The sequence below is a fragment of the Argentina anserina genome, chromosome 2 (genome assembly GCF_933775445.1).
Source record: "Argentina anserina chromosome 2, drPotAnse1.1, whole genome shotgun sequence".
NCBI lineage: Eukaryota > Viridiplantae > Streptophyta > Magnoliopsida > Rosales > Rosaceae > Argentina > Argentina anserina.
In genome coordinates, this window is record NC_065873.1 from 19613316 (window position 1) to 19873339 (window position 260024).

A 260024-nucleotide genomic window follows, 5' to 3' on the forward strand; every position below is an offset into this window, starting at 1 on the left:
GTCAGACCCCGATCTCTTTAACCTTCTTCTTCGTCGCATCAGCATTTAGGAGGTGTGGTGTCACTCCAGTGAGAAGAAACGGTGTCGCCGTCATCCGGATCGTGGAGAAACGGTGAAAATCCGGACAAAAAAACTTGTCCGGATCTCCGCAGCCGAGAAGCACTATAACCTAGATATATATATAACATATTTTACGCTCATCAATTCTCCTCCTGAAAATTTTGATCGAGAGAGATGTTGTTCTCTTATTATAACATGTTGGGGCTCATTGGGATGACGTTGTGACAACCATAACCCAGTTCTAGTTGCCTAGGCTACTGTGGAACTTACATTATACATGCCACTGGAAAATTTTGTCAAAATGCATCATAACCTATTATGAAAAATTAAGTTGATCGATAAACATAAATTTTCGTTACTCTTTCGTTAGACGTTGCAGTTTGAAATGTTAGATGAAGCATTACTACTCGAGTTGGATACGTTAGAAGTGTATGTCTCATAATGAATATTTGTTGTTTCATTATCTAGCCCATATATTTAACAATTATATTTTCTTATTTACTGTAGGGTTAGCATTATATCAGCCAAATCTTTCTTTTACTGGCATGCTTATGAATCAGGTTTTGGTTGATCTTACTGTTAAACTACTTGCAATATCTTAATTATTCAATCTTGTTTTTTTGTAGAATCTGAATAAAATTAAAGTTTCAATTTTATATCATGATCACAACATACATCTGGAAGTACTTAAATCCCAAAGTATCCATTTGGACCATATACTCAATCAAGCCAGTATTTACATTCAGTGACTGATGAGCAGCAATAGCAGCAGGAGGGTTCAAAACATATGCCATATTATTTACTTTGAGTAACACCAATTTTAAGTCCATGTAACTTGAGGTGTAATGATAAGAGATTATTTGAAGCCTATTTCATGGCAACTATAACCTTTTCTTATGGTTTGTATTTCCAGTTTTTTGAAACAATTCTTTCATGTAATCTATTTACATTAAGTGGTTTTCCGGAACATTCAGAATTTGTCAGTAAGATCTTTTTGTGCATGTTCTAAAATCATTAATGTGAATAGGTAACTTTAGTTGATGTAACAAAAATATTTCATTGATTTTTAACATTACACTTCAATGATAATGCATTTCTATTGTACACGGTACACACCAAACATGTTTTTGGTAACCTTTGTTTGAAATATTCTTCCAGAATCTTGCAATCTTGCCAAGCCTTCCTTATCTCTGTTTTCTTCATAAGATTCATTGTAATAGCATCTATATGTTGGTGCTGAGACACTAAAGGTGATTCCCTTAATGATTCTACCATTATCTTTCTTCTTGGTTGAATTCTCCCTGAATATCTTTCTCCCATTGATCGGGTACAATTATTTATACTAACTGGGTAAATAAGCCAGTTCCTATTCAAGAGACTATACAATAAAAAAATGAATAAGTACATATGTAAACCAGCAAATATTCACCGCAACTCGATGTTGCTGGCAAAAACAAGTCATTGAAAGATTGAATATTTAAAGCCCCTTTGTCTGAGCCAAAGAGTTGGCTTATCTTGAGTTTAACAACCTATCTCTCATATCTTTCCCAATGGTTGTGTTTGTTTCACTAGATAACTAACCGAATTAGAGTACAAACAGTAGAGAAGAAGAGATGAGATTACGTCTCGAAGTGGTGTGGTTGACAACATCTCTAGTTCTCACTTCTCAGTTGAAAAGGGGATATATATCCATTCCACCTCAAATCGACTGAGGCAAACACTTAAAAGCATTATAAGTAATCCAATCTTATCCTAATCTCTCATATATTCCTCAACATTAGACTTCCAATTGGAAATTTATCTTTCAATTTTATGCTCTAATTTCAACGCAAATATCACATGTTCTCAATCTATATTGTAACAAATACTTGAAAACTAAACCCACGGATAAGAGAATTGTAATTTGTTTAAGAGGGTTATCAATTCATTACCATATCACCTCGTATATTCGCTCTCCTTGCAAAACACCAAATCACCAAGACTGCCGCCCCCGCTGCCTGGTTTCAAGTCATGCTCTCCAACTTTGAGCTCAACCCCATCGGAATTTGTTTGCCCATGGATGTAAGGTCTTCACTGCCGCAATACCAGAAACCTCAATCATGATTAGAAGTTTTCAAATTTGACAAATGAAGAGAGAAGATGGTAAACGCTTTAGATCTGAAATAGAGATTCATCCTCTTTTTTTGTTTAATAAACGTCTCTTGTTTGAGTTCGTAAACAGCCACAAAACGGAGACGTTAACAACGGATGAGATTCCAGCCAATTTTGGAGGTGGACAAGTGTCGCATGCCCATTGGTCGGGTACACCAAATCAGTTTTCCAGCTGGTATAGCGGGTACATTTAATAATTCCTCATTCTACTACATCTTTTTCGGCTCTCGTACATATGAGCTGATCCAAACATATGCAGTATAAACCTAAATGCAATCACTCTTTTCTGGTAATGTAATTAAACCTGGAAATAGGCATTACTATGGTTAGTTGACGTATGTTCTTAAATTTATCTCTGGTTAATTTGGTTGAGAGAACTAGCATTCCTAGAAAGTGCAGAAATGGTGGATGTGGATTGTTACAAGCATTGATACCTGAGTTTTTGTTTGTTGATCTAGATTTGGTATATCAGTTTGATTCGATGAAAGTTCAGAGGGAGAATATCCTTTCATGTTGCATAAAATGAGCTCTTTCTTCATTTCTTTAATTAGGAACGTCTGGAGGGAATTGTCTAAGGTACCCACGTCTAGAGTTTATAATTAAATTCAATTAAATTGGTTAAAAATTGAAGGAGAATTATTATTCAATACATAACTGGGTGGACTTAAGAAAAAAAACAGTACGTTGTACGTATCAAGAATCAAGATAATTTACAAATACAGAAAAACTACAACTTCAGTATGGGCCTCTAGGCTTCCCTCAGACTGGACCGACCACCTTTTGCCGCCCTTCCGTTTGGCCAGAATAAGTGACTTTCTGGAATCTTGGATAATGAACATTAATGGCAAGGCTAATCAGCACGTTTAATGCCAAAATAAGTGAGACAATATTATATATTAGGAAAGAAATACGGCATCATATAAACTATATTAAGGTTTAATACAGAAACTTAAGTTAAAATTTTAAGAATAATACACGAATTTTGTTTTACTAAGAATTTAGATCACTCAACTTACAAAACTATCACATAAGTACATGAAGTATTATTTCCAACTTAATTTAAGTTATATCGTTAACTTTCCAACGTAATTTTATTTTACATCAAATAAACAAAAGATAAACGTGTATTTCGCATATCAAAATCATTCATAGCTCTCTCTCTCTCTCTCTCTCTCTCCTCTCTCTCTCTCTCTCTCTCTCTCTCTCTCTCTCTCTCTCTCTCTCTCTCTCTCAACACCTACAAAAACTTCAAGAATGGCAAATCTACGTGCGGTTGGTTTCTAAAAGCTAGCAGAGGTTATTAGCAAAAGTGGGATTTTGGTTGATTGAACTACTGGTTCAATCAATAATTTATTGATCAAATATTGATTCATCATCTATTTTATATTGTTTTGGTTGATTGATTAGTGTATAAGATTATAGGTTTTGGGTTTCAATGAATATATATTGATTTGGGTTGATTAATTCATCCATTTGGGTATTATGGTGTTCAAATTAAAGAAGATTGATCTCTACAAAATGTTTAAGTCTTTATTAAGGTCTTGGGTGCTCAAACTTGTTAGACTGATTAGTCATTACGACATTGTGTTATCCTTGTGAGTGAGTTGAAACCTAAGATGAAGAATTATGGTAATAAGGAGAGGAGATGGTGAGGTTGTCCAGATCTGTGTTGCAATGCAATTTTTTTTGTCATTTGAAGAGACAAATTTGTCCTCATGAGTATGTTGGAAAATATACAAACTAACGAAGCCAATGACAGAATGTACTTAAATTGATTCAAGTTTGATAATCCAGGTACTTATGTGATAAAATTGTAAGTTGGGTAACTTTAATTCTTAGTAGAGCAAACTTCGTGGGGAGTATTGTTAAAAATTTGCCAAAACTTAGTGGTTAACCGCCAGTGGGAGACAACTTTGGTTGACTTGTAAACTTATCAACTTATTTGCACATATTAACTATTTTGGTAATACCCAAAATAAATTAAAAAACCTAATCAATAACAAGCTGAGATTTCAAAATTACGGCCAACTGTGATGTAATGCAACCTTGGGGAACAATTATTTGATCATTTCAATTTTATGACTTGTAATCAGGGACGTATCTACTTGGCAAGCTGCTTGGGCCGCAACCTAGACGATATTATGGTATTTGATTTTTCAGTTGTTTTATCCTCTCTTGAAATCTGAGTTAGTAAAGTTGGTTGAGTGTGAAATAATGTATCAATGAGGTTTTGGGTTCAAGTCCTTTCATTGTCCAGACTTTTTCCCCTTCACTTATTCCTTTTCCATACTCCTCAGCAATTTTTTTGTTTTCTCTCACTATTTACTTGCAATATTTCTCTATTTTCTACCAGTATTCTTACTTTCCTTCTTGATCTCGTACCCAATTGGGTTTAATGAAAAATTAAAAACTCGATTAATTTAGCACTAAATATGTAAGATATAATTTGTTCCAAAATAAGATTTTGTTGCAAAGAAACATATACTAGCCTAAACAACATTCTCATCCTGGATCCGCCCCTACCTGTAATGAGAAACTCTAAACTAAATTATGATTAAAAATTATAAATTTTACTCTGTCAAAACACACACCAACATAGATTCTTATGAATCCTAATTTAAAAGATGATAAAAATATGAAGAATAACATATATCATCATCCAACTCAGAACCGAGTGAGAGACATTAAGAGCTAAAGTTTAACTTATTCACTTACGTATACAGCCACTTTAATGGAAGTGACATTGCTACTCCCTTGGGTTACGTTTTAGGAATGTACATACCAAAAGAAAACATAAACAGTTTTCTTTGAAGTGGATATATAAATCTAGGTGCTTAATTTTTAGAGTTTTTTTCACCAACAGTCCCTCAACTCTGGTGTACCTACCAATGTGATACCTCAACTCTTAATCGTACCAATGTGATACCCAGACTCTAGTATTGCTATCATTGAAGTACTTCCGTCATTTTTTTTCAACTTTTCCGTTATCTTGGTGACGTGGCAGGTACGTGAGGCCCACAAAGAGGGTTAAAAGACAAAATTAACCTCATCTGAGAGGAGCAATGTTTTTCCCGCCATTTACCTTGAGAAAGACACCCAACAATTCCAATTTTGGCGCCAATTTTCACTCCATACTCCTTAATTTGTGTCTAATATCTAAACTAAAGAACTACCGCCAACCAGTCAACCACAATATGATAAAACCTAGATCAATCTCATTTTCTATTTTTACCCTAGCACTTGTTAAACTAACAGAATAAATATATAAATTTATATGGAACATCTCATTTCCACAATCTCATAAGAATATAGAAACACATAACTTAACGAAATTCAACTACATGTACCATTAGTTCTTACAAGCAAAAATCATGGCAGATCAACATAAAAGGTGGCAACTAATGGTACTTAAACATGTATTTGAATTTCGTTAAGTTATGTGTTTTTATATTCTTATGAGATTGTGGAAATGAGATGTTCCATATAAATTTATATATTTATTTTGTTAGTTTAACAAGTGCTAGGGTAAAAATAGAAAATGAGATTGATCTAGGGTTTTATCAGATTGTGGTCGACTGGTTGGCGGTAGTTCTTTAGTTTAGATAAGAGACACAAATTAAGGAGTAGAGAGAGAAAATTGGCGCCAAAATTGGAATTGTTGGGTGTCTTTCTCAAGGTAAAGGGCGGGAAAAATATTGCTCATCTCAGATGAGGTTAATTTTGTCTTTTAACCCTCTTTGTGGGCCTCACGTACCTGCCACGTCACCAAGATAACGGAAAAGTTTAAAAAAACTAACGGAAGTACTTCAATGATAGCAATACTAGAGTCTGGGTATCACATTGGTACGATTAAGAGTTGAGGTATCACATTGGTAGGTACACCAGAATTGAGGGACTGTTGGTGAAAAAAACTCTAATTTTTATAGGAGAAATCTAGGTGCTTTTGCAATAAAATCAACCTCATAAAACATTGCTCGCAATCCCTTGGAGAAAAGAGCACAACCAAATCTGTTGGCCAGCAAAATTAATAATGAGTCAAAATTCAACACTCTGCGCATTAAAGATAATAAATCACGCGGTCACGCCGTAAATGTTTTTCCTAATTTTTATTTTTTAATTATTATAAAAAAAAATTATTTCCTGAACACAAAGGTGTCGGCCTTATCCCAGCATGTCTCTTAACCCTATAAATAGACCCCCTCCCCCCCGATATCCCAAACCCTACGAAAATCACTCTCACTCTCTCACTCGCGCTCTCATGGCGGTCGACGAAATGCTCACCTCACTCTCCCTCAACGCCGCCGCTTCCCCCGCCGTAGATTCGGCGCCTGTCACGAAAGCCGCGACGGAGGCCGGCGGCGTCGAAGTAAAGAAGGCGGCGAACCGCGGCCGAGGTCGGAGGGCGTCGAACGAGCCGCGGTTCCGCGGCGTGAGGAGGCGGCCGTGGGGCCGGTACGCGGCGGAGATTCGCGATCCGTTCTCCAAGTCGCGCAAGTGGCTCGGGACCTTCGACACCGCCGAGGAGGCGGCGCGTGCGTACGACGACGCCGCTATCGAGTTCCGCGGCCTCAGGGCCAAGACGAACTTCGACGATCCGCGGCCGCAGAAGCAGCATAAGGCGGTGATCGGAGGGAAAGAAGTCTTCTGGACCCCTCCTCCGGCGCGGAACGACGAGCTTGCTCCGGTGAGGTCGGAGTACAAGGGATTTAAGCTGGAAAATTTGCAAGAGATGGTGAGTAAGGAGGAGAAGAAGATGAAGATGGCGGCGGAGAGCAGGAATAAGAAGCCGTTCCTCTTCGATCTGAATCTTCCGGCGCAGCAGCTTTTGTGAGCTGGGGGCGCCGTCGGGAATAGCCGCAGAGGTCGGTGCTAATTCCATATATGCCCCTCGCGATTAGTTTAAAGACTTTTTTTAGTCTCTCTCTCTCCGTTTTTTACATTCCCCAGTTACAGTGTGTATACAGGTCGAGTTTTTTGTAAGAACATAAATGGAAATATGGAATTAGCGGTTTAAGGCGGGCTTAGAGTAAAAACAAAAATTAACAACCTGGTAAATTGGTTAATCTGTTTTCTGTTTTCAATTTCTTCTATATGGTTTTTGATTATGGATGGGGTCTTTGGATTTTGCTCTTCTACATTTAGAGCAAATTGTGATATTTCAAATCGGCAAATTGATTGGTGATGATTTAGTACCTAACATGCGAGATGAGATACATGTTATTTTTTCTGATTTCACACATCATTTTGTGTTGAGATCGAATCTGAAAACTACCGCTGCATAATTTCTATAGAAATCCAAACGGTTCAAATCAAGATTCTACGTGATCACTTGTCAATTTCCGATGATGCATAATGGTTATAATTATTTACGCTTCGTTTTTATTTACCTGCCGTAAATTTCTTCATGGATTTTAACGTGCTCATTGTGCTCGTTCCTCATTAAGGTACCCCGAATTCATCGATGCTCGTTATTTACTCGACCTTCACTTGCATTTCATACACCTCGTAATTCTTTTGTGTGACACATTCGATTACTTGTATTACATGAACATAACTATTGGGATTATTTTCATGATCTTTTTGCGGGTACGTATGTAATAGATGAGGAAATGAAGATATATGCTTGGATGTAACATATGAGTCAATTGTCCTAATTATCCTAATTATGGGATGCTGGGAGACTCGTATTCATGTCTGTTCCATTCAAATCAATTGATCACATGACAAGAACAAAACAAGTCTTCTTTCTTTCCAATAAATACAACCCAAGTCTTAATTTGTTTCTCTCTTTAACTCTGCAAATTGCAATACTCGACTTTACAGTGGGACTATTAAGACGTACGTACAATTCCAGTTCTCTTCTTCTCATCTGTACTATGTTAATCTCTCAATCATAAACTCCCGTTCGGCCGTTCACCGGTCAACTAATCCTGCTTCTTCCAGTTCCCGTCTGGTCTATGTTAATTTCTCAAACTTTGTTATTCGTATCTAGGGGTGATACATGTTTACTTCAATGCCATAAACAAGTTTATCTTATTCGACTTTACGTCCTTCTTCGATGTTAAGTTACAGTCATGGTTTTGAGAGATCATAGTTGGGTGTTTTGCAGACCGGGATGGTGTTTTGATTGACGGATATGCAGCTTATTCTAGGAGACAATTTATACGACGGTAGTAGTGCACTAGTACTAAGAAGTAAAAAAGCACATATGAGGATTTTGCTTCGATTTTAAGATGCATGCCTGGGGAGATTGGGGGATATCTGAATCGACCTCCCTACATATATCTAGTTGAATCAGTAAGTCTTCGGTTTGTGGTTTTATGTTTTGGCAATAACACCACGCAGAGAAAGGATTTTTGAGGATCCATTAGGTAATGGCAGATCAAGGTGGAGCGATCGGAGATAAAGGACTCGGGAAATAGAACCCTGTTCTTCGGATGCTGGAATTTTTCTTTCCCTGTTGAGACCTCAAAGTATTCAGGATTCTAGGGAAGCTGCATATAACGAATTTGGTTGCTATAACAACTGCAACAATATATGCATCTTCGATCATTATAACGAATTCTATCAAATTCACGATATAAAGCAATAAGTACGAAAACCAATTCGCTCATTGTTAAAACATAAGCAATGAAAAAGCCTCAAACATCGAAATAAAACGTTCATACCAAACTTTTCCAAGAAAAAAAATTGACAATACATAGCAGACTCAAACTAAGCACGAATAGTTTACATCCATCATCGCCTTATATCAATCGTTATAAATGTTAATACCAAGTGAAATTTGTGAAACTTTGAGTAAAATGCTCCAACTATATTCCATGACTATTATCAGTTTTTATCAAAACGCTCCAGCAATCTTATATAAGTTTCAGGCCGTTTTGCATAATGACGTCTATCCTGTCTCCAAGATCACAATAGAAAGATATACATATGTATCTGCTACGGCCTGCACTTGGCCTTTACGCATTACCCAGGATACCAAACTACCAAAGCTCTTCTTCTAGACTTTGCAAAATATTTCACTTCGTTATATCAGTCGTGACACCAATGGTCTGCAATGGTTTGGGTCAACATGCCGTCTCCAACAACTAGTATAAGATGGCAGTCATCATGTCACCTTATATCCCCTTCAGGACTTTACCGTCGAATTTTTCCGGACAAGATTTTAACGATACTACAGAAGTTGAGTCCCTTGACATAATAGCCCTGTGTTACTGTGTATGATATTTTCACAACACACTTCTTATTCGTTCTCACAGAAACAATTGGTAAAACCTCCATTGTCAAAAACTGACACCTGAAAAACTGTATATTCTTTGCGTAATCATGTAACCGACAGGCTTCCTTGACTGGTGCCTGTGAATTATTAATCAGAGGCTTGGAGAATGTTGAAGCAATGCCATTGACAACGTTAAATCATGCCATGACTGATACACCACGCCATTTACTTCGAGTGAAGTTCTCTTTGTTCCAAATTGAGATTTCAGTTCTTTCTTACAAGGTCCTAAATTCCCAACAACCCTGATAATGAATATATTCATCTTCTACCATCAATTAGGTGTAGCCGTGTAGGAGAATTTCTGCTCATATGGTTTTCAAGACATTATGGAATTGGACCCAAAAACAGCAAAATGGTTGGATAGGATACTGATCAAGGAATAATAAGATATGAAAGACCAAGAATGATTGCCTCTTGGTCCCCTCATTTTGTCACCAAACTCAGTAACTTCTCCTACACTCATATCAGAAACCTTGAAAGAAACAGTAAATGGTAAGAAGTTTGGGTGCCATGTTTGAGTTGGACAATCATTGGCATTCTCTCTGTGAGTTGGCTTCTAATTCATCCTATCTAAACCACTTGCCTCCGGCCTAAACTATTCAAGATCACACTTTGCAGAAGGACCACCATGAAAGAAGAGGCTGGGCAGCAAATAAGAAGACAAGAAGTACCACATCAAAGGCATTCCATTAATTTTGAAAACCCTAAATTGTTTAAAGCATTGCTTGCTAAAAAAAATGAAAAGAGATTTAAAAGTTGACAAGTTTTACAAACTCCTTCCACAGCCACCATGGGGTTCCATTGCCTGCTTGCCGAATAGCCAAAACGCTTGAAGATCCAACTCCCCAAAGATGTTTCCTGCTCCGATTGTTTTTTCATGCTTGAACCATGCAAAATATGTACTGGAGCACCTCAAGCCCATCATAGATATGATGTGATAAGTTATGCTGGGCTTGAGCTTGGTGAAGCTCTCTCTGCATTCATGTCGTTGTGGACTGTGATGGTATTCTTGGGTGGTTATGTTCGCCTTCATAAGTGACGATAAGCATAGAAGGTTCTTCCAAGCATCTCTCCACATGCTTCCTGGCTGGACAACCTCTCATGCTGCTACATTTATAGTATCCCCTGCACAAGTAGTTTCATAGTTAAATAAATTTCTTGGAAGTTCAAACTGCCCTCTACAAGCTTAGTAGACAATAAAAACAAAAGTGCATCAACAAGCATTATAAAATATCAGTCAAATTTTGTATTCCATATTGGACCTTGACTGTAAATTGGATTAGTTGAGAATATGGAAGAAAAAACGAAAAGTAAAATAAAGGAAAAGGAATCAGATTACTAGAATCTTATTGTCATGAACCATCATTACAAAGTATGAATGTCATAACATTCGAGATGGCAAAGAACATATGAGCTACCAACAAATGAACAATCAGTGACACTTTAACCACTTGACACAAGAATGTTCTTTGGTGAATGCAAGGTCATAACTAACATGCTGAACCAAACAAGGCAAGGTAATTCCAGTACATCTAATAAAACAACCAATGACATCAACGTGCAGAAAGCTAAAAACTCAACAACCCAGATGTTGTATAGCTGTTTACTAAGATATCCTAAGTCACAATCTTATGGATCAATTATGAAAAGTCATCTTTGTGGAGGCATACACTCCAACTGATTTCTGTGAGAAATTGGGAAAATAAAAACACTAACATCAATCAGCAATTAGTGTTCAAACATTATATCATCTCTTTCACATTTCAAAGCTCCTGATTGTCAATTTATTTAAGAATATCAGTAAGTATAGGCTGGAAAGTTCCACAACTGAATCTGATACATAAGCAGAAGTTTGTATGACTCACATATTATCAAGTTCCCGTTCAAAATACAGAAATAACTTATACCTAGGGTGAGGGGAACCCTTGATTGGCTTCTGGCCGTACTTCCTCCATGAATAATCATCGGGAGGGATATCTGCTAGCTTGTTACTAATTGCAGGCACCTTAATTGACCTCTTCACCCTGTGTTTCCTGCTAATATCACATAATTGATGAAAGACGATCAAAAAACAATTCTATCCGCTCCTCAACAGAGGAAAAACAGCTATGGCAAAGCTCTAAATAGGTTCAAATAAACCAGGGTATAAGAACAGGGAAGCAATCCAACCTCTTCTTTGAGCAGTGGCATCTACCACTGCTACCACATTTTGCACTGCCATCGTCTCCCCTCGCGGAACACTTCCTCTTATGTTGTGAATTCTGATCCGAAGAGATAGGAGCCCCAATCAAATGGAAGGAGTTACCATCCAAGTTAGCCACGCTTCCATCCATGCTCAAGGAGGAAATGAAGGACCTTGTAGATGACATTGTGGGTGTGCAGCTAGAGCTATCAAAGTTGAGGTTAATGCCACTATTGCTCCTCCGGTACATCATTTCCGCTTGTTGTTTCATATGCTGCTGCTGAAGTAATAGCCTCTGCTGCTGCTGTTGTTGTTGCTGTTGATGCTGTTGCTGCTGAAGAAAGTGATAGTGCGCCGGAAGTGCTTGTTGTGCTACTTGAATTGGGGTTTTCCCGTTATTGCTCAATTCCAAAGAGGGGTTTCCCAAACTTAAATATTTCCTAACATTTAAACTCAAATCCTGACTTGGGTTCTCAGAAAATCTAGATTGAAGAAAGTGAGTAGTTTTAGAGTGATGGTCTGTTGGACAATTAGGATTATCTAAGAGGACACTTTCCGGAAAAGGGATTTGAAGCTTCTTAAGCTTTCTAACTCTAGCATGACCCAAACCAGTATTGAGAAGAGAAACAACTTTCTTGAACCTAACCACAGCCTTCCCAGTTTCCACCTCTAAACTCCTAAACTGAACTTGTTCTTGGGGCTGAGACAACAGACTCAGAACTCTATGGCAGCTAGCAACAGCAGCTTTGTTAGCTTCTTCAACTTCCTCCATATCAAAAACTCTGCCCCCTATTCCCAACAGCTCAAAATTTTTAACCAAAACACACCATAAATACCAAAAGCTCTCAAACCCAACTCAACTCACAGGATACTTAATATCCAACATCATTACAAATAAACACCCAGATAGCCATAACCCCATTTCTCACAGCAAACCATGGATTCTGGAATCAAATTCTTCAGGGCAGTAGATCAAAATCAAGAACTGGGTCTGAAGCAACTGATCAAGAGAAACAAAACCCAGATGGGATTCAAAACAATCAAAGCATAGAAAAACAGGGAGTTGGAAATAAGCAATGAAAAGAAGCAAACGAACAGACCTTTGTTGGAGTTTGGTGCTGTCTCAAACCCTAGATTCTCAATTCATTTGCTTTTGAGATTGAAAGGTGTGAAGGAGAAGATTTTTGCTTGGCTTGAGAGAATTCACACTGCCATAAGAGTACAAAGCCCCCATCTTTCTTTAACTTAAACAACTCTCTTTTTCCCTTTTCTCTCTCTCTCTCTCTCTCTCTCTCTCTCTCTCTCTCTCTCTCTTTTCTAGAGGGAGCAACACAAAGAGTTCAACAGAGAGAGAAACATCAAAGCTCTAAGCTTTGTTTTGTGTTTTGTGTTTTTTTTTAATCTCAATAGAGAAAATCAGATTTAAATAAACAGTGAACTCTCTCTCAATGAATGAAACTGCCGTGCCGTCTATGTCACAGATTTGAAGGGCCGACCCCACCATTTGAGACCATTGTTATTCCTCTTTGAGAAATTGTCTTGCTTCCTAGTTCCTCCTTTGATTTTATAGCCTCTGCTCATTTGCTCCTTTTTAATTTAGGCTCCTATTTGCTTCCCCCCATTTTCAGTTTTCAAGTTTGAAAAATAAAAATTGAATCTTTCACTCCTTCCTGAGTAGAAAGAACACAACTTTATAACGTCCAGGACCAGAAGACTGTATGTTTTGTTTGAATTGTCATTTAAGGATGAAATTTGGGTTTGTATCACGTTTTTGCTGCGCCTTGTTGATTTGGATTTTCTTATCATCTTTGAATTGTCTGCAATTGAATTTGTTTGCATTAAAGCTTCTGATTTTGAACTGCAGTTTTGCAACTTAGGGTAGCAGAAGTGGTGTGATGACAAGTAGATATGGTAAAAGGTAGTAAATATATTTCCTTAGTAAGAAGCATTAATGACACAGCTGGGTTTTACAGATATTTCTATTTGGTAACAGAAATGTTCCTCAAGCCACACAAAGGGGCTGGCCAAGATTTTGGAGTTGGACCACATGAAACAGGAAAGATATTTCAGAATATGGCAAGGGATCAAGGCTAAATGTAGAAAAATTAAACCAAAGTAAGATGGCTTATATTCCAAATGGTAATGCAAATGAATAATGAGTCACATCAAGCATCAAGTCTGTGTTTTATGTGTACATTTACGAGTCTTAATTGCACTTGATGATTATTGACCATCTCATTAACCTCATGGTAATGCATCCTTATTGGAAACTTCTTCTACTCAAGTCCACCATGTACAACAAACTACCCTTGTTTACTTATGGTTGGATGAATTTCCAATATGGTGTTCCTAGTTGTGATGCACAAAGTCACGGTGCAAGATGGAGAAGGCCCAACTGACACAATATAAATTTTCTCTTTGTTACCTTTTAAGTTTCAACCTGCACACAATTCAAAGTGTTTGAAGAAAATTCATAACAATAATAAGAGAGCCTATTCAGTACTCCAGCGGTGCTCGGACACGCGTCAACACGTGGCACGTAACCGTTAGTGCTAAACAGACGTTAGCTAGTTCAAGTTTAGAAATGATCTTTGAATCCAGTTCTCATGTTCTCCCGTCGCGAATTCATCGATGAAAACGATAATTTTGCAGAGCATGAGGTTTCGGATGAGCTACAAGATAACGGATGCTTTTGACCCATGTTAAACTCATTAAACTAAACTCTACGGCTCACTGGATTCCGAAAATCGAGCTTGAATCAAAGAAGTTGGTTCTTCTATAATCTCATTGTTTTTTTTCATGGGCTTTAGGTTTCTGGGCAGTTTTTTTTTAGCTTCTTATCCAATCATGAAAGTATGGGATATGCATCCCATTGTGTGTTTTGTTATGTTTTAATGGATTTTATATGATTGCAATCACCACCATGAGTTGTTTGTGAATGAATTGAATCTCTAGCTCTTAGCATCATAAGTCTTCAACGATGATCTTTAATTAGTTGCTGGTTTTTTATTTGCTTCATGTGAGTTTTATGAAAATGAAAATTTTGATTTGTTTTGAAGTTTGATACATCAAAGAAGCTTGAAGTTTCGTAGCTACGGCGTCAATGGAAAGTTAACAAGTAAGTAAATCAGTTCTCGGATACATAAGCATGCGAGACAACTAACTCAAAATGAATGGCTGAAAGTTTGTTCGCTATTAAAATATTAATCGGTGTCTGCACACTAAGGTGAATACAATCTGTTTCCCAATAATAATTTCTTGGGGTTAGAATGATTTTATTTACCTTTTTATTTACCTAAATCTGAACATTTCTCAATTCGTGATATTAGTGAAAATTGAAATTTATGACTTAAAATTTCAATTTATACAAATAAGTCAAATAATTAACATGTCACAACTCACAGATAATTCTAATATATAAATTATTTTCACGGATCTATTGGGATAACAATAACCATTTAGTCATCACCACAAGGTAAATCTTCGTAGTATTGCCGAGTGATCTTGCCTATGAGTTGGTACCTGTTCCAACTTCCAAGTACAGTCGAGAAAAACAAAGAGAATCAACCATGACTTCACTCACTTCACTTTGCCTTCAAGTTTTTGGACGCAGAGAAGGACGGCATTATAAGTGGGACCCAATAGAAGACTAAGCAAGCACACAATATGATATTTAAATAAATAAAGAAACAGCCGTCGGTAAAAACAGCGAATTATCACGCGACACGTCTGAAATTTAACTCTTAGAGCCTGACACGTATACCGTTGTTTTTGACTGCCCGCTATATTGCGCGGGGACACTGTGGACCCCACAGTCCTGCACCCCGTTGACTTAGATGTCTAAATTAGTGAATCCGCATAATCAGCTCAATCGATATAACCAACACTTAAAAATTAATTTAATCTCTACATTATCCTTAAGTTCTTGATGAAATTGTGGGTACTGGGTAGGGTAGCCAGGTGCTCAACTTATCCTTAATTTCATCATGATCATAGTTCAAGGGCGAGCACTCTTTGAAAGCCCTTACTCGGTCGGTTGCTTTAAAGGGGGGACTTGTAAGCCGGAAATGTATTAGTATTAATTAGTCTCTTTATAAGGTCGTGATCACTTAAGTTCGACTTTATGGTATATATAGCTCCTAGTAAATGTAATTAGATAGCGCATAATTTAGCTAAAAATGTGCTTTTGTTATAGCATTATAAGAGCATCTCTAACAGATTATGCATTTTAGAGAAAAAATTGTCTAATTTTCACTCCAACAACTTCTCAATCTCATTATTCAAAATAGAGAAATTGATGAAAGATAAGAGTTAATTCTCCAAACTTGTAGGATTTAACAAAAATTTGCACAACTAAATATTAAATACTTGTGTTTTCTCTAATAATTCAAACTTATATTACAACCAATAAAATCTAAATAATTATTTTAAGTCCACAATATGAAATTATGAAATATTTTATGGTCATAATAAATAATAAAATATAATATTTAATTATTGTAATAAATGTAAAAATTTATAAAATAAAAAATCTATTGAATTTGGAGCATAAAAATTTTGGAAATTTTTGAAGTTGATTATTTATTTTAGAGAAAATACGAAGAAGCAGCGGAAGAACAATCACAATATATGGCTCTCCACAATACTAAAAATCTGATGTGATTATCTATAATTCTTTAATGCAATTGATGGTTCTTAGAAAAAGAATATGACTTGAATTGGCAGTATCGAGCATTTCATATGCTAAAAGCCTAAAACACAATCCGTATGTAAATAACATTTGCATTCATTGAGTTTAATACAAAGCAAGACATTGTAATTAGCGAACATTATATATATAAAGGATTTTAAAGAAAAAACTTGATTAGTACTTTAGTAGTCCTTTGTTTCCCAATGCACATAACAACATAACAACGACAGAAACAAAATTATAAATGATACAACAACTAATATGTAATTTCTATTATGGATGAACACTAATTTATTTATTTCGATTAAGATGAACCCGCCGATTGTGTACTATATTCTATAGAAGCTCTCGTTTGAGAATTCCAAAACCCTTTCATAATATAAGACCTTCAACATAAAATTCGATCATTAACCTAATACGTAAAAATGAACTATAGCCTGTACGTAGTGCTCATTCAAATTGAATCGCAATATCACAGTGTGATCGTAACGCGACACATAGAATTATGAACAAAAGCATGGCAAAAGGAGGAAGAATCAAAACATAATAATGAGTATAGCGAGAGTGGAAAAACAAAAGGCACATCAAAGCACGGTTTTTCCTTCACAAAGTGCAACGGATTCATTCTTTAGTTCTTTACAACGTTTAACTGGGGAGTATTTCAGATTTTATACGACAAAGGTTAACTTTTATACCAAAATATGAAGCCATGAAAAACACCCTACTCCTTTTCTTTCCTCTTTATCTTATATTTTCTGGAAGAGTAGTTGCTTTCGTCCAATCACGTATAGCAGAAATCATTGTAGGTTGCATGCATATTATTCGATCTCCTTACTTCAAAATGTTCTGTTTGTTATATAATACGGAACTGAAATCCGTGATTTGTTTGTTAATACGTAACTTTCATGTATGTAGATTTGCGTGAGATTAAGGTGTTAGACGATTTTGTATCAAAGAGAGTAAGACGTTTCAAATGTAAGCAAATGAAGAAAGAACATAACAAGCTAACGTACAAACTTCTACAGCTTACCTTTAGAACAAACAGTACACTACAAAATCGAACGTTTTAGAACTGGTAAGATCGATCTTTGCAAGAGCAATCTGCTGCAGACTGCTTGCATTAATTTAAAAGACAGAATGACGCTTAAACTATATAGAATACGTTCCTGCTCCACCACCCGAATTCTATTAACAAAACTAGTGGCAGAACCAGTATTTAGATATTGGGGGGGGGGGGGGGGGGGGGGGGGGTCGAGATATCAAATAAGATTTAGCATACATGTTAGTTTTATAGCGTAAGTGCGTAACACACATTATTAAATTTTATTAATATAACAATTGACTTCTTCAAAAAAAAAATTGAAGAAATCAGCTCTCACTGATAATCAGTTACAAAATATCCATAATTTGAGTAACATTTATGTATTTCTTTCTATTAATGTGGTGTACCTAGTACACATTAAGTACTATTCGTTCTAAATTATCATATTTTATTCCTTCCTTCTGGCTTTGATTTGGGTGAGGGTGTTCAGTAAGGAAATTAACATAACTTTCATCAACCTTATGGATGATAAATGCCTTGGGGGGGGAAGCTTGTATGTAGTCCCGCCACTGAACAAAACGATGCGTTAGGACAAAGTCATTCACACAGATACGATTAACACCCAATTAACAGCTAGCTAGTCCAAGACATTGTGTCCCAGCCTCCATCTCTGTCGATTTCTTTATAAGCTGATTGGAGAATATTTCCCTTTCGTTCTCTCCAATCGTCTTTTTCTTCTTCGGAGAAAATGAAAGACAGAGTGTTCGAGCTGGAAAAACGGATCCTCCTCAGAGAACAATCAGTATGCACCGGTTCCGAACCCTGGACGGTTCAGCCCTTCCGTTCTTTGTTGTTGTTGGCATGCCAGTACCTTTGAGTTAGGTACAACTGTTGTTTTGTTTGACAATGATCGCGCTCCACGTACTGTCTTCCTCTCAGATGATTGCTCCGCAGTTGCTGATAAACCGCTGAAGTTCGAATGACCTATACACAACCGGAGTTGCTAGGTACCTTTCACTCCACCTCAAGTAGATGACCGATCTTACTTTTGACCGCTTGGGGAAAAACAGAGCTTATACTGTGTCGTTAATAGCAGGACTCTCTCGCGAATGAAATTTGCTGACTAGTGCAGGCTTTGGGTTTGCTAGAAGCTAGGCTAGCGACTCGATGGACTTGACTCGAATTGCCGAAGTTAATCGGACTTGTTGCTACATGCAGCGCGAGGCGTACATCTGGGTAGCTCCGCTCCGATGTGAGACTTGGTTGCCGAAGTTAATCGGACTTGTGCCGAAGTTACTCGGACTTTTACTCCGTTGGGAGATTTTGACTATGCGAATGCGCGATAGTTTGTTTGACGTTGCGTGCGTTATTCTGTGCCTTCAACCCCTTTATATAGAGAACACAACTTGTTTTTTCTTGTGAATCAAGTCTTGAGAATCGCCTAGTTGATTTAAGTTCACCTTCCTCAATCAACTCAAATTTCTATACGGCGATAGTCCCCTAAATCTATTCCAATACGGCAGATAATCTTGCTTTGTGATATACTTTCCCCAAATATCCGGTCCACGAGCCTAAGTAGTCTAGATAATATCGGAGTATTATTTTAGGCCCAAACATTGCCCCCAGGCCTTGAAATTGAAGACCCCGCGAAATTGAAAAGGACTAGAAGAAAACCCCAAACGGTTTATCTTTTAAAAATAATCTGAAACGCTTTACGTTCCCTCGTCACCAACTGACGCGCGCCTTCTCCTCAAACCACTACAACCTTTCGAGCTGAAGTACGCGAGAAACACTTACTGTTTTGAAACTCAAACCAGTTTCAATCGAGCAGACGCGACTCTTCCTAGAACCCAATCGGTTCCAATCTCAGAAACCCTTTCAGTTTCTATTCCAACACTGACTAAAAACCACTAACTGGTTCATGTTGCAGGTTTTTGAGGACACAGTTGGGGCTTCCTCCTCCCAAGGCCGTAAACGAGGGAGAATAATTTATTCTGACAATGAAGAGGACGATCCTAACGCTGTAGACTTCAATCCTGTAAGTCTTCATCCATATTTGATTAACAACACTAAAGACTGTTGCAACATTCTCCACCAACCAACTCCTGTGAATATCAGTTGAATTAAAGAAGTAGAATAGATGCCTCAAGCACCTCTACCCCAGTCGCGAATGATGCAGAACCACGCTCGTCAATTGACCAGGTCAACCCTGAGACAGTAACTGGGAATAGCAATCCAGAGACATCCGTTGAGGTAAGAAGAACACATTATTTGTTCCAATTGACCGCCCACTCATGAACCACTTTGACTGATTCTTATTTAATTTATAGGCTCACGAGAACCCAACTTCACAATCTCTATCCAACACTCAAGCTGCTGCAACCGAGAGGGAAGACATTGATGTAAGTAGTTAAACACACTATTGCCCCCCAAGCAACACTTTGTTGTTTGCTAAGATGTAATTCCTTTACCCTATGTTGATTGTCTGTGAATCAATGATATCCTTCATGGTCTCTAACACAGGTTCATGTTGATGCTCAGTCGCCTACCATAGAAGTCGCGACTGCTATCCAGCAGGCTATGATCGTGTACAGAGAACCCATTCAAGCTACTCCCCTCAACACGGTGGCGGGAACTCGGACCTTGGAGCCACAAACATCAATCAACCCAACAGCAGTACTCTCCCACTCCTCTTCAACTCAGATTCTGGAGGTTGAGGTAGAAGATGAAGAAGATGTGACCAGCTCTCACCGAGAAGGTGAAAATGTGGAACGGTCCCTCGCGAACGTGGACTCAGCAAACAATAATGCTGCACCAAACCCCCTTCCAGAAAACAGCGCTCCCTCTACTCAAACTGATGGGGTAAAACACTTAACCACCTCTTGGTTTATATGTTTTTGTTCCCCTTTGTAAACACTTAATTGTCTGTTCTTCACTCTCTGCAGGTTGTAGCAATCGCGAACGCTTCCAACTCCTAAGGCACTCTGACTGTTGGAGCCTCTGGATTAACATTAGTTGTTGATCTATTAGAAAATCACTCTGGCCCATCTCTGGAAGATCTTCTAAATGATATGCTGGGTCCTGTCATCACCTTGACACCTCTAGAGTCTCCAGAATTCGTCCAGGCCCGAGCACGACTTGTTTCATAAAACACGTGTATTGTTTTATTACTGCGCAACAAAAGTCACAACATATTTTTGACCACAGGTATTGCTCCAATGCTGTTACAAAAGATGCCGGAGCATGAATTAAGAAACTCATAAAGTGTCAGAAACTCGATAGTTTCGAAAAAAAAAATTTTGGGTTCGCGACCCCACGGATAAGAACGTTCGCGACCGAACAAAATGCCTGAATTCACGATTGCTCTGAGTATCCATGGTGTTGCCCCCCTGTTTATTTGGTTGGAAGAATGTAGTCCAAGAAAACACTAGACAACCCCTCGCTATATTGCTTGCACCGCAGTCGGTGGATCTTCATATTCCCAAACACTAGGAAAGTATTTCTTAAGATGTCGACCATTCATGGGATTGCGATGAGCATTCCCGTCAGTATCGCGAAGGTTGTAGGCGCCTTTGCCCATTACTCGATCAATCACATAAGGACCTTCCCATTTAGCAGACCATTTACCGCGACCATCAACTCGTTCACCAAAAGGCAAACAAACCTTCCAAACTAAGTCACCAACTCCAAAGTTGCGTCCTCGCCTTCGTTTGTCATAAAGTCGTGCTATCTTTTTCTTTTCAGCAATAAGGCTATCAAGAGCTTCCATCCGGCGAAAGTCCAAGTCCTCATGTTCTTGAAACATAGCTTGAACATAGTCTTCCCCAATCAGCTGGTGCTGTTCGCGAACCTGCAGTGACTGAACATTAATTTCCATAGGAATGACCGCATCATGGCCATACATCAATGCATAGGGGGTAGTACCAGTTGGAGTACGCTTGGAAGTTCTGTAAACCCACAATGCGTGATCCAACTCTAGGTGCCACGATCGCGGATTGGCATCTAACATTCGCTTGAGTATGGACAGAATGACGCGGTTGCTAGCCTCTGCCTGGCCATTCGCTTGAGCATAATAGGGACTAGAATGCAGAAATTTGATCCCATAGCCAGCTAAGAACTTCTGGGTCCTCTCAGCCATGAAACCTGCCCCCCTGTCTGCAACCAAACATTCTGGGATACCATACCTGGTGATAATATATTTGAAGATGAAGTCCGTGATCACCTCTGAAGACGTCGTCTTGACTGGTATGGCCTCGACCCATTTGGTGAAGAAATCTGTAGCCAAGAGAATGTGCTTGTGTTGTAGGGACGAATTGGGATGAATCTCCCCAATAAAGTCTAAAGCCCAACCGCGACCCGGCCAAGGTTTAATGATTGGTTGCAGAGGCACGTCAGGCACATGCCGGACTGGTCCATGCATTTGACATTCGATGCAACCCTGTGCGAAGCTGATGCAGTCCTTGAGCATGGTAGGCCAATAAAAACCATATCGGCGAATGAGCCATCGCATCTTTGGACCAGCCTGGTGAGAACCACAATTGCCACAGTGAACCTCTCGCAAACACCTCTTAGCCTCAGCTCCATAGATGTATCGTAGGTACAAACCATCTTCTGCCATGCGCAATAGCTCACCGCCTCGAAGGACGTAGTTAGTAGCGAAATACCTAACCCTCTTGTCCACCGGTGCAGAAGGATCAGTCAGGTACTGGATGATTGGCTGCCGCCAATCCTCATCGATAGTATCGATAGCAGCCACCAACCATTCATCGTTAACCTCCTTCCTTGCCATAAAGGAAGGTAATGTGCGTCTCTGAACCTTCAAAATTCTTTCGCGAATGCCATCCGCCAGTTGAATGCCCGTAGCCAGCTGTGCTAATTCATTGGCAGCGAAATTTCGTTCGCGAGGAATATAATCAAGCACCACATCGGTAAATTGGTCTAATAATTCCGACGCTCGTTCCCAAAAAGGGAGTAATGTAAAGTTGTTGCACTTGTAAACCCCCTTGAGCTGGTTAATGACTAGGAGAGAATCACCTAATACCTCTACCTCGGTGACCTCCAAATCAAGCAACAACTCCAAGCCAATGATGATGGCCTCATATTCTGCCTGATTGTTAGTGCACTTCCACTCCAGCTGAAAAGAGTAACAATGTCTGACGCCAGAGAGATTAACCAATGCAATACCCGCCCCGGACAAATGATCGGTGCTGCTACCATCAAAGTATAAAACCCAAGGCTGAGTGTAAATGAAGGAAACAACCACATTCTGGTCGTCAATCTCCTCCATAATAGGATAATGCAACAAGAAGTCGGACACTGCCTGCCCTGTAAGCGCCCTTAAGGGTGTATACTGTAAAGAAAACTCTGATAACGCCAAAATCCACTTACTGATCCGGCCCCTAAACATAGGTCTGGTAAGCATATACTTCACTAAATCAGTTTGTGCCACCACCACCGTAGTAAAGGATAGCATATAATGGCGAAGCTTAGTACCTGCGAAGTACAAAGCTAAATATAACCTTTCAATTGGCGAGTATCTAGTTTCAGCGTCTAACAAGGTTCGGCTCAAGTAATAAACCGCATGTTCAACCTTCTTGCCCCCCTGCCCATCACCATCCTGTGCTAGGAATCCTGCGATGGAGTAAGGAGATGCAGAGATGTATAACTTCAAAGGTATTCCCGGCCGTGGAGGTCTAAGAACAGGTGGATGTTTAAGGTATTCCTTGATTTTCTCAAAAGCTGCCTGTTGCTCAGGTCCCCGCTGAAACTCTTGATCCACCTTAAGCTTCAGCAAAGGATAAAAGACTGCGGTTTTGCCAGTAGAATTAGAAATGAAGCGTCGAAGGAAGTTTATTTTCCCAAGCAAACTCTGAAGTTCCTTCTTGTTCCTTGGTGCCGGCGTGTCCAAAACAGCTTTAGCCTTATCTTCTGCGACCTCAATACCTCGTTCGTGCACTATGAAACCCAAGAAATCTCCTGCTCGAACCCCAAAAACGCATTTAGCTGGGTTCATCCTGAGCTTGTGCTTTCTCATCCTGGTGAACACTGTCCGCAAATTCTCGAGGTGATCTTCCTTCTTCTTAGACTTGACTACCACGTCATCGATATAGACTTCGAGAATGCCCCCAGCACATCATGAAAAATCAGGTTCATTGCTCGCTGGTCTGTAGCCCCCGCGTTGGTCAAATCAAACGACATATTGTTATATTCAAACACTCCAGTGAACCCTGGGCAGCGAAATGCTGTTTTGTGCCTATCCGGTTCATAAACAGGAATCTAATGATAACCAGCAGTACCGTCCATAAAAAATAATAATTCATGCCCGGGGACCGCGTCGACCAACATATCTGCCACGGGCATCGAATAGACATCCTTTGGTGTCGCGGTATTCAGGTTCCGGTAGTCCACACACACGCGAATCTTACCATTTTCTTCCGTACAGGTACTATGTTTGACAACCACTGAGAATATTTGGCTGGTCGGATAATACCGGCTTGGAACATGTTCTGAACCTCTTTCTTGACTGCTGCTGCTGTGTCTGCACTCATTCGTCGCAGACTTTGTTGTACCGGCTTGTACCCCTCCATGATGGGCAAGCGATGGCAGACCAAATCTGGGGACAAACCTGGCATGTCCTCAAATTTCTCAGCAAAGCAATCGCGGAACTCTTGCAACAACTCTATCAAACGTTGTCTCAGTTCCTCATCAAGGTGCTTACTTATTCCCACCTCCATGAGCTCGTCTGTAGTCCCAAGATTGATCTTTTCCACCGGATCCTTTACTTTAGGTGGAGTATCATCCAAAGCTGCTGGTGTTGGTTGAATGAACTCCTCTTGTGCCGGAATTTCGGTCAAATCATCCTCAATGCATTCAACTAGTGCTACTGCCCCCCAAGCCTCATGTTCCTCTCTGTAAATAGATAAACGTTGGAGAAAGAACACATAGGCCTGCTCCTACTCCTTGGCCAGCGATGCACTCATGGATGAGGATTTTTGGTTTTCACGATAAAGCCAGGTCTACCTATGTCTGTCTTGACCTGTACTAAACCCCATCGTGTCAATTCTGTAGAAGTCACCCCCACTGGACGACCCTTAGTATCTATCCCAGCAACTCCCAAAGGCCTCATGTCACCCGAATAATACTTTGTATCTAGAATACAGGACGCGACCGAGTATGGTCGATCATCTGCTTTTACTAATGCTGCCTTGTCAGTTGCGGGATCCCACATCAACATCTCTTGGTGTAGAGTAGAAGGGATGCAATAAGCTCGATGTATCCAATCCCTACCCAGTACCCAGTATGATGCTGTATGGAGCGGTGCAATCAGTGACGAAGAATGTCTGGAACAATTCCGCAGGTCCTATTTTGACTTTGAGGATTAACACTCCCAAGGTCTTAGTTAAGTTGCCAGCAAAACTCCTGACCTTGATATTGCTACTGAGAACCTTTTCCTTCGCGATGCCAAGTGCTTCGACTGTTTTCACGGTAATGATACTAACTGCTGCACCGCCGTCGACGAGGATTTTGTTCACTCTTTTACCCTCCATCTCAGCTGATATGTATAAGGGTTTAATGTGCTGAGTCATGGTCGCGGTGGGCTTTGTGAACATCATAAAGAAGCTTTAGAGCTCTGTCATTGTGTGAGATTTATCAGCTCCCTCTTTCCTCGAGTCCTTCTCAACAGTCGGCACCTCGGTAGATGACAACTCTGTGACTGTACCCACCTCCTGGGCCTGCGGGTCACCTCCAATGAATAGATGAGATGGCATTGGTCGTGGAAGAGCATACTTCGAAGACAAGGTGAACATTATGTTGCAACTACGAACTCTGTCTAGCTTCAGTGTTCCTCCCTCCAAGGCGTCCCCATGAGTGAGATCAAACATGTTGCAGTCTGGAGTAGTGACTATCTCGTCATCATACCCTTGTTCCAGCTCCTCCTCTGGATCAGAAAACTCTAACCCGTGCTCCTTATCGCCAGGCACCTCCATATCATCATCCGGCATGGACCCAGTTGACGTTCGCGAGGGGAACTTACTCCTGAGATACTCCGTCAGCGATTGTTCCTGAGGAACTTGAGGAGGAATAACTATTGTCGTAGCCTGGACCTCTTCTGGACCCGCTAGTGTTGACTCTTGTGCTATTGGAACCACTAGTATTGGTTCTCTAACCTTCAGTTTCCACTCAAACTGTGGTTTAACTCCTTCCGAGATTGGTTCCTGACGGCCTGGCCTACTCACATACCTTTTAGGTATCCATTTAGATTGCATAGATTGAGCAACGCTAGTTCGCTGTTGTTTCTGCTGAATAGAAACACCCTGTGTGCGTTGTTTATTTGTTGCTCTGTTGTCAATAGACGCGTAAGTCAACCTATCATGGATTGAAACTCTTCGTGTATGAGCAGCTTCTACTGGCCATTCAAGTCGATTATGAATGCTTGCCCTGGGGTATGGCTCCCTCATGTGGTGATCATTTCAGCGAATGTGCACATATGGCCTGAAACTAAGCTTTTCAACTGTCTCTCGCAACAACCAAGGTGGCTGCTCTAGCTGCTCGCGAGAGAGCTCCCCTCGGTTATACGCCTCTAGCATTCGCTTGGCCTTTCCCCACCTTTTCTGAACGTTCCTCTTCTGAGTTTTCGTAGCTTCCTTAGCTCTTCCGTGCTCTTGAACGTACCAGACATCGGGTTTTAGTAACCTCGGCGCAGGTGGTATGTACAGCCGTTGTAGGACCTCGCGCGAAGCTTGATCTTCTGGTCCAGTTTCCCCAATTTGCTGCCTTCCAAGAACGTTCGCGACCCTGCCTAGACCCGAGTGTGGCCTTTTCAACACTTGAGCATAAGTATCTGTCTGAACCCTAGCTTTCTTGGACTCCTTGTTCTCGGAAAGATTTGTTGGCGAGCGAGGCCTCCGGTGCCTTCGCGACTGTTCGCGTTTGTCAACATTACCACAATTTATGGAACACTCCCTCTTGCACCGATTGCAAAGAACATAAGTTTTGGCCTTCGCAACATTTTGTTCCTTGTGTTGGACAACGCTCCTTTGTTTCCCCGGGCCAGATTGCTTGGCTATCACAACCTCCTGCTCCGCGGATACTCTTTTCGCTGTTGCCTCCTCGCCTAGATCAAGGTCTGAAGTGAAGGACAACACTCCCTCATATAACCACTGTTGTACCTGGTCCTTGAGCTGTGTGCAAATACGAGTATCATGAGTCCAAACATTATGAAACTTACAATACTGTTTACCTTTAACTTCGTCCGTGGATGGGAACTCAGTCCATGGTACAATGGTTTCACCCTCAGCAATAAGCTTGTCCAAGATCTCATGAGCTAATGACGCATCATAAGTATACTCAGCAAACCTAGAAGGGCGATAAGTCTTCAATGGTGTTGTCAATGGTGCGACTTCTACCACTAACACTGTAGGGAAGGGATCAACATCGACCCAAGCTGCAGCTCTCTCAGTGTCCAGCCCAAGCATTCCTTTGTTAATCCAAGTCTGCAATTGGTCCTTGAGCTTAACACAATCAGATGTGTGGTGATTGAATAAGTTATGAAACTTGCAATACTTCTTCCCTTCGATCTGCGCTGCGGTAGGCATCGCAGTGTCATGCTTCACTCTTCCACTCGCGAACAATTTATCCAGAATTTCTGGAGCCTTGTGAGCGTTGTAGGTGTACGAGTCATATTCGGGCTTGGTGAATGTTGCTGTAGAAATCTTGACAGGATCCCTGGACATCTTCAAGGCCCTAGACTTCAATGCATGTCTTCCAGCTATCTCTACGGCAGCTACCTGGTCATCTACTTCCTCGACCCACTGCTCTTCGTATGGATATGGTGTGTAGAAGGGATCTACGTGCGAGTAGATAGTGGAAACCCTCTTAGTTCCAGATGGAGCCGCATATCGTGGTTTCAGTGTTCCAGGGTGATAAGATACCGGCGAACCTTTCGAAACTGTGGCACTGTCCTCCATCTCCCTGAGGAACACTTGGTAAGAACCTACCTTGTTCATTAAGTCTTCCATACTAGAAAAGTAGGCATCATGATGTTTGGCCCGCTGACGGGTCTCCAAACCCTTGATGGCGATGCGAATAGCATCCTGTTCCGCGAGCGGCGTTCTGCACTTTGCTTGCTGAACCTTGAACCTCTTTAGGTACTCTACTGCCGACTCCATTGGCTATTGATACATGGAAGTCAAGGATGACAAATCCACTTCAGGCTCAACACTCCCAAAAGTCGTTTTAAACATCGTTTCAAGCATGGACTAGTCCGAAATGGATCTTTGCGCTAACTTGGAGAACCAAGACAGCGCCGGCCCTGACAGCGATGAACCGAAAGTCCTCATCTTGAAGACTGAATCAGATGCGTACGGCCCATAGTCACTGTGGAAACGCGATATATGCTCAGCTGCATTCTCAGACCCCTCTCCTGAGAAAGTCTGGAACTTGATTGGTCGATAACCTGATGGCCAAGGGCATGCTGCCACCCATTCCGGGAACGGACTTGTATACGATATGTTTGCGGCAGAATGGCCATGAATGGTCCTCACACTTTCCTGGATCATCTTCTGAACTTGCTCTTTGGTAAGGCCCTGACCCTCTTCTACGTCTTGTCCCGACTCCTCTCGACGCTCCTCCCGTCGCTCGCGACGGAACTGGTGCTGACGCCCCTGTCTTCCACCTGGTTGAAGAAGTGTCAATGCTTTTTGTAGAGTTTCAACCTCGGAAGTATTCGACCGTCTGGGACCTCCAAGTGTGAACTTTCCTTTCTTGGCCTTCACCTTCTTCCTCCTTGTAAGTTCGACAAGCTCAGCGTCTGATTTGTCAGCCTCATCACCTCTGGCCTCATCCGTTTCAACACCGTTGTTGATACCGCCTACATCTTTCTTGTTGGACCTAGCCATTCTGGTGGTATTTGACTTGTCATGTTTCTGGCCTTCATAAAGCCCGGCGACAGTCCGTTGGATCCCCAACGCCTCATCGATTTGCTTAAATCGCTCATCCTGTCCCGCGAACTCCAAGCAAGCATTCTTCGCGTGTTCATTGACACCCAGAACCAGTTTCTTCATCCTGTCGTTGGTCTCAGCCAGACGCTGACCCTGTGCCGAATGTAGTTGTGACACATTATCCAACGTTCTCTCTACTGCAGTCATTCGATCGCCGAAGGACTCCTCCAACGATTTGACTACCGACGTCAACTCTTTAAAAGCTAGTTGCATATCTTCCGGTGTCGCCATCACTCCAAAATTCAGTAATTCCTCGATCGCTGTTAAACCTCTGCAAGCCGCTGTGTTATGAGGGACACACTGCGAATGCTTTGGTTTCGAACAAGAGGGAAATCCTCGCGAGTAAGGATTCCGGCTTGCTATCTTTGACACTGTCCCACTGGGCGTGCCAAATGTTCGAGCTGGGAAAACGGATCCTCCTCAGAGAACAATCAGCATGCCCCGGTGCCGAACCCTGGACGGTTCAGCCCTTCCGTTCTCTGTTGTTGTTGGCGTGGCAGTACCTTTGAGTTAGGTACAACTGTTATTTTGTTTGACAATGATCCCGCTCCACGTACTGTCTTCCTCTCAGACGATTGCTCCGCAGTTGCTGATAAACCGCTGAAGTTCGAATGACCTATACACAACCGGAGTTGCTAGGTACCTTTCACTCCACCTCAAGTAGATGGCCGATCTTATTTTTGACCGCTTGGGGAAAAGCAGAGCTTATACTGTGTCGTTAATAGCAGGACTCTCTCGCGAATGAAATTTGCTGACTAGTGCAGGCTTTGGGTTTGCTAGAAGCTAGGCTAGCGACTCGATGGACTTGACTCGAATTGCCGAAGTTAATCGGACTTGTTGCTACATGCAGCGCGAGGCGTACATCTGGGTAGCTCCGCTCCGATGGGAGACTTGGTTGCCGAAGTTAATCGGACTTGTGCCGAAGTTACTCGGACTTTTACTCCGTTGGGAGATTTTGACTATGCGGTTGCGCGATAGTTTGTTTGACGTTGCGTGCGTTATTCTGTGCCTTCAACCCCTTTATATAGAGAACACAACTTGTTCTTTCTTGCTAATCAAGTCTTGAGAATCGCCTAGTTTATTTAGATTCACCTTATTCAATCAACTCAAATTTCTATACGGCGATAGTTCTCTAAATCTATTCCAATACGGCAGATAATCTTGCTTTGTGATATACTTTCCCCAAATATCCGGTCCACGAGCCTAAGTAGTCTAGATAATACCGAAGTATTATTTTAGGCCCAAACACAGAGTTTCGGCTTGACAAGCTTTCATGGAGCTAGCACATGGATTTAGCAAACGCTTTAGCTTCTCTTTTCTTATTTAAAATGTATGGCACTCATAAAGGAAAACATAGAGCACAGAGTGCCTTGGGATCTGGTTAAAGAAAACAGTACGTACGTCTTTCATAAGGATCAGGAGCATCACCATTTTCGCACCACTTTTGGTATACAGATCTAGCTAGATCTCACTCACTCGATCTTTCGTTCTTTCGTATTTAGAAAGCACTCAGAGCAGTGAAGCAACAGCATGTTTGAACAAAAGACCAGAAACAACGTCTCTTTTGCTATTCATATACAGTCAAAAGAATCTTTATGTTTGAGCAATAATGGTTGAGGCGCTTGGAAGTCTCAAACTCAAAGCATGAGTCTCATCATGTACTTCAAAGCAGTCATGAACTTGGGAGTTCAGAAAAACTATTTGCAAGGGTAATAGGAAACTTACTTTGGAGGTTACTTATAAATTTAATATATATTCTCTGGTCTGAAGAATCAACTTGTTTTGCTATCAAATATGTTTCTAGAGGATGCACGAAGTCTTTTTCCAGTGCCCCAGTGAAGAGTAACAATATTATATAAAATGGATTGAATCCGAAATGAAGAATCGACAAACCATATGGCAAATTCGAACAGCGTTCTGAATTACAAAATTCTTCAAGTAACCTCAGGGTTAATCTTAAGATGAGTTCAAAAGACCTAATTATCTAATGGCCAGCGAGACTATTGTTTCCTTCCTCTTCCTTTCTTGGTTGGTTGTGCTTCCATCTGATCTTTCCCAGTAACTTCCGATGGATCAACTGCAAAAAGGAAACATGACAAAAGATGTATAACATTTAGTACAACTCATGCAAATTATATCTAGGTCAAAACTGGAAGCTAGCCTAGCTAGTTCCAAAGATAATCATAATTTCAAAGAAAAATGCTGCTTCAATCATTGTTTTGTAGGATGTATAGATTAAGCTTCAAAGCTTGCTCCTTTCAGTAACGTGAGCAACCTTTCAAGACTAAGGGCTAGTTGAAAACGGTTACAATCCTCTTATATCCACACAAAAATAAAACCATGACACTTGTTCAATTCAAGCACATAGCAGGGTTTGAGATACTAAAGAAATTGAAGACCCAATGAATAGGCAGCCAAAATATTTAACATGTGTTAGACTTCAATAAAGGAAACAGAATATTACCTTCAGGACCCCTGGCCATCAAGGTGAAGAATATATTGTTCAGCTTCTCCATCTTCTTAGCATCCTGAGCTTGATCTGTCTTAAATTTCAGACACTGCAAAACCAAAAGAACCAATCACATGAGTAAATGGTTTTGTATCTAGTAATCATAAGTTCATAACTGCTTAATTTCCAAAATCATTACGCAGAGTAGCAGGCCATTCAAATATTTCAATAATGAACGACATGCAATCCAATCCAGATTTTTATACCCAGGTGCAGAGGATATCTGTATATAATTAGTCTTCATTCCTGATACAAGCAACCATATGGGCGATTCATATATTCCAAAAGTCACAAACATAATGGTAGTGATATCAAATTCACTAAAGTTGGTTTGTGCTTGTAATATTCTATTCAAAGCACCAACTTCGCCAAGAATCCTCAACAGAAAACCCTTGTGTAAGTGATTTAAACTCAACTACTAACCTTCTGAAAGTTAAAATTAAGATTTTACCGCAAAATTAACACATTCAGCAAGTTGAGTACAAAGAAAACACACTAAGAGAACATATGAAAACTAACATGATGTTCCTCCAAGAGTATAATGCAAACCATATATTTCCTATAGCCATAATTGATTTTCTTTTACTTCTCTTGGTAAAGTTCAACATTGCAAAACGACTGAAGTACCTAAACAAAGTCCTAATTTTAGACTGAAGGCATCGCCTATGAGCCTCAAAGCCGAAACTAGCTATCCAAACCATACTAATATCAGAAAAGTCTCATACTTCGCAACTAAAACTTGAAACTAGCGATGATGAAATTCGTTCCCAAAGCAAAATCAACAATCCTAGTCAATGCATCCAATAAAAATATGATATGAATCAGAAAAGAGAACCAGCACCTCCTTATTATCGGTGACTTTGAGAACCAACTTCCCATCGCAATGCCGGTACTTCATCACATATCTGGTCTGCAGCAGCAAACAGAATCATTAAAAACAGTTCAAATTGCAAAACCAGTTCACCATGCCCAATTCTGAAGCCCAGGAACGCAATGCAATTTCAATCCAATATGATAATCACCAACACAGAAATTAAGCAAAAACAGAAAATCAACAAGTGAGAAGCAATTAGTACCGAATCAGGATCGGCACGGAACAACTGGACGGATCGGTCGACGAATTCGTCCCAGGATGTAATGTAGACCATGGTTCGGGTTAGGGTTTTGAATCGGGAAATCGGAGAATCCGAGACGAAACTGGGGGAGTTGGGATTTTAGGGGATGGATGGCTTTCAACACTTGGTTTGTTCTTGTCAACGCCAAGTATATATACGTGTCCAACTCGGCCTAATTGGGCCATTTATGACCCGTTTCTTATTTACGGGTATGGGTCTTGGATTTATATCATACATGGCTAGGCGGGCTAGGCGGAGATAGTTCACATGTCTAGGCTGGACTAGGCGGGCTTAGCGGAGCTGGTTTATGTGGTCGGGGGAAACCTCTGTGGGAATAGTAAGCGTCTCAATCTGTATGTGTTGCAAGCAAGTAATGTCGATGATGACTTTCTAAAGCACCGTCCACGTTACACCTCTAATTTATGAGTATGGGTACCCACTGTTTTTGCTGTATATGAGACTTTTCAAAGAGGTGCATTGCCGTCCCAAATATTCTAAGCTCCAGTACTTCAATTTAAGAAAGATTCTAAGCTCTACCACTGGTCAAATACAGCTACGTGAGCTCACTTCATTGACTAACTCTGCTAGTCTAATATAGGAAACAATGGCCTTGTAAGCTGCACGTATTTGCAAGTTCAAGGTTTGAGTCTTTGAGAAGCAAAATGACACAACCAGCAAACTCAACAGAAGCAGCAGAGGAGGAAAGGCAGCGAGAAGAAGAAGCAAAACATGGGAAAGGGACATGGAAGCACGCAGCGTTTCATGTCGCCACAACGATTGCCACTCCGGCTGCCTATGCTCCTCTGCCTTTTGCTCTCGCTTCTCTCGGTTGGCCTCTCGGTAAGTACATAAATTTTACCTGTACAATACTGATTCATAAAGAAGTTACCCCTAGTAATTAGTTAATTTTCAGGGGTAAGCAGCTTGGTAGGTGCAACACTGGCTACATGGTATTCTAGTATGCTCGTCGCTTCTCTGTGGAAGTGGGATGGCAAGAAACATGTTACGTATCGCGACCTTGCACAAAGCATATTTGGTACACTTTCTAGTTCCAACTACTTATCTATCTGCAGGTTAAGGCACTTTCGCGCTTCTGGAGAAGTGCTTCTCAGCATACTTATAAGAAGCAATGTGTTTTTCATGTGGAAACTCATATATGCTTGTTATAAAAGCGCTTTCAAGAACAATGTGTTCAACTAATGCAATATCAGAATGCCTTTGTTTTAGTTACTCCAGACTCTAGAGTTTTACACAAAAGTGAACATGCCATGTTTCATGACACATCTTTGTTTTCACATTCTTAAAGGGTTCTGGGGTTATTGGTCTATTGCATTTTTTCAGCAGGTAGCTTCTATAGGCAATAACATTGCCATTCAAATTGCTGCTGGGAGTAGTCTTAAGGTTAGTGTTCCATCTCCTTAAGTTCATTTTCATTTAATTTCTGTTGCATTTTGTAGTGCGCCATTTTCGTGCACCACAAGGTTACATAAACTGAAGGAATTAATCAGTCTATTGCAAGTTCTGTAGTAAACATCCCTTTGCTCAAGAAAGGAAGTGAATATATATTGATCCCTTAATTATTTCTTGTCCAGGCTGTTTACAAGCACTATCACAAGGATGGTGACTTAACTCTGCAACATTTTGTTATATTCTTTGGGATCTTTGAGCTCTTTCTCTCCCAGCTCCCTGATATTCACTCCTTAAGATGGGTAAATGCCTTGTGCACTTTCAGCACCATTGGCTTTGCTGCTACAACAATTGGGGTCACAATTTATGATGGTATATATTTGCTTCTGTAGTCCTGTATAGACAGTTAGACACCTTATATACTACTCGTCTATCAAATTGCTTCTTTGAAATCTGACTTCATTTCATTACAGGGAAAAAGATTGACAGAAAATCCATCACTTACAGTTTAGATGGGAGCTCATCATCTAAAATCTTTAGAGCCTTCAACGCTCTAGGAGCAATTGCCTTTTCCTTTGGGGATGCAATGCTTCCAGAGATACAGGTTGATTATGCATATACACATTTCTCATGTGCCAATTTTTGTAGTTGAAGCAAAGCTTATAATCGTTTGTTTGTCGAATATGGACCATTGCTCTACCAGAACACTGTTAGAGAACCTGCAAAGAAGAATGTGTATAAAGGTGTATCAGCAGCTTATGGTATCATAGTGTTGAGTTACTGGCAGCTGGCCTTCACTGGGTACTGGGCATTTGGGTCACAAGTCCAGCCTTACATCTTGTCTTCACTAACTGTTCCTCAATGGACTATTGTTATGGCCAATATATTTGCTGTCATACAAATATCAGGATGCTTTCAGGTACCCTTCTCAGATAGTAACATAAACACTTAAAGCTTTGTGTAATCTTGCTAATTTGTTAAGTTTTGAAGATTGAATATAACAACATAGCATAGCATTTACTATAGTCTACTTGGTTTTCATAGATATATTGCAGGCCAACATATGCCTTCTTTGAGGAGAGACTGTTGTCTAGTGAAACTGCTACTGGACGTGAATCGCTACGAAACAAGCTAGTTCGTCTTGTTTGCACCTCCTTGTATATGTTGCTTATCACACTAGTTGCAGCAGCCATGCCATTCTTTGCGGATTTTGTGTCAATATGTGGAGCAATTGGTTTCACACCGCTGGACTTTGTGTTCCCTGCTATGGCATATCTGAAGGCTAGAAGAAAACGGCACCAAAATACGAAAATGTATCTATCTTTGCTGCTACTTAACATTGCTATAGTGGCTTGGTTCTCGGCTGTTGCAGTGTTGGGTTGCATTGGCGCAGTCAAGTTTATTGCGGAAGATGTAGAGACTTACAAGTTCTTTCATGATATGTAGCCGGTATTAAACAACCAAAATCGAGAATCGGCTAACTTATGTGTAACCGGTTTGATCTCATTAGTGCATTATGGGGCAAATTGTTGATAGCAAATCAAGAATTGTGTTTGTAAACTTGGAACGACGTCGTAGCAGAGGCGCCCGTTTTGCCTTGTACCAAATCAAATCCAAATCAAATCAATCACGCACTTGTTGTTCCACTCAAACCAGTCCAGTCCTTCACGGAAAACCCACCCCTTCTATGATTCTCGATCCCAAATCTCTCCCTCCTAGCCCTAGGGTTTAGCCCCACCTCTCTCATTTCCAATGTCTTCCAGTTCCACCACGTTCTCACGCGCCCGCGACACCACCAGCGCCGTCTTCGCCACGCGCCGCCCATGGCTCGAGCTCGTCCAGCCCTTCTCCAGCTTCACGCGCCCCTTCACCTGCGGCGAGGCCACGCTCCGCATCCGGAGCAACCTCAACCACTTCCGCGTCAACTACGCCACGGCCGTCCTCTTCCTCCTCTTCCTCAGCCTCCTCTGGCACCCCGTCTCCCTCATCGTCTTCCTCCTCGTCTTCGTCGCCTGGTTCTTCCTCTACTTCTTCCGCGACGCTCCTCTCGTCGTCTTCAGCTGGGTCGTCGACGACCGCATCGTCTCCGCCGTCCTCGCCCTCGTCACCGTCGTCGCCCTCGTCCTCACCAGCGTCTGGCTCAACGTCCTCGTCTCCGTCCTCATCGGGATCGCGCTCGTCCTGCTGCACGCGGCGTTCCGCGGCACGGAGGATTTGTACTCCGAGGACCTCGAAGGCGGTGGCTTGCTCTCCGTCGTCGGCAGTCCCACGCGGAGCGGCCACACCGGTTTCTAGTTCTTTCTTGATCTGAAGGACAAGTTGAATACGGCATTGGTTTAGCTTCTTTTGAATACTCTGCTTGTCTTAATAGGTAGCATTTTGATATTGAGGCTCTATTCTTTGCTTGTAGTTTTCCAGTTTTTTCTTTTCTTGCTTACATTTTTCACTATACAATTGACCAACCTACATAGATTTTCGTTTACTAAAAGGTGAAAGAGTGATGCCAATATATAGTGTAGATTCGAGTTTGGTTGTGAAAGGAAATTATTGCAATGCTGTTCTAGTTCTTCAATATTGAGGCAGTTTGTCTATTTCTATTTCGACTCTAAGTGTTGCTTTTGTTGTTAGTTGTTACATTTTCCTTGTACATGTTACTGGCATTGTTGAATCTCGCTAGCTTTACCGTCTCTTAGTTAAGTTCCAGGGAGATATGTTGAGTTAACTTCCAGCTCTCGGTCTCTGAGTTTAATGGCATGACTGTTTCATATATGTCACTGTAATTAGGTGTTTCAGACTTTGAAGGCTGGATGAGGAAGCTACACTATCTCCTAACTAGTGTAGAGATGCTATGCTTGGGTTTAATCCATGCCAAGGAGTCTTTGGAAAAAGGAAGGCAATAATAATTGCTGCCATGGTCCATGGAAAGGCAGTGCCTTTTATCGGAATGCTTTTCATCTGTAGCTGGTTTCCACATGGACCTGCTTTCTGAATTGAGTGCTTCTGTTTCATGTTATTCTGGGATTGAATAGTAGGGTAGGGTTAAGCAGCTGAGGAGTGATTGAGGATTCATCATGTGATTAGTTGATTACTGGGTTTGTACTATATTCCTTAACTCATTTGTGTCCTCTGCGCAGGGTTAATCTTTATCCTTCTGTGGTCTGTTATATTTATGATGTTTCTTACTTCCTAGTGCAGTAATGCAGTTGATGTTCACTTCACTTAATATATAAGATTGTTGAATCATCTAGCGGTTTAGGCGGACGATAGTGTAGTCATAAGAAAACTTCATCATACTGGGCAAGCGTATTCTGCAGTGTTTGTGGCATGTTAACTCTGGAGAGTGTTTGCGACAACTTGTGCTGGTAGTGAAATGCTTAAGCCTCTTGGCTGGTGGTAGTGATGACCATTTTGTAGCATAATTTTTTTCATTTTGTTTCTTGCTGATGAAGGAAGAAATGGGGAAGGGAACCCTGATTCAAGTCAACTTTGGAACAGCAATTTCGTTGTATGAGTGAGTTTTAAGACTGCATCCAAGTATTGCCAAAATCCAACCCCAACTTCCGTACATTGCATACAAAACTTGGGATGGAACTGTTGGTGATAGTACTAGATGCCGAAAACAAGACGACGGAAAAAAATTGTAGTAGATAACAAGAAGACGATCAACGATACCAAGTTGAAAACTTATTGTCATCAGTACTGTATATTGAATAAACTAATGGTACAGAAACAAAAACTGCGCCCAGAAACTGTGTGTCAATCTAAGTTTATGTTCAGCATTTCAAGGCTAGCGAGTTTTAGGAAAGTGAAATCTTTGATAGACACCAACAACAACATGATGAGGTACAATCATGGCAACGGCCATTTCCAACAACATGCCGCACTATGCAAAGGGAAGCACGGACGAGTGTTTCTGTAGGGATTCGTTTGTCCCTGCTCCTGCATTAGGCTGTAGATGGTGATTGCAACACATACTCATAGAATTACACCTGCTTTACAAGGATTGAAGCTGCTTAGGAGTTTGAAATCTTTCGAGAATACCCAAGCACCATGACGAAATCTTTTGCAGAGGAGCCGATGGATGCTGGAATTTTTTGTGTGGATGATGCAGTTTGTAGCCACAAGTCGACCAAATTATACATCTCCAATGTGGGGGTCACTGGTTGTCCCATGCATTTGATCTCAACCTGCAAGAAGTGAAGGCTCATTACCGGGAGAAAATAGTTCAAGGATTCCACTAGACCCGAGGGCTTAAGATTTACATATTAGCTATATAAGTGCCAGACCAGTTACTGATGAAATTCCCATTGCATTGCCGAAGTAAAAAAATAGACACTTGCTTACCTCAGTTTCACTAGTAAGGTCTAGCTTCCTCATTAAGTACTTCTGGATAAATGAGACAGGCACACTTCCATCTCTGTAACAAATGAACAACAGACTAAACAGTAAAGAAATTATACCCTTAAATAAATTACTTTTCCCATTTGACATGCTAAGAACAGTGAAATTAACAGCGATGTGCTTTTGACACACACTAACAATGTACTCCATTTAGTGGAAAGGATGAACCAAATGTATCGACAGAATATATGCATACTGCTGCAAAAAAGGACTCCTAAGAATCTTAGATGAAGTGTGCATTTCAGAACCACATTAAAGACAGCGGACTCACTTTATTCTCAAATAACTTGTAGGAATCTGAGGCAAGGATTCTTCTCCTTCCCTGAAACCAATATTATAGAGATAAAGAAAATGAATATAAGCCCCTTAAGAAAAAAGGAAATTAAATGAGCATTACGAAAGAAACTAATCAATCAATGTTTTAAACAATAAAAAAAGAGTTGACAAAAGTTGAGTCTTACTGTTCTTCGGAAGCTACTAGGGAGAACCAAATTGGACCAACTCTTCTCTCAAGTTTTCCACTGCCTGCATCCAAAACAGCTTGGGGTGTAATGCTTGATTCTCCTGAAGCTTCCCTCTTTTGGCGAGCCCTACGCATCTTTTTAGGTTTCATTGTGTCCGGAGAGGGAGGGTTAGTGCTATTCTTTTCATCCTCAACTTTGGATTTCTGTTTGTTTTCTTTACTTTTGAATTTACGAACTTGAGATTCACTGGGAATGACAGCCGGTTCTACTCTTTCAGACCCTTGTAAATTGGGTTTGAGAGACTTTGTCCGGTTTGCAACTTCGACCAAGCAATTTAGAGGTTTCCAAAGGTCCTTCCCATCCCATGATTCAGCACCATTCTCAGATCCTTTAATGGATACAGGTTCACTGGGCTCGGCGGGAAAAGAATTCTGTACCGGTCAAGTTAGAAAACAATTAGCGTTAGTATTTTTAATGAAAAGGTATGCATTCTATTTAAGCTTGTAGGAAACAAAACTTATCAGCATTCCAGAAACTGCATAGGGAGAAAAGCATACTAACCGGCCTGGTATTTTTCCCCGACTTATTTGAGGCCTCTGGGGAGCTTTGACTCTCTACATGATCTTCTGCAGATTCATCCTCATTATTATCAGACATCTCACCCAACAGACTGGACCCTTGTAATGTAGAAGCCTTTCTTGCAACAGCTTTAGTTCTTTTTCCTGTAGCGGTTGCTTGGGTTGACGAAACTCTGGGAGTACTGACCACCAATGACGAGAGTGATCTTTCCTTTCTTCGAGCCGGCAGTGCTGAAGGTGTAATTTCAGGAGCATTTACCTTTCTTCTTTTGAAAGGAAAAATCTTGGCCCTTACATCTTGCAAATTGTGATCAGGCCTGATATCCAAAGTCAATATATCATGATTTATATATACAAACAATAATCTCAGGAGTACTGTAAAATTTGGTTAACTGTTCATAATAATATAAAAGGCTGAATTACTAGTTTAAAAGGATTGAAGAATTTAAAAAGTCCGAAAACCATCGACAACAAAATTATCAAATAATTGCATATGCAGCCACATGTAACCAAACAGAAGTTCATCAAGTAATAGGAAAACATGTTACTTTAGTACCACATTCTTGTTTAAAAAACTGAACAATTATTTCCACAAACCCCGGCCACATTAAAATATATTCAAAAGATCATCTCCAAAAATAATCCCTACTATCCTCAGGATAGTCCTTTCTCAATGAGATGCGAAGGTTATACTAGTACTGGCATACACAAGTAAGAGGAAACCCAACAATTACAGTTAAGGATTTACAAGATCTCCAGAAACTATCAGCAGCTAATTTAAGCACATTTGAACGATTGCAAATGCAGCCACATGTAAACTGAACAGAAGCTCATTGAAAATTAGGAAACTTTACATATTTAATAGCATCTTGTACTTATATCATCTCCAATGAATTTACTATATTCATCAACCGCAAGTTCTCCTAATTGAATCTTCTCCCGCAATAAACTCATATCCTAATGATAGTGTATTTAAAAAAATCTTTATAGGCTTTATGGTAATGTCTTAAATATGCAATGCCGACTGAAACAGAAAATTGGACATTATATGTACAAAAAAGGATCTGAAACAAAAAAGGCAACCGAAACTAGTTTTCCGAACATGCATCAACATCAGAATCCACATAACTTATTTTGCTTGATGTTGAAAATTGAACACTTGATCGAGAAGCAGGGGGGTCATATGGTAATGGCATAAACCATGTCATGCTGACTTAACTCAAAACATATTAAAGAAAACCAATATCATCATTGCATTATTTTCTCAGTTCATCAGTTAACAAAGAATAACAACCTTAGTTTCTCCAAGGGAACACAGCCCAGATCGGTCTTGCATATTGGGCAGTGTTCGATATCCTCCTCTGTGATCTTGTCATATATGCACTTCCTGCAAACTGAAGAAGAATTGAGTTATAACTCCATTAGTCATGAGAATCTAAGGGGTATAATACTTTTCACATTTTTTTTTGGCAATAAGCATCACAATATCCATGCAATAAAAGAAGCTACATTCTTAATCTTGGGAAAGAGGCCATCTACGAAAACAGGAACATTGGGTAGTCATACCCATTATGAACATCGAGATTTACCTGTAAAGACCAACAGAAGGAACTCGCAAGAATACAGAATCTATCCTACGGACCTATATAAAAGCAATGCAACTTAGACCACTCCTAGCAGAGGCCTCTAGATATATCAAATTACCAAACTTTCCACACAATTGAAATAACCACCATATATATCATTGTAACAAGAATCAAACCTTCATGGCTAATCCACCTAACAGAGTTGTTCTGAGTTCAAAGCAAACGAAGCATGAAAGTTTAACAATTCCCACGTGATCCCAAAACCAGCAAGACAAGTCAAACCAAACCCAGATGAGAAAGAATCAAAATACAACCACCCAGATTTCAGAAACCACCAAAAAAGACCCCAAATTTCCAAGAATCAAAACCAAAACACAGCAAGAAACAGAACCAAGAGAGAGATACACATACAAACTGAGCTGAGAGAGAGAAAAGAGAGAGCACTGACACGTATGAAGACATTCAGATATAGTTGTGGCCTCTCGAAACAGCTTATTGCAAAGCGGGCAAGTCATGCATGCTGCAATCGTCTCCCTCTTGACCTTCACCACCTGATTCGCCATCTCCCAACTCGCAACTCACTCACCCCAAACTATCAGACCCCAAAATCCACACGTTATATATATCAAATCCACACACTAGTGCATGTTGGCGCACACACGAAACTTACGTCCATTTCTCACCTCTCCACCTGCATTGAACAAACACAACCGGCCGAGATTACAACACAACACACGCAGAGACATAACTCAAACTCATCATCGTATCAACAAAGAATGGGGATTACATGGACAGGAGATGTGTCTGAGTCGGTGGGAGATGGGTTAAGTGACGTGGGTTTCGATGTGGGGGGGGGGGGATTTGAACAAGAGGGTCGCGGAGAGTTGGTTTGATCTGAATCGAGAGGCTCTCTCTCTGCGTCATAAAAGAGAGACCATGAACCAAAAACTGAGTTTTCTTCCTTTGATTTGTTTGTTTTGTTTTTTCTTTATGTGAAATTTATATTACAAGGGGGTGAAGAGTGGGGCCAACGTGCGCCGGGACCGGGTTTCGTGAATCCGACGGCGAGGTGTAAGGGACTTGTGTCCACATGTGGGATTATTAAGCCAAACGTGGAGCATGCGGTCACATTTTGCTACCTCATAACTCCGTCAAGTTTTACTTCCAAGCCTTCACTTCCCAGTTCCGACCACCTCTTCTTCTTTTTTCACCTTATGTTTTCACCTTTTATTTCTGTCTTTCTTACTCGAAGGGATATGGGGATGAGAGTTTGAATTTTACGGGATAGTAAATGTTAGTAAAGTTGTTATTAATATAACTGTTGGTTTGACGGTTGTGTCACGTGACATATCTAGTGCGTTAAGAAAGTTCGAAAATTTATACCAATTACTAAAAATAACTTGTAACTGAACACTTGTATCACAAATGAAATTTTCCATCCGTTTAACTCTTAGGGAAAGATAAATAATTAGATTGTCAATAGACCTCAATAATAAGATTTTGAGTTGAGCTGAGCTTAGAATAATTAATTTCATCAAGGAAGGATTAGGATCTGCTTGATTATTCCCCGCCACATGGGACCTCCAGAGAAATTTTCAGACAGGCAAAGAACAAAGCTCCATCATTTAAGAAAAAAAACACTTGACAAGGTGAAAGTGAATCTATTAATCCGTACTTGGAAAGTCATTCCATTTGGAATTTGTCAACATAGCTCATGCCTAACAAGCCTGCTAAGTCGTTTTGAAAGTGCAAAGGGTCACCAACAAACAAATCTTCATTTGTATTCAATGACCAATTACTTACAACATTGGAAAGACTATGCCACCAGCAACATGATTTAGTTCACTGAGAAACCCGGTGCCACGCCACTCCTGAAACTATGTCTTATACATCAAATGTTGAATACAAGTATGCCATTGAACCAATATGATCATGGTCATGCGATCATGCCTATATTTGGATACCACAGAATAAATTTTAATTTCTGCAAGCTACACAACGTATTGCCTTCCCAACTCTGATTATACGGTACTGAGTATCAGGATCCCACAAGACCTTTGTGCCGAGCATACGAAACTATACACACGAAAATTGCTGCGCTAGCTATTCCTGTCATAATAACCACCTAATTTATGATGAAAGGGAGAACAAATAGTTAGTTTGGCAAATATTATGATTATGATACAAAAATCAAGCATTCCATTGGATATCTCAAGAAAAAGGTTTTTTTTTTTAAGTTCAGTGCTCTTTTTTGTTTGAACATACCCATTTGAACATGTGCTTATGATTTTCGTTCCAAGTATATGGGATGTTCATGCCAAATATTGCAGCCACCAAAGAATATATAGACACACAAACAGTTCCAGAACTCAGAAACAGCTCTAGCTGCATGTCACAGGGATCGTATCATGTTAACCATCAAAATGGATATGTACTGATTAATCATAAAATATGAGCAGAGTTTCTAATCCATCCTAGCAGATATTACCTGAATTAGCTGATTCCGATGATTGTCAAGCTGCAACAAGATACGCATTAGATCAGTTATGTCAGGCTCAGAAGGTTCTACATAGCACAGAAGAAGCATGAAGAACTTAATTTCATGTTTTCAGATCAATACCTGGATGTTGATGTAATCTTCGGTGTCATCAATGTACTCGCGCAACTGGTAAGAAGAAATGGAATCACACTTTATCTTGTATAAATTTGGATTCGGCATGCTCATAACTGTTTTGGGCCCACAACAGAAACAGTACATTTAGTGCATACCGTGGTCAATTTATTCAATGTGCCTTCAATTTGCATAAAGTAAGCCTGCAAAATAGATAACAAGATTCAACTTAGGCCTAATTTTTGGCTTAATTAACAAAAGTATAAGACCTGAGACAGATGATAACCTCAAGCAACATCTCAAGCTCCTCCACATCATTCTCCTCTTGAACTGTTGTTACACTTGCCCTGCTGGTTCTGGATACTTTAGAGCCTACGGTTATACTAGGAGAGGCGAAAGACCAATTTGGAGCACCAAAGCCACTCATAGGTGAAGTCCCAACCAACTTTCTTGATAAGTAAAGGTCGGCCATGTCATCATCGTCATCAAGAAGCTGTTCGAGCTCATCCCTCACCTACACAGTAGTCCACTTAGGAATTAACTGTAGATCTGTAAATTTTAAGTATTTGTTATACTAGTGATTTTACACTGTTGGTAAGGGCAACAAGAATACAACAAAGGGGATCTGATTAGGGGATCTGTAAATTTTAAGTATTTGTTATACTAGTAAACTCAAGGTATCCCAAAGGCTTCTTAGGCCCAAGGACTAATCCGTTGGGGGAGGTCTTCCTACATGGACATCGCAGCCCCTCCTTGGCCACTTTTGATAGTTTCGTGAATCGAACCTAGGCTGGGGAGCACACCCAACTAGGCAAGATCCACTACACTCCCTTGCAGTGGTTTATGCACAACTCCATATACTTTTAACCACAGTCAGCAGCAAGTATAAATATGGTATAAGTACATCGAACAACAATAATGACAATTCACTAGTTCATATATGGACTGTCAATGCGTACGAAAAACAAGTGACATGAAGCCAAGCAGGAGCAAAAAAATTTGAGTTGGTACCTATGATTAATAACATAAACTTACTTTTTGAACCCGATTTGTCAACCTGGTCATTGCGCTCTTCAGCTTACGAACCCGATCCAAATTACGACTGCTGATCTGCAATCAACTTAAACTGTTTGAACCAAAGCGAGCAATCTACAAAACTCTTCCTTTTATCAATGTATGACGAAATATTGTTCAATGTAGTCGTGAACAGGATCATACAATCAAGGGATTTCATTCCTTTTGAATAAATAAAGTCAGGTAAATGGATGAAACAGGAACATGAAATTTTTTGCCAAGCAAGGCTCATACCTTGGAAGTAAGCTCATCTAAAGCTGGATAAGCATCACTCTCTAGTTCTCCCGTGCAAGTATCAAGAGATGTACAAATAGCTTCTAGTGCAACTTCTAATGCCCGGAATTCAAATGGAAAATCTAATGACCATGAAGCACAATAGACATATTTAGTAAGAACATGGTCATAGACTACAAATATGAAAGGCATATAACAAACTTATATAATGCTTAAAGTCAAAACTGAACTTAAACTTCTTCCTCAGCAATAATGTCATTTTCAATGCCAGCTCTTTAAGTAACGTTACCCAACAAAGGAGCAGTACATAGTCAGACATACCATCATCTTCACTGGTTTCGACATCTTTCTGTAACCCAGAGTCTTCTTCTTCCCCTGGGCCATTAATATTGCCACTTGCTGGAGGCAACCGCCTTTGGAGCTCCTCAACAATAGGTAGCACATTATCATCAAACGGGTCTCTAAGCAATACCTACAAGTTATGACCAACTTGTTATTGACTTTATATTTTCCTTCTTGGTCAACCTTAACAAGAGATAGACTTGGCAGATTACATACAAAAGGCCAAAAAAAAAACTCTAAATGTAGAAAGATCCCAAGTAACCAGACTTAGACCACCATTTGGTTAAGATCGTAGTAATTACTAAACTGTTCAACGACAATTTAGATATGGAACTTTTGAAGCACTATAAGCTCTCATATGAACGATTGGTAATTCACATACTAACCCCAGATATGATGGAACTTCACAGCTAATTGAGTGACAGATCTTTTCTCCGAAGATTTGGCAAATTCCATATTTTACTGCTTTCTGAACTGACGACAAGAATTCTTGTCTTCCTATCAGCAATCAAGGGATTATGGTGTTGATAAACCTTTGCTCTAGGAGACATGAGGCAAGAGTGCAGAGGACATCACTGGTACAACAAGCATTCTTGAACTGGTTCTATCCAGAAATTCAATCAGCAGAATTTCATCACCAGTACAAAGAGCTTCAACTATGTCCTCTTCACAGAGAAAACTCTCGACCTGTTTTCAGAGGTTATTCTTGCTTTCTATAACATTTTGTCGAACTTTGGCACTAAAAGCTGAGTTATGGAGGTTGCTAAATTGGAACATTCATCCCCATGTATAAGGTTCTGATATATATATCCACAACATGTTCTAGTCCTACCACCTTTGTTTGTAACATGGACAAGCAACCCATTACATCAGATGTAAAAGCCTGTAAAAGATCCATTAAGTTTGACTGCTTATTTTCGATCTCTGAGAGTTATTTTCTAAGGGCAGGACACTTCGTTTGCCATTTGTGAACAACATCCATGCGAAGTCTGATAATCAGATTCTGTCATAGTTGAATATAGACTTCAGCAATCCCTTTAGAGTACATTTTCTCAACTAATCTCTTCAACTGTACTGCTGATTTCTTCCCACTGGCTTCTGCAAAATACTTTTCTGAAGACTGTTACAAGAAACTGTCATACACTTGATGTCGATATCATCAGTGACAATATTGGACCAAGAGCATTCGAGTTTTTCATCCATATGAACATATTCATATTCCCATAACGTATGTGCTTGTAACGTCAGTGCTCATCCATTTTAATGTCTTTGTAATAGTGCTACCCTCGGAATTTTCATTCTGATTTTCTGGCAACTAAGTATTGAAAGCTATAGGGACTGTAATTTCAATATGCTAATCATCTCACTGGAATGATGATGAATTTTCAAACAATTTGGACATGTTTTTCTGCAAAGGAATCATGCTCTAGGTCGCACCAGTATCAACTTTCCTGAATGAGTGATCCTTCCTTCTGGATTCACTGGCACTGGTGATATCACTGTAGTCAGCACCAAAGAAATTTTCATTTATAGAAGGTCCAGCTTCCAAAGGTTTAGAAGTGTCAGGTCTGGAAGACTTCAGCACTGCAGTGCCTGTAACACAGTATCCCTAACTAGTTTCACCTTGTCAAAGCGACATGATCCAAGGGAGCGAATTTTAGGAAGCCTTTAAAATACACAACCAGCAATTCCCCTAAAATATGCAAGCAGCCTCGCGTGTTTCCCAATCATCACTCTTCAGAGATTCTTGAATACTAGCCAAATGTTTTATGTTGGGAAACCCCCTATCCTGATGATGCTTCTGTTCAACTCAATAAAGCTGGCTTAGCCAGAAATGTGGATTCTTGAGCGGCTTTATTTCTTTTTAACATTGGCTGCAGAATTGAAACCAGGGGATCATGAGTCTTGAAAATGACCCTTGCTAGACACAACACTGAACCGGCATTGCTCACCCAGAGCTTCGAAAAAGCTGCCTTAACTAAGACATCAAACACCCCATCACCCTTACTCCAACCATTACATAATATTGATGACAGAATACCAACAGTCTCCACACAAGAATTCCTCACAACACAGTCTGACTCTCTTAGTCGCTTAACAATACTGGCAACCATCTTGCCAAGATGCATTCCAACATGCCCCTCACGATTTCTCTTTAATGTTCCCATCAACTTAAGGCATTCCTTCTGAACTGCATACGTCTGCTCTAGATCAGTATCCAATATACACAACAGAAACGGAGCAATCCGATCTGAATTCAAACACTACACCATTTTCTCAAGTTCCTCAACATATATCTGCTACTGGTAAGTATCCTGATCAGCAAGCTTATTCATTGCCATAACTACCATTTGTTTGAGCTCGGTAACCACCTGATGACCGAGACTCTCCTCTTCACATGAGCATGATTCTTCATCTTAATCATCGAAACTCCTAACTAGATAGCTTCAGATTCCATCCACCTATTCCCTCCGCCTCTGCAAGACCACAATCACTAACCCACTTGCTAATTCTAGGACCCAAATCACTTGAATCAAATGAAGACATATAATTCCACAGGATCTTTGCCAGATAAAAAATAAATAAAAGGAATGCTTCTCAAAGAGAACTATCACAAATTTGTTTTCTTCTATCCCCATTTTTTGGGTTTAAATTTTTCCCACTTGTTAGTTGTTATTCTAATTCTATTTTTAATAACCACTAATTAGACCCTCATTCACATTCAACCTTTCAACAGCAACTAAGAAGCAAAACTACATAAGCTGATGAAAAACAGTAGTAAACTTGAAACACTCACCTCCTCTGCAGTGATTATTGCTTTGATGTGCTGGAAACAAAAACAAACACAGCTTTCAGTTTGCAACACAATCAAAATAAATCCAAACTAACTGTGGAATTGAATAATAAACCAACCTCCAAGTTGAGAACAATGACTTTCTCTCTGCCCAAAATCGTGGAAGGATAAGATAACAATGGATCAAGAAGCCGAAGATCTCGAGCGTGAATGTTAACTCGGCGCATAATGGCATACTTATCCAAATCCAAAACGGTTCCTTGACCATCATGGTTCAATGAAATCCAACTCCTCAAAGCAGCAGTCTTCTTGTTAACTTGAGTCTCCGAAGAAACTAGGGACCCATTTTGAGCCATTTCCAAAGCAATCATCGATGTCTGATTGGAAACAGAGCAAGTTCAAGAGAAGGTTCCTATAAACTAAGCAACTAGTTGGGTGAGTGATGGGTGTTTGGTGATTGGATTGGAGAAGCTAATGAGGGAAGAAGTCATGGGTTCGGGAACATGGAAATGGTGGGTTTTGGTTGGGAAAATAGAGAAAGCGGTTGGTTTGGAGATAAATGGTAACAGTGAGTTTTGGTTGAAGGAAATTTGCAGTGAGATAGAATTTTGCATGGCTGGGCTGCTCTGGCTGCTAGCGGTGCACTGCAGGTTAAGAATTGTGTGTGTGGGGGGGGGGCAACGTTTGAAAATGATGGTTGCGTTTTAACACCCGAAATTACTATTAACACACTCGTTCTATAATAAGAGCTAATTATAAATGGAATGAATTTATAAATTCAATTACATTATAGTCATAAAATAGATATTTAAGGTGTGTTAACAGTACAACTACACAACCCTAAGAGAATAGGAGGTCAGTTTAAGCACGCCTTAGTCTTTTAAAATCATCGCCTGCAATGCCAAATTTCATTTCGTGATTTGTTAAAAATCTTAATAAGAAAAGTATTTTAAAAAACATCTCTATTAATTAAGGTAATTTGCATACGTAATGCTAAACCTCATATTCCTATAATGCCATTGATTTATTAAATTATCTACATATTGTTCCGGGAGAATTACTATTCTACCCTTGTGTGTGTCTTAGCCTAATAGGTTTCCTGTTAGGAGATATATTAGCATCTCCGTAATAGATTAGGACTCCGAATCCTACGGGATTGTGGTTTTGTAATGCCTATATATAGGCCCCCATATCATTCAATAATACACAATTATTTCATCCTGAAACACGTTATCAGCATGTTGCCCTAAAACCCTGAACTTTTAGAGCCATAGAAATTTTTTTTTCTCTTCTCCACCGCCGCCCACCGTCGTCTCCGGCCTCCGGCATCTCCTCGTCGGCGCAGCCCCTGCTCGCCGTTGTTGCAGCCCCCTCGCTGCCCCTGCATGCACGCACGGAGCCCCGCACGCAGCCCTGCACACTGCCCCTGCACGCACGCACGCAGCCCCGCACTGCAGGCCCTGCTCGCTGCCCCTGCATGCACGCACGCAGCCCTGCACGCACGCACGCAGCCCCGCACGCAGATTCTGCCCTGCAGCCCCTGCGACCCCCCCTGCATGCAGCCCTTGCATGTAGCCTCTGCAGCCCCGCAGCCCCACAGGGTCTCTTCCACATTCGCTCCACAAAAACATCTTTTTGCCCCGCAAGACCCCGCATCAGAGGATTCAAAATTGCTCATCCCGCATATCTGCGCAAGAAACGCGTACTGCACAAGCAAACTCTTTGTTCAAGAGAAGCTACTCCCGTCTTCTCTACCCTTTTGGGCCTATGGCCTGCCGAGCACAATAGCCATTTGGGCTTCATACTATATTTTCTTTTCCTTTTCCTTTTCCTTTTTCCTTTTTCTTATTTCATTATTTAAATGTTCATTGGCACGTTTTTATTTCTAACGATATTTCACGTGCTCGTATAGGAAAAATCATTGCTCGTCGTACTATGGTGATGACATTCATGCCGCGATGGACGATACTTTTGCCATCTACATACGATTTCGATCGTATCCTCCCAAGATTTTTATGTCATCGGACGAAGATCGAAAAAGGAATTCAACAAGTAACTTCATGCATGACGATCGATTTGCAGAGATATGCGGTCTATTTGGCAGACCAACAAGTATGTTTTTCTTAAAGTTGCTGCTTTTGAAGATATATATATAAATTATCGGGCGCTATTAGCCTTTTTCATGTCTTCTTTTCCGGCCTTTCTTATAACGCCGATGAGACCAAAGAGGGATACGATTCCCCTCTTGGTCGACGTTTTTCGTGTGACGGTCCTGGGGGAGTCACGTTATTATTTAAAAAGGAAGATATCGATTTCGTGTGGTCGCCTGAGTGCACCGCTGTTTTGGGTGCGATCATGAGAATCGCCGATATGCATCGATTATTTTGTGACCATATACATCACAACCCTTCTAATTCCGGTTACATACTTGAATAGTTTCGATTATTCGAAACCTATACAACCCTCGTTTCTTATGGATGCGTCGCCATCGCAACTGTTATTTGAATGTTTGAATTTTCTTAAACCCATGTCTATAAACGATAATCCCAAGGTCTACGTACTCATTTATTTGAGTTGATTCATTACTCTGATGCAGCACTATTTGCTGACAAAAAGATCCCAAAAATAACGAATTCTATGGGACACACTTAAAAGTGATTTAATGAACGTCTATGACGTTGTATTATCAGAGTTGACCTTGATGCATACTCCACATCAAAGAAACGAATGCCATTTTTGGCACCTGTATCTATTTCTTGAGGGAATTTTGGAGATGGAACCGTAACATTCTTCCATTCTCAAGTAAGCACATTTTTTAGCCTCCGGCTAAGGCTCCGCCCAATCCGATATGCAAGATTTTGTTGCTACAGACTTTTGATTAGTCATTCTATTTTGACTATATCTTCTGCTTACTATTTTTCAAGTATGACGTTGGCATTGCCATGATTATTGCTCGACTTTAGCTTAAATCGTCTATTGGAATTGAAAGCTTGTTTGTGTTGTATTAAATATTGGCATATTCTATAAAATTTCTCGTATTTCTTGTTTACAAGATTGACTCGTGAGAATTTTATTTGCCTTGGCTTAGCATGTATGGTCAACGTTTGCAACTCACGTGGTTTTTAAATTGGCCGCTTTTGGGTTACATGGGACCCCAATAGCACTACATTGTGATTTTGGACCTTAAAATTTGGAAAACGGACCTCGGAACGTCAAAATTGACGTCGTTTTTCCCGGTTACTATTCCGGCATTTCCGGAACGTTTTCTGGTGCTTTACCGGCGTATTCACCGCCTTCCGACCATTTTCCGGCGTTTCCGGCACCGCCATCCGGTTCCGGACGGCGTTCCCTGTCGAACCTGAAGTTACGGCCTCCATACCGGCCAGCTCCGGCCGCCGCCGGCCAGTTTTCCGGCAATCGGTGCCGCCGGCTTCCAACGAATTTTTTCTGTCGTTTCTCGTCATGTCTTCCGCATATTTCAGCAGTTCTTGCTGCCACGTTTTCCCAGTCCAAATTTCACCCGGTTTTGAGTTATATTGACATGGTTTTCCGGTTAATTTTCCGGTTTTCTCCAAGTCGTTTCATAGCTCAAATGATTTTATTATTATTGGTGACCACCCGTACCACATGGAAGGTTTTCCACCGTAATTGTTTGGTATTCAACTGCTCTAATACCATGTTTTTCCAACTCTTAAGTTGAAGAATGTAGTTCTATTGCCATGTGATACATTCGATGGGATTGCCATTTGTTTCGATCCCCTCTCTTACAATATCCTACGGCGTATTGTATAGAGAAGTTCACCGCGTCGTTGACTCTCTTAATCTTCATTTTGAGAAGTTCACCGCCGTGAAATCGAGTGTCTTGCTAATTGCGTAACCACCCACACTGTCATACGGCGCAGGTAGTTGTTTTACGGATCTCGTGCGGAGATTGTGTTGTATATCTTCGTGCCTTGCTAAGTTTTAAAGGCCATACATGCCAATGATGGATTTTCATCTTGATATTTGTGTTAAGAATGGAGAGGAATAAATCTGTCAGATTTCATTGACAGTATCTTTTTCAAGCTTCGACAGTAGCTTTGTTAGCCTGCAGACATCGTTTTGCTTGCGTGCAACAGTAGCTTTATGTAACTCAAGATTCTTTGAATCATGGGTTCGGTTTTACTGTCTTCTCGGTTTTGACATGATCGTTTTTTTGTCATTTTGAACAAGATATGATGATTCGAGTTCTTTGAAATTCACATTATCATATATTTTTCATGTTCACGAAGCGATTGGAGGACCACCTCACCCATGCTCTACACGGTGAGGCCGAGCCTGCCTATTTCGGCGGCTCCGTGGCATTAAGGCCGTCGGTGGCGGCATCCCCTCCTTCACAGGAGCTTGTGATGCCTCCCGTGTTTTCTAATGCCTCCATGGTAATCTCTGATGCTCATCGCTCATTTTGCAAAGCTTGTTCTTTTGCTAGATTTCGAAGAAGTCCTTATTTGCTAATGCTCCAACCGAGAACATTCCATTCTTACGAAGTATTTAAGGTGACATTAGTGGACCCTATACTACTGAATGTGGACATTTTTCGGTATTTTTATGGTATAGGTTAAGAGCATCGACGCGTTGGTCACACGCCGCTTTGCTTTCCACAAGAAACGCTGCATTCGCTAAAGTTTTTAGCTATGATCATCATCCTAAGGGCTCACCACCCTTCCTATCCTCTCAAATCTATTTGAATGGATACCATTGAAGAGTTCACCCCCACGACTTTGATGATTTCGTTTTGCATATCTACTGGGATCGTCGTTGAACATATTATTCCTCATGTTCATTCACTGTACGATCTAGCAGAGCTCGGACTTGGTTATGGGTACTAACCTGCCAATTTTTGCATGGAGATATGTAATGATGTTGCATGCAGCGACACTTATTCGTTTCAGACCCACAACTTGCCAAGCGTTTAGTGCGTACCAGATGGTCACTGGATACGGTCCCAACGTTCTTTTCACTAACGCCTATTTGGTTAAATTTATTTATGTGCCTCTATTGTAGTTATCTCAATGGGTCTACTTGAAACGATTAAGTATTCTAGTTGGTTATGATTTATGAATCACAAACACTTGTGTGCTATTTCCAATCTACAACCGTTGATCTCTATCCTGCGATATTAGCAGACGGTCACTTTGATGAGACATACTTCCCGTCGTTAGGGGGAGATATGGAATGCTCCCATTCTGGTTTTAACGCCAGGAATTGACGTGGTGTGGCACTATGTCTCATTAAGATCCCACACTACTCAAAGTGAGTAAATGTGCAACGCATTATCGACCTCCAGAAAGTCAAAAATTCGATGCTCAATGACTTTACCGATATTGCGAAAATGACGAGATCGCACATAAATGCTGTGATGTGCCGGTAAGGTTGGAACTCTCAGAATATGAGAGAATTTCATATGACCTGGTCCTAGCACCGTTGGCACCATCCTTGACAGTGGGAAGGAAGCCGGCGATGGCACCATCGTACGTTGTGGTGTTGTCGGCGCCCGTGGTATTGCACCATAAAACAAGGGTGGAAAACGCAAAGATGGACTAGTAAGGGTCATAGCTTCGGTCTTGGCTCCTACCTAGATGAGGGGGAGACTATTATTCTCTGGAATCAAAACCAGAAAGAAGCGAAGTGCGTAGGCACAAGTATTTCGCCCATCATCAAGAGATATCCTCTAAACATGTGTATCAACTAAGTTTTTGTGGGACGCTACAGACTCATTTTGTTGATGTTAGAGAAGAATAGAAATCTCACGAATTGATCGTATACAGCGCGCGCGTGTGTTTAATGGATTGATCTCCCATGATTAATGATGTATTCACTTATGCTCTTATTCCGTTGTAAAGCATCAACGATGAGCAACTTGACCGAAGTGGAAAGAATCAATACAGGTTGAACTAGACTTGTTATGTTGGTCGTTGTTCGTAAGTGTAATGAGAAAGATGAAGTCATGCGATATATGCAGGACTTATGCAATACTTGTCTCATTATCCTAGTATTGACTATGATGAGTTATATTCTCTCGTTATGGACATAATTGTTTTCCGCTACTTGATCAGTAGTAGTGTCCATGAAAACTGATTTGCAGCATATGATAGTGGTCATAGAATATCTGTAAAGGGATCTTGACGCAGATATGAGAGTGCCCGAGGGACTTTAAATGCCTCCAGACCACGGAGAGATTATGTAATCAGATTGCGACGTTCGAGAGAACGTAGTACAATCGGTTGTAAGAACTCATACCCATATGTGTTCATATGAAGCTAATTCTTGATTCTCTATTCCGTCTAAGTATAGATGATGAAGAGATTCAATGAGCTATACATTCATACATGTTAGTGTTGTTGGGACACTATTGCTTTCATTATGATGTGATTAACTATGCGCCTATGCATTGTCATTGGACTTGCATTGCTTCTTTGACATGGGTTTAGTTCTACACTTAGTGAACCAACACAAATCCTATCCACACCAACGCCGCCAGCAGCTCCAGCAACATCAACGTACGCCTTGGTGTAGCAGTCGACACTGGTAGCGTAGAGGATGCGTACAGTTCCGTCTTGGACCAAAATCAGTCCTTCATTGGTCCATTCCCCCATTTTTTTCGCGAAAGACACATTAAATGTGACAAATCAGAATCTGTCTAGTTTCGTAGGTCAACTTAAACGAGACTTACAGGACAGCTCGCTCGATGAAATATGGTGAAATTGGTACCGTTGGAAAGGTCTATGTGACTACTTTCCAGGGACATCAACCTTTCGTTCATAGCTATCATATTGAGTGAGTTATGACCGTTTTAGCAAAGTAGGACAGTTCTGTCCGGAAATTTCCAAGTCAGTCAACTTCGACAGAGCATTGTGAACTACTCCGATTGGATGAGGTTGTGAACCTTATGTCACTGGAAAGCCACGGGTGTCTACTTTTCAGAACATTTTACGGTTCGCTGATACCTATTTTGACGAAGAAGTTATGGCCGTTTAAGTGAGTGAAGGTCATTCTACCCGAGAATCTGATTTTCATTGCAAACTCTTATTTTGAGTTGTTATGCAATCTTGTTTCCTAAGATCTAAGTTTGGCTAAGTATAGCATGTATGATCTAAGGATGTGTGGCTAGATTAATGATTAATCATTGGCCCAAGACTACGTTTGAGAAGCATGTAATGAACGTTGTATACGTTGTTCTTTGTACTCCATGATTATGGCACTAATCAGGGGGAGTTGTTTCGTAGACTTCAGGGGGAGTCTACCTCACATGATGCTATCAAATGTAAACGGTGCGTTGTGCTCTTTTTCCCTTCGATCAAGCTTTTGTTTTTACTCAAGAGGTTTTTATTTTGCTTGACAAGGTTTTTACCGAGGCAACGATGTGTGCACCATGCAACCTAGGCATGCGACACAAGGGGGAGTGTTCCAGGAGAATTATTATTCTACCCTTATGTGTGTCTTAGTCTAATAGGTTTCCTGTTAGGAGATAGATTAGCATCTCCGTAATAGATTAGGACTCCGAATCCTACGGGATTGTGTTTTTGTAATGCCTATATATATGCCTCATATCATTCAATAATACACAATTATTTCATCCTAAAACACATATGATATTTATTTAGATAAAGGATAAGAAAGTAAAACGATAACAAATATACGGGAATACACGTTTTAATATTAATTGAGTTGTAGAAATGTTGGTTTATGAGGTAAATAAGATATCTTTTTACAAGAGCACGTCTTTCAAGGTGTTTGTATTAAGGCTAGTAATATATTATGACACGTTTATTAAATTTGAATGAAAATTATCATGGATAAAATTAATTAGGAATATGAGACATAATAGATTTGGATGTGGAGATTTCAATTATATTGAACTGTTATTTCAACATGAAATTAGAACATAAAAAATATTAATTACAATTGATGTTATTTACTTACCATCATAATCAAAATTATAATTAATTTGATTACTGAAATACCCTTATAAATCTATGAAGTCGCTTATTTCTTCTACCAATCAACAGTGCTACTATGCTACACTAACTTTTACAATCAGAACGACATACAAATGTCACTATACCAATTTTATTTTCCTTTAACACCCAATAAGACAAATCAATTCCAATTAAATTTCACTTATCGATCATAAATTATGTAAATAAAAGAAAATATTAGAGAATATTATTAGGAAAAAAAAAAGACGAACTGGCTTTAAGTACTTCCGTAGAATATATGTGATTGTTTATTTGTGGGTTTTAACAATATTATATATATATTCTCAATTTAGGTTAAACAATTTGGAAATATTCTCAAATAAATTAGGGTAGTTTAGGTAACAAAAATTGATACCAGAACTGATGTGAATGTTATTGACAAAATTTTCATTTTCTTTAAATTATTTTTTCAAAACGATGTGGTTTAAAAAAAATTTGAAAAGCACTCATATATCGACCCGATATATCGTCATTTGACTTGATTTTTCAGGTTGACCGATATAATAGACCAATAAATAACTTATCGTTTTCTTCATATCGGGGATATATCGGGATATTTAAAACATTGGATCAGACTATAGAGTATAGACTAAGTTTCAAAGGGAAGAGGTACATCAAATTCTTGCCAACTTCAAATTTCACCAACAAGCATATAGACTTTATTGCATATCCAAATATTATACATGTAGTTGGTAAATCACACCAACGTTTACTATATTTTAATTTATTTCATATATCATGTATCCGTGTAAATTTACACCAATTACACAATTATTTTAAAAACAAAATAGTTTGTTTTGATTTATATACTTCTCACTACCCACAATCTTCTCTTAATTTTAAGTCATCTCCTACTTCCCTTACTGATCCTCATTTCCAACTTCAAATTTCAATTTTCAAACCTTTAGCATGCTTCATGGCTAAAAACTTCCAATCATTGGTTGGCATGGATTTTCCACAATATATACTTGGATTTGTATCAACCAAAAACCAAAGCATACACACAGTAGTCCACATGATGAGTAAATATTGATCATAACTTCAGGGAGCCACCACCATATAATCTGCTCCAAAATCTTACTATACACTCCACACCCCTAAAATTAGGGCATTACTCTATTCCACCCATCACTCCCTCTAAAATGGACTCTCTCTAACATAATCACATAAATGGTAACACACACAATTCCGAACCTTCCTTTCTCAATTACTATTATCATGTAAAATTGTTTATCAAACCACAAATAGAATTACAAAGTAGCCATTGATTTGATTTGGACCAATACCATAATTTTTGGGTAAATAATACCCAAAAAGGAAAAAAAATAGAAGAAAATAAAAACCATCCTTGCCTAACAGACCAAGAACATGGCCGAACAAGCCTATTCACACTACCACGGTCTCCCTCCTGTCTCTCTCTCTCTCTCTCTCTCTCTCTCTCTCCAAAAACCACGACCCAAATTCTCTGAAAACCCTAGCTTTCTCTTCTCTCCCCATTTTTCAATTATCAGTCAAAAAATAAAGGTTGCTTCTTTACCTTTCTCTCTGGTGTTTCTTGTATTCGAAGCATCGAATTTTACCGTGATCCAGGAAGCCCCAATTGAAATGCAGTATTGGAAGGAGGAGTAGAAACCCTAGGTTGACCATTGATGAAGCCATTTCGTCGATGCCAGAGGATCCTCATCCTCTCTTTGCTTTCGCTCTCTGTTTTCGCTCCAATCCTCTTCGTCTCCCAGAGGCTCAAGAATCTCAATTATACTGGTATTTGAATACGTATCTTGATCGTATATTGGTGATTTGGTTATGTGTTTGATTTGTGTTTAGTGAGTAATTTTGTGTTTTTGGCTTTGGATTGTGGCAGGGCGGAAGGAATTCATTGAAGATTTGTCCAATATTGTATGAATCTTAAATCTTTGCTCCCAAATCTCAGTTTTTTATTTTGTGTTTAATCATATTAATTTTTTTGATTTCAGAAAATAAGAAAGCTAAAGGTTGGATTTAGCTTTAATTATAGTTTTTAGGAATTGGGGCGTGTTCAAGATCAAAGCTTTTAGTTATACTGTGATTTGGATAGTATTGGATTGAGGGTATTGTGTATTGAAGTGGAGACTTTTTTTTTTGAGTGCAGAAATACAGGACTGATGCCTTGAAGCTTAGTGCTGTTGAGCAGGTAGTCGAAAGTTCGCTTTTGATATGGTTTCAGCCAAGATAGTCGAAAGTTTGTTTTACGGCATTTGATTTTGGTTTGTGATCTTAGGAAGCGGGCGAAGGTTTGAAGGAGCCCAGGAATGTTTTGTACGAAGATAAGGATGTAGTGTCTGTGGTTAGTTACAGTCTTGGTGAGAATAAAGAGGATACGGGATCTGGAGATGTTGGAGATACTACTGATATGGCGGAGAGGACTGGACATGGTTGGTATATAGTGAATATGTGTTGTGTTTTCGTTGTTTGCTGCTTTCTCTTGTTATTTATTGTGAGTCTGCTTCCTTCTAGTTTCAGGAACCAATGGTGAGAGCAAAGAAGGAGATATACAATATCAGCAGAGAGAAATATCATCTGCTTCTGGTGAAAAGGTATTAATTTTATATCTATCATGTGGTCACCAGATTGAGAGAAGAATGAAAAGGAAAGGAACCTGAAGGTTCACATTATATTTGAAATATATTTTGCACTGATCCAACAAGTTTAGTATGGAACGTCATGCTTTATGAAATTTTGAAAAGTGAAATTATTACTTATCATTTCAGAAGGATTTAACCCTAAATGTGTAGAACTATGATTTACCAATATTAGCTTATTGTGTCTTCACTGTATGGAGAGAACTAATTTTATGCACGACAATGTAGAAGTGTTCTTACCATTTATGTGATTTGTGTAAGCACATGGCAGCACGACATTTTTTATGAGGACTCCTTTTTCATGCATAAGATGTCTGTTCTTAGATTGGATAGTCATTTGGTTATGATTGGGATTTTTCTGCGTAGGTTAATAACAATATGAGCATTTGAAGATATTATTTCCTGTACAATGGGTGAATTGGGAATGAATTGTAAAGGATCATGATTTAGTATGGTAACTGTAAGTGTTGGCTGCACACCATTGTTTTTATTTCATGCGCAATGGGTGAATTCAATACACAGTGTAAAGGATCATGATTTAGTATGGTGACTGCAGAAGTTGGCGGGCACGCCATCTTTTTCTTATCATATTAGCACGCTTTATCTTCAATGGTAAATTAGTAAATTATATGGTTTTGGTTACAGGGGAAAGTTAACCAAGCATTGGTCCAACATGAACAGAATGTAATATCTCAGTCAAGGAAAGAAATAGATCAGAGAATAAAAGAGATCAAATCAAATCACCCTGTTCCGAAAATGAATTCAAATATCCAGAGAGTGACAGACAAAATAAATGAGATGAAAGATCAGATGATTAGAGCTAAAGCATACATGACTTTTGCACCGCCTAACTCACAGTTGGTGAAGGAGTTGAGAGCTCGTAGTAAAGAGGTGGAACATGTGGTTGGGAGAACCCACAAGGATTCTGATTTATCTCGGAGGTAAAAGTGATTTGTACTTATGTTTTCATCTTGCATTACTTGCTATCAAACACACTAAACATGTCATGATCAATTTTCCAGACTTTGAAAATAAAGAATGCAATTAGTTACATGAGTAAATATAAAGGTTGTGGAACACCATTTTTCATTTAGTCTTCCTAAGAGAGAGGTTGCTGTAAGCTGATCCTTGTTTTTGGTCTGATTATCTAAATTGGTGATTTGCAGTGCCTTGCAGAAAATGAGAAACCTGGAGGCCTCACTATCAAAAGCTAGTCGTGCTTTCCCGGACTGCTCTGCCATGACCACAAAACTACGTTCTATGACTCACAGTGCTGAAGAGCAAGTTGGGTTGCAGAAGAAGCAAGTCAGATTTCTTTATCACCTTGCTGGAAGCACTACCCCCAAAGGTCTTCATTGTCTTTCGATGCAGTTAACTGCAGAGTACTTTGCTATGGAGTCCAAGGAGAGGCAATTTCCTAACCAACACAAGTTGCCTGATCCACAGCTCTATCATTATGCTGTCTTCTCCGACAATGTTCTGGCATGTGCAGTGGTTGTAAATTCCACTGTTTCCACTGCACTGGTAAATTCAACCAGCCTTCTTAATATTACTTTCAAGTTTTTTGTTTAATTTCCATTATTTTTCTTTTGGGGCAAAAATCAATATTAAAAGCGTGATTCTGTCAAGCCTAAGCCAAACCATTCAAGTTGATCCCATCTTTAAATAGTTGCATGTTTCTAGGATGCTATATATCACACAGATTATTTATACACTCGATCCTAAGTACTAACATGCAATGTTGGTGTTTCTTACTTCTGGCGTAATGATGTGCAGGAACCGGAGACGATTGTTTTCCATGTGGTGACTGATTCCCTCAATTTTCCAGCATTGTCAATGTGGTTCTTATTGAATCCTCCTGGAAAAGCCACTATCCAAGTCCAGAGCATAGAGAGTTTTGAATGGTTGGCTTCCAAGTATAAAAGACCATTAATTCAGAAGTCCACTGATCCTAGATATACTTCTGAACTCAACCACCTCCGTTTCTATCTGCCTGACATCTTCCCTGCATTGAATAAGATCGTGCTATTTGACCATGATGTTGTAGTTCAAAGGGATCTATCTAGACTGTGGAGTGTTAATCTGAAGGGAAAAGTTAATGGCGCAGTTGAGACTTGCCGAGATAATGAGCCGTCATCTTTAGAGATGGAAACATTTATTAACTTCTCAGATCCATATGTGGCAAATAGGTTTGACGTCAATGCATGTACATGGGCATTTGGCATGAACTTGTTCGATCTTCATAACTGGAGAAAACATAAGCTAACAACCCTGTACCATAAATACATGCAATTGGTAATAATCCTTCATAGCTTATTTCTAATGCATTTTTTTTCCTGGTTATAAAATATGAAGGTCATTCTGCAATCTATTAGTAATGTTTGTTTTGTTGGGTGTTGATTGCAGGGTTCAAAGAGGCCATTGTGGGTGGCTGGAAGTTTGCCTTTAGGTTGGATCACCTTTTATAACCAGACATTGGCATTAGACAGGCGATGGCATGCTCTTGGACTGGGTTATGAATCTGGTGTGGCTCAGGGGGATGTGGAGCGAGCAGCAGTGATACACTATGATGGAATCATGAAGCCCTGGTTAGATATCGCAATTGGGAGGTACAAGGGTTATTGGAGCAAATATCTCGACTATGATCACTCTCATCTGCAGCGGTGTAATATTCATGCATAGTCATCTTTTGTAGTGGTAGCCAACTCATACCACATGATTTGGATGATGGAACTTCTGCAGTTGTTCACTCCATTCATTCTTTTAACGATTCTTCGATGTAAAGTTCCTTGCCATTCTTTCCCCAATTTTTTCTGGGCATGAAATCTTGTAGGAGCTGAGCTGAGTCAAAGTATAGGAACAATAGGTTTTAATAAGTGCCCCTGGGAATACTGTATCGGTGTTCTGTATGTACATAACTTGTTCCAACTCCCTTCTTTCAACCTTTTCTTCATACCATACAATGGATGGTGTTTTTGTTTGAGCTGAGTTCCCAAGTGTTCTTTTACCTTTCTTCCCAAGTAAGTTTGTTTTATGACTTGCATAAGAGCCACATTGATTGACAAAGGAAGTGATGTGTTTCTGTGGGAATATCTGCTCCATGTAAATTTGCAGCATCAGTATTTGTCACGAGTCTTCCTCGGTAGTTTAGTTTGGACTTTTCAATAGATTATATGACAAGTGGAGAGACGTGATTGGATGTTTGGAGATAGAGGATATCTATTGAGGGGTAGCCAGATGCTAATCTATCCAAGTTGAGTGGTGCAGGGGGCACACTTTAGCCAATGATATTAATCTCTACATACTGGCAATGCATATGAAGTAATAAGCTAGACTGCAACTTCCGTCGCTAGAATCATTCGACTGCAGATTCTCTACCTCTCACCAATTCTATTTGGAGATTGAAGCTAATGGCCTCCTTCACAGCTAGCACTCCCACCTCATCTGTCACCAGGGCAGCCCTTGTGCACAAGCCATCTGTTGGGGCTCCATCCTCAACTATTCTAGGTAAGACTCTTCACTTCCTCAGTCTCACCTTACTAGGACGTACGTAGTACTAGTTCGATATATTATGTTGTTAGATTGGTATATCGGATCACCAACTATCATACTATAAAACCAGTTCGACTTGTTATGTTGTGGAAATCTCATATTGGAATACATAGTTTGATAGTTAGACTAAATGTTTGTTCAAAGTTTACTAGGCATATAATCTTAGATAGCCATGAACATGCATAACATATTAAGGTACCTAAACCTTGATGCATCGAACTTATTAGTTAGGGTCTGACTTGAATTTTATTTTCTTACATGAATTGTGTACTAATATTAAGCATCTTGATACAGCTTTGCCATCAATTGGAAACAAGGGAAAGGTGAGATGTTCAATGGAGGCAAAGCCCCCAATGAAGGAGAGCAACTCAAACATTGGTATGAGTGCATCTCTGGTAGCTGCAGCTTTGGCTTCAACCATGTCAAGCCCAGCAGCCATGGCTTTGGTGGATGACAGATTGAGCACAGAAGGAACAGGACTTCCCTTTGGTTTGAGCAACAATCTTCTTGGGTGGATCCTTCTTGGTGTGTTCGGTCTCATCTGGACTTTCTACTTCACCTACACTTCAAGTCTCGAAGAGGATGAGGAGTCGGGTCTATCCCTCTAGTTCAATTAAGCCAAGAACCCTCATGGAGGAATGTAAAAATTTCTAGTTCAAGGAGTTTGGCTGTTATTTCTAGTACTGAAATGCTTCCTTCTTTGGATGGATATAACTTGTGTACTTGATTATCCTATTATTCATCAGTCATTTCTCTTCTTAATGCCAAACATTTTCCTAGAGTCATGCAACTCATCTCCTAGTTAGGCTGTCATCTATTAGTCCATTGCACATTCATCCTCAACGAATTCGAATAGGTAGCATCTCTTTTTTCAAATATAATGGGCTAGTGTAGCTGCGTTCAAGCGGTCAAACATATATTAATGAAATTGTCGAATACAAAGGAACGTGAAGCCTAAATCCCTCAATATAAACATCTGAAATGATATCAGAAATTTCTACAAACAAATATTAAATAAAGCACTGACTAGCAACGAGTACTACTTTAATGACTTCTCAATTTTCTTACGGATTGTGGCGACATAATGAGAGATTAGTATGCACGTAACACGAGCACACAACTTAATGTCTAATAATGCAGCTCTTTGACTATGTTGCCGTCAGAAAATATATTTGCATACACTAAATTTTACTCTATCACTAGACGGTAGCAAACATTTGACAAAATAAGGAACTCACCATCTACCTAGATTTGACAAGGTACAAGGAGTGCATTCACCAAGACAAGGCACGTTTCCTCTTACTGAAAGTGTTAGGACCACTTCTATATCCTTATTCTAATCTGTTATTTATCTTACATTAGCATGTGATATTTAAGCTTAGTAGCTCTCATCATCCTTGGCTGTATTGACATGGTCTTGACCAATCATAACTGTCATCTCTGGTCCTAGAATATAGGGCACTTTTGTTGTTTACTGTGGTAGCAGACCACTCTTCTCTCTTATATTGTACTTGCAGCCCATAGGGCAGAGGAGAAATGAATATGCTTTGAACTCTCTTTATCTCTTTACTTTCTGTGTTTGTTTTCTCATCAGTACGAAACCCAGGTGACCCTATTATCTGGTATCAGAGCCGGAATGGCTTGAAACGTTCAAATTTCACTACCCTCCACCACCCCTACTTCCACCGCTCAAGTTCCACCTCTGCCTAACACCACCCCAACTGAAACAACCGATACACCTTCCACCTCCTTTCAACCCAATGAAGTCACCCAAACGCAGCTCACTGAAATCAGACAAGCCATGGAGATCCTGCGGGATGAGCTTCACCAAGGCCTCGACAACGCCGTAGACTGCCGCCGAGACTTTGAGGAACATATGGCAGCCAATATGGAGCTCTTTCAAGCCAACATCCTCAAAACTCTTACCTCCCACTATCCCCCGCAACAACCTCATGTAAGCCCATCCTCTCCCAACCTAGAGATCACTTTCGGTACGTATTCTTCATTGAGCATGGTTCCACCTACCACTCCAGCTCCCACCAGACCCACATCAACCTTCCGCTACTCTACAAACACACCTAGCTACTCCACTGCTGCTGCAATTAATTCTACTACCACTTCCCTGCCTCCATTTTCCACTGCTACTACCTCGGGCCCTCAATACAATCCATATCAAACAAATACTAACCCACTGCTTCCGCTACCACACCCTCGTCCCCAAGTACCACCAATCCTTCACCAACAACCCAATTTCCAACAACACCAACAGTTTTACAGACCACCAAAGATCAACTTACCTCGATTCATGGGCGACGACGTTGTGGGCTGGCTCGCCATGGCTGAGCGCTACATCAATGCTCAGCACATTCCGCCGGAGGAACGCGTAGCTGCCGTGGCAGCAAATTTCGGGCCCAATCCATCACTTTGGATGAACTTCTATGAACAGAGGAATCCCAATCCAACTTGGGAACAATTTGTAGTAGCTTTCATGGCCCATTTTGGTGGCGGCACCATCACAGACTACAAGACTGCTCTCTCCCATCTGCTGCAAACATCGTCAGTCGATGCCTTCATCTCCGAATTCACTCTCTTGGCTTGTAGGATTCCGGAGTGGACCAATGATGATTTTCTCTCCATGTTCCTTGGTGGCTTGAAACCAGAGATACAACATGACGTCCGGCTATTGGATCCCAGAACCTTGGCCGATGCTCAACGTATGGCTCGGAGATACGAGCGGAAGCTACAAGACAAAGCCATTAGCCGACCATCTCGCCCCTTCCCTTGGCAAACCACAAACCGCCAAACCAACCTTTACCCTGCCACATCCCTTTCATCCACCACTTCTAGCTCAAGTCAACTTCACCCCAGCCAATCCCGAACTCCAAACACTGCATCAGCTCCAAATTCAAACCCAAGACCACCAACGGGTACACCATTTTGTCAATGGTCCTCAGCTCACCAGCGAGAACGCAGAGCCCAAGGACTTTGTCTCCATTGTGATGACAAATGGTCCCCCAACCATGTGTGTAAAAACCCTGTCTTGGCCATACTCGAGGCTCTTACGCCATGTGAGCCCAGTGCATTGGAGGAGGAAGAAGTAGCATTGATCGATGCAGAACAGCCTGACCCATTACCCTTGCATGCCATCACAACCACCAATTCCCATGACATGATGAGGTTCAAGGGATCGATCAATGGCTTGCCGATCGATGTGTTTGTGGATTGTGGATCGGTGAAGAACTTTCTCAGCCCAGTCGTAGCAGCAAAGGTTGGCTGCACCATCTCTCCTCCAGCAAGAATGGGTTTCACCACTACTACAGGGGAACCAATCAAGGCTTTGGGCACTGCTGAGCATGTCACTGTCGAAATTCAGAGCTACAAATTCACTCGCTCCTTCCAATTATTGCAGGTTGTGAACTGCGATTTGTTACTTGGTTGTGAGTGGCTCAGTACATTGGGATTCATAGGCATGCATTTCGCAGAGAAGGTTATGGTTTTTACTGCTGAGAGTCGTTGTCATGTACTTAGAGGGTTGAATGACCAAACACCCACGTTTGATCAAAACGCGCTATGTGCAGTCCTTTCTTCTGACCAGTTGGACTGTTTTCAGTCCGGACCTAAGCCCAAAGTTGTGTCATAGCAGGCCCACGACCCATGTATTCAAGCCCTTCTTCATGCTTATGCCGATTTGTTCTCCACACCCACCGGCCTCCCACCCAAAAGGAACATCGATCACTGCATTCCTCTCATACTTGGCACTACTCCGGTGAATGTCAGGCCGTACCGGTACGCGCATTCCCAGAAGTCCGAACTAGAGACTCAAGTTTTGGAGATGCTTGATCAAGGCATCATTCGCCCTAGTCGAAGCCCTTATTCCTCTCATGTGCTTCTAGTGCGCAAGAATGAGCGTACATGGCGTTTTTGTATTGATTATCGTGCTCCCAATGCTGTAACGGTCAAGGATAGGTTTCCTATTCCCAATGTTGATGAGTTGTTGGATGAGCTACATGGGGTACTTACTTCACCAAGCTTGATATCCACTCCGGTTACCACCAACTTCGTATGAACGAAGATGCATCCACAAAATGGCTTTCCGTACTCATGAAGGTCACTATGAATTTGTGGTAATGCCTTTCGGCCTATCTAATGCTCCTTCTACATTTCAAGCTTTGATGAATGAATTGTTGAAATCGCTTTTGTGTAAGGGTGTATTAGTGTTCTTCGATGATATCTTAATTTACAGTAAATATCTGGAAGCTCATCTCCGACACCTTGAATCAGTTTTCTCCATCCTCCGAGCACATGAGCTGAAACTTAAGGAGTCTAAATGTGTGATTGCTCAACCAACTGTTCAGTATTTAGGCCATATCATATCCAGTGAAGGAGTTTCGGCTGACCCAGAGAAGGTTGAGTGCTTAGTTAATTGGCCCAAGCCCACTTCAGTTAAAGCCCTCAGAGGATTTTTGGGCCTGGCGGGTTATTACCGCAGATTGCTGAAAAATTTCGGGTTAATCGCTAAACCTCTAATAGAGCTTCTCAAGAAAGATCAATTCCTCTGGATGCCACAAGCAGAGGCTGCGTTCTCTGCTCTCAAGCACGCGGTCACCATCGCGCCTGTGTTGGCTCACCCCGATTTCTCTCCCCGATTTCAAGCTCCGGCATCGGAGCGGTGCTATCCCAAGAAAAGCGGCCGGTCGCATATCTCAGTAAAGCCTTGTCGGCTTCTCAACGCACTCTCTCCACATATGAGAAGGAGATGATGGCTATCATCTTTGCAGTGGGTAAATGGCGTCATTACTTGTTGGGTCATCGATTTACAATCCTCACAGATCACCAAACACTTCGACATCTCCTCAATCAGCAAATCTCTACGCCAGCGCAGCACAAGTGGTTATCGAAGTTGTTAGGCTATGATTACGTGATTGAATATCGAGGCGGCGCACAGAACACAGTCGTTGATGCTTTGTCTCGCCAATTCGAGGTCTGTGCTATTCAAACTGTATCTGCCCCTGTCTTTGATTACATTAGTTAATTGGATCAAGCTTGTCTTCGAGATGTTGAGGCTCAGGGCATTATCAAAGCTCTGCAAGAAGGCTCTCCTACCCGTGCTGGGTTTGCTTGGCTTAACAATCGCCTTATGTATAAAGGGCGCATCTATGTTCCTATTTCTTCAGAGTTTCGGCCTAAGCTTCTGTATGATTTCCATGCCTCCCCTCAAGCAGGGCACTCCGGTTATTTACATACCTATGTGCATATTGCTCGTAGTTTTGCCTAGCCCGGTATGCGTCGACAAATCAAAGAATACATAGCTACTTGTGATCAGTGCCAAAGGCAAACTTACGAGACAATTCGACCACCAAGCCTTCTACAACCATTACTGGTTCCTCAAGAGGTATATGCTGATATTTCTATGGACTTTGTTGATGGGCTGCCTCAATCTCAACATTATAATGCCATCATGGTTGTTGTAGATCGACTTTCTAAATATGCCCATTTTGTGCCCGTGGCTCACCCCTACTCTGCTTCTAGTATTGCTGCACTGTTTACAAAGGAAATCTTCTGCTTACATGGAATGCCTAAGTCCATTGTTAGTGATAGAGATCCGATCTTCATCAGCCAATTTTGGCGCGAGTTTCACAAGCTGCAGAGGACCAAACTTTGTCATAGCTCGGCATTCATCCGCAATCGGATGGTCAGACGGAAGTTGTTAATCGCTCATTAGAGCATTACTTGCGTTGTTATGTAGCAAACAAACCATCTTCATGGGTCGATCTTCTTCACTGGGCCGAGTGGTGGTATAACACCACTTTCCATGCTTCCATTTAGATGACCCTATTTGAGGCCTTATATGGCAGGGCACCCATTTCTGTGTCTCATTACTTGCCTGGTTCCACAGCAGTGAATGCAGTGGATGTAGCATTGCGCAGCCGTGATCAACTTCTCACCCAACTTAAGCAGCATTTGGAATTAGCTCGGAACCGAATGAAGCAGCAAGCTGATAAAAACCGGACTGACCGGGAATTCAAAGAGGGTGAATGGGTGTTCCTCAAGCTACATCTGTATAGGCAGCATTCCTTAGTCAAGAGACCGTCTCACAAGCTTGCTCCAAGGTTCTACGGACCATTTCAAATTGTGGCAAAGGTCGGCCAAGCGGCTTATCGTTTGAAGCTCCCTCCCTGCTCTAAGATTCATCCCACCTTTCATGTGTCACTGCTTAAGAAAAGGGTAGGAGATGATGCCCCTGTATCCACAACTCTGCCTCCTTTTGATGATAATGGTGAACTGTTATGGACACCCGAAAAGGTGTTGGACATGGCTGTTCAGAAAAGAAAGAAGCGTGTTGTGACAATGTGGCTCATCAAGTGGACTGGACTACCTGGAGAGGATGCTTCTTAAGAAGTTGCTCAGACCATTGTTGCTAAGTATCCTAACTTCGGTGCTTGAGGACAAGCACCCTCCTAAGGGGGTGGGACTTGTTAGGACCACTTCTATATCCTTGTTCTAATCTGCTATTTATCTTACATTAGCATGTGATATTTAAGCTTAGTAGCTCTCATCATCCTTGGTTGTACTGACATGGTCTTGACCAATTATAACTGTCATCTCTCTTATATTGTACTTGCAGCCCAGAGGGCAGAGGAGAAATGAATTTGCTTTGAACTCTCTTTATCTCTTTACTTTTTGTGTTTGCTTTCTCATCAGTACGAAACCCAGGTGACCCTATCAGAAAGCAATAAAATCCTAAAGTCTACTAACATGAAAAAAACATAAAATTAGAAACATAAATGATCTACTTTTATTAACCCAAGCTAGAGGCAATATAATTACCCCAGTCCAAGCCGAGGTCTCACCCAGAGGAAAAAAAAGACCACATGCTGCTAACTCAGTCCGACCCGGCTCAGCCTCTGTCAAAGCTCAATCGATGTGGACATCTCGTGATTGCCAGACTTTCGTCATCACGCCGTCATCCCCGCACCGTGAGGGGTTGCTCCGATCACACCATCCCCTTCTTGAATGTGATCGAAAAATAGCCATTAATTTGTCTATTTTGCTTCTCTCTTTCCAGTTTTAACCCTATTAATATAAGGAGGGGAAGAAGAATGAAGCAAGGGAAAACTGAGATGAAATTTTGTGGGATATATAGACTAAAAGCTCTTGCATTCTGCGGTGCAAAAAAAGATGGAAGACAAATGCAATTTGAGAGGCAAAACATCACCTCTTGCTTGTGCCATTTGATTATAGCAGTGCATTTGCTCTTACATGTGGGCGTATTTCTTTATTAAAAACAAGATTTAGAAGTAAAAAAATCAATATTAATCTATGAGTTTTTCAAAATGGTTATATAAATGAAAATTATTTCTTCATTCTCCATAATGTTTCCAAAAGTTTGATACAAATATAGAACTAATTATGTTGTGCGGAAGCAGCCAACAATCTCACACACACAAGTCCGGTAATGACGATACTCCCCCCATTTTAGTCACCTGGTGGAGTTCAGGTATGAGGTTTTCCACAAAAGACCTCGACATTAATTCAGAAGTTCACTAATCCTAGATATACCTCATAGTTTTTTGTCACGCCCCGCTAGTCTTAAGATAATTTTTCTTGGACATTTCTAAAGCAAACATAACTTAAGGAATGTATTTGAGAGCACTTAAGCATTCTAGAAGCATCCAGAACACTAGAGAATACTTTAGAACCCTCTGAAATATCATAGAAAATTATGGAAACTTATGTAAAAGTCATAGAAGTCTGAAAAACTAGGGGTGGCAGTTTCAGACGAAAAAACCGGTCCATAGGCGAAAAATACCAAACCGAAAAAGAGAAGAAAAAAAAACCGAACTAGTTCCGTTAGATTTTCAGTTTCGTGTTCGAACCGAAGTGAACCGAACTTAAGTGACGACGTTTGGCATATATGTAAATAGCAAGACTAAAACCCTCGTTCAGACTGAAAACCCTTCATTCTCTGCTCTCTGTTTCGCGCTCCACTCGACGCCGTCGTCCAATCTTCCACACCTCACCGTTGCCGGCGCTGTTCAAGTGAAATGGGTTCTCTCTCCCCAGCCCCCAAAATGAAGCAACATCTTCAAATTTGATGGAAGAAACAGAACCCATAAGTTTTTAAAAGGATTTTGTTCAAGGGGAGTTTCGAATTTTGAAGGTACGATGAAATGTGTTTACTGTGATCGCTTTTGGATTATTTTTTATCTTCCTTTTGTATATTATTACTGTTTGATCAGATGAGGATTTTGATCTTAATTAATCTACTGTGATGAGTCGATTTAGTTCTCTGCTTCTGATTATTAGCTCTGGTCTATTCTGGAATTTATATGTTGCTTTTGGTTCTATTAATTTGTACCGAAAAGTTCAATTCATAAGCAGACTGGAATAACTGGATTGCTTTGCTGTGTTTGCTGGTCTTTTGCATTTGATAGTTAAGTAGTTAGCCTTTGGTAGTCTTTCCCATTTGATATTCTAAATTATTGTTCTATAACCAATTCCTATAATCTTCTTCTGTTTGAAATCCCAAAACATGACCTTGTATTCAATTTATGTTGAAGAATTTTTGTGAATCACATAGTTCTAGACTTGTACTTTACCAATTATATGTATGAGTGAGAATCAATATGATTTTTAGCTACTCTTCATATGGTATGTAATTAGTTAGACATATTACAGGTAAGGCTGTATGTCATATTGTCAGTTACTCAATTTTGTTTTTTTGATTTGTATGTGCAGAAACTGAAACGTTGTAGCTGTGGGAGAGATGAGTTTAATATCGCAGAATGTCCCTTCAGCTTTGAAATCGAGAAAGAGCAAAAGGGAGGTTCCTGATGAACCTGCGTGTATGCAAGCGAATGATGGGAATGAAGATGGGAAAGAAATGAGTTTAGATGTTATGAGGGTGAACAAGAGAAATAAAGCGCGCAATGAGGTTGATGAGAAAGATCTGGTGGAGCAAGAGAAGGAAATGAAGAAGCTGGAGAGCTTTTTGTTTGGAAACATTTATGCGCCGGTGGAGTTTGGGAAGGAGGATGAAGAAGAGGCAGGAGATGCAGTGGATAATTGTTCTTCGCTATTCTTTGTGGATCGTTCTGCAAATAATTTGCTTATTGTTGATGAAGACGATGGAGAAGTATTGGAGGAAGAAACGAAGCAGAGGAAAGCTGTCTGGGAGGATGATGAAGAGGCAAAGGCCAATGTTAACATTGCCAAAGTTAATAGACTAAGGAAGCTGAGGAAGGAAGAGGATGAGAGTTTGCTTTCTGGTTCCAAGTATGTTTCAAGATTGAGGGCTCAGCATGTTAAGCTGAACCCTGGAACCGAGTGGGCTCAACTTGATTCAGAGCCAAGGAGCACTAGATATTCTGACGATGAATCATCAGATGATGATTATACGGCAGTAGCAGCCCATGGCTACAAAGATGTTGGAGCTGTTGATGATCTCCTTCGAACAAATGAGGATTTTGTCGTGAAGAGCAGTTCAAAGTTATTGCCTGGGCTTCTTGAATATTCAATACTGACAGATGCAAACGCAGAGGAACCTTCTAATGGTCCTATAAATTCGGTGCAGTTTCATAGAAATGCTCAGTTGCTTCTGACTGCTGGATTGGATCGAAGGCTTAGGTTTTTCTAGATTGATGGTAAACGTAATGCTAAAATCGAAAGCATCTTCATTGATGATTGTCCTATTCGGAAGGCAGCTTTCTTGCCTGATGGCTCTCAGGTTATTATAGCTGGAAGGAGGAAGTTTTTTTACAGCTTTGATTTAGTGAAGGCCAAAGTTGATCGAATAGGACCCCTTGTCGGTAGAGAGGAAAAGAGCTTGGAAGTTTTTGAGGTTTCGCCTGATTCTAGTACAATTGCCTTTGTGGGCAATGAAGGATATATCTTGTTGGTTTCCACTAAAACAAAGGAATTGATTGGGACACTGAAGATGAATGGAACTGCTCGTTCTTTAGCTTTTTCTGAAGATGGGAAGCAATTATTGAGCTCTGGCGAAGATGGACAGATTTACCACTGGGATTTGAGAACAGGAGCTTGCTTCCATATGGCTGTTGATGAAGGTTGTATAAATGGCACATCTCTGTGTACATCTCCAAATGGAAAGCTGTTTGCTGCTGGTTCAGACAGCGGGATTGTCAATATCTACAACAGTGAAGAGTTCTTAGGAGGCAAGAGGAAACCTATCAAGACAATCGAGAATCTCACAACCAAAGTAGATTTTCTCAAGTTCAATACCGATTCTCAAATACTGGCTATCTGTTCGAGCATGAAGAAGAACAGCTTGAAGTTGGTACATGTTCCATCATTGACTGTCTTCTCTAACTGGCCTCCGCAAAAGAAGACCCTGCACTATCCCCGGTGCTTGGATTTCAGTCCTGGTGGAGGTTTCATGGCCATGGGAAATGCTGCTGGAAAAGTGTTGCTTTACAAGTTGCACCACTATCATGATGCATAAGGTGAATGTGGTGAAGATGCAGTTGTACTTTTATTTGTATTATTGGAGTCTTGTTGTTGAGATTTACCGTGTTACGAGAAAACACCTGTAGTTTAGAGCCTTTATGCTCTTTGTTTTCATCTTTTTAATTTAATGTTGCACCAATTTTGAATTAAACTTTTCGTGAGTAGTTTATCTCCGTTACCTCATCAATTACTGACAACGAATAGGGATAATTGCCTCTGATCATTCCCTTTCTATTGAATGGCTGATGGCAAACCTCAAAGTGACATAATCATCGGAACAACAAACTGGATGAACATGGAATAGGCAATGTGGAAGATATACTGGTCGCTGATCGGCCTGGTATAGTCAACATGATCTTCCTATCACTGAAAAAATTCATGCATGATTTCACATGTTCACTACAGCAATCCCCAAATGGAGCACAGCTCTTTCAACATCTTTGCTGCTGGTTCAGAAATTTCGTCACTAGTTACAACGATGTTTCTATGGTTTTCAAGAAAAAAGGAGAATCTCACAACCAAATTAGAACATTAAGTTCAATACGTATGATACTGGATCTTTGGTTGAGTATGAAGAAAAGCTTGAAGTTGGTCCATCCAAGGTTTTTAATACATAAAAGGGATATTTGGATAACACAGTAGCACCGAGGTGTAGGAACCAGTAAACGGAAGTCCTCCAGATGAATTGGGAAGAGGTAGTTCGATGTCTAATAAAGCGGGAGGCCTTTGAACTATTTCTGACGCATGTAGGCAAGCACCATAAAGTGTTCCATTTTCGGTACCTGATCAAGAGTACTATAAAACTGTTTGTCATTCTGAGTACTTATGCATAGTGACATGATGGATGTTATTTGTAAAGTTCTCAATAGGTTTCTAGTACTCAGCAAAGATCGTAAAAATTCGGAATCACCAATTATTTGCATATGGAGCTACTCGGCATTCAGTGAATATTGACATCTTGTGATTGCGTGTTTCAGTTCCAGTAAATATTTGGGTTTGATATACTTGTTGTACAAAAGAATCATCACTTATATAGGGGAAAGATGAAGGCTGAAGAGAAGACTAATCTCATGCTGATGTACAAATTGAAATGTTAAATGATGCAATAAACCTTCTACATCTTCTGAAAGTTCAACATCTCGATGGAAAAGGCAAAGATAAATGCAAAGAGTACTGCAAATCCAGCAACTACTGTTGCAACCACTCCTAGAAATTCATGTATGAAGCCAAAGTCCTCATGTTTGAACACTCTTTCTAGTTAGACCTCCTAGGACCACTATATGGTAGAAGACTAGAAGCACAACTGGAGGAATTTATGAACTACTTAACTGTGGAAGAATTTATGAGAAAATAAGCCAAATACTATCACAACTTGAGAGAAAAGTACTATAATTTCATTTTCCTAGTAATAAAACTAGACTTTTTTCTCTGGTGCTTGTATATCATCACAGGTGGAGGTTTGGCGGAATACTGTTTCTCTACAATTTGCACACCATGTTTATACAACAATTCAACACAGCCAAGTGTGTTTCTGTCTCTCTTTTATTATTCTTGTGAGGGTGTCATGAAATGTATTGCATAAAAAAATCATTACAACTTTTTGCAGAAACATCCTACATATTTCCCCAAAAAAAAAACATTTCTTTAAGTAAAATAATTTATTATAACTGTATAGATTGTACAAAGATACGAGATCGTAGGAGAAAAGTTATAATCGACCCACTACTGTAAAACTAAATTTTTGTCAAGGCTGGATCATATAGCTAATACCAATTCAAAAACAAAAAAAATCACTCTACTGCGGTATAATTTTTCAGTGATGTTCAAGTTCATCGTGGCCTCCGAGGAAACAAGCATCATCCAGCTGCTAACTGTCCGGCACCATCTGTTCAAAAAGGCTTTCATGTACAACTTTTGGGAGTGACAACCTGCCCAGTTACATTTTCACAGATCAGTCACAAAGAGCTATTACTATCCATTATTAGATACTACTATTAGCTTTACAATTTTATCTTCTTGCCTCATCTAACATACTAGAGTTTTTAGGAACTCACACGGCTGTTCACACCTTGAAGCTGTATCTCGCAGAAAATTATTGATCGTTATCAAACCCCAGCGGTAGCTTTCACGTCAGTACCTGATTTCTCCTGGACAAGTTTGTGTTCATTAAATAACATGATAAGAATTCCACAGACCACTCAAGCAGCAAACATTCAGAAAGTGAACAGAAAACATTCAAATTCAAAGCATCTAATACTTATTAGTTATTATAAGGTTTGTATACTTCTTAGCAGTAAAAGAGGTCAGCTATGTGCCACATCCGAACAAATCTGGACACTTTATGAAACATAATGAGATAACAGTTTCTCATTAAAGTGGACACACACTGTCTTCAACAAACCTGAGATGGAGGATTTTTCCTAATCTTCCGAGTAGGAGTCCTCATTGTGACAAACTCTTCAGCGGCTGTTGGGTGAATGCCTATCGTGGCATCTAAGTCTGCTTTTGTTAAGCCAGCTTTAACAGCAACTGCAAACCCCTGGAATTTAACAAATGCACTACAGCTTAAGTTTCAGAAATTAAATTTCTGATTTGCCTGAAATAACAAATAAAGGACAATGACATAACCTGAGCAATTTCAGGTGAATCATCTCCACACATGTCCAACCCCAGAATTTTGTTTGTCTTTGCACACACTATAAGTTTCATGAAGACCCGATCTGGCAACCCTGAAAGAGTGGCCTTCATGGGCTTGAAGTTTGATGTGTAGATATCAACATCACCATATTGCTCTGTAGCCTGCAAAAGAAAACTGCAACTTTAAGCGACAAGACCGATTTCCAGCAATGTAGATATGCAAATAATTGTGTCACCTGTTCTTCAGAAAGACCAACTTGCCCAATGGGTGGCTGGGAAAACACAGCAGAGGGAATAGCCCTGTCCAGAATGAAGAAACTATCAAAAATAAGAATTTAAACATAGGTACACTCAATAATAAACCCAAATTCGTGTACAGATATTCACACACAAAGGTTATTTTCACCATACTATGTAAATATCCTTGTAAACATAAACAGTGGTATTATAGGTCAATGAATACTCAATTGTTAAGTACCTCATATAGGAATCAAAAGACTATAATATAACAGTAACTATGTAAATAGTGCTTAATCCTTTTCATGTATTCTACTAGCACAGATATGTAGCGAGTACCTAACCCAAAATTAAGTTACTAGCTGAGCAACAAGGTAGTAGGTTACCTATAATCAGGTTTTGTGGGCTCATTCAGAAAAAGTGTTTTTGCTAAAGCGCCTCCTTCCATCAAAGCCACTGGAGTCAGATTTACTCTGTCTGTGACATCTCCCACGGCCCATATTGAGGGAACCGATGTGCGAGAGAATTCATCAACCTGAGAAAAATATAAAGAATAACGTTATAACGATCTCAAAAAATAAAATAACTCACATCTTAAACCAAAGGCATCTAATAAATAAAGATAAGAATTATCAAGTAACTTATAAAATACCAATGAAAACTACCTCTATTGCTCCACTCTTGGCCATTTTCACCCCTACCGCCTCCAATCCTAAATTCTGGAATAAAGAAGTTCAAATTACTTTTAACTATAATGACACCCTTTACGTTGCAGTGGAAGAATTCACATTAATTTGAAGAACGTTTATTTCATTTTGCCAACATGCACTTAGTATAGAGTCTCATCAAGGCAGCATTCACGGATCAACCCTGCCTTGATAGATTACTTTAGTGCTTGTAGCATTGGACCTAAAGACAAGGAACAACCAAACAATAAAATAGAAGTTCCCAAGTTCAAACCTTTGTATTAGGTCTACGCCCTGTTGCAAACATAACATGTGAGAACCCTTCAACTATTCCTTTGTTAGTTTTTAGGGAAAATGAACCGTCAGCTGATTTTAAGATAGCCTGGGGAGACTCCTCAGTGTGGAACTCAATTCCTCTCAGAGACATCTGTTCAGAAAGAAAATCTCTAATCTGCAGGAAAATAAAAGCACATGTTAGACCACTATAGAGAGACTTCTACCATGGTTATATAAACCAAGGAATACTAGCCTGAAACACAGTTCCTCACCTCATCATCAAATCCCCTCAAAATTTGCTTTTGCCGAATAAACACGTGAACATCACTCTTCAGACCATTGAAGATACCAGCAAACTCCAAAGCAATGTATCCACCACCAACTATAGCTACTTTTCCAGGCCTCTCAGGCAAATCAAGAGCAGCATCAGAATCTATTGCATACTCACTTCCCGAAATATCAGGGATAAAGGGTCGCCCCCCAACCGATATTAGAATATGTCTAGCAGAATACAGCTTCCCATCCACATCAACCGTATGCGGGTCCACTATCTAATTCATTCAATCAAACCAACATATAAACATAAACATTTCAGTAATCCCACACACTTGCATCCACCAGACTACAAAATAAGAGACTTTCGTTTCAGTTTTAGGTACCTTCCCGCGACCCTCGAGCAAAGTGACATTAGCATTCTTGAGCACATTCTTGTAAATGCCAGTGAGGCGCTGCAGCTCAGCATTCTTGTTGGCCATCAATGTGCTCCAGTCATGCTTTGGCTCAGTCTCATACTGCCACCCATAGCCATGGCTGTCCTCAAACTCATGTGTATATTTCGAAGCGTAAACCATTAGCTTCTTGGGCACACATCCCCTCAGCACACACCTTTTTTTACACAATGATTCACATTCCACAATCAGTAACTAACATTTCACAAAAGCTGAAAACTTTCACAATCATTTCAAATAAAGATGAGTAATTTGGGAACCCAATTGACTGGAGAGAATAGGGTCGGGAAGCTTACGTGCCGCCGACGCCGCCAGCGGTGTCGGAGGAGATGGTGGCGAAGGGGAGCTCGCAGACGGCGACCTTGGCGCCGAAGTTGGCGGCGAAGCGGGAGGCGCGGACGCCGCCGCTGCCGGCGCCGATGGTGAAGAGGTCGAAGTCGTAGTGGCGGGAGGGGTCGGCACCGTTGTCAGACTGGGAGGCGCGTGTGGAGAAAGCGCGGCGGCGGGAGGAGCGGTGGAGGAGGTGGGGGGAGGCTAGGGTTTGGGGGAGGGAGAGGAAAGATGGGGGCTTTCTGGAGAAGAGGAGGGTTTGGAGAGTTGGGTAGGAAGAGATGGAGGTGAGCTTTGGAGTGGTGGTGAGAGAGCTCGCCATTTCTGTTGTTGCTCTGTTTCTGTATTTGAGAGTGAGAGCCTCAGCTTCTGCAACCAAGTGTTAATAAAAGGGTTTGACTTTAGTGGGCCTTAATGGTCAACGGTGAGAGATTGAGTTCAGTTTTCTCATTGTACCTCTTGAATCTTGATCAAGAGATTGGTTTATCAAGTTTGAGTTTGCTTGCGGTAATGGATGTACACAGTTTATAGACTGATGAAGTGATGAGATAAGTTAACCATGCCAATTTGAAATACAGTAGTACTTAGTTCAAATAGAGGTTTCGGTTATTCACGCTATTATATCCATAACTGAAAAAAAAAATTGAAATGACAATTAAAAATGTTATTACAGTTCAAGTATAGGGTTGAGGTTATTCACGCTATTGCATACTAAGGTTACTACCAACAGAGTTCACTATTATATTTACCCAATAGACATAGTGTCAGACTTGAATTGACATTGCAATATTTTTCTTAATTTTCAAGTTTATTACTAACAGGGTTCATTATAAGTTTAGAGTTATCAGATTTAGTTCCTATTTATAGTTACCCAATAGAGAGTGTTAAACTTGAATCGGCATTGCAATATTTTTCTTGATTTTCAAGCTCATTTGGTTACTACTATTTAGTTTACTCCTATATCTTGCAATCGAAGTTCTACCAATTCTAACATATGAATACCAACGATCGATGAGCTAGAGGTTTAGTTTATATAGTTATAAATCATGCTAAGCGCTATGCAATCAAGACCACATACTAATGAAATTAATGTATCAAGCATGACTTTGATGATCATATCACATGATTTGTTTCAACTCTTGTTCATATGTTTCGTGTATCCTAATTAACTAACTCTCATTGTCTGATTGAATTATTTACTATATTACATGTGCTTTCAGGGGAGCAACCTTTGGTAATTCACAATCGAGTTCGGAGCCAATGCACATTCGGGTGTTTGTCCCAATTCCCGATTGATCTTGGGGGTTTCGAATTCTTAAGCAATTTCTTTTGATTTCCTCTGAATCCTCTCTATATCGATCCTAGTTACACTGCTGAGGCTTGCATGCATATTGCAAAGATCAAGTCTTATTTCTTGTAGACTTGGAGTTGTAGTGTAGCGACTTTGCAAGCTAATTTAAAATATTGAAAATTTCTTAACTTGAGAAGTATATATATTCCACTTAATTTTATCTTTATAACATAACTGTAAGCTTACTTAACATTAGCAAAAGCCTAACACTTTGAACATTGTTAATTATCACGAAGCTTTATATTTTTCAACGGAACTATGGAACTTCTCGCAACTCATGGACATGACCTCGCATTGTTTCCACTGAAGTTGGGAGAACGACAGGATGATTAGAAACATGTGTAAGAAATTTTAAGTCCATCTTATGACTAAGAAAGAGAAAGCAAAATCACGTACGATCCAGAAGAAAGAGATGCGTGACTTTAAGTAGGTGGCCTTGATGACTTTATCTCTCTTCCTTTTTCTCTGTGTTTCAGAACCACAAACGAAATTGCTCTCCTGTGTTTTTTTTTTTTTTGAGAAACAAATGTACGTATCTATGAAAATTCGTTCGTACCATTTAGAGTGAATGGGAGATACGTCATTCCCAGTTTCTGATTCACAAACCGGTTATAAGAGGCAGTAGAAATCAAATCAAATGATAGCTAGGCATAGCTATATTTGTACACATAAATAAGCAATCAATAGCCACCGTCACTGATCAGCCACTTACATTTACCGTCATTACTTTGTTCGAACCATATATATTGTCCCATCACTCATTGATTAATTGTTGTAGATATATTATGTAGCAATAGTACCCCATACATAATTTACAGTTTTCTACACCACGTATAAGAAGACACCTAGATCATTGTTTCTGATCCGATTCTTCATCGGAAACAAGTCCTAATTGCTTGAGATGGTGGCGAATGTCTTCGGGGTGATCGTCGAGCTTCGGCCTCTCGGGTTGTATCCAACGCCCGTCCTTGCACCTCACCATGCCCTTGTTCTCGTCTTGCCTCCAGAAAGGAGGTACCAAGTAATGATCTTTCAAGAAATCAGATGCCTTGTTCACGAGTGCAGGGTCTCTTCCACTTGCCAGCACAAATCTATGGCCTTTTCCATGGTATCTGCATGTGTATATGGAACCAAACCACAGTCAGTACTCAGTGGCTTGTTACTATTTTGATCATTCTATCTAGGTAGATGAAGAGAGTAACATAGAGGCAAAATCATGTACAGCTTCAATTATGTTCTCTGTTGCCTTGGAACAACCAACAACTTTATATACGTATCACGTACGTACGTCATTCACGTGGTCGAATCAATCCGACTACCAACCCCGGCCCCCTTCCATTCTAGGTCGATATGAATTAGTTTCAATTCTGCAGCAGATAATTGCCTTCTAATTTTGTGAAAACTGTGTCGTTTTCGTTGGAAGCAACTTAAAATTTTCGATAATCCATATTTAACAAAAACCCTAGCTAGTTTCTAAACCCAATGTAAACTCCATGCATGTATGTTTCTTTCAGAATCCTAATAAGCTTGAATATATAATTTCGTTTTGTCCAGACTTTGAACATGTCTTCACCAACTAGCTAGTTACTACTTGAAATACAATATGAGAGAATGAGCTGGAAATCCTAATTATATATGATCGTCAAATCATGTACTTAATTCAATTGTTAATCACTTAATCTCTCCTCTCCCGTCATTTTCCTTTATTATATATTGTAGATAGAAATTCTGCACTACCTACTGTGTACAGGGATGTGTTACATACTTTAAGCAACTATAATAATGGAGATATATAACCCACATGATCTGTTTAATTATATTTAAGCCCACACAATTAGTCTTCGTTATTATCTGTTAACTTACAGTCGGTTGTTTCATATTAACCGATCACATTTGAACTAGCTAGTTCAGCTTATTTAACATGTAACGATGAATGAAGAAATGTAAAGAGAAAGACTAACCCGTCAAGCAAATGCAAGTGAGCTTCCAAGTTATGAGCGCAAACCGGATCATTAGTCTGCTTCAAGAACGGCGAATTCTTATGATCCAACTCGAGCTCAACTCCGACGTGCGAGTAACTCCACGGCAAATTCTCAGTCAACTTAAGCACCATCGCCGGCACTTTCTCATTAATCAACAACCCTGGACTCTTAGGCACCACATCATGCACATTCACCACCCTCAACACCTTCACACCTAACGCCTCTAGTCTCTCCTTAAAATGAACATTCCCCACCCGAGGACCGGAGAACGACAAAACGGATACCGGCACGACCCGACCGTCCGCCATGACGTTCAGACCTGTCTCGGCTATATCATACGCGCTCAGAATCGCCAACGCGCTGCCGAGACTATGCCCGGTGATCGTAATGCTAAGCTCCTCGTTACGATACTTCTCTACCAGCCGTTTAATCTCCGTCAGAATCTGCTCCCTGGCTGAGTAAGTACAGAACCTACACGTCTCGTCCTTGTCGGTGTAAAGATCCAGGAACCCGGATTCGGCTTTGACTTCCGGGTCGGGGCAGGGGATCTTATTCTTGGAGAGCGGTTTCAGAAAGTCCATCAAGTCCACGATCCACTCGAGCCGCGTCACCGTCCCCCTCCACGCGATGCTGATGTCACGCCTGCCGAGACGCGCGGTGGTATCGTCGTCGGAGACGGCGACGTAGCCGATCCAGTTGGCGTTCTTGCTCCAGACTTTGGGCCAGCGCGACTTCTTGAAGAAGTTGGGGAGGTTGATGTTGGAGGTGGCGAAGAGGTAGCGGGAGACGTGGTAGCCGTGGTGAGCCATGCCGAGGGAGTCGAAGAAGTTGGCGCGGGTGAAGCGGCAGCTTCCGCAGTACTTGGAGAAGGGGTCGAAGTCGAAGGCGTCGTAGCAGGCCTGTGCCATCTCGCCGTAGCGGATGAGCTCCGAGCGGAGGAGCGGGTCCATCGGGTCCAGCAGCCCCACCCAGTCGTCCTCGCCGTGGAGCTCCCGCCACACGTCGGATAATCGACGCTCATCCCTGATGTTGTTGTTGTGGCCGACATGGGTGATAGCTGAGTCCTCAATATCGTCTTCCAGATATATTTCGTCTATGTCGACTTTGGCTCGTTCTTTTTCAAGCTCGGTGATTATGGAGGTTAGGGAGTCGCTGCGTTTCGAGACAACCCTGCATAGAGTGGTGGTGGTGGCGATGGGGAGACTGAGGTTTGATCCAAAGGGATGAGAGTAGTTTAGGGTTGAGGAAGCATTTCTGTGGAGCTTTTTGAAGGGGAGGACTGTGTGGGATAAGGAAATGGCCATTGGAGATGGAAAAGGTGGTGATCGATGAAAGATCAGCGGTGATGAATGAAGAAGATTAAAGGAAGAAGTATTATATATGATTATGTTCCTTGTAGATTGCGAAAGTAGGATATCGATGATATATATTTAAGCTATTGTTTGGACCAGTGTGTGGGTGTATATATTTTACGAAGAGATAACTATATATGTATATTACATGTGATTCACGCGGGTGTGTTTCCATTGGTCATGGCCTCATGGCAGCTCCAGCTTGACTGCTATATTCTGTTTCCGTGAAAGACCGGTAATGACTGTTTTGGAACTAAATTTGTTCGCTCATACTCCATTTATAAAAAAACGAGTATTATTTTTCTCAATAAATTTATAAGTGATTATTATAAAAGACACTTGTAATTTATTTATGAGGTGAGCACGAATTGAGCACAATAAGGATGAACAACAAATTTATTTTCATGACTAATGAGTTGTTGAGTCATTTACTCAAGTACGGGCACCTTCTCTGTTATGAGAAAGGGGTATTTGAATTCAGACATATATACAAGCTGGAATTACTATAAGTTGAGGAGTATCTGCTTCAAAATTAAGGTAGGGGATTTGTCATGTCGAGGGAAATAGGGTGAAGGTTTCGTGACATGAATTTGATGTTACTTATTGACGTTAATTGATTCGTAAGAAAATGCAATGCATTTGTGCACACTGCACACTTAGTTTTTTTTTTTTTTCATTTTGTATACCAAACAAACTGTCGGCAAAATAAAAGAAGCATATGGTGCTTTACAATATACGGTTTTTCTTTGTTTGCCTTTTACTAGATGTGCACAACATGCATACGTATTGTGATGTTAAATTTTTACTATTAGGTTACTTATTATACAAGTGAACTGTAAAAATTTAGCTCTAGCTATCGATTCCAACTTCTTCTTTTTTTGATATAAGGGCTAATACGGTTGCTCTCAAACATTTATAAATAAAACCATTGAATACAAGGGGTGACGTAAAGTCTAAATTTCTGATTACAAAAATCTAACAAAAAATCAAGGATCCCTACAAACAAGTACCCAATAAAGCACCAACTAGCAAATAATACTCATCTAATGGCGAATCTATTTGCGTTCATACAACGGTGACATAGTGGAGAGATCACTAGATATGTTCCATTTTTTTATTCGTACTTTGTCAGTTAATGTACAAAATTAAAATCAAGGACGTGATTGGACAAATATATATCTCCTCATGCGTTCGAGTAAGTAACAGAAATTACAGAATAGCTCTGTACTCTGGTTGTGTCGTTGTAAGTTTGTAACTGGCATTACGCACTGGCCCTTGATGGTTGGTGGCTGTACAGCACATGAATTGTTGTCATTTACTTGGATCACATAGATTTTCTAGTGAATTAAGCTACTAAATCTTGGATATACCAAGGAAATCAGTTATTGTCTATCTCTAATTGTTTATAAGATTCGTAAAGATAGCTTCTGTTTTTTATGCCATCAATATCCACGCATTGCCAGTGTGTAAATCTGCAGCACTCTTATCATATATACGAATTGAATTTTAAAATGTAATCCTTGGCTAGATTATCACAAAATTTTCCGTCATATAAACTAGCCCTTAAAGATCTCTTGAAAATGTTAGTTTAGCTTTTAATTTCTCCTGCTGATCGAAATGTAATATTTCAGTTTTCGCCAAAATGTAAATTCAGTTTTCTTTCGGCATGCATGTAAATTTCATGTTGGAATTTTTCAACCGTCGAAATTGACGTATGATGCATGATGTAGAGAGGGTGAGTGCTTCTGTACGTTGTCATAGACATTCTTTTCATGAAACCCTAAAATGTACTTAACTACATATGTATATCATCACATTTCGCTGACTAATTAGCTCCATGCATGCCTCCATGATGTGAAACTATACTGGAATAATTGACGGGATTATATTAAACAAGATGTATGATAAGCACGCACACGCTGTCTAAGAAAAGTATTAGTAACTAGTAAAACTAATTAAAAGAGTGCCAAAAGCAACGACCAAGTACTTTTGAAACCCTAGTCGTTTTTAATTACGAAACCATAGACGTTTTATTTCCTTCATTGTTCACACCAGCGTTGATCGGTCAATTTAGGGGAGATGACTTCTTGCTCCAGATTCACTGTTGTCAATCAATCATGAGGTTTTGAATAGTTTGGGATGCATAATTTCGAACGAACGATCATAGTCATTCTCATTTATTATCAATCAACATCTCGTTCTAATTTTCAAGAAAATTAAACACCAAAGCTTCATTAATTATTGTACCCAATTATAAAGACCTGATTTGGGCCCAGTTTGGCCCTAATGTACGATTGGAAATACCTGCATTTGCATATTTAATAAGTAACAATTTCTAAAAATTTCATTTTACAGTTTTCATAATTTGCCTAAACGTATTAGAGTTCGTGAATTTATAAAATAAATTAATTCATTAAACACTTTATTCATATTATTTGAGAATTTAAACCTATAATTTAGGCTAAATTCGGTGTCAAACTAAGCCTTGATCGGCAAGTGATCGCAATCATAAAACTTGACATATCTCCTGGCCGGCTAGCTATTAAGTTGATCGACATGATTGGCACTTTGGGTTTGTAGTAGATGATCGACAACGAGTTAGTATTACTTTCTATTTTCTTCCAACAAATCACAAATTCGCAACTGCACTCCGGCAGCAGAAGCTAGAATATATAAAGTAGCTAGAACAGTGTTGAAATTAGATTTTCCAACAAACAACATACACATTCAATTATTCAAATAATGAGATTATTGTTGCGGCCACTAACTTGAGGACTTGTGGGTGGAGAATGTAGATGATGAATTCCGTATCCATATATGGTCCTAACTCTTAATGTCCTATAGTTTGTGGGGTGTGGAGCGTGGACCGTTAGTGTCCATAACTAGGGTGCATGGTTCAATTATACACGTAAAATCGATTAATGGAGACACCAACACAAGCATCGCGTACATCTCCGATTAGGTTAAACATCGATCTCTTTTCCAGATTGATTTATATTGTGAGAGGACACAAAATTGTACATTTAAAATGATGATTTAGAAAGTTTTTTTGTCGTGAGTCATACAGCAGGCCTAATTTTGCAATCAACAGGTATGGCCATTTGCAACATGGTCGACGATTCATACTAAATGCATTTCAGAATTCAAGGGATTCAGGTCATGAATGTATGGCTTTTGTATGAGACTCGACCAACATCTAACCTAATTTTTGGGCATGTAAGCATATTTCTGATCCTATTTGGTCGATGATTTGACATTTCGGCCAATAAGAAATTATATCATTGAGACGCGAAAAAAAATGGATGCAAGCTAACAATGCTGTGGAGGCAAGGATATGCGAATGAAGTATGCCAGTGGTTGGGGACAGTAAGCCTAATGTTGGCTGTATCAAGCTCAACGTAGATGAAGCATTAGATTTGCACATGTACGATGCTAGTGCGGTGGTGACAGATTCGAACGGTGTTTGCCTCGGCGTGCTACCACTTATCATAGTGATCGAGGGCTTTACGTCAGCTCAAACATAACAGTTTTTTTTTTCGATTAGAAAAGAGAGTTTACAACGAACACCCCCTATACAATTGTCCTCCCGCAGGCAAATTAAAACGCAAAAAAGGAAGTGCAATTGAGGGAACTGACAGATTGAAGCGGGATAGCCAGTTTTCACCAGTTATCGTAGTGTGAGGCTGTGAGCTTTGATGTATATTTTCGTTGGCAAGCTAGTTTCACTAATATGGAGATCGAAGAGGACGTCCAAAATGTTCTAAGCTCTTAATTCCCCCCTTGATGAAGACATCACTGTTGATGGGGGCTTGCTTAATGAAGTGGAAGAGTCGTGAGTTCTTTTCAGTATCGTACGTAGCAAGGACTTCGTTCCCCGTAGTCAAAATAAGGCTGCCCATGATCACATAGTAGCAAGAGCAACTATATCCAAGTCTTCTCCCAAGTCTTTACGTACCTGTATATTGTTGGCATACTCGCCCGAGTGGTTGGAGTTGATCTTAGTTGATCACTTGACCATGTGAGTTGGTCTTTAAGTCGTGCGGTACTTTTCCCAACTCAATTGTGGTTGTGTTTAATGAGTCACTATACACTTCTCTTTAGAGGAATGTAATGCATATGTGTTCGTATCTGAAAAAAAAACACACACAAAAAAACGAGATTGAAAGTAGGTGTGGAATCAGGGTTTTGGCAGGGGTACGGCTACGCGCCTATGCCATACATTTGAAGTGATTTGATAGGTATTTAGGTATGTGTTTGAAACTTCAAGTTCGAATGAAGACCAAGTTGTACAAAGGTTCAAAGTGTAGACATATGAAATTTAATAAAGTAAATCATCTTTATTAAATAATTAAATTGACTAAAATCCCGATAAAGATTGCACACGTGACCCAAAAGTCAACAAAATTTGTGCGGATCCTAATAAAACTCGTGTCAGCACATAAACAGATGATCGTAATCGAAACTACGTGATTCCGACTTAAATCGGAAATTGAATGTCATTAACGATTCGAAATGGTAATCAGACATTTAATTAAATTAATAAATTTCTTAACGGTTATAATTAAGTCAATTATTTTCTGTTTAATTTAGTTATGAGAATAACTAATTTTAAATTAATAAGAAAATACATATTGATTTAATTATACAATTAAAGAATTTATTATTTTAGTGTCATTAAAATATTTTACAAAATAGAAACTTTGACACTATAAATACCCCCTTCAACATGAAGAGAATGAACTTGAGAAGAAGAGAGAAAATCACTTGAGCAAGATCACTTTCGAGAAATCCCGAAGTCTCTAAAGTCCATGAAGAACCTTCAAACTACTAAATCGCTCGTTCTTCATCAAGTTCAAATCCAAATTCAAGTCCACGAAGAATCATCAAGCTGCCAAATCGATCGTTCTTCATCAAGTCCAAATCCGAACTCAACTCCACGAAGAATCATCAAGTTGTCAAATCGATCGTTCTTCATCAAATCTAAACCCAAATCAAACTCAAATTCTCAAAATCAAGTGCACGTCACCCTTGAGCCAAGTTACATACGGAGATAGAATCAGAAGAGTTTACAAAGATTGTAACCCCGCGCTTGATATTCAATAAATCACTTTATTTGTACACGTGTCTGCATTCATACTTGTTTTCAGATTCTCGTTCTACAAATTGGCACGCCCAGTGGGACATTTTTGGCCTCTCATCTCATTCTCCGAATAAATCTTCAAATTCGTTTGTGCGATGGCTTGCAAGAACAACCAAGTCGTTCCATCGACAAAATCCAAGTCCACAACCGCGAGGTTAAGCGGAGAGGCCGAACTAGTCAAGAAGTCCAAACAAACATCCTCCAAATCAAAGAGCGAACCGATTGGCCTTGTCACCCGAAGCGTGGCTAGAGCTCAACCCACGACATTTATGACATTTGCTAGTAAGCCTCGTCAACCAGTCATCACCTTGGAGAGATTGAGAGCAATAAAACATGTCTCTCAAAGTGGGAAGAAGCAAGTGTCAAAGGAGAAGGAGCCCAATAAGCAATCTCTTCTACCCGTTCATGGTGATGGCCCTATCCTGGAAGACGTTTTCTCTGATGACGAATCAACACGGCGTCATACTATGGAAGTCCCAAATAAGATGACGATAACTTTCATTCTATGGCACATGAATCCTCTTATGACAAGTCCTGGTGACATGGACATCCACAATCGAGGAGCAACTTTCCAATATGTTGGAGATGGTTGAAAAGCTCATCCGAACGGTTGAAGATAAGGATGTGCAAATCGCTGAGCTCTATAGCAAGTTGGAAGATCACAATGATGAGAACTCCACGAAAGGGTCGCCTGGCAGGAGTAAAGTAAATGAAAAGGGGGAAACGTCCAAGAACGATGGCGACTCGCTTGGTTCCTTATCACTCCAGCAATTGCAGGACACCATCACCAATTCAACTCGGGCTCAATATGGAGGTCCTTCTCGTGACTCCCTCACTTACTCCAAACCTTACACTAAGAGGATCGACAGCTTAAGGATGCCGATGGGGCATCAACCACCAAATTTCTAACAATTTGAAGGTAAAGGGAACCTAAAGCAACATGTCGCCCATTTTGTGGAGACTTGTAGTAACACTGAGACAGAAGGCGATCACCTTGCAAGCAGTTTGTTCGTTCGTTGAAGGAAAATGCATTTACAGACTTAGAGCCGGAGTATGTTGACAGTTGGGACCAAATGGAGCGCGAGTTCCTTAATCGATTCTATAGTACAAGGCGGACGGTGAGCATGATGAAGCTAACTAACACGAAGCAACGAAAGGATGAACCCGCGATCGGCTACATCAATAGATGGTGCTTACTTAGCCTTGATTGTAAGGACCGACTGTCAGAGGTATCAGCCATTGAAATGTGTATCCAAGACATGCACTTTGATTTGCTATACATCTTGCAAGGAATCAAGCCTCGTTCTTTCGAAGAGTTGGCTACTCGAGCCCACGAAATTGAGCTAAACTTGGTAAGCCATAAGGGAAAGAATGTGTCCATGGTTGATTAACGAAAAGACAAAGTCTTCGGAAGTAGATTTGACAAAGTTGTGAATAAGCCTTCCAAAGAATCAATGGTCACCAATACTGCAACGGTTAAGATCTATACGTGGGATAAGAAAGAGTTCAATAAGGTGGAACCTCCTCGAACATACGATAGGAGTTAACGCACGTTGAAGGAGATGGAGCGAAAGACGTACCCGTTCCCAGACTCTGATGTGGCGGGCATGTTAGAGGATCTGCTCGAAAACAAGATAATAGATCTTCCGGAGTGCAAGCGTCCATAAGAAATGCATCGTGTCAACGATCTGAAGTATTGCAAATATCATCGTCTCGTCAGTCACCCTATAGAGAAATGCTTTGTTCTCAAGTATTTGATAATGAACCTTGCCAAGCAAGGGTAGATTTAGTTGGACGTCAACGGCGTTGCTGAAGTCAATTGCACTACCGTAATATTCGGGTCGTTCGAGCCAGTTCCACTCCCTTCTCACCCGATGAAAGCATTGTTATGTTTCACAAAGGAGGTGCGCGAACATAAGAAGATCAAAGAAGTTAAAGAATGTCATGCTTCCACGCCTATCCTCCAAGTTGCCTCTAATGTCGATGATGAAGGATAAATATTGGTTACCCAGAGAATAACTCGGAAATGTATGATGTCAAATTCACCGATTGCCCAACCAAGCCATAAGAAATCACCTCAACGACGGGAAGAGAACGGACGAGGACGTTTTGAGACGAAAGTCGTTCCATATTTGTGAAAGCCTCTTCGCCGGAACTTGTCAAAAGAACACTTGCCTACAAAACAACCGAAGGTCACTTCGATGTCCACAAGTTGTGAAGTCAGCTCCAAAGAAGACGAGAACATGAAGCAAGAGAAATAGGTGCAAGTCAAGTTTTAAAGAAGAACGAGGTGTTGAAACAATTGGAGAGTCTACTTTTCCAACTTAACATCTCTGACTTGATGCAACTGCCAAAATCAATGAGATGCGCACTTGTGGAGTTGCTTATCGACGTAGGAAAACACTCCACAAGCATGAAGGAATGTGGCGCGTGTGATGCATATTGTGATACCATTCACTTCACGGATAATGACCTCAAATTAGGCTCTAAGCCACATAATCGGCCTCTTTTTGTGACGGGGTACATGCGAGAGCGGAAGTTGAATCGCATGCTTATAGACGGAGGGTCAGCAGTAAATATCATGCCCAAGTCAACCATGTCTCAACTCGGCATCAACGTTGATGAGTTATCAAGGAGTCGTCTCATGATCCAAGGTTTCAACCAAGGAGGACAAAGAGCGATAGGAATGATCAGACTAGACATGGACATCGGAGAGCTAAAATCAAACACCTTGTTTCATGTCATCGATGCGAAGACCTCGTACAACTTGTTGTTGGGACGACCATGTGTACATGAAAATGACATTGTACCATCCACTTTACACCAATGCTTCAAGTTCTATCGCGGAGGTGTGAAAACCATAGTAGGAGATATCAAACCATTCACAGAAGCTGAATCATATTTTGCGGATTCTAAATTCTACACATATGAGGAGTCAATGAAAGAAGTCATTCCGGTCGGAGTACCCTCCACAGGAAAATCCACTAAAGTTAGGGAGAATTATGCCAAATCAAAAGACGTTAACTTCATGGTGAAGTGTCGCAAGAAGTCTCGTCGGTAAGTTGTAACAATTTCGAATTAAAGGTTGAAGTGTTGAACACCGTCTTATTACTCAACCACTCAGTTCCGTTTAGGTAATAGCATTGAGTGGGCGAAGTGATTAGACAATAATTTACGACCAACTAATAAGATGGTGAATTATTAATTCGTTTGTAGGGGTTTTGATCATTTGAGCTCATTAGATTAGATTGCATCTCAACAGAAATTTTTAGCAGTCCTTTGTTACGGTTGGAGAATTTAATTAGGGGTTTTGATCATATGTATTTATTCAAATCACATTAAACTCGTAGAATGAGCACAAGTTTATAGGTGGTACGCGCGCATAGATGTTACGCACTTGGACTTGGCTACATATTCAAGTCATACCATCTAGCCACTCAGCCTAGATATGACTTGGACAATGATCACAGGTTTCTCGTTTTCAACCATTCCAAAATAGAACAAAGTTGAAATGCATAAAACACATTATATCTATGATCCATTGCACACAACTCAATTCTTTGAATCCGATACCCCTGGTGGCACTTCCCATTTCCACCATTATTCAAAACTTGCTGCAACGTACCTCTTCATTCCATTCCAAACTCAAGAAGTGCATATACGTATATCAGTCCCTATATGTACACAAAACACATCAAATCCACAATACACTGTACGGAGCTCAATTCCTAGAATATACATATGATTAGTTAGTCCACCCTAGCGACATCTTCCATTTCTACCATTCTTCAAAATGGATCTACAATCCACTGTATACAACTCAATTCCTAAAATTCAACAGCAGCTTCCCATTCTCTACAAACTTCCTGATTTACTCATAAATGGCGACATTTTGTTACCATTTTCAGTCGGGATTTCCAAAATCCCGGGTAAATCCCCCCGCGCACGCCACAATAAGTAAATAATCCCCCAACCAAAAAAAAAACGAAAATTAGACTCTGGCGCGGTTAACGAATTTCAAAACGCGGGAAGACATTCCCAATCAGACATTTCAACCGAGGGCACTCTCGTCATTCCACCCACCATCCTTATTATTTTAACATTTCGAACCCAGGGCGCCAAAACCATCTTTCATCTCCCGCTCCTAACCCAAAGCGGGGCCCACACGCGCCTTTGTCTCACACTCTCTCTCTCGTTTCTATTTCTTCGCTCATCTCAGCCTCCCTCAAATCCCTCTTCCTCCTCCTTTAATTTCTCTCACTCTCTCCAACGACCTTATTATTATTATTATCATGGAGCCGCAGCGCCACCACCCCCAGCCCCACATCTCCGCCGCCGGCCCCACCACCCCCTTCGGCTCCACCGCCTCCTACCCCTACGCCACCTCCGGCCAAAAGCGCCCCAAGTCCCGCGGCAGTTACACCTGCGGCCGATGCGGCCAGCCCAAGCGCGGCCACACCTGCCAGTTTCGTCCCCCTCCCGCCGCCGATTCTCACCCCGACACTCCCATCTCCATCACCCGCACCCCGGCCCTCCCGCCTCCCCCGCCGCCGCGTCAGCCCTACTCCAACCTCCGCCGCGCTCTGTCGTTCGACGACGTGGAAAGCTCCGGCTACGGGGACTCCGATGCTCCGGATCCGGATCCGGACTTCGACGAGGTCGAGGTCGAGGTCATTGAGGACACGGAGGTTGACTGGGATCGGGGATGGGGCGGACTTCCGATGAGCTGTCTTTGGGAGATTCTGAGGCGGCTGCCGCCGCCGGGGCTGTTATCGGGGGCGATGGTGTGCCGAGGATGGAGGGAGACGACGAGGAGGCTCTGGAAGGCCGCGGAGTCCCTGAGGCTTAGGGTTCCGGCGAGGGCTCAGGTTCGGTTTGTTCGATTGGTGCTGCATAAATGCCCCAACCTCGTTAGCCTCTCTCTCACAATTGAAAGGTATTTGATGAGATCAGATCTATGGCTTTACGAACCGATCTGTGTAAATGAGAATGAAGTTAATGAATCAAACACGTTTAAAACTGAAGAATGAAATTTAATTCCAAAACAGAGATAAGATGATGATGATGCTGTACTGTAAAAAATGATCTACATGACTCTGATCGGCGTTGTACTTAGACCTGGTTATTGATGTTGGTCAACTGGTTTGCTGCAGTGATGTCGATGCGACAATGCTCGAGTGTATTGCATTTTCGTGCCCAAGTCTTGAGTCTATGGAGATCTACATGTCTGAGAAGGCAACCAATCGGATCACTGGGTATGGTTTTACATATTGGTATACTCTGTTGCTTGTTATAATTCTGGTACTGTTGTGTGGTGTGTATGAGGTGGTAGTGAATGAAGTTGTGGCTGATGATTGTGAATCTCTGAAATGCAGTGATGAATTGAGTCGTTTTGTTGCTGATAGAAGATTACTGAAAAGCCTTAAGATGGAAGGGTGTTCTAATATAGGTGGCGTTGCTCTTTGTTCATCTAGTCTTTTGACACTTTGGCTTTCGGGTCTTCATTCCCTTTCTAAGATGGTGATTATTCTTCTATGTCCTTTGATTTCTTATCTAGTTGTTGGTTTCATCAGTTCTTGTTTTTTTTTGTATAGAAGTAAATTCACTTTTACTAATTGACATCCACTTTCCACAGGCTTTCAATTGCCCTAACTTGAAAGAGATTTCCTTGGATTTTTCTCGTGAAAGAAATGATAATACTGATCTTGTAACTATGGTTGATGGTCTGGGAAGGAATTGCCCAAGGCTGCAAAACATACACATTGCATCAGTCCGGCTTTCACATGCTGTTGTCCTTGCACTTACAGCTGCTCAATTAAGGTTTGCTTTCATCTGACTAGACTACTGCAACTTGCAGCATTATTCACATAATGATGGTAGCTGAAAGAATTATCATTGAGCAATATGGCTGTTGACTTATAGGTCTCATTCTCTTCTTTTATTGTTATGTCGTTCAGTGATTTGCGAATGCTATCTCTTGTTCTTGGATCTCAAATTACTGATGCATCAGTTGCTGCTGTAGCTTCGAGCTATCCATACTTGGAATTGCTTGATCTGAGCGGGTATGTGTTATCTTTTATGTTCGATTGAATTGTAGTCTTTGTTCTTTTGTGTGTTTACCTAAATGCACTATTTAAGTACAGCTCAATCCAAACAGTAGTTCATATTAAAAGTCATGTAAATTTAGTATAATAACATGTAAGATAAAGAAGCACTTCTAGTATTGCAATTTATTTATAGGACTGTATTCTACTACATCAGTAGAGTGTTATACATTTATACTTACATACTGCTGGACATTATGTTCCCGAGTTCCGGCTCCGAATTGGTTAACGGAAAATTAAGCTTGTTATGATCTTAATACTCTTCTATTAGAACAATTGATAGACTGACTTACTGAATTTTTGATGAGTTTCCATGAATGTTGGGAATGACCTTTGGCTATATAGGAGTAAAGGCGAGATGTAATGACTTGTCATAGGTCCCTTCCCAAAAGATTTCAGAAATTGAACTTTCTCGAATGACAGTCACTTTCGTAGCTTCTATGTATTACTTGAGATCTAATATTTGATGCTCTTTGATTTCAGATCTAGCATCAGTGATAGTGGCATTCAGATCATTTGCAATGTGTTTCCCGAAACTCTTTCAAGGCTACTCGTTGCTCTTTGTCCCAATATCACTACAAGTAATCACTTTACCTGGTCCAGGGTTTATACTCGTTGATTTTCTGGTTTCCCAAAAGCTTTAGTTCGCTAACTGGTTTCTGTTATTTGTAGTGGGTATAGTATTTGCGACAACTCAACTGCCTCTTCTTGAGCTGATGGACTGTGGCATGACGATTTGCGACCCCAATGCTTCAGATCCTACATCTGAAGAAAGTAGTAACTTTCAATTGTCACTGACATCAAAGGCCAAAACACACCTCATTTGCCAGAATCTAATAATTAAACATAGCCGATTGAAAAAACTTAGCTTGTGGGGCTGTTCTAGCTTAGATGTAAGACTCAACACTTTGATCGTGTTCCCATTGCTTCTTTGCTTAGGGATCTAATCTTTTTGAATCTGAATGCAGGCTCTATCTTTAAGCTGCCCAGAACTCAATGATGTAAACTTAAATTCTTGTTTCAATTTGCTTCCAGGTATATTCTTAATGTCCCCTTTGGTATTTGGTTTGGTAGTAGGTAGTTTAAGACCTGTTTTACAATTTTTAAGGTTTCTCCCAAGTTGCTCATTCATTATCTGTATTTATGCAGAGAGATTGTCACTTCAGTGCCCAAATTTAGAAAAGGTGCATGCATCAGGTTGTCAACGGATGCTGATTGGAGCCATTCACAGTCAGGTAATATTATGTTTCTTGAGGACTCTCCAAATTGCACTATCAACATGTTAACTAAATGTATATAGGTTTATGTAGGCATTTAGGAAGGCTAACTTAGGAAAGTACCCAAGGCAGTTGCCTATTTTTCAATACCGCATGTCTTTTGCTGTTCTATTTACAGTTTGCTACATGGTCTTTAGCTTTTCATACCGTCTTTTTGATGAAGTTATGTTGATATTGTACACTATTTTAATTTGTTCTTGAAGCTTCCATGGTAAATTGTAAAATACCATGTTAGTTTCAGTTCTGCATTCATGTTACTTTTAACAGAAGGTTTGATGACAAATCAGAGTTCCACCACAAGCTGGCTGCATAAATTGAAAAGCCTTTCACAAAGTCTCACATTATAAATTTCAAATGTTGAGCTATCTGATATTTATTTGAAACTTAGACATGCTTAACCAGTTAACCAGTACTGAAAATAATGTAACATGAAGCCATCCTTTCTCCTTGGGTGCACACACTTAAAACCATTTTATTTTTATTTTAATTTTATTTATTTTTAAATCTTTTCATCTGTCTAGCTTAAGGAGTAGGACTTTAAGAAAGCAACTGCAGAAGTTCTTCAATTATATGTTTCATACTTTGACATTCTGGTTATGCTTGGTTGCAGCTTCATAATAATGTCGCTACTATGGATAGCCTATTACCATGCAAGCGTTTAGCCAGTGGCTCAAAGAGGATTCGGGTTCCACATTATTTGATGGAACAGGTAATATCTTACACCTTTCTCGCGTCCTGTTGAAATCTCAGATCATGTTTGTCGTAGAATGAAGGCTTAGATGAATTGACATTGCTATTTTTCATCCTTGTGCAGAGTTTGCAGTCATATGAGGATGATAAGAAGCGAAGAAGGGTTTATAGGCAGCGTTGTGATGTGCTTTTCTAGATCATCACATGCCATGGGAACATTCCTGTAATGTAAACATGGTGCATCAGGCCTTGTTTCTCTGTAAGCACGAAGTTTCATACTCGATCCTAATCACTACCCGGAGCTGATCGATGCATTGTACAATAGCGTTCCCTCCAAGGAAACTGAACTGTGTTGTAGTTTCAAACTAGTCTTCCAGAATTTGGAAAAACATTGGTTACCAGACAAAATTCATTTCAAATAAATTGTTTTCACTTTATATTTCAATCATTTGGATTTCTGAATTCATGTTGCATCCGAAATGTCCCCCCCCCCCAGCTTAGTTAGAGTGGGCTACTTCAAGTTCGGATTACTTTTACATGGACAAGTTTTAAGATCGGTTTATATAAACAAGATTTGGGTTTAAAATTCTTTTTTATAGAATTTTTATGTTCCTTTTGTATCCAATAATAGTTTTATGATCCTTATCCTGTTTTTATTGAAATTAGAATCCTATATAAATATTCTGTAAATGGTAAAAATCAACCAGGTCTTTTCTATTCGTCGTAACTGAAATGGTTTCGGAATGGTCTTCAAGAAAAAGATAGTCCCTGGGCGTGATCTGATCGAATTTTGTACTTAATTGTTCGGTGTGGAGAAAGCAGCAAAAACATACTTGACTTGTCTTTCTTTGAAATTGAGTCTCTCTGCGGCCAGTCTATGGAGGTCTCTCTATCTTCAGCAACCTCGAGAAGTTATCTATATCAACTTCCAACTCCAACTTCACTGAAAAGTTTGCTGTGAAATCGAAAAATCAAATTCAATCGTTGTTGACCTCTAATGTGCCAAGATTCCATTCAGGTCACTCAGTAGTTTTCTTTCTGATTCGCAGAAGCGTTGCTTCTCAAGAGAGTAGAATTTCCTAATTGGGATTGTTATTCACTGTCCCTCTCTTCCACCAGAAGAGGCGGACAACCCTTAGTTGCTAGAACTGGAGCTCCCTCCGCCAAAGGTCACTCTCTGAAGGTTTGCTAATGGCTCTTTGTGTTTCGGAAGATGAAAATTGTAACTTTGTCAATCTTTTATGTGATGAGGTTTTCATGTTGATTCCTTGGATTTCCTCTACAGGTTTTATGTTATCAAAGGAGGGAAGCTCCAGTAGTAGAGGGCAGGTATGTCACAGTCGTCTTATATGGCTTTTGAATTGGCTACTGCTTCTGATGGTTCAACTGAATGTTCACTTGTTTTGTGTGTGCCTTTCTGCGGTTGTTTGACTGGTTGCTTCTGTTTCCCCTAAGGTGTATAGAGGAAGTGTATGATGCTTTGGCCGAACGCCTTGTTCCTACAGCAGCAGCAATGTCGAATCCGAATTTGAAGTAAGTCATCACTTCCAATGGGGTAAAGAATGTTATGATCAATCCAACTGTGTTTGTATGTTGCTTAGTTGTTGTTCTGGACTTATGGTTATTCGTGTGCAATTCTATATTCTTTATGGGACCAATAACGGCACAAGTATATTGATGAATTATGTACTGCCTTTTCTTGGTTACTTGGCTTATTGGTATGAGTTTGACCTTTTTGGATGGGACTCATGGGAGCTGTTATTAACAGTCCTATGATGTCAATCTATTCTCGTTTTTCATTCTTTGTTTTAGTGTAGAAAAGCAGTAACATCTCCATTTAAATATGTATTCGAATATCATGTCGATCTGTATTGTTACTACTCTTCAAAGTTATCCATCTGGCTGAGGTATTGTGTAGGCATATTGTGGGTTTAGCTGGTCCTCCTGGAGCTGGAAAGAGTACTCTTGCATCCGAAGTAGTACGGCGTGTGAACAAGTTATGGCCTCAGAAAGCTTCGGCATTGGATTCCCAAGTTACTCCTCTAGAGGTGGCTGCAGTTCTTCCCATGGATGGGTACCATCTTTACCGTTCTCAGCTGGATGCAATGGAGGTTAGCCTCCATCTTATATCATATTTTTGGTTTCTCATTCTAGATTTGCATTGCGGGTAGTAGTAGTACCATTATTACTTGTCTTTTTTTTTCCTTGGAATTGTGAAATGAAACATATAGATCAAGCTTAGAATGTAATTGCAGTGATTCCAGAACATTTTATTTGGGACACACAAAACAGGATTTTGATAAATATAAAGTAATCACGTTTTGGTAAACCTGTCTTCATAAAAATGACCTAATTTGAAGTGCTACAAGTCCTACTTTTGTAGCAGTCCACTCATCCTTGATTGTGTATCAGCTTGAAACTCAGATGCTTAACTGCTTAATATACTGTAATGTATCCATTTGAGGAGTTTGACATGGCATGCTACTTTTTATCTTTTTGGGTAATGTATTGGCAAATAAAAGTCAAAATTGTTTAAAGCTTCATTTGTTTGTTCACGACATGATTAGCAACATTTGTTTGTTCAAAACATCATTAGCAAATTGCCACTGGGTTCAGAAAATAATGCTGTATGTGAATATGTTAAGCAAACATTTCTGTTGATGAATATATTTAGGGTGATTCTAACTTTTCATGATTTCTTGCGTATTAGAATCCTGAGGAAGCTCATGCAAGAAGAGGAGGTGAGGTTTCCTTTGTTTTGTCAGTGATAGTTTGATATACGCATTAAAACCTTTGATGTTATGCATTGGTGTATCAGCTCCGTGGACCTTCAACCCTGAGCTACTACTCAAGTCTTTGAAGACTTTGAGAAGTCAGGTCAGTATTTAATGCTCACTACTTATGGAAGTTTGTCCTTGCCAAATTTAAGAAATTATTTTAGTGATATGTGATACATTCTAAACAAAAGATTGTTGCAGGGTTCAGTATATGCACCTTCATTTGACCATGGTGTTGGAGATCCAGTAGAAGATGATATATTCGTGAGCATTCAGTGAGTATTCTGTCACTTGTCACTTGAGTATTACTATCTAAAAATTTAAGAATGATGGGTCTAATATGTCTGATTTGGAATACAAAAGATGGGAACTCTAGATTCTAACATGTTTCAGTTCCCATTTAGAAAGGTGGGAATTCAAACTATGTATGAGAGGACTATTAACTATGAAAATTAACCGGGTTTTCAGTAGGTCACAAAGATTATATCTTTTTGTCTCCGCATGTACTTTAGTTTTCTGGTGAATTTGTATGCCATTAGAGGACTGACATTTGTAAATCAAACTAGCTATTCCAGGAGTATCTATCAGTAATACGAACAATTGAGGATGCCAGGAACATTAATAGTAGTCCAAAAATTGTGTAATTTCAATTCTGGCATCTTTCATGGGTGAAGATTACTCTAATTTATTCTTTTCAGGAACAAAGTTGTCATAGTAGAAGGAAATTATTTGTTCTTGGATGATGGGGTGTGGAAGGAAATATCATCTATGTTTGATGAGAAGTGGTAAGTTATGTTCTTCATGGCTATTTTTATGCAAAATTGTAGGTCAAGGTAATGGAGTTCTCTGATATGCTATATCCATTTAATAACCGGTGCTTGTAGAGCAGATATCAATATTCAGAACATGTCCTGCTTCAAACGTTACTGAGATTAGGTTCTTTCTGAGATGGATCAGTTTATTGGGAGTTATGGGACTTGGAACATGTCATGACCACTGTCTGATAGGCTTAGTTGGTAGGTCTTACTTAGCATAGTGTACAGAGAAATGACCAAACTTCAAAGACTGGTAAGTGAATACCGATAATTAAACTGCGGTTGGCTTTTCCTGAGCTGTAGGACTATAGATTCTGTTTAAGAATAGGATTTATCATGGACTACAATCATAATAATCTTACAGCAAGTCAGCAAATGCTACATAGTAAATGAGGTTCCAAGTTCCAACTACTAAATTAGTAAATTCCTGCCAAGAAGTCCTCTCCCTCTGAGTGGTGATGTTTCATCTTATGATATCTGACTAGCCTATGTGTGAGATGCATACCTTACTTGATCGATCATTTATACTTTTCATTTTTGAAATTTTGATGGTTCTGAGGTGCCACTTAATGCTATTCTATGATTTTTTTTTGTTAAAGGTTCATAGAGGTCGATATTGACAAATCCATGCAACGAGTTCTCAAGAGACATATTGCAACAGGTATACCATGATTACCATCCCTGATTTTGAAGTTCCAATCAGCTGCTCGTGAAATATATGATATCAAGACACGACATATTTGATTGTATTTTTCATTTTCTGAACTGTAGGGAAGCCCCCTGATGTTGCTAAATGGCGGGTAAGCTTCATTCTATTATGTTCGTCATATTCTCATGTTGTGCGGGTCAGTTGCCCCTTAGTTAAGTTCTGATCCGAAATTCATCCTGCAGATTGAGTACAATGACCGGCCAAATGCCGAGACCATAATCAAATCAAAGAAAAATGCAGATCTGATAATCAAGTCAATCGATTTCTGAACGTGATCCTGCTGGAAAGAAAGATCTTCAATTTAACTGTATGTATGTAGTTGATGAAGAACCCCAGTTTCCTTGGAGGTTATGAAGAAATAGTCGACAATAACAAATGAGGGTTAATGGCTGCAGAATCACCCCCTTTTTCTCATCCAGTTTCAAGTGAATATCTAACTGGTTCATCTATTTTCTTTCATAAGTTATATCAATTGAGCTGGACAACATCAATCATTTTCTACAAGCCTGGAATTATGATAAATCCAGCAAACTAAAAAAATGGCCATGCATATATAAATGCTACATTGAAATGCACATGCTTATGTTCCCTCAATCAAACATGTCATGTAGCATTCACAATTATTACTTGGTTTCTACTCCCATCAAACACGCAGAAACTACCATACATTTCGAAGATTCAATCTCCAAAATTTGGATTTGAATCGTGATTACTGATTAGACAGAGAAACATACATGGCATAGAAAATGCTTTTCTTCTATTATCCAACAATTGATGGACGACTACGAAAGTCGAGACTAATATACATTTAAAAAGATTAGTGTCACTCTTTAGTGAACACGAACTAATACTTATTGATTCAAGAAAAAAGAGAAGGTGTGTGTGTGTGTGGAGAAATAATTTCTGGGTTTGGAAGTAAAAACACACATTACATACAACAAATTATTATCTGGTCCATACATTATTGTGCTTATTAAGCAAGCCATTACCAATGAACAAAAGCAAGATCAAGCCGTCCTCAAACATACTGAAGATGCAAATACGTCCATGATGAAAACTAAGAACTCAAAAGTATCTCACTTTAATTACTTACATATATCAAACCATGAAAAACAAATATTACATGGAAAATAATCAAGCATGCGTCCAAACAACCTGCTCAATCCATCTGCGCGTGAGGATAGATCAGCTGCGACAAGATCAAAGGAGCAGGCTGTGGAGATTCACTGTGCTAGTTCTTCAGCTCCTGTTCTTGCATTTCTCCATGGCTCTTGGTGCTGCAATTTATACATTTACATAGTTAGAAACTTGAGAATATTATTACTCAAGTAATTGGAATATTATGTATAACATTTATATTTATGAGATGCTAACCAAGACCAACAGCCTCCTTTCCCTTCATTATGCGCAGTCTCTTGCATGATTCAACAAACATCCTGGAAATTGCACGAGATAAAAAATAAATTAGAGATAGGAACAGATAAAAGTATACAATCAAATTATGCTTTTTTTTTGCTTATAATGAGAAAATAGTAGATCGATGAAGTACTTACTCCCAAGGGACATCGCCGACAAGCATCCAGTCACCGTCCTTGTCTTCATAAGTTGGGATGTAATCAGAATCATTGAGAAGATCCATCAGCTTCCTCTCATTCATGAAATCAATGGTTCCCTGGGATCCACAGTTACCTTCAGGAATTCAATTCGAGGATTAATTTCTATCCCTCACAGATCAGAGATTTTAATACTGAAATACTACGTTGGAGTTTATTAATAGTATTTACCAATGCCCGTGAAGGAGCTGAACATTTTGGCTAGGGCGTCTGAGAGCTGAGGGTAAGTCTTGTACATGTTCAGGTCGACCTTTCGGAGGTAAGGCGCACCATCCATGCTCACCTTCACCAAAGCTGCGTTGCCTCCAGCCTTGCTGCTTTCATCAGTGGTACTGCTCTTCTGTGTGCTCATCATGTTCTTCCGGAAAGATCTCACCGGAGGCCAACCCACTACTTGTGCCCTAATATTAAGCAAACAATGATGATTATTCCTCAAAACTTATGTCAAGCAACTAACAATCAGTAATTTCTTGCATGATGAAGAAATCAGCTTTTCTTAATTTTGTTGATCTGTCATGAAATTAGCTTTCTCATGATTAATTTGGTGCAAGATCTAATTTATAATGAAGGTTCATATATATGTACTTTCATTCAAAGTCGACCGTTGCTGTCTATTACTTCAGCAAATTGAGTTATACTTAATTTTGTATATGAAACCAATTAAATCTGGTTGACAAGTGTTCTCGTTTCTTTTTTCCCTTCCAATTGTAAAAGTTTATGTACAAACACAATGGTAAGCCTTTTATCTCTGCCCTTTTAAGATTTATACTCAGTCACGATAAATGTCTCTGCGAGTAGGAATATAGCCAAGAAATGATCTTGAGCTAAGAGTATATATTCTGGAAAACTTAATATTAACTAGAGTGAGGCTAAAGCCTATAATATGACAAGTTGACAACATGTTCTACAAGGCATCAATTATATATCTCATTCATGTGCTCAATAATTCACAGACCTATTATTAATTCCAGAAATATCTATATGGCCACACACCCACACATGCACTCGTATGTACAAACAAAAACGATATATTATCTCATGCTCATCGATCAACTTACTTGGCCGGAGGCTTAGCCGGATCGGCGGGGAGATCCATGATCTTCTCCTTGTTCTTGTTCATCATCAAACTCTTAGACTTCTCAGAAGTGCTGCTGCTGCTGATGCTACCATCCTTGGAAGAAAGATTCAGCTTCAAATCCACACAAGCACTGCTCTCATCATCAGTAGTGATCTCACTCTCGGTTTCAGAGAAGCCTCTCTTCCTCATCATCACCACTCCCTGATCTCCTCCTTCACCACCTCCTCCTCCTGGAAGCCCTAGCCTGAGCTCTGTCTCCATCTCAGCCTCTCAATGCTTTCTCTCACTACAAGTCTACAACAACTCCTTATACTTCTCTCTAAAACTCTCTCTCTCTCTCTCTCTCTCTCTCTCTCTCTCTCTCTCTCTCTCTCTCCTCTCTCTAGCTTGCTAGCTTTGAGTGCAATAATAATAGTGGGAGGATATGGACACGAGGTTAAGGGAAGGAAGGAGAGGGTTGTAATGTGGGATTGGGAGGGTATTAATATGCGAATGGGTGCATGCACTCTACTGTACGCAGGGCAGTTGGAGGATGACACGTGGAGGACTGGATGGGCTGTCATGTACAGCATTGCTGGGGTTCGTGACGACAGTGTGATGTTAACTATATCCTATGATTGTTTTGTGGAGGAGGGGAGTGGAAGTTGCGGACGCCTCCCCTATAGTTTGTTATTGGCTTCGATCGAGCTCTTCCCGTTTTCAGTACTACATTTCATGTTGGAGTCCTAGTCCCCTACCCATTTCCTCCTCCTGCTTCGCCTAAAACTCGAAATGTAAGAGCTGGCCACCCAGCTAGCTAGTTCAGATTAGATCATATAGATGGTTACTTGAGTCATGGTTCATGGCCGGATCTGTACGTACATTTTCAAATTCAGTATGGATTAATGTATAGGTACATTTATCTTTTTCTGGATCATTTTTTTGGATTTGATTGATATGGATTAGTCGGTACATTTATCTTCGTCCTGATCATCATTGCTCGATCTAATATATATATATATATATATATATATATATATATATGTGACATGCTATTTGAAAAATTAATCTAGCATGTTAGATCATTCATTGGATTAGAATCAAATTATAAGCCGATGTATTGTGTCTCACTGTGCCAACCATGTAAACTATTATGTTGTTATTGTTGTAGGTATGAAAATTTTTCTTTTGTTTCAATTGTTGGTATATATGAAGAACTAATTAATCCTACAATTAAAGGAAATTAAGATGGTAACTAGTGGCTTCACCCGAGATTGATTAAGATGATAACTAGTGTTTATAAAGTCCATCAGAGCATCGGATCGGTATGTTTCAGAGCTCAAGAAATTCACTAAATTCACTTTTAACTACTTCATATATATAAATCTAGTTCTTCTCTTTATCGGGAGAGGAGAACCAACTGGGTTTCACCAATTCTTAGGGATCAGCTCATAAACTACTCAAAACCATAAACGTTTCTTTTGAGGACTTGACAGTTGACACTGACTTTGGTGATGACCTTTTCGAATCACATTTCAATCACATACTAGTTAGAGATAAACTTCAGACTCATACGACTCTCTCTAATTGTCTCCACGAGTACGTGCACGGTGCATCGGTGCATTACTCTTTCTTGGGATACAAGAATATTCTAGTGAAAACGATATGACTGGGTTATTACTGGTTTCCGATTCATCTCATACTAATAAGCTTTCGTGTTTATAAACTCAGATCAGATATTTTGTTTTCTTTTCCTTTCCTGACGATTGAACAGAAAGTCTATATCTAAGTAAATCCAAATTGATAAGTGACAACTCAATCTACATATGTCCTGATGGTTAGCAAAGGAAGTATGTTCTGAGCTCTAACCAAATTGTTCCTAAATTCATTAATGTTCATTCGCGGTCCCTAGCTAGCTCGTTGGAAGAATCAAAGAAAGAGAGTAGTTCTACAATTCTGGCCAGAAGAATACTTATCAAATTAAATGTATGCTAGCTATGATTTACGTGGACGTCTAACTTAATTAATTATTCAGCTAGCACCAGTGATATTGATACGTACATAGCTACAATCAATTTCATGTTTAATTTTGGCACAAAACCATAAAGGTGATCATCAATGTTAATTTTCACCATGAGATCAATTCCAATAATGTACTTGGAATCGAAATAATAAGAGTTTATGTCAAAATTAATCATATCTTTTCAAGCATATATGTGTTCATAAGTGTGAATATGACGAACACGCCATGCCACCACTATCACCACCACCACTACCACTAGCAACCACCATCTACCATGCTTGGGTGTTAGATTGTTTCCAATACATGGTCGACCATTGTGGTAGTGAAACATGCTAAAAGTAAATGTTGGGTTGTACCCTTTTGTGGTGTGTGTGACTATGATGAGTATACATATCACTTCACCAAACGAAATGTTGGAAGCTAGAAAAAGCAGGAGAAGTTGAGCAATTATTTGACAAGCACTCTTAACTGTTTGTTGTTAAAGGCATACTCACCATATCTCGTCTTTCTGGTGTTGATCTGTCTGATGTTACTCCAAATTTGTAGGCACACAATGCTGGCCACATTTTAATTTTCTTTTTCGTCCTTCTCTTTCTTTCTCTCAAGTACAATGTCAAAATACGTAGGGCAACCGATGGAGCTATTCGAAAACAAGCTAGAGAAAAATTTAGGAAACAATAGAGACAACTTTAAGGTTCAACAAATATTTATATGGGATTCATACTCATTTATATTGTCATTAACATGAATCTCAATTGACGGTGCAATTAGTGATATGATAATGTATGAGATTGTCTGAACATGAGGGCAATTACAAAATCGACTAGCTAATAACAGAGTAATTATTATGTGTACGTAGCACTGTCATGTGGTGTAATAAATATGCACACAGTAAAAAAATTATTTAAATATGAGTAATAAATCATAAACAAACACAATAAAAAATAAACCAATAACATTAAATGAATATACTACGTAGACTATGTAACGGTTACATATAATAATTTTTCCTAATAACATAATTCCCTTTCTTACCACCATTAATTTGAGTCTGAAAATCAATGATAACTTGCACGCTCTAAAAATTCTAATGAAAAGATATTTCTAGAGTGAAGATCGTCGTACGTAGAAAAGTTCGATGAGCTATGATTAACAGCGGATTTTAGTTGAGATATCAACTGATTTGAGCATATTCACGACCAAGATAAAAATAAAAAATGGAGAAAGAAGTCGAGCATGATCAAACCCCACGAAACTAGCTAAAGTTTTGCCGGGCTTGTTGGTTTGGTTGGTTCAGAGTTCAGACTGGACTGAAACTTGCGAGAGAGAAAGAGAAGGGGTTGAAGAGAAGGATGGAGATCGAGAATCTGGGACCCGGCAGGGCATGTTGTAGTGAGATTGATTGGGTGGCTCGTGCCTTTGATATTGGACGCGGCGGGCCACCACGGAAGCCACCATGTGAAGGTGTTGGGTGGTGTCGCCCTAAGCGTCAAACTCGATCCCATGTGCGGCGCTGCAGGGCATCCCACTGACCCGCCTTGACCTTTCTTCCCCCCGATCCAATTATTCAACTCTCCGATCTTAACCCTAAACTGGTTCCGGTTTGACTATTTGACCTGTATGCATATATATCAACCTAGCTGCTGCTTCTTCCCGAAGCTCCATGAGAGCAGAACCTTCACAATAGAATGAATAGATCTCTGCATTTCTGCAGAATATGATTTCTGAGATTATTCAGAGCAATATGAGATAATAATGGGTACCTCTAAGGTTAAAAATATAGGTATCGGTAGATATATCATTTTTTAATAGATATATCGAATATATCATGGATATTAGAAAAAAAAATATCGTTCAGGTTGGGAAATTATTTATTTATTTATTATTAAATTACATACAAACATATACAATTATTAATTTTATCTAATACCAAAAAGAGAATCTAGGTGCTTGAAAATATACATGGTCAACAAATTGTAATTATTAACATGAGTCATATAACACAAATTGTAATTATTAACATGATAGTCAAATATCTCTTTCGAACTGCCGACAGTTTCTTTGAGAATGTAATAGTAAAGATGAATCCAATCGATGATTGATCATATACTTTTTCAAAATGACAATAATGGTAAATAGGATAACCAGATTGATAATTAACTTAATGTTATTCATTTGACGTCCCACCTTGTTATGTAATTAAACTGATAAAATCAAAACTTAAGGCAACTAAAGTAACATAAGATGAAATACTTTGATCACCAATGACTCCTATTGTCCTCCTCCTGCACCTATTCTGCTATTGCGCACCATGACCACCTGCTCTAGATCCATGATTCTCATCTAAATATTTTTTACGAAAAATTAAAAATTAGCCGATTAAAGGACTACTTTTCTAATTTTCTTTTTGATATTCCTCAAGACTCAAGGTGATTAATTAATCAAAAACTCATCTCCAAGAGTCCGAAACATCCTCAAGTTGAGATTTTTTTAAGTGAAATTTTTTAGATATTTCTCAAAAATATCGAATATATCGTAAATATCGGAGATATTTTATTTTATCGAATAAGTATCGCAGATACGAGAAAAAAATAAAATATTTACCCCTAAGATATATAATTTTTTTAAGGGAGATATCATAGTATATATCTGAAATATCGAAGAGATTTTGTCCCTTGATACCCCTCTGCCGAAATGCTCAGAGTTTTAATCATTATAGGCCAATCATCATTTTTTTTCTTCTTCTTTATACAGGTGTGGTGTGATTGCTTCAATGATTATGAATCATAGATATAGTTCTAGTTTATTCTTTCGTTTTTTTAATTTTTCAGAAGATTCATAACTAGTTGCTGGGTACATTATTGGACGGTGGTGTTCAGTTAGGTTATTAAAGAAGAGAAGTCAAACAATGTTTCGGGATTATAGTTCTGGAACAACAAGAGCAGCTAATATTGCATGGTCAACTGGCTCGACACAATGTAAACAAATCCCACTTCTTGCTTACCTGCTCGGCCTTTTGTGGATATCAAAGCAAATTGTTTAACAGACCAAAATAAGATTTGCTAGTTACTCCATTTACACGTATATACTTGATAACAAGTGCCTCGTCGTAGCTACCAGCTGACTATTTCATACTCGTACGTATACACATAGATGGGATAATATAGAACGTGTACATATACAAAAAGAAATTTTGGCCAATTGGTTAAAAAGCCAAAATTTATGTTGATATATAAACGTAACCCAAACAAGATGTAGAGAGAGCAAACGTAAGTGAATGTTACGACTACAGTATATGTTAACACATTAACAATTTTCTTTGTTGGATATCTTTCCATTGGATCGACAAATAGTCGTTATAATATTATATATATATAGGTCAGTATAGTATTATCAGGACCGGTCCGTTGAACTTAGGGCCATGTGCGAAATCTTTTTACTGAGATATATTATATAATGATTTCAAGAATTTATTGAAAACAAATTGACAAAGGTAGTAGAAAAGAAGAATATAGAGAGGGAAAATTTTGATTACAAAAAAAAAGAAAAAGAAATGGCGGATACATTTTTTTTGTTGAGAAAGAAAAAAATAGTGTCTTAAAATACTGACAAATAAAAAATATAATGAGGTTCGAACCCTTACTATAAGACAAAGAGATTGAGTAAAAAGAAACTAAAATATTGTCAATTGTTCCAAGGAACTATTTGTGCTTGTATGCACTAAAGTACATATACATATTGGTTTAGTAATTTTATATACCAAAAAGAAAAAAAAATATTAGAGGCCTCTGAAAATTAGAGGCCTCGTGCAGCCGCACGGTTGGCACACCCTCCGGGCCCCTGAGTATTTTATACGTACTAACGTGGTGTGAATACGTTGTCTAAATGTGGCCCTATACCTAGACATAAGGATAGTTATGGCTGCACTCCGATGTATGTATATATTGATTTGATGGTACAGAATTGTATGCGCATATATATAGTATCCATAGAGGACTCCTTGTACGTATATATTGTATGATAAGGATGAATCAGGATGAACATGCATGCGTTATGAGGTAGGGAGTTGGCATGTAGCTATCAGTATGTGTATACATGGGAAACAAAGACAGGAGGAGTACTGTATAAGTACCGGGCAAGTTGAGTTAGGGACAACTTCTGTTCTTAATGGGCCTTCTAGATCTAAAATCTCATCCAAAGTTTTGGACTTAACTTTTAATTCCACCCACGTGTATGTTGCCCCAGGCCCACATCTCAACATCACTCTTAAATCTTAATTATGTCACACACTCGCACGTGTGTCCACACTGCTGATCGGGTACCAGTCCCATCCCATACGTTCTACTATGCTTGGAGGTGCCCGGAGTGTTTTATAAGGCTGTTCTTTTGGCTTTACGCAAATACATAATTATCTATATAAGAAGATGAAGCTTGGCTTCAAGTTTTCTATGCTCGATTTGTAAAGCTCCTGAAAATGCTGTATAGTAGATCATGAGACTATAGTTAGTACATGCATATAGTAACATAGTTCGATGCCCGCTTAAAGCTCGTGAAAAAATGCTGCAATAAATCATATGGGGATATATATAGCTCGGGTTATAAGAAGAAAGATCAAGCTCGAACTTTTCTTATATGTGCTCGGTTAGTTTGTAAAGCTCGTGAAGTTGATCTACGCGCGTATTCTAAGTTTCTATCATGCATGGGAAGCTCAAACTCGACTTGAACCGGGATCATATACTCGATCGACTCCTGCTAAACAGGTAGATAGAGCATGAGAGAAGAAGTATCTAAATCTTGGGGGGAAGAAAGGAACTAAAACAGTGCGGCCTAGTAATCATAAATGAAACAAAACGACCTAAGTTCAATCGTTATACAACTAATTACGTTATCCCAGATCCAAACTGGAGATCTTGAGCTTTGTCATTTAAACTAGCAGTAAATACAAGTTCTGAAACTGATGAGCTCAAGCTTTAGTACTGCGGCTCACGATCATTTACACCTCCGATCATTAGCATATATTATCTTCTTCTTTTGAGTGGAAATTATCCTCCTGTGCACATGTTAACTCATATTACATAATACAGAAGATGAATGTAATAAACATGATGACATTTTACAGTCTGAATTTATAGTTTATCGTATATATCCTTTCACATATTATGTTTCATATATAACGTAGGTAACTACAAATAAATGAAACGGCCGGTGAGCACCATATATGAAAGGCTACGTGTATTGATCGAGCGGATATGTCAAATAACTTCTGGATCGATCAGAACGAACAAGCTAGGGCGTAGATATTTGACAGGGAGACATATATAGTAGCATATAGAGATATGAATGTCCAGAGTCGTTGAAGAAAGACATATAATGGAAAGTGGTAGACCCTTTTGATCATTATGTTCATGTCTGTGGTCCTTGAGAATTATTAAGGGAGGTCAATCGAGCTAGCTAGCTAGCTAGCATGCTGGGGTTGGATTCACTGTTCACAGAACAATGCATTCATGCACATCCATGACCCTCAAATGTCATGTTTAATTGCAAGAAACTGTATAATTCTTTAGGGTGAGGCACCCGGCCCTCCATGACCCGGTCGTACTGTTGCACTTCTCTTTGTCTGCTGCTAGCTATCTTGCTTAGCTTAGCTTCTTCCTTTCGCATATGGCCATGGCTCTCAGCTGTGAGTTGTCTTCCTGCTGTGTGCGTGTTTTTATCTAGCAAGCTGTTCAAAACGCAGAGTTAATTGACCGGCCAATTTCTAAAGTTGCCATGAAATTAAGCAAGAATACAAGACAAGCTTAGCTATATATGTTTTCGACGTCGGTGTCTGTAGGGTTTTCTGTTTTTCCGTAAATCTATCCTCATGGACAAAACTCATCTGTTCTCTAAAACCCCTAGCCTGCATGCAGCTGCCTGCAGTATTTAGATTATATACAGCAAATTAAGCATATCATATCATGCATGTTCGTCCAGCTGTTGTATATATTGTATAGGTTTCTGATTGTATGTACGTATAGCTCGTTATATATATATATACACCTAGGTTTTGGAGCTAAATGTCGAGCTAGAACTTAGTTCTTAAAAGATAATAATAAACTTCAGATCCATGCATGAAAATGTTTCTTCAAATACACGACAAAGTTCTACTTTCTTTGTAATCAAAATGTCTCAAAATTTGAACTCTCTTTGTCGTTTGAATATATATATTGAAGATTAATATAAAAAACACAAGAAGCTAAATCAGCTATCAAGTTCTTAAACATGCACGTACGTACGTATGTGATGATCAATTACCTTACTATCTTAATGATAATATATACATTATTGTCTACGTTTTCTGCGATTGCATTCTTAAGTACCTAGCTTCAAATTTCCTCGACCAAGAACTCAACTAGGCGGTAGTTATAATATTTCAATTATAATTTCTAAATCCGCAGCTAACCGACTGCATTAAGAGATTAAACAGATCCATTTATATAGAGATATGCCCATCGTATGCTTGCAGCAACGAAAAGTCAATAAGCCTTACATGTGATATAACCAGAGAGATTCTTGTAAGTCAATGATACTCTTCACTTAGCTAGGCATCTGATATATATGTCGATTTCGTTTCTTGTTCCAGAATATGATAGAAATGTCATACAGTCATACTGGTATTTTATTTTCTTCACTATTTTGTAATATGTAGGTATCTCAAGCTCAAGCTCAAGCTGATGAACAAGTCAATGAGATTCTAGAGGTCAAACATATTGTTTCTTTACTAACTTCCGATTACTTAGAACCTAAATATGTGTTTAGTATATGCTATATGAACTAGTTTAGTAGTTTATGAAAATGACAGTTAAACGCTTAGGGTTTTGGGTGGTAAGCTGACCATACCCACATGAAGTCCACATGGCATGTAGCCAGAGGCCAATGGAATCAGCTCCCACTTTATCCCCAAACCACATGGCCGTGCCAACCCCAATCAGTGAAATATACGTGGGACCATGCGGTCACATGGACTGTTCCCGTTCCCGTCTTCGAGATCCGACGCTCCTGGACTCACTCTTCGCAACCGAAAGGCTCATCAGCACCGTCCAATTTCGGTCCAAGGTCTTTCAATACCATGGGATTTTGCTGTCCCTGGTTTGTTCCCCTCCCGGAGAACACCAGACTGCACGGTGTTTCTCGGGTCAGTGGCACCCGTATCTTCAGCTGTCCAGCTCCAGATCAAATAATTATATTAGAAAATGAAAGAACCCTGATCAGATGACAATGTGATTAAGCCATATCTAATTCATAATATTCAGCATCAAACCTACTTATATTATATTAGGTCAGTATCAGATATTTTGTCATGGAATGTGATTCACAAGTTTGGCAATACAATATCCGAATCCCATTAGATAAGCATCAGGATCAAGATATGAATTACCACAGCTTTATGTTACATAATAATGTAGATATACAAGTAAATTACACGCCCTATCTTTTTGGCTAAAAATGGTCTCGGTCGGAAATAGGGCCAAGGGACTCATAAACAATCGTCATTATGTTCTGCGGGCGTGCCAACTTGCGGCCGAACAGCTAAACGAGGTTTTAGTATGTAATTTACGCTAGATTTGACTTCTTTCAAGTGATTGTCGGGCGTGGAATGAACCGTCTCGACCGTAGGGCTCTCGTGCCTTTATTGCAAGGACATTTAGTATTTTCACAAATGTTGAGTGAAAATAAAGTGTGGAAAGTAAAGTAAAAGACTACGGATCTAATTACTAGAGAGACTAAGGAAAACAATAAAAATCCTAATTAAAACAAAAATCAAAATATTGATATTTGTAGAGAATTTGGTGTATTGACTTTATTAGGGTTGTGTGGTTGAGGACCTTTTGCATTGTGTTAATCGCCTCCTATTTATATTGCTACCTAAGCTGCATGGAATCGGGTGCAGGTACGTGGAAGCAAAGCGTTTAGAAGTGCGGAAGCGATTTTTTTGAATTTTTTTGGAAGCGGATACGTTTTGGAAGGCGTCATAATAAAATAACATATATTTATATCTAAAAATATATTATATAAAATAAAAAATATAAAAATTAATTACTAAAACATTATATAAGAACAATATGTTAGTTCTGAGCTACGATGCACAGAAGCTTCACCGGAGGTTCGATTCCCGCTTTGGAATCGGAATCGGAAGCGGAAGCGCGGTTCCGAAAAAAAAGGTTTTGGAAGCGTCGTGGAAGCGCGAGAATTGTTGGGTTTTTATAGTTTTCTTCTTTCTTTTCCTGCTCTAATATAAAGTATTAAAATATCCATATTCTAAGGACTCAATAATTCATGAAGATAAAATCAAAATCTAGAATTGAAGGAAAACCCAAAAAACATACGGTTGAAGCCTCGTTCAAGCAAGTTTAATGAGATTTGAGGATTTATTTGAGCTTTTAGTTTTGTGTGAGACAACAAGGGCATATGAGATTATAGATGAGTGAAAAAATCAATGTTGTGGATTTTGGTGCTAGACTATGATGAAGCTCATAAAGAGAGCGCAAAGTCATTTAACTTTAGGACGCACCGCTCATTGCAAAATATATATACATATATTTTTGATTCCACATACTTGGTCAGTGTGATTGAAGAGATCGTCAAGTGTATGATGGATTAACTGAAATGTGATGCGCATCATTTGTGGTTAGTTACACTACTAGTATCATGTTAGTTATTGAAGTGTTTGTGTTGTTTATTCTAGGCCATTACAAAATATTTATTGAGCTCATAACTAACATAATGTTCTTCTATAATGTTTTAGTAATTAATTTATTATTTTATATAATATATTTTCAGATATAAATATATATTATTTTATTATGACACTTCCAAAACATACCCGCTTCCAAAAAAATTAAAAAAAATCGCTTATGCGCTTCTAAACGCTTTACTTTCACGTACCCGCACCCGATTCCATGCAGCTTAGGTTCTGAGCTCAATAAATATTTTGTAATGGCTTAGAATAAACAATACAAATACTTCAATAACTAACATGATACTAGTAGTGTATCTAACCACAAATGATGCACATCACATTTCAGTTAATCCATCATACACCTGACGATCTCTCCAATCACACTGATCAAGTATGTAGAATCAAAAATATATGTATATACATTTTGCAATGAGTGGCGCGTCCTAAAGTTGAATGACTTTGTGCTCTTTTCTGAGCTTCATCCTAGTCTAGCCCCAAAATCCACAACATTGATTTTTCACTCATCTAGTTTCAATCAGTATCTTGCTCCAAATCAAACTAATCTATAATCTTATATGCTCTTGTTGTCTCATACAAAACTAAAAGCTCAAATAAATCCTCAAATCTCATTCAACTTGCTTGAACGAGGCTTTAACCGTATATTTTATGGGTTTTCATTCAATTCTAGATTTTGATTTTATCTTCATAAATTATCGAGTCCTTAGAACATTCTGTGCATCGTAATTTGCTACATATATACGTAAGATTTCCAAAGAAAAAATAATAATTAAATGATATTTTCGGTCTTAATGACCAAATTCAAAATATGCTCCATATTGTTTCATTCCTTAATCGCATCATAATTATATTCTTCTCACACACCATAAGGAGTAATTTCTTTCTCGACATTAAATATTAAACCTAATAATTAACACAGTTAACTCGACTTTTATTAATCGTCGTTATTTAATTTCATTACAATTAAATCTCGGCAATTAAATAATTAATCACCTTCCACTTAAATATCTTGGCAACTAATCTCCGTTATAACTTCATTCCCTTTCTATATCTCGACAATTATAATTAATCGCCGTTATAATTTCCTTCCCCTTTTACTTGAATCTCCAACACATAATATCTAATAGAATTTCCATAAAAATGAAATTATATTGAAATACCACAAAAAAAAACCAAAAATTTCCTTATCTATCAGTCAATAATATTTAAGCCGATTTACCAAAATCGGGTGCAAACACTATCATTACTATTTTTTGTTTGCTTGAAAGGCACTATCATTACTATTAAGTAAGTCGAATCACAACTTTATCATCTACGAATGTTACATTGAGCTCTAAACACAGAATCACACTAATTTAACTATCGAATCACTTACTTGCATTGTTTTTATATGAGTTGATTTATATTTCTAAATAAATGAGCTGATACATATCTCTTCAAGTAAAGAGTTTGATAGTGTATTCTTCTCCAAGATTGGATGAAGTTTTGAGTGGAATTTCAGGTCTCCCGATAGCGATGGAGAAAAAAAGAAAGAAGAAATCATTTTCCATAAGCGTGTAGTAGGACCCGGATTGAAATTCTACTCTGGCCAATTTGTCCACCTCTGGTTGGTCATTGAAGTAACGCGTGGGAGACAAGATTTGGTGTTAGGATTTCTAATGAGTGAATCTCATGTTGCCATGCATTTTCAATCTCACACCTAATATATTGTTCCCCACAATTCATAACCTCCATCCTATAAAAGTTTGAGCACCATCACCTCTTTCCTCACAAACAACTTCATTCAAAACTTCAACTCCACAACATAAAAACACAAGAACTCAGATTCTCCTACTACAATTTGGTCAACCAAGAGTTTGTCAAATCGATTAACATGGAAGGGTCAGTGAGCTATGAGAACCATGATGAGCAGCTCAACTTCAAGGAAACTGAGCTCACATTGGGATTGCCCGGAAGCGGCAAAGAAGAATTAGCTGCTACATCACCTCTTCCAACTAAGAAGAGAGCTTCACCGGAGCAAGAGCCTGCGGATGAGGAGTGCAGGTCGTCTACTACCGACGATGAGACTTCCCGTCCATCCAAGTAAGCCCTCCAATCCTATTCCTTGTGACGCAAGGCTTTGCGTTCTTGATCTGAGATGCTATATTGATGGTCCGACATAGATGACTAATTCTCTTTCACCTTAATATTTTGCAGGACACAAGTTGTTGGATGGCCTCCGATCAGATCTTACCGGAAAAATGCTATGCAAGCGTACGTTAAAGTAAGCGTAGACGGAGCTCCTTACCTGAGGAAGATTGATATCACGGTTTACAAGAGCTATTCGGAACTTCTCAAGGCCCTAGAGGATATGTTTAAGCTAACCATTGGTAGCTACTCAGAGAGAGAAGGCTACAATGGATCTGAGTTTGCTCCTACTTATCAAGACAAAGATGGTGACTGGATGCTAGTCGGAGATGTGCCATGGAATATGTTTGCTTCGTCCTGCAAAAGGTTGAGAATCATGAAAGGATCTGAAGCTAGAGGATTGGCTTGTCTCTGAATATACCACAAACACATTAAGGACAGGTCAAGAGTCCTCAATTTGGCTCGAGTTCTCCACCAAAGTTTCCTGAGAATTCGAGGTTTACTACACGCATATATTAGTTACAGAATACAGTTTCATTTTTCCGTTTCAAAATCAATATCTGCTTGAAAGATAATCTAAAAGAAAAAAAGAGGAGCATATATAGTTGAGATCCAATTGTACAGCGGATTTTACTTGTATGATTTAATTTTTTTTTACCAAACTCATGTATGAATAAGTTTGCACAACAATTTTTGTGTAAATTCCAGATAGACGCAACTGTTTCTTTCTTTCATTAGCTGTTGACATGTTGCGCTGCTTGCCCAGACTTTCTCTTTATGCCAGTTTACCAAATTGATAATACAGAAGTATTGACCAGATTATAATCTCTCTTGCCTCGATCAAGATGTGCATGTCGCCATGTCCTATGGGTCCGTAATCATGCATGAATTAGTATTCATAACGAATCAAGCACTGCAATAAATTTCAATTCTAGGTCCTTGTTTATCATATATATGGATAGTTGTCAGAGGTTGAAAGATCAAATGTTCAAGCAGTAAAACCAAAACGCCTGGAAATGATCTGAGACCTCACCTTCAGTGAAGCTCCAAACTTTAAATTAGTACAACAAACTAATAAAAAGAATATCGAGTAATTGGGAAAGTTTACATACTACAGATTTCAGTATCTTGAACAAGTGATAATATACAACAATCATCCCCCTTCATAACCGTTTCCTATAGCTAGCTCTTCCAGCACTTAAAAAAAGTTATCATCAGTAAATAGGTTTGAATGTGTCATATGATCTTGATCATTAGCCGTCCCCATCCTTGTATCTAGTATAGCAAGTTGAGACTTCACCCATGGTGGATTGTTTCGCCCTTCAATCCACAAGGCTTCTCCGGTGTCTTTGTGCTTGAAATCTGGATATTTTGAATTCCTCTGGGAGTCATATTTGAATAACCATGGGTAAGTTCATATATCTCATATGAAAAAAATCTGAACTAAAATCAGGCCATATAAATTAAATAAATTTTACATGTGCAACTTCACCCAATGCTGCTAGAATTATGGTTGAACGCAGCACTTTCAGTCGAAACAATAATCATTCACAACAAACTGTATATGTGTATATTGACTATTATTAGAATGGAAAACTTCGATGACTTTTTCTTGGTATATATAGGGGATCACATCAAACTACATGGCACATACATATAAGAGCCAGAAGCAAGTGGTACCATCCTTTTGCCTAAACTAACAGAGACGGTATATACATAGCACAATCAGATACCATTGGTAACAATTCTTTTGTACGAAACTTAGAGGAAACTAGGTATACCTGAAACATCACAGTTCTTAGGTATCTAACAGGTGTAGTTCTAGTTTAAGCACTGACATTTCCAAACTTTGCATTGCTATTTTTGGTGGGTCAAAATATTCATTTATGCATAAGAACATATGTATGCCATAATAACAGTAAAAGATAGTAGATTTGATAGAATGGAATACCTTGGTCTTCCTATTATCCCACCACTCTCCCGGACTAGCAAAGAACGCTTGCCACAATTCCTGTGTGGTTTCTGTGTGCTTGGTAAAGCTGTGACCAGAACTTCTGCCTGCAAGAACACAAACAACACATGAGCAAAAAACTGTTCCCCTGCTCCCACCCGAGACTCACAACTTACCTGGTGTGAAGGAATCCGAGTCCTGACCATTCACCGCCGATGGGGAGCTCTTCTCCAAAAAATTCAGCTGCTGCACAACATTCCGAAAACATCATCATTAAACCAACCGAGCAACACCACCAAACAGGACTACACTTCAGAAGCTAAAACAACCTTATAGTAAGTCTGCTGCTTGCCCTCATTGTTTTCGACAGTATCCGAAATCAGTCTCCCAGAGACATATATCTGATGGCCCTTTCTCTAAATGCTGGAACGCAACATGCGCCAGATCATCCCAAAATGTCAAGCTTATCCTACAAAACTCAAAATCCCCAAAATTCATTCTTGTATTAACCAACACAAAATGCTTCATAATAGTAACTAAAATCTGAGACCATACAAGTGAGAGGGAAGAGTTACCAAGTGGTGTTGGTGGCGGATTTCTTGACGGCGAGGACTTTACCGGAGGGGAGGTGCTTAATTTCGACGGGGAGGCCGACGACGTCTATGAGCTGGACAGTGTTACAGAGTGTTGAGAATATAAATCTCACATTGGGAATTGGAACCTAGTTTGTGGGTTTATAAGGATTTGAGCCACTTCATCCATTGTCAATTGGTTTTGGATGTGAACCCCATATTACTTTATCATGGTATTAGAGCGGGTTACCCACGTCAACGTGTGAAGCCCAAATGACCACATGGACTCCACGTCACCCAAAATGTTGTCCACGTGTATGGCTTGAAAATTCGCCACACGTGCGGGGGCATGTTGAGAATATAAATCCCACATTGGGAATTAGAACATAGCCTGTGGGTTTATAAGGATTTGAGCCACTCCATCCATTGTCAATTAGTTTTGGATGTGAACCCTAGATTACTTTATCACAAAGCTCCTTCTTCCACTGGACCTCGGCGGGTCTGGGGTGGGCCACCGGGACTTGGAGGCTGTTGCTGTAGCATTTGAAACTGAAACGACGTCGTTGGAAGGACAAGTGGTTAGTTGGGGATAGAGAGGGGGTTTGGGTGTTTGTGAGCAAGTGAAGAGTAGTTGGTGGCTGGAGAGCGAGGTCTAGCGCCATGGCTTCTTAAAACTCGGGCGAAGTTGTAGTATTAACTAGGCTCTGAGAAAGATGGTCTTATATAGTTTGGGCCGTTCGGGTTTTGGGTTAACAGCATGTTGTTTTGGGGCTTTGTATGACTGTGTGGCATTAACCTCTGGTTTAGGTAGGATAGGAGCCTGATTTCAAGATGCTATTCTTCCTAATTTTCTCATGTCAGAGCGGGGAGAGATTCTTAACACGGATCCGGATCCGGATCCTCTCCTGAGCAGGATTTTCAGCTGACCTTCCTGGTCTTTTACAGGATTGCGACACGTGTCCAAAAGGATTTTAAGCCATTGGATCAAGTTTCCGCTTCAATTCTTCTTTTCCTCCCGTTCTCCGTTTTTTGCTTCCTTTTGGCTGATCTCGTTTCTTTTTTCAATTCTCTTCTTTTTGTTCCTATCTCTCCTACAATCAATGCTTCTCTCGTAGTTAATCATCCTGTAACCAAATGTATTAGAATTTGAGAAAAACGAAGAGCACCCATTAAAATTTTCCACTTGATTTAGTTGGTGGGGAGTAGTGGGGTTTGGGAGATCTCTGCAAGAAGATGTGAGGGATCAGCTTGGAGTTTTGTCAAATGGGCTCTGGAGTTACTGGATTACGGGATATGTAATTTTTTTTTGGTGAGGAGGTTGGAGCTGAATCTGAAAAGTGAAAAGGAAAGAATATGAAAATCAAGGTTTGACAGAAAGAGAAAAGAATTGGATGGGCACCGGGTATCAGATGGAATTAAACAAACCATGCATATTTATATTCTGCAACATCTAATTATTCTAATCTCAAGCAAAGTTGCAGGTGATTTCATAATAGAGAGAATGAGAGGAAATAAGAAGATGCCCTAGGATTTAATAACAGTGTGTTAAGTTTGTCGAATGCTAATCTTTTTTGAATGACTTCATAGTATAGCACAGTAATAATTTCAATAAGAAAATAATAACTTATACATATTGGAATAAAATAGAATACTGAAATTCTTGTAAAAAAGATTATCATATATATTTTGTGTCGAGAGAAACATAAAAAAAACAGAACAAATAAATAAAAAAATAGTGTAAATGACTCAAAAAGAGAGTGAGATATATATATATATAGGATGAAAATTTTGTTAATCACTAACGGGGCACTATTGTGAACCATTAGATTCACTAGCCACACGTGTCATCATCTATTTTAGTTAAGGAGGAGAGGATCCATGTCCAATTAACACATGGCGGAGGATCTCAACTACTTGGCTCGACATACACGGTCCTCGAGAGGATTGAAAAATTTCTCCTTATGTTTAGAGCAAAGCTAATTTTAAGGTGGATTCATTGACAAATCTTGGTTAGTCAATTCAATTTGAGAATTGGCTCAATCAATTACCGCCAGAAGCTTCTCAAGCTCTACTTTTTGATCAGATAAATTTTGGCTATGCAAGAGGTTTTCGTTTCTAATTTCTAGTTTGTTTATTTGTTTCAAGAAGAAACTAGTTCACTTGTCCAAAACAGATGAAACTAGTTTAAATACGAGCAGTTATCAACAATTATTTGGTCTAATAATTTAAGTGTAACGATACATGAGTCCATAGCATAATATCTGTGTGCAAGAAATGTTGTGTAAGCGTCTTAGCTCAATTATGAGTTCATTTAGTTCTAATATGAGACTTTTGCTGATGACATTAAGCCAATAAGCCCCCAACGTCAAGATAGGTTTTGCTGTCTAGTATTAGGGTGCGGTGCCGATTTTGGCACACCTCTTTTACAATCTGCACACCCCTCACACTTTTTTGCTTATTTATTCCAATAATACCCCCCTTCTCCCCGTCCCTCTATTTCACAGAGCTAAAATTAGATTCTATCTAAGACTGTAATGAACTAGAAAGCATAATCTCAATTTCAAGGCTGCACCCAACGAAGAGAAGACCTGCTAAGATCTTCTTTACCACATCTTCACTAAAATCTGAAATCAACTCATATATATAGACCTCAAATTAGATTCGATTCGACAAGTGAACAAGGAATGGTTATAATGTGAAGCCGAGGGAGAAGAAGAACGCACAAGGAAAAATTCCTCAAAATGAAATCGAATTGCACTCAAACATGAAAAAGCATGATAATCTGATATTCTTTCACCCAGAAGTGGCCAAACTCGTTGTTGCCAGAAATTGTAGGAAATACCCAAAGGTACTCACCGTCGATTCGTCGTCTACGTCTTGTGCATGTGCAATCCAAGGACTGGCCCGGTTGATAAGGGGGAAGTAAGGAATTAGATGTGGCCAGTTTCATGAGATATGAGGGCGTGGGGACAGCGTCAGAGAAGAAGTTCGGAATGGAGAGTCTGAGGCTCAATTTGGCTCGGTCAAATATGAGTTTGGGAATATGATTGAGTTAGACCAGTCTCCCATTTAAAATGAGTGGCACCTTTGTAATTACTGAATTCGAGTGCCTCGGTTGGGAGTTTAGATATGATCTTGCCGGGAACGTCTAAAACAAGAACAACCATGTAGGCAGCAAAAGCTGCAGAATGAAGATGATGAGATAAATAAGGGCAATTTGGTAAAACTAGTATGAGGTTGCAGATTGTAAAACAGGGTGCGCCAAAATCAGCACCCTAGTATTATAAATCCTTGCAGTGCATTAAGCAAGATCAAATCAGTTTAAACTCCGATATCTTAACACAGTAACATTAACGAGGCAAAAGAAAACAACTAGACTCGAACATGGCTCTATCTCTCTATGACAGTGAACAGATTAGGAGATACGGATCGGATGACAGAGTTTTACAATACGAGTTGTGTTGTATTCCAACCTTTCTGTGATAGCAAGATTTAAGTCGTCAACAGTCCCTGTGTATCACATAAATATGGTGATTGCAATTGTTATAACTTATAAGGCCATAAACAACAAATATTTATGTGATTTACAAAAGCTTCATGCTCAAGGAATTTGCGAAGGGCAAACTGGCATGAAGCTTGTATTAATGGAAGGAAAGTCGGGACTGAGACTATCATACTTTCAGAACTTTGCTGAAATTGTCCATCTCATTATGTGGAGCCATACATAATCTTTCAAAGAAACAATACGCAATTATATATGCAACTAGAAATTATTCATTCATGTACATGTCACACATACACATTGGAATGGGGGAAGTCGGTAACATTTGGTGTGTTCACTAGCTAGAGAAGAATTACAATTGTTAACTCCAACATAGAAGTTCTTATGGCCCTTCAAAAATGAAAACACGTCTGGTAGAGAATTTAAAGAATTAAGATTCCATGTAATAGTTTTTATTCTACTAACCCTTTAAAAATTAAAACACATTTGGTAAAGAAAATAATAAGAAACTAGCACATACATGTGTTCTTCCAAGTTAAATTTTACTATATTGAATCACATGCACTACTTGCAGACATGTTTGGTTCTCACATTATCTAATAAGCATCTAAGCATCAAAAGAGGCATATTCAGTTTTGCCGGGTTTTGGTTAAAAACCAAATATCAAAATGATACTGATTCTATTATCTTAATGAAACCGATGCGATTTAATCTGGGTTTGGTTTTCAAATTATTCTACAAGCTCCATCACTACATCGACATCTCATCCCTTTTACCGGCCTGGTCAAGTCCTTGGATACTCTGTTTCAGCACGGTCTAAAAGCAAATATGACTCGGAAATAAATAACCAAGCAATTCCAGATGATGAATGGAGGAGCATCATGAAGATTAATATTGAACAGATTCAAAATGATTAAAAGATTGATGTTTAACTCTGATATAGGAGGATATTGCTATTAAACACTATCTAATATCGTGTTAATCAAGCTTTAAACCTACGCATATCCACTACTTCCCTCCCAATGATTTATCCTAAAATAAAAACTCGGGAGAACAGAAAAAGAGGTCAAATTTCCTTTTTGAAACACACCCACGAATTCCCTATACCAAAAGTAGCATTATCAATTCCTTCTGGTACACCCAGCATTTTCAAACTAGCAAAACCATTATGGATCATCCTCTACATTACAATCTTCTAAGATACAGCAAACTATTATATTATATATATACTGCTCTAATCCTTTTCAGAAGGCCCCATATAACCCACTAGCAACTATGAGAGTCCCACTACAAAAGGCCATCATTTTCCACTACCCCCACCATTGATACAAAAATAAGAGCATATCAAGTGAGCTTTTGACAATTCTTCTCCTTTACTTTAACCTGGCAAGACACGAAGGGCCTGCTCGTATTTTATAGAGCATTGACATCGAACCCTGTCTTGACAAAAGTTGAAAGAAATGGCAAAAGCAAGAAACTATGGCATCTGACTTCGAATGCAATTTGAAACTGAGCAAACCAACTAAAGATGGGGGGTAGCAACAAGACAAATAAGGCATGGGACCCCAAGAGCATCTAGAGAGTTTTCCATGGGGCAGTGGGAACACATACCCTTTTTTTTCTTGAGGTCTATGAAGGGGGATTCAATTCAGGCTTGACAACACTGGAGGTGTCTGGTGGTTGTGTCTGGTAAATTGCCGAGGCTAGTGAGATAGGCATGATACAAAGAGCCTTCGATTGAAGGAACTGCATCGCAGCTCCGACATTTTCTTCCATAAGCTTAGCGACTTGTCGTTCTGTGCCGTCATTAGACCATTTATCCCATGCCGGTTGGTTTCTACCACCTTCGCCACTTTCTTCCTGAAATTGAGACAGGCATGGATGTTGATAACAAATAAGAAAATATAGCAAATTTAAACACGTTTTCATTTAATACCTCAACCGAAGATAGTGGGATATCCGTTACAAGTGGTGCTACAGCACCAGCTCCTCCCAATCTACTCATACTCAAAACCTGTAAAGCATATGAATTGAGTGTATTAAGAAAATAAGAAACACCTTCATTTTCTTCATCATCATAAGAAGACCTACACCCACTCCACCCAAATCCGAAAACCTAACAAATCGGTCAATAAAAACGAAAGTGTCTACCAGTAGTAATGACTCGACCGACTTAAGTCCAATACAAGTTCCAAATTCAAATTATAGGAAGACTGAGAAGTCCAAATCTGTCCGCTGGAGAGAACTAACTCAAGTCTACGAACAGGGTTTCAAATTGTTTGGTATCTTTATAATAACATAACACACAAAGACCTTGTTTTGCCTTTTTAAAAAAAATTATGGATAAGTACAAATTTCACAGACCATTGATCAAGTTCAAATCTTGCAAATTCACACACTATTGGTATTTTCCATGATGATGAATATTTATCTTTTTGACACTGATGTAATAGGAGATTTAGCTAACTTGTGGACTCAAAGAATCAGTAATTTGAATATGCATACAGCATACCCAAAGGAAGATTGGAAACATTTTTATGGTTGAGACATAGAACTTCAACTGAAAAGTTGACATCACAGGACAATATGGCTTGTCTTGCAATAGTATACAACACAAAGAGGAGGGAGGAATGAGTCTGAAAGATATGTATTCATGTTTACTATACCTTTACTTGAAGCTTCAGGAACTTCACGTAATCCATTATTTCGTCAAGCATAGCAGCTCTATCTGTCTGCAGAAACATAGGATGGAGATAAGAGACTTGTCAATGCTAGTTTGCTTGATTTGACAACTGAACTAACATCAATAATAAGCAAAATAATCTATAACATTAGCATTTCAACAATTCTCAAAAACAATTAATGATACCGACTAATTGAATGCCATAGTACCATGCATCATGTAACTTGATAGTAATGGTTATATACAAATGCACTATCATGAAAAACACTCATCTTTCAAAAGTTACAAGACATCTCCAAAATTGAAGTTGAATGAGCTCATTTCACATCTTAACTATCTTAAGAAAACAGTACCAGCCAATCCAAAAACCAGAGTTATTCTTTTCATACACTGGACTTTTGAACAACAGGCTAAGCCTTTCAAATATAATGTACATCCTATACAGTGCTTCTGATTGTGCTTAAAGTTCAGAAAAGTTTCATTCAATTCTGCCCTCTTGGCCTTGCAACATTTGAATACAAGAATATATGTCACAGTCTCAAGCTTACACGAAATTGAAAGCATAATGTGAACGAAATAACACTGACCTTGTTTACACTAGGAACTAGTTCCTGCAACGCCCTAATTCTTTCTGCTATCCGTTCTCGGCGCAACTGCACAGAAAAGGTGCAAAATAGAGTGATTCTACGATATAAAGGTGGGAGAAGGGACAATATTAAATATAGCTGGAAGTTGGAACAAGAACTAACACAGAGAACAAAGTAGTAGGCACTTTAAGAAAATATCCAGAGCGAGTTTCTTATGAGAGTTTACTCACTCGCTCGGCAATGCTATGTGGATCTGTGGCTTGTCCTCTTCTGGCCCTCACCCTTGGTCGCATAGCAGGTGGATGTGGTGCTGCAGCAACTGTACTAGAAATTGGTTGCCCGTGGAAAACCTGCGAAATGCCACAATTTATATTACCAAGAACAGGTTTTTCCTACACTGCACTGGAAAGGTAATTACTTCACTGGTGTATAAACAGAATTGCATTCTACGTTATACTCAAATGAAGAGGCGCATGTGTTAAAATCATTACGTTATAATTACCTAAATCCCCAGAAAAAAAAAAAGCTTGGGTCTAAACCCACATGCACACACCCATAACTTTTCACATGCTTCCCTCTTCCAAAATGCTTATGAATATTTGTTTCTCATGACTTAAAAGAATATATATATATATATCTTCAGCTTTCTGTTTGATCCTGGCCAGACAGACAAGTAGTGTTCCCGTTTCTCAACTCCCTTGTATTTTACCTCTTGTCAGATTTAGACTTCTTGAATCTCATTTAATCAACTATCACCCTAGTTTTCTTTCACTTGTCTTCTTCGTTATTAAACAAACACACTTAATTAAACCATTAGCATTCTCAACTCTCATACTTAACTTCAAGACTCAAACTTGAAGTGACCAAACAGTTTAGGGAATCTTACATTTTTGACAGAGGAAGCTCTACAATCAACGACGTCGTCTCGAAACCGCTTCTCGCTGCCGGAGGCCTCCTCGGGCTTTAAAAACCCGGCCTTGCCCTGCTCCAGGCTCAGCCCTAAGGGGAACACTCCGCCGTGAAACCCGCCGCCGACCATGTGGCCGGAGCCGTCGCCGGAGTTGAGCTGCAGCATCATGGAGGAGGGATTTCCGGCCATGGAGCCGTCGGGGCCCGTGAGATTAGCGTCGGGGGAGGCGAAACTGGGGAGGCCGAGGATTTGCTCGAGGAAATCGTCGGCCTGGGCTTGGGAGGGGTTGGTGGCCATGGGGAGGAGTTGGAGGTGAGTTTAGGGTTTCAGAGAGAGAGAGAGAGAGCATCTACATGCAAAGATGAGGAGAGAGAAAGAGAGAGAGCTTTAGAGTGAAGCTTTGGGTTTTTGCTTTCTGGGGAGAGTACGAGTGTGTGAGAGAGTGAAGAGGACGAAAAATGAGGGTGGCTTTATCCTGCTTTAAAATGTTTCTGTTTAAATAAATGGGTCCACATTTCTCTGTTATTACGTCGCGTTGCCATTTTGGATTCGGCGGTTTGGCGGGTACGTACTAACCGACCCGGGAGGCCCAAGTGCCCCGCTCTCAGTGTTACGATTCTTACCTCTCGAACCTCTGGACTCTCGAGTCAAGAGAAGATGACTTAAATTACCCACCAATATTTCTACGAGTTCTTTCTGTGAGTGGATGGTAGTAGGTGAATGAAGAGATAGTGGAGGAAATCACGGGTAGTGGAGTGATTAGTATATAGTGTAAATTAGTCTATATATACCATTGTAATCTGTATATGCAATTTATCAATTCAAGAGAAACAATCAGTATCTTACCACTTGGTATCAGAGCCTCCTGCTCTGTTCTTTCCTTTTTTCTCCTTTTTCCGGCAGGTCGACATCCGGCGCCTCTCCGTTGCTTCTGCTTGGCCGCTCCGCACTCGGACTCGCCGCTCGACGTCGTCGTCGATCTTCCTCGGAGCTAATCGCCCACTGTCCCTCTAAAGTCGCTCCGTTCTTCTGGCTCCGCCGCTGCTCCTCCGCCGTTGTCTCTCCGAGACGCCCTCCTCCGGTGGTCCCTCTCTTCCCGGATCTGCCTCTCCTCGGCTCTCTCTCTCCTCCGGTGGTCCGCTCCATCGACGAGATCAATTTTCGCCGTTCTCCTCTTTTTCACGAAACTTTCGGCGAAACCCTTACATTTATCTACTCTCAATCCGACCCGGCCCGGCCCGCTCTCGACCCGGCCCGGTCCACCAGACCCGACCCGGTTCGACCAGATTCTGTCGATGCATATTCACCGTCAGTGCACGTGCACCGGTGACAAATTGTTCTCATTTTTTGTGTTTTTTTGCTGTCTAACTACATTGTTTCTTTTTCGATGGGTTCTGGACATGAAACTGAGGGTTCTCAGCTCCCTGAAGTTCTGACCTTTGAAGTATCTGTCAAAAGTTCTGACAGTGGTTCATTTGGGGGCACCAAACTCAACGGAACCAATTTTCGTAAATGGAAACGACTCATGGCTGCTCATCTTCGAGGCATGCACAAGATGGGACATGTCACCGGCATCACTAAGGCTCCTAGTCCTGAGGATATTTTTGCCTACAATAAATGGGACGACGACGATGGTCTTGTTATGTCAATCTTGTGGAAAGCTATGAATGATGAGATAGTTGATCTCGTAGAGGCATGTGCTACTACGCAGGCAATATGGGAGACACTGACTGGCTTATATATTAATGACTCTGATTTCATACAGGTTCAAGAGTTAATGTGCACATCTTTGGCCATACACCAGGATGGGCAACCGGTGGCGCATTATTTCACCAAGCTAAAAAATATTTGGGCTGAGATTGATGTGAAACGTCCTTGCATGATAAAAAATCAAGAGGATATTGTTTGGTACCACAAGGAGAAGGAGCTTGAACGAGTTCACCATTTCTTCAAAGATCTTGACGCCAAGCATACCAGTGCGAAAGGCGAATTGCTCCGAATGACCGAACCACCTAGCTTACTCGCCACTTTCACCTATATCCGAAAGGATAAGTCTCAGCAGGAGAGTATTCTTCCGGCACCGGCTGTCATTTCCAGCCTTACTATTCGTGCTCGCTCTCCGGCACCACCCCTTTCTGCAAGCAACTTCCGCTCCCCTTCATCGATAAGGACCACCACCAGGTTTCGGGAATCAGCCTCACCCTCCTTGCTCTTATTGCCATGATACTAACCATGCTCGTGCGACCTGTTGGAAATTATATCTGCATCTTAGGCCCAAGAGGCCTAATCATCGTCCCCAGGCAAGAGCAGCTCTTCACTTAGTTCCGGAACCCGATATCTATGGTGTGGTTGGGCATGATCATCATACTGCTGGCGGAGCACCTACAGCTTCCATCGTTGGCTGTAGTCAAATTGGTATGGCCTTCAATATGTCTCACTCTGTTAGTTTTGATACTTGGATTATTGATTCTGGTGCATCTGATCATATGACTTATGATAAATCTTACTTTACCGTATTGTTCCCTCCACCCATACCCTTTGTTACTAATACTAATGGTGAGGCATTTCCCGTGTTAGGGTCCGAATCCGTTCGTATTACTCCCACTATAGAGCTTCACAACGTACTCTATGTACATGCTTTATCTCATCATTTTATATCTGTTCCCCAATTGAACGCTGACGCTCAGTGCTCTGTAACATTTTTTCCTATGTATGTGATCTTTCAGGATCTTCTCACCGGACGGGTAATTGGTCGGGGGTATCTAAGGGGCCAGTTGTTTCATCTGGATCTGACATACGCAGGGGGAAAACCAGGGGGACAGTCTCGGACCGCTTTACTCTCCACTTCTGACAAGCTAAGTGAAGTTTGGTTATGGCATCGTCGCTTATGGCATCCATCTTTTAGTGTTATAAAAAAATCTATGCCTACTTTGTTTATTAGTGTGGACGAGTCTTCTTTATGTTGTGAGACCTGTGTTTTGGGCAAGAGTCATCGATCTACTTATTCCCCTAGTACTTCTACTAAAAGTTTTCTTCCTTTTGAACTAATTCGTTCTGATGTTTGGGGACCCTCTAAAGAATCTACTGTGTCAGGCATGCGATATTTTATGTCATTTATTGATGATTGCACACGTATTTCATGGATTGTTCTTCTTAAAAATAAAGATGAGGTTTTTCCAGCTTTTCGTGTCTTTCATACCTCTGTCCAAACACAATATAATCCCACCATTCGAGTTCTTCGTTCTGATAATGGGGGGGGGGAATATGTGAATCATCACTTTCAAGAGTTTTTTAACACACACAAGATTATTCATCAAACAACGTGTCCTGAGCAAAATGGGGTTTCTGAAAGAAAAAATCGTCATTTACTTGACATGGCTCGGTGTATTCTTTTTAGTGCCCACATGCCTAAATACATTTGGGGTGATGCTGTCATTACTTCCGCCCACCTTATTAATCGTCTTCCCTCTCGTTTCCTTCAAGGGAAAGTTCCCTATGAGGTGCTTGCATCTCATGTCTCATTACCCTCTTTTCATAATCTTCCTGCTCGTGTTTTCGGTTGTGTTGCTTTTGTTCATCTTCCACCACATCAGCGTTCTAAGTTGGATGCCCGGGCGGTTAAATGTGTGTTTGTTGGGTACGGAGGACATCAGAAAGGGTATCGATGCTATCATCCCCATACTCGGAAGTACTATGTCACTATGGATGTTACCTTTTTTGAGGACATGAGTTATTTTCCCTATTCTGATACTGCTCTTCAGGGGGAGAATTCATTTTTTGAAGAGTTGTATCATGGAGATGGGGAGACAAGTGAGTCAGTTTAGATTACCAAAGCCACACATGCACCACCTGAGGTCGTCACTCAAGAGATTCAGGCACCAGAAGCTGACAACACAACTGCTCCTCATGACTCCCGTACAACTATTTATACCCCTGACCAATGCTCTCCTGATACAGAAGATCACTCACCTGAGGTTAGTCATTCTATTAGAGCTAATAGTAGACAATGTGTTTTGCCAAATATGTCTACTCGGGGTCAACCAACAAAAAGATATGAACCTACCCTTCAGACTAAAGTCAAGTATTCGGTAGCGAATTTTATATCTACCAAAAGATTATCTAAGTCATATGAGTCATTTGTGAATCAAATATCTACTGTATCAGTACCTAACAAAGTGCAGGATGCATTGGGAGATCTAAAATGGAGGAAATCAATGGAGGAAGAGATGGAAGCATTACAAAAGAACAATACTTGGGAGCTTGTACCTCCACCATATGGCAAGAAGACTGTAGGATGTCGTTGGGTGTTTACAGTGAAGCATAATCCAGATGGGTCAGTAAGCCGGTATAAAGCACGCTTAGTAGCGAAGGGGTTCACCCAGGCATATGGCATAGACTATGATGTGACATTTGCACCTGTTGCAAAGATAAACACTATCCGGGTATTACTTTCTGTCGCTGCTAACTTGAACTGGCCACTTAGGCAGTTTGATGTTAAGAATGCATTCATTCATGGATAACTAACGGAGGAAGTATACATGGATCTTCCGCCTGGATATGTGGCCGCTTCTCCAAGTAACTCCGTATGCAGATTGAGAAAGTCTTTGTATGGTCTTAAACAGTCACCTCGTGCTTGGTTTGGAAGATTCTCACAATTCATGAGGAACATTGGCTACAAATAGAGTAATTTAGACCACACGTTATTTCTCAAACATCAACAAGGGAAGGTAACAACCCTAATTATATATGTTGATGATATGGTAGTTACTGGGAATGATACTGTTGAGGTAGATAGATTACAGAAACAGCTTGCCACAGAGTTTGAGATGAAGGACCTAGGTACACTCAAGTACTTCTTAGGCATTGAAGTAGCCCGGGGTAGTGATGGTATCTATCTGTGTCAGAAAAAGTACATCCTTGATCTACTAACAGAGACAGGTATGTTGGACTGCACTCCCATTGATACTCCTATCGAGCAGAACCATCGGTTAGCAGAGTATCCAGATCAAGTCCCTACTGACAAACCTCGTTATCAGAGGCTAGTTGGTCGTCTGATTTATCTATCACATACCAGACCAGATGTTGCGTATGCAGTAAGTGTAGTACGTCAGTTCATGCATAATCCTAGCGAGGACCACATGGATACTGTTGTAAGGATCTTGAGGTAGTTAAAGTCAGCTCCGGGGAGAGGAGTAATGTTCTCTAATCACAATAAAATCCTTGAAATTTGTGGCTTCACAGATGCAGACTGGGCTGGAAATATTACAGATCGAAGATCCACATCAGGGTACTTTACCTTTGTTGGGGGTAATTTTGTTACATGGAAGAGTAAGAAACAAAAGGTGGTAGCTCGATCTAGTGCTGAAGCAAAGTACAGAGGTATGGCTCAAGGAGTATGCGAATTGTTATGGCTTAGAAACTTGCTACAAGATTTGGGTATTAAACCTAAATGTGCTATGCATCTGTACTGTGACAACAAGACAGCTATTGATATTTCACATAATCTTGTACAACATGATCGTACAAAACATGTGGAGGTTGATCGTCACTTTATAAAGGAGAAGCTAGACGCGAAGATCATCAGTTTTCCTTTTGTTCCTACATAAGAGCAACTTGCTGATATGCTCACAAAATGAGTATCTAAGAAAGCTTTTTATGACTCACTTGGCAAGTTGGGCATGGTTGATATGTATGCGCTAACTTGATGGAGAGTGTGAGTGGATGATAGTAGGTGAATGAAGAGATAGTGGAGGAAATCACGGGTAGTGGAGTGATTAGTGAAGTGATTAGTATATAGTGTAAATTAGTCTATATATACCATTGTAATCTGTACATGCAATTCATCAATTCAAGAGAAACAATCAGTATCTTACTACTCTTTTACATGAGTTATTGGCATCATAGCAACTTTTCAAGTAAGTAATTGCGTATGTCATGGATTGAGGACAACCGAAATCGGGTTAGTCATGAAACCGGAGAAAACTTGGATGGAGATCGAAAGAAAGTTTCAGTATGAGGCTCAATCCTACATATGGTTATCAACTTTGGTGTAACCCTTGTTTCGATTGCTAATGATTTGGTGGGTACTATACCCGTAATGATTACTACACGTGTTAGTAAATGTATGATACTTTTATCAAAAAAAAAATCACTTATTTCGGTTATAAAACCAACATCTTTAAAAAATCATCAAATTATATTTTACTTAAAATATCTTTTTTATTTATTTTTAAAAAATCAAAACAAATGAGTCTTTAAAAAACAAATAAGAACATGTAATAACAAATAAAGTTTGTTTTTTTGTCATCTTTACACAATATCTCGTGCGATAAATTAATACGTGCATTGCACAGGGTACAAATCTAGTGTAACAATAAATACAAGAAATTGTGATACTTGTGATAACATTTTCTTCGTATTGATGTGTTGGTTGAATTGAACAAGTGCATAATGTTTGTTTGCGTACTCTTCACCTATGTCATATGTATTATCAATCGTAGTAGACATCACGAGTTCTCAACTTATTAGGCATATTTGATAATAACAATGGCTTGTTTGCTTATGTTGTAGATAATTGTTTTTAGAGTTATGATCAATCATTCAATTTTAACTATATCGAAGATTGTAGATGGTACTTGAGAGTTTGAGGTGACCATAAATTGACAAACATTGATGCAATAATGGTAGAACAAGTGCACTCATGTTTGTTTGTGTAATCTTCACCTATGTCATATCTATTATCAATGGTAAGAGAATGAATTCAGATAACTTATATATTTTTGTTCAGTGTGTGAAGTATGCATTCAGACTTCAGATGGTCCTATGGTTTGCAAGTTTCTCTTCATATATAATGAAGTTTCCTTTTTTTCATTGGCAAAAACAAAATTCATTTCTAAACAAGGACCATTAGGTACACCCAATTTAACCCACTCTGGGAAATAAGTTTACCCGTTACGTAAAGGCACAAATAATTGGTAAACATTAGTTACTTTACAGGTCTTTTCATAAGAAAGTTGCCCCGAAATCCAAATCAGAATGGTAACAAATAAGTAACACACAAAAAACCACCCCAATCCGGAACGTAACGTCCGAGAAGTTTATGTAAGATAAGGACTACCAATCTGACTTGGATGGACTCTACTGTACTAAAAACCCGGAGTACCCTACAAACGCCTCGCATCTGTTTAAACTAAACCTCAGAGAACCCTACAAAAGCCCCTCGCATTTGTTTAGACTCAACTCAATGGCTTCTTCTCTTAAAACTGCGACTGGTTTCCTTCAACTCAAGAACCTCCAAACCCCATTGCTTTTCCAATCCCCGGCTCAGATATCCACCCTTTCATTCAAGAAACTTACACCAATGGCTTCTCTGACCACCACCACCTCCACCACCGTCGGCCTCTCCCAAACATTCGTCAAACTCAAGGAGCAAGGCAAGGTATGAAACTTACCGGATTGTAATTGTAAAGATTTCATCTTTTTGAATTGGAGCCCTGTTGAGAAATCTGCTGACCTACCAAGTTCATGGCTTTCAGTAGAATGCACATATTGTTTTAATATTTTCTGCTGGATTCTGTATTGGGTTTATTCCAAAATTGAGTTTTGGGAAGAGGATTCTGATTGACTAGACCTTGCTTGAAGTAAATAATGATTAAATCAAGGGTTCACAGTTGGAGTGCTTCATTTGGTTAATTGGTCAGAATATAGGATTTGGTTAATTGGTCAGAATATAGGCTTTGAATGCAAATTCTTATTTAGTGTTGGAATACTTGGGATTTCTTGGATGAATTTTGTTTGAGGATCAGGATTTTTGGTTTATTGTGGATAGGGAGTGTTTATTAATGAGGATATGTTGTTTTAATCAAGATGTGTGTCTATGCAGGTTGCATTGATTCCTTACATTACGGCCGGTGATCCTGATCTATCAGTCACCGCAGAGGCATTGAAGGTGCTGGATCTTTGTGGATCGGACATTATTGAATTGGGGGTGCCGTACTCAGATCCCTTAGCTGATGGGCCTGTTATTCAGGTTGATGATCTTTTATCTTGTCATTACTTTGACAAATGATGTCCAAATTCCAATAGGTTCCTGTTCTTTTTTGTTGTAATCTCTAGTGACATTTTGTGTAGGCTGCAGCCACTCGTGCCTTGGCAAGAGGGACCAATTTTAATGCGATCTTGGAAATGTTGAAGGAGGTACTTTACATGCAGTCTTGTATTATCTGATAGTTGTAAACTCGCTGCTAGAACAACTGATCAATATCATATTACAAGAATTCCAAACTTTGCATATAATAAACATATGCTGTTGCAATTCTCAAAAAAAAAAAAAAATGCTGTTGCAGTTATCTCTTATTTGCTTACAAATGAAAGCGTGCTGAACATAACTATTATTGTGACTGAAAATGAAATATGCTGTGGTTGGTGCAACCTATGATATATGCTAGATCCAAGCATCTAATTTAATCACATACTACTGTACTTCATGTCTCTATGTGATGCACAGATAAGAATTGTTATCATGTCAGTAGCATGAACTTGATTCAGATTTTCTTATGTATTTCTTGTTTAAGTGATGCATGATTTACATACGTTGTGAAGTGGTTAGCAGCGAAATTACAATAGCTTTCATTTACAAATATCTAAGCCAAATATCCTCTCAATTTGAAGAATCTTATTGTGTAAATATTGCTGACTCTTTTGATCAGGTGATTCCCAAATTGTCTTGTCCAATTGCTCTCTTTACATACTACAATCCTATTCTGAAGCGTGGTGTTGGAGAGTTCATGTCCACCATTAGAGATGTCGGTGTACATGGTACGTATAAATAATTGTTACTGAGTCTTATGTTTCCTCAATATAGTAGTAATGATATTCAGAAACTTGTTTAATCAGTAGTCATTTATGCAAACTAGTTGTACTTAAATTGATTTAATAAATATTAGTTAGGTAAACCTACTGATGTGGTTCTTCCCTGATCTTATGTACTTGTCAGTATAGATACATAAATTGTTATAAATAGTATGTATAATCCAGTTTTCATTACTACTCTCCCAAGGTTGGTCATCATATTTTGTCAGGCCAATAAAAAAAAGTGTTATTACCTTACAGTAATTTGCAAGGTGTTTCTGGTTTCTGATTACTTGTTTGCAAGCTGTGGATTGTACATTACAATAACTTTTGATGTATCTTTTGGGTGCAGACCTTATTGGAAAAAAGGTCAGAGTGCAGAATTCTTTGGTCTTACATTTAGGTCTCTTTCATTATATATAATTTCATCATAAAAATGCGACTAGATTAATGATTCCATATCTGTTTGTAGGAATTGTTGTTCCAGATGTTCCATTGGAAGAGACAGCCATTTTGAGAGAGGAAGCCTTGAAAAATAATATTGAATTGGTTCATTCCTCAAAAACATTAATTTGGAGTCTTTCAGATTATGAACAAAACTTTAGGACGGTTTGTGCTCACTTTGGGATGTGATTCTAATACTTTGGATCTACTTGTATGATTTGTAGGTTTTGCTAACTACTCCTACCACTCCAATGGAGCGAATGAAGGCCATTGCCGAAGCTTCAGAAGGGTTTTTGTATCTGGTGAGAGTCATTTCATTCTGTCCTCTAATTGAGCTTTAAATCTTAGTTTTTTTGTTTGTAAGAAATTAGTATCTGAGATCTATTTTGGTATTCTGCTCCAAGTTGAATTAAGAAACTGATGTGCCATGAGAAAGTCTCAACCTTTATTTTGCAAAAAGCTAGTATAGCTTGTCATGGAATTGATTACTGAATGTGGGTTTTGCGAATTCACTTTTCTTTTTGTTAACAAGATACCTCTTGATAGAAGATTGACAAGTTGGGTTTGCTCCATGAACATTTATCTTTTCTTTATAAAAAAAATTCTGTCATCTATATGTGAATTTCAAACCACACTGCTAAATACATGCATCATATTATATTGTAGGTGAGCTCAATTGGAGTGACCGGGGCCCGGGCATCTGTGAATGAACGAGTTCCTGCTTTATTAAAGGAAATTAAAGAGGTTTGTCTTCTTGTCACTTGGTCATGGAGAATTCAGTTCTTCTGTTAGTTCTCTACAACAGGACCTAATAACTGCCACTGGTTTGATGGAATGACATTTGATTATTTGCATAAGAAAAGCAATGATTTTTTGCTGAGCAAGAGCTTAACATGATTCGGTGCTTAGTGCAATTGTGGGAGAATTGATATGTTTATCTTTTATGGTCTTGTACGAATGTAAAGTTGTTGAGAGATATATATAAGGTGTAATTGACAGCATGTCTAGATTATCTGAGCAGCCAATGAAAAATCTTTAGGCGTTTAATATGATTCCTGCAACTAATTTGCTTTCGGTTGCACCAGGCCACATCTAAGCCTGTAGCCGTTGGTTTTGGCATCTCGAAACCTGAACAAGCTAAACTGGTTAGTATCCCTCAATCCCTCATTCTACATTGTGGATTTGTGGTTTCCATATTTAAATCGTATAGGAGTACTGAATTATGAATATGTTTTACAGGTAGCGGGGTGGGGAGCTGATGGTGTCATTGTTGGAAGTGCGATAGTGAAGATCCTGGGTGAAGCCACATCTCCTGAGGAAGGGCTGAAGGAACTGGAAATATTCACCAAGTCTCTGAAATCCGCACTCGATTAATCACATTTCTAGAGTTTCTCTTTTCGAACTACAGATGAATCCTATGTAATCCAAAAGTTCATCTATTCAGAGCAATTGTGCTCAATCTACGGATGAATCCTATGTAATCCAATAGTTTATTTATTCAGAGCAATTATGCTCAATCTAGGTGAACACCTGCAGTTGTAATTTACACAGATTTTTGTTGCATGATTGAATGAATATCCCAAATTCGCATCTATTATTTTTTCTACAGTTGTCGCAAAATCAACAGCATTGTTCTTCCCAATTCTTCTCGATTCGAGTCTCAGAAATGCTCAAGAAGATTACAACAGCAGAAACAAGAACCACATAGATCGAAGCTAAGGTAATAGCCTTCCCGCAACTAACTAGCCGTCACTGGCGCCGAAAAACTATTAAGGAGCTTCACCAACTCAACTGCCAAGTAACAAAGGAAAACTACCGCACTGTAAATAGTTAAAATGGAACTTACCCATGGACAGCACGTGGGCCCTCACTTTCATATTTGTCCTCTATTCCGCCGTCACTTCCTCCCACTTTCCTCGTCCTACGATACCCTACTCCCAGTACCACACAAGCCCACCAAAATTCGTATCAACCAGAACCCAACACGTGTTCAGTGCTACCTTAATCGCGCAATCCACCCTATCAAAAATTCACAATCCAACTATTACCGTGCTGCGCAGAGCAGCAGATCACGGACCTAAATTGTCCCAAGTCCCGATATACATTAAAGTTAGGGAGATCACCAACTACCTCTCTCTCTCTCTCTCTCTCTCTCTCTAAACCCGATCATCCCGGAAAACGAGAGAGAAAGCCGACTATGCATTCGGCGTTTCCGGCCGACGAAATCTCCGACATCTCCGACACCTTCTGGGCCTCCTCGCCGTCTCTCCCTATGAATCGGAGCGCCTCCGAGTGGGCCTTCGAGCAGTTCCTTGAGGGAGTCGTCTCGCCTCCACCGCCGCAACCACCCGCCGCCTCCGCCCACTCCTCGACGTCGAAGCGCGAGGACGTCGACGAGGAAGTAGTCGAGATCGAGAAGCCCGATCGTCTCCCGCAGCAGCATCTCAATTGCCCTCCTCCGCCGCCGTCCACGGCGCCGATGAATTCGGATCAGTACAACCGCGAGCTGCTCAAGAGCAAGCTCGATCTCGCGTGTGCTGCAGTCGCTCTCACTCGAGTAATTGACTCCTCACCTCAATTTTGTCCATTTTGAATTTTGAATTTTTTTATTTCCTGAAAATTGAGTAATGAATATGGTTGCAGGCTTCGTCTTTGAAGCCTGTGGAGTCTGGTAATGTGGTTACAGTGCCGCAGCCGTGGCAATTGACTTCTGCACTTCATAACAACAAAGGTTCTAAACTTCGAATGTCGTATTGATTTATGCTTAGTGGTTGTAGAAATGAAGTAATGTTAGTGTTTGACGTGGAGAAATGATTTGGAATGTGATAGGGGCTGGTTACGGATTGCCGCAAAGTGAGGCTGATACTAGCCCGGTTGGCATTCCGGCTTTACCTGCTGTTCAGAAGAAAGCTCAGACAACTAGTGGATCGTCCAAGGATGACTCTGATGATGATGACCTGGAAGGGGACATTGAAATCACTGAGAATATGGATCCTGCCGATGTGAAGCGCGCAAGGAGGTGAGCCGCTTCATTTCGCTTCTATTTAGTTTCATTTACTTGTGTTAACGTCAAGAAAATGAATGTCTTGAAGCAAAATGAGTAAATTTGGAATGAGGGAATGGTGTCTGTTACATGAATTTTCCCCTGATGAATTCGTTTGACAACAGGTTTGTTGTAAAAACTCTGATATCAGGAATTCAACAGACACTACACTCCTCATATGCGAGTTAATACCGTATTTGGTAAATCTAAAAACATAGCCCTTTATCAATTGACATGTTGATGGTGCTTAGGATGCTATCCAATCGAGAGTCAGCTAGACGCTCTAGAAGAAGAAAACAAGCACAAATGACTGATCTTGAGACCCAGGTGCTGCTTCTTTCTTTGATTTGTATTAGTATAACTATTTTCTCTTCTTCGTATTTTCATCAATAATTTTTGTTAGTATAGACCGTAATGGAGTCAAGACTTTGGTTTCATATAGGCTGGCCAACTAAGACTTGAAAACTCTGCACTGTTAAAGCAACTCACTGACGTGAATCACAAATATGATAATTCAGTCGTTGATAGAAGAATATTAGAGGCCAATATTGAGACGTTAAGGGCAAAGGTACGGATATCATTGTGTGCTTGCTTTTCCCTGTTCAGTACATTTTTCACATTGGCTGACAATCTTATATTCTCTAAAATTATCAGGTGAAAATGGCAGAGGAATCTGTTAAGAGGAAGACAGGGATCAACCCCCTTCTTCTAGCCATGTCTAATGTAGTACCTCGACCAACCATGGGGTCACTAGGCAATCCAATGGATGGATCTGCCAATGCTTCTGTGGCAATGCAACCGACCTCCAATCATCTGTTTCATCCAGTGGCTCCTAATATCAACACCCCACCACATCATCAGAGATTAGACACCAGCTTCCCTGGGAACCCCTCAATTCCTCCTGTTGGAAATCAACAGAGCACTGTTGGCCAACCAATTGTAAGGGGAAGCAACACAACTGAAGTACCTTCAGCGCAGCACCCAGCGACCGTAGATCACAATCATCACATGCAGCAGCAGCAGCTTCGGCCAGGAGTGAATCCACGTGAAGCATTGCCGGGTTGGAACCCCCAGGTTCCCCAAGCACCCCACGCAGTTCCCAAGAATAAGAAGTAGAACTGAATGTAGTATTGTAGTCCCCTTTTAATCCCTTCCGATTTTACAGATGGGGATGAAAAGCTTGATGGGATATTTAAACTTGTGGGGGAAAGTTTTTAATGAATTTGAAAATTTAATATCTTTTGCTAAATGTTCTGTTTCAATTTTTCAACTGTGTTTCTCTCGAGACTTTCTATCGGGACCTCCAGTATATTGCTCAGGTAAACCTCCCAAAGGAAGAACCCATCTAGTCTTCAGTTTAGGTATTGGGATGCAAGTTGTATGCTAATAGAGAAACAACAGTTTTATGAAGTACAAAAAATTTATCTACATGATAACATATTTTCACAGGTCTTCCAAATAAATTTATTTTTCTTATTTGAAGGTCTTACATTTAGAAGAAAAGAAAAAGGACAGTAGTTTATCAGCCGAAACTAATGTTACAGGGGTGGTAATATCTGCATTCGATTCACTATTGAATTTTGGCACCAGCTTGGAGACCTGATTGCACTTTGCTTTGAAAGTGAGATTCCAGCCTGCAAGAAGAAATAAATTAATCAACATCGGAACTAATATTAGATAATTATCAAAATAACAAGGGATACAAACATCATGCCTGGTTGCACACTTGTAGTAAATGGTATCGGGAGAATTGTAAGTGCGCGCATTTGCAAACATCCTCTTTGCATCCGCAACAAACATCTCAAATGTTACATAATACTGCTCTGACTCTACCCTCTTTGACATTGTCTTTAGATCTGCATCATTTCAAATCCCAGACAATACATCAGAAATTCAAGAAATAATGCAAAATTTAGTTACTGTTGAGATAGAAAAAAAACTTGTTACAGATTTCCGATAACAAGTACTAGGACATAGTATATGGTGAGTAAACACCTAAGAAACAGTATATTAGCACACAACTTCAAATAAATTAAGTTGTAAAGTCCTACGAATCAAATTGTAAAAACCAAAACCATGGTAAAATAGCCCCTACATCAGAATTCAAAGTGGAATGTTATAGTTTTCAATGAAAGCACTTGGACAATTCCAGCTAAGAACTAAACTTTGTAGCATAATATCATAACCAGTTTGTTGCATGGATTGAAACGAAGAAAATCTTACCCATAGGATCTTTGATAACGTCATAATAATCAGGAACATCACGTACATCAACTGGTTCCTTGAATGGCCACGCATCAACATGGTCATCCAAAGACTGTCTCAATGAAAATTTATGTGGTCAGAATTTATATACAACAATAGGAAAATGAGAATTTTCATCGGCATAGAAATGGACTTTTAACTCAAATGGATGTGTTTTAAACTCCAGTAATTACAATATTAAATGCCTCCTATTCATTGAGGAAAACTATCAATAAACCTCGAAGCCTGTTATGCATCAAGTTTCACATATCATATCTTACCCCTGGAATATCACGTCCTTTAGGATTCTAAGCTGATAGCCCAGTAGTTTTCTTATTCACTAAGAATAAGTAAACAAATGATTTCAAAACTTGAAGAGGCATGCAAATAAGAAAAGCCTTAGGTAAAAAAAAGAGAGAGATTTAAATCATTTAATTGTGAACTCAGCTTTCTCATCAGCCCTTAGTTGAGCAGTGGGTTAGATTGATATAAGTTTCAAAACGTACTAGGTTTCTAATTAACAAAGGAACTAGCTTAAATGAAGAGAAATCAAATTTACACTAGAGAAAGGAGAGCTAACAAACTAACTAACCTTTAAAAGTGCACGCATGAAAGCAGTCAAATGCTTTTTGGCCTTCTCTGTAGAAGCTGTCAAAGCTCCAAAACGTGAATGGCCCCATTGATCAGGGGTCCACCCAGCATCCCCTATTATCGTAAACTTTGAATTAGTGCTCCAACTTTGATATGCCAAAGAGTTCCACTAGGCATAAGCAATGAAACGAGCATGATATAGTCTAAGTCTAAACATACATAAAAAAATAAAAAATAAATATATACACACCACACACACATTAAAGTTCAACATTTAAGGCCTGAAAGGTTATTTTGGCAAAGTATAGAGAGGCACCTACTAATCCAGAATGACATAATCGAATGTTTCGTTAAGCATAATTAAATTACTCACTCAAGCCACGGATGTCCTCGACCTTGATGAGCTTTTTAGGAATACCAGCTTTGTCCTGAATAAATAAATATTTAAGTACAGAATGTAAGATTAACAGAACAGAGAAAGGCAAAGCGCAAAAGTTCATGACAGCAGATTCTCAGGGGTGAAACCAGTTTCTCACTGGATATACTCCACCGATTAGTTATTAATATGCGAAAAAGTGGCATAATTAATGAGAGAGGTAGATATAAGTTACAGATCATACCTTTTCAAAATCAATGCCAGAATAAACAATGTGACAATTTGAGAGCTCTCTTATCTTTTCATCAATTGCCTACCATGCGAGAAAGCACGCAGAATAGTGTAGATTAAAATACATCCACGTTGATGCAATAAACATGCTTTGGAATCCACCATACCCTTGTAAAATGGAACCACATCTAAATATTAATTACACAAATCTATGAGTGAACAAATGGACTGTTACCTGCCTTTGACGACGAATCATAGTTGATAAATCAGTATAGGGAAGCTTTTGATCAATTTTGCATTCCATTAGGATTCCTCCATCATAATCTTTTATGTAGCTGCAAACCAGTAATAGAATTGTTGAGGAAGTTTTAAAAGATTCTCTGATGCAGTAAGACACATAAATCTAAAAACACATGTCTGATGCTAAGATCCCTTCCCCAAATGGCTTTTGAGACCAAAAAAAAGTTTCTTTTTTGTTAAACTAGTGACAGCTTAAGCACAATAAACCGTAAAACTCAAAATATATATGATAGACTTCGTTTAAGTAATGCATATAACATACCCATGCCATCTCTCCTTCTCCAAGTAAATCTCTTTTGTAAAACCCTGCAAGTATGTATATAGGATTTAGTACAATTATTCACCAAATTCAGTCCATCATTTAGAAGCATAAAAAGCAAAGAGTAAAAAGACAGCTAAATATAGTGTTCCAACAGTTAAATAAAGTAATTCAAAAACTGAGACTTCAGACTCGAAATTTTCCAAACACATATAATTTGAAAGTATTAGTTTATGCTGAAGCAATCAGTAGAAATCCTAAAAGAAGAATACCAGAACTGTATATAACAAAACCTGTTTAATAAAATAGCCAACAGCATTATTGTCAGCATAGGTCAGGAAATGGGTTAGCCCATCAACATCCCGTGCATGCTGTTTTAAGTGATTCATCAATCTGGTGCCATAACCTTTTACTTGTTCATCAGCTGTGATTGCACAAAAAGCTATCTCTCCGAACCTTTGGCTGTAACCAGAAAAAGAGTGTCGGTACCAGGGAGATAGTGATAACTCCTACATGAACTATAACAATAATACACAAACTATCTAAATTACCATATATCTATTCCCCTTTCAAAAACAATTACAAAAAGACAATGAGAGATGAGAAATCAAAATTAAAATAACATTTATTAACACTTTGCAATGGCTTAATGATTAATTTCATGCTCAATCTCTTGGGGCTCTAAGAATATCAGCACTGAGCCACTGATTATACAGAAGTCCCAAGTACCACAATCTTATCACGAGATTTATAGAAGTTCCTAAAACTTTGATGATAATGGCATTAAACTTACACAAAGTTTGGCTAAATTTCATTACATTGGACCATAGATATTGGGTAAGTGCCTAATCATGATCAAACTCTAGGGATTTCAGGAATATGAAGCCCAATTATACGTCAAGTATTTAACTACCTAATAACAGATATGATCAAATAGTTGCTTACTGGGTAGTTTCAAAGGCACAAAGAATGAACAGATATTCTAATAATGCTAGAGACCATTCAGGGAAAAAGACACCCAAAGAATCAATGTAGGTTGTAAACTGTAAATTGTATTATTAAAGTAGTTCTGACAACAGAATAAAACCAGGAAATGTTAAGAATGATTTTACAGAGGTGATCTTGTAGTCCTTATATTTATCTAGAATCTTTCATTTGAGTATGTTCCTATACAGTGCAGTAATTGAAAGCTTGAAGCTGTATATAAGGATGTAAATATGGAAAGACATGGAGAAGAAGAAAAAGGCATGAACTTTACCTGACATAGGGTCGATAAGTTATGCCACCAACAACATGATTACGTCTGATAACCATAACCGACTTATGGCTCCTGTCATCCGAATGTGAAAACCATAAACAAAACTTGGAGGAGAGACATTACAACTAATCACCAATGGACGCAACGAGCTACTGAGCTAACAGCATTACCTATCCATAACCAGTCGAACAATGTACTCCTTGGGCATGTTTGGTAGTTGCCTTGCAAATATGTTCTTCAATCCTACCAACCTGAAAAGACCAATACCATAACCACAGATTAAACTCCACATCAGCACACATCTTTGGATAAAGAACTAGTTCTAGCTTCCATAGAAGATCAGGCACAGTACCAGATCATATGCTGATCAACACCATCATTCGAAAGTGTGGCAAACTTGAGCCTCCCTGCTTCCTCCTATAATCAAAATCACATAACAGAATACAACAAATTACACACTACTTTCTTCATGATGCCGAAATTCATAAACACAATGTCAATGACAATGCACCTCTCTTTTCAATAGCTCCTCTCTAGCACTATAAGCTCCGCTGGTTTGTATATTCTCCGTGAAAATTTTAGTTGCGTCCTCCTTCACCATGATCCCCGGCACCGACGAAGTAGGCCCCGCCGCACCAGCGCCCGCATTCCCGCCGCCGTCCTTAACACCATCCGAATTCTCAATCTTCACCGTCAAATTTTCCGTCTTCAGCTTCGTATTGCGCGCGGAGGCGCCCCCGCTGCTATCGAGGCGCGCCGTCGTGAAGTTGCGCATGGAGGAGTCGTGGTCGAAGTCCTCGTCGTCGTCGCCCAGGGGCTCCGAGTCATCGTCGGAGTCGGAGTCGCCGCCGCCGCCGCGGGCGGAGATGCTCTCGAGGTCGTCGTTGGAGGTGAGGGCGCCGTCGCGGGTGTCTGCGGAGAAGGAGGAGGGAGGGAAGGGAGGCGCGTGGTCCTCGGACGCGAGCTTGCGCTTGTGGATGGAGGAGGTGGCGGAGGCGGAGGCCGAGTGGGACGGCGACGGGGACTGGGAGCTCCGGGAGCGGTTGGATACGGCGAGGTGGGAAGAGTGCGTGTCCATTGTGGGGGTTAACTCGGGCCGGGTGAGTTGACTCGGACCGAGTCAAGAGTTTAGGTTAGTAGGTCAGTTCGAAGTTCGAACAGAGATGAAGAAGAAGAAGAAGAAAGGGAAACACGTGCGCGTCAGTTGGAAGATGTATGAACCCGCCCGGCCCGAATAAATGACCCGCCCGACAACCAGTTGGCCCAATATCCAGATCCAGCAAAACCAGTTTTTCTTTTTCAAGTTTGTTCTTCCCGCCAAGTTTTCCATCTCCAACTCTCCAAGACACTATCTAAGCATCTACTTAGAAAATTTAACAATATTTATGTTGATTTTCATGTCCGGCAATATTTAACTATACCTAAAACCTCTAGCTATTTAGCTAGAGTGGAGAGAAAATTTAACCATGGCGAAACTATCTTTTGTTTGGAAATTTAAATTAACTCAACAAAAAAACTATCATTGGTGCACCTACAACGATTAAATTGGGTAGCTAAATACTACTTTCAGCTAGTTTTGGTAAGGAATATGTTGTTGTATTGCTAAGCGTTTGGATACGCGTTGAAGTTAAATAAACTGTTATTATGTATGGAGTCGGGGTTGGTAATGACTTTGTCGATTCGTTAATATGGATTTTCATTATCAAATTTATTAAGGATGAACACATATAATCTGGACTCTTAACTAAATGACCCACCAAGTGAGAAGAAGCATGATCCCGCCCGGCCTGAATGAATGACCCGGCTGATAACCTCCCAATATCTTGATCCAACAATGAATGACCCGACATCGACCCACGTCACCCACCTAACCCGAATGCAGTACCATCCCCCTACCATCTTCACTTTCTTCCTAAATTTTCCATCTCAGACCCTCCTTCTACGGCTCTGCCGACGGCGTGGTGTGTGAAGGCTTCATTGGGCGGAGCACCGACGACTCGACATCGGGTCGGGTAAGCTGGACTCGAATAATTCTCTCCTCTGCTCAATTCTCTTTACAATCACCAACTTCTTATCCTCGCCTCTCAACGCCATCATCTTCTCCGAACCATCACAGGCTTTGTTCTTGCTGTCGGATCCGACCCGACTGTAGTGTTCATCACCTCGGGTCACTGATGACTTGAAACCCGACGACGACAGAAGTGATGACAACGTCAGAACAAAGTGATTAAGCATCGGTGAGCCGAGGTGATGAACACTACGGTCGTCGGGTGTGAATAATCAACGGATTGTATACACCGGTGTGATTAAGTACCGGTGATTATTTTAATATCAATCACCACCCAGCCATTGACATGTGGGTCAGTCATTTATCAACTCGAGGTGGTAACTTTTATTAACCGTTGACTGTTACTTCTAACGTGTATTTTGATTCAAACACCGAAAAAATAAACATTCGATGACAAAAAGACATTGTTGCTGATGAGTCCAGTTTCTCTACCTGCAAATGGTTAGATAGCTCCAATTGTCCGTGACTACCATGAAGTTTGATTGATCGATATTTCTCCAAAGCCTCATCCCGATTCAGAATTGACGATGGCTAATTAAATCCACAACAAATCTCATGATTCTCATCAACTTCATCACCCCATCATCATCATCATTTATCATTTGCATTCTGCCCTTTTCAGATTCTACATGTAAGAATCGGGTCAATAATTTTTTTGGGTCTCATTGCTCTCCTCCAAAGATCAGCGCTTCGATCTCCTCCGTCATCCCACTGTGGATTCGACGTCGGCAATGGACCATGGTGCTATTGGAGCTGCAAACATGTCGTCATCAAACAAACCCTTAATTACCCAGAGGTTCAGAAGCCATAACAACTAACGTCCGTTTTAGTTTGACGATGCACGTGACCTCATGCGGCTGGTGCTGGTACTCTGATGGTGTTTTGAATAAGCTCCCTCCCATTCAATATTCCCAACACATAATTTTCCCATCCAATATCATCTAAATTACACTTCAATAATAAATCGGTTACATCAACAGGCTGTGTAACATTAAAGCCTCCGGATGACACCATCAAATCTCTCCTATTAATTAATATTACATTCAGTTCATAATATAAAAAACAATTAATGAGATAGAGATAGAAAAACTTTAAGTACAGAGTAATGCGTTAAAGAGGATGATACTGAGTGAGGAGAGAGAGGAGAGAGGTGGTCGCACCAAAGGAGGAGATATATATATATATATATGAGAATTTTCATGTGCGGACGTCCGTACCTTATATAAGGTATGGATTCGCCGATTCCGGCGAAGTCAGGCTGCAACGGCGGGGCGGACTACGACAGCCGCACTCCCCACCTCTCGGTGGTCCCGTCTGTGCCATTCAGAGCTCTATCGGCGACCCACGGCGATCGAAATCGTGAAATCACCGAAATCTGTCCAAAAACTTGATTCTTGCAGATTCCGGCCGCCGTGACCACCGATGGAGCTCGGGCCGGCACAGACGGGATCGCCGGGAGGTGGGTAGTGCGGATGTGCTGGTCCACAGCGCCGTTGCGGCCTGCCGTCGCCGGAATTGACGAATCCGCACGGTGTGGACGTCCGCACATGAAGTGGCCTATATATATATAAGGCTTTTCACATAAGGAGATCTTTATCTTAGCTTAAGGTGCGGATTTTCATTTTTGACCAACTTTTCGATCGAGTTTTCACATCTGCACCGTCCAATATCTAGGTTATAACTCAAGCAACATTGACCATATTGAGGAAACTTCTTATGATTATCAACACCATCTAATATAATCGTAACATATAATTACACACGTGATAAAAATTTCATGCAATTTTGGGTCAGTATCACCGTCCATACCTCGGGTCAACCGAAAATACTACTAATACGCCTTTTAGGTGGAGCCATCACCGGAAACCAATGAACAAACGAGTTTTACATGTCACCAACCACATAATACTCATGAATGAGTGTGTGCAGTCGAATTCAAAAACATAATTCTAGAAGGATCCGATCAAATGGCTTATGTTTGGTAAACCGACTTCACTTACGGATGGTCAAACGGACCCGAAAGTTGATGAAATTTTTACTACATTCGTTATTATATGTATTGATCATATTAGGTGGTGTTGATATTCCATACCCTGAATTTAGGTTCGCAATCATTGAAATGTTTACTAATGTAGTATAACTTTTTAAAGTACGTATGAGTAAAACATGTAGCATTATATTTGAACTGAATAGAAGCTCATACCCAATCGACATCGCCTGATGTGATCGGTACATATAATTATATAAATGATCAAAATTTGGTCTAATATCATGCTCGCTTGACCGTCTGTACCCGCAAGTCAACCGAAAGCAGTACTAATGTGCCCTATGGGTGGAGCCATCAGTAGGAGCCGATGACCGAGTGATTTTTACATTTCCCCAACAAACATAATACTCGCGATTGAGTATGTGCGGTCAAATTTGAAAAAAAAAAAACAATTCCAGCGGATCCGGTCAAGGGTTTCCGTTTGGTAAATCAACATAATTTTTCGGTTGACTCCACTTATAAACGGTCAAACAATCTCCAAATTGGATGAAATTTTTACAACGCACATTATTATATGTGCCGATCACATCGGGTGGTGTTAATCTTCCATACGTTGAACTTAAGTTCATGATCAACAAAGTGTTCACTAATATAGTATAACATTTTGACAAGTAGCATCATGAAACAACTATATGAAAGAAATGTCTCGTACCCAATCAACACCACCCGATATTCTAGGTACATATAATTACGTGCGTAGTAAAAATTTCATCCCATTTCGGGCTCGTTTTTTCGTCCGTAACTCGGGTTAACCAAAAAAACTACTAATATGCCCTATGGGTGGTGCCATCACCAAGAACCGATGATAAAGCGGCTTTTACATTTCCCAAACCACATAATACTCACGATTAAGTATGTGAGTTAGAATTGAAAAAAAAAATCCTGACGGATCTGGTCAAATGGTTTCCGTTTAGTTAATTGGCATGATTTTTTCGGTTGACTTCACTTACAAACGATCAAACAATCCCCAAATGGGATGAAATTTTTACCACGTGCATTATTGTATGTTCGTGATCAACAAAGTGTTCACTAATGTTTCACTAATGTAGTATAACATTTTGACTAGGTTTAAATTAACATGTAGTATTATGAAGCAACTATATGGAGGAAATGTGTCATACCTATCGACACCACCCGATGTCATCGGTACATATAATTACGTGGATGGTAAAATATTCATCATATTTTGGGCTCGTTTGATCGTCCGTAATTCGGGTCAACCGAAAATACTAGTAATATGCCCTATGGGTAGAGCCATCACGGGAGCCGATGACCGAGCAGATTTAACATTTCGCCAACCACATAATACTCGCGACTGAGTGTGTGCGGTCAAATTCGGAAAATAATTCCGGACGGATCAAGTCAAAGGGTTTCCGTTTGGTAAATCGACATTTTTTTTCAGTTGACTCTACTTACAAACTGTCAAATGATCCCAAAATCGGATACATTTTATCCACATGCGTAATTATATGTACCGATCACATCAGATGATGTCGAGATTTTCGATATGACATTAGTTTAAATTTGTTATGAAAACATGTAATATTATAATTTGACTATATTTAGAAAACATGTCGCACTCAATGGAACTGGTTGATCATGTATGATTGTTTTGAAACTTAACAAAAATAATTAACTATATCTGCCTTTTTAAAAAAATTTTCCTACAAGTACCAAACTTTTGAAACTAATAAAATTATTATGAATGATTGAGTCGTGGCTCGAACTTAGGTTGCCACCCTCTAAAAACGTGGCATTACCACTGTGCCTTCCCCGGCAGTTGGTTTGTTTCATTTTATGGCAACAGTTCTATTTCCACCATTCATATTCATCTAATTCTTTCACTCCCCCAGATTTTATCTCACTCTCGACAATTCAATCATCTTCTACCTCCATTTCATCACCTCACTTTCAATTATCTGATTTATCTCTATTTCAAAAAATAGAGGCGTGTATGATCGTTTGCCTCGCGATGTCATATCTCTCAGTGTTTAATCGAAGCCGTCCGGCACCCAAATTTTCGGTAGGAATCCCTGATATGATGATGGGACTAGCTGATTTTTGCCTAGAAATCAGTCTCTGGTTTGGAGTGCATATGTTCAGTCTTCTTCTGCCTTAGATTTCAACCCAATACCCAGATAAGGGTTTGATCGTTGGCGGAGGCATTACGCCTCTTTGTTTCTAATTGGGACACAATATGGACCTGAGTTGGGGCATGAAGGACATTATTGTGACTAAGACACCCGGTGAAATTCCGGATTAAAACCATTTCACATGGGTCCTATCAGGGATTAGTCTCAAGCCAGAGGTATTACCTTCGGCCGTGGAGATACACTGATGCCCGTTTCTAGACTGATTCCTCTGTTTCGGTATGCAACGGTGTACCACCGTGGAACATTAGGGAGTTATCCTCTGTTAAATTTGTTTCAGGCCCACATAGAAAATGTATGAGAAACAAGAAAAATCAAGGGGCTCATGATCTATAATTAATTTGGTTAAGGTGGATGTTAGAGTAATTTGAGGATTTGGGAGAGTAGGGAGTGGGATTTGGTAAAGAAGCGGATGTTTCTCTTACACGGATGAAGATTCTAAGCCACATATCTTAAATGAGAAAATATGACGGAGAATGATTTAGCAAGTCACTAAATATGAGCCGTCAATGTCAAAATAAAGGTGCATTTGTGGCTGAGAACTGATTTTGCCTTGTCACGTGCATAACACATGCGGTCGCATACAATACAGCAATACAGCGCTCTATTATAGAATTTTCCATGGCAAACAAGCCAAACTGGTATCGACATAACCATGTTCATTAACATGATGAAACCACTGAAGAAAGTCTTACTACTCCACATGAAACCCTTTCCCATCAATAGAGTAGAAGTATGCGTCTCTTTTCCTCTCTCTGAAACACAGGGGAACCCATTTCTTTGGGTATGGGGCGGCTGCCTTTCTCTTCTTTGTTGCAGCAGAAACTTCGGCACACGTCCCTGATACTTGGCTCCGACCGCCACTGCTCGTCTTTGCCGGACCTCGTCCGGCACTAGGCTTAGGTGAAGCTACAGTAGCAACTGGTGAACGTGGTGGTTTCAAGCCCAGAGACCTGAGAAAAGGCCGCGGCGTGTCCCCTAGCTGATGAGGAGAAACCTCATCAGCATGCAGAGGTTCGTTGTTACCAGGAACGGACCTAGGTGCATGGTATGGTGGACTCAAGTCCACCCACATTTTGGGCCAAAAAAAATCTTTATATATATATATATATATATATATATATATATATATATATATATATTAGAATTGGACTTCTACATTAGTAATGTTACTAATGATCTTATGTTATCCACAAAAAGAGCCCTCATTCTTTCTAGTTGATCACGATAGTGCCTACAACAATGACAGACTAACAAACTTATCACTCTTTCTCTCTGCTTCAATCTTGTTCTCTTTCTCATTTGTAGTTCGTCTTATTGAGTTTTTTCAATTTTGAGGTCCAGTTTAAATGTAATTAATTAAATTTTTAATTTTAAACATTTGAGTTAAGGACTTAAGATAAGATAATATCTACATTACCTTATTCATTAGTTTATTTATGTGTATATAGCAGCGCGTGTAATATGATCTAGTAGAAGATTAAAGATTTATCGAACCGTTTAATTAACTCTTGTATTTTTTTTTTGCATATGAGGGATTAACTCTTACATCCTACCCTGATTAGGTCTATCTTTCTTTGTTTCAATTAATAAAGTTATTTAGCACCGCCGCGAATTTTTTCGTTACAAAATTCAAGTCCACCCATTGTTGGATTCCTAGGTCCGCCATTGGTTGCTACTGATTGATTCATCTGTATCGTCTGCATTGAATCAATATATGGATCGAGATGATCACCATATGCATGCATGAAAATCAAGATTGATAGATGAACGTAGATATACAGTGCCCTAGCTAGCTTTTCAAAATACAAATAATTAGTTGTTAGATCGATTTCCATCTAAGACACGATAGGTTTCCCGTTTCCACGTCTCTACTCAAAAGTTTTAACATACCCTGGATTGAAATCCAGTTCAGTAGAAAATGCTATCATTTATATGGCGCGAAATGAGGATGCATGATTAGAATGTCATGAACATTATAGACAAAACAAGGCAAAGAGTTTAGCTGAGAAATTATGATATGTCAATATCCACCAAGTTATACAAACGCCCGGAAAGCCATAAAATGCCCTTCATGCAGTACTATATTATATCTTTCAAATCATATCTACGCTAACAATATCTAGCAGTTGGAATGAAAGGTAGAAAGTTGAACAAAATATTAGTCATTCCTCAAATTTTAAGTAACTCGACAGTTTAGTTCTTCATATCACCCTTTATACTTTCAAATTTTAAACAATTTAGTTATTTTGTTAAATCTCCGTCCAATTGCACCGTTAAGTTGTTGACTCAACAAACATCACATAAGAGGGAAAAAAAACCACTTAACGGTGTAACTGACATAGTCAATTTAATTAACATCCAAAAGAGTAACAATTGAAGTAGTTATATTAATGGTGTTGTAACACTAGCTAGTTTCAACTGCCATAGCCATATTAACATCCCAAATATTAATTAACAATTGAAGCAGTAATACAAACATAAATCTAAGTTGGATCGATGGATCTTGTAGCCAAATATTTTTACATTCTTTGTTTTTCTAAGTGTACAATTCTAGCTAGCTAGATACATTCCATAATTTAAGTGAAAAAGTTATTAACTATATCCAAATTATCGTACCCTTATATATCCAACAATTATATCAGATGATCGAGTAGTAACATTATATATGTAGAGAATTGACACAACTAATACAATTATATATACAAATCTGTGTGTGTGCTTTATTTTTCTTTTGGAAAGAAAATGTAAAAGTATGAGAGATTAATGATATCGATCATCAAATTTCAACTAGAAATGAGTGATGAAATTTTACAAGAACGATACTAGATCGATCTGTTAGACCAGATAGTTTTTGGAAAACACACGTAATTTTGGTGCGCAAGAATTGAGGTTGGCGATATATTTCCACCTTACGGTACACAAAATTTTCCCTAGCAATATATATTAGTCATCTATCTCCTTCTAATTTGGATCGTTTCCCTATGGTTAGATTCTCATCTCGGTCGCAATTTCTATCAGCTTTTGTTTCATTTTATTCTCATCAAATTATTCAAATCTTCTTCCTTAACAAAAAGAAGAAGAAGAAACCAGGATCTATTCCTTGATCCAATAATTCAATCATTAACAACGAGATCTAAAACAATGGGACTAATTGGGGCAGCAATAGACGTACTCGAACCACTCATGTGACCTTAAACCAGTCTATATCGTATAAACTAAAGGCCTAAAACATTAATTCACCATTACAAGACATCAGGTAGACACGTACCTTCATTGTTGAGGAAAGCTCATCCATCAGCATATTGATTCATTTTCAGCTAATAAGATCCCTTGAAACCCTAACAAAATAACACTAGAATCGATTAGATCAGGATAATTGGGGACTAAATAGAATTGAAGAAGGGCTATAGCTAGCTGCCCAAAACCAGAAGTTCAATTCTTAATTGGTACCCTGAAATTATCAGAGAGCTGAGGAGGGAGGCACTCAACTATGTGTGGGGGAAAATAGATCGAGGTTAATGATATATACTTATACTAGGGCTCTAATTCGGAAGAGCCTCTTCCAGACAAGATCGAGGTTGGTAGCCTCTCAGTACGTACAACGCGCCCGACTGAATGAACGACACTTGCTGCACAACGAACCTTGGTGAAGTAGTAATCAGTAATCACTCGCTGCAATTTCCCAATGACTCATTGCCATGTAATCAACTGCAGTGACATGTATGCTTCATCCTTTGACTGCAGATGAGTGACATTTTCAAGATTTCCTATTTTTATTTTGGTCCTGAACTTTTCTTTCCTGTTCTTCCTTAATTTGTTGCAACACTGTCATAAAGAAGAGTGGTACTAGAAATTACGCTGGTTAACTCTACTCTTCATTTTAAAATTTTGAATATATATATATATATATTTCATCGCGCGCTCTTGGTACGTTTTATAAAACGATCACATTCTTTCCCGCGTCTTTATGATGATTGATAGATGAGCTCGTAGAGTTATAATTTATCTGAAAATATATATGTACGCAAAACTATAACGCTCATTTCCACCCAATCCTTGGGGTTCTAATAAAAAGAATATTATGTATCTATTTGACCCAAATTACATATATTGTCATTATTTCACGAAAAGAACAATTACAACGCAATATTGTTTGATCTAGTTATGTCATTTCTTCTTTCTTTTTCTTTTTTGAATAAATGTCATTTCTTCTTATAAATGAGAGGTTATGAATTTCGACATGCAACAAACTTATTATAACACATTATTTAAAGAAAATTACAATAAATTATGATCCAGCCATTAGTTCTATGTTGTAACTCTGTAAGACCCAACACTTGTCTTGAATGTTGAAGGGTTTTTGATGTAATAGTTTCGAGCCATCAGTTAAGTACGTTCTTGAATTTTTTTTTCTTTTTTTAAATTTTTTGTAATAGTAAAGCCAATAGACAAATAAGAAGACACTAACTAATTGATTAGCGTAATAGGAAGAATTTGTTTCCTATTTGAGCATTCTATTACAGACACCCCAAAGTATCATATGTGTGCTTCTGGATTATCCAGATAAAATGCTTCAATGTGAACCAGTATGGTCGGAACATCATTGTCCGAACCGCCGAACATCAAACTTTTGGCGACAAATAATAGTTCGGTTAGACTTTACCTTCGAACCCTTGTGCTCGGGAATCATGTTTTCCACACTTGATTACTTCACACTTGTCCTAATTCCATTACAAGTTACATTCGAAAGCAAAATAATTGCTGTCAAATTTAGCTAGTATCCATGGTTTTTCATCCTTTTATTAATATAATCAATAAATTGTTCACCATCAGCTGCACTATGGTGCAGTTGGACGTGTGATGAAGCAGCTCATCTTCTTACTGGAACGTTTCTCAGATAGCCTGGGATTTTGGTTCTTTATATGCCTTGAATTCAACTCAGATGTCATGTTACGGTTGGGTGTAAGGTTCTTTTCGATCATTTGCGAGTACCAAGCTCAGAAGCCTCTCAGATCATCATGTCGCATCCGTATGAGGAACAAATCAAATTAGATGCTAAGACATTAAGACTAGTCCATCCAATGCTCTTTTGGCTCCAATTCGAACGCTGAAGTCCAAGGAAGTAAATCGAAAGGGCGCCTGTCTGTTCATGAGAAACACTAAAACCTCCACCATCCACTGATCAGGTAAGTTTATAGAAGCTGGCTAATTCATATGGGTTCTGAACACATTATCAATCACACAGCACAGCTTGGAAATGATTGTGTACGTTTCTCTTTTCCCATTCTCTTTTTCCTTCATAAACCATTTTAAGTGTTACAACACCAATATTAAGTCACTGATGATTGATTGAAAAAATTAATAGAAATACAAATAATTTGGAATTGTTACAGTTAGACTATACGAGCAGCCCCATCATCGGATATGATCCTTCACCTCTCCCGGATTAGGGCGACTTGAGATTTGATATTGGGCAGCTTTGTGTACAGATATTGCAGAAGCTGACCCAAGCATATGATCCCAACACAGGTATGTATCAAAGCCACTAAACCATTCCATCAGTTTTTCCTTTTTAGTCTGATCTTGGCCGATTCGAGCCAGCTTTCTGATTATTGTACAGGGGCAGTAGCCATCCAGACCCATGTTTTCTTTTCCCATGACACCGCCAATACAATATAAATACAGCTATTATTACACCAACTGGAATAGCCCATCTGTATCGCCGAAAGATAAAGTCAAACACAATTGGTTGAGGTATGTTGCAACCTTTTAGTTGAAAGAAGAACAAGAACAAGTCGTTACCTGTCTAGATCAAGGACGGGGCTGTAAACCAGTGTTTCCCAAGTGGCTACTATTGCATGCCACACTGGGTTGTAATAAAGAGACTCTGCTGACCAAAACATCCTCGTGTACGTCTCTAAGAAGATGAAAAGAATCCACGCCCCAATTTCAATCAAAATAAACTTAATGATAAACCTGCCCACCACGACCATGACAAGGGAGAAGGCGACCAACCAATTGAAGAGCCTGTGATTATATTCTTTTATAAAAAGATTGCGTGACTTTCCCAACATCTGCAAATTAAAAACAGAGATACAGAGCTTGAATTCATTGCATTGAAGATGCACAGGAATTGAAGTAACTATAATTGCTGATAAAAATAGTTTTCAAATCTATTGCTTCGTAGAAAACAGGGGTCCCTTTTGTATTTTTGCTAATCACAGTTACTCTCTGTATTGCATCCCTTTAATTCTTATTTTGGAGAATTACTCAACAAGCATTTCAATACAAAAAAAGGAAAGAAATGGTACCACATTTTGTTCAAAGTGTCCACCCGAGCATCAAAGTACAATAAAAAAGCAACCATCAAAACATAATGCAATTGCATTCCAACAGGAAAAATTAAGATGATAGTTGACTGACCTTATTCATGCGTTGCTCATAATTTGTTTTTGCAGGTCCAACACATTCTTGCTCAAAACTATGGTTGCATTGTAGGAAACCTGCATTGAATTTCGCCATGGAAGGAAGCCTGAGAACCTGAAGATGGTCCATTTTGTCCTCACAACTGGTATACAATCCCTCACAGAGCTTTGAAGACTGATATTCATTGGCCATTACGATATTCCTGTACAACTAGACAGATACCCAGAGTTTGAGTGGCATGGGTCATCATAGAAGGATAAATTTGGTATGATGGGTTAAGGCAGAAAATAAGGATCGGACTTAATTAAGAGCTTCTATACCTTGTCTATTTCTTCTTCTAGTTGCAGAACCGATTTCTTTGCATGATTACGGCCAAAATGCTGTTCTTCAAAAAGCTTCATCACTTCTGCCATAGAACTTTCATGGTATTCTACAAGAGATTGCTCTAAGAGAGGTAAATGCACTTTTTTCATCCTTTCACTATACAGCTTTAGGCATCGCTCAAGAATTCCTTTGTTGAAAACCTCCACCAGAGAACCTGTTGATGGGATCTCCCCTTTGTTCAGAGCTTCAAGGATCTGAATGATGAAAGGTAATAGTAATATGAATTAACACATAGTTAACCATTTCTTCTTTAACTTGTTTTAAGAGAGAATACCGTATAACATTAACAGTGTTAGACAGTGACCACTATTAAAAGTCTTTCATTCTTGAAAGGAGGGTAACAGTGACCAACAAAAGAAACGACCCATAGGGTAACAGTCATAAATAACAGTTGAATTCAGGTAGATTGAAGCATATCACTGCTTTCAACTGACATCCAAAGCCAAGATAAATTATACACTGATTAGGAGAAATGTAATTTGATAGAAATGTACCTGCTCCAAAAATAATACGAATTCCTTGCCATTTAGCAGCCTTCCTTGCACTATTTTTGGACGGATGATACTAGTAACAAGCTGTTTAAGTTGGTCCCTTCTTGTGACATATGCCGGGTCGAGCTCACCATCCTTCATGTCACAGAGTTTCGTTCGTTGAAGGTGAGGCTGTTAGAAATACAACAGAATCAGATTACTTAACAAACAAAGCTTGAATGAGAGCTTTAGTACATGATAGCCAGAAGAAAATAGTTCTAAAGCTCATGAATGTACAAAACAAAGCATCGTATGCATATATGCGATGAAAACCATGTTTGAAAGATACCTCTCCTCTCCCAAGAAAGCAATAACAAAGGGGTGCTATTCCCGTGTTCTAAAAAAAAATCACTCGACCACCAGATAACAAACACTAATAATGGCAATGGATATACAAGAAGATAAAGGGACACACAAGAAAGAGCAAAACTCACTTGTGGTAAGCTGAACGCTGTGCTATTATCGCCCATAATAGCTAAAGAATCACGAATCTGATTAACCTGTGAAAACACATGAAAGTATTGGCTTTCAATGCCTGACCAGCATGTCTCAGCAGTAAGTGATCATGAAATAAAGGAATTACCATATCAATATTTTTGTTGCCTGCAATGTCCAAAAACAGCAACTATCAAAACAGTATCTAACTGAAGAGAGTTTTAGATAGATGGCTTGTCTTTTGGATATCCATAGGAAAAGAGGCAAAGAAAGAAAGTTAGAAAAACAAAACTAACCATCAGTGTTAGGAACATGAAGGAGAGCTTCATGCACCATTTGTTGTACAGATTTTCCTTCTGCAATAAACATGATAATGTCAATTCCAGGAATTTCTACTGGGATCTTTTACGAAAGGTAACAAATGCTAGCCACCATCATGGGATCTTAGATAATTGAACAAAAAAAAGAAGAAGAAGAAGAAGAGAGGTAATGTCTCAGGGTGTTTCTCAACTTACGCAAAAAGTCACGTTGGATGAGCCACAAAAGCTTTGCAGGTTCAAAAGCAACATCTTGCCCCTGAAAACATATCCAGTTATTAATGTTCATAATTCGCTGCAATATATAACACACTAATAAAAATAATAATTAAGAAGATGATACTTACCTTCACCCTATTCTCCGTATAAGTTTGCAAAAGCAAAAAAAAAAATTGTCAGTGTCGGTAATAGCACAATAAAATAAATAAACATAGGTCAACACATAGAGAAGAAGTGCAGACCTGCCGTAAAATTCTTCAGCAAGCTCCACAGCAAATGACAACCGCGCGATGTCAGCTTCACGTATCTACACACAATTATAGAACAAAAAAATGCCAATCAGATAAGGAAAACTTTGGCCTGAAAAATAATTGGCTCAGGACCTACTACATCTTTCTAGTACATCAAGGTGATAAAGCTCACCGTTTCAGGCAGGTTATATACAAGCACAGAACTCATAACAGTTGCAAGAGCAAAAATCCTGTAAAACGATAATGACAGATCCAGCAGAATGAACATAGGTTGAATGAGAACAAGAAGAAAACTGAAGAATACATGAAAATGTGGAGATTACCGGTCGTCATATACATTTGACTTCCCAACACTTTCAAATCCTTCGGTATCAAGGTAAAACACAGATGTTCTTACTCCATCAATATCCACTTCTACCGGAGTTCCCCATACCCAAATCCCTGTAAGAAACAAAAGAGCTTTGTCAGATAATTTTAGGACATGTTGTAAACAATGCCATCAAATTAGCATCAGTACATACCTTTTGTTTTTGTGTCACGCATGTGCCCCACACCAAAACCTGTTGGGTGAAGTATTTAGGAACTTGAGGATGTCAGATGAACAAAGCACATATGCAATAAGATAAATGTACTAGATCCACAAGGAAATGGGCAAAGGTACGAAGTAATGGAAGCCAAAACTAGACCTTCATAACAAGAAAGGGAGAGCAGCTGATTGAGCAAGAAGGATTTCCCAGAGCGGTATGGCCCAATAACCTGAGTAGACAATCATTTGAATTAAGAGATAACAAGGACGGTATGGCAAGTACAATTTACAAAAGAAATCCAGACATGTACATCATTCCTCATTAAAACTATTGAGGAAGACTATATAAGTTCACAAGTGTGTGCATGTGTATGGACTCGGAGAGCACTTTGTATTTCTAATCGGTATGTGAACTTGCAAAAGAACTCATTTCGAATTTAGAGATGAGAAGTACTGCAAACACAGCTCTCTCTCTCTCTCTCTCTCTCTCTCACATCAGTTAATGCTCCATCTCTCTTGACACAAGTTTTAACTGTTACAACAAGTCTTAGATTATATGGCATAAAGTGACAGACAAACCCAGAAAAAATTGTATAATTTACCATACCACGAGACATTAAAAAGCTGAGAACCATATTGATACCAGACTCCTTCTTTCACCCCTTTCACTGAAAATAGCTGCTCTCTAGCCTAGGTGGTAAGTGAGGTATTGGGTGATGGGGTGGGTGTTTCTGAAGTGGAAGACTAGCCCCTTGCTGTTTGGTCGCATTACTAAGCATATGTAGACAATTTATTCGAGATAAACACACCAAGTTTATCGCCTTTTTGAAAGTATATTTATAGGTCCTTCATAATCTTTTGATACTAGGCAAAATATACATATTGAATTTGACTAACAGGAATATTAACTTGTGAGAGCTATTGATGCCATTGAAAATGAATATAAGTCTTACTGCAACAGCTGCAATCGGAGTTGTTATTCTTTCAATGGCCTCTAGGCCTTCCTTTGAAAGACGAAGTTTCGTATGACCAGGATCTGGTTCCACAATAGGAAACCTGCACGCACAGTATTACAAATAACAAACCAGTCACAATATTGCCAAAACACAGGTGCAATAGCTGCAGAGGTGGTTTTCTAGAAGCCAATTCCACAAACAAATTTTTATAACTCAATACGAAACTAACAGGCCTTAGCCAATTATATCTACATATCATTTCTGTTCTTTAAGTTACATACTCACTGTGACATGCTCTAGAGGACATCTAAAACTTTACCCTCACATAACAATCACTTCAAGAATTTCAACACTACAAAAAATTAAGTTCTTCATAACAACTCCAACTATCCTATACGGATTCCACCCTACCCAAGAATTAAGAACAAAACATTATCATCTACAATATGAAGCTCCTTATATTCTCATCTTACTAAACTAGTAACTCCAACTATCCTATAATAGGATTCTGCCCCACTCAAGAACCAAGAATAAAACATTCATCTGAAACCGCCTAAGAATCTTACATCTACACAAAATCTCATGATTTGTCTGACATTTTCCTAGTAACAAGTACAAGCTTAACATTCTTTGCAGTATTTTTGTAGTATATCAAAATTCTAAATCTTCTTCCTAGAGTCAGCAGCAGAGCCAATGTAGTTGAAGATCTAAAACAAAAGCTGCCAAATTTACCACCAACATGATTGAACATATAAGAAATCGAAAATGCTACTGGTCTAGTACACCAAAGCCAATAAAAGTCATAAGATTTCCAGTCCTTGATCCAATTGGGCCATTGACATTCAATTCTTTAAGCAAAAATAAAAACAAAAACAAATGCAGGGATTCAAGAACAGAGGGGCAATCGAAAGACACTCACGCTTGGTGGTAATTGTCAATCGAGGAAGTCCCAGATGCGCAGAAGCTGAGGATTAAGGAAACAAGCACAACCCAACAACAAGTCTTCATTGTAGAGACAAGAACAAGAGGAGGTTTGTATGTCAATGTGATTGAGTTGGAGGTTTCTGATGTTTAATCATGAGGAGAAAAAGAGACAGAAGTAATTGGGTTTTGCAGACAACGTAGTAGTGAGGAATGGGATCTGATTGAAAACAGGAGAGGGAGGAGTGTACGTTAAGAATCGCGCAGGTTTTGATTTCGGGGAAATCTCGGAGATGGGTTTTGTCCCGGGAAGTAGACGATTACCGCCCTAAAACGGAGGGACTGGTCGGACTCTGAAGTTACAAAGGAGTCCCGAAATTTGCAGTCGGTGCCGATGGGAAGTAGAGGGTGTTTTCGGCAACTTTGAGTGTTTTTCATAATTTGATTAGTGGTTATGTAAAACTGTACATCATTAAAATATTGTAGACACTATTGATTCATCTTATTGACAAAGATGGTTTATTTAGTAGCATTTGTGTCTTTGTAGACTGTCTATTCTTGCTAATTTCTTTAGCATATGTGATTAATTTCAATGAATATTCAATTTCCTACTAACATTTATGTTGGGATTTCACCGGTTAAATTTAATAATTTGAATAACATTAAGCACTGTATATGTTTGAAAAAACTAGTTAGTCAGAGGAATTAGTACGACTCATAGTGTGCTTTGTTCTGTAAGATGTAAGATCATAGAAAAAGATTATCCATTACTGATATACAGTGATGAGATCTGAGTTTCTTGATTTTTATCGACAATCTGTAATGTAGATTATGGGGCACTGCTCACATGCTCTTGTGAGAGGTATCTAGTTTCTATTTTCTACACCAAATTGTGAAGCCAGTCGAACATTAATTCAAATACCTGAACAACTATTTTTGAGTCCAAACAATTACCAGTACTGCAAAAGTCTAACTCAAACGAAAGCTATCCCATGGAACATCCTAGAACAACATTGCTCGAGGTGTTGTGGCATGGATTACTTGTGATAGGGGACTCTATTTTGCACCGCCTAGCTTGGCTTTGCAATCAAGCCAGAGATAGATGTATTCTTTTATAGATTAAAGTATATCATTACTGAATTTAGTATTTGTTTATATCATAGCAGAAGTAGAGCTCAAAAGAAGGATCAATTGGAACGAGCGCATTTTTGAAAGTCATGAGACTCTCAAACAAGGGAAGACTGAAACGAGCGCATCATGTCATTTCTCAAGTACACTTCAATTGGTTCATAGACATTCTTTATAGCAGAATAGGGCAACCGAGTTGTTTCTTATATATTAACTGGATCATAAACATTTGTTTCTTGTCATCTGGTACCAACTATGTTAAAATTCGATAAGTACACCAACAACATAGTGCAATTTACAGTTTTTGTTGTTGCACCACTACTTGAACGTACGGCCATTGTTCTTGTGACAAAAAAAACAAGCAGCTTTTCAATTGACGAACAAAAATCAAGTCTCACAATTCTTCTATTGTAACTCATTCACACTGCTCAAGTAATTTGCATAGGCATATTATCGATTCCCTGTGCTGTTCACAACACGTACTGGTGGCACAAACTTAGTTGCTATCTTATACAGTCGCACAAATTATCAGATTACTTGTCCCATGACTGGTTCTGCTATATACTCTGGTACACATCAAGGCTTAGTTATGAATTTCTGATCACCCTGTGGTTTGCTGCAGATTTAAAGTGAGAAACAAAAGTTAAGCTCGGTACGTATAAATTCTATACTGAGGAAGTTCCAACCTCAAAAGTGGAAGCAGGAGAAGTTCAATGTAACATTCATTACCATGTGCAATCTGATATATAGATCAATAATCACAGAGGAGATTGAGATCCTCAATTCTAATATATCAAGGAAGTTCAGACAGCGTTGTTTACTGGGGAGCTACCGTAACTTTGGAGTAGCAAAGAGCTGTTGCGTTGCATTAATTGATATTCCTTGTGTATCTAGGAAAATATATGTGGTGATGAAACTCGAATCGTCGTTTTAAAAGGCTTTAAGACCGACTGCATTGTGACTTGTGAGATTGACATGCAGTACTTATGGCATCTGCTAGCATGGGGTCCTGTTTGGTCACTCGTTCTCATGCGCTCACAGAAAGGATGTCACAAGTAAGGTTGATATGGGCGTACATGCAGTTTCTTCTTTTGGTCTAAGATGCTCATGGATCCTTGAAATTAAGTTTGCCTTCAACGTTTAGAATAGTGCAAGGAACTTAAGTGCAAAATCATGTACTTCCGCAACCTTTGCCTTTGAAGACGCATAATCCCAAGGCATGCCTTCTGAGGAGTACTCCACTAAGGTGTTCAAGGCTGACTACTTTTAATTTATACCAAAGCATTGTGCATTTTAAGTTTCTGAAAAACATGCTTCATAAAATAACTAGATTTTCGCACGTGTCAATTTCAAATCACTTTAAGAGTTCCAGTTCAGTTAAACTGGGTGGGTGAACAATGTATAGGATAGTTTTCTATCACTTCACCATTTGCAGGACTTGTTCTAGGACTGGAGACCTGCTTCTAGTTACTCCACTTGAAAGTGAAAGCATGTTGTTTACACTAAAAGTTATAATTCTTCCAAGTTAAATTTTTTGTGTATGATTAAATGTTGCTTACGGTACATTCTTTTTAAGGAGAATCAAAAATGATTTACATTATGAGTTTATAACCACCTCTATAGACAGAGGGATTACTGTACTGAATGCTACACTCGATCTATCATGCGTATATAGCTCAACTAGCTAGACTATGCGCAATGGTATTTGACGTGCGTCTAACATAAGATAAATCGAACCGTTGGAGCAAGGTTCATGCTCCACCTCAGCTCCATCGCTCGAATAGGAAATCGGTTTTCTTACATTAGGGTACCATCTAATTTTCATTACATAGGTCGAAGTTTTAATCGACCGTTTGAAATGTACTAAAATTAAATATACTGATTCAATAAATTTCCACACCCATTGCTGGGCTCAAATTAGACTACAATCCAAACGTTGTTTCATTCAATTAATACGTAATGCACGGCGTCTGATATATGACCTAACTGTCCATAGTGAACGAGATTTAAAACAACCGTATCATCCACTCCCCCGACCGAAGACCTTCTCATATTCGACACTTGGCGTTTATTCTATAATCACACTCCCGGGAGGAGCTCTGGGAATCCGGTCTAGCCACGTTCGTGCTATTTTTGGGCAAGCAGCGAGCACTCGGCACACACCACCGACAACGGCTTTTGTAGTTAGTTTGACTAAACCACAAAGGGGAGGAAACCTATCATGGAAGAGATGGTAGAGTCACTGACAGTACTCTGGAGCCTTCCAAGTGCAGTCACCGACCACATTTCAGCGCCAACAAAATTGAACCACCACCTCTCCCCTACTAAATTCAAGAAATTTAACTGCAAAGACTAACTTGGGACTTGAGTAAGGATAATCCTGCCAAATTACTGATCCAATTCTTACCTACCACTCCACATATATACTGTGGTCTAATTCTTACCTACCGCTAGCAGTGAAAATCTCCCAACTTTTCAATTTGATGTTAGATCCTTAGCATAATATACTGCCACTGTTTATCTAATTATTCCAAGACCAATCCACCGAATTATCATAACCGTTGCTAGTTCAATCTCAACTCTGCAATATGAATTTTGAATTAGGTCCCTGTTCAACCCTTCTCTAATAAACAATTGGCCTTCAACAGCAGAGGAATTGGAAATGGCAAATTGCACTGAGAACACAATAATACAAAGAAACCAAGACACATATTTTTACCTTCTTCAGCCAAACGTGATCATCTTCTCATTTACAGAAACTGAAACAATCAAATGAAGGTAATAATGTTCTGTTGAAAAGATTTCATAACTAGTTTCTTCTCGGAGAATTTTATTGCTACTTGTAAATTCCGACCCTTACAACAAAAACATAGAAGGGATCATATACGGTTATAAGCTACCATATAGGCATATACAGGCATATACGATATTTCAGATCTCGATTAGTCAAAAAAAAAAAAGACCAAAATTTTATGGCTCATTCTCATCTTCCATGACTGAAGCCAAACCAGTCACAATCTTCACCCCTGATGCTGTCCTGGGCTTCACCTCCGGCGGCTTCCACTCCTTCACAGCCACCTTCTCCTCCTCGCCATCGGATAACTCAAACACCGACTCCTCCAGCTCAGAAGACTCCACCGACTTTGCACCACTCTGTTCAAACTCTCTGGACTTCACCAAAGACTGAGACTTGGTCTTTTCGGGTGGTGAGGAATTGACGGAGACTGCGGCGCGGGTGTGAGGAGAGAGCCACTTGGCTTTGATGTAGTCTGCTTTCCTCCACGGCGGAACCGGCATTCCCTTCTTCTTCAGGCTCTGCTTCCCCGCCTCCGATACAATTCCGATGATCATCCTCAGCCGATCAGGCTTCCCAACGAAAATGTAAGGAAGAGTCTGGAGAATCGCCTTGTAGCTCTTCGTCGGGCGAGCAATCTCAAACTCTGATCTGAAATCAACGTCGATCAGCAGCCTCTCCCCATTCACGATCACGTCAATGTACTCATACTCCCCTAATCATATCAAATATAACTAATTAATCATCCGTCTAGTACTCATAGGGCACAGAACGAGAGAGAGAATGAGAAGGAGAGGTGAAGTACCGGAAGGATAGGAAGGGGTTTTTTCCCAACGAGACTTGCAGAGTGACGCGTCGTATCCGAGAGCTATGAGATGATCAGTAACGACCAGTGTGCCATTGTCGTCTTTACGCTTGCCGGTCTTGTTTTTCTCGACGATTCTAGCTGTGTCCGCTAGCAAGTTCCTTTCGCAGAGACTTGGGCACGCCACCAGACTCTGTTTTCACATTTTCCATCAATTTCTGGATTTTGATTTCTCAACAAACTAACTAACCAAATTTCTGATACAGGTGTGAATTTACCTTGAGAAGCTCACATGCTTCAGATGAAGCCAGATTGGACTCGCCATAACCGAAAAGCTCCGACTCGTCATCGGAGCTGTCGTCTGTGCTGCCGTTGAAGCAGTTACAGCGGTTCCGACTGCACCTCGCCGACTGCTTCTCGTTGCTCTCCTCGATGAAGTTCTGCACCATATTCGCCAAGCAGACTGAGGTCGGCTCGAACTCGCCGCCGCCTTCACCGCCTTTGTTGAACGGCACCACCACCTCGCCGCCGACGACCTTCTCCTTCTCCTTCTCCGGCAACGCCGGCGTGGCTGTTCTCAACACGTTTTTTTCACCATAAGCGATTCAATATTTAGGTATGCTATTCAAGATCATCTCTACAAAATTTCATCTAATTTGAACATCGTTAAGGTATTGAAATTAGATTAAATCAATGAATGAATTAAAACTGTTCAACGTGAACCGTTCATGTAAATCTAAATTTTGAAAGCTCAAACCATTGTCAAATTCAATGAAACTTTGTAGAGATGATCTTAAATAGCATACCTAAATATTGAATCGCTTATAGTGAAAACAATTGACCGAAAAGTGTGTTAAAATTGAAACTTCACTCTGTAATTTCAGAGTGAAGCTTCACTTTGGATAGAGACTGTATATATATATATATATATATGTACCAGTGAATAAAAAATTTAGTTGATCAATTTTATTATGAATTTAGGAAACGAGTGGAAGAGTGAATTAATTCGAAAAGATAGTTTGTATGATTATTATACATTTTCCGAGTTGTATATAATAAATGAATTTGAAATAGAGTATGAAAGAAATTAATTGATAGTAGTCTGATTGAATATACCAAATTAGATATTGGACATTTTAGAAAATTTATGGAGGTCTAAATAACATTTTAGGTATCTATAAAAGCAAACTAGAGGTCCACTAAGTAATGAAATATAAATATTGTTTTTTGAGGTATGAATAGAAACTTAAAGCTCATACTATAAAAAAACATAATCAAATAATTAATTCAGTATATGTCGACAACCCAAACATCAATGCACTATTGTTGATTCGTCTCACTACGTGTCTACCTCTATCCAGAAATTCTAGGCAAAACCCAACAAAATTAAAAACAAAGTAGAACATGATCAGATTAAATAGGAAAACTCAATTAATAGTTCTCCCCAAATTGAAAATAATCAATATGTTTTACCAGAGAAGAAGATGGACGAGTCGGAATCTCGGAGAAGTATAATTGATGATGACATGAGGCTCAGAGGCCGAGAGACTAAGAGCTGCAATGAAGAAAGTTTTCATAGTTCTTCTCTTTTGAAGAAAGGTCAACTCCAACTCTCCAAGGCTGCTGTTTCTATAAGATTCTATAGGATTTTATTGTATTTGAAGAATCTTTTAAAATCTTGTGGTATTCAATTAAGATTTTAAACAATTCATTGAAATCTCAAAGTATTCAATTAAGATTTCAAAAACTTCTATGAATTCTGGTGATATTCAAAAATCGATTGATTTTGAATGATTTCATTTATTAGTTGATTTTGTTGGATTTTGGAGTATTTGTACACTATCATGATTGTTAGAAAATCAAACATCTAGACATGAGATTTTGATGTATTCTCTCTCTCTCTCTCTCTCAATAAGATCGACAATTTTTATGTTCTTAATCATGTGTTTTATTTTAATTGCTTAAATTAATTTTATGGGTTTTTCTTATGATTTGGTATAATTGTTGTAGGCAAAAAAGAAATGATGGTTGTTTTTATAATTGTACTAATAGTTGTTTTGCTAAAAAAATAAATTGTATAACAATCAAATTTCAGATTTTAAAATACTATTGAATGTTAATTGGGTGAAAGTTTATAAAATTGTTATTGTATCTTTGATCCTCATTCAAGATAGTTGCACTTTTGTGATATTGACCTTGTACCTGTGTTTTATAGATGCTTATGAAAGTTTATAGAATTGAATCAAACTCATGTGACTTTAGGATTATGTAAAAATGAGATATTAATCTCTAATAATACATAGAGATGTTTGTTATTGCTTAACATGTATGTATAAAGAATGTCGTTCAGATAAATTTTCTTCTGAAATAGAAAATGATGAAGAACTTGATATGGAAGACGAGAATCTTGAACTACTTTCTCAAAGTCAACTACAACAAAAGAGCAGAGGCTAATGTTTGGAGACTTAATATTGCTGAAGCTATGTGGGAAGATAGACCACGGAATGATGATAATGAAAGTCAAGAAGATAACAATGATATTAAAAGCAATGCGAACGAAAATAATGAGGACAATGCGAATGAGAGGGATCATGAAGACTATGATGACAATGAGGTCGGAATGGACGAGTGTGCAGCCTCTTAATGTACTTTTCTAATTGTCTTTGCAATTTTCACTATATAATATTTGGTTGTTTTTATATTTTTATTACTTTGTAAAATACATTATTATTTTGTAATTTATTAAAAAAGAAAACCAACTTATTAATTCTCCATGTTCTATATTTTATTATTTAATAATAATATAAAAATCATACATGCACTTGTGAAATCCAAGCAAATCAAGATAAATCTGGTAAATACACTACAATGAAATCTGACTGAATCTATGTGGAGTTGAAATAATATATGGATTTTCAGAATCTATTAATTATAATAAATCAATCAGAATCATTTGAAATCAGAGTTGAATATACACCTTCGTATTGTTAAAAGGGACTTTGAATTTGTTGGAGAATGGAGATGGGGCATCGGATACAGTGTGAGAGATTGAGACTGAGACTGAGACTGGCCGAGAGTTTTAGAACGGGAAAGGCTTGAGTATAATTGTGTTGTCTATAATTGTATATACCTAGTTTTTTTTTTCCAAAAAAATTTCGGTTGGACTTGAATCCTACTAGTGAAAGGCTTGGATCCGCCACTACTTATACCAACAGTACCGAAAATTTATAGAAAACTCCATGTACATTCTATGTAATGAAAATTGCAAACAGTAACCAAACCTAGTGAATAGCATGAACCATATATTTTCAACCGATTAAACAGCAATAAACACTACTCATGCAGCTAGTATTTGGTGATCTAGCTAGAATCAGATCTTTCCTGGGGATACATAGCAAGGAGTAGGTTGTTGTAAACATCAGCGACGGACCATAGTTGCACCATCTCGCCGACCCGATTTTTTTTAATTCGCACCATCCTCGACCAGCCACTAGTTACCCGATACGTGAAGTCCGGATACTTGGCAAGAGTAGAATAATTCTCATCAGGAATCTGGGGTGAAATGAACGATATCTGCATAGATTCGTACGGAGCAAGATTAAGACGTACACCGCTTAAGGACTGCTGTGTTGATTGAGCACAAGGATGTGAGTGTTTATGTCTCTTTCTGTCAGCTCTAAGTTGCCCTTAACTAAGTCAAATTTCGCCGGGCGACACATCTGGTTGATTTTGAGTAGCATATCAGAATGCATTATACCCTCCACACAAGAAGGCATTATACCCTCCATTATTGTTGGCCGTCTACGTACTGGCTAGTTTGTTATCACAATGATCTATTGACTTGTGAGATGGTCTCTGCATGTTTGTTCCGTAAATAACAAAGTCGACGCGACTCAATTAGTTTTCCAGGGTATAAATCTGGAAATACTGAGCAACAAATCAACAATATGTCCTGATTTTACACATATGCACGAGTGTGTGCATCAGCTTGAGATCTACTCGATCTCCTGATTTCCAATCCATATGACCATATATCATAAGGAAAAGTCTAAACCCTAATACCATGGAGAGTAAACGAAAACCAAGAGGCCGGATCCAGCTTACAGCCATAAACACTATCAAATGATTTATATGATGCCTGGAGGCTGGACAAGATGGGGGTCGGAGCAAACATGGAGAAGTGGCCGGTTTAGGTGCTGCATGTTTTAGACAGGGAATTGCCTTCACCAGATTCCGACCATCCCAAACTAGTCCGACAATGTCACTCTCCAAACTAATACCACATGGTAGCTAAACAATGGTTAGATTCATGGAGCTGGTATGGCTTGGCATTATGGATAAAACAAAAGGGCGGGAATAGTCAAGTGACTCAAAATCGTCTTAAAAAAATTTGAAATGTCCCCCAAAACAAATTAAATTTTTTGGAGTTTCCCACCCAAAAGAACTGCCCTTTGGGTCAGACCGATTTCAAATAAACCAGCTCACACCATTTAATTGACTCCCTCTCTCTATTAAAACCCCCACCCCCTCCCTGTCCTCATTTCCCTCTATCTCTCTCTTTCCTACACTCCCTCTTCTCCAGAGCCCACTCAGGTTTCTCTTCTCCTCTCTCTTTCAATTTTCTCATTCCGCTTTCAATTTTAATCCAATTGCTTCAAGCCCTTTTCCAGGGTGTTTAACGTTGTTCGCAAAATTAGGGTTTTTTTCTTTCTTACGAATTGGGAATTTTTGATTTTGGTGACGGCCGGTTGAACCCGGATCTGGGTCTTGTCGTTGTAGCGTCTCGTTGGGTGCTTGTTTTCTGGGTTGAGTTTAAATTTGGGTTTTGTGAGCTTTGACATTAGATCTGTCCGAGATTTCAACAGATCTGGTTTCTTGGGATGTTGTGAAATTTGAAAAGAATGTTTTGCAGGACATATGGCGGGGAAAGGTGGAAAGGGGCTTGTGGCTCAGAAGACAACTGCGGCGAACAAGGACAAGGACAAGGATAAGAAGAGGCCTGTTTCTCGCTCTTCTCGTGCTGGAATTCAGGTATAGCACTCGTGCTCTGAGCTTGTTGTTTACACACTGTTGTGCTTTACTTGTGGAATGTGTATATTTTAGATCTAGGTGTGTTAGTTGAGGTTATGCTTGGTAGACGTGTGATGTCAACTGGTTTGGTAGGGTTTTGTTATGACTTATTTGTTGGACCTTGTTTCTGGTTTGGTGGTGTTATGGTTTATTTGGTGAGTTGACTTTGGTACAACTAGGAAGTTTTTTTTTTTGAGTGTGTTGCATGATGTAATGTCTCACTGGTTGAACTGGTGGCGTTATTGTTGTCATTGCAGTTGTGGCTTCGGTTCTTGGTGGGTTGTAATTACTATGTGTTGCTATTGCATTTGGGAAGTTAACTCTGGTTGGGTTGTACTGTAAACCAAAACTCAGTATTGCATTTGGTATTCTGCAATATGAATTCAATGGACTTTTAAAAGTTTCATATATTCAAGATGTCCTTTTGGAAATTTGGATTGGTTATTTCATTCTCGGTCTCTATGATAACTCAGTATTGCGCTCTAGTAGTTTAATGGGTTTTTAAAAGTTTCTTATTTTCAAGTTGTCTTTTGGGAGCGGTTGTTGTTTCATTCTTGGTGTCTTCAATGTGTTCACTGTGGTGGTTTGCTGTAGCATTTGACGACTTACTTTCTCATGATTTGGATTAAAAAAACCTCACTGGAGTATTAGGGTTCTGCTACTGTACTTTGCTGTTGTGTTCATTGAGATTAGTGTAATTAAAAATTGATGTCTACAATTAGGTCAGCTGATTGATGTTATTTTTTACATTACAATAGGTATTAAGTATTAGTGTGGTTGGTGTTCTGTCCATTCTGGGTGCATATACCTGTTGTTTTTTGTTTTAGTCTTTGTTGATTATACTTGAAGGATTTTACAGTGTTAAGCTTTTGTGTTATTGGGTCTTATACTTTTTTTGAAATTTATTTGTTGTATTTTCTGGTGATGTTATTGGCCTACAGTTGTTTTGGGAGTTAACTTGTGTCTTTTGTTTATACTGGAATGTAGTTTCCAGTTGGCAGGATTCATAGGCAACTGAAACAAAGGATTGCTGCCCATGGGCGTGTTGGGGCTACTGCTGCTGTCTACTTAGCCTCCATCCTTGAGTACCTTACTGCTGAGGTTCTTGAGTTGGCTGGAAATGCTAGCAAAGATCTCAAGGTGAAGAGAATTACCCCAAGGCATCTTCAGCTGGCGATTAGGGGAGATGAGGAGCTCGACACCCTTATTAAAGGGACCATTGCTGGAGGTGGAGTCATTCCTCACATCCACAAGTCCCTTATCAACAAGACCTCCAAGGAATAAGCTGATTCATATGACTATGAAACTGATGGATGTGTTTAATATTATGACTTGCATTATGCTGTTAATGGTTATTTAGTTTAGCTAGGGATCTTAGTACATATGGGCAATCTGGTGCTTGCCTTTTGGACTATTATCTATGTTCAGGTTATGTGTCTTGTTGGATAGTTGTAACAGTATTCTTGCTTTATCAATCTTTATCTGGATTTAAACTGTGTTTACTTCAGACAGTTGATTTTTTTTTACTTTTGAGATTGAAGTAATTAAGCCTAACTCAGCCGAGTGAAAGGACAGTAAGGGTCCAAATCCGTTCACTAGATGATACAGATGGATTATTATTATACATTCTCACTTTTTCAGTCACAGGGTCTATAACTTTAATTAATTGGGTGCTAAATTTGATTTGAACATTCTGTTTTGACAATTCTTGTTTGTTTATCAGTTTCTGTTTTGGATCCTTAAGAGCAAGCATAAATGCTGCTTGGTGGTTTGAGAATTTGGGTTCATATATTTGGGGAAAAATTGTCAAAATACACTTTAAATTTGGTTAAAATTGTCAATTTGCATTCCGAATTTACAGTTGAGTCAATTTATTTTTTAAATTTGGTAAAAATTACTTATTTGCACTATATCTGTCAAATTTAATTGTTTTCATCAAATTTTGCATCACATGTTATGCACATGAAAAATGTGTTGTTATTTTTTATTTATAATTTTCTTAAAAAATAAAAATATTCTATAAAAAGGATTATTTTTTAAAATCAAATTATTTATTTACATCTTTTTTCTACATATTTAACCCTACTTCAAGTTATATATTCAACATACTCATCTATTCAAATATAGTGTGTTGTATATATATATATATATTTTATATGTACACATTTATTTTTAATTTTCTATGTATTTATTTATATTTTTCTAATATCTTTTAACATATCATATCACGTAAATAATAAAATATATAAATCAATAATATGTTTCGAAAAAAATAATAAAAATATAGTAGCAAATGTTTCTCTTAAGTAATTTTATTAATTTCTTTCATTATTAAATATAAATAAATATATAATGATAATACTGTCTCTCAAATGCATGACATGTGACTTAAAATTAGATGAAAAAACATTAAATTTAATGAATGAAGTGTAAATTGACAATTTTTACCAAGTTTAGGAGGTAAATTGACTCAAATGGAAGTTCGGGTGCAAACTGACAATTATTGCCAAATTTGGAGTGTAAATTGACATTTTTGCCTATATCTTGTGAATACTGTAGTAGGAGGTATTGAAATTGATTACTTTGAAATTTTATTTACTCATAAGTTTTGAAACATAGTATAATCTTTAAATGGTTTTTTTTAGTCTTGATTCTGATTCATGTGATTCTTATTAACAGTTTCAAAGAAAATAACCTTCGTTCTACAATGCTAATCATCCAATTTTGGAATGGGAGTAATTTTTCAGTTCTGAACTTCTGGTTCATGTAAATTTTAAAAAGTGTAGTAAAGAAAATAACTATTTCCATTACTAACTTGATTATAATCTCTAATTGAACTTTTTAATTGATCAGTTGTACTAGTTTAACTGTCTAAGCAAGTGCGTGATATCTATGACTCCAAAACACAACTATGCCTACATGAGACTATCATAGTGAGCTACTTGTGCTTTTCATATCCGAGTCGTTTGCATCCTACAATGAGACATTTTACATCACATTCAAGAGATTCATGCATTCTTGGAAATCCTTTCAATTTGGTCAACATCGGGTGGCAAAGAGACCTAAAAAACTTGGGCGTCTCTTCAGACTTGAAGACAATCAAGATGGCATCTAAACGTATTATTTTGCATAATGCAGGCGGCTCTCGTTTGTGTATGGCTTAATTCTTGTGGTCTGTGCTCTGCAGTGTTTAATTGACTTCAAGTATTAATCTCTGTTTTTCTTTCGTCGATAAGTACTAAATTACAAAGCTAACTTAACTAAATAATCACGTTTTTTTTTAGAATGAACAAAATAATCACGTTAATATACGTACAGACATGAATTTTGAATAAACATTATAATGTTTGATCAAAATCTGTAGGTAGTTTATGGCTTGGTAGATTATAACATAACTCCACAAGTCACTAACTCACTATTGTATCCCAATTTACAAGGGACAGGGACAACTTCGTCGATGTTAACAAGATAATTTGCTTAGTTATATTTTGTGTTTAGTGTGCAGGTGTCCTAATTGTAGTTGAAACTGGAATTATGAGCTAAGCAAAAATTCCAAACAGGCCGATACAAACAAAGATGCATAGCCAAAAGGGCATCTTCCAACCCACCATTGGTTATGCAGGATTTTTGTGTAGGCAAGATTCCAAAACTACAGGATCTGTGGCAAGAGCTTCCTTTAAAATCCCCACCATGCATTCTTTGTTCTCATTACCCTTCGTTTCTTTTTCTCCACAATTTGCATAAACCAGTCCATTCTCAACCGCTTCTTTCCTGTCTTTTGTCACTGTCATATAATGGAAGCATCACATTTCTTACGAAGCAGGAGCTTTGCTGCAAGTCTGCCTCACCAAAGGCATATGCACGCTCATCATAAGCTGAGGCGCTCTACGATCGTCGCAGTGCTTTCAACTCCGGCAGATATTATAAACATAGAGGCGGATAAAAGCAGTATAAGACCAGCTGATGGTGCAGCAGAACGGAAAAGTATCTATAGTGATAACTGGTTTGATAAACTGGCCATTGATCATCTGTCTCACAATGTCCAAGCTTCATCAGGTTTTCATTTAGACATATTCTACACAAGAACTATAACAAATACCACTGACGCCTCTAAGAGTATCGGAAATGACATAACTCACTGTTTTTGCAGGGTTGAGAAACAGCAAGAGTGGATTTGAAAGCTTGGTAGAGGCAGCTAGTGCTGCGTCGCGAAACTTTAATCCTGAAAAACAAAGAGAAATAGTAGTTCAAGCTCTTCAGAATGCATTTCCAAGGCCAATACTATCCCTGGTATGTTCAGAACAAAATCAGTTTTCATTATTGATATTCATTTCTGTTCCTTTTCTGTTTTCAAAACTACCATGATTATATTACCTTCATATCTTTTTTTTGTTCCCTCATGAAAATCAGAAAAACAAATATATTGATCATCCACTTACTGTTTTAAATTAGAGGTTAGCATGGTAGGAGAACAGTAGAAAAGCAACTTTGTTTAGCAAGATTTAATGTTAGAAAATATAGAAACTCTACAAATCAAGTGGTGAGAGACATTGTGACGGATTATACAATGATTGCTGCAACGAAAACCAGTGACATTTTAGCAACAGCTCTAAGAATCTGTCTAACATTCCATATGTCATAAGTGGCTGAGAGAGATTATGACATATTAATATTATTATTAATGTATTGCATATTTCCATGGACAGATTAAAGCATTACTACCAGAATCAAAATTTGCAAGGGAATACTTCGCCGTCTTTACCACCATCTTCTTCGCCTGGCTCGTAGGACCATGTGAGGTAAGCATATGAAACCTATACGTCTTTTATACCTCATCACTTGGAATATATTCAAGAAATTTGCTATGCACTGGTATCTTACAATTTTTTTAGAGATAGCTGTGGAGGTAATTATTAGAGTAGATTAGTGTGCGTGGTAATACGAATTTAGGGTGAATCTACTTGTGGAATTCTAACTACTTGATCATTATTCAAGGTGAGGGAATCAGAGTTCAATGGAAGCAAAGAGAAAAATGTAGTCCACATACCAAAATGCAGGTAATCAGTTTTAGCTAGATTCACCCTTCAATTTCCCAAGCGGCCAAGCCATATACTTTAACTCGAAAAGGGAGTCCTACTTCACCTACCTAAGATTTTTGATGCCTGAAAACAATCTAAGCCAATAATTGTGGCATTTTGCTAGTCTGGACTCCTTTCTTCTTCATTACCATCATTACCAAATTCATAGTCATCATAATTATCACGAAGTAAACAAATTATCTTCGAAGTTTCAATCAAGCGTCAGCACCCATCATCAGAGTTTAAAAAGTGTCCTAATCTGTTCTACTGTATTCTGCAACAAATTTGCAGGTTCTTGGAGGAAACTAACTGTGTAGGGATGTGTATTAACATGTGTAAGATGCCATCTCAAAGCTTTATAAAGGATACACTGGGAATGCCAGTCAACATGGTCCCAAGTAAGTATATGCTTATATGCAGTGATGCACTGATGACATAACTAAACAGGAAACATATGAAGTTCCTCTTAAAGGAAAATTTAGTATACAAAGCTTGATTAATAGATCAAACAAAAAGGGAAAAGAACTAATAGTACCTTCTGCACTTTATTTGTGGAGGAGGGCCATCCTCAAAACTTCAATGGAGGGTCCATGAATAAACCCACAATGGGTGCAAAACTGCAAGTTGACCAACCCAATTCTGATTAGAGGGACCCTAGAAACATATCGATTAATTTGTAGCGTATAAACTTAAAAGATGAAATTCTTATATTAGTTAACTCCTAGCCATAAATTAACAATACAGAATACTAGCATGATTGAGTACTGAGCTAAAACAGAACCCTTCTTCCCAGTGAGGCCAGTCATCTATACGTATCCCTCATATATGATATTCCAAATATTAATCCAAGATTAGTAATAGGATGTCTGGGTGGTCAAATCCCACTTCAGGAATGTTTATGTAATTGTATCCTATTGTCCAATATTGCAGATTTTGATGATATGAGCTGCCAGATGATATTCGGAGAGGAGCCTCCGGAGCTACTCAATGATCCAGCACTCAAGCAACCATGCTTCAAACTATGTAATACATCAAAACCTATATTGTTTACTACCTATCATACTACTCTATGCAGCGTCATTTAAACCACGTTTACCATGGGAAGGCTTAAAAGAGCTTTAACATGAAATAAAAGAAAGAAAAAAAAATCACAGTACTAGCTAGAAGTAGAACTAGGTAGTTTTCTATAAGACAGATCCATGTATAGATAATATCTTACACACATATCTATTGCAGGCAAAGTAAAACAAAGGCACAGTAACTGCTCCAATTAGATCCCATGGGAAGGCTATCCAAGGCAAAAGTGGGCACAATTTATTGGTTTGTGACTGCAGCTGTTTAAATATCATCAAAGCAATCAGGAAGTAATACCTTTTTTATTTTCTTGAACAGAGTTTAAGAATTGAACACAGAAGTGGTAAAAACATTGTAAATCATGTCGGTCATCAAGCAGTTGAATATATTTACAGACCATTGACATCTGGAATTTTGAACCCGAAACCAAACAGCATATCTAATTCTTTGCAAAGCACATTTGATATTACATGAAACTTGCAGCTGGAACAAGCAACTGAGAGTTTATGGTGTCAACTCGAGAAATTTGATTATCACAGTTGAGTACTTGAGAGTGTATACGAATAAAAAATGAGAAATGAACAAAGAGGGAACGGTCATGTAGCAGACAGATGCACTATTTCATACAAGACATTATAAATCAACTGTTTTTTGTCTCCAATTATGAAATGATGATCTCAAGAGACGAGAGTCATCACCTTCTATTTTACCCTAATGGAAGAGCCAAGTAGCCAAGCAGGTTTCTTGTGAGAACCAAGTGCTTTGAATATGATATAATGTAGGGTATAAAGAGACCAAGGGTGACCCAGCAATGTCTCCCACCTTCAGTTTGCTGCTAAGTGACCAAGTTCTTACTCAGCTTCAATCTCTTCGGTCCAAAGTGACCAAATGCTACATACTACTTTGAACCATCAGAGAAAATGATCAACTCACTGGATCCCTTCATTTTTCCATTCAGATGTGAATCAACATAATATAGGCAATTAGGAATGAACGATTGTCAGGGTTGGTGATGAATTTGAAAACTTTTCTACCTGCAAGGAGATTATATGTCTTCTGTTTCTGTAGTATTTTTCAGGAAATTCTCAGAAACACACTTCTACTTTGATGCTTCTAAGGACTTAAAGAACAAAACATATGAACATTGCGATGGGAATGGCCGCTTTCAGTAGTACTCAAACACATGCACATATCAATGGAATTTCCTATATGAGAATAAACTATATATTGTCAACCTTGGCTCAAATTAAATTAACTATTGTTTGCACAAAGCTAAAGCCTTTCTCATATAAAATATCCTCCATATTCAATTTCTACGAACTTACCATATACTCACGAACCCCGTAATTACGTTATGCTATCCTAGAGGTTCCGGATCATTAATTGTTGAAAAGTGAAAACAATTGCGTCAAATAACTTTCACATCCAGAAATCTCAAAAACTAAAAATTACAAATATACTCATCTGAAACAATGAAAAGAAGCACCGAGTATATCTCTGATGCCCTGGAAGTATAACTTTTGCTATTTGAGCCTCAAAGTTCGATTTTGAGGTGAGAAGTTGGAGAAACCCTATGCAGGCAATTAGAAAATGTATTAAGGAGAATACCCAACTTGTTTGGGTATGGGCCAATATAACTGGACTATAATGGACATGGACTAAAAAGAAGCAAACATCGCACCGGTTGTGACTAATATCATTTTCCTTGAAGCTCAAACAGTCTTGAAGAAAATTTCAATATTTTTATTTTCTACCTTGTATATAGCACATGAGCTTATTTAATGTTTATGTTTTCATCAAAACATATAATTCAAGATGATCCCATTTCTAAGTTCTTAAGCTACATTATGATCGTGCATGTGGGTGATCGACTACCTTAACATCTGACATAGGTTTTTAGAGACAAATGCTATATTACTTTGAGATGAGAGATACACAACATAAAACTAGAGAAGCAATAGTGGATGATTCCCCATCAATGTGTTCCCTCGTTCAATTTATCTGATTAATTGGATTAGTACTACTCCATGCCATGTCCACTGAGACTCTGAGAGAACCAATAATGAAGTCATGTCGACTGAGACTCTGAGAGAACCAGTAAAACTTTCATCTGGCAAAGGCCCCTATGGAGGAGACAACGATGGGGTTGATGATGACTACCTACCCAGACAAAATTCTAAGTAATCTTGTACTAAGTGGTCACTAAATTTGTTTGATTATAAGATGATCCACCATTAAGAGAAATATATGTTACAGAAAAAAAAGGCCTATACATTACGAGTGTGGGCATGTGGCTATGCAAGTGCACCCATCACCATAGATAAGCCTGTGCCCTTTTGAGATGACAAATTAAGACTCCCATCCTTCCCTAGTTCCCTTGTTTTAGAAACCCCTTTGGTTTTTTCTCCTTTGGCCTTTTGAAGATCTCTACTTAGGAATGGACCAAAGTGATTAATGGAATGAGATCAAAGATAGTGATAGCTGGCCTAACTTTCTTGCTTATGGTAGAGAGACAATCGATAATTACTCCCATAACTAGTAGGATTTATATGAGGTGATTAAGCCAATTCAGAGTTCATATATAACCAGACAGATACAATGATTCGAGATATTAGTTTGCGCTAAGTTGAGAAAGGAGCTGCGGCATGGTGATTGTAGTACGTACGCCTTATCTATCAAGACACCCCACCAAGTTTGAGCTTTTTCTTTCTTTTAGTTCTGCCCTACTGCATTGCTAGAGAAAAATCTACCAAAATGAAAGATAAAAGCCAGAGCCATAGGACCACACTGGTACCATTCCTCATGCATCTGTCTGCAACTAATTACAAATCCGAATAGGGTTTTGCATGATTTTTGCGAGGCAAAAACAAAGAGGGAGAGTTTAACATTAAACTGTTTGACTTGTATGATTGATCTCGATCGACATGGTCCATACACATATATAATTGGGAGCGGCTTATAGAGTTATAGCTGTAGCTGAATAAGAGATCGAAGAACAGTGACGCATATTGTGAAGGTGATCCAGATCAAGATGAGGACCATTCTCTGAAAAGACATGTTTGATCGAACCGTTGAAGTTTGCACTGTGGCACGTTGGGAACAACAACGATACGGAGACACATGATAAATAGAGCTGTGTTTTGCGATAATTTTGTTAGTTGCTAGTTGTTGCTTGTTACTGTCTGAAATACTCTGCTGGGGCATCAGAATCTGTTTGCTGTTGCCTATCTGATTTTATTTTCCACTTCAATTCCGAACTCCGTATGAACTCTGTATCCAGCATTAAATTCTATGTGGACGGGACCGAAGGAAGTATGTTGAGAATTATAAAATTTGAAGTTGAGTTTTGCCTTACATGTCTAACGTTGTGAAAAGAAATACTACGAATACACGGTAAGTACATACTGAATTTTATAGTGTGAGTTACCATCCCGGGGTAAATGTAACTCATATTACGTGTACAGGGGGTAGATTTGAGATAAGAGATTGAATCAAATCACTAAATTGGTCCTCAAGTTAGGTTTTCAAAAACCAAAAGCGGACCAATATAACGGTCTGGTACAATTATTTCCTCCATAAACTTCAAAACCAGTCCGCATTTTTAATTTCTGTTTTAGGGTTTCCTCTGTTTTAACCTCTATTCAACTCATCATGAACACAGTGTTTTCAGTAGAGAAATTCATGCGCAATCTTGGCTTCACAATAATGATGATCTCTTCTTCCCCGTACTCCAGATTTTTATAATGTAAGATCCAAATTTGAGGGGCACTTGCCAAGAATTGGGGTGCTCTGATCATCATGAGCAGCCATGGAATGTTTAACTCTTCACTCTAGGAGACATCACACATGATTCCATCCTCACTTTAACGCTGAAAACATTGACCCTTTTTCAGGCTTTCACCCCTCTTTTATGCACATGCTTTGCTTTGAGTAGATCACATCACATCCATTTTTTAACCAACAGAGAAACTATTCTATTAAAATAAAAACATTTTTTTTACAGGTTGTTACCGTTAGATTTGCCTTATTTTTTTTAAAGCACATAGACAAACATTTCCCTCAAATTTTTTAATCGAGACATAAAAAAGCTAAAACAACATCATATTTTTAATCTCAAAGAAAAAAAATAGGCGCGAAAATTGAAACTTTCCGTCCCCTTCTCCCCTCCGTTTTCAGAAGACCAACTTCCGACAGAGTGCCGAGACTCTACCGGAGTTCGGGGAAATAGAGGCCAAATCTCGGATCGCTTCTCCGATCAAGTCCTTGAAAATGAGGCGTTCAATGTCCAGAATGGCGTCGGACATTTCCACCGAGCAATCCCCCCACCCGTTTATTGCGTCCCCCGCAAGGTCCTTCTTCAACACCGCGCATATCACCTCGAACAAGTCCTCCGATTCGTCCCTCTCCCGGATTCTCCTAAACTCCGACCAGATTTCAGGCACCGAAGTCTGCCGCGAGACTGCTTTCCACGGCGGCAGTTGCCGGTTCCGGACGAGGATTTCATTAATGATGTCGAAGATCAGCCTCCTTTCCAGTGTCGAAACTCTCGAAGTGTCCTTCCCCTTGAGCTCTTGCTGCTTCTCCAGCAATGAGAAGTGGTCGGAGTCGTCCGGTAAGTAATTCGAAGCCCGGAGAATCTCCGAAACATAGACGAAATCACAGTCGTCAGATTCTGACTCATTCCCGCAAATTGCTTGCCCCCAAATATCTTCCATCTCACCTGTTTCATCAAAAACCCAATTAAACTCAAAACTTTAACTTCATGGTCGAAAATGTAGTTGCAAGTGGGGGGGGGGGGTCATTTTCATGGAATACAGTTAGGGTTCATCAATTCGATCTCGACCGGAAAACGCTGTCGTTTTCCCAGCACCCTACTCCCAGCATCACCATCACAAAGTGTATCATGGGCCTATTTGCCTATTTATTTCAGACCTAAGCAATCAAAACCAACCACGCATGAAAATACAACATTTTATGAAGCATAAATTTCTGAGCTGGGGGTAGCCGGCTGACGTGGAGAGGATTAATTGGGTGGTAAAGACTTCAGTAGATATATTGACTGGTGCAGAGAGTGGAACCTCAATAGGTTGGGGCCTAAGACGTCAGCATTAAGTTAAAAAAATATGCGTTGTGTAAGCAATCAAAATTTCTCTGAAACTGGAAGGAAGACCAGTCCAGGGGTCCAAAACACAGAGCAGCTTAGTGAAACAAAAATGGCCCTATTACCTTTGAAATCAATGCTGCGCTTCATCACTGGCGACGGTGAACATTCCTCCTTATAAAACGATGAGTCTAAAACCGATACCGGACTCGGTTGCAACTCGGCTATGCTGTGTAGTAGCTTGTCACACCTCTCCAATAAACTCCTCCCTTCTTTGTACTCCTCCACTTTCCATCTCTGCGGTTAAAATTCGACCGACTCCGTTAATAAAATCTTGAGGAACTAATATCGCCTGATCTTTGTTCCACTCAAAAGAAAACAAAGTTACATTAGGAATTTAAGAGTTTACCTCAGTGTCGGTTTGAGAAGAAGTGCTGATGCTACTCTCCGACATTGTGGATGAATCATCCTCTGCTCTAAGGATGGTTATTCTTTCCTCCTTGGGCGTCATCTCAGCCGTTGGTTTCCGGACTCTCGGTGATCGGTTAGCCGTGGGTTGATCTGAGACCGACCGTCTCGAACTAACCTTGGGAGATTGAACCGGAGAGACTCTCCTGTGCTCTACCGAATCACTACTACTTCCTTTCCTATGTGTGTCGATCACTAATGGGGCTCTGCGGCTCGGACTTCTGACGCCATTTTCGCTTCTAGTCGGCGGCCTCGCACTTCTCCCTCTGCTTTGGCTCCGCACATTCTCCGGTCGGTCACGCCTCGGGCTCACCGCCTGATACGTCTCGCCGCCGGGGCTGGCATTCCGGCGAGCTGCGGCTCTTGATCGGAAACTCGACGGCGGCGACTCGTTCCCAAATCTGGCGGCTCGGTTAGTGGAACTCGGCGATCTGGACGGCCTCATCACCACAACCGGCGTCGTTTCCGAGAATCGGTCGTACACAAAATTCCGGGAGTTGATTTGTGGAGACGACTTTTTTCGCGAGTGAAGAAGACCTTTGAGCTGTAGAGCTTCAAGGATTTGCTTCAATGTCTCCAAATCTTTAGACGGCTCATCAATGCCTCTCATCCTCAGCCGCTTCTCAATCTCGCCGTAAACCGAAATCGATTGTTTTGGTTCAGGGAAGAAGTCCGCGGAATCAAAGAAGCTCTTCCTCTGCACCATTCCCCTATTCTGCGCTTTCGATTTCGGATCCACATGTCTACCATTGGAGCTCCGGTCCTCTTTGCCTACATTGCCGGAAATAGTACTCTTCACATTTGCTTGCTGCGGTTGCCTTGCCTGAACATGATTATTGCTCTCCGACAACCGCGGCTGGTACAGATCTCTGTTCACTCTCGACTCGGAGGCCGATCTCCGGAGCTTGCTCGGCTCAGGATTCGATTCCGACTGCGATTGAGGCAATGGTTCCAGTCCCATTAGCCTCGCAATCACACTCGGTGAGCTGTTTTTGTCTCCATCCGAATCGCCGGAGCTCACGCACCGGTTGGCTGACAATATTGCAGCGTTGGTTCTGATCTCCTTCGGGTACAGGCTTCCTTTCGCGTCCACGGTGGCTCTGCTATCGAGCGACAGCCTCGGCATGTCTCTGGTGAACTTCCACGCCGACCTCGTGCCTTCTTTGAATTCGAAGACCGGGAGTGGAAGCGGCGATTTCGGATATGGTGACTCGCACGTCGGCGTCCGCGGCTCCGGCAGAGGGGATCGGAGCTCCGGCGCCGGTGGATATTGCTTCCCTCTGTCCGGCGACGGCGTGGGTTTGTTCTGCGGTAGCGGTTGTATCTCCAGCTCTTTTGATATCTCCGGCAACACGTTGGACGACGGCTCCGGCGACGACGCCACCACAGCCTGAAAAGTCAAGAGTAAATCAATAATCATATCAACTACATTGATCAAATAATAGGAGGAATGATAAGTTTTATTCAAAAAAAAAAACTCACGGCGGAGGGAGGGAGGCGTTTGGTGGAGTAGAGGCGTTTGCCGTTGAGAATCTGGTGGCGATCGAAGATCTGAAGAAAGCCGGCCATGCACCCCATCTGTTTCTCAATGTGTTTATCAAGCTTCTGTTCTTGCACTATCCCAGTCGTCATTTTCTCCCCAACACTATAAATAGCACTTATATATCTCACTCTTCTCTTCTCTTCTCTTCTCTTCTTCAACGTCTCTCTCCTTAACTTAATCTCTCACTCCCTCACTTACCTCCATTCAATCTTACATTCCTCCATAACTCTCTCTCTCTCTCTCTCTCTCTCTCTCTCTCTCTCTCTCTCTCTCTCGCTGACTGACCACCTCGCCTTTATCTGTGCGTCTCCCGCTTTTCTGGTTCTTTTTAAAGGGGTTGGCGGAGTTAATGGAACGCCAGGCGGAGTCTTATAATAAAGGGAGCTCTAATATGACTAAATTCCACTATCTGCCCCTGCTCTTTTAATAAATTCCTAGCGTGTCCTTTTCGGACAGGTGTTTTGACGGTCTTGCCCTCCCCGGTTAAGGGCGGGGGTCGAAATTTGTAATATAAATAATATTTTTTGAGAAGTGAGGACTTGTCTGCAGGAGGAGTTCACGGACCTGAAGATGGACCCGCACCTGGGTCTCTCCGTGGGCAATGCATGCACCTACTTTCCACTTCCCTCGATCCGGGTGATCTTTGACCGGGTTTGACCGTCCAATCAAGGCCGTTGATCTGATCCACTACTGTGAGTGGGTCGTATAAAAGAATATCGATCGCGACGCGCGCCACGAGATTAAAATCTAGTGGAATTACTGTAGCACTTCCACGGCGGCGAGAACCTAGAACGGGGGTGGAGGTAGTGCCAAAACGGCCTTGTGACGGGGTCCTGCTGGAGGAGAAGCCACGTGGAGGACAGGTGGAGGAGCGGCCACGTAATGGCACAGGGATTCCGGACTAGTACGTCGACTGCGGTTTTTGGGAGAAGCCAAGAAAGGAATCAAAGGGGCAGAGGACAGCTGCTAGGAGGAAGACGACGACATGACGTTTCGATGCTGATGGCCACGTGTATGAGAGCAGGTATAGTAACGACATGGCGCACCGCTGACCGCTTGGGATGTTTGAAGCTGCAGGGTAGTATCGAAAGGGATGAACATTCAACATTCTTCTTCTTTGTTTCTCTGTTTCATGGTTAAAGACGAGTAGTGCTATCAAATCAAATCATCATTGCATGGAAGGATCATTGACACATAGGTTTCGTTTCCGTATGAACAGTGACATGAAAAACCCAGGAAGATAACCACGTTGGTGTTCTGTTTGGTATAAGCTGTCATGCGAGAGAGCACGCTACATGGAATTGAAATCATTTCTTTCCCGATTGTCTAAGTGACAATAATGATCGAGCAGGGTGGAAGTTGTTTGATGCAAATCGTAAAAGGTTTGTAGCATGTAGGGCAGTCACAAATGGAAGCTTTTACGTGATAGTCCTTTGGTTTTTCTTAATCTGATCCGTTTGCCCATTTAGCTAAAGATTCATTGTGCTACCTCTTCTCACCATTTGCTTTGATTTGATGTAAAATTTATCACGTATGTATAAGCAAATTTCTCAATGTATTTTGTTAATCGAACATTAAAAAGATTGAAACAGCGGAATGCATTTTGTTAGAAAATCATGGTCTAATAGAAATGCAGACAATGTAAATAACACATAGAGAGAAAGATGAGGTTACACTGTACATTTTAATGTAATTATGAAATGATGTAAATACCGTACATACTTGTGTGATACATAAATAGTATATATACACAATCAATTAATTTACTCCTATATCTATACCGATATAACTTTACGACCTAGTTGTATAAACCTACATATTGTTAATAGTTTTGTGGATTTGCGGATTTGCCTATGCACCCTAGAAGGCCCTAGTAAATATCAAATTATTTTAAAAAATTAATTAATAAAACGCCGTGATTGTAAATTCACATTTGTCTCATCACGTTTTTTATGTTTCCCGATTCATGGTGGACAAGTAATAGTAACCACAATCATTTGGTGATGTGCAAATTAATATGCCACTCCATACTCAACACCTTGCATTTTACGCAATGCACGTATTTGTTAGCAATTATAGTAATGTCATGATATGAGCGCCCAATCCCAACTTAAACATACATTATTTCGGGGTCTCTGCTCTTCATTAATATCTCTCCTGCATCTCCCATTTTGAATAATATGTTTGGTTTTCCGAGCAACGGTAAAATTACTTATCTCAGCAAAGAGGCTCAGAATCCCATCGTACGTTAAATAATTCTCCAGGGTATTCGCTTCTGTTTAGGGAAAATGTGTTCCTAGCTATATACGCGCGTACATACATTAACACATGTTTATAAATATAAACATATTGATAACCGAGCTATTTGTATCTCGGTATTTGATCAAATGCATCTATGCCGTCAAATCCGAAGAGATTTCTTATAATACAGGTGAAATGTGACTATTACCGTTATCCTTTTCAGAGATGGCCTGTTAAGTATTCTGTAAACTATGATTATCCTGTTAAATCTCGTGGTTTGTAAAAATCAACTTGTTGTACTTGTTCCGAAATCTGCAACTTACATGAGAATATATACTTATATAGTACTAACCTTGACCATCTGATCAACCTCTTTGATAGTATGCATTGATGCCAACTTGGGTTGCTTTAATTCAAGCTAGTGAGCAGGGTAGGATAGTTGCATCAATGGCAGATCCAATGCAAGCTGAAGGCGACAATCGACGTCCACAAATATTTTTGTTGAACCATGGAAAATGCTTAATATATTTTTACCATTCTCAAAATAGATCAATGTTTAACAAAAATTAAAAAGAGGTGTAGTGATGATCATTGCAAACTAAATTGATAATGTGAGGGGATCAAGTCAAAAATAAAAGTAAAAATACAGCAACAATAACAAAGAGAGGTAAAAACGTACAGGCAACAAATGCATGCATGTATACTATGTGAAAATGTAATATTAGTATTTTAGATTGTGTTTGAAGTAATGTATCACCGAGGCCAAAAGCAGTTGCCAATTTGTTGGGGGAAACATACCGAACGAGCAAACTTCTGAAAATGGACTCTCAGAAGGAAAAGAGACTCAAGTTGCATAGTATATCTTGTATTATGCATGGAATACTTGTCTTATTTATACATGTTTCTCTCAATTACAAGAAAATCATACTTGTTAAATGAACTTGTGATTATAGACAGACTTATATAAAGTACGTGAAATAGGATCTCATGCATGCATGTATAGTCAGCGGTGCAGAATAAGTTGGTCGATCTTATCAGTACGTAATCCAATGCATGTACGTCCCCTTAATTAATTGGGTCTGTATTTTACGCAAGACAGCCTATACATTAATACATATGATCGATCGAGGTGCAATAAAACTGTTTGTAATGCCTCAATGGATCGATATATCATAAAATTATGGTATATATGAGAGTACTTCATCTCGACTGAAGAGCTTAAACTTAATTAGTCAAGCAAGCTAGCTGTTACAGTTCACTCTTGGATTAAAAATGGTATCAGCTATACCCCTTTGATTCTGTTGTGACAAGGTTGCTGCTGAAACTTAAACAAAGCTCACTGGAAAAAACCAGTTCGATCAGATGAATTTAAGAAACTGATATATAAATCAAAATTATAATACCCTGCGCTCCCTAATTAAATGCCATCTACTCTTCAACCACAACAAATAGGGACATAACCCTCAAGTTAATGTTTACATACAAATGGCATCAGACCGCAAATCTTGGTATATCAATCAATTCATGGGCGCTTATTTGCTCTTTGTCAAACTCTAGCTCTTATGATCATTTATGCGTGTGGTGAACTGGTGATACATTCTTACATCTATAGATATTATATAAATCTAATTAGCTTTTAGCTCTATTCGGAGGGCAGTCAATACAATTATATATATATATGTAGCACTGTAGCTAGCAGTGGACAAGAACTGTATTGTATCATTTACAGGATGCACATAAGATGTTCACTGAACTATCTATGGGGTCTGGACGCATATATACTATATATAAGCTAGCTAGTGTTGTAAATTGTACGAGAGGGTCATTTTTATAGATAATTAATATATTGAGTGAAATGTTCGGCCAATTGATTTAGGAATACTAAAAACATATATAAATCCACCTATGCAAATGATAGATGCGAAATATGAACATATAATGTTTGAACGGTTGCTTTACTTGATTATGCGAAGTTGATTGACCATTACTATATAACAATATACACCAAATTGTTCATAAGATATTCAATAAATTATTCCAAAAACACATGCATAAGAAGCACAAACAACTGTAGCAAAAGAATCCCTCTTCACTAGCCTCACTGGCTTCCACAGACTCAGGGATTTTTATGACATCTGATCGGCGATTGTGAAAAAAGAATAAACTATATATGATCGATAACTAGTGGAAGTTTGGTCTCTGCTGAGGATCGACAGTTATCACAGTCGAGCTATTACGGAGCAAGAAGGCTATATATAAACATTAAGGGTTAAATGCTTATATGGTATTTAAAGTATGGCTACTTGAATAATTTGGTACTTGATGTATGAAAGCGGACAATTTGGTACCTGAAGTTCTCATTTGTAAGTCATTTTGATACCTCTCTCAATTTTGATCATATTTTTTAGGGTTATTTTCATCATTCTAGTCCTAAACTCATTAAATTCACATTTTTCTTCATTTCTTCTTATAATTGTGGCCTCTTTAAAGATAATTAAATTGATACTTCTGTTCCACTTAGCATATACTTCGCATATATCAAAAAAAAAATTTTCTTAATATACTTATTGTATCCTAATTATTTTTTGTAAACAAAATAAATTGTCTTTATGCAATTATAATTTTTTTATTAAAATATAATTTTTAAATTACTTATAATTAAAATTAATTTAGATTGATAGCTACATTATGAAAAATTATATACGTAAATCATCACATATACTAAGTGGATGAGTTATCAAATTTTTAGTGATAATTTAGAGGCAATTGGAAGGGATTATGAAAAAAATGAAGTAAAATAGAGATAAGATAACGGAAATAACCCTGAAAATATTGTCAAAATTGGCATAAGTACCAAAATGACCTAAATTTGAGAACTTTAGGTACCAAATGTCCGTTTTTATACATAAGGTAACAAATTGTCCAAGTAGCTAAACATCAAGTACCATAAGAGGAATTTACCCAAACATTAATTAAGAAAGTCTTTATTAGGGAGGGCCGGACTAATACCCAACGTATTACATCAAATGATCATACGCATAGGTTTATGATCATACTTAATTTATTGTTGGTTTATTGTCAACTTTGAGCCCTGGGTCTCTAACTCTCTGTGCTTCTCTTTTATCTCATTTTGTAAACGTTGTATATATTAACGTACGTACACAGTATGTGCACCAACCGAGCCAGGGGCGGGAACCAGTCCGAATCACTTGGCGGGCTTGTAGGCTAGTGCTATAACCCAGTCAAAAATCGTTCTCAAATATAATCTAGTATATGTGTTAATCATATTGAAGTTAGGCGGTGGAATTGGGTAAAGGCCGAGTGCAAGTACACGGTTGTCCTGGGTTTAATTCCCACTTTTCTTTTTCATTCATGTTTATTTTTCCTCATTCTCAGTTCTTTTCATTTTTTATTTTTTTCTCTATTCTTATATTTTACAACTCTGTTTACTATTTTATTTTAATAAATCTATATTATTCTGCGAGAATTATTATTTTATCCTTATGTGTGTCTTAACCTAATAGGTTTCATGTTAGGAGATAGATTAGCATCTCCGTAATAGATTATGACTCCGAATCCTACGAGATTGTGGTTTTGTAATGCCTATATACATACCCTCATATCATTTAATAATACACAATTATTTTATCCTGAAACACGTTATCACGCACTTTGCCCTAAAACCCTGAACTTTTAGAGCCATATAATTTTTTTTTCTCTCTTCTCCTCCGCCGACAGCCGTCGTCTTCGGCCTCCGGCATCTCTTCGTCGGCGCACCTCCTGCTCGCCGCCGCTGCAGCCCCCCTGCTGCTACCACCGCAGCCCCGCACGCAGCCCTACCCTGCAGCCCCTGCGACCCCCCTGCTGCCCCTGTACACAGCTCATGCTGCCCGTTATTATTCAATAATACACAATTATTAATCAGTCTTACCTATTTTTTATTTTTAGTTCCGCCGTTGAGTGTGGAACCTGGGTTTGAAGGGTTCTGCATGCATGATGTTCCTTTTCCTGTATAATCGGAACTGGACAATCCTTGACTGGAAGCTATAGCTTCCCTAAATTTCCAATCACAGGAGCTAGGCTTTTGGAGTTATACCAGGCTCAATGATATAATGATAAGTACAAATTATAAAAGTAGGGTACCAGTGGTGGTTCAAATCCATGCTCTAGCAATCATCAAAACGATGGGGGTCAGGTTTACTGATTGAGTTTGCTGCCACCCCATGTGTATTGTCTTAAGGGTGAAGCTTAAAGACCCCATGGCCTTTCTGGTTGCTCCATGTGATCCCCCTTGGCTCTATTACTATGGATCTCTGTACTCCTCTACATCCTAGTTAGATGGCTAGCTATCATTTCCCGTTTGATCGGTATCTCATATCATACAGGCCTAAGTGCCAACTAACTGATATCTCCCTCATGCATTGAGTCACTTGTCGTGTCTTCACTGCTCTTACAATTATTTTTTGAAGAAATAGATGAGATTGAGATGAATTGCAGGTAGTTCTCACTTCTCAGTCGTATATTTTACCTTTATATTTCTTCTTCTTATTTGTTCTCCTATTTTTTCATACACCACATGCAACCAGATCTGCACAGCGCTTCCCCTCTCTTCCACAATCGCACTTGCTGTCCTTCTTCTTTTCTAATTGCATATATGCAGATTGGTGAAAAGTAATGAAGAGCTCTTTTCTAATCGTCATTGGACTTTAGAGGCCTTAAGTAATAGGTGATCGAATTGTTTCAATCTCGAGCATTATATAGTTTCTAATACATCCACCTGATGTGACATCATATTTTCTATAGATTGATCATGAATCAAACTGGGGCGTAGCTAAGCTTAATTAGGTAATTATCTAAATTTCCCATGCCCAAGTTTTCGTTACACGAATGTGGTAAGATGATACAATTCCGAGCTGGAGTTCTATATATACTGTAATATTACATCCGCCTGATGTGACAATATATAGTCTTTATAAATTGAATCAAAGTGGGTGACTAGCCTTAGCCAATGCTTCTCAATTTCCCATGCCCTAGTTACATGAATATGGTAAGGCAGAAACGACGCACAGTTTCCAAACCTGAGAGCTCCCATGTTCTCTCACCGACCCCCCTCTCCAGCACACATTCCTTAATCCTTACAACCAAAGCCCTCTATATCTTAATGATCTCAAATGCGTCAGAAATATTCACAACTCACTGCATTTTCCACATTTATATGAACAATACGATCAAGCCCTAGATAAGCATCTGGCCTCTTTTCTGCTATGACTAATATCTAATTGTAAGATATTATAATCGATGAGCTAGGGGTTCCTTCTTATTCATATTATAATGCTAATACTCTGATCCCTTCAGTCACCCCATATGGTTTGGCAGAGGAAATGTACAAATTTTAGGTTTCTGCAGAACTGTCTGATTGGAAGAAATGGATTCATGGGAATGCTGAATCAATCATGAAAACTGGTGATGGGATTCTGACGCAGGATGACTTGACTGGAGACTACTGTTGAGGACTTGAAGCTGCTTACCCACATGGACATTTGTTCACGTTATCCATGTATGTCATAGTATGGTCCATTTCTAGCTCCAAGGCTAACTGCATCTCATATCTATCTCCTTTCTTAGATCAGTTTCTTGTATTTTTGCACCCGTAATTGAAGGAGGTGAAAAGTATGACATTTATTCTATACGTTCGAAGTCAGGCCTGATTTTCTTAGCTACGTGAATGATTCTACCTAGTATTTAGACCTCACTATATGAAATGCATGCCCGTGGCAATTTACATCAAACTAAAGAATACTAGCTTGTACTTATGGACTAATCCACCTTCTGATCGATAGAACCAAAATGGCTGCATATATATGATCATGCCCTAAAGAATAATAGTCGGAGTAAAAAAATGAGCTAAGCGCTGAGCGAAGAACGGAACCATCGGGACCAAGATAGGTGAGCACAGAAATCTTGCGAATCAATATTGTTGTCACGAAAGACATGCAAATAAACACTACGCAAGATGATGATCGATCCATCACGAAGTTTATAATGTTGCCATTCAATATTTAACTTTAATTATATAAGAGCACCAATTACAATCTAGTCACTCAATAATTTAGTTTACATGCATGTAATATCGAATCACCAAGATTATAATCTACACGTACATTAATTCAATGATTAATTTTAAATTCTATAGATATGATTTTTAAACGGCGTTACTAAATGTAACTAGTAAATATTTAAGTAGACCCATCAAATTTAAAATATTACAAATTTTCCCACAATACCATTTTTATGAACCCAGGCAAAACACACAAAAAAAAATTTCTCCAGTGTAGGTAATAGGTATATGTTAAAGACATCTAATTGGGGCTTTGGGTATGTATAATTTGGACCAGAATGGGTTTTCCTAGAGCTTCTCTAGCATGGATAATGGAAGTTTCAAAGAAAGATTTTGAGGTGAAGGTAGAAAACGATATCTTATTGTACTCCAAAAAGCAATTGTCCTCCATTGAATATTGTTATTCAATTGTCAGAAAATCAACGACAGAAAGAACCAAGTAATTTCTAGCAGAATTACTATATGAATTAACATATATCTCATAAAGTCAATCAAGTTGAAAAATTGAACATAACAACCTTGTCTTCCACAAATTCAATCGAGAATTTATCATACCCAGACAACCCAGTGATCAAATGAGAACAATTGAATGAACCCAACAAAATTCAAAGGAGAGAGTCGAGAGACTCAATTTTAGTGTGTTTAACAAGTGAATGGTAGTATTGGAAAATTGAAGGTGCAATAGATATTTAATGGGTGCAAAAGGTATGCTGAGTCTACTTAGATATTTGTCGAGTACATTTAACAGTACATTTTTAAAATGAGAATTCAAACTAACTACATAAGATGACGGCAATGTGAGAAAGCATCCCTAGCCAGTTGCGTCGATCTCCTTTAGAGTTTAGATGAATATTATTCTTTTACATTTGTGACTGATAGGATTTCTTAAGTTCGGTATTATGGACTCTCGTGGTTGTCACATTCTAACATTAGATATGATTCAATATCAAAAAAAGTTTTTCAGAAACAAAATAAGGCCGGGGAACATGTTAAGACATGTGAATACAACAAGTATAGTTGGCACATTTGTCAGATAGTAGGAAGGCTTATTGGTTAATGGTTTAATCCTTTATTCTCACTCGTATTATATTCCATTGTTAGTCCTCTCTAGCTAGTCTCATGCAAATTAAGAAACCTAGATTAAAACCTTTGATAAAAAAGAAACCTAGATTAACTGCGAAGCATAATTTCAAAAATATCCAAACGTGAAAGGCATGAAATTCCCAACATGCATGCAGTCCACCTAATATTCATTTCTTTTCACGTTTTAGATCGATCTTTCGATCAGCAATTATAGAAGAATAATTCCGGGGATAAAGCAATGCGCATTTGGATGACGCAATTGTCATGTTTTTCCGTTAGATCTCGCCTCTTAACACTCTGTTATATCATTCATAAACATTCAGATCAAACGTCTACATCGATCGGGCAATTTTGAAACACCCCATATATGTGGATGATTCAACCCTAGATATCCATGATTCAAATATTTAGATAACAATTAGACCAATGAAGATCATAAATCACAAGTTCAATGCCTTATAGCTCATAAATAGTTAATTAGCCATCAGCCTTCTTACCGCCAAATTAGGGGAATCAGAACTGTTAGACCAACTTTAAATTAAACCCATATCTTAGAATTACACCCAACCTATTTATTAGGTTGGATTTTTTTATTTTAAAAAATAATTTAGACTTGAATAAGATAATCTTATATTGGTGGTATTTACTAGATGTGCCACTAACTAAATACAAATACCATAAAACTCAGAAACGACATGTTGCGCATGATTGAAACATCTGCCATTTTTCCAAACCCGACTATGAATAAGTAAACTAAATTCAATATCTAGTCCTTGATTGTAGCACTTGATATTGATTTCATTCTCATATATTAATAATATGCTCAGAGCAACAAAAATCAATATAGAGGGATCTTGAGGTTATGTAATCTCCTCATATGAATCTAAGTAGGGGGTTGTCAATCAGTATCTCCACTTTTATTCATGATATCCGTGATATAAATAGATCACTCATTTGGTGAGTAGCGTTGTTTTGTCGACAACTTCTCCATCTGTTTTATTCCAGTTTGTTTTTCTTTGATCTGCTTGGTGGGTATTAATTTTCCAATTATATGAGTTGTCTGTGTTTGTGGTGTTTTGTTGTTATGTGATTCATGTGCTATAGTCAGTGTTCGAAATATCGGATATATCGCCGATATTTCGAATCTGATACGATAAGGGCATCTAGGTCAAAATTTATCGGTCAACGGCGATATATTAGTTTGACTCGATATTGACCCCGATATATCGGTAAGTTTTTTTCTTATAAAACGACGTCGTTTGATGCAACATTGAAATCAAAATCCGTCGTCGCCATCTCGCCTTCATTATCGACCTTCGAGGTTTCGATCTGGAACTCTGCTTCAGCCTTCATCTAAGAAGAGAAGAAGAACTCGACGAAAAGAAGAAGGAAGCTCGCCTCACCTCACCGTTGGAATCCGATTCCGAGAAGAGAGCCGTCGCCATCGCCATCTCGCCTTCTTCACTTGCGCGGTTTCGTAATAGGCCAACAAGTAAATTTTCTTCATATCGTTCTGGGTTTCAATCACACAATCAATTTGTTTACTTGGGCTTGTTGTTAATTTATGCGGTTGGAACCCCTTAGATGCTTGAGTGTATATTCTGTTGTTTGTGAATTATATCTTTGATTCTTGGATTAGTTGGATATAAGGAACTCGGATGTGTAGGTTGTGTAGCTGAATGTATGATTATTGATTTCTGGTTTATCATCAAGAACCGAAGAACCTATGATTCTAGTTATTTGGACTATGGGGATGTATAAATGGCTTGTGTAGTTGTGTTAGTAGATTGTCGAACCGTGTAGTGTATCACTTTGTAATCTGTAAATTGTAAATGCTCAGAATTAAGCCATTAACAACGAAGCTTGAAAAACAAGGTTGAAAAATTAGAGTACACAGTTCTCTGTCCTTTGGAAAATTAGTATGGCCTCAATTACAGTTCTTTCTTTTCCGTTGTAGGTTGTATACTTGTATGTTGTGTACTTGTATGTTGTGTAGACAGTAGGTTGTATAGGCAGTAGGCAGTAGGCAGTAGGAAGTAGGTAATAGGCAGTAGGTGATGGAGATAAAAGACCTTCAATGGGTTTCCTATATAGAGAGCTACAAAAAGCAAGAAAGGAGATCAAAGAAGTATACAACAATCAAGAGGCAAATTATGCTTCAATCTTAGAGATATGGATTTAAAAGCTCGTGATCGACTTGATGGTTCATTGCACTTGGCGGCTTACTTCTTGAACCCTTATTACTTCTTCAAATATGAAGGCATATGTTTGAATAAGGATGTCATGTATTTGTTGTACCGAGCACTTCTTTCCCGATGATGACCAATCCCAAGAACCCTCATGAACGTTGAGTTGCCTAAGTATAGAAACAAAGAAGGTGTGTTTGGGGAGAAAATTTGGCTAAATTGGGATGCGCCACAAAAGACTTTGATCCGGGTATGTTTTTTTGTTTAAACTCTATGTTATATACTTATATTGTTTAAATTCCAACTTGAATTATATTTTTTGTCTTTCCATTAGAAATATTTTATTTCCATTAGAGCTATATATATATATATATATATAGATGTCCTAAGCTAGTTTCAATTTATTATAGTTGCATGGTGGTACACTTATGGAAATGATGTGCCACATTTACAAAAAATGGCAATAATGATTCTTTCTTTGTCTACAAGCTCATCTGGGTGTGAGAGAAATTGAAGCAGATTTCAAGGTATACACACAAAGAAAAGGAATAGACTAGATGCCACAAGGATGAGCAAGTTGGTGTATGTTCAATTCAATTCCAAGATTATCAACAAAAACCGAAGGAAGAATATAGGAAAATAGGTTTTACTTGCTATAGAACCTAGAGAAGCACAATACTGGCTTGTTGAAAATAATGTTATTGAAGATATGGAAATGCAACAAGAAGCATCCGAAGTGGATAGTGAACTCCGGGAAGTACGGGATCTTTATGAAGATGATTTTGCATCAGAAGATGAAGATGAAGGTAATGGAGATGATGAGCTTGAGTTCGAGTCCGATGATGAGAGAGTTTATGATCAATGTCCATCTCAATCGATTTTTTAGATACCTATATTTATTTTAGTACTATTTGTCTATTTATGTATTTTCATTGTCAAAACATCTAAATATTTTTATTTTCCCAAGTTTATTTAGTACAACCCCGAAATATATTAATATTAACTAAAATGAGCAAATCTGATAATTCAGATATATCCTCGATATATCTTTTTTTCCCTCAATCGATACAACCATGATAACCGATATTTAGACCCTTGACTATATGATATGACTCAAATTTGAGTTATGTTAAATATGCATATGTGTGTCATTGTTGAGTTGAATCTACTATTAAGTGTATTCTACCTGGGAAATTAGTTGTTGTATATGTGTGGTAGATAAAAGTGTGTGAGGGTTGAACATGGAAGGGATGTGGTTTTTCAAGGTAGGGTACTTACTTAATGGTTTTTTTTTCCTATGGAACATGTACGTAACTTTTATTCAGTAGGTTAATTTTGTGGGATGTGTTGATTGTTGCATGTGTAGATTGTTCCTTGCATATATGTTAATTATCATTTCCGCGGAGATAAATCTTATGTTGTATAGGATTCTACCTCTAAGGTAGGAAGTGTGGGTTATATAGGTAGAGAGTGTGGGTACCTCTAAGTTACGTACCTATTACATAGGTAAGTACATATAGTAGGATCCTATGGAATAAGTACGTATCGTCTATTCAATAGGTTAATTTTGTGGGATGTGTAAATTCTTCCTTGCGTATAGGTAAATTATCTTTTCCACATAGGTACATATTCTGTTGTGTATGATCATTCCCCTTAAGTTAGGAAGTGTGAGTTATATAGGTAGAGAGTGTGAGTTCTAACATATCTTGGAAAAAGGGAAAGTAGACAATTAGAAGAAAGAAAAAAAAACACAATTGAATAGGAAAGAATGTAAAACCATCCTGAAAAACATAATTTGATAGCCTTGTAATGAAAAAAAAGGGACAAATTGGCAGTTTTTTAAGGGCAATTTTTTTAATATAAGACTGATTTACCAAATTGAAAATTTAATTTATACAAACATTAATGTTTATAAATATTGCATGTTTTAACTACAAACTTGTAATAATTATGTTTATGGAGATATTTTCCATTTACATCTAAAAGGGTGAAAACGTGAACTCAAATAAATAATTTAAATATATCAATTATAGAAAAAACTTTATAAAGAAGGTTGATATATGTTTTGGGTGTAGATTAAAAAAAGAAAAGGGTGTGGGTTTATATGAAAAAGGGACTTGAATGATGAGTTTATCACTTATTTTCTCGCCAAATTAACATGCTTTTACATATCTACATCAGTGATATCACAAACCTCATATTATTTCATGTCTACTCAATTATATGATCTAGCAAGCGTCAGGCATGTGTAACATCAAATGAAGTATATATAACATAAAATTGATAATTCATAATGAGTAGATACCAAAAGAGAAAAAAAAAACCAAAAAATTTCAATGTGCGTTCTCAAATATATACTAGGGTCGTTCTTTGTACAATTATCTCTATCATCACGTACATTGCATATATAATGAGAATTGAACAAATATATCTAACATGAATTTGTAAATTCTTACATCATATCACTGGCATGGACCAGATCGATATTTCCTGTACGTACCAGGACTATATTGTTCTTTTGTTTTCATTTTGGTCCTAGGATGTGTTATAGGTTCATGCAGACTGAGTACGTATAACATGTGCAATACTTATTCAATTCAAAGTTTCAAACCGTTCATTTGATTCGCCATTTGATATTTTATACAAAATGTTTTATAACTAACTGAATTTGATGACATGCACATTTCTAGTACCATAGAGCTTTATATAGTGTTATTTTCCGTCACAGTCTGAGGTTCTATGTATAGGATAGTTAGCATTAGATTTAGAATATTAATCAAAATGAAAGGAATAATTTTCATTAGAGCTAGCTAGCTAGCTTAATAGCGGGTGGATTTGGTGAATTAGTTAGATATATAGTTAATCGCCATCCTAATTAGGTAGCTACACATCACTAGTCCATGCTAGCTAGTGTCTAGCCAAAGCATATTAGCATTGATCTCCATCATCTTCCCGAGACAATGAATAATTAGGACGGCGATTAGCTATTACTAATCAACCAATAATGGATCCAAAGAGGAGGACAAAGTGAAAGTGACGGTATAAGATAGATTCTTTAATAACGGTCTTTTAGGTCACCGGTCAGCACCGTGCATGCTTTTCCAGAAATCACAAACTGTGATGAAGGTTTGGACTCGGGTCGGGTCACACAGTTGCAGAAGAAGCCACTGGTTCATTTGCTTGGGAATCGTACGTACGTAGCCAATATATGCCTAAAGTAACGAGCTTTTCTCCCATCGATGGATACCTATCCTCCTCTCCCTCGATCAACCTCACATGTCTCTCTCTCTCTCTGCTGTGATATAAAGAAAAGGGGTTGGTTTCATTGAAGGAGGCAAAGAACCTGGTGGCATAGTGATAGGCTGCAAAGAGAATACTTAAGATAATCAAGTATTAAGAGTTCTTCCAGGATGATTAGTTTTTATAATTAGCTCAAACATCTATGCGTTTTCCTATATGTAATGATGATGCCATGTATATATATGGGAATGTGATTTGTGGGAATTCGGACTAAATAATCAAGTGGTATGGGTCTAATCACGTTTAAGCAAATTGGATTTCTTATATCTTGTAGTAGCATACTCTACGTACATTATAGAATTGATGAGTACATCTACATTTCTTTTCATGATCAACGTACTATTCTATTTTATTTGCCTTCTTACTTAATATGCTACTTGCGTAACATCAAGTGTTTAGCCGAAAACAAAGACTAGATCTCCAGATCAACTATTATCCAAGAAATGCCACCCATATATGGAAATGACTAGCAACAATGAAACAATTAATGGCTGCAGTTGGAGGTTATGATGAGTTAGGAATGGCTGGCAATCCATTTCAGTGTGCCGAATTGATTTATGAAGTTGTAAGATTTGTAAAATTGTTAACAAATGCCTGGAGCCCTGAACCACATCTAACTTGGCAAAGAGATAACCGATAACATAGAAACCTTTTAGTTTTTTGATACGATAATTAAAAATACAAAGTTAATGATCATTATAGTACGCAAATTTCACGAGTGCGGTTTGTTCAAATCTTGTTCTTCTGGTTTTTTATTTTCTTAGCTGCAACTTATGAAAGGCCCAAATTATTGGGTCCATATCTCGCAGCAAATGAGTAGCCCAGCAGCCCAAACTCAGATTCAGCCAATTGGGCACAATTATGAAAGACGAGGATGAGAGTAGGGGTGGGCACGGGACGTGATGGGACGGGACGGGGCTCATCCCACGTACCGTCCCACTCTTTTGAATCGGGACGGGATCGGGACGAGACGAGGGTTTTTAAGAATGCATCCCACTCGGGATTAATCCCGGGTGGGACGGGACGGGACGGGATAAATCCCACCTTCCTATGAAGTTAAATAAAAACCTATATTTTTACTTTTTCATAATAAAGTAACATTCAATAATGAAATTTTAACAAAAAAAAATGCATATTATGTTCAAAATATTATAATTTACCATTATTATTTGAGTTGATATAATTTTGGAGTTATTAAGAACATAAATTAGTTTCATTTTGATACAAATATATAAGAATTTTTAAGTTTTCATTAAAGGTGGGACGAGACGGGACGAAGCGGGATAGAAATTATTCGTCCCACGTCCCATCCCACCATTATGAAATGAGACGGGATCGGGACGGGACGAACGTTTTTAGACATCCGTCCCGTCCCTATGAATTTCGGGACGGGATCGGAATTTCCGTTTTTTATGTCCACCCCTAGATGAGAGTTATGAGACAAAAGGAGAATAAGGGGATTAACTATTAAGTACCAACTAATTTCTCTTATAATTATCAAAAAAAAAAAGAAGATTTCTCTTATAACAACTTTTCTCCGAGGGAGAAAATGTTTGAGCCAGACATTGTCCCAGATATACTCTGAACTTTCTCCCAAGAAAGTTCAAATTTTACTCATGTTCATCTGTTTCAAACCTCATTCGAGTTCAATAATTCCAATTCGTCGAGGTTAAACTTCAACAAATAAATTCGAACAATCCGATTTATTACAGCTTACTTCCGGTAGGTTTTCAAGATAATGTTATAAACCTAAATTTTGACCAGCTTACTATTCTCCTTAAATGGTTCGATGTGTAAATCGGGAACTTGTATTTGGGGACGGAAGAATACAAATTCCCACGTGTGCAGTGTAGCAAAGAAGTAACTACCCTCTTCCTCTATGTGGCTTCCATAGTGAGTCTATCCTCATCAATATTTGACGTTATCGTGTGACTGTCACAGCAAATGAGGATGAGGATCGAAAATGGCGAGGAGATTATTAGGCAGAAAGTTTAGGCTGGCAAAATAAAGCACAAGATAATATGGCACCCAATTAAATGGTCCAATTAAACCCCTCATGGAGTATACCTTAATGGCCATTACACCACCAAACTTCTAAAACGGGTTTAAGTTACTCTCAATTTCCTCAGATTGTCAAAAACTACCCCAAATCACCAATCAAATCTCATCCCAGAATTTGGAGTTCAATGGAAGAAAGCACCATTCTGCACACATAAATAAGTCTCAGGTCAGTCTTGTTCTATCATTTGAAGAAAGTTTCATCCTTTGTCTGCCTAATTATACTATTACAGTATGGTTTGGCAATCACAGCTTCATGTAGGGTAAAATCAATTGCGTCATCATTTTCCTCTACCTTCCTCTCTCTTTTCAGCTGGCATAATGTTAACACTTTGATGTTTAGAAAGATTATATACTACGAGTACTATAACCAGTTAGATTTTGTTTGTTGAAAAGGGTTTGGTGTGTGATTGACTTCCGTTATGTACAGATAGGTTTTTTGTCCGTGTTTGGTAATGAATGTTGCTGAAAGTTACAATCTTGAATCCATAGATCTGCGTTTGTAGTTTAAAATTTTACACGATGACATAGATTGTGGAAGTTCTTTCTTCTTGTCAGTTTGTTTGATTTGATGATTATCTGTTTCTCTTTGAAAACAGTAATTTTCCTTATTAAATGGTTGTACTTAGTAGTAAGTTGAATCTCTCTGCTGCCGATCAAAATTGTGTGCTTTATAGTGGAGGAAACCCTTTATATATATATATATATATATATATATATATATATATATATCACAGCACCTTGATCATCTCTGTTGACTTTCTTCAGGTTCAAGCCACAACATGAAGCTGAAAGTAGGCAATTCGGTAGAGGTGTTGAGAAAATAAAATGATCTTTGTATGTCCTGGTTTTCAGGTTAACAATTGCAGTTGATGGCGAGGACTTCATCGTGAGGTACAAGTCACTTATGGACCGCAAAGCGATGGTGGTGGAGAGGGTGTACAGAAAGAACATTAGGCCTCAGCCTCCACAAGCAAAGAAAGGGGAGGGAGGGATTGTTGGTGATATGGTTGAAGTGTTTGATACAAAGTGTTGGAAGGTAGTCAAGGTGGCGAAGAACAATCGAGTAAATATTAGATTTCTTGGATCCATTCAGTCTAAGGAATTTGATGAATGTAACCTGAGGATCAGGCAAGCTTGGGATCAGAACAAGTGGTCAATGACAGAGAAGGTCAAACCCTAAACCTGAACCTGATAGTTGCTGCAATTTTAAATCAGTATGCTTTTTGGCATGAATTCTTACTTCTTGGATAGCTGAGAACCCTCATTTTTTTCAGTAAATGAATAGAATGTATATAATTTCTAGCAATTTAGTTTGTTGCTTGATTTTGCAGTAACTGTGATGCTATGTTTGTGCTATTTCACTAGGCTGGTTTATAGGACTTATCCATTTCTGATGCTTACAGGTTCAAAAGAAAAACAAGATTCGTTATAGATCGAGTGACTCAAAAGGTCAACTAGAGGCAAGTTGTGAAGAACCTTACTCCAAAGAGAGCAAAATCAGCTGCAAGAGAAGAAAATCAAACATTTATGTGGGAGGGCCATCAATGGTTAATCGTTGGTTGTATATACAGGTAGATAAAACATCAACGAACAACTCTAGTACTGATCAGCCAGATCCAAAGATGAAAAAAGTAACAAGCTATGGGATGCATAAATCTTTTGAGTCTACTAAGTACACTGATGATAGTTACCAATGTTCAGTGGCTAGTTGTAGTTTCAACAAGCTTTCGGACAGTCAAAATGAGAGTTCAGCGGAACTTGGAGAAGATGTTGGTGATATTTCCGAGGCAGAGTCATCATTTCCATCTTTGTCTGGGAAAAAACTCTCAGCGCCATTATTAGAGCCTGATTTGCTTGATGCAGACATCCACCAGTTAGAGCTTCAAGCATACAAGTCGACTTTGCAGGTGCTCTATGCTTCAGGTCCCTTGAGTTGGGAGCAGGAATCCCTCCTAACGAATCTTCGTCTGTCCCTTCACATAACAAATGAGGAACATTTGCAGCATTTGAGGCACCTCTTATCTTCTTAGATTCTCTGATGATCTCCACACCAGTCCACAATCTCTGAATCAATTGTATATATATGTAATTTGTTTTAGAAAGATTGGTTTTGTTTTTAGTCTGATGATATGCCTTTGATCAGTACAACCCAAATTCCCATAATTTCTGTTGCCCATTAAAAGTTGAGAAATGGATGAAAAAGGGTCCTGTAGTCTGCCAAGTGTGTGTTTCACAAGTAGAAAGAACATATAAAGTTGGTTGAAACTTGAAAGTTTAACACCTCATCCATATTTGGCACTTTTTTCAGATATGAAGCTGTTTACAAACATCGTTGATCAGGATAAAGACAAGATGTTCGAGCAATTGCTTCAGTTAGCTTTATACATAGTTCATCCTCTCTAAGCATTATTATAGACATGAAAACTTTCACTAAAAATTTCGGGATGGACATAAAATATTCCATCCATTGCTTCAAAGATGAAAAGTATAAACCTGAAACCCATAACGAACTCAAGATTAAAAGTATAAACCACTGCTAACAAAAAGAAACTAATGTACCCTAGTGGAAGTTTATGTGCTTCAAAAAGGTGAAAAACTAAGAGAACACAGCAATTGAGCATAAGTTCAAAGTTTTGAGCACAAGTTATTTCCTCATGTTATCATCAGTCAAGAAATTTCTCAAGATCAGAACATAAATTTTCATGCTCCAATTGACATGTTACTGAAACTCCAAAGTCAGGAACCGTTGGATTAAATGCAAACACTTACCCATCCAACAACTCCTGACTTGAAACTTTCAGCACTTGAGAGGACAATATGGGTCAATAATGTTGAAGCAGTCGGTCAAAAACACTGTGATTAGCTTCTTGACATAGAAATTGTTTCATTTAATTGGAGAAGAGTCAGAACGGCAATTGGGGGCAGTTGATATACAAATTTGATGAGTTTAGAGTTTACATTAATATGGTCAACCTAACGAGGTCAAGCAGCACACCTGGCAATAAACTGTAAAGAAGTAGGAGCAGCATTACAATGACTCTCTAGCAGGTAGGACATTTCTCTTTAGTGTCTCTGGGAACCAAGGGAAGATGTTTTTTCTCGCATCCAACCACAGACTCACAGTATCAAGCAACTGCAACTTTGTGAGTTTTGAGGTCCTTCAAACCATTGATCCCATATTAGATTTATAGGCCCATTTGTTCTGCAATCAAAGATTAGTGCATCAGACACTGAACCAAACCACTTCAGTACAAAGTGAACAGATTGGTTATAGAACTTGGTCCTTACACTGGGAGAAGAGGATCCGGCCTGCCTTCGATGTAGGGTAGCAATCTGAGGGACACCAACAATACAGACCATCAATCATCAATAGTCATGTTAGCAAGGGACGCTCTAACAAAATTGAACATAGCAGCTACTTACTCCGTACATATGGTGGAAACATTTTCTGTTTTCTCAAGCTCTCCCAACTCTTCCTGGAAATCAAAGAAAAAAAAAGTAACAATATATTGCAAATCAGGCAGTCTATAGGATCAGAAAAAAAAAATTCTGAAGTACATCATACACACAGTTAGCATAGTGGTATACTTATGTGCAGGAGATGGCCTTGTGCTGAGTATCAATCCAATTGACCTAATGTTAGTGCCTAGTGCCTACCATAGATGGAGTCCAGTATAGTTCCAAATGGCAAATTTATACTATCAAGTATCGACTATCTAGAAAAGTTATACACACACAGCCAAGAATCCAATGAACAGTTTTATTGAGACTAAAAAATCCCACACAGCATCCATGCATGTTGTAGGACAGTGAGATTAAAACAATTCTAAAAATATATAAACTAGGAACTCTGAAGCTAAGATGTTGATGGCACCTTGTTACTTTGTAAGACCCGTGGGCAAACGATAAAGGACTCTACCACAGAATCACTTGAAGGAATGAATATGAATAAAAATTTAAAACACAAATCTAAATACTGAAATTGTGATCTTCAACAACTGATTTACTAGTCATCGATCAAGTTTGATTCTTTGCAAGGCCGGTTGAGCACACCCTCATCAAGATGGAAGATTAGCAGATGATGCACAGAAGGTTTAACTAGTTAAATCTACTGGATTCCATAAAAATGACTTTGCATATGAATCATCCAATCTGAAAGAGGTCAACTTTCTTTTCATCATGACTATTAACTAGCTCTAATCAACTGAAGAATTTTTCTATATTCAATATGCTTCTTCAGCTCTTTGCTTTCAACAATCAAATATATGAATAGTTTTTCTTTTTCCTCATCTTAAGCAACCAACCATAGCAGGAGAGTGGAAAATCTTAAGGTAATTGACACTCTAAAACCTTGAATCTCACATGTACTCAAATCCATTTTCCAGCTTATGAACAACTTCTCCTTCTCCACCCAAACTCTACTGAACTCAAAAGAAGCATATGTCTTGGAAAGCATATACAACACCCAAAAGAAGAAAAAAGGAACTTTCTTTCCCAGCTATTAGTACCCAAAATGAGAACTTCTTTACTTGCTTTGCAATGAGTGAAAGAATACAGCTTTATTGCAATGTGCAACAAAAAATTGAGGTAAAGGGAATCGGAACCGGAACCTGAAAAAGACAAAACAAAGAACTTGAATATAGAGAAAACCAGAACAAAAGTACAGTAAGAAAGGAACCTGCAAGAATTTGAGTTCTTGTTCCAGTCGGTTGAGCTCGGCAGAAATCCGATGTCTTCCTCTGTTGTCAGTTGAAGTAGCAGCGACAAGCTGTGCCTGTTGTTCGTCCACAGACGACGCCGTATCAGACGCCATTTGTTCTTCTCTTTGCTCAGCTCACAAACTCATCACAACCCCATGTTTCATAGCACCAACCAACAGCATACAGATCCCGTGAGAGAGAGAGAGAGAAAGAGAGAGATAGAGAGAGCAGAGAAAATTGTAGTAGGGGAGCGAATTTTCGCACCGTAAATATATAAAGTTTTAAAATTTTTACCCAAACAACAAAAAACTAGTACCCTCTCAAGTTATTTGAACTGGGTTTCATTCGATAATGGTTGTAAAATTTGGAGACAGGAGGGAGATGCGGCAATGGCTTTGGCTTTAGAAAGTGTGGATCCCTCCTCTGTGTTCCAACTGTGAAAAAGGGCTTGCCTTTCCTGCTCTCTGTCTCCATCTGTTTTACATTGACTCGATGACCTCTTCTAATCTTAGAACTTCCATTCGTAGTTCGGAAGGTTCTAAAAAACGTTACGCGATAAGTAGGAGGATAGTCACCTTCTCTCGCCTAGACGGTTAGGCGGCCTCCTAAACGGCGCCTAAGCGGTTTTAAATTATTAAATATTTATTTATTTTTATACATATATTTAAACTATTTTAATGATTAAAAATATATAATGATGTTAAATATTAATTTTAAAAATACTTAAAATAGTATAAATTCACATAACTTAAGTATAAAGTCCATAAAAATATTTGAAGAAAAGATAAATAGTGAAAGCTGCGACATCTTTTAGTTTTTTTTTAATGTCAAATGATGGTTGACCGCTAGGACTAAATAAAGCCAATTAGACCGCCTATGACTGAATAGGGCCGCCTAAGACCGTCTATGACTGAATAGGGCCGCCTAAGACCGCCTAGAACCGCCTAAGACCACATAGGCGGCCGCCTAATTCACAAAACGCCACAGATGGCCGCCAAGACAGAAAGTGTGGCGGTGGGTGACCTCCTAGCGCCTAGACCGTTTTTTAGAACATTGGTACCTCGTGATTGACAAGTAAATTTCCCAGGAAATTGAACTACTACGGTTTGGACTTTGAAATCAATAGGCTTATAGACTTTGCAAAGAAAAAAAAAAGAAGATATTTCGTCTATAGCGATTGTAGAATTTTTAAGAACAAAATATGGTTGCAAATTGCTCGGGAAACGGATATCTTATGAGTACGAAATTTCATTGATGTTGATTTACAATTTTTCTACACGTAATTGCTGCAACACATGTCTCTTTTTAATTACGTCCCCTCATAATAACAAAGGAGACATCGTGATTTATATCGATTTAATTTAGAAAATATCATTTTAACTAACTTGTATGTCAAGAAACATTTGTATTTTCGATCTTATATGAGGCTAGTGCCATGTGCGGACACTCTTGAGTTAAGTTGCAGCTTGAGGCTTTTAGGGATCCATGTCTTAAATAGAGCAAACAATTCAGCAACGTTTTGTTAAAAACAAGGCCATTTCAGTTCACACTTCACAGAAAATTCGAATATCTCCAATTGAGGTTTCAGATCGAATGCAAGGAGGAGATGCCAATATTGGTGATCACCGTTGATAGATTGACTTGTTCGATCGGTAGTTTAAACGATAAGCTTAGCAAAATACGTATCATATTCTTTATCTACTGTAAAGAGTTAATTATGATACGTTAAGTAGTTTTATTTACCATCTCCATGAAGACGAGAATATTACAAGATAGCAAACTACCGCATAGGTCATCGACTATATATTGATACATCTCCAGTGGAGATACACACTTGGATGCTTTTGTTGTTTTATTTGATTGTATTAGCTTCCCATATAGTGCGTAACCGAAATCAGTTAATGAGTTTCACCACACAGCGTTAGGGTTTACTTGACACCCCAAAGTCCTCCACGTCATAAACTGAGTTGTGCTTAGAACCATCAAACTTTTCTCCATCTCCCCACAATGCATAAGCCTCCTCCCCATGAACTGCGTCATCTCCTATTTTCAAGTCGTCTTCTGTCATCCTGAGCGGAACGATGACCCTTAACAACAAGCAGATTAAGCTTGTTATCACAACATTTACGACAACCACAAACAGAATTCCGAGCAGTTGAACTCCCATTTGCTTCATCCCTGCCTTAATTCGGCCGTCTTTGAAGCCATAGGCAAGGCCAATGTAGTGTTCCCAGGTGGGAACTAGATAGAAAAGACGACATAACTTGGGATTGGAAAAGAAACCGGTAAGGATACCGCCTAGACTTCCGGCCACTGCGTGGGTGTGGAACACGGCCATCGTGTCATCGACATGCTTTAGGAGCTTGATTTGCTTGTGGAGAATCATCATTGTGTACCAGGGGATGCTTCCAGACATCATTCCCATCAAGATTGCTGCCCAACCTTGCACCACTCCTGTTAAACATTATGCACGTAATCGATCAGTTTTTTAGTTCTCAAGTGTTACAAAAACGAAAGTGCAATTTTGGGTCAAGTTTCCCTAAGACACTGTCTTCTATATCATTTTTAGTTTAGTAAATCCCAAAGGTTTAAAGTTTCTAATGTTGCCACTGTTCCTTCCTCTTCTACGTGTTGCCGTGGAGAAGACCATATTCTTAGAGATACAGTGACTAGTATAACTCTGAAATTAAACTTAAACGCAGTATAGGTACCTTACCAAGTACCGGCTAGGAGTCCAAGACCATGATTTGGTCATTTCTAGTTTAACAAGAGAGTTATAAAATCATAATCTTACCAGCAGCAGGAGTGATGCAAACTAAGCCAGTGATCATACCCTGTGTGGCTCCAATCACAGAGGGTTTCCCAAAGAAAATAATGTCAAGGACGAGCCAAGTTAGCAAGCTAGTAGCAGTGCATACGTGGGTGTTGAGGACGGCCAAAGATGCGTCCATGCTCACATTGTAGGGATCCCCACCGTTGAATCCAGTCCATCCCATCCAAAGTAATCCAGCTCCGGCCAGCATAAGCAAGATGTTGTTTGGAGGGAATCTCTCCTTATCAACAGTTGCTCTAGGTCCAACCTATAAACTCATATAAAATCAAATTCAGAAAGAACTAGACGCTTAGGTGCTTAGTAATGTAATGTTATTAGATTGTAAATTTAAGTCGTGATCTGTATTACATACCCAATAAGCCGCAGTGAAACCAGCAACTCCGGAAGAGAGGTGAATGACATAACCTCCGGAGTAATCTATAAGGCCCATCTTTGCCAACCATCCAGCCGGATTCCAAATACTATAAGCAGTTATCGGATACGAAAATGTCACCCAAAGTGGCACAAATAACATCCATGCATGGAAATTCATCCTTCCCAACAACGCCCCAGCAATCAGAATCAACGTGATAGCCGCGAACACGAACTGAAAATAAATCATGGTTGCGTTCGGCAATTTCCCGCCAAATGCTTGTGTAAATAGATACTTCTCATCCATGGACACGTTCGGCCGTCCGAGGAAAGTGAAGAGTTCGGTGCCGAATGACATACGGTAGCCCCAACCTACCCAACAGACCAGAACGGCTGCAAAGGCATACAAGGCCATGAAGGCCGAGTTGACAGCCCACTTCTTCTTGACTATGCTTCCATACAAGATTATGAGGCCGGGCACACTCTGCATCCCTACAAGCGTGGCAGCCGTGAGCTGCCACGCATTGTCGGCCTTGCTAAACCATTCGGGGCTAGCCTCGTCGAACTGAAGACCTTGGGGGAGCTCCATCTTTGGTTGGATTACGTGATTGAAGTGAGGTAAGAAATGGTTGGATTTATATAGTTTGTTGATCTCATCTAGCTACTTTCTTGAACCTTTGGAGGTGCTTCTGCAGCTGTAATTTATCTGGATCATCTTGATTCTTAGTGGTTTTGACGTGACTGATGGATTTGAGAAGAATAACATGAGCCGTCAAGTGAAGTAAGTGACTGATATGTCCATGGTGTGTGTGAACTTTTGTAGGCGTTGATGGTTAAGATTGTAATCTGAGGAGAGGATGTCCACAACATTTGGTGTATGATTCTCATCGGCGGAGAATCCAAAGGTGTCTACAAGTTCTAGCACAGAAACTCCCGCCGAAATACCATATTTTTCAATGCTTGATGCATTGGAGGGAACACTTATTATATATTAAAGAAATTAAACTACTAGATTGATGATTATTAGTATATTCTTGAATCTTACAGTTTTTGTAAGGGAGCTGATCAATTGGCTTGCTAAGTATAATGCATGTAGAATTACAATCCAAGCTCTATTAACTTAATCACAAAGGGAAACAAAAGAGGACTACGAGCAATATATCAAGTGATGCAACAAGAAGTATTATCGGAGAAACAGAAGAGGGTTTTTTTTTCGATAAAGAAACAGGGTTGGTGAAGGACTGAAGGGAAGTTTTTCATATTCAAGTCACATCTTAGCAGGCTTGGAGAAATGCGGAGATTGAATTTAATTAGGGCATAGTATTTTATATATTAACATTTCATTTGGTAATTTGACGTGATCACAAAATTTGTATTAGTTGTACTAGCCTTCATGCACGTGCGATGCGTGAGCGGAAGGGCTGCACTCACGTGTGTGCTTTTTTTTTTGTTCCAATTGGGACCAAACTAAAATTTTAGAACAAAGAAAACGATCAACTCTTTTTAATGATCATGGCTGGTGGCAATTCTTTTGTTGTAGAGATCGCACATGAAACTGACCCAATTTTTTTCTTCTCCCTTGCTCAATTCTTTGCTTGGGGAGTTTATTTTTTTAGTGTGTATTTTACCATCATATTTATTTAACAATAAACCAAGAGAAATATAGTTTAATAAACCTTGAGTGGATAATTTGAGTAGTTCAAAAATTTAACCAGTCAACATGTAAACTCTCACTTTTATTTTATTAATAAAAGATATAAAGATTTACATGTGGTATATAATTTTTTTTTTAAAATACTTGGTTTATGAATTTTTAAGACGATTTTAAATTAAGTAAATTATTTTTAAGACGAGTCTAAATAAGGAGAGATTTTGAAAAACAGGTCCAAAAGGTGACAAATATACTCACATTCTCATGTCCTCTAAATTCTAGAGTGCAAGTGCAACTTTGCATAGTGTCTTGATGAATTCTAATTTAGTGAAGCTACGAGAATATGTGTACATTAATTTTAACTATGTAACCAATTTTTTTTTAACGAAAATATAAATGAGGAGATAAAATTTGGTGATGCTTGCGTAAGCGTAACCACCACTCGCCAGTCGGCAAGGCTCCAACCATTTTGTTTGGACCTTCTCCTCTATGCCATAACCTGTGGTTCTAGTTCATCTCCTTGATCAGATTCTCTCTCCTTCTCAGCTTCTCTTCCCCAACGTAAGCTCCACGTAGACTCCCCTCTTCCCCCAATTCAACACACACAACACAACTCACAGAGATAAGTGAAACACAGGAGCTCACCATCCTACACACTCACTCTCACAACACTCTTTGGAGTTGTAACCCTTTTCATTTCTTGTCTTTCAGATTGAAAACTCACCACTTCCTTGGTTGGTTCTGCTCCAATTGATCAGGCCATGGCCTCTGCGATGCTCAACGGGGCCGAGCATCTCACACTCCGGCGAGGTCTGTCACCAAACGGGTTGGGTTTTGTCGGGTCAGATCTTCACGGGAAGCAGTTTCTGAAGATGGGTTTGGTCTCCAACAACACTAGAATCTCTAAGTCTGGTGGTCGAGCCATTGTGCCCAAGTGTAGTGTCTCGGCTTCCAGGCCTGCTTCACAGCCCAGGTTCATTCAGCACAAGAAAGAGGCTTTCTGGTTTTATAGGTTTCTGTCTATTGTTTATGACCATGTTATAAACCCGGGGCATTGGACTGAGGACATGAGAGACGAGGCACTCGAGCCAGCTGATCTCAACGACAGGAGAATGATTGTTGTAGATGTGGGTGGAGGTACTGGGTTCACGACTTTAGGGATAGTTAAGCATGTGGATGCCAAGAATGTGACTATTCTTGATCAGTCACCTCATCAGTTAGCGAGGGCTAAGAAGAAGGAGCCTCTGAAGGAGTGTAAGATCATTGAGGGTGATGCTGAAGACTTGCCATTTCCGACTGATTATGCTGATCGATATGTGTCTGCAGGAAGGTACATTGATCATGCTTCTCAATGTGTTGAGGATTCAGATATTGTTGTTCAATCGTTATGTACTTTGTAGATTGTGTTTTGATTTAGAGTGTAGACTTTGCCTGTTATACATGCAGTGAAGTTCATTAGTCCATAGTTGTGGTCTTTGATGTGATTACATGAAAGAGATGAGCATGCAAAGTCGAATTAGGGGAATGAAGAATTTCTGTTATTAATAAACCCCATTGGGGTTGTAGTCACCTATCACTTATCTATGTTCTAGGCAGGCAATGGTTTTCAAATCCACATTGTTTCAATGGTTGAACTCAAACGTATGGTAGAAATTGCCGGATGGTTTTTTTTTTATATCATTTCGTCCTCTAATCACACAGTTATTAACTTTCTTATGGATCCTGTTTCTTCAGTATTGAGTACTGGCCAGACCCACAGCGTGGCATCAAGGAAGCATACAGGGTCTTGAAACTTGGGGGCAAGGCATGCTTGATTGGTCCTGTGTACCCAACGTTTTGGCTGTCTCGCTTCTTTGCAGATGTGTGGATGCTTTTCCCAAAAGAGGAAGAGTACATCGAGTGGTTTGAGAAGGCTGGATTCAAAGATGTCCAACTGAAAAGGATTGGCCCAAAGTGGTACCGTGGGGTTCGTCGCCATGGATTGATAATGGGGTGTTCTGTGACAGGTGTCAAGCCTGCTTCTGGGGATTCTCCTTTAAAGGTTGTCCGTTTTATAGAGCTCTATTCAGATTTATTTCTTGAGAATTATTATTACTCTTCTGAGTTGGATTCCTTATTCGTTGGATTTCTGTTACGTTTACAGCCTTTAGATTTATGGTTATATGCATACAGAAATCAGCGCATACAGATTTATAGTAGTTTAATAACCACATTGACTATTTGACCGTGTTTTTACTTCATACACAAACTTGCGCAAGTATAAGAAGTTCCTGATCCTCTCCAAAAAAGAAGAAGAAGTTCCTGATCACTATCAATCCAGGAATTGGAATCTTATTTCCAATTGACAGTAACAAAGTTGACTAGCCGTAATTAGAAGCAGATAGTTGCTTACAAAATCCTTTTTGTTATTGCTTCACAATTGTTCTTGTTTTCTCATATATAGTTCCTTCTTATTCTGATTTTTGTTGGATCTGTCTTGTGTTCTGATGCAGCTCGGACCAAAAGCAGAGGATGTGGCAAAGCCTGTAAAGCCATTAGAGTTCCTAACGCGCTTCATCTTGGGTGCCTTGGCAGGAATGTACTATGTGCTGGTGCCTATATACATGTGGCTCAAAAATCTAATTGTACCAAAAGGCCAACCAATTTAAAAGCTTTATAAAATCTTATCTCAATCTCTACGTATGTGCTTTTCGTATTACTCCTAGTTGACGAGCATAGTTGTAGTGTGGCATGTATGCAGAGGATAAGACTGCATTGCTGATGATCCCTTAATAAGTTCCCCATCTCAGTTTCCATTTCTATTATCTGCGAGTAAATAGTGAGAAGCATTTTACTTTGATAATTAGATTTTCTAATGTTGCTTACATAGATTCATTCTCCAAATCGCAAAATCCATTCTGCAAACCCAATTTCTCATTCTTTTGCATGTGAATATGTTCATATCTTGAGCATGCTAGTTTTAATACTTGATTGCAAAAGGATTCTAAATTTCTAATAGCAATTAGACACAGCCGTAACTATCACCTTAGCCATGATCTCCACATCCTCCACAAGGCTCTTCAAAGATAGATGATGAATTGCAATATGTGAGAAAAAGGTTGGGAAGATGGACTGCTAGAACAGAATGGGGAGGGTGGCTGCCTGTTGTTGTTGCTCTCTATTTTTCTTGGACGAAAAGAAACAACCAGTAAAGGAGCTCGTCTCCAAAGCATCCTAAATTTATAATGCTAAACTGCAGAGCATTAGACGCATCCGATGGAATAGTATTGAACATAAATTAGAGGTATTACAAGAGTAGCTTAAATTTGCCTTGGGCATCAGGCACGAAATTGGTCTCTATAAACTTATATAAACCATAATACTCCTGAAAGAGGACAAGACACTTGAGATGTCGAGGATAATCTTTGAATCATTCTGGTGAGCCAAGTGCAGTGAAGTTTCGAAAATCTAGGAAAACAAATTGAGGTTAACTGACAAAACAAGTAGTTGCCGATAGCAAAAGTGATCAGCATATGAAGCTTTCGAACGAGTCCGTAAGAATAATTCTCCAGAAATAAGTACAATAATGACTGAATGCCGGATGAATGTTAAAAGTCTGCATAAAACTGGGACACCCGAAGATGCATCGGAACTTCAGCAAAAATATAATAAAAGAAAAATGCATCACTAAACAAAAGCTGTTTCTGTAGAACCTGATATGTCTCAGAACTATCTCGCAGTCTCTTGTGATATTGGATTGAAAATGAAAAGCTCGGACATCCTCTGAAATGAGGATTCCATTACATTCACATTCTATGACACATGCAAAACCAAGTCCAACACCTCTAATCTGTTTTGATGCATGCATTTTGTTTTGGTATCATTTGCTTCTCTTCTGAAGTTCTCATGAACCAGGATTCAGGGACTGATATCGTCATATGAGACCAACCCCCTTTGTTCAGCTGGAGAGCTTGATCTTGACTCACTAGGAGACCTAGAAGTCTTGTTCCGACGCTTGGGTGCAGCAACTGGAGATCTAGAATGAGACGTCTCTCGACTCCTGGACCTGGACTTAGCCCTATCTCTGTCTGGAGAGTGCTGATCACCAATGCATGGTCCAAGGCGGGATTTTAATCTGTCACTCACACGAGGCCGATCTGCTGGACTGCGGTCCCTACTTCGGCCACGATGTCCACCAGGGCTTCGAGAAATGCTCCTACTTCGACTTCTCTGGTTTCGAGACCTATATAACACAAACTCATTAATAGGATGCATCCATGGGTCACTATGCCAAAAACACGATAACACAATTCACACGAAAAGAACAACTTAGCACAATCAACACTCATGAGCCGTAGCTCAGCAATACCAGAATTCTTGGTACTTAATATGTAATTGTTAAAGTTGCCAAGTCATATATTTCTTCCTTCCATTAGTGTAATATAAAATCTTTTTGAGTATAATGTAGAGTTCTGAAGTCCCTCAACAGAAACGAGTAAGTTGGACATCCTATTACCTGGGAGGACTCCTGCCTCTTGGTGGGCTTCGCACACGTCGAGGTTGCCCACGCTCAGAATAATTACGGTAGCTCAAGTATCTACAGGAACAAACATGAAATGAATGAATTTCGACCCCATGCATTGCTTACTCCAAATTCAGTCACGTAATGATAAGATTACCTGTCACGGTTACTTCTATAAATATCTCTTCCACCATATCGATAAGAGTTACCCCGTGTCCGCTCTGGGGATGGAGTACGGTAGCGACGTGCAAAGGCATACTGATCAGTGAAGCCACGTCCCTTCCTGATGCGCTTGGGAGTGCCATTTGGAGAAGTGCTTCTTGACAAACCACGTTCATGGTTTGAAGTAGAAGGTTCAGGAGCTCTCCGGACAGGGCTACCCAATGGACTTCTAGAAGGCCTTCCTCTCTTTTGCTCAAGGGAATTCCTTGGTGGACTTCTGCCAATAATCCTTTTAAGACTTGCGCTGCAAGATGGACTTCTGCAGATCAAATATGCAGAGTTATATTGTAAAGCAATCATAGAGTTTATACCAAACATAAAGATTCAAGTCCCAATAATGAAAAGAAAAAGGAAATAACATAAAACTTTATGACAGTATACGGGAATATCAAAATTAAAAACCTGGACTTGTTTGAGTCATCTGAGTACTGTTGCTTAGCAGTTTTTGCTTCGGCTTTATGCCCATTAGTTACACTAACATCATTCTTCTTTGGAGGATATTGACCTTCTTCCTGGGATGACTTGTCCCCACTTTTGTTTATATTGTTTCTCTGTTCAATGGATTTTTTCCCTCCCTGAGGAAGTTCATTTCCCACATCTGCAACAGCCGAACAAACTATGAGTTCACATTGGACTATACAATGAAGGAATATGTTAACTGAACCTGTACTCTACATTTTTTGCACCAAGCACAATTACACACAAAAATGAAAAGAAACCACATAAGCTGTTAGTATCAGGGTCACCCTTCAGAGAATGGATGACATACCAAGATTTCCAGGAGGTTTCGTTTCTGCATTCTTTAAATTGCCGTTTTTCCGAGAAGAAACATGACTATCTTTATCATCATCAGAACTGCTTCCGCTGGTCCTAGCACTCTCCATTTCAGTATCACTTGAACTTTCTGACCTCCTGGAAACCAGTTCATAAATCAGAATTCTACAGAGGATTCCAGGAGAAAATTTTGCAGACAACAAAGCAAATATTTCATCAACACAACTAGAACCCATACCGTTTCAACTTGCGCCTTGACTGTTTGGCATGTCGGCTTCTCTTCCTCTCTTTCTTTCCATCTCTTCTTTTCCTTGAACGGTAATGCTTATCTCTTTTCCCAGATTTCCTCTTCCTACGCCTTTCATCACTAAGAGAACTTGAGTTGGATGAATCTGAATCTGAATCTGAAGAAGAAGAATCTGATGTGTCTAAATCAGACGAAGAATATTTCTTGCTTCTCTTTCTTCTTCCCTTCAGAGATTTTTTGTGCCTTCCTCTCACTTCCTCATCAGAACTATCCTCAGAAGATGAAATCTTCACTGATTTTCTCTTTTTCCCTGAAATAAAATCTTATTAATTTATCATGTAAGCATACTCTACTATATAACACACGTATATTCCAGCAGACTTCTGCGTCTTATATAAAATTAAACTACCTTTCTCTTTCTCTGTTGCAATGAGGATTCTACTATCCTCAACTTCACCACAGTCAACAATTTTCACTGGTTGAGAAGGTTTCCCGCTATCTGAACCAGCTCTCTCCATTTTCTTAACTACATCTATTCCCTTTGTGACCTTCCCAAAAACAACATGTTTCCTGTATTGAAGATGAAGTAAAATGCAGCTGATGAGTTTAACTCATTTTATGGCTCATGCTAGTTAAACCACGCATAAAATAAGCAAAGTCAAATTACCCATTAAGATGTGGTGTAGGATTGAAGATGATAAAGAATTGAGACCCATTTGTATCTGGACCGGCATTTGCCATAGACAGAAGGCCAGGTCTATCATGCTTCAATTTAAAAGTTTCATCTGCAATTAAATAAAAATCATGAGCATAACTGAAGTAACATAAGGTGCAAACGTGAAGACAATACACAATAAATCCACCTGCAAACTTTCCTCCATAAATACTTTCTCCACCAGTTCCTACACATCAATCAAAGGTTGATTTTTAGAACCCTTGAACATATATGTAGTAGTCAAAGAGAATTCACAGTTAACACATAAAACTAAGTTAATTTACAAGGGAAATCATACCGTTTCCAGCTGAAAAATCTCCACCCTGTATAGAGAGGAAGTAGTCCACAATCAGTTATAAGTTAGAAAAGGATATTCTAAATTGTAGTGAGGTAAAAATTATAAATTGTTCTCTAATTTTAAACTGTAATCATCACCAAATTTACTACTTAAATCGCAAGTAACAATTCTAAGTTTAAAACACTTTGAAGTGAGATACGTGACCAAGGACTAAGTCTTCACATTGCATAGCCAATACATGAAACATATCCACAAGCCATGTACAAGAACGTAGTCAGTCCAAAGGTGTGGACATAATTTAAAAGAGCAGCTCGTTCTATTATCATATAGAGCAGCAACTGTTGGTACTAGCTTTTACAAGTTTGAGCAAGCTTTACGACAGAAGATAATATATTCAATTCCTATGGACCAGCCATGTAAGAGAAGAAAATTGTCAGTCAGTAAGTCCAAAGTCCTGGCCAGGAAGCTTTTTGACCAAATGACAAAAAAGAACGCAGCTAATTAAATCACCAAGGATGTGCTTCTATGTAGCACGGACACGGACACGGACACGGACACCGTGACACGACAAATCTAAAAAACTTAGATCCCGATACGGCAATTTATATATAATTTAATATATTTATCAGTGTGTAAAAAATATATAATACATGCAATAATGTCAAATTAAAATTTTAAGTTCATTCAATTGCATAACAATTCAAAAGAAATAAATATAAGGAAAGAAGAAAGGGAAAATGATGGGGCTAAAACAAAATTTGGGTTTTTTTTGTTAAGTTTTCGTTTTTCTGTTTTTTTTTTTATATCTAAAATGATGATGTGCCGTATTGGAATTATAATGTGGTGTGTCGGTCAAAGTGTCAGGGAAGTGTCGGAAAATTCAATATTACTGACATGCCATTTGGCGTGTCGGACACGGTGTCGGGAAGTGTCGGAGTGTCGGGAAGTGTTGGACACTTCGACACGCCAGCCTTAGAAGTGTCGGTGCTACATAGGTGTGCTTCCTAGCTCCATAAGACACATTTTCATGTGCTAATAGAACAGTTTTTACTCGCAGACAGAAATAGATTTTAAGTGACTTGGAGATATTTAAGGCATATCAACAAAAGAAGCCCAACTTTTATAGTGTAAGAATGTACACAGAAATTTGGGATTACAGCATTTGTGTAAACAGGGACTATATGTTACGATGATGCAAACAATTAACTAATCGGAAAGAAACATACTTGGGCCATAAATCCTTTTATAATTCGATGAAATTGTGATCCTTTGTAGTGGAGAGGTTTGCCTGTAGACTTTCCAATGCCCTTCTCACCTATAGACAGAGGATGGCCACACTTCAGAAATAGGACTAATGTGGTTAATCCGTTGATATATATATATATATATATATATATATATATATATATATATCACACACAAAAAAGGAACAATAAACAGAAGTATTGATATCAAATACTATAATCATGGATAGCCAAAACCACATCCACCTCCTAAAATTTTTAAGGAATCAAAAACATTATGAAGCATAGGTAGCAAACAGTATGAAGCATAGGTAGCAATCAAATAACTACATCCCGTAATCAGAAGTGAAAATTAAATACCTGTACAGAGAGCCCTGAAGTTTTCTGCTGTCTTAGGAGCAGCATCCTCGAAAAGCTGCACATTCAAACAAGCATCGTTTTTTCTCTGAAGCTAAACAAAGCAAACTCAAGTTTCCAATCATTCAAGAAGCGTAATCGCTTACCTCAATAACAATCCTTTCAGTCGGAGCCTCATTAATGGATACATCAAAGAAGACAGTGGGGTTCACTTTCTTGCTCATATCTTCCCCCTATTTCACAAACACCAAAACAAAACAGTAAACAGACATGGCACAATGTAATAGGCACCAAATTCCTCGTAATCTATTACAGTTAATCTCCCCCATTAGTAACCTACATTGATCAAAGAGATGTTAACTCTCCAGATATCATGCTTGCATTAGTAATCTTATTCGACCAAACATGATGTAAATCAAAATGGTCACACTGAACATAAACCCTAAACCGCACTATTTAACTCTAATCGGAATCCAGCATCTAAAACTATCAAAACGACATCGTATCGCTATCAAGCAAGAAACCTGACCTAATTCCAAACTAGGGAATATTCAACGAGTTGGTTGAGCCTGGTGATTTGGGTTACTGGGAATTTAGAGTTGTGAGGAACTTGATCTTAGTACAAGAGCAAGTCCGAAAGTAATTTAAGCTCACCTTGATAGTGCGGGCCGGGTCGGGGCCCGGATTCTGAATCGGATGAAATTTCTGATACGGCGGTGGTGAGACGCGAAGAGTCTCGCAGTCGATGGCTTCACTTTGGCCTTCGAGCGAGAGTGTGAGATTTTAACTACCTTGGTAGCGATTCTGTACTGCGCGGAGCATGATGTTGTGAAGCAGTATCGAATCGATATTGGTCACGTGTATAGATATTGTACTCGCTTTGGTACTTACCGACTCGGACAGTAATTTTATGATATTTTTTTGGTTAGAGACAGTAATTGCATGATTAGTTTACTGGCAGAGGGAATCCTTTGTTTTACTTTGTGGTAAAGTTACGCAGTTCACTCCCAACAAAGAAATACCCATCTTTTGGCTAGGAAACGTTTTACAAACTGTACATGAAATATACTGATAATTTCTATACTTCATATTATGAACTAAACATAAGTACTCTAATACTATTAGTACATGACGTCAGTAACGCCATTAACAAGAGTATTTCATGTCATAATTTGAAGGGCAATTTCAACTCTTTAGCACTTTGAATCTAGGGGCACCCAATTCTGTACCTCTCTCTCACTCTAGGTAACAACTTCTCTCTGGCACAAAGCAACAACACTGCAACACCACACTGATGTTTTCTCTACAACACCAATGCATCAAATTTCTCCAACATATCATTGATTTAAACCATCAAAGCCACCAAAGACTCAAAATATCTCAAAACCCATATTCTCATAGGTGCTCTAGATAAGAAAGCTACCGAAAACCCCAAATATGCTTCAACATACAGAAATCAGGTTCTAAACGATCTCTGAGAATAGTGTTTAAAGGGAAGAACTATATAAAGATGCACCCAAAGCCTAAAACTTCAAATTCAGAATAATACATAACAAAACAACCCGAAGAATGAAAACGAACCCATAGAAGGAGAGATTGTCGGCAGCGGCGACGAGCGGACAAGTGATCACCATCTTCATTGATCTCCATATCGAATTGGAAGTCCATGTTTGGATGATATAGGATTGGAGGGTTGAGAAAGTTGGGTTTTAGTTAGGGCATGTGGGAGGTGTTTAGTCTCGTAGTGAGAGAGATGGTTGCAAGTGCAAAAATTGACTGAGACTAATTTACCCCTCAGACTCACGGCGTTATTAACGTGGTGTACTTAAATTAGATAGAATTTGGAACTTCATGTACAATAGCCTATGTTTTGGTAATTAATGTGCTGAAATTCATAGTGGCCATAACTTCATGTACACTACCAAAATTTCCCATTTGGCTATGTGCAAGTGCTGCCTTTGGTACTGCTTGCCAGAGCGTAGCCTTTCTTCGTGACGGTATTTAGTCTCTTTTTCCCAATCTACTTCTTGGTCTTCTCTTGTGACGAGGTGACCCAAGTTTTCATGAATGCTCTTAATTAACAAACGCATTGTTGTGTCGTATCAAATATTTGGCTCAACATTTCCACCACTATCTATTTGGTAGGGCTGTCAATGAGTCATGTTGGGTTAAGGTATCCCCCGTGTTATAAAACGTATGATAAAATATTGGCCACTCCTTACACTTTTACAAATACAACAGTTTACTCATTCAAGTTTCAATTTCAACTGATCACTCCTTATATTTTTCAAATTTGAGCAATTTGGAATTTCCGTCATCTCTCCATCCAATTTGAGTGTTAAGTTCTATCAAATTTATGTTTGCCAAACCAACAACTTAACACCCAAATTGGATGGAGAGATGACATAATGGCCATATTACTTGAATTTGGAAAGAATAAGGAGTGATAAGTTGAAATTGAAACTTGAAGGAGTAAACTGTCAAGTTTGTGATAGTGTGACGAGTGACCAGTATTTTCTCCTAAAATGTAAACCCAAACACAACTCATTTAATAATTGTGTCAAAAATTGAAACTCAAACTGAACCCATTTATTAAACGGGTTACCTGTTTCCAACCCGTTTAACTCATTTAATAAATATATATGTCATTTTAGATTAGATAACCAACTAAAACAAGAATCAAATAAAAAAATTCAATGTATTACTCAAAATTCTAGTTCAAAATGAGAAAAGACTTACTAAACCCTTATATACATATAATGTTATCATTTTATATAGTTTGTGTACACGTATTTTATATAAAATTTAGTTCGACCCTTTTATTAAACGTGTTAGGTGAGTTCATTTCGTATTAGTGGTTAACCGTCGCTGACCCGTTTATTAAATGGGTCATGGCGGGTTGACCCGTTACTGACCAGTTTTTTAATCGTGCGAGCTCAACTCGCTTTATTTCTTACGGGTCTCAAGTCGTGTTATCGAGTCGTGTCGAAATTCACAGACCTATCTATTGTCATCCAAGACCTTCGCTTTCCTTGTTCTTAAAGTTGGTTGTGTGCAAGTTTGTCTTCAAATTTAAATTTTTAAAGAGTCAATATGCTCGTAAGTTTTGTTCGTATCTTTCTCTATTAAAAATTAAAGCAAATATCTTTCAAAAAAAATTAAACAAATAAATATCTTTAAACCTCCTATTCCTTCCTCAGCCTTACTCTAGTCAAGCACATGTAATTGGACAATTATACCTGTTCAAATGGAGACTCAACCACTTTTCTCTTCATTTCCATCTTATTAATTTGGCTCTCCCTTGAGAGCACGAGCCGGTTCATTTCTTCGATCAACGTCCCCACACAATCGATCTAAGGTGGTGAACTTGGTGACGTGATTCCTAACAAGTCCGGGTGTCGATCTGTTAGCCATGAAATGTGAAAGGGCTATATATACTTGTCGGTCCATGCAACAAATCTCTGTGTCCACATTGATCTCAAACGATCGATCTCATTCGCACGTAGCCGGTGTTGCTATACTGTATTTGTGGAGGAGAGCTTGGCCCGCAAAAGCTGAGAGCATAAGATCTGTTCCAACATTTAAAATTTACAAGAATGGTGAAAAGGTGAAGGAGATGATCCGCCCAAGCCACCAATTCTTTCAGTGAGAACCAGTTTCTAGCAAGCACCCATTTCTGGTCTCTCCTCATATTTATATGGTAACTCTTCTGGTGTTTACCGTCATTCATATCATACTAGGATTACCATTTTTCACATGTGACATGCTACTCAATAGTTTCATACAGTTTTTAAGGCAGAGAAATCCTGCAAGAGAGAATACTCAAAGAAATTTTCAAATAGCATGTTAGTCCACATTTGTGGAATTTTATATATGATCATTATTCATTTTAACTTCATCTCTAGTTTAATTCCAGCCTTTGGATTCCGTTGGTTGTTTCAATTGCCAGCCTCATATACTGTATTTGTTTCTTCTTTTGGTTGTCAAACACAGCGACGTGCTGGCCAATTCATATATATATATATATATATATATATATATGTCAAACATATGCTGCTCCACATTACTCTGGTGTCGCTGGCAAATTAAGACTTCTCTATGATTCTGATAGCAAGAATTTTCAACAAACCCCAAGTGTAAAATACGCTTCGGAAGTCCGAGCTGAAACCCCAAGTTCCCTCATTTCCAAAACACGGAATACAATACAAGTCATGCCCTTCTTGACCTCCGTGGACAATTCCTACAGTTCTAGAAAGCTTCCCCGTTTTGAATGGAAAAGCAAATTGTAATCTTTACAAGCGTGCTGGACTTGTTGAATTAAACTATCAGTTAATCCCGGCATCTTTGGTTTTCTACATATAAAGTAACAAAATCACAACAACCTTCATTCCGACTTTTAATATATCTACAACCGTGTTGACAACCAGACACGGCTTACATTTCCTCTCCCAACTGAGCAGAATTTTTCATAGTCTTCATCTGTGTTCTCTGATTTGAATTCGAACAAAATGGCAGAAGCTTTAACACAATCCCAGATTGCTGAGTTCCAGGAAGCCTTTTGTCTCATTGACAAAGATTCAGATGGTGAGTTTTCTCGCCTCTACTCTCTTGTTTATGTAGCAACCCTTGTTCTTAGAATCTAGTTAACTTACATGAGTTAGCATTCAACTATCAATTTGATATGTTTAGTTAGAACAATTGATAGGTTCGATGTTAGCTTGATATGTATTGTTAACTTATTCCATGAAAAGATTAAAAGGTCCTTTTGTTCATTGTAAACGTATTTGTTCGAGGATTGAATTTTGCTTCCCGGAAATGACAGACCACTTATCTAGTTATCTTGTTAGCTAAGTTACTAACATGATATTAAAGCTTTGGTTTGGTTTATGATCGATAATTCGATATAGTGAAGGTTCTGGTGCAATGTTATAATCAATAATCAGTTCAGCTTTATGTGCATTTCTGAAGTCAGTGGCATTGATTTGTAGGGGTTATTACCTTGCAAGAACTAGCGTCGGTGATTCAATCACTAGATGAACGTCCGACGAAAGAAGAAGTTCAAGACATGATTAGTGAGATTAGTTCAGAGGGAAATGGAACAATAGATTTTGAAGAGTTTTTGAATATCATGGCAAGGAAGATGCAGGTATATATATGCACATATATATATGCTATCATTATTGGAATGTATTGAGCTGTTTGAACCAAACTTAGATGCTGTAAATCTCTAATGCTATAGGAAAATGTTGCTGAGGAGCTGAAAGAAGCATTTAAAGTATTTGACAGGGATCAAGATGGGTATATTTCAACTTCTGAGGTATGTATATAAACGTGGTCACTCACTCCTATGTTTAGCATTAAGTAATTAACTATCTAGATGTGCTAATGTTATAACATGATTGTTGATTCTTATTCTCTTTTGGCAGTTGAGACAGGTGATGATAAACTTGGGAGAAAGATTGAGCAATGAAGAAGCCGAGCAAATGGTCAGAGAGGCCGATTTTGATGGTGACGGTCTAGTTAGCTATGAAGAATTTGCAAGGATGATGCTCAGCTAGCTGATCTCAACTTCTTACAATATTCTCACTTCAGTACTAATAGAATTAGTTGTCTCCTTAAGCCCCATTGCCTGGAAAAGTGCATGTTTTGCGCGCGGTGTTTGTTGTAACATATACGGGATATTTGTTCCACATATAAGTAAAATTCTAAAATCTTAATTTTCGAATAGTTCATAGTGATTTTTAGAAGTTAGTAGCATTTACAAGTAATAATCCCGAAAGCGGACCTTTTATCCAATCAATATCATTCTTTCTTTTTCTAATTTTTCGGTTACATTATTAGATTAAATACTTGTGACACTCTATATTTTAGGTGTAAAAACAGTTTTGTCCTTCTACTTTCAAATTTAATATGTATATCCTTTAACTCTTATTTTTTAACAATTTTTTCCTTTTACTTTCAAATTAAACTTGTATATCCTTTAACTCTTATTTTTAACAGTTTTGTCCTTCTTTTTTAACAGTTTAGTCAATTCCGTTAGTTGACCGTAAAAAAATTCTGTTAAGCCGTTAAAATGCCTAGAATACCCCCAATTCAAATAAGATTTTTTTCTTTCTTTTCTCATGCCTTTTTTATTTTCTCTTTTTGTTTTCTTGGTTTTAAATTTAATTCATCATATGTGCTATCAAATATATATAATTGTAATTAACACAAATTATCAAATTAATTGTAAACAAGAGGAGAATTAATGACAATTTCTTAACATCAAGTTGGAAATAAATAATTTAAAACTATTTTTGCATCAAAGTATGGATATGATAGTAGAAGTCTTTTTTGTCTTAGCATTATAAAAATTAATCAAAATATGTTTGTAGAGCATCATAATATAAAGGAAGTTTATAATTGGATTTGAGTACTGGTACTCACATGTCATTTTAGGCATTATCCAATTGATTATAAGATGTTTACAATTAATTTGATAATTTGTGTTGATTACAATTATATATATTTGATAGCACATATGATGAATGAAATTTAAAAACAAGAAAAACAAAAAAAAAGACCAAAAGAGAAAATAAAAAAGGCATAAGAAAAAAAGAAAAAAATATTATTTGAATTTGGGGTATTTTAGACATTTTAACGGCTTAACGGAATTTTTTAACGGTCAACTAACGGAATGGACAAAACTGTTAAAAATAAAAGTTAAAGAATATACAGATTAAATTTGAAAGTAGAATGACAAAACTGTTTTTACACCTAAAGTATAGGGTGTCACAAGTATTTAACCCTACATTATTTCTTTTTCTAGTTGTACTTGTATATCTTTACCATGTTTCACAAATCACAATAGAGAAAATTGACCAAACAGAAATGTAAATGATATTGATTGCACCTCATCCAATCAATATCATTATTTCTTGTTATGTTTCACATTTTCCTCATTCTGACTGTTCATGTCTCAAGTTTCACAAATATCATAAAGGTATCTCATGTTTGCACTTCAGCTTGATTTTTTTTAAAAATCAAACGTCAACTCATTTGTATTTCAATAGGCAAAACCAAGATAATACACCCGAAGACTGACAAAAATAGCTACATCTTCTGACTTAGTAAACTAACTATCCTTAAGTAAAACTAGCTATCCCTAGGTAAAATTAGCCAAAAAATTCAAGATTCACCCATCTTTTTATGGTCATGAAGCATAAAAACACATGATATATGTAATGTAGAAGACATGAATAAATTTTAACAATCACACCATTGTATCATTGTAACACGATCCAAATTATGCAGATGCAACAAAAGAAGCTCTCTTGTGCTCTACCGGGTTCACATCTGAGGCGACGATCACTGGATCTTTGCCACATATATCCATCGGGCTTACCACAAGCACCGCCAAAGTAGCCTTTGGTTTCACAGAAGCACCAACTTTGATCTTTTTTTTTTGCAGCCATTTGTCTGCCAGGGAGAAAAACCCTAGTTGGCCCATCATCCCCTGAGGCACAATCAAACTCCCATCCACTGAGAGTCAAAGTCATCCCAGCCACCAATCCTAGAACGACAGCGACATCGGTGGATTTTCACTGGGACACGGGGTTGCCGACATAGATCTATACTAAACCAGATCCACCAGGCCACAAAGTGGTTGACCAAAATCCAAAGATGCTCGCCGGCACCATTGACTGCAACAAGTCAACATAAGCCCTCATACAACTAGCCTGGCACCACATACTCCTTTTTCAGCAACGCCATCAAGATCAACTCCCGTCCTGAGAGTAGATCTAGATTCATCGAAGTGAAGAGCTAAACCTCCGATGTCACAAGAACCCAACCAAAATGTACCGCCGTTACCTACCTCCCATACATCGCCATGAGAGCCACACACAAAAAGTAGGAAATAAGAATATGATATGGGTTTAATGCTTAGATGTATTATTCTCCAATATATGAGGTATATATAGAGGTACAAGTATTATCCTAATAGGAAATCTATACGTATAAGGAAATTAAACATTTACATAATATTCTACACTCCCCCTTAAGTTGGCGCATAGATGTCGATCATGCCAAACTTGTCAATTGAATCATCAAACACTTTTCTTGATACTCATTTTGTAATTACATCCGCCAATTGATCTTCAGTATGCACAAAAGAAAATCTGATGACTTTTATGTCTAAGTTTTCTTTGATAAAGAATCGATCTACCTCCACATGTTTAGTTCGATCATGCTGAACTAGATTATGAGAAATTTCAATTGCTAATGTGTTATCACAATGTAGGTCCATAGGTTTCTTGAGTTTGATACCTAAGTCCTTCAATACATTTCGTATCCATAACAACTCACACATTCCATGAGCCATCCCTCAAAATTCAGCTTCAGCACTTGACCGAGCAACAACCTTTTATTTTTTACTACGCCATGTAACTAGATTTCCTCCAACAAAAGTGAAGTATCCAGATGTAGACCGTCTATCAGTCTTATAACCTGCCCAATCAGCATCTATGCACCCCATAACTTCTAATTCACTCTTCTTTTCAAACAACAAACCTTTCGCAGGTGCCTTCTTGAGATACCTCAATATACGATACAATGCATCAATATGTTCTTCATTGGGACAATGCATAAATTGACTAACCACACTCACAACATAAGCAATATCAGGGCTAGCATGAGAAAGATAAATAAGTCTCCCTACAAGACGTTGGTACCTTCCTTTATCTGTTGGAGTTTGATCAGGATAGATGGCAAGGTTGTGATTCATCTCAATCGGTGTCTCAGCAGGCCTACAATCAAGCATCCCAGTCTCAGCTAACAAATCAAGTACATACTTACGTTGAGATAAAGAAATTTCATTCTTCAATCTTGCTACTTCAATTCCAAGAAAGTACTTTAATTGCCCAAGGTCCTTCATCTCAAATTCCTTTGAGAAATAATCTTGTAAATCATCCATCTCTTTCGGATCATCTTCTGTGACAACCATATCATCCACATACACTATCAGAGCAGTGATCTTACGTTGATTACGCTTAATGAACAAAGTATGATCTGAGTTGCTCTGTTTGTACCCAAACACCTTTATTGCTTTGGAAAATCTCTCAAACCATGCTCTAGAAGACTACTTCAGGCCATATAAAGACTTCTTCAATTTACAAACTTTGCCAGCATCACAAGGCTTATGTTTGACTCCTGACGGCATGTCCATATATACTTTTTCTTCTAAGTTTCTATTGAGGAATGCATTCTTCACATCAAATTGGCGAAGTTGCCAGTCTCTAGCAGCTGCAAGAGAAATTAGAATTCTAACAGTCTTAATTTTTGCTACAGGAGCAAATGTCTCTTCATAGTCAACTCCATAACTCTGGGTATATCCTTTGGCAACTAATCTTTCTTTGTACCTATCAATGCTTCCATCACCTTTCAGTTTCATTGTAAACATCCAACGACATCCGATAGTCTTCTTTCTAGTTGGTTTAGTTACAACATCCCATGTTGTGTTTTTCTGTAGTGCTTCAAGTTCTTCATTCATCGCTTGTTTCCACTTGGGGTCTACTAATGCATCATTTACAGTACTAGGAATAGATACAGTGGATAATTGATCCAACGGCATCCGGTAGTCTTCTTTCTAGTTGGTTTAGTTACAACATCTCATGTTGTGTTTTTCTGTAGTGCTTCAAGTTCTTCATTCATCGCTTGTTTCCACTTGGGGTCTACTAATGCATCATTTACAGTACTAGGAATAGATACAGTGGATAATTGATCAACAACAAGAGCATGTGACTTCGACAACCTGTGATTATACATATAATTGGCTATTGGATATTTTGCTTACTTTAATATCAGCTTCATAGTGCTTCTTAGGAATACCTTTGGTAACCCTATGTGATGTTCTAACTTCAATATTATCTGCCCCAGATGATTCACTTGAATTTAAAGGTGCGTGAGGATAAACATTCCCGATAGATTCTTCAATTGTCGCTGATGTAAATTGGGGGAAAGCACTTTGTGTAACAAGTACATTAGTTTCTGATTGAGCCGGGGGATTCTGCTCCATAGTTAACGTAGGCTCCACTGATCCATTCTTAGTGATCGTGTGGTTCGGCTTCGATGGCTCGGTGATGCGGCTCGACTCAATATGGCTCGGCTCCTTATCAGATGGTGACACATGAAATTGAGGTTCAGATGGAATGGTTTCAGCTGGCCCACCCCTATTTTCTTGCATTGATGTTGACAGCTGGGAAGAGAGAGACATGTTTGGCCCACTTATGATTCTTATTTCACACGAGCTATTTTGTGTCCCAATATTATCGGATTATGTTCCAACTCCAACCTTATTATTTTTTTTAACTCCAAATTTTGATTCTAATTCTTCAAAATCTTCAAAAATACATATATTAGAGGATTTCTTTTATTAACTCTCTCCCCCTGAAGGAAAACTCCAAAACTCCATTTGATAAATATGGCTCAGATTCACGAAAAGAAACATCAAGAGAGGTATGTATGGTATCAGTGAGCGGGTCATAACATATGTATCCCTTCTGAAACTCTGCATAACCAACATAAATACACTTTCATACACGTGGATCGAGCTTGCCTCGTTGGGGCTTGGGAATATGAACATATGTTGTGCATCCAAACACTCGGGGCTCCAAATTAGGCATAAATGGAGCTAAAAGAAGTTGGTGACGTCGTTGTTAAGGATTATGAAATTCAATTACCCGAGAAGGAGTACGATTGATGAGATATGCAACAGACTTTATAGCTTCTCCCCAATATTCACGAGGTACATTCATTCCAAATAAGGAGGCCCGAACAACCTCAAGTAATTGTCGATTCTTTCGTTTTGCCAATCCATTTTGTTGAGGAGTATAATAATTCGAAGTTTGATGTCGAATTCCATGAGCTCGGGTGAACTCTTGCATAGGGCCATTAACATATTCACCACCATTGTCAGATTGGAAAACACAAATCTCCTGTTGATACTGTGTAGACACTATCTTGTGAAAGTCTTTGAACATGGAACATACGTCGCTCTTGTTCTTGAATAAAGATACCCAAGTCATGCGTGTGCAATCATTAATAAATGTGACAAAATACCGAGCACCACATAGTGCATGAATTTTTGTAGGATCCCAAACATCAAAATGAATCTTCATAAAAGGAATAAGACTTCTGTGTAGACTTGGTGAATAGGATATGCGATGACTCTTTGCTAATTCACACATGTCACACCGAAAATCTGAAGCGTTAACACCTGAAAACAATTGAGGTTGCAGCTTCTTGAGATAGTGAAAATTCAGATGTCCCAAGCAGCGATGTCATAGCCATACAACATCCTTAGCACTCTTAACACTGTGAGCCTAATTATAAATTTGTTGAGAAAAATGGTACTTAACATTTTTTGATAAAGTATGTATGAATTGAGCACGATAAAACACTTTTATCGACAAATATGTTTTCGTCAACTAGCGGCTCTGGATACTAATATCAGGTTGAACCGTTGAGTGTAAACATGAAATATCTTCGTGACATTTGTGAAACTTGAGACGTGTAAAAGTTAGAATGAGGAAAATGTCATATACTGTTTGGTCCATTTTCCCTTCACAAAATGAGAAGGTTCTCGCCCAATTAATCCCAAACCTTTTCAAACTGCTGTGAATCCCCTGTGATGATCTTGCAATTCTTGACAAGAAGAAAAGAGAAAGAGTGCCTTTGAAACCCGACCCCGCCCAAGATGCCCATTCAACACAACTTCATCGTCTCCTTAAACCCTTAAACAGTTAAACCTCCAACCATCTCGCAGCCTCTTCATAACCAACTCCAGAGAGCTCATCAAGCAATTCAATTCAATCCAATATCAAAACCCATATCCCAAATTCCCAGTTTAATACCAAAATGGCGACCTCGGAACCCAGCAACACCGACGACGACCTCTCCGCCGCTGCCACAACCATCACATTCGACCACCCAATCCCCTTGCTCCGCGGCCCGGTCCGGGCCGCCCCACCCGACGACCCGCCGTCGGGCCCGTACGTCCTGGCCTTCCGCAACCCGAAGGCCTGGGCCAGCGCCTACAGAGCCTCCGAGTCAAAGATCATCCACCAGTGCGAGGGCGGGTCGAGAATCGGGTGCGCCATAAGCGCAGCTAGCAAATGTAAGCCGCCGTGGTGGCGCTTTCTGATTGGCGGGAGGGCTCCGGACTTGAAGGAGAGGGCGGAGTGCGAGGAGAGAGAGACGGAGGCGTGTTTGGCGGCGGCGAAGGACAAGTGCGCTGGGTTTGCGCGGGACAAGTGTGTGGGGCCCTTTAGGGAGGCTAGGGTTTGTGGGAGGGTGAGTAAGAAGCACGCTGGGGAGATGGTCGGGTGGGCGAGTTTGGCGGGTAGGAGTAGGTGGCTGGATTTGATTGGTTTGGAGAGTGTTGGGTTTGGAGTGACGAATTGTAGGGCGGGTGAGTTGGTTGGGTACTCCGGCGAGGTTGACAGGATTTTACGGAGTGATAGTTTGTAGCGATGATTGTTTGAAGTTGTGACATTTTGGAGGGTGGATGTGTTCACAATTATTAGATTGTTAAATTGGTTGATTTGCGATCAATCCTATATAAGTGTTAGAATAAGAATTTAATCAGGGTGGCTCATCTGGTTGTTGATTTCCTGTGATAAGAGTACTAAGATATGAGTGGAGGTGCCAGCTGATTGAGAGATACTAAAAATGGTGGCAATGCAGGTCGAAATATCAGAAATTTTGTTTGAGGTCGCAGCTTGGAGTCGGTCTGCAGCGAAAAGAAGCGACTTTTTTTTTGCTGATGGGTGAGTTCCGTTTTTCAATTATCTGAAATTCATCACTATGCGTTTGAAGTGCCTGCGAGAGTGATAGGCTGTTAGAGTGATAGGCCTGTTAAATATTCCATGTATCACAGAAGCAACTAGAATGAAGACCCTACTGATAGTTATCTTATGAATAAGTGGTTGAGTTGTTCTTGGTTCAGAAGCTTAACTATTTTGAACTTGGGAGTGTTTGGCAATAGAGGCTGATCACGATGATATTCTTGGATTTAGCTTTCCCTCTTTGAGATATTTGTCCCTAAGATATGTAAACATGTATGTGAAGTCGGGAGTCTTCAACTTACAGTCCTGGTTGTCCTTTGCTTGAAAATCTGTCAATAATTGGGGGTTCCAGCTTTTTTAACAACATCCGTATTAAACTTTCAAGTTCCAGCCTCAGATGGAAGTTATAGATCACTGGGTGAAAATTCAACTTGAAGCTGTGAATCTTGAATTTTGAGATTTGGTTATACGACAGCAGTTGGTGAGATGAACTATGCTAGCAGCATATATTTTGATTTTTTGTGGAGCACTAAGGAATTTAGAGAGCATGGTTTGAAGGCTTTGGTTGTAGATTTCCACTGTTTGAGAGTTTGGTCTTATATAAATTCTACATTACAGGCACAAGATGCATGAATCCCATAAGTTTTGATGCTCTAAACCTACAATCCTTTCGTAATGGTGGTTGCTGGCAGATCAGCTTTTGCATGAATGTGCCATAGTTATCTGTGGTCGTAATCATATTGGAAGAGTATCTATATATGCTATTGATCTTAAGGCACTCATCTTTCCCGAGAAATGAGAAAGGAGAAGTCATGTTGCCCTCCATTTGCTAATGTCAAGCATATGGTGGTAAAGATGCAACAGGACTACCAAACAGAGTGGATTTAGATGCTACCAGCTTCAGGGACTCCTTGCATTGGATCACTTGGATGGCACCTGCTTTGGAGATTCTATCAGTAAACAAATGCTTGGATGATTTCGACCAAGAGATTACTTCCAATATGAGGGTGCCTGATCGGACGGAAGATAATTAGTAAGAGCCAGCATATTCTTTATTTATTTTTCTTTGATATATCATTCATCATTACTGATTACTGCAATTTGCTTTAGTTTTTCAATTTGGGGAGCTCTGCAATTTTACTACACTACCCTAATAATTTTGGTCGAACATTTCTTTAAATGTACACGATTCTATTTCTCTAATCTTCCTTATCCTACAATTCATCATGAAAAAGAAGCATTTTTACATGCACAGCAAGGACTTTGATAGGTCTAACAATGTCTGATATTGTTTTTGTTATTGAATAATTTATATGACCTTTGACATTTTGCACAGGTTACATCTATTTCATCCTGCATTTTTCTTGGATAATTGATTTATCTTGCTACAGTGAGTCTCATGCCTGTATATTTTTGCTCGTCTCTTAATTGGAGCCTGCAGAAGTGCAGATTACTTTGAAATTTAGTTGATGGGGATTGTATGTAGGATAATAGAACATGGGCCTCCTGGACCAAACGAATTCATGAAATTCGTAACTTGTACTGCAAACTCTGACTTGGGTTGAACATCGATGTAAAACCAAAAATATTGCCTTCAATTTCCCAAAGTAGCAAACAAATTTAGGTAACTTGCACCTTACATATAATTGCGAGCACGATGGTGGAGTTGAAAGAATCATTCTCTTTTATAAAATTCATTGAGTGCTGTTAGACTCTCTGCTTATCCACTCGTTTTGCCTTAATTTATGCAGTTTGTTTCTTGAAAGCATCATTATCATATATAAAATGATGAAATTCAATTAGCTGCATAGTGTCCAGATGTAATGAAGCACGTCTGTTGATGCTTCCTGTTTGCATACGTACCTTATCTTCTATATACCAGATTTTAGATTCGGCGGCCCAAGTTTGTAGAATTTGCAGTCGCTATAAGTTGAACTGTTATGCTTGGATCAGTGTCGTGACTACGAGCTATCTGGAATCTGTAATCGGCCTTACGATCCTCAAAGCCTGTTGTTTAGGACCCCTTGACTACGAGCTATCTGGAATCTGTAATCGGCCTTAATCCTCAAAGCCTGTTGTTTAGGACCCCTTTCATGGTGAAGACTTGGATAAAATAATGGAATTGACCTCAGATGCATCTTGTCTGGTATAGAGAGTAATGCGATTGAGCTTTTGCTGGGAAAAGGTAGTATAACTTGTAGTGACCAACATGTCTGGTTGGATCTCGGAAATTTTTGCAAAGCTAGAGTTAAACTTCTGCGTCATTTCGTTCTGCCGCTATCAGTTGATCAAATCAAATTTGGTTGTTGGATATGGACTATTATGCCAGCTAAAGTTCCATGATTCAGACATGCTTGCTTTGCAGGTGTCATTGTTGCGTAGGCCGGGGCCGGCCGACCTACCACTATCATAATGGATGCTAATGTCATATGCCTTGTCAAGCATGGAGCTTTAGGGTAAACGATGAACTGGGAAATTTCCAGGAAGTTTCATGTATAGCAATATTAAGCTTTAGTCAAGGGAGACGTGCGTTTTGTGGTGAATTATTGACTGTTGGCGATGTGTCGCACCTTGTTTTCTTAGTCAATGAAAAGCATTTTCAATAGGTGTTGGGTTATGATAGGGAAATCACAAGGAAAATGCATACAAAGTTGAGGTGGAAATTAGATGATCAGATTACTGACAGCGGAGATAATCGGCTGCTGCTTAAAAAAAAGGGCCTTTTTGTGAATTATGTTCATCTCTTTGGGACGAGATGATGGCGCTAATAGAGAGGCTGCTAAAGATGTACTAAGCTCCTTTTTTTTTTCCCTAGATGAGTAGCCACCCATACTACGACCCAAGTAAAAAATAAACGGAAAACAATGACCGCAGTTGGCAACGCGAAGTAAGCAGAATATGTGATGTGTTAGATTAAGCGGAAAAAGGTCCGGCCTGTCAACACCTGAGACAAATTCTTGGTTATTACAAAGGCTCCCTTCAATACGAATAAGTCGAATTTAGCCTAACAAAACGAATGAGCAGGTCAATTAAGCATCGAACTATACGATGGAGTTTGGCAAATGCTGCTTGTTTTGTTTCGATTCTGTTGAATTGCGTTCAAAGTTTCAAACCGTGCACGCTTGTGGTATCTCCAGGTGGATATTTAAGCAGAACTGTACAACCTCGTGTTAACACCAAGCAATGACCACGAAAATACAATCCCAAGAATCAGAATCTGGTAGAGACTGTTACGATTGTATATAGTCTTGAAGTCCTAGCTTCAACCAAAGATTGTATTGGACAATCCTTGGAGAGTGTTACGATTGTTTGATTAGAGAATTCGGCAGGAGACACGTTACCGTACTCAAATCCGGAAGAACCTGTTCTAGTTCTAAACAGCCGATTACGATTTTTTTTCGATTAGAATTTTCTAATTTTCATTTTCGCCGTTCAGAAAGATACTCACACGAGAATTGAAAAGATACACAAATTGGAATAGTAAAGATACGCAAACGATAGAAAGATACTCAGTTTGAAAGAAACACACCCCCACACTTGCAAAACTGTTAGCTGTTTATTAGTTGATTGATGGATAATTGGATTTGTTATTCTTTATTCCTCTTTCGTTTTAATAAATTTTCATAAGAGGATGTTGTTCCTCTACGCTTATCCAAAAAAAATAAACAGCCGACTTTGCACGATACAGAAACGTATGAGAAAAGTCGAAGACGCGTTTCCCACATTTTGGGGTTTAGTAGTAAACAAGTATGGTAAAAGACCCTCCATTACGGACCTCCTTCGTTTTCATACCAAAATTGAAGACAAATAAGTTTTTTGCCCCATGAATACCTATGTCATTGTCAACTTTTCTGTCTGAACCTTCTATAATCATATCGAAACATCTCGACAGTTTCTCCAATTTCCCAACAAAGTTTAAACAACTCGTCGACATGTCTGTGGAAACCATAGTCCTTGTTATATCCAAGAAGTTCTGGTTCGATGATTTTCCTCCATACAGATTGAAGTTTGAATATTCAAAAGAATGGAGCCGGTAGTGCTGGCAAGTGCCTGTAAAAAGAATTCACCGTAAGCTTTGGTATTGACTCAAGGCAAACGGGAACGCGCAAAGAGGTTTTGCAGCTTGGGACATGCCCCGTCATTTAAAAGTCTATATAAACGGCAACAGGTGCATGCTAGAATGAAATTCTTTCCTGAAAAAAAAAACAGATATTTTCTGCTGCAACCTAGCTTTCACTGAAGTTGAAGCTATTCCTACAAATAAAACATGGTGAGCAGCAAAAATTCACCTTATGATTGTGGCCAATTGATAGTTGACATCACTTTCACCAGAGCGAAGAAGAGATGGCGGATGGCCTACGCAGCATTGTATGCAGTGAGGGTGATGCTATCACTCCCCAAAGAGCTTATGTCCAGGAAGAGGAACTACAAGGACTACTCTGAGATCACCGAGTATGGCTCTTTCGGTGGTTTCCAAAGTCTCAAAGGAAGCCAGCGGGAGAGGGAAGATTCAAATTCTGGTCTTGAGCATGGGGCAGAAGGCTCTTCACCACTCAAGCTAAAAACCACTGTGCATGATGAGCCTCGTTCTTACACTTCCCTTGACGTGAAGCCAAGCATTTCCCGTGATGAAACTGATTACTATGGTTTCCTGAACAGCATTGATCATGAAGAACTTGCAAAAATGGTGAAGGAGAAAGACATGACTGCTCTTGGAAAGTTTGGAGGAGTTACTGGCATAACTACTTCTCTTCGAACAAATCCAGAGAATGGGTTACCTGGCAAAGGCATAGAAATCAACGAACGCCGTGAAAAATTTGGCTCAAATACATACCCTAAGCCGCCATCAAAAGGGCTCTTCTATTTTGTGGTGGATGCTCTGAAAGACATGACAATTCTGATTCTATGCGTCTGTGCAGCACTTGCTCTGGCATTTGGAATCAAAGAGTATGGCGTAGAGGAAGGCTGGTACGAAGGTGGAAGTATCTTTGTTGCTGTATTCATTGTCATTGCTGTCTCAGCTCTCAGTAATTTCAGACAGGAAATCCAATTTGACAAACTGTCTAAAATAAGCAGCAACATCAAGGTTGAGGTATTTAGAGACAGACAGAGACAAGAGATCTCCATCTTTGATGTTGTGGTTGGAGATGTAGTCTTCCTTAACATTGGTGATCAAATTCCTGCAGACGGAGTGTTCTTAGATGGCTATTCATTTCAAGTGGACGAGTCCAGCATGACCGGGGAGAGCGACTATATAGAAGTAGATCCCAAAAAGAATCCCTTCCTCTTGTCTGGTGCCAAAGTGGCTGACGGCTATGGTAGAATGCTTGCCACGTCAGTTGGGATGAACACTGCATGGGGAGAAATGATGAGCTCAATTTCGCAGGAATCAAATGTGAGAACGCCGTTACAAGCTCGGCTTGACAAACTTACCTCTTCTATCGGAAAGGTAGGCCTTGCAGTTGCTTTCTTAGTTCTTCTAGTCTTGTTGATTCGTTATTTCACTGGCAACACAAAAGATAAGAATGGAAATAAGGAGTATATTGGCAGCAAAACAAAAACAGATGATGTGTTGAATGCAGTAGTGCGTATTGTATCCGATGCAGTCACTATTGTGGTGGTGGCAATTCCTGAAGGCTTGCCGCTGGCTGTCACACTAACACTAGCTTACTCTATGAAAAGAATGATGAAAGATCAGGCAATGGTTAGAAAACTATCCGCTTGTGAGACAATGGGGTCAGCAACCGTTATCTGTACTGACAAAACAGGAACTTTGACATTAAACCAAATGAAAGTAACTAAATTTTGGGTAGGCCAACAATCTGTTGCAGAAGATAATTCATCCATCACACCAAATGTTCGCGAGTTATTCTATCAAGGAGTTGGCTTGAACACAACTGGGAGTGTTTTCAAACCTCTTACAGCATCCAAACCCGAAATCTCTGGCAGCCCAACAGAGAAGGCCATTCTCTATTGGGTTGTTTTAGATTTGGGTATGGACATGGAAGAACTGAAGCCCAGGTATGAAATTCTTCATGTTGAAACATTTAATTCAGAAAAGAAACGAAGTGGAGTTCTTATAAAGAAAAAAGATGATAGCACAATTCATGTGCACTGGAAAGGCGCTGCTGAGATGATAGTTGCAACATGCTCAAGTTATTATGATACCAATGGGAAGGTAAACCCCTTGGATGTAGATACAAGGTCTAAACTTGAGAAGATAATCCAAGGCATGGCAGCTAGTAGCCTCCGATGCATTGCTTTCGCTCATGCACAAATTTCAGAGGAAGAAATTGAATACAGTGATGATGATGAGACTCACCAAAGGCTCAAAGAAGATGGGCTGATATTGCTGGGGATTGTTGGTCTCAAAGATCCATGTCGACCAGGGGTCATCAGTGCCGTGAAGGTTTGCAAGGCTGCAGGTGTGGACATCAAAATGATAACTGGAGACAATATTTTCACAGCAAAAGCTATAGCTACAGAATGTGGAATACTAGAGAAAGAGCTAACTGATGGACAAGTTGTAGAAGGGGTCGAATTTCGAAACTACACTGACACAGAGAGAATGCAGAAGGTTGATAACATCCGTGTGATGGCAAGGTCCTCCCCATTCGACAAGCTTCTAATGGTACAGTGTCTGAAGCAGAAAGGTCATGTGGTTGCAGTAACAGGTGATGGTACAAATGATGCACCTGCATTAAAGGAAGCTGATATAGGACTTTCCATGGGCATCCAAGGAACTGAGGTAGCGAAAGAAAGCTCGGATATCATCATCTTGGATGACAACTTCAATTCGGTTGCCACAGTTTTGAGATGGGGGAGATGTGTGTACAACAATATACAGAAATTTATCCAATTTCAACTAACTGTTAATGTTGCAGCTCTTGTAATCAACTTTATTGCAGCAGTGTCAGCGGGTGAAGTTCCTCTAACAGCAGTTCAATTACTTTGGGTGAACCTCATCATGGACACACTAGGTGCTCTGGCTCTTGCTACAGAACGACCAACCAATGAGCTAATGGAGAGGCAGCCTATTGGTCGCACCGCTCCACTTATAACTAATATTATGTGGAGGAATCTTTTGGCTCAATCTCTATATCAGATAGCTGTTCTCTTGACCTTGCAGTTCCAGGGTGAGTCCATATTCAATGTCACCGCCCCGGTAAATGATACTTTGATATTCAACACCTTTGTACTATGCCAAGTTTTTAACGAGTTCAATTCAAGGAGTATGGAGAAGAAGAATGTATTCAAAGGTATTCTCGGCAACAGACTTTTTATTGGGATTGTGGGGATAACTATTGTTCTTCAAGTTGTGATGGTGGAGTTTCTGAAGAAGTTTGCGGATACAGAAAAGTTGAATATCCAGCAATGGGTAGTTTGCATTGTGATTGCATCTGTGTCATGGCCACTTGGTTGGGTTGTGAAGTTCATACCTGTTTCAGAGGACCCATACTTCAGAATTATCAAGAGGTCACTACTAAGATTCAAAAACATTTTGTAAAGGTTATGGGTTCGAATTGGGCTGGGGGGCGCGTCTGTCAACACACATACACCAAGATCCTCCTTTTTCAGGAGTAAGCAAGGCAGAGCTCCCAGCCTGAACATTGAAGCTTGGGGTACAAGCTTCCTTGTTCTGGATTCTGGAACCGCCTCTTGGAGTTTGGGCCTCATATCCAGCGTTAGGGTTTGGGGTCAGTGCCTAGAGTTTGGAATCCTAAGATTGAGTGAACTAGAAGCATCGGTAATGATCCTTTTAATTACGTATGATGGAATGGCTACTAATAGGCCAAGAGTGGTTATCCCAGAGGTACAAGTTCACTCAAGTTTAGGGTTCCAAACTCTGGGCACTGGCCCCAAACCCTGAGCCGTGAAAACCAGACATGCGGACCTGGATTTGACTCTCAGGGTGAGTCTCACATCCAAGTCCGAGTGTTTGGTGTTTGGGGCTCATGCATGGACATCGCCAACAGCTTGAAATTTTAAACTTGAGTGAATTTGTAGGATTCAATTAAGTATACCTGACCTCTATATTCCCCTTTGTTAGTAAGATAAAGAGTGTTTGCTCATTCCCAAGGCACATATATGTTCATTTTATTTGTAATGAACCAGAATAATTCCTAGCATATGTATGATTGTAGACGATAATTTGGTCTGAGGATTATATTTCATCTGTCATGTAATATCATTATCCTAGTTAGTGCAGCTAGCTGCCTAACTTTGAACCCTTTACATTTTTTTAAAAGATGTGAAAGAAATTCTTACTCCTAGTGCTATCACTGATCACTATTCTTATTCTTGGTTTCAAAGCATATTCAGGATACAAAATCTTCTCGCAGACTCATTTTTCAATTCCTTACTATATATACCTAAGAATACGACTGGACAACTAAAAAAGGATCTAATTTTGCTAGAGAAGAACAGCAGCAAGTATATGAACTCTAATTCCATGAAAAAAAAAACATATCAGTGATATTAAACAAAGGTGAATGCATGCAGTCATTCAATCTCATGACGCAAACGTTTCATCAGAAAACCCCATATTGTGCACAGAAAGCTAATATACATTTGCAAGCAAACATTTGTGTATCCAACTATCCATTGCAGTTTGACAGCATCAAAAACTATAAACTTTAATGGTAAAGGAAAGTTATTGAACTTACGTCGAACACTTCCTGGGCATGGGAACAATCTCTTTCAAAGCTCCATCGCTTTCCCTGCAACCAAATTTCCACACCAATAAAACCAAGGTCATTCCTTTGCGAGGAAAACTTGAGAATGAGAATTACAATCCACGGCGCATTAACAAGATAAGCAATGATCCGAAAAACGACGACAAAGTCGAAGATGAACCGCAAATACCAGTTAAAACGAGGAAGAAAGAATACAGAACCCAATTAGTGCCATCAACGAACCCCATGTGCCTTTTGATTTGATTTGGGAGATAAAGAAAGTACGAGACCCATCAATGATGAAACGAAGACGGTGTTGCTTCAAGAGGTTGCGCACGAAATGAAGTAATGAACAGACTACAGCGGAGAAGAAGAGTCGGGAAAAAAAAAGCGGCAGTCTTGGTTTTACCGGTGGCAAAAGGAGTAATTATTGTGTACCCAGAACATCACGTGACACAGACACTAGTATACTCAACAAATCATATCACTCTATAGTGTAGTAAACATGTACGTAGTAAAATGAGAAAAATTATTTAAATATGAGTAATCAATCAAAAATAAATATAGTAAAAAAATTAATAACATTAAAAAAGTACGCGCTATGCAAGGATATATATAATAATTTTGTTAAAAATAAAACTCTCATACATGTTTATTCGAGAAGTCATAAGACGCTGAAATGAGTTAAGTATGATTTTTTTATTTCACCGTGTGCATCCATGATGGTTCTAATTAATTGATGTTGACCATAACATTATTGCACTCAGATACATCTTTTTCGTTTATTTATCGAAATCACACTGTTTCTTTTTAAAACTTTCATTTAAAACCTAGTTAAATTTATCAGGCAGATACATTTCCCTTCTAATTATAACACTTCCCGTCAACAAAATATTTAATATAATCTAACCTCACTTAAGTAATAATTTTCTCCGGTCCTGATTCGGGACCAATATATATTACTAGGAATCTCGCTAAATGCATAAAATAATAACTTTTTGAAATCTCTTTAGGTCTCATCGAACATATAAAGTAATAATTAATTTAATAAAATCTAAAAAATAGTTAAAATGATTAATAATTGATCAAATATATAAAAGAAATAGTAAATAAAATTCATGATATAAATTAAGGAAAATAATTATTTAAATTTATAATTTTAAAGTTACTTTTAGGCATAAAATTATACCAAATTTGGAAAGTGAATAAATATAAGGAAATTTTTTACAAATAGGACATGAAGTTTAACCCATTATCAACATTGGTGTTTCATATTTCAGATCATCAATTTTGGTACATGACTTTTAAACAATTAAGTAGAATATATACATGCCGTCACATAATTCGTTAGTCAATATGATTCGGGTTAAAACTAAAGGGACAAAATAGTCTATTAAATACATATTTATTTCTTCTTCCTCTCTTGAAAACCCAGATCGGCCAAACTTAAACCAATTGAAAGCAGATCAATCACCCCCATTGGTCTTCTTCTTCCCTTTGCGATCTACGTACTTGGTGACCGATTATGTACTAGTCTTCTTCTTTGTTGACTCTTGGAATTCCAGGTGAGTTGGTAGGCAAAAGGAGCAGCGCTGGTTTCACCGACGAGTTTGGGAAATTAGGCCTGCGTGGGGTCAAAATTAGGAGGAGTAGTAGTCGATGCGACTGTGGTGGTGGGATGTGAGATTAAAGAGCGAATGTGGTGGTGGGATGCGGGTTTTCATCTCAGATTGTCGTGGTGAGAGCGGTTGTGAGTTTGGATTGGTTGTCTTCTCATCTTCATCTATGCAATTGGATTAAAGGTTATTGATGGGTATGAGTTAATTGAAAATTGTGGATGGAGACGTAGTGGTAGAGAGGAAGAAGACAGAGAAGTATGAATCAATATTGCTTCAAACCCTTTATGAGAATTCACTACTCTTTGCCTGTGCGTTCGGTGGTTAAGTTCTTCCCCAATATTGAAATTTTGATTTCTTGCTTTGTCATAGACTAAAATACCAAAGTTATCCCTATGCATAATGAATAATAACATTATATTAACGGTGTTATCAACAACGTGTATGGATTCTTATTAACGGCTTAAAATCATGTACTAAAATTAATGATTTGAAACATGATACACTAATATTAACAATGAGTTATATTTCGTGTACTAGTATCAAAATGTCTCCTAAATATAAAATCTTACCTAAAAATAGACATAATAGTGAAACTAAACTCTATAAAATTACAACAAAACTCATAATAAAATAATAATGTATTAATATTTATTCATTTATCGATAATATAATAATTCTGCTAAAATAATAATTTTTTTCAATCCCGACATTATTCATTTATAAAAGTTTTATTGTACGTACGTTTAATGTGGCAACACTAATAATATAGTGGATATATTAGACATTTCTAGTTAAGGGCCAGCTTGATTTGGTTTATGAAAATTCTTCCATGCATCGGCAGTGCAAAAGAGAAACAAATCAACATATTCGACTTGTTGATATATATCAACATATTCGACTTGTTGATATATATCAACATATTCGACTTGTTGATATATATATATATATATATATATATATATACACGTATATGGACAACAATTTTCAAAATAGAATATATATCAGTCCCTATCCAGAGTAAAGCTTCACTCTGAAATTTCAGAGTGAAGTTCCAATTTTGGCACACTTTTCAGTCAAATTTTTTCAGCATAAGCGATTCAATATTTAGGTATGCTATTCAAGATCATCTCTACAAAATTTCATCTAATTCGGACATCGTTAAGGTATTGAAATTAGATTAAATCAATGAATGAATTAAAACTGTTCAACGTGAACCGTTCGTGTAAATATCAATTTTGAAAGCTCAAATCATTGTCAAATTGGATGAAACTTTGTAGAAATGATCTTGAATAACATACCTAAATATTGAATCGCTTATGCTGAAAAAATTTGACCGAAAAGTGTGCCAAAATTGGAACTTCACTCTGAAATTTCAGAGTGAAGCTTCACTCTAGATAGGGACTAGAATATATATATATATATATATATATATATATATATATATATATGTGTGTGTGTGTGTGTGTGATGGGATATTTATTCGTCCGTCCATTTATGTTGGTGTAAATTTGCAAGTTTATTAGCTTAGTGTTTAATGATCACTTTACATTTTGCCTCTTCTAATAGTTTAGCCGTTTAGGTGTATTATTCAACTTCAAGCATGACATGTATGGTCTCGAGATGAACAGTCGATCGACTTTGATTGACAAAATTGCATGTTTCATTATAATTGTGAACCGGAAGATCGATGCTCTTCAAAACAAGATAGTACATGTGAGTTAACAAATTAGCAAACTCACAAGAATCTCCGTCTCTGGCGTTGAATTAATTTAAGTTGGTTATGTTAAAAAAATTATTAAATCAAAAAAATTGTTTGATAACAAAAATAAAGAAACTGATCTCACTACAAGAAAAAACCCTTTTAGAGACAAAATGGTTTTGTCGCTAAGTTTGTCTCAAGAATTTAGTCGCAACTTATAATTTTGTCTCTCATCTAAGGTTTCCTCGACAAACTTTCGGTATGTCACTAATAGTTTTGTCTCTAAAAGCGTTTTTTGTTGTAGTGTCTCTTGTTCAGCTGTTCGTTACATGCATGTAGTATATACATCAGATTCTTTGCACGTAAACCATGAAACCGATTGATTAATGGATCGAGATCGTATTCGGATTCTTAAGAGACAGTTCGATCGAGTAAGTAAATCCACGACGTAAAGATAAATCATCTACCATCGATCGAGGACAAGTGACCAAGAAAGGCCAGTAGCATTAATGAATAAATTTGTAGGATTAGAGCTTAAACTTGAATCACATGTGCAACGTATAAAGTGGATCGAGATGGTGAAAGTTAATGCTAATTGGTTATATCTCATGAACATGCACATAATGGCGACATGCAAATTAAGACTCAAATTGAGGACATGAGCTAGATTTATAAATTATAATGATGTTCATACAGGGCTTTCATCAATCATACGCTGAATTCTCCAAAGAATGATCGATGTTTTACTACTGTGTTTTTGTTTTCCTTAAATTGTTTAGCAAGGAATCCCAAATCTGTATCTCTCATGTAGTGTTGCTATATTGCATTTGGAGTAGAAGATACATCCTTTAAAACAAAACTATAACTCATTTCAGGTATCAAATTTAATATTTGCACTACAAGAACTGCGCAAGCACTTTGATTTATCCAAGAATTAAACAAAGATATCTGGAGACCTATAATCCAACAACAAGTGACATGGTGGAACCATGGAAGCTATGGCTTTAGAGTAATGCACCGCACCCATGCACAAAGATTCAAGTGCTTTCTCCCCCTTGAGATTCATTCTTTAACGACCCATGTCACCCTGATGAAAGTGTTATTTAACAGAACCAATACATTAAGATAAATAAAACTAAAATTAAAATAAGGGGATAAGATATGTAGAATCTGAAAAAAAGAGTAAACTAACCATGTTTAGAGAAACAAAAGAAATTCTGTCACTCAAAACCCTAACACCTATGTATGATTCTTATACTAACAAGCTTTAAGCCATGCGTCTTCTTAGCCAGCTCAAGATTCTCATCAAACGCCTAGATTAATCTCTATTAGACTTATCGATCGAGCATATCTGTACAAAATATAAACTCGATCAGCGAAATATATGCAACATGATGTATTCATCGGAAGTACACTACATTCGGTCAAAATTAGTAAGGACAAAACCACAAAAATAGACCGGTCTATAACTGAAATCCGCCATAAGAAGAAAAACAAGGCGCAAGGGTTGAAAATCGTACGTTAACTATAGAACAGTAATTAACTAGCTATAGCTTGAAATCCAGAAGTGAATGGCAGATTGGAGGACGAGAAAAACCAAAATGATCTAGAAAACTAACATATTAATCAGAAGAAAGAGTTGGTAATCAGCTAGAGTGGATATGTAGGATGGTAGGAGTACTCGTGAAGCCATCAACAGGTGAAGTTGCCACATGATCTGATCTTTCCTCAACTCATATATAACTGGTCGGCCAAGAGGGAAGTTTAGATCATGCTGGCAGCTTCAACTGGAACTGATCCACGACAAACCAGCTGAGAGAGAGAGAGAGAGAGAGAGAGAGAGAGAGAGGAAGGGGTTCTCTGCAGTGTTTCTTCAGCTCTGGGAAGTATGAGTTGGAGAAGAGAAGAGGAGGATATAAATAAGGCAGAGAGTTCCCAAAGCTGGCTAGCCAAACTGCCAGAGATGCGTGCCTCCTGTTTCAGACCATCTCTCTCTCTCTCTCTCTCTCTCTCTCTCTCTCTGTTTTAGTAGTTTGTTAATTGATATTTATAATTAATAGAGCATTAAGGGATTGAAAACTAATTGTGTGAATAGAGAAGAGATGACAGTGATGTGCTCCAACTAAAGTAAGACAAATATGAATATTATCATAGACGAACTTATGGCTTGATGCCACCACCATGCAGACAAAGCTAGCGAGGTAAGTGATCGATTTAGGCTCTTTTGTATAACAACTTTAATAATTATGTGGGTTACAAAATATATACATAACCAAAAAAAGAGTTCAAAACACAATGAGTTTGCCCGGGACCATGGGCACGCTTCTTAGCAATTTTATGAGTAAAGGGAAAGGAAGAAGCATCTCAACTCTCCCACAACCAACTCAAAACAAATGCATGTGACATTACGATACACTATATTAAACCCTTATAATCTTTTCTGATTCTAATAATAAGTAAACGCTAAATATGCCAGAGCTTAAAATTCGATACTATGAAAACTAAATAATGCTTAATGATTGTTAACTTGTGTTTTTTTTTTCTATATGAATGACTGTTAACTTTTTGGGTGGAGAGTTTTTCAAGGGACGTCGAGACCTTTGCTCCTTGTTCTGCCCTTCGATATTGTAAAAGTTGGTTGCCTTATGTCATATCCTGGAAAGGGACGTGAGCAATATATTGGAGTGATTTAAGATTTAAACAAACAAGTACAAACAGAAATTTGCAAGCAAACAATTAATCTCTCATGATCTTCTATGATTCTAATAATAAGTGACCGGTAAATATCACAGATCTTAAAGATACTACGTACAAAGACAAAATATGTTTCATGATTGTTAACTTATAAGATACATCATGGTCACTCCTATACTTTGTTGGATCGAGAGAGTTTCGAGAAAAGAACTTTACTCTTTGATATTAAAAATATTAATTATTTTAGGGGCTTCACTATACGTACAAATATCTTTCTTTTGTCAAACATTCATTTATACATTATGTGTTAAACAGCGACAAACGTGGCCCGTGACAAACGTGGCCCGTGGACCAACTGTACTGATACTGTCCCAACTTAGCCACCTCACAGGTGTTGGGTTTTAAACACAAAAGGCCTCGGTACAATTGGTTATTATCCACCCACTTATAAGCTTTATTTTCTTTGTCACTTCTTAGATGTGGGATCTCTCATCTCCAACACGCTCCCTCACGTGCAACCTAATTTTTAGGTCTGCACGTGACAGATTAACATCCCACATACTGGGATGAAAGAAACTAAGGTCCAGTAACCAACGACACTTAGTGGTCATCCAATCGGAAATCCTCCGATGACATGACAAAGTGGCACCCAACTCGGGCCCACGAAAGATTGGAGGCGCGACTGGAGAGTGACCCGCTCTGATACCATGTTAAACAGCGACAAACGTGGCCCGTGGACCAACTGTACCGATACTGTCCCAACTTAGCCACCTCACAGGTGTTGGGTTTTAAACACAAAAGGCCTCGGTACAATTGGTTATTATCCACCCACTTATAAGCTTTATTTTCTTTGTCACTTCTTAGATGTGAGATCTCTCCTCTCCAACATTATGTACGTTTCCCATATTAGATCGTTATTAGCAGCACGTACTGTCAATCGAATGTTGAAACTGTACTTGTGTACTATATGATTAATAAGTAAAAACTAAAAATTATCACATATATCTATGGATATTAGCTGGATAGACATAAACACAATATTGCACACAAGTGAAGATTTTCTCACGATCCATCAGCGCTATCAATGGCACTTTGTTCTAGTATAATGTATAGTCGAATGAATGATCTAGAAACACAGATGTATACGATGATGAAACGTTAAATCCAAATAAAATTGACCCAAAAAGCTGAACGAATACTAATTGCATATTATACATCCTCGTTAATTATTATAACCTTTTTTTAATAAAGGATTTGTGCGGCTACCCTTAAGGTTTAATAAAATGAAAATGTCGAATACAATGGGGATATACAACATAAACCCTTAATTATAAAGATATGAAATAATATCAGAAATTCATACAAACAAATATATAAGACACCAACTAACTAAATTTAAAAAAAAAAATGAGTGCGATGATGACTACTCTATTTGTTTTAATGCAGCTGTGACGTAACACGAAAAGACAATGAGAAGACCTTTAAATAAATCGAATGCTCTTTGTCTAAAGGCTTTGATCCTAGCTAATGAACCTAGCTAATCGGTGTCAGCTGCACATTAAAAGCAATGTTAAAACGACAATGCCCATGAATTAAGTAATGCTTTGGAGTCTAACCTGTAAAGTGAACAATCTGAAACAAGCAGATTGAGGAAGAAGATGATCAATGTAGTAGGTTCGTATACATATACATATATATTTGATGATTCTGCTAAAGTTGGTTACGATTTTGACATTCTGATGCTTTCAGTTTGTTTTGATCTCTTTGGTAGATTGGAGGCAGATGGAACCAATAGATGCATGCAGAGTCATATCCCCATAACAAAGTGAGAACAGGAAAACTTATATATTCTAAAGGAAAAGTCCCCCGACTAATAGCTTGATTCGGCTGATCGATGAACCCATGATTAACTATTACCTCCAAAATCCAAAAGAAATGCCTTTTGCATTGGTCTTAAAGTGATTGGATATGTACAATTGTTGGCTTAGTCGAAAAAGGAATTGGAACTACTACATATATACTTATTCATTAGTTCAGTTCAAGCTAGTTGGATGTCTTGGTTGTTTAAGGATCTCATTGGTTCTGATAGATTAATATATATATATAGTCCATATTCAGAATGAAGCTTCACTCTGAAATTACAAAGTGAAATTCCAATTTTGACACACTTTTCGGTCAAATTTTTTCACTATAAGCGATTCAATATTTAGGTATGTTATTTAAGATCATCTATACAAAGTTTCATCCAATTTGACAATGGTTTGAGCTTTCAAAATTGAGATTTACACGAACGGTTCACGTTGAACAGTTTTAATTCATTCATTGATTTAATCTAATTTCAATACATTAGCGATGTCCGAATAGGATGAAACTTTGTAGAGATGATCTTGAATAACATACCTAAATATTGAATTGCTTATGGTGAAAAAATTTGACTGAAAAGTATGCCAAAATTGGAACTTCACTCTGTAATTTCAAAGTGAAGCTTCACTCTGGACATGGACTGATATATAGTCCCTATCCAGAATGAAGCTTCACTCTGAAATTACAAAGTGAAATTCCAATTTTGGCACACTTTTCGGTCAAATTTTTTCACCATAAACGATTCAATATTTAGGTATGTTATTTAAGATCATATATACAAAGTTTCATCCAATTTGACAATGATTTGAACTTTCAAATTTGAGATTTACACGAACGGTTCACGTTGAACAGTTTTAATTCATTCATTGATTTAATCTAATTTCAATACCTTAACGATGTCCGAATTAGATGAAATTTTGTAGAGATGATCTTGAATAGCATACCTAAATATTGAATCACTTATGCTGAAAAAATTTGACCGAAAAGTGTGCCAAAATTAGAACTTCACTCTGAAATTTCAGAGTGAAGCTTTACTCTGGACATAGACTGTATATATATATAGTTCTTCCACTAAGAGATCCTGTAATAACCCTAAAATTTCAAAAAATATTAGTTTGATTTGGATTCTATAAAATTGCGAATTTTAATTAGAATGAATGTGATTGGTAGCGACGTTATAAACGAGAAATGGAAACGATCTCGGAACGTTTAGTTAGTAAAAAACGTTACGTTTCCGCAATTTATATATCGACTTTTATTCCGTTCCTCGGTTGCGAAAACTTTCTTCATGGAAATTGTAGAGCTCATCGATACGAGTTCGTGAGTATGTGACGCGTCCTAATCGGACGTCGGATGTGGAAGTTATTAATGTCGGAAGTTAGTTTCCGATTTTGGAAACGAGTATAAATAGAATATTTTTGTGTTTAGGGTTTCCATTTCAGGAAACTCATTCTCCCTCTTCACTTCCGCCTCCCTCCCCCTCTCTCTCACCCTCCCCGAGTCTCTCTCTCCCTCCCTCACTGCCCACCGGCGATCTAACCTCACCGGCCGCTGTGAGTCTCACCACCCACACCAAAGGCGTTGCACGACCACCCTCACTCATCCCTGGACGCGACGAGCCGCGATTCGCCACACCGAAGCTCTCCGAAGATATCAAGCTTCTGCAAAACCGCCGCCGCTCGAACCACCACCTCCAACGACTCAAAGGCTCGGAGGAGAGCACCTCAACACCGATCCTCACCCTTGGCACCCTCTGCCGCCGAATTAAGGGTCAAATCGCATCGGTTCGAGTCCATTCCGAAGGATAGAACATTGTCGGCGATCTGAGCCTCTCCGGTGCTAGATCGGAGTTGGTAGCTTCAAATTGAGGTATGGTTGATGTAATTGATGGATTGTGTGTGTTTGTTGTTGGATTTGGAATGGTTTGGAGGCAGATCGGAGGAGGTGAGGAGAGTGAGGTTACCGCCGCGTTAGGCGGCGCGTGGGGGAGCGTATGAGGGGTAGGAGGCGGTGTGAGACCGTGGGGAGGAAGAGGGGAGAAAGGAGGATGGTTTTAGGGTGGCGGTGGCGTCATACGTGCCTTGGTTGGTGTCGGCGCGTGGGCCCCACGCGCTGCCACAGTGAGTGGCGCGTGAGCAGTATTCCAGAAGGGTATTTGGTAATTTACTTACGTACGGTAAATGTAAATGTAAATTTTATTTACGTACGGTAAATGTAAATTAAAATTTACGTACGGTAAATATAAATATAAATTACTTTCAGTAATTGTAAAAAGTAAGTTGTAAAAGGTAATTTAGTAAATTTTATTTACTGAGATTGTATTTACATTTGAATAGTATGTATACATACAGAATACGTAAACAGTATGTATACGTACAGAAATACGTATTATCTGTGTATTTGTACAGTAATACATGAACAGTAAATGTGAATAGTAACTTTGTAAAAACCAAAAATTTCTAAACAGTAACAGTTTATTACTGTTTCGGCATTTAAAGGTTTACGAAACGTTTCTAAATTCTTTTCTTGTCTTTTCAAGGTGATCAATAAATCAAGAAAAGGAATTAGCTGCGGAATTTTGGAGTTTCGCTCAAGTCGATAAGGTGAGTAAAATCTCACATATTTACGTATCTACCCTTGCAGTAATTCTAAGATATTTGCAAGAGTTTTTAATATTGAAATACGACATGTATACAATATAATGGATTCTATACATATTGTATAAATGGTAATAAGTATATATATATATATAATTTGCTATATTATATACTGTTATGAATTCATCTGAATTAGGTCAATTCGATGACAAGCATGTGAGTTTAATATGGAGATTGTTTAACGTTTTGTCTTCGGATGTGTTTATAAATTATGACATGTATAAGATATAATGGATTATATATATATCGTATAAAATGGTAAATAAATACATATATATATAGTTTGCTATATAATATACTGTTATGATTTTATTGTGATGATGTCATTTTGATGACAAGATATATCGAGCATGTGATTTTGATTTGTACAATATGATGTGAGATTATTGTACGTGATTTTTAACATTGAGATTGTTAAAATGTGATTTGTCTTCGGACCTGATGTTTGGTACAATATGATGTGAGATTATTGTACGTGTTTGGCAAGTCGAAACCTAGCCTTTGGCCGGGCGAAAGTTACGACACAGTTAGAGTTCTAGTCTGTCTGTCGTAGTACTGCATGCGAGGTAACGGGTGGTTATCTGCTCATGGGTACTCAGATTGTTTTGGATGTTGGGTAGCGGGTGGCTATCCAATATCGGCGGTGTATTACAAGAGGGGTAACAGATGTGTACCAGCGTTCTTGGTACCCGTATTATAAATGCATTTGGGTAACCAGAAGGGTTACTTAATTTCTCATGAGCATTTCATTTCATATTTCTTTGGGACAACCAGATGGGCCGTCCATTGTCTGATGAGAGCATTTATATTTGTTGATTTGTGATTTTTCGTATATATTGATATGCGAATTATATTTTCATTTTACTCATACGAGCTATAAGCTTACCGGGTTTGTGTTTACAATCCCGGTGCACCAATTCGATGGTGTAGGGGATAATTCCGTAGGTGTTGATTAGAGGAGATTGAGTGACGACTCCGGAGTCTCGAAGTTGTTTGTATCCTGCTTGTGGTGAGGTTTGTAGCGTGGATTTGTGTGTGAGAATTGGTGTGGTTTTATTTGTGAGTTTTGTGAGAGATTGTGAGGATTATTACATTTCCATCTTATGTAATGTTAAATTATAAATTTGGGTTGTAATAATTGGTTTTCTGAGTTGTATTGAGAACTCAGTGATGATCCGCTGTGCACGTTAAATGATTTCGATTTCATTGAGATTGTTTTTGGTGTTCTAACGACTTTGAAATTTTGAGTTTTTTGACTCGAAATTTTGGGGTCGTTACAAATCCATTTTTTGGGTCTTTTAAAGAAATATGTCACTTGACCGGCCAATTTTTCAATTATATTTCAACACATCCACTATTCAACATTTAGATTCTAATATGTAGATTACTTATATAAAATTTCAGCAAAAATGAGTGTTTAAGACATTTAAAATTGAGATTTAAACTTATAAATATGAACGGTTAATGTTTAACAGATTTGGTACTTTCATTACTTTCACCAAGTTTGATACCTTAACGATCACCATTTTAGCTGAAATTTTATAGATGTAATCTACACATTAAACCCTAAAAGTTGAACGGTAAATATGTGAAAAATGTCATTGAAAAGTTGATGAATGAGATATCATTTTTAAAGACCAAAAACATGGATATCTTAATGGAAGAGCTATATATATATGTATATATATACGAAGCTTTTCAGGTGCGGAGATTTGTACCTTAAAGTAAGGTGCGGAGATTCGTACCTTAAGGTAAGGTACAGATTTTCATTTTTATCAACTTTTCGATTGAGTTTTCACATCTCAACCGTCCAATATCTAGTTTATAATGTATAGCTCATCTCCATAAAATTTCAGCCGATTTCATGATCGCTAAGGTATCAAACTAATCAAAACCAATGGACGTATTGAATTTGTCAAACCTGAACCGTTCAGATTTTGAGTAGAAAATCGAAATTATGAGTACTTTAACGGTGATGGAATCAGGTGAAATTTTGTGGAGATGATCTATACGTTATAGCCTAGATATTGGACGATGGAGATGTGAAAACTCGATCCAAAAGTTGGTCAAAAATAAAAATCCATACCTTAAGCTAAAATAAGGGTCTTCTTACCTGAAAAGTCCCGTGTGTGTGTATATATATATATATATATTAGGATTATTGTTGCATGGTACTACTACATAAAAGGACTATCGTTGAAAACTCCATTAGTACTTCAAAATCCGCATAATGATGATGAGTGATTGAGCTCGTAAATTATTACACGAGTCACCCAATAGAATAATAACTTCACTTTTAACTAAACATATCAGTAAGTTTCCACTGATAAAGAGAACAATCTCGTTTGAAGAAGAAACAATACACAAATTATATGTACATTTCGTGTTTAACTCTTAATTCCCAACATTACTATTTTCCACTCTGATTAATTAATCATCCTCAATTATATATGAGGAAACGGTGCACAAATTATACACTCGTGTTCTCCAATGATACATCCTCAATTATATATGAGGAAACGGTGCACAAATTATACACTCGTGTATATGAGGAAACGGTGCACAAATTATACACTCGTGTTCTCCAATGATACCTATATATATAGGTTTCCACTCTCACAAGAGAATCATCATCTCATTTCAAAAAAAAAAAAAGAGAATCATCATCTAAAAGGAAAATAGTCATTTATACACACACAAAATTATAGTCCCCCAATTAAGTCCACATTTTATAATAGTAGTTGACAGAAAGCCAGAAACCCTTATGCAGCGATTCCAGGGAATCTTGAAGCTACTCATGATCTCAAAGAAAATCTTCCACATGTCATACACAATTAAGTTGAAGCTAAGAGCACCCTGCAACAGTACGTGCAGCTGCAGTAAAACATGACAATGTTCAATAATTTACTGACAGACACTTCGATCTGTTAATGTGTACAAATATACATACATACAGATCTTCGATCAGTCAAAGATCATGTGCATCATCTTGTCACATGAATCAAGCATAGAAATAGACACAGATTCAAGGCCGAATAATCACAAGCATATAAGAAAACATATTTGAGTTTGGTCGGTCTGACATTCATAAATTAATCAGCAGCTTATAATTAGTAAAAGAAAAGTAAAGAGAAAAAAAAAGAAGCTGGGCGCAAAAAGAGAAAGTTAGAACGCGTGCCAGGAATGACAAAGTGAAAACCAAGACCCAGGAATATACAACACTTTATACTTGCAGTGATATATCATATTCACTACTCCAGCATATATATGCATTCTTCTTTTGTTTCAAACATGGATGGAGAATGTATATGCTTTGTTTTGCTACCTGAGCTTGGATAGTAATGCATGGGGTCCCAAATAGGAAGAAGTGAGGCTGTCAGAGCATGACCTAGCTAGGGTTATTAGCATATTTCGATCTCGATCTACATAATAACCAAAGCTAGATCATGCTGGCAGCTTCACTTTTTCCCTTGTGATCGATGAACTTGTTTGAAATTCTTTCTGGAAGGACAAAGTCAACTCCGCTGCAAAACATGAATATAAGAACAAAAGGGTCGAGTACGATAATAGCTATCTATACTCGGCTGCTAGAAGAAAAAGAGAAAAGATCAGGGAGCTCAAAAATCTTGAATGGATCCTTGCACATGCAACGTTTCATATGTGAAATCAATAGGAGAAGAAGAAGAACGAAGAAAGAAGCGAAAGTGTGAGGAGAGATGAAATGTAGGTTTGGTAGGGTCAATTAGAGAAAGAAGAGAAGGTTTTGGTGCATATAAAGACTGGCAAAGTAGAGCGAGAGATGAGGTTTATATATCAAAATGGAGGGCTTAATGTGTCTATTTATAATAGAAATCTAGACAGATGTTGAAGAGGTACCTAAAGAGGTTGTGAAGACTCTTACCCCCACTCTCAACCTCTCCCTCTTGAAATTAAAGATACATCATCATGCGGACAGCGACAACATCAGAAAGAAAAGAAAGAAAGAACTGAATCAAATTTACAGTACACAACAGCTAAGCAATTGTGGTGCAGAGCTATGTTTTAGGGTTACAGATGGTGAAAATGTACGATGGCATATGCAGATAATGCAGTGGCCCGAGCCATGCCAGCAAGGGTTACTCTGAGATCCGCGCTCAACGGCTTTCTTTGCTTCTCTCTCTAAAACCCTAAACCCCAAAAAACCAGTGTAGGGAGGCAGGCCATAGACCATAGAAGTCTAAGTGGTCGTACTATAATTGTCTATAGAGTCTGTGATACAGTTCAAAAACAGTACTGTTGCTTCTCAGGAACACATGAAAGAACACTGTAATGCAATTATTGGGTTGACGAGAAGATTAAACAAACAAAAAGCTGATGTAGAATATCAATGAAATCTCTCTCTGGGTTTAGTGGATGAAAGAGAATCCTACAAATAATTTTGAGATGTCTCTCACTTCGATGACAACTGAGTAGTCACTTGTCATTTCATCATAATAGAAGAAGCAGGCCTCTTTCTTTTTTGGTTGCAATCCGGATCAACCAACACAACATATGCACGTTTGAGTTTCTGTTAGGGTTGATGGCGAAAGTTCATGTCACTCTACGTTACAATTATGTACTACTTCTATCAATACAATACAAAGGTCATTACTTTAGTAGGGTTTTGTCATTTGCATGGTTACCCTAAAGAAAGTTATTTCCACTGCTTGAACATTTTAAAATCTTTATTGGAGATCACAGATTGGTCGTTTTACTTATCAGTGAAGTGTATTCGATCGTAAACCCTAGCTTGTAGCTATATTTCCATCACAATATACCAAGAATCAAACGATTCCTGTGTTTACTTCAGAGTTCAGAGTACTGCAAGAGCTGATTTTCCTTGCTTTTGTTACCTTTCCTGAGGTTCAAGAAGAGTGCATTGAAACCAAGCGGGTCAAAAGCTCCATGATCAAACATATCCTAGCTAGATTGGTGAATGTGAGTCTGTTGTTACTGGTTTATTAACAGCTGTAACATCATGTCGATCATTTTAATTTTCTGGAGTGTGTTGGGTGGAGGATTAAATTATGGGCGTCAATATGTCGACTGGTAATAGTTGATGGTCGAGTGCGCGTTTCGATGGGGACTGAATTAACTGATGATCAAAGCTGAAGCTCTTTGCTTTGCTCAGACTACGGTCTCCTTAGGCATGCAGGAGTAGTCTTTGAAATTACAAGATTTAATATCTTCCCAAAGAAAATTACAATTTGGGCCAACTAAGCCTGTGTATACTGAGTTACTGACCTTTGTATTTTGAATTACCTTCTGTGTGATCGAGTTTTGAACTGTTCCGGCGATATGATCGCAATGTGGAGGTGTTTGACTGATGGAATGCACTTTGATTCTACTGGAATTAGTAGTCCACGAATAATACCAGGGCGGATATATCATTTTTGCGGTGTAATTCACATTATGAAACAATTTCATGTATTGTTTTAATCTCTATCATTCTGTTCTATTTAAGCTTAAATATGAAGTATTGGCTGTATAGTGTGGGAGGATCTGGTGTAGGTATGGGGGTCCCTGTTAGCTTCCAGTGCAGACTGTGCAGGAGTTGAAAAGACAGACAGAAAACGGTTTTATTCCTCTCTTGGTATGCTCAACTTATATTTTTATTGCTGAACAAGATAAGCTAAGTAGCTAACCATATCATTCATCCTCAGCAGTCTTGACCTAGCTAGACCAAATGTTAACCATGCCAACTGGTCTCACATACTCTGAAACGAGCAAAACCAATTCGATTGAGATCCATCTACGCAGAAAAATTAGCAGAGTAATATTTTATTTTCCTTTCTAAATTGAAATGATCCAAAAGTGACTACGATTTCCTGGGTTTGCTGAGTAATTTCAACATTAATTCAGTTCAGATGAATTTCTTCACACTATACGGAGACAAAAACAATGGCAAAATTTGGAATCATCTGTCAACTGTTATTTGGATCGTGACTTTGTAGTCATACTCATATGTTACATAGAACGATAAGTGAATAAGCAGGCTATACAACGAGTCCAAACCAAGCACGAGGAGACTGTTTAAGACCATATAAAGACTTTCTCAATCTGCATACAGAGTTATTTGGAGAAGCTGCCACATATCCAAGAGGAAGATATACACTTCCTCTGTAAGTTCTCCATGAAGGAATGCATTCTTAACATCAAACTGTCTAAGCGGCCAGTTTAAGATAGCAGCAAAAGAGAGCAATACCCGAATAGTGTTCATCTTTGCAACATGTGCAAAAGTGTCATCATAGTCTATGTCATATGTTTGGGTGAACCATTTTGCTACTAGGCGTGCTTTATACCGGCTCACTGATCCATCTAGATTATGCTTTACTGTAAACACCCAACGACATCCCACTGCCTTCTTACCATGTGGTGGAGATACAAGCTCCCACGTATTGTTCTTATGTAATGCTTTCATCTCTTCCTCCATCGCTTTCCTCCATTTTGGATCTCCCAATGCATCATGCACTTTGTTAGGTATTGATACAGCAGAAATTTGATTCACAAATGATTCATATGACTTAGACAATCTTTTGATAGACATAAAATTTGCCACATGATACTTAGGTTTAGTCTGAATGGTAGGTTCATATTTTTTTGTTGACTGACCCCGAACTGACCACATTATCAGAACGAAGAATTTTAATTGTGGCATTATATTGTCTTTGGACAGTGGTATAGAAGGCTTGAAAAGCTGGAAAACCCTCTTTTTTGGTTTTCAGAAGAACAATCCATGAAAGACGTGTGCAATCATCAATAAATGACACATAATACCACATTCCCGACACAGTAGACTCTTTGCAGGGTTCCCAAACATCAGAATGAATTAATTCAAAAGGAAGAATACTTTTATTAGAAGTACTAGGGGAATAAGTAGACCGATGACTCTTACCCAAAACACATGTTTCACAACGAAAAACTGACTCATCCACACCAATAAACAAAGTAGGCATGGATTTTTTCATAACACTAAATGAAATATGCCCCAAGCGACGATGTCATAACCAAACTTCACTTAGCTTATCAGAAGTGGAGAGCAAAGCGATCCGGGACTGTACCCCTGGTTTCTCCCCCGCATATGTCTGATCCAGATGAAACAACCTGCCCTGTAGATACCCCCGACCAATTAACTTCCCGGTGAGAAGATCTTGAAATATCACATACATGGGAAAAAATGTCACAGAGCACTTAGCTTTAGTGTTCAATTGTGGGACAGATATCAAATGATGAGATAAAGCAGGTACATATAACACATTGTGAAGCTCTATTGTGGGAGTAATACGAACTGATCATTTCCCTAATACGGGGAATGCCTCACCATTAGCATTAGTAACATATGGTACTGGTGGAGGAGATAATATAGTAAAATAAGATTTGTCATAAGTCATATGATCGGATGCACCAGAATCAATAATCCATGTATCAAAACCATCAAAGTGAGAAATATGTAAAGCCATACCAATCTTACCACGACCAGCTATTGATGCTGTGGGTGTTGCTCCTCCTGCTGTATGATGATCATGTCCAACCACACCATAAATATCTGGTTCCTGGACCAGTTGAATAGCTGCTTTTGCCTTAGGACGATAATTAGGCCTTTGGGGCCTAAGGTGTGGATACAATTTCCAACAGGTTGCAGGAGCATGGTTTGTATCATGGCAATAAGAGCAAGGAGGGCGGGGTTGATTCTCGAAACCTGATGGTGGTCCTCGGTGATGAAGTGGAGATGAAGTGGCATGCTGAAGGGGTGATGCTGAAGATCTAGCATGAATAATAAGGCTGGAAACTTCAACTTGTGTCTGATGAAGGCTTTCCTGGTGAGAATCATCCTTACAGAAATATGTGAAAGATGTAATTAAGCTAGGGGGTTTGGTCTGGCGAAGTAATTCCCCTTTCGCACTGTTATGTTTAGTATCAAGACCTTTCAGAAAATGGAGAACTCGCTCAAGCTCCTTCTCACGTTGGTACCTAACAATATCCTCCTGATGTTTGATCATGCAAGGACGTTTCACATCAATCTCAGCCCAAATATTTCTTAGTTTGGTGAAATATTGCGCCACCGGTTGCCCATCTTGTTGCATCGCCAAAACGGTGCACATTAACTCATGAACTTGTATGAAATCAGTCATTAGTATATAAGCCTTCAAGTGTCAGCCATATTGCCTGCGCAGTGTCACATGCCTCCACCAGATCAATTATCTCGTCATTCATAGCTTTCCACAAGACGCACATCACAAGGCCATCATCATCGTCCCATTTAGTGTAGGCAATCAAATCATCTTTACTAGGAGCCTAAGTGACTCCGATTACATGCCCCATCTTGTGCATGCCGCGAAGATGAGCCGCCATAAGTTGCTTCCATTTACGGAAATTGGTCTCATTGAGTTTAGTACCCCCAAATGACCCACTGTCAGAACTCTTGACAGATACTTCAAATTTCGGAACATCAGCTTCGTCTCCAGAACCCATTGAAAGGGAAATGGAAAAAACAGAATCAGGAATTATACAACGGAAACACCAAAAAACTGATAAGCACTTGTCTTGGGTGCACGTTCACTGTCGGTGCACCTACACTGACAATAAAGATATATTAATTCTGGGCCGGACATGATCTTGTTCGGGTCGGATTCGAATCCGAGTCGGGTTGAAGCCGGGTCGGGTCGAATCCGGGTCGGATTGAGTGGACGGGGTCGGGCCGCACCGTTTCTGGGCTGGGCCGGGCTGGGCGTGAATCGAAACCAGGTCGGGAGAGGTCGATTTAGGGTTGATTTAGGGGCCGATTTGGATACAATTTCTGGCGATTGGAGAGGAGAGGAGCGACGTCCGGCGAAGCGCGGCGAATAAGGAGCGGCGAGCGACGTCGGGGCGGGGGGGGGCGCGGAGACAACAACAGCGGCGACGAGAGGACGACGTCGGGCCGAGGGAATCAGCAGGAGCGCTGGAGGAGTGTCGGCGACGTCGGGCTTGGGTCAGGTGAAGGGCGACGTCGGGGAGCGCCGGGGGACAGCGGTGAGGGAGCGCCGGGGGACAGTGGTGAGGGAGCGCCGGAGGGGAGGAGGCAGCGGTGAGCACGAGGGCGGTAACCGGCCGGAAAAAACGGGAAAAATGCCCAGAAAAACAGAGCACGGAGGCTGTGATACCAAGAAGAAAGGTATATGTTCTTATTGATTGATATGAATAATTACAAAGTATTTATAGGAATCTAGACTACCAATTATCAGGTATGAAACCAAAGATTGTTTTGTCAATTACTACGGCTAGAGATTTAGTTAGTGAGATCCGGTTGGTGTATATTGACTCACGCTAACAGTTTCCTGGATTCATGGAGCCCAACCCCAAGATCTTATTTGCAGCAATTTCTTCTAATTCTCTGTTAGAATGAACCCGACAAGCCCCGAGAAGAGCACACCATACTTCAGCAGTAGGGTGACTCTCCATGTTATTGATAAAATGATATGCCTCATTCATTCGATTGGCACGTCCAAGAAGACCAACCATGCAAGCAAAATGTTCTGGCCAGGGCTCCAGTTGATACTCATGTCTCATGATTTCAAATATTCCTTTACCGTCATCAATCAAGCATGAATGACTGCAGGCATATAGAAGAGCCAAAAATGTAATATGATCAGGAACAATCTGTTGGTCTTGCATCCTCTTGAACACATTTATGGCTTCCTTGCCATGTCCATGCATTCCATACGCATTGATCATTGTAGTCCACAAAATTAGACTTTTGTTTCTTACAGAGTCATATATGTTGTATGCACGCAAAAGCCCCAACCATCGCATTCCAAGTGAAAACAGTTCTGTGAGACATTCTATCAAACAGCTTCCGTGCATCCAAAACAGAGGCGCATTTCGAATACATGTGAACGAGCTTGATGCTCAAAAACGCGGAGTCCCATACAGCGCCGGATTTGACCAAGTGGGAATGGATTTGCTGCCCTTCATATAGAGGAAATGGAGAGCTGGGATTAGATGGGTTTTGTTTAACAAGCTTCTGTTAGGACTAAGTCCAGACCCTAAGCCCATAATCTGCTATTAGCCTCTTAAGTAGATGACTCAGTATGCTGGGGCAATTAGGATAATTACAACTATCTCCATTGTCTTCTTCTGGTAGTCCTTTGACACCTGTCTTCTGCTACACAAGGCCTTATATTCTTGTATGAG

At 38.9% G+C, this 260024-nt stretch overlaps 37 protein-coding genes and 1 long non-coding RNA gene across 46 annotated transcripts; 21 read left to right on the forward strand and 17 right to left on the reverse strand.

Moving 5' to 3' along the window:
- Nucleotides 1-6450: 6450 nt before the first annotated feature.
- LOC126785189 (ethylene-responsive transcription factor ESR2-like) lies at nucleotides 6451-7237 on the forward strand. The gene has a single exon (XM_050510802.1). The coding sequence runs from the start codon at nucleotides 6470-6472 to the stop codon at nucleotides 7040-7042; it is 573 nt and encodes a 190-aa protein (XP_050366759.1). The 5' UTR covers nucleotides 6451-6469; the 3' UTR covers nucleotides 7043-7237.
- Nucleotides 7238-10119: 2882 nt separating this feature from the next.
- LOC126785180 (probable WRKY transcription factor 21) lies at nucleotides 10120-12971 on the reverse strand. 2 transcript variants are annotated; one of them, XM_050510792.1, is made up of 4 exons: nucleotides 12776-12971; nucleotides 11663-12675; nucleotides 11401-11529; nucleotides 10120-10618 (listed from the first exon to the last, which is right to left on the reverse strand). In XM_050510792.1, the coding sequence occupies exons 2-4, from the start codon at nucleotides 12445-12447 to the stop codon at nucleotides 10474-10476; spliced, it is 1059 nt and encodes a 352-aa protein (XP_050366749.1). In that variant the 5' UTR covers nucleotides 12448-12675; nucleotides 12776-12971; the 3' UTR covers nucleotides 10120-10473. The 2 variants fall into 2 exon arrangements, with proteins under 2 accessions (XP_050366749.1, XP_050366750.1); XM_050510793.1 differs by having other exon boundaries at nucleotides 11401-11526; nucleotides 12776-12968.
- Nucleotides 12972-20849: 7878 nt separating this feature from the next.
- LOC126784125 (uncharacterized) lies at nucleotides 20850-23441 on the reverse strand. The gene has a single exon (XM_050509612.1). It carries the CDS (start codon nucleotides 23439-23441, stop codon nucleotides 20850-20852), a length of 2592 nt encoding a protein of 863 aa, XP_050365569.1.
- Nucleotides 23442-30245: 6804 nt separating this feature from the next.
- On the reverse strand, nucleotides 30246-32151 carry LOC126782064 (signal recognition particle 9 kDa protein). The gene is made up of 4 exons (XM_050507224.1): nucleotides 31993-32151; nucleotides 31758-31826; nucleotides 30872-30965; nucleotides 30246-30484 (listed from the first exon to the last, which is right to left on the reverse strand). Exons 1-4 carry the CDS (start codon nucleotides 32062-32064, stop codon nucleotides 30408-30410), a joined length of 312 nt encoding a protein of 103 aa, XP_050363181.1. The 5' UTR covers nucleotides 32065-32151; the 3' UTR covers nucleotides 30246-30407.
- Nucleotides 32142-35050, forward strand: LOC126784127 (GABA transporter 1-like). The gene is made up of 8 exons (XM_050509613.1): nucleotides 32142-32179; nucleotides 32630-32871; nucleotides 32945-33067; nucleotides 33338-33432; nucleotides 33624-33810; nucleotides 33912-34042; nucleotides 34142-34357; nucleotides 34483-35050. The coding sequence occupies exons 1-8, from the start codon at nucleotides 32142-32144 to the stop codon at nucleotides 34882-34884; spliced, it is 1434 nt and encodes a 477-aa protein (XP_050365570.1). The 3' UTR covers nucleotides 34885-35050.
- Nucleotides 35051-35109: 59 nt separating this feature from the next.
- Nucleotides 35110-36608, forward strand: LOC126782063 (PRA1 family protein F2-like). The gene is made up of 2 exons (XM_050507223.1): nucleotides 35110-35809; nucleotides 36223-36608. Exon 1 carries the CDS (start codon nucleotides 35191-35193, stop codon nucleotides 35731-35733), a length of 543 nt encoding a protein of 180 aa, XP_050363180.1. The 5' UTR covers nucleotides 35110-35190; the 3' UTR covers nucleotides 35734-35809; nucleotides 36223-36608.
- Nucleotides 36609-37120: 512 nt separating this feature from the next.
- Nucleotides 37121-41387, reverse strand: LOC126783113 (E3 ubiquitin protein ligase DRIP2). The gene is made up of 8 exons (XM_050508516.1): nucleotides 41255-41387; nucleotides 40916-41158; nucleotides 40176-40275; nucleotides 38865-39198; nucleotides 38301-38734; nucleotides 38111-38161; nucleotides 37783-37855; nucleotides 37121-37625 (listed from the first exon to the last, which is right to left on the reverse strand). Exons 2-8 carry the CDS (start codon nucleotides 41028-41030, stop codon nucleotides 37452-37454), a joined length of 1281 nt encoding a protein of 426 aa, XP_050364473.1. The 5' UTR covers nucleotides 41031-41158; nucleotides 41255-41387; the 3' UTR covers nucleotides 37121-37451.
- Nucleotides 41388-42244: 857 nt separating this feature from the next.
- LOC126805558 (magnesium transporter MRS2-I-like) lies at nucleotides 42245-48145 on the reverse strand. Its single transcript, XM_050532354.1, has 11 exons — nucleotides 47642-48145; nucleotides 47526-47555; nucleotides 44708-44858; nucleotides 44387-44508; nucleotides 44114-44188; nucleotides 43365-43592; nucleotides 43237-43281; nucleotides 43088-43132; nucleotides 42956-42985; nucleotides 42733-42852; nucleotides 42245-42592 (listed from the first exon to the last, which is right to left on the reverse strand). The coding sequence occupies exons 1-11, from the start codon at nucleotides 47891-47893 to the stop codon at nucleotides 42506-42508; spliced, it is 1185 nt and encodes a 394-aa protein (XP_050388311.1). The 5' UTR covers nucleotides 47894-48145; the 3' UTR covers nucleotides 42245-42505.
- An 8806-nt stretch (nucleotides 48146-56951) lies between these two features.
- Nucleotides 56952-61313, forward strand: LOC126783168 (probable galacturonosyltransferase 6). 2 transcript variants are annotated; one of them, XM_050508581.1, is made up of 9 exons: nucleotides 56952-57301; nucleotides 57402-57436; nucleotides 57669-57710; nucleotides 57798-57951; nucleotides 58034-58113; nucleotides 58804-59099; nucleotides 59325-59682; nucleotides 59935-60453; nucleotides 60565-61313. In XM_050508581.1, exons 1-9 carry the CDS (start codon nucleotides 57190-57192, stop codon nucleotides 60838-60840), a joined length of 1872 nt encoding a protein of 623 aa, XP_050364538.1. In that variant the 5' UTR covers nucleotides 56952-57189; the 3' UTR covers nucleotides 60841-61313. The 2 variants fall into 2 exon arrangements, with proteins under 2 accessions (XP_050364538.1, XP_050364539.1); XM_050508582.1 differs by having other exon boundaries at nucleotides 58040-58113.
- Nucleotides 61314-61429: 116 nt separating this feature from the next.
- Nucleotides 61430-62472, forward strand: LOC126783169 (photosystem II reaction center W protein, chloroplastic). Its single transcript, XM_050508584.1, has 2 exons — nucleotides 61430-61665; nucleotides 62005-62472. Exons 1-2 carry the CDS (start codon nucleotides 61569-61571, stop codon nucleotides 62316-62318), a joined length of 411 nt encoding a protein of 136 aa, XP_050364541.1. The 5' UTR covers nucleotides 61430-61568; the 3' UTR covers nucleotides 62319-62472.
- A 1543-nt stretch (nucleotides 62473-64015) lies between these two features.
- Nucleotides 64016-65776, forward strand: LOC126784128 (uncharacterized). The gene is made up of 2 exons (XM_050509614.1): nucleotides 64016-65230; nucleotides 65354-65776. The coding sequence occupies exons 1-2, from the start codon at nucleotides 64016-64018 to the stop codon at nucleotides 65774-65776; spliced, it is 1638 nt and encodes a 545-aa protein (XP_050365571.1).
- A 19-nt stretch (nucleotides 65777-65795) lies between these two features.
- Nucleotides 65796-66470, forward strand: LOC126784129 (uncharacterized mitochondrial protein AtMg00860-like). Its single transcript, XM_050509615.1, has one exon. It carries the CDS (start codon nucleotides 65796-65798, stop codon nucleotides 66468-66470), a length of 675 nt encoding a protein of 224 aa, XP_050365572.1.
- Nucleotides 66471-69562: 3092 nt separating this feature from the next.
- LOC126783214 (U3 small nucleolar RNA-associated protein 18 homolog) lies at nucleotides 69563-72338 on the forward strand. The gene is made up of 2 exons (XM_050508633.1): nucleotides 69563-69871; nucleotides 70450-72338. The coding sequence occupies exon 2, from the start codon at nucleotides 70478-70480 to the stop codon at nucleotides 71345-71347; it is 870 nt and encodes a 289-aa protein (XP_050364590.1). The 5' UTR covers nucleotides 69563-69871; nucleotides 70450-70477; the 3' UTR covers nucleotides 71348-72338.
- Nucleotides 71352-72172, forward strand: LOC126784130 (U3 small nucleolar RNA-associated protein 18 homolog). The gene is made up of 2 exons (XM_050509617.1): nucleotides 71352-71360; nucleotides 71411-72172. Exons 1-2 carry the CDS (start codon nucleotides 71352-71354, stop codon nucleotides 72170-72172), a joined length of 771 nt encoding a protein of 256 aa, XP_050365574.1.
- Nucleotides 72339-73812: 1474 nt separating the features above from the next.
- Nucleotides 73813-77430, reverse strand: LOC126782008 (glutathione reductase, chloroplastic). 2 transcript variants are annotated; one of them, XR_007670729.1, is made up of 11 exons: nucleotides 77038-77430; nucleotides 76673-76898; nucleotides 76286-76564; nucleotides 76012-76188; nucleotides 75717-75770; nucleotides 75438-75586; nucleotides 75051-75114; nucleotides 74806-74976; nucleotides 74579-74716; nucleotides 74232-74324; nucleotides 73813-74105 (listed from the first exon to the last, which is right to left on the reverse strand). XR_007670729.1 is itself a non-coding variant. In XM_050507152.1 (11 exons), exons 1-10 carry the CDS (start codon nucleotides 77391-77393, stop codon nucleotides 74283-74285), a joined length of 1656 nt encoding a protein of 551 aa, XP_050363109.1. In that variant the 5' UTR covers nucleotides 77394-77430; the 3' UTR covers nucleotides 73813-74105; nucleotides 74246-74282. The 2 variants fall into 2 exon arrangements, 1 of the variants encoding a protein (XP_050363109.1); XM_050507152.1 differs by having other exon boundaries at nucleotides 74246-74324.
- A 1617-nt stretch (nucleotides 77431-79047) lies between these two features.
- On the reverse strand, nucleotides 79048-81807 carry LOC126782791 (phospholipase A1-Igamma1, chloroplastic-like). Its single transcript, XM_050508105.1, has 2 exons — nucleotides 80384-81807; nucleotides 79048-79534 (listed from the first exon to the last, which is right to left on the reverse strand). The coding sequence occupies exons 1-2, from the start codon at nucleotides 81706-81708 to the stop codon at nucleotides 79273-79275; spliced, it is 1587 nt and encodes a 528-aa protein (XP_050364062.1). The 5' UTR covers nucleotides 81709-81807; the 3' UTR covers nucleotides 79048-79272.
- A 9351-nt stretch (nucleotides 81808-91158) lies between these two features.
- LOC126783080 (F-box/LRR-repeat protein 17) lies at nucleotides 91159-95547 on the forward strand. The gene is made up of 11 exons (XM_050508472.1): nucleotides 91159-91832; nucleotides 92050-92151; nucleotides 92272-92416; nucleotides 92532-92716; nucleotides 92854-92958; nucleotides 93484-93581; nucleotides 93673-93893; nucleotides 93969-94035; nucleotides 94150-94235; nucleotides 94888-94986; nucleotides 95092-95547. Exons 1-11 carry the CDS (start codon nucleotides 91189-91191, stop codon nucleotides 95161-95163), a joined length of 1824 nt encoding a protein of 607 aa, XP_050364429.1. The 5' UTR covers nucleotides 91159-91188; the 3' UTR covers nucleotides 95164-95547.
- Nucleotides 95548-95690: 143 nt separating this feature from the next.
- Nucleotides 95691-99759, forward strand: LOC126782835 (putative uridine kinase C227.14). The gene is made up of 12 exons (XM_050508163.1): nucleotides 95691-95917; nucleotides 96020-96150; nucleotides 96253-96296; nucleotides 96423-96500; nucleotides 96886-97078; nucleotides 97678-97708; nucleotides 97786-97844; nucleotides 97946-98019; nucleotides 98443-98529; nucleotides 99159-99220; nucleotides 99331-99359; nucleotides 99451-99759. The coding sequence occupies exons 1-12, from the start codon at nucleotides 95845-95847 to the stop codon at nucleotides 99535-99537; spliced, it is 948 nt and encodes a 315-aa protein (XP_050364120.1). The 5' UTR covers nucleotides 95691-95844; the 3' UTR covers nucleotides 99538-99759.
- Nucleotides 99760-100271: 512 nt separating this feature from the next.
- Nucleotides 100272-102338, reverse strand: LOC126785267 (auxin-induced protein AUX28-like). The gene is made up of 5 exons (XM_050510896.1): nucleotides 101940-102338; nucleotides 101053-101282; nucleotides 100822-100957; nucleotides 100643-100704; nucleotides 100272-100545 (listed from the first exon to the last, which is right to left on the reverse strand). Exons 1-5 carry the CDS (start codon nucleotides 102218-102220, stop codon nucleotides 100508-100510), a joined length of 747 nt encoding a protein of 248 aa, XP_050366853.1. The 5' UTR covers nucleotides 102221-102338; the 3' UTR covers nucleotides 100272-100507.
- A 12132-nt stretch (nucleotides 102339-114470) lies between these two features.
- Nucleotides 114471-115515, forward strand: LOC126782765 (auxin-induced protein 22D-like). The gene is made up of 2 exons (XM_050508070.1): nucleotides 114471-114780; nucleotides 114895-115515. The coding sequence occupies exons 1-2, from the start codon at nucleotides 114572-114574 to the stop codon at nucleotides 115238-115240; spliced, it is 555 nt and encodes a 184-aa protein (XP_050364027.1). The 5' UTR covers nucleotides 114471-114571; the 3' UTR covers nucleotides 115241-115515.
- A 299-nt stretch (nucleotides 115516-115814) lies between these two features.
- Nucleotides 115815-117461, reverse strand: LOC126784674 (uncharacterized). The gene is made up of 5 exons (XR_007670968.1): nucleotides 117352-117461; nucleotides 117106-117245; nucleotides 116953-117022; nucleotides 116777-116883; nucleotides 115815-116206 (listed from the first exon to the last, which is right to left on the reverse strand). It is a non-coding gene; the product is annotated as an uncharacterized LOC126784674 (long non-coding RNA).
- Nucleotides 117462-121996: 4535 nt separating this feature from the next.
- LOC126785422 (transcription factor UNE12-like) lies at nucleotides 121997-125459 on the reverse strand. Of its 2 annotated transcripts, none has more exons than XM_050511113.1 (6): nucleotides 125007-125459; nucleotides 124351-124470; nucleotides 124121-124186; nucleotides 123523-123582; nucleotides 122787-122864; nucleotides 121997-122710 (listed from the first exon to the last, which is right to left on the reverse strand). In XM_050511113.1, the coding sequence occupies exons 1-6, from the start codon at nucleotides 125325-125327 to the stop codon at nucleotides 122480-122482; spliced, it is 876 nt and encodes a 291-aa protein (XP_050367070.1). In that variant the 5' UTR covers nucleotides 125328-125459; the 3' UTR covers nucleotides 121997-122479. The 2 variants fall into 2 exon arrangements, with proteins under 2 accessions (XP_050367070.1, XP_050367071.1); XM_050511114.1 differs by having other exon boundaries at nucleotides 123517-123582.
- Nucleotides 125460-132247: 6788 nt separating this feature from the next.
- On the forward strand, nucleotides 132248-135918 carry LOC126782637 (tryptophan synthase alpha chain). The gene is made up of 9 exons (XM_050507931.1): nucleotides 132248-132468; nucleotides 132913-133059; nucleotides 133161-133226; nucleotides 133739-133847; nucleotides 134353-134429; nucleotides 134549-134626; nucleotides 134991-135068; nucleotides 135410-135469; nucleotides 135564-135918. Exons 1-9 carry the CDS (start codon nucleotides 132274-132276, stop codon nucleotides 135696-135698), a joined length of 945 nt encoding a protein of 314 aa, XP_050363888.1. The 5' UTR covers nucleotides 132248-132273; the 3' UTR covers nucleotides 135699-135918.
- A 548-nt stretch (nucleotides 135919-136466) lies between these two features.
- Nucleotides 136467-138637, forward strand: LOC126782533 (light-inducible protein CPRF2). 2 transcript variants are annotated; one of them, XM_050507789.1, is made up of 6 exons: nucleotides 136467-136881; nucleotides 136968-137055; nucleotides 137154-137343; nucleotides 137619-137694; nucleotides 137810-137935; nucleotides 138022-138637. In XM_050507789.1, the coding sequence occupies exons 1-6, from the start codon at nucleotides 136522-136524 to the stop codon at nucleotides 138481-138483; spliced, it is 1302 nt and encodes a 433-aa protein (XP_050363746.1). In that variant the 5' UTR covers nucleotides 136467-136521; the 3' UTR covers nucleotides 138484-138637. The 2 variants fall into 2 exon arrangements, with proteins under 2 accessions (XP_050363746.1, XP_050363747.1); XM_050507790.1 differs by having other exon boundaries at nucleotides 136983-137055.
- Nucleotides 138638-138771: 134 nt separating this feature from the next.
- Nucleotides 138772-143776, reverse strand: LOC126782532 (histone acetyltransferase GCN5). The gene is made up of 13 exons (XM_050507788.1): nucleotides 143138-143776; nucleotides 142979-143043; nucleotides 142797-142877; nucleotides 142627-142698; nucleotides 141662-141830; nucleotides 141372-141415; nucleotides 141045-141144; nucleotides 140823-140891; nucleotides 140576-140630; nucleotides 140204-140316; nucleotides 139591-139684; nucleotides 139082-139223; nucleotides 138772-139001 (listed from the first exon to the last, which is right to left on the reverse strand). Exons 1-13 carry the CDS (start codon nucleotides 143702-143704, stop codon nucleotides 138938-138940), a joined length of 1635 nt encoding a protein of 544 aa, XP_050363745.1. The 5' UTR covers nucleotides 143705-143776; the 3' UTR covers nucleotides 138772-138937.
- Nucleotides 143777-154147: 10371 nt separating this feature from the next.
- On the reverse strand, nucleotides 154148-160139 carry LOC126782738 (uncharacterized). The gene is given in 17 exon segments (XM_050508045.1): nucleotides 154148-154608; nucleotides 154697-154968; nucleotides 155318-155530; nucleotides 155641-155898; nucleotides 156199-156366; nucleotides 156669-156734; nucleotides 156818-156837; nucleotides 156966-157025; nucleotides 157185-157245; nucleotides 157334-157432; nucleotides 157435-157512; nucleotides 157629-157686; nucleotides 157780-157897; nucleotides 157978-158016; nucleotides 158143-158212; nucleotides 158936-159038; nucleotides 159858-160139. Coding segments are annotated over 17 exon segments (1914 nt in total). The 5' UTR covers nucleotides 159947-160139; the 3' UTR covers nucleotides 154148-154466.
- Nucleotides 160140-163788: 3649 nt separating this feature from the next.
- On the reverse strand, nucleotides 163789-165165 carry LOC126783524 (uncharacterized). The gene is made up of 3 exons (XM_050509005.1): nucleotides 164865-165165; nucleotides 164587-164779; nucleotides 163789-164496 (listed from the first exon to the last, which is right to left on the reverse strand). The coding sequence occupies exons 1-3, from the start codon at nucleotides 165033-165035 to the stop codon at nucleotides 163958-163960; spliced, it is 903 nt and encodes a 300-aa protein (XP_050364962.1). The 5' UTR covers nucleotides 165036-165165; the 3' UTR covers nucleotides 163789-163957.
- A 3942-nt stretch (nucleotides 165166-169107) lies between these two features.
- On the forward strand, nucleotides 169108-171152 carry LOC126785321 (histone H2A variant 1). Its single transcript, XM_050510965.1, has 3 exons — nucleotides 169108-169179; nucleotides 169499-169617; nucleotides 170644-171152. The coding sequence occupies exons 2-3, from the start codon at nucleotides 169504-169506 to the stop codon at nucleotides 170938-170940; spliced, it is 411 nt and encodes a 136-aa protein (XP_050366922.1). The 5' UTR covers nucleotides 169108-169179; nucleotides 169499-169503; the 3' UTR covers nucleotides 170941-171152.
- Nucleotides 171153-173396: 2244 nt separating this feature from the next.
- Nucleotides 173397-176251, forward strand: LOC126785319 (beta-carotene isomerase D27, chloroplastic-like). The gene is made up of 7 exons (XM_050510964.1): nucleotides 173397-173712; nucleotides 173807-173946; nucleotides 174363-174455; nucleotides 174652-174713; nucleotides 175026-175132; nucleotides 175665-175757; nucleotides 175971-176251. Exons 1-7 carry the CDS (start codon nucleotides 173451-173453, stop codon nucleotides 176006-176008), a joined length of 795 nt encoding a protein of 264 aa, XP_050366921.1. The 5' UTR covers nucleotides 173397-173450; the 3' UTR covers nucleotides 176009-176251.
- A 3565-nt stretch (nucleotides 176252-179816) lies between these two features.
- Nucleotides 179817-183061, reverse strand: LOC126783082 (protein LONGIFOLIA 1). Its single transcript, XM_050508476.1, has 4 exons — nucleotides 182860-183061; nucleotides 181319-182767; nucleotides 181035-181206; nucleotides 179817-180528 (listed from the first exon to the last, which is right to left on the reverse strand). Exons 1-4 carry the CDS (start codon nucleotides 183007-183009, stop codon nucleotides 179981-179983), a joined length of 2319 nt encoding a protein of 772 aa, XP_050364433.1. The 5' UTR covers nucleotides 183010-183061; the 3' UTR covers nucleotides 179817-179980.
- A 16757-nt stretch (nucleotides 183062-199818) lies between these two features.
- On the forward strand, nucleotides 199819-202358 carry LOC126784544 (uncharacterized). 4 transcript variants are annotated; one of them, XM_050510010.1, is made up of 4 exons: nucleotides 199819-200075; nucleotides 200762-201077; nucleotides 201313-201480; nucleotides 201611-201758. In XM_050510010.1, the coding sequence occupies exons 2-4, from the start codon at nucleotides 200814-200816 to the stop codon at nucleotides 201749-201751; spliced, it is 573 nt and encodes a 190-aa protein (XP_050365967.1). In that variant the 5' UTR covers nucleotides 199819-200075; nucleotides 200762-200813; the 3' UTR covers nucleotides 201752-201758. The 4 variants fall into 4 exon arrangements, with proteins under 4 accessions (XP_050365967.1, XP_050365965.1, XP_050365964.1 ...); XM_050510008.1 differs by having other exon boundaries at nucleotides 199821-200075; nucleotides 200675-201077; nucleotides 201313-202358; XM_050510007.1 differs by having other exon boundaries at nucleotides 199821-200075; nucleotides 201313-202358.
- A 380-nt stretch (nucleotides 202359-202738) lies between these two features.
- Nucleotides 202739-205063, reverse strand: LOC126783460 (guanine nucleotide-binding protein subunit gamma 2). Its single transcript, XM_050508934.1, has 4 exons — nucleotides 204588-205063; nucleotides 203333-203385; nucleotides 203198-203242; nucleotides 202739-203111 (listed from the first exon to the last, which is right to left on the reverse strand). Exons 1-4 carry the CDS (start codon nucleotides 204720-204722, stop codon nucleotides 203027-203029), a joined length of 318 nt encoding a protein of 105 aa, XP_050364891.1. The 5' UTR covers nucleotides 204723-205063; the 3' UTR covers nucleotides 202739-203026.
- A 1323-nt stretch (nucleotides 205064-206386) lies between these two features.
- Nucleotides 206387-208382, reverse strand: LOC126783561 (ammonium transporter 2 member 5-like). The gene is made up of 3 exons (XM_050509044.1): nucleotides 207795-208382; nucleotides 207404-207689; nucleotides 206387-207063 (listed from the first exon to the last, which is right to left on the reverse strand). The coding sequence occupies exons 1-3, from the start codon at nucleotides 208380-208382 to the stop codon at nucleotides 206531-206533; spliced, it is 1407 nt and encodes a 468-aa protein (XP_050365001.1). The 3' UTR covers nucleotides 206387-206530.
- A 1503-nt stretch (nucleotides 208383-209885) lies between these two features.
- LOC126782843 (2-methyl-6-phytyl-1,4-hydroquinone methyltransferase, chloroplastic) lies at nucleotides 209886-212245 on the forward strand. The gene is made up of 4 exons (XM_050508170.1): nucleotides 209886-210005; nucleotides 210156-210774; nucleotides 211179-211485; nucleotides 211937-212245. The coding sequence occupies exons 2-4, from the start codon at nucleotides 210206-210208 to the stop codon at nucleotides 212090-212092; spliced, it is 1032 nt and encodes a 343-aa protein (XP_050364127.1). The 5' UTR covers nucleotides 209886-210005; nucleotides 210156-210205; the 3' UTR covers nucleotides 212093-212245.
- An 897-nt stretch (nucleotides 212246-213142) lies between these two features.
- LOC126785017 (peptidyl-prolyl cis-trans isomerase CYP63) lies at nucleotides 213143-218620 on the reverse strand. Its single transcript, XM_050510582.1, has 14 exons — nucleotides 218457-218620; nucleotides 217949-218035; nucleotides 217806-217860; nucleotides 217428-217516; nucleotides 216202-216226; nucleotides 216052-216090; nucleotides 215856-215973; nucleotides 215598-215758; nucleotides 215180-215498; nucleotides 214937-215079; nucleotides 214570-214765; nucleotides 214103-214426; nucleotides 213940-214020; nucleotides 213143-213666 (listed from the first exon to the last, which is right to left on the reverse strand). Exons 2-14 carry the CDS (start codon nucleotides 218024-218026, stop codon nucleotides 213342-213344), a joined length of 1953 nt encoding a protein of 650 aa, XP_050366539.1. The 5' UTR covers nucleotides 218027-218035; nucleotides 218457-218620; the 3' UTR covers nucleotides 213143-213341.
- A 3379-nt stretch (nucleotides 218621-221999) lies between these two features.
- On the forward strand, nucleotides 222000-223549 carry LOC126785018 (calmodulin-like protein 11). The gene is made up of 4 exons (XM_050510584.1): nucleotides 222000-222386; nucleotides 222791-222948; nucleotides 223042-223119; nucleotides 223229-223549. The coding sequence occupies exons 1-4, from the start codon at nucleotides 222311-222313 to the stop codon at nucleotides 223358-223360; spliced, it is 444 nt and encodes a 147-aa protein (XP_050366541.1). The 5' UTR covers nucleotides 222000-222310; the 3' UTR covers nucleotides 223361-223549.
- A 5842-nt stretch (nucleotides 223550-229391) lies between these two features.
- LOC126783260 (uncharacterized) lies at nucleotides 229392-230990 on the forward strand. The gene has a single exon (XM_050508698.1). It carries the CDS (start codon nucleotides 229698-229700, stop codon nucleotides 230307-230309), a length of 612 nt encoding a protein of 203 aa, XP_050364655.1. The 5' UTR covers nucleotides 229392-229697; the 3' UTR covers nucleotides 230310-230990.
- A 3730-nt stretch (nucleotides 230991-234720) lies between these two features.
- On the forward strand, nucleotides 234721-238897 carry LOC126783254 (calcium-transporting ATPase 12, plasma membrane-type). The gene has a single exon (XM_050508689.1). The coding sequence runs from the start codon at nucleotides 234894-234896 to the stop codon at nucleotides 238131-238133; it is 3240 nt and encodes a 1079-aa protein (XP_050364646.1). The 5' UTR covers nucleotides 234721-234893; the 3' UTR covers nucleotides 238134-238897.
- The last annotated feature ends 21127 nt before the right edge of the window (nucleotides 238898-260024 follow it).

Bases quoted from the DNA above. Each gene is read 5' to 3' on its own strand.
- LOC126785321 (XM_050510965.1), top strand. From the start codon at position 169,504: ATGGCGGGGAAAGGTGGAAAGGGGCTTGTGGCTCAGAAGACAACTGCG. The intron at 169,618-170,643 runs GTATAGCACTCG...ACTGGAATGTAG, and splicing joins CTTCTCGTGCTGGAATTCAG to TTTCCAGTTGGCAGGATTCA.
- LOC126783082 (XM_050508476.1), bottom strand. From the start codon at position 183,009: ATGACGACTGGGATAGTGCAAGAACAGAAGCTTGATAAACACATTGAG. The intron at 181,207-181,318 runs GTAAACTCTTAA...TTTTAACCGCAG, and splicing joins CTTCTCAAACCGACACTGAG to AGATGGAAAGTGGAGGAGTA. The intron at 180,529-181,034 runs GTAATAGGGCCA...TTGATGAAACAG, and splicing joins GCGCAGCATTGATTTCAAAG to GTGAGATGGAAGATATTTGG.
- LOC126782835 (XM_050508163.1), top strand. From the start codon at position 95,845: ATGGAGGTCTCTCTATCTTCAGCAACCTCGAGAAGTTATCTATATCAA. The intron at 96,297-96,422 runs GTATGTCACAGT...GTTTCCCCTAAG, and splicing joins GCTCCAGTAGTAGAGGGCAG to GTGTATAGAGGAAGTGTATG. The intron at 98,020-98,442 runs GTGAGTATTCTG...TATTCTTTTCAG, and splicing joins GATATATTCGTGAGCATTCA to GAACAAAGTTGTCATAGTAG.
- LOC126783169 (XM_050508584.1), top strand. From the start codon at position 61,569: ATGGCCTCCTTCACAGCTAGCACTCCCACCTCATCTGTCACCAGGGCA. The intron at 61,666-62,004 runs GTAAGACTCTTC...ATCTTGATACAG, and splicing joins TCCATCCTCAACTATTCTAG to CTTTGCCATCAATTGGAAAC.
- LOC126784127 (XM_050509613.1), top strand. From the start codon at position 32,142: ATGGCTTTCAACACTTGGTTTGTTCTTGTCAACGCCAA. The intron at 33,068-33,337 runs GTACACTTTCTA...ACATTCTTAAAG, and splicing joins CCTTGCACAAAGCATATTTG to GGTTCTGGGGTTATTGGTCT. The intron at 33,433-33,623 runs GTTAGTGTTCCA...TTTCTTGTCCAG, and splicing joins CTGCTGGGAGTAGTCTTAAG to GCTGTTTACAAGCACTATCA.
- LOC126785319 (XM_050510964.1), top strand. From the start codon at position 173,451: ATGGAAGCATCACATTTCTTACGAAGCAGGAGCTTTGCTGCAAGTCTG. The intron at 173,713-173,806 runs GTTTTCATTTAG...CTGTTTTTGCAG, and splicing joins CAATGTCCAAGCTTCATCAG to GGTTGAGAAACAGCAAGAGT. The intron at 173,947-174,362 runs GTATGTTCAGAA...TTCCATGGACAG, and splicing joins CAAGGCCAATACTATCCCTG to ATTAAAGCATTACTACCAGA.
- LOC126784128 (XM_050509614.1), top strand. From the start codon at position 64,016: ATGGGCGACGACGTTGTGGGCTGGCTCGCCATGGCTGAGCGCTACATC. The intron at 65,231-65,353 runs GTACTTAGAGGG...GTGTCATAGCAG, and splicing joins CTGCTGAGAGTCGTTGTCAT to GCCCACGACCCATGTATTCA.
- LOC126782064 (XM_050507224.1), bottom strand. From the start codon at position 32,064: ATGGTCTACATTACATCCTGGGACGAATTCGTCGACCGATCCGTCCAG. The intron at 31,827-31,992 runs GTACTAATTGCT...TTGCTGCTGCAG, and splicing joins TCCGTGCCGATCCTGATTCG to ACCAGATATGTGATGAAGTA. The intron at 30,966-31,757 runs GTGCTGGTTCTC...TTGGTTTTGCAG, and splicing joins AAGTCACCGATAATAAGGAG to TGTCTGAAATTTAAGACAGA.
- LOC126784544 (XM_050510008.1), top strand. From the start codon at position 200,814: ATGGACCGCAAAGCGATGGTGGTGGAGAGGGTGTACAGAAAGAACATT. The intron at 201,078-201,312 runs GTCAAACCCTAA...TGATGCTTACAG, and splicing joins AGTGGTCAATGACAGAGAAG to GTTCAAAAGAAAAACAAGAT.
- LOC126784129 (XM_050509615.1), top strand. From the start codon at position 65,796: ATGGCTTTCCGTACTCATGAAGGTCACTATGAATTTGTGGTAATGCCT.
- LOC126783113 (XM_050508516.1), bottom strand. From the start codon at position 41,030: ATGGCGAATCAGGTGGTGAAGGTCAAGAGGGAGACGATTGCAGCATGC. The intron at 40,276-40,915 runs GTCAGTGCTCTC...ATTCTTCTTCAG, and splicing joins ATCTGAATGTCTTCATACGT to TTTGCAGGAAGTGCATATAT. The intron at 38,735-38,864 runs GTTAGTATGCTT...TGACCGGTACAG, and splicing joins CGGGGAAAAATACCAGGCCG to AATTCTTTTCCCGCCGAGCC.
- LOC126785422 (XM_050511114.1), bottom strand. From the start codon at position 125,327: ATGGCCACCAACCCCTCCCAAGCCCAGGCCGACGATTTCCTCGAGCAA. The intron at 124,187-124,350 runs GTGAGTAAACTC...TTTTCTGTGCAG, and splicing joins CACATAGCATTGCCGAGCGA to TTGCGCCGAGAACGGATAGC. The intron at 122,865-123,516 runs GTATAGTAAACA...TATGCTTTACAG, and splicing joins TCCTGAAGCTTCAAGTAAAG to GTTTTGAGTATGAGTAGATT.
- LOC126785018 (XM_050510584.1), top strand. From the start codon at position 222,311: ATGGCAGAAGCTTTAACACAATCCCAGATTGCTGAGTTCCAGGAAGCC. The intron at 222,949-223,041 runs GTATATATATGC...CTAATGCTATAG, and splicing joins TCATGGCAAGGAAGATGCAG to GAAAATGTTGCTGAGGAGCT. The intron at 223,120-223,228 runs GTATGTATATAA...CTCTTTTGGCAG, and splicing joins GGTATATTTCAACTTCTGAG to TTGAGACAGGTGATGATAAA.
- LOC126782637 (XM_050507931.1), top strand. From the start codon at position 132,274: ATGGCTTCTTCTCTTAAAACTGCGACTGGTTTCCTTCAACTCAAGAAC. The intron at 133,227-133,738 runs GTACTTTACATG...TCTTTTGATCAG, and splicing joins TCTTGGAAATGTTGAAGGAG to GTGATTCCCAAATTGTCTTG. The intron at 135,069-135,409 runs GTTTGTCTTCTT...CGGTTGCACCAG, and splicing joins TATTAAAGGAAATTAAAGAG to GCCACATCTAAGCCTGTAGC.
- LOC126783080 (XM_050508472.1), top strand. From the start codon at position 91,189: ATGGAGCCGCAGCGCCACCACCCCCAGCCCCACATCTCCGCCGCCGGC. The intron at 93,582-93,672 runs GTAATCACTTTA...TGTTATTTGTAG, and splicing joins TTGTCCCAATATCACTACAA to TGGGTATAGTATTTGCGACA. The intron at 94,987-95,091 runs GTAATATCTTAC...ATCCTTGTGCAG, and splicing joins CACATTATTTGATGGAACAG to AGTTTGCAGTCATATGAGGA.
- LOC126782533 (XM_050507789.1), top strand. From the start codon at position 136,522: ATGCATTCGGCGTTTCCGGCCGACGAAATCTCCGACATCTCCGACACC. The intron at 137,056-137,153 runs GTTCTAAACTTC...GGAATGTGATAG, and splicing joins TGCACTTCATAACAACAAAG to GGGCTGGTTACGGATTGCCG. The intron at 137,936-138,021 runs GTACGGATATCA...TAAAATTATCAG, and splicing joins TTGAGACGTTAAGGGCAAAG to GTGAAAATGGCAGAGGAATC.
- LOC126782532 (XM_050507788.1), bottom strand. From the start codon at position 143,704: ATGGACACGCACTCTTCCCACCTCGCCGTATCCAACCGCTCCCGGAGC. The intron at 140,892-141,044 runs GTAACAGTCCAT...CTCGCATGGTAG, and splicing joins TGATTCGTCGTCAAAGGCAG to GCAATTGATGAAAAGATAAG. The intron at 139,685-140,203 runs GTTAGTTAGTTT...TCATTGAGACAG, and splicing joins TCATGCGTGCACTTTTAAAG to TCTTTGGATGACCATGTTGA.
- LOC126782843 (XM_050508170.1), top strand. From the start codon at position 210,206: ATGGCCTCTGCGATGCTCAACGGGGCCGAGCATCTCACACTCCGGCGA. The intron at 210,775-211,178 runs GTACATTGATCA...CTGTTTCTTCAG, and splicing joins CGATATGTGTCTGCAGGAAG to TATTGAGTACTGGCCAGACC. The intron at 211,486-211,936 runs GTTGTCCGTTTT...GTTCTGATGCAG, and splicing joins CTGGGGATTCTCCTTTAAAG to CTCGGACCAAAAGCAGAGGA.
- LOC126785189 (XM_050510802.1), top strand. From the start codon at position 6,470: ATGGCGGTCGACGAAATGCTCACCTCACTCTCCCTCAACGCCGCCGCT.
- LOC126783460 (XM_050508934.1), bottom strand. From the start codon at position 204,722: ATGGCGTCTGATACGGCGTCGTCTGTGGACGAACAACAGGCACAGCTT. The intron at 203,386-204,587 runs GTTCCTTTCTTA...TTTGATTTCCAG, and splicing joins AAGAACTCAAATTCTTGCAG to GAAGAGTTGGGAGAGCTTGA. The intron at 203,243-203,332 runs GTAAGTAGCTGC...GGTGTCCCTCAG, and splicing joins GTTTCCACCATATGTACGGA to ATTGCTACCCTACATCGAAG.
- LOC126783254 (XM_050508689.1), top strand. From the start codon at position 234,894: ATGGTGAGCAGCAAAAATTCACCTTATGATTGTGGCCAATTGATAGTT.
- LOC126785180 (XM_050510792.1), bottom strand. From the start codon at position 12,447: ATGGAGGAAGTTGAAGAAGCTAACAAAGCTGCTGTTGCTAGCTGCCAT. The intron at 11,530-11,662 runs GTTGGATTGCTT...ATGTGATATTAG, and splicing joins TGCCACTGCTCAAAGAAGAG to CAGGAAACACAGGGTGAAGA. The intron at 10,619-11,400 runs GTATAAGTTATT...CTACTTGTGCAG, and splicing joins AAGGGTTCCCCTCACCCTAG to GGGATACTATAAATGTAGCA.
- LOC126782791 (XM_050508105.1), bottom strand. From the start codon at position 81,708: ATGGCCATTTCCTTATCCCACACAGTCCTCCCCTTCAAAAAGCTCCAC. The intron at 79,535-80,383 runs GTTAGTCTTTCT...ATACACATGCAG, and splicing joins CACTTGCATTTGCTTGACGG to ATACCATGGAAAAGGCCATA.
- LOC126783561 (XM_050509044.1), bottom strand. From the start codon at position 208,382: ATGGAGCTCCCCCAAGGTCTTCAGTTCGACGAGGCTAGCCCCGAATGG. The intron at 207,690-207,794 runs GTATGTAATACA...ATGAGTTTATAG, and splicing joins GTTTCACTGCGGCTTATTGG to GTTGGACCTAGAGCAACTGT. The intron at 207,064-207,403 runs GTAAGATTATGA...AATGTTTAACAG, and splicing joins TTGCATCACTCCTGCTGCTG to GAGTGGTGCAAGGTTGGGCA.
- LOC126782008 (XM_050507152.1), bottom strand. From the start codon at position 77,393: ATGGCGAGCTCTCTCACCACCACTCCAAAGCTCACCTCCATCTCTTCC. The intron at 74,977-75,050 runs GTGACACAATTA...TTTCTTTTGCAG, and splicing joins TTGGTCTTTCTGAAGAACAG to GCTACAGAGCAATATGGTGA. The intron at 74,717-74,805 runs GTTATGTCATTG...GTTAAATTCCAG, and splicing joins ATTCACCTGAAATTGCTCAG to GGGTTTGCAGTTGCTGTTAA.
- LOC126783214 (XM_050508633.1), top strand. From the start codon at position 70,478: ATGAGTTTAATATCGCAGAATGTCCCTTCAGCTTTGAAATCGAGAAAG.
- LOC126785017 (XM_050510582.1), bottom strand. From the start codon at position 218,026: ATGAGCAAGAAAGTGAACCCCACTGTCTTCTTTGATGTATCCATTAAT. The intron at 216,091-216,201 runs GTATGATTTCCC...ATTGATGTGTAG, and splicing joins AGATTTTTCAGCTGGAAACG to GAACTGGTGGAGAAAGTATT. The intron at 215,080-215,179 runs GTATGGGTTCTA...ACTGGTTTCCAG, and splicing joins TCAAGGCGCAAGTTGAAACG to GAGGTCAGAAAGTTCAAGTG.
- LOC126783168 (XM_050508581.1), top strand. From the start codon at position 57,190: ATGAAGCCATTTCGTCGATGCCAGAGGATCCTCATCCTCTCTTTGCTT. The intron at 59,683-59,934 runs GTAAATTCAACC...AATGATGTGCAG, and splicing joins CCACTGTTTCCACTGCACTG to GAACCGGAGACGATTGTTTT. The intron at 60,454-60,564 runs GTAATAATCCTT...TGTTGATTGCAG, and splicing joins ACCATAAATACATGCAATTG to GGTTCAAAGAGGCCATTGTG.
- LOC126805558 (XM_050532354.1), bottom strand. From the start codon at position 47,893: ATGATTGCTTTGGAAATGGCTCAAAATGGGTCCCTAGTTTCTTCGGAG. The intron at 44,189-44,386 runs GTATGAGCCTTG...AGTTGATTGCAG, and splicing joins TAGATGAGCTTACTTCCAAG to ATCAGCAGTCGTAATTTGGA. The intron at 43,593-44,113 runs GTAAGTTTATGT...ACTACTGTGTAG, and splicing joins TGACAAATCGGGTTCAAAAA to GTGAGGGATGAGCTCGAACA.
- LOC126783260 (XM_050508698.1), top strand. From the start codon at position 229,698: ATGGCGACCTCGGAACCCAGCAACACCGACGACGACCTCTCCGCCGCT.
- LOC126782765 (XM_050508070.1), top strand. From the start codon at position 114,572: ATGGAAGGGTCAGTGAGCTATGAGAACCATGATGAGCAGCTCAACTTC. The intron at 114,781-114,894 runs GTAAGCCCTCCA...AATATTTTGCAG, and splicing joins GAGACTTCCCGTCCATCCAA to GACACAAGTTGTTGGATGGC.
- LOC126783524 (XM_050509005.1), bottom strand. From the start codon at position 165,035: ATGGTGCAGAACTTCATCGAGGAGAGCAACGAGAAGCAGTCGGCGAGG. The intron at 164,780-164,864 runs GTAAATTCACAC...ATGTGAAAACAG, and splicing joins AAGCATGTGAGCTTCTCAAG to AGTCTGGTGGCGTGCCCAAG. The intron at 164,497-164,586 runs GTACTTCACCTC...TGATATGATTAG, and splicing joins AACCCCTTCCTATCCTTCCG to GGGAGTATGAGTACATTGAC.
- LOC126784125 (XM_050509612.1), bottom strand. From the start codon at position 23,441: ATGAGAAAGCACAAGCTCAGGATGAACCCAGCTAAATGCGTTTTTGGG.
- LOC126785267 (XM_050510896.1), bottom strand. From the start codon at position 102,220: ATGGAGACAGAGCTCAGGCTAGGGCTTCCAGGAGGAGGAGGTGGTGAA. The intron at 101,283-101,939 runs GTAAGTTGATCG...GCTTAATATTAG, and splicing joins CCGGCTAAGCCTCCGGCCAA to GGCACAAGTAGTGGGTTGGC. The intron at 100,546-100,642 runs GTTAGCATCTCA...TATAAATTGCAG, and splicing joins AAAGGAGGCTGTTGGTCTTG to CACCAAGAGCCATGGAGAAA.
- LOC126782063 (XM_050507223.1), top strand. From the start codon at position 35,191: ATGTCTTCCAGTTCCACCACGTTCTCACGCGCCCGCGACACCACCAGC.